This window comes from Zootoca vivipara, chromosome 6 (assembly GCF_963506605.1).
Source record: "Zootoca vivipara chromosome 6, rZooViv1.1, whole genome shotgun sequence".
Classification (NCBI taxonomy): Eukaryota; Metazoa; Chordata; class Lepidosauria; order Squamata; family Lacertidae; genus Zootoca; species Zootoca vivipara.
The window spans coordinates 36,415,851-36,704,208 of record NC_083281.1 but is presented as its reverse complement, the minus strand read 5'-3'; the positions used below and the strand labels follow the sequence as shown (position 1 = coordinate 36,704,208).

The 288,358-nt window shown below is 44.1% G+C and overlaps 6 protein-coding genes, 1 long non-coding RNA gene and 1 pseudogene across 13 annotated transcripts in view; 5 read left to right on the top strand and 3 right to left on the bottom strand.

Annotated features, from left to right (window-relative positions):
* Window positions 1-73,722: 73,722 nt before the first annotated feature.
* SYF2 (SYF2 pre-mRNA splicing factor) lies at window positions 73,723-78,272 on the top strand. Its single transcript, XM_035120940.2, has 7 exons — window positions 73,723-73,841; window positions 74,781-74,888; window positions 75,330-75,455; window positions 75,728-75,845; window positions 75,962-76,052; window positions 77,122-77,220; window positions 77,686-78,272. The coding sequence occupies exons 1-7, from the start codon at window positions 73,800-73,802 to the stop codon at window positions 77,849-77,851; spliced, it is 750 nt and encodes a 249-aa protein (XP_034976831.1). The 5' UTR covers window positions 73,723-73,799; the 3' UTR covers window positions 77,852-78,272.
* Window positions 78,273-83,980: 5,708 nt separating this feature from the next.
* Window positions 83,981-92,410, bottom strand: RSRP1 (arginine and serine rich protein 1). Of its 3 annotated transcripts, XM_035118294.2 has the most exons (6): window positions 92,073-92,410; window positions 90,673-90,731; window positions 88,038-88,634; window positions 87,417-87,561; window positions 86,913-86,956; window positions 83,981-85,169 (listed from the first exon to the last, which is right to left on the bottom strand). In XM_035118294.2, coding segments are annotated over exons 1-5 (876 nt in total). In that variant the 5' UTR covers window positions 92,147-92,410; the 3' UTR covers window positions 83,981-85,169; window positions 86,913-86,955. The 3 variants fall into 3 exon arrangements, 2 of the variants coding, with proteins under 2 accessions (XP_034974185.1, XP_034974186.1); XR_009557744.1 differs by having other exon boundaries at window positions 86,913-87,561; XM_035118295.2 differs by lacking the exon at window positions 86,913-86,956.
* A 2,102-nt stretch (window positions 92,411-94,512) lies between these two features.
* TMEM50A (transmembrane protein 50A) lies at window positions 94,513-103,429 on the top strand. Its single transcript, XM_035118304.2, has 7 exons — window positions 94,513-94,681; window positions 96,719-96,829; window positions 97,931-98,043; window positions 100,916-100,983; window positions 101,694-101,786; window positions 102,581-102,647; window positions 103,105-103,429. Exons 2-7 carry the CDS (start codon window positions 96,737-96,739, stop codon window positions 103,148-103,150), a joined length of 480 nt encoding a protein of 159 aa, XP_034974195.1. The 5' UTR covers window positions 94,513-94,681; window positions 96,719-96,736; the 3' UTR covers window positions 103,151-103,429.
* Window positions 103,430-104,860: 1,431 nt separating this feature from the next.
* On the bottom strand, window positions 104,861-126,047 carry LOC118086546 (RH-like protein). 4 transcript variants are annotated; one of them, XM_035118283.2, is made up of 10 exons: window positions 121,097-121,428; window positions 119,531-119,717; window positions 118,048-118,198; window positions 116,469-116,616; window positions 109,217-109,383; window positions 108,554-108,691; window positions 107,424-107,551; window positions 106,460-106,539; window positions 105,373-105,446; window positions 104,861-105,187 (listed from the first exon to the last, which is right to left on the bottom strand). In XM_035118283.2, exons 1-10 carry the CDS (start codon window positions 121,239-121,241, stop codon window positions 105,161-105,163), a joined length of 1,245 nt encoding a protein of 414 aa, XP_034974174.2. In that variant the 5' UTR covers window positions 121,242-121,428; the 3' UTR covers window positions 104,861-105,160. The 4 variants fall into 4 exon arrangements, with proteins under 4 accessions (XP_034974174.2, XP_060131781.1, XP_060131782.1 ...); XM_060275798.1 differs by lacking the exons at window positions 104,861-105,187; window positions 105,373-105,446 and adding an exon at window positions 125,482-125,912 and having other exon boundaries at window positions 105,601-106,539; window positions 121,097-121,125; XM_060275799.1 differs by lacking the exons at window positions 104,861-105,187; window positions 105,373-105,446; window positions 121,097-121,428 and adding an exon at window positions 125,925-126,047 and having other exon boundaries at window positions 105,601-106,539.
* On the bottom strand, window positions 115,970-116,066 carry LOC118088047 (U6 spliceosomal RNA; annotated as a pseudogene).
* Window positions 126,048-126,786: 739 nt separating the features above from the next.
* Window positions 126,787-204,508, top strand: MACO1 (macoilin 1). The gene is made up of 11 exons (XM_035118281.2): window positions 126,787-127,160; window positions 161,886-162,027; window positions 163,117-163,243; window positions 169,496-169,619; window positions 173,180-173,358; window positions 175,216-175,714; window positions 194,050-194,208; window positions 195,463-195,645; window positions 197,653-197,773; window positions 200,908-201,082; window positions 203,473-204,508. Exons 1-11 carry the CDS (start codon window positions 127,081-127,083, stop codon window positions 203,673-203,675), a joined length of 1,992 nt encoding a protein of 663 aa, XP_034974172.1. The 5' UTR covers window positions 126,787-127,080; the 3' UTR covers window positions 203,676-204,508.
* A 49,317-nt stretch (window positions 204,509-253,825) lies between these two features.
* LDLRAP1 (low density lipoprotein receptor adaptor protein 1) overlaps window positions 253,826-288,358 on the top strand; it is an 81,374-nt gene continuing 46,841 nt past the window's right edge. The window contains exon 1 of one of the 2 annotated variants that reach the window (XM_035118289.2): window positions 253,826-254,079. In XM_035118289.2, the coding sequence (XP_034974180.1) occupies window positions 253,995-254,079 (85 nt within the window). In that variant the 5' untranslated portion in view covers window positions 253,826-253,994. Of the gene's footprint in view, window positions 254,080-254,101; window positions 258,313-288,358 lie in introns of those variants that run through there. The other variant, XM_060275796.1, reaches the window with a different exon arrangement.
* On the top strand, window positions 258,319-268,163 carry LOC132592308 (uncharacterized). The gene is made up of 2 exons (XR_009557743.1): window positions 258,319-266,612; window positions 267,141-268,163. It is a non-coding gene; the product is annotated as an uncharacterized LOC132592308 (long non-coding RNA).

Genomic DNA, 288,358 nt, shown 5'->3' with positions numbered 1-288,358 from the left:
AGGCTCTATAATGTGTTAAAATATTAACATTTTAATGGTATGTTCAGTTTGCAGCTGACTTTACTAACTTGCAGAAGAGCTAAATTAGTGGATTATGCTGAAATGGCTAAAGTGACCAGAAGAATCAGAAATCAGGAAGACCAAACTTTTAGTAAGGAATGGGAGGAAAATTATAATTTATTTTAAAAACCATTGTAAACAGCTAAAATTGTTAGTAGGACTGGAATGACACTTGTAGTCTAATGGTGAATTCTGGACACAATGGAGATGTAAAAGATTTGGATTATCATAAAAGATGCAGGAGGAAATTATTAACAATAGGACCCACAAAGGGGAGATTCTTTGGAATCTTGATTTTATGTTGCTTTCAAGGAAAACCAAGCAGAAAGGATCTTCTAGGGTAGGCATCCCCATACTTGGCCCTCCAGATGTTTTGGGACTAAACTCCCATCATCCCTAGTTAACAGGACCAGTGGTCAGGGATGATTGGAATTGTAGTCCCAAAACATCTGGAGGGCCAAGTATGGGGTGCCTGTTCTAGGGGGACAGAAAGTAGTAAAGAGGCCAGCCACCTCAAACAGCAGGAGCCAGTCTACAGGCTAAAGAGGCTGACTTTATAGGCTTTGGTCATTGGCCCTCCCTACCTCAGAACCTGTCCCTAGAGGTATTAAGGTAAAGGTAAAGGGACCCCTGACCGTTAGGTCCAGTCACAGATGACTCTGGGGTTGTGGCGCTCATCTCGCTTTACTGGCCGAGGGAGCCGGCGTACAGCTTCCGGGTCATGTGGCCAGCATGACTAAGCCACTTCTAGTGAACCAGAGCAACACACGGAAAAGAACAAAACAAAACTCTAGACTTCATACTTCTCCATCCCTTTCAGATCAAATGTGACCCCCAATTTTCATCACTTACTAGCCTAAAGGGACATGGGGAAGGAAGGGAAGAGGAGCAGGGAGGGAGAGCTGCGTGACTGTCGAGAGAGTGAGCAAAGGCACCGACCATGTCCTCCAGCAGCTTCTATTTAAAGTACCGACCGTGGGAAACTGATGCAGACGTGTGGTTTCTTGAGAACTGAGAGTGTTGTGTCTTTTGTAGCTGGCGAGTGAGTCACACTCTGAATTAGGAATTGGGGAGATGCATGGGGGCAGGGAGGAAGAAGAGCCCTCCAAACACTTGACTTTGAAGACACACCATGCAACTTCCAGTCTTGCATGTTGTCTGAATCCCATTTCCTTGGATCTGCACTTCCCTCCCCCTCCCCCAATCCAGCTGCCAGAAAGCCCCAGAAGATATCCTTCCTCCAGGGTGCACTGGTGGATCCCCAACTCCCCAGAGAAGTATTGCAGGTCTGGCGGTGGGGCAGAGTTGCAGCAGTAGCATCCCAGAGGCAGAATTGCTGTGACCCATTGAGATGGGGAAGGGAGAGGCAGCTGCGAGGCTCAGGCTGTGCAGATGGATCACCTCTGGTGGTGCATCTGCACAGCATCAGTCTCACTGCTGCCTCATCTGTCTCCTTTCCAGTGAGCAGCAGTGACTCTGCTGCTGGGAAGCTATTGTTGTTCCATCTGACCAAGCCACCCACCCTGACTTTATTTACACTTCTCATCACAGGTTCTCCTACCTTTTTTTGTCCCCCCACCTACAACTCACAGACCTCCCATGTAAACCACATTTCCCCAAGGGCGTACCCACCACGGGGCAAGTTAGGGCAGCTGCCCTACTCTAGAAGCCAGCTGCCCCCCCCCACAAGGGCGTACCCACCGCGGGGCAAGTGGGGGCCGCAGGCTGCCCCTCCCTAGAAGCAGGGCTGGTGGGCAGAGGCGGAGCACAGCCCGGCGGAGCGCGAGTTCACCATTCCCGCCGCGCCGCACCCTCCCTCCAGCTCCCCGGCGCGCCCTCAGGCAAGGCCAAGCACGGCGGGGAACCAGGGAGCGCGGCGCGGTGGGCGGGAACGCCGAACTCGCGCTCCGCTGGGCTGGGCTCCGCCTCCGCCCACCAGCCCTGCTTCTAGGGAGGGGCACAGCCCGGCGGAGCGCGAGTTCGCCGTTCCCGCCCGCCGCGCTGCGCTCTCCCTCCAGCTCCCCGTCACGCCCTCAGGCAAAGCCAAGCACGGCGGGGAACCAGGGAGCGCGGCAGGGGGGCCTTCCTGCCCTGGCGAACTCCTGCCTTGCTGCCCCCTTTCCTGGCGCAGCGGCGGCTGCACTATTGCCGGCGCCTCCCCAGCTTTCCTCTCTGTGACAAAGGCGCCCGCCTTTGGCCAGGGTCTTTTCGATTGGGCCATCGCGAGGCAGCGGGAGGAGCTTGGCTCCGTCATCTGCCCACATGCAAAACCGTGCAGGGGTCGGCAGTTGCTGAGAACAGGGTCGCAAGGAGAGAGGGGCGTCTGCGCGGTTCCAGATCTCTCTTTCTCTCTCTCTCTCTCAATCTCTCTCTCAATCTCCCAGCTGGAGGGAGGTCGCGCCACGGTGCGGTCTGTCGGGCTGTGCTCCGCCTCTGCCCATCAGCCCGGCGCCTCTGACTGCACTTTCCCCGCCCACTTTGTGCCCCCTCCCCTTCCGTGCCCTGGCCCCTCCCCTTGCCCCCCCCTAGTTTTGATCCTGGGTACGCCCATGCATTTCCCCTTAATCGCCCGTGCTGGTGTGCTCACTGGGGCACAGGTTTTCCCTGCCACTGCTCAGTTCCTCCTTCTCTCATCCTAGAAGGTCTTCTCCCCTCCAGCTACACCAAAATGTGCCACTCAGCTCTCATCCCCCCCCCACAACAGCCAGCGGTGAACGGTGCCGCTTGGCTGCCCAGTGCGGCACATACGCAGTCCACACTGGGGCGTGCATCATGACGTCACACGCCAGGACGGACTGTGCATGTCTCCACATGTGCAGTCCATCCGTGGCAGCTGGTGCGCTGCACTGGCGGCCAGCGCGCTTGGGCAAGGGCGGTGGCTGGTGCACTGGGCCAGCGGCTGATGCGCTGGGCTGGAGGAGGCAAGGGGCGGGCCAGGGGCCGGCAGCACAGCGAGGCTGGGTGCCAGCACGCTGGGCCGCCGGCACCGAGGGCAGCGGCGCGCTCGGCCGGAGGAGGCAAGGGGCAGGCCAGGGGCCAGCAGCGCTCCCCCCCCCGCTGCTCCCGCACTGCCCCCACCAGACTGGAGCTAGGGGCGGCCCACCCCCCGCCCCTCCCTTGCTACGCCTGCAACAACAGCCATTATTTATTGAACTGCAGTGAGTTCTGAGGTGTGCATCCAGTCTACCTGTCACTACGGTAATCAGCTTCTGGCCTCCCCATGGCTTCATCCAGCCAGGTTGAAAATGGGGTGCCACCAAGGCTGCCAGCAACTGACACAACTTCCTCCTCAAATGTGTTTATTCGTGTCTGTTCCAGCCCCTTGCTGCAGTAATCCGCAATTTTCTTTAAAGAACCTCATTTTAAAAATACATATTTTTCTCACAAAATCCCAGTTTTAAAACTTATTTTATCCTGAAATGCACATTTATATGTGCATTTTGGTATGTTTGTGGAGCTGAGAACTGCACTGCAAAATTTGGAGAAGTATGAAATCTGAAGGATCCTGTTTGCACATTTGTCTGGGAGATGCAGACTAGCTCAGTTCATGTGAATGAAAGAGAGTGAACTCCTCAAGAAATCCCATTTCTGAATGAGGAAGAAAGAAGCTTTGGCATAAATTGATAGGGCTTTGAACTAGGGCTCTTCAGCAGGCCTCAGCTCTGGAACCCATTTCCATGAAAAGGGACAGTCTGGAAACATATGCAAAAACAGAACATGCAGAGAGTGCATTACCACAATCAATAGGAATGGAGGTTAATTTCACCTGATCAGAAAGTAATTATCCTTTGGAATTCACACCTTTGAATGTTGTGATACAATTCTTGAATCAAACCATGTACTAAAATGTATTAAAGTATGCATTATAGGGTAAAATACATTGAGAAATGTGTGCACTACATAAAATATATATTTCAATAATATTTTGTGATACTCAGGTATGTAATGTTTATTATGTGCATAGTTTTTTAATGTTTGGTTTTATCTACATTTTTATAATTTTATTATGTCAGTTTTTTAAGTCTTTTTATTGCTATTTTTGAACATATATTTTATACAATTTATGTAAGCTGCTTAAGAGATGTTTTTATTAAGTAGTATACTAATATTCCTAAGCAAAGCAAATGCATATTTAAATACTTGTTTTAAAAAAGAATGCTCATGTGTTTTTTTTAAAAAGTCACAGATTATTTGTGGAAACAAGATGGAATGAATTTACAAATTAATACAGACCAGAAATAAATTGATTCATCCATCCCAAACCACCACTGAGCCTTCACTGCCCACCCCTACAAATCTGAGGTTAGAAGTCCTACAGCTGTGGCTTCCACCCAGCCATAGGCCCCATCTCTATTAAATACTGTAGTGGGCATCAGAGTGAGATGCCTTTCAAAACGTGCTCACTGGATTAGTCCCAAAGACTTATAAATAATCCTGTCATAGAAGCAATGCCCCTTTCCTGTTGCATGGAGCAGCCAAAAAGATCAAAGGGAGCATAAGAATGAGAGATGGGGGAGAAATTCATTTCACATAGCATTTAAAGTCAAATCTACATAATTCACACTTTCCAAAACAACATGAGAACCAAAATGCAGCCACACTCTGAAATTTATATCTCTCCAAATTTATCAATGCAGCCAAGTAATGCATACAAAAAATGTATATAATGGGGTAAAGTGTGCATTAAAATGCATATATTTGTGAAATTAACATACAAAGCTGAATTGCATTAGGGAATGGTTTGCAAAAATGTGTCTTGGCAGAATTGTATACAAGCATGTACGTATTAGGAGAAATTCTCACTGAAATGCTGATGAATCTTCAGATATATATATAAAGAAAATTCACAAGCTGATGTAGAAATGCGGAGAACTGAAGACTGGGAAAATCAGAAACAGAGAAACCGAAATTGCCAGATTTGTCCATCCCTAATTCTCAATTTGCATGCCACCAACTCTTCTAGGTTCTAACCCTGTGAATACCTTTGCTCTTCAAAAGGCCCTGCTTGTGGGTTTTCCATGGGTATCTGATAGGCCACTGTGAGAACAGGATGCTAGACTAGATGGGGCATTGAACTGATCCAATCCAGCGGGCTCTTATGCTCTTATGTTGACACATATGAGGTTGCCTTAGGGCTGAACCATATTGCTGGCCCAGTGCTATCTACTCTGACTGCCAGCAGCTGTCCAGGGTTTCTGGAAGGTCTCTTTATCATCTCCCAGGATAAAGGAAGATGCCAGGAACTGAACATGAGGCCTTCTGCATGCAGAGCAGGTGCTTGACCACTGAGCCATGAGTCTTCCTCTTTTAAACATACATAGTTTCTGCTCCCCACCCACTCACCCAGCTGCATCCATCTGTTCCACAAGTGAACATACAGCAGGGTTGCAGCAAGAATTCATGCAGCTGTGCTAGGCATAGCCTGCTGCAAGCAGGGTGGCCACTTACTCATCACTCAAAATGTGGACGTCACGGAAAAGACGAAAGAGGACACCAATTTGCATGAAAAATTTGCACACATTTATATGTACAGATACAGATATATTGACAACTGTCATTTAAACAGAAACATGATACATCGCAACATAGTGAGGATAAACAAGGCCATAGCCAGGTAAGCAGTGTGCCTGCTTGATCTGCTGTCCATGTGCTAACTAGACGGGCAACTTCAAGACCCGTCCTCTTCTCACACTTTACCCTAGAGCTGGACAGACCTTCAAATAAAGGATGCCTTCAAACAAAGCAGCAGTGGGGAACCTGTGCCCTTGAATGAGCTCTCATCAGCCCCAGCAAGCACGGCCAGTGTTCAAGGATGGGAGTTGCACCAACAAACATCTGGAGCTTTAAGATTGGTGTCACCCATATATAGCATAATGAGGGGAAGGGTTAGATTTAGAGACACAGAATTTTCCCTTCAGTAGCATCACACCAAAACACTAGGTGGCACTTTGTCAGAAGCACCCACATTATACCTGTAGTGTTTCATATGTTCAATCTGGGAAGGATGGGTGGAATTGTCACATAAGCCAGGGGTAGGGAAGCTTAGGCCCTCCAGATGTTGAACAAAAGCTCCCAATCAGCTTCAGCAAGTATTGCCCGTGTCCAGGAACTGTAGTTCAGCAATTTTGAGGGGGAGGTAAGCCAGAGGTTCCCCACTCCTGATCTACAATCCAAGTCTGGATTAAAAATAAAGAACCATTGGAAAGTAGAACACAAGGGGTCTTGAGGTTGCCCACCCACAGCAGCACCTGGCCAGCAGACTGAGTAGGCACACAAAGGTCACCTGTAGGTCACAGTCTTCCCAACTATAGCAAAATGGCTTATACTTCTTTTTAGTAGTTAGTTTCTAAATTGGCATGTGCAACATTTTGTACACATCTGTGTCCTCTTTTGTGGTGATACATTTCCTCTTGTTTGGCACAGCTTCAGTGGGCACCCTCTTGAACTAGATGGGCTAACAATGGGCTGATTCAGTATGAGGCAGCCTCAGATTGTCACCTGTACCCTCCAGCCCAGCCGAGATTGCTAAAGCTATCTTGGAATAACAATGTCAGGCATTTTGCAGGAAAAGCTAACCATTCGCTGGGCCCAAGGGAAACAAAAGTCTGGCAAAGGAAAAAGCCATAGCCCAGTGGTAGAGCACCAGCTTTGCATGCAGAAGGTCTCAGGTTCAATTCCTGACATCTCCAGGTAGGGCTGGGAGAGATTCTAACCCTGGAAAGCTGCTGACTATATTGCACGATATGGACCAATGGTTTGACCTTGTATAAGGTGGCTTCCCATTGCTACCCGTCTCTCCTGAAATTTGGGGTATGGTGTACCTCATAACAGCAGCCAGTACTCCACAAGCACAACCATAGATGGACAGGTGTTGGCCAGTTTCCCCTTAGAGATGGAAACCTTCAGTTCTCCACATTTTTACATCAGTGTGCATTTTTTTAAAAAGTCCTCTTGAAAATTCACCAACATTTAAAAGCAACTGTCTCCTATCTTTACATATTTTAAGACAAAATTTTGCCTAGTATACACATTTCTGCAAAGCAGGACTCTTATGGCTGAATCTCAATCTGGCAAAACTTCAACCCAGCCCCAAACCTGTTTGCGGCTGTGTGGTCAACACTTTCCCCAAGTTCAGCTGAAGCCAAGCAGGAGTGACAGGCCAATCTACACCATACATTCAAAGCATATGGCTTCCCCCAAGGAATCCTGGGAACTGCAGGTAGTTAAGGGTGCTCAGAATTGTACCCCTGTAAGGGATAAGCTAAAGGGACATGGGTGGCACTGTGGGTTAAACAGAGCCTAGGGCTTGCCGATCAGAAGGATGAGCTCCCATTGCTCGATCCCAGCTCCTGCCAACCTAGCAGTTCGAAAGCACATCAAAGTGCAAGCAGATAAATAGGTACCGCTACAGCAGGAAGGTAAACAGTGTTTCCATGTGCTGCTCTGGTTTGCCAGAAACAGCTTTGTCATGCTGGCCACATGACCTGGAAGCTGTATGCCGGCTCCCTCGGTCAATAACGCAAGATGAGCGCCGCAACCCCAGAGTTGGTCACGACTGGACCTAATGGTCAGGGGTCCCTTTACCTTTACCTAAGGGATAAGCTACAGTTTCAAAGATTACCTGGGAGAAGCCATGTGTTTCCCATGGATTGCGCCCCCATGCTAATTAGGGGCACCATTTTGGACTCTCCTCCACAGCCATCAATAGTTCAGATGGGCCTTCATGAAAGGACCGTCTACTCTAACAACTTGCACTGTTGCCTTGGGAAATTCCGTGCATTCACACCACAAGCCCAAAATAATGAATCTTAATGTTTATTGTGTCAACACAGACATGACAAAAATCCGGTGTTGTTGTTTTTTTAAAAAATAATAAAACAAATTTTTAAAAGCGGAGATAACAGCCGCCGCCAGACAGAGTGAGGGTTTGGCCCCAGCACGCAAGGCCGGCTTCTCAAATACACCACATCTTCTTTTTCTGCCTCAGAAAGGAGAAGTCTATACAAGGAGGGAAGTCATCGGTTTTTTGATGGCCCTCTGAGTGGTTTTTGTGCACCTGTTACCTCAGAGAAATGTCACAGCACCCAGGCTGTGAGACAGGATGCTAGCTGAGAGACAGAAAGTAAGGGGGAGAAGGCCTTTGTAAGAGGCCCAAATCCCCCTTTTAGAAATTGCAACACATTGAAAAACTGAGCAACTTTTGAGTAAGAAATCTTACTGAATTATTTTTCCTCTTCCCGTGCTCTTACAGCCTCCCTGTTGCATCTTGATATGCAGCAGAATGTGGGGGAAGAGTCCTGAGCTGGCAGATTGGGCTCTACCACACAAATGTAGAATTATTTTTTAATGATCCCCTACATAAACACAAAAAAACCTCCCTGCAAATAGTAATCGAGCACATCAGGTAGAAAGGTTTCAGTTCAGCCCTCACCCTTGCCCACAGTTTTAATGTCAGAGAGCATGCAAATTAGTGGGTTCTCCCTCTGATCACTTGTCGTCATCCCACCACCAATCTCCTGGCCGCTTTCCCACTTAAGCAACTTTATGGGGGGCCCAAATCAGTGGTGGGCTGAGCCAGAGGCCAACATGGACAGAACAGCAGATAGATGTGACTCGTACCTTTGTAAAGCCTGAATACTTGCCACACAAAAGCCAGAAGTTTCTATACCTACCCAGCACACATTGGTCCATTTGCCACTTAGGCAAGGAAGAGGCGTTACTACATTTCCACACCAGGTAAAGCCACTTGAGGAGGATGTGGAGCATGGCTGAAGAAGGCCATGGCCAGTGAAGGGGGCATGGCCCAGGGAGAGCCCTGGGGACCAGATAAAGAGGCATGGAGGGGCACATTTGTTTCCAGAGCCTCAGGTTTCACCACCCCCAATTGAAGACCCCCTCACAACCAGGAAAGCTTTACAAGCCGCCCAATTCTCCTCCAGCTCAGATTTTGATCTGAGCTGGAGAAGAAGTTCCAGCTTCCCCACTCTCCATCAGATTTCCCCAACCAGAAACACTCCCACTTCCCACCCCTTAACTTGTTGGTTAGAGCAGTAATGAAGGCACAGTGGAAAGATTTCCCCCCTCCCTCTCTCCATCAGGCTGCACCACTTGCTAGGAGTGTGATGGGGTACAGGGGACGATGAAAGATGTAGTTCTGCTGTCACAGTATTAGAAAGCATGTGGGGGGGGACCACCCCCCACTGTCCTGAATCCTTGGCCTACCTGGTAGCAAGTCAGTATGTCGAGTCCAAAGTTCAAAGACCAGGGATCAGTCCATGCAAGCAAAGTCCAAGGATCAGGAAACACAGTCCATGGTCAATCCAAGTAGCCAAGTCTGAAATCCAGAATCAAACCCAAAGCACAGTCCTATGGAAGCCTAGGAGCATCTTACTCAAGATCCATCATTGTGGGCAGCTGAGCAGTCAAAACACCTCAGCTCTGCTTCCCTTTTGTACTTTGCCTGCTGATTGCAGCATCTGGGCTTGATGAGGCAGGTGACCCACACCTGTTCCAAGCCTACACCAGCTGAGGAATCACATACCTCTTCCTAGAACTAGGCAGCCCCACCTCACCAGCTAGGGAGCTGGGCTGTGGGCCTTTGCCTGCATCAGCCTCCTAGAGCGCCACTCCCCACTGCTCCCTACACCTCAGAGCCTGCTGTGTTCATGGAGACAAGGGCCCCTCTGGCTCTGGTGATGGGTCCTGCTGCTCTGGTTCCTCTCCTCATGCCATTCTCCATCACCCTGTGAGTGCTTTCTTCCTCATCCCCTGCTTGCCCCGGTGTGTCCCAGTCCCAGCTACACCACCACCACCACCACCCCGCTGCGATCCTCTTCCTCCTCCCCATTATCCTGCCAGTTCATGACATCCACTTTCCTTCCAGCATGCTTTAGCCACTGCTCCCATTGCTTTAGCCTATTCTTTTGTTTATTATTGCTGTTTAGCATAGTCTTGTAACCGTGAGTGAATTCTGTGATTTTTATTTTGATGTTGCGAGCAACCTTGAGTATGGTTCACATTGGAAAAGCAGCATACAGAAAAATGATTTTGATGGTTAGGGGAATTTAAATGGAGGCTTAGAGCAAGGCAGTGCTGCTTCTGAGTGCTGCTACACACCACTGTCGCCTTACTTGGAGTTGGTCCTGAGGAGCTGTGAACAGGACCTCATCTGGTGCTTGGAATGAATCATTTCTATTGAATGTAGTTGACTGAACTAGTTCAGAAATCTCTGATCCTGAAAGCAGTTTCCATAATTGCCAAGTGAACTGAAGGTGAAAAAAAGTTCATTTGGGGGTAGAATGCTGACTGATTTCTAGTTCATGTTCATGCTGGGTGTAAGGTGTGGTGCCACAAGCAGAATGTCCCCCGATGGTCTAAGTCAGGCATCCCCAAACTGCGGCCCTCCAGATGTTTTGGCCTACAACTCCCATGATCCCTAGCTAACAGGACCAGTGGTCAGGGATGATGGGAACTGTAGTCCAAAACATCTGGAGGGCCAAAGTTCGGGGATGCCTGGTCTAAGTGATCTTATAGGGCAGGCAGTTTTTCAGGTATATCAAGGGAAGCTTTACCTGTTACCATTTTGTCAATCAGACATCCTATTCCTTGTGTGTGGCCCCTGGTTTACTTATGGATCCTATAGTTCAGCACAGCAGCTTATAGCAGAATTTATTTTATTTTATTTTATTGAGGTGCAGGTGGGAGGGCAAAGATGAACTTCTTATAGACTAAACAGTTTATCTGGATGGACTTGAAACAAACTATCTCAGTTAGCCAAACAAACTAACCAAAATTAATTCATTTTTGGACAGGAAAAACTAGAACCAGAACTAGTTTCTTTTTAAAATGTGCTTTGCCAGCACTGGCCTTTATACCTTCCCAGAGCTGAGCAGTAATCAGTTGTCACCATGTGCTTGCATGCACTTTGCATCAATCTTTGTTCATCTCAGGAAACACACACCGCAGGCCCAGCCCCACTCCACGCTCTCCTACCCACAGTGCTTTTTCCCAAGTGCACCAACTGGTTGCCTTGGTGTTATGCACCAGTCACCCCAACCAGCAACATGCAGGCTTCAAAGAGTCTGGTTCCATCCATGCTCCCTCAGATGAGGCTTTGGGTTCTGAAGACTTCACCTCAAGACCACAGGCTCAGGGGTTACAAGGCAAGTGACCTAGATTTGCAAGAGGAGGAGAAAAAAAGCAAATCCAAATCAGTACGGATTTCAGAAGGGTAGCCACAGTGCTCTGCAGCAGCAAAAAGAACAAAGAGGCTTGTGGCACCTGAAAGCCGAAACAGATTTACCTGTGGTAGAACCTTTTGCGGGATCTCATTCATATACTACTTTTCATCAACCAAACCTAGAGCAACTGACAACATTTTAAGACAAAATCCAATGTGATAAAACAATATTAAAACAGTGGAAATTAGTACCTTCCTTCCTTTTAAAGAATTTATATTCTGTCTTTCAACAAACTTTTCAGGGCACCTTACAAACAGATAAACCATAATAATACAGCAACTACATCAAGATATAATATATAAAAGCAGCATATGAAAATATCCAAGATGGCTATGCCTTTCTCTACTGCTCAACACAGCATGTCTCTGAATTCCAGTTGCTGAGATTCACAAGTGGGGAGAGTGCTGCTGCACTCAGATTCTTCTTATGGGATCCCCAAAGCTTCCCTCCCTTTCAGACTTTCCTTATTGGGGCAGAGGGGTGACTATGAAGGCTATCATGGTGTGCTCCTGCACTTCAGAATCTACCACTACACTATTTGATTTACTGAACTACTTAAGTATCAATGAACTAATCAGTTGACGAACATGTTGTTAATCAGGTAACCATGAATTTGTGCCATTGTACAGTTGCAATAAAAAATTATTCAACCCTCATTGCAAATCGGGTTTATTGCGTGGCCAGGTGGAGACACACACACCCCGACCCCAAGAGCCACCCGGGTGAAATGAATGACACATGACAACATGTTATGGGATTAAAATTGGCCACAACTTTATTTAAACTTTCAGCTGTAGGAAGACCTTGGCTTAGGCATTGGGCGTTTATCCCTCCCAGTCCCCAGCCAGGGATCTGAGGCACATCAAGGTTAACAGATCTGTCTGGGGAGTGGGCTGGCTCTGGAAGATGTATGTTTAAGCAGACAGCCCGCCCCCATTTTGCCGCAACACAGGGGAGTGCACTGACAACCTTTCAGCGTATGGCCAGTGACTCCCTTCAACACAGCCCCTTTAACGGGGAACCCTGGGATCGCCGCCACGGGGGGGGGGGCATGTGTTACCACTTCACGCCCCCCCCCATTTAGGGAAGATAGACTAAAGGATTCTGCCCAAGGCCTAAGACCGCCAAAGTTGTGACGTTTTGCTATGGGGAAATGCAGGGAATGCAATGCAGGGAAAAGTCCTTCCCGGTCCTTTAACAGTAACCATCGAAAGACCGTAGCAATGCCCACATACCTGTAAAGAAGTTAACCTGCAATAAAGAGCATAAACAAAGGGAGGGTAGGGCAGGTGAAGCTCTGGAACCGACTGTGGGCTCCCAAGTAGGCTCCACCCCCTTACATATGCAAAGAGCGGACCGGAGTGAAGACTACCCCTTCTTGGTCTGCTCTCCTGGCTCCGCCTCCGCCCGTCACGATTGGTTCATTCTGAACTGAGGTTTGGCAGGAACCTCAAGGACTGTGATGTGGGGAGGTGGACCTGGAGCGTTCTGCCAGGAGTCTGGAGGATCGGTGGTGCTGCGTGCAGCCACCCAAAAGGTGCCCTCTGGTTGATGGGGAGAGCGGTCATCATCAAAATTTGCAGACTTTCAGCTGTTCGCAATTAACAAATCAAAGTTGCATTTTCAGCTGAATTTGGGGGAACCACTTGATGCATCCATTTTGTTGAGCTATTTCAATGGCCCCTTTTTTTAATTGCTCCTTGCAAACAGCTGAAATTTTGATAATAAACCTGATTTGAAGTGGGGGTTGAATAATTTCAATTGCAACTGTATGTGTGAATAACTTCATTTTTTCCCTGCCCAGAGTTTACTTTTCTCATAATACACAGCAAAGATGACCTTATAGCATTCACGATTATCAGCAAACAGCAACTACTAATGTGCAGGAAAAAGAGTGTTGGGTTTGGGTTTTCGGGGGGGGGGGGTTGTATCATGAGGAGCAAAGCAAGCCTCTCCCATCTGATGTCTATTTCGATACCATGCTGGCAAAGGCCTGTAAGCAAAGGATCATGCCCGAGCGCTGGCTTGTGGTTGGAGCAAATAGATTTTACAGGAAATAATAATCTGCTCTCTGTAGACTAATGCACAGCGCGGTTACTGGAAAGCCCAAAGTGAGGCAGGGTGGCTACTACATTTCGGGCGGAAGCTTGGCCTGAAGAGTGATGGTGCTCAGATGAAAGGAAGTGTTAAGATGTAGCGCGTTCAGTGTGTGTGTGTGTGTGACAAAATCAGGCCAATAACGTTCTGAGACTGAGACCGAAGACACTACAGCCTTCAAGGAGTTTTGCAATCATTCCCTCTCCTCAGAGAAGAGTGGTCTCATCAGGGCAGATGTCCAGGGCCCCGCACAACAAAACGAGCAGGAAGACCTCTAGACCCAGTAGGGCTGACCTACTTAACACATTTTTTTGAAGTCAAGTTGAAATATACTCGGAGTCGAGAGTGAATTTCATGCTCTTTATTCAGCTCATATTCATCAAGGAGAAGAAGAGAAGACGAATGGCTCTTTTCCCAAAACCATCTGCTTATATACATTATTTACACAATGGGCCTTGCGTGATTGGCTACTTCAGGGCTACACCTGTGGGCCAATTATATTGTGGATTGACTTCTGCCTGCAGCCTGATTGGCTGCTCCTACAGGCCAATCAGGTAGCAGATTCACTTCTGCCAGCCGCCTGATTGGCTGCTCCAGCAGGCCAATCAGGTTGCGGATTCACTTCCACCTGGAGTTGGATTGGGTAGCTCCCGCTGATTCTGAATCCTATTGTTCTAGGATTCAGCTCAGTACATAACACCCCTCCCCTCTAAGTTCCAGTCCTGCCCGGGAAGTTGCATTCGTAGTCCCCAAGGTCTGCTGGCCGCCTCCGTGTGCGTTGTGGCCTGGGGTGTTCCTTGGTCAGGGGTTCTGGTTCTGGCTCGTGTTCCGAGGCCGCTGGCTGTGCCGGGGCTGTCTGGTCTGGCGCCACTGGACCACTAGGTTGTGACTCTGGTTCCGGTGTCCTTCCAGCCTCGGGGCGCCCCTCTGTGCCTACTGCTTCTGCTTCCCCTGCCCACCCCTCTCGCTCTACAGGCCTCACTGCCCTGCTGTCCCCTTGGGACCCCTCTGTCCCGCTCTCCTCCCGGGTTCCTCCTGGGAATCGTCGCCGTAGCTGGTCGCAGTGGCGGCGCCAACATTGCCCCCCTTCCGTTAGTACCTCGTACGACACGGGACCGGTCACCTTGGTGACTGTGGCGGGTACCCATGCTGGGCCTGCCCCAAAATTCTTTGCATACACTGGGTCCTGGGCCACAAATGTCCGGGGGTTCCTGCCTTTCCCCACCACTACCTCATCCTGAGCTCTGTCGGGGTGAAGTCGGTCCAGTCTAGTTGCAAGGCGCCGGCCCATGAGTAGTTCAGCTGGGCTCCGGCCCGTCGTTGTGCTTGGGGTGCTGTGCTGTGCTAGAAGAAATGCGGCAAGGCGGTATTCCCAGTCCCCTTGTGTTATGCGGCGGAGGCTGTCCTTGGTGGTCCGCACCATGCGCTCCGCTTGGCCATTGGTGGCAGGGTGGAATGGTGCTGAGCGGATGTGGCGGATGGCGTTCTGCGCTGTGAAGGTCTGGAACTCCTCTGACGTGAATGCGGTTCCATTGTCCGAGACGAGGGTGTCAGGGAGCCCGTGGGTTGCAAACAGCTTACGTAGTACCCGGATGGCTGCCGCCGTAGAAGTGGACGGTACCAGTGCGACCTCCAGCCATTTGGTGTAGGAATCCACCACTATGAAGAATGTTTTTCCCTGGAACGGGCCAGCGAAGTCCACGTGCAAGCGTGACCATGGATGTCGGGCGGACTCCCAGGGCTGGACTGGGGCCCTTGGGGGATCCGGGCGGGATTCTTGGCAGGTCTGGCAGTGTTGGACCCAGGCCTCTATCTCTCTGTCAATCCCCGGCCACCACACATAACTCCTGGCAAGGGCCTTCATCCTCACTACCCCTGGGTGTGTCTCGTGTAGGGCTGTGAGGACCCTTTTGCGGAGGGGCTGGGGAACAACAACCCTGCTTCCCCATAACAGGCACCCCTTGTGGGCCGACAGTTCATGTTTGCGGTTTGTGTAGCCAGCGAATTCTGGCCCGGGGCTGCTGCTGGGCCATCCTCGCCACACCCAGTCCAGGACCCGGGAGATGACCCTATCTTTTGTGGAATGGTGCGCAACTTCTTGTGCCTGAATGGGTCGGTCGGGAAGCAGCTCCAGGGTCATAACCTCTTGCGCAGGCGCTGGGTCGGGGCCTGTTTCTGGTAGTGGTAGCCTGCTGAGTGCGTCTGCGTGGCCCATCGCCTTCCCAGGGCGGTGGATTAGTGCATACTGGTAGCCGGCAAGGAAAATTGACCACCTGAGGACACGTGGAGACAACACTTGGGGGGTCTGCTTCTCGGGGGCAAACAGGCCAAGCAACGGCTTGTGGTCAGTCACTATGGTAAAGGGCCGCCCGTACAAGAAATCATGGAATTTTTTTACGCCCTTCACGATTGCCAGACCTTCCTTGTCAATCTGTGAGTAGTTTCGTTCGGCTGCAGCAAGCGTCTGGGAGAAGTATGCCACCGGCACCTCTCTTCCATCCGGGAGTTGGTGTCCCAGGACAGCGCCGATGCCATAGGGAGAGGCGTCGCATGCCAGCACCACTGGCAGCCTCTCGTCGAAGTGTGCCAAGACCGAGTTTGAGACGAGCAAGTCCTTGACTGCCTGGAATGCGGCCCTTTGTCGCTGGCCCCACACCCAAGGGGCCCTTTTATCTAGGAGTCTGTGTAGGGGCTCCGCTACCGCTGCCTTATGGGGAAGGAAGGCATGGTAAAAGTTCAATAGTCCCAAGAATGACTGAAGTTCGGGCTTGCTCTTGGGCGCTGGGGCCTCACAAATGGCCCGTACCTTGTCACCGGTTGGATGGACCCCGTCTGCGTCCACCTTAAATCCCAGAAAGTCCACCTGCGGCACTCCCAGTAAACACTTTTCCCGCTTCACCTTGAGGCCCGCCGTCTGGAAACGGTGCAGGACGGAGCGGAGGCGGTCCTCAAATTCCTCTGGTGTGGGCCCGGCGATCAGTACATCATCGAAGAAGGGGGTGACGCCAGGAATCCCTTTAAGGAGAGAGTCCATTAGATTCTGGAATATGCCTGGTGCCACGCTAACGCCAAATTGCAGCCGCTTTACTCTGAATGCCCCTCTGTGCGTCACAATCGTCTGAGCCTCTGCTGTGGCTTCGTCCACAGGCAACTGTTGATACGCTTGGGCCAAGTCCAGTTTGCCAAAGATTTTTGACCCAGCCAGGGTGGCGAGGACATGGCTGACCACTGGCACTGGGTATGCATGGGCCGTGAGAGCCTTGTTTATGGTGCATTTGTAGTCTGCACAGATGCGGACCGAACCATTAGGCTTGACGGGTGTGACAATTGGAGTTTCCCAGGGGGCGTTGGGCACCGGCTCCAGCACTCCTTGCTCCACGAGCCGGTCCAATTCCTCGTCTATGCGGGGTTTCAGGGCGAACGGGACCCGGCGGGCCTTGTGCCTGATGGGTCGTACAGCGGGGTCTAGCTGTAGGGCAATGGGGGGTCCTGTATATCGTCCCAATGCCCCATCGAAAACCCCTGGAAACTCTTTGCATAGGGCGTCCACGTCCACTTGTAAGCTAGTGCGGTTCACCCCGGTAACGGCTAGCCCCAGAGGTCCAAACCATGCCAGTCCCAGTAAGCTAACGTAGGGGCCCTTAACTACCAGCAAGTCCAATTGTTGCTTTCGCCCTCGATATTGCACCCTGAAGGTCCCCACCCCCATTGTAGGGACCTTACGTTTCTGGAAGTCCCGGAGGGTGAATGGGGCCGGCCTTAGTTTGGGACCCCCATTAGGGCACAGTTCCCTTAATGTTCGGGCCGAGATTATGGATAGAGTTGAACCCGTGTCCAGCTCCATGCGGCATGGGGCTCCCTCTATCTGTACCTCTATATAAATTTTCTCTGTGCTGGGATGGGGCAACTGGAATACCTGGTAGTCCGTGATCTCCGTCGAGTTGCCTTGGTGCATGGTGCCGTGTGACCTGGGGCTCCTGGGTCGGTCATCTGATGCTTGTCGACGGGTGAGTCGAGCCCGACACACCCGGGCGATGTGTCCCAATTTTCTGCACTGCCTGCACTCTGCGTTGCGGAAACGACAGGTCCTCCTCTCGTGGTTCTCCCCGCAGCTTGCACAGTTCCCTCCTTCTCGTCGAGGCTGCTGTGGTGTGTGTGCTGCTTGAGTGCGCCGCTGTACTCGGTGTACTTCCTCCCTGTCAGATTCGGATTCGTCGGTGAGGTCTTCGTGGTAGACCCTCGGTTGGGATGGCGGGGCCGGTCGTGCCTCTTGCGTTGACCTCTCGGCGGCTTCGGTTGCCAGGGCTTCCTCCAGAGCAATCTGGAACGTGAGGTCTTTTTTGGCGTAGAGGCGTCGTTGCAACATCTCGTCCCTCAGGCCACCGACGAGGCGGTCACGAAGCATGTTCTCCAACTCTGAGAAGTTGCATAACCGGGCGGCTTGGCGGAGGGAGGTCACAAACCCAGTTATGGTTTCCCCCGGGGCTTGCCGCTTTGCATAGAAGGCATTTCGGCAAGCTACCACCGAGGGCTGTGGTGAAAAGTGCTCCTTCAGCCGTTCCATTATTGTTTTGTAAGAGACGGTAGCGACATCTCTAGGTGCAAGGAGAGCCCGGGCGATTTCAAACGTCTCCTCTCCACAGACGCTGAAGAATGTCGCCCTCTTCATGGCATCGTTGGTGACTTCTTTCGCTTGCAGGAGGAAGTTGAAACGGGCGGCGTACCCTTCCCAGTCTCCTGATGCTGGTTTGAATGGCAAGAAGCTGCTGTCGGTTGCCATTCTGGGTTCCTTGGGTCCTGGAGCTGAAGCCTGGATGCACGGTGCGATGCAGCGGTGCAGCAGGTGGCGGTGCTGCGGTGCAGTGCGTGGTGGCGGTCAGCTCAGCAGGATCCCATCCTCGTCGCCAGTGAAATATACTCGGAGTCGAGAGTGAATTTCATGCTCTTTATTCAGCTCATATTCATCAAGGAGAAGAAGAGAAGACGAATGGCTCTTTTCCCAAAACCATCTGCTTATATACATTATTTACACAATGGGCCTTGCGTGATTGGCTACTTCAGGGCTACACCTGTGGGCCAATTATATTGTGGATTGACTTCTGCCTGCAGCCTGATTGGCTGCTCCTACAGGCCAATCAGGTAGCAGATTCACTTCTGCCAGCCGCCTGATTGGCTGCTCCAGCAGGCCAATCAGGTTGCGGATTCACTTCCACCTGGAGTTGGATTGGGTAGCTCCCGCTGATTCTGAATCCTATTGTTCTAGGATTCAGCTCAGTACATAACACAAGTAATTCAATTTACCATCTAAACAGAAGAGGAGGGGGCAGGGAGAGAACCATTCTGTCCCGGAGTCTGAAAATTACCTAACTGCACCACTGCTTTGGAAGAATAGTTCTGGTGAGGATTTCTAACAGAGAATTTCTCAGGGTCTTCATCAAACTACCATTCCCAGGATTCTTTGGGTGAAGCCATGATTTAATTCAGGGGACAGCAAACTTTTTCAGCAGGGGGCCGGTGGGGGGCCGGACTATATTTTGAAAATAAAATAAAATTAAATGAACGAATTCCTATGCCCCACAAATAACTCAGAGATGCATTTTAAATAAAAGCACACATTCTACTCATGTAAAAACACGCCGATTCCTGGACCATCTGCAGGCCAGATTTAGAAGGCAATTGGGCAAGATCCGGCCCCTGGGCCTTAGTTTGCCTACCCATGGTTTAATTGGTATACACCAAGATATATTTTAAACATATATCAGCCCATTATTGCATTCCACTTGTCCCTTACTATCTGGGTACTAACCTGCATGGATTTCCTATAAATACGTGCTTCTGCGTGCTGAAAACATCAGGATCAGAGTTCATTCCATTTTTTTCTCAATACATGCCACATTTGCACAATTCCAATTATATCCCAATGAATACACTTTGCTACAAACAAAAGGACCATCAGAACCTGAGATATGAAAAAGGAACTGCTTCACCCAGTGCAGCCGTAGCAGGAACCTTCAAGGCAGCAACACGAATATCATTTTTTTAAAAAAAAATCTGTGTATTTAAATAAGTTTTCTAGGGCTACAATCCTATATTCATTTATAGGTCACATCTACATCTTACATCTAAAGCACATTCAATGCATATTTAAAGCACACGCTTCCCCTAAAGAATCCTAGGAAGGGTGCTGGGAATTGTAGCTCTGTAAGGGGTAAAAAAGGGACCCAGGTGGCGCTGTGGTTAAACCACTGAGCCTAGGGCTTGCTGATCAGAAGGTCGGCGGTTCGAATCCCTGTGACGGGGTGAGCTCCCATTGCTTGGTCCCGGCTCCTGCCAACCTAGCAGTTCGAAAGCACGTCAAAATGCAAGTAGATAAATAGGAACCGCTACAGCGGGAAGGTAAACGGCATTTTCATGTGCTGCTCTGGTTTGCCAGAAGCGGCTTTGTCATGCTGGCCACATGACCTGGAAGCTATACGCCGGCTCCCTTGGCCAATAATGCGAGATGAGTGCGCAACCCCAGAGTCGGTCACGACTGGACCTAATGGTCAGGGGTCCCTTTACTTTACCTTTAAGAGGTAAATTATAATACCCAGGATTTGTGCTTTAAATGTATTGTGTGTATGCAAATTTTGTTTGTTCTCCCCCCCCCCACTTTCTGTGTTATGTATGTATTAAAGTTTACCTATCGGAGATAAACTATAGTTCCCAGGATTCTTTGGGGGAAGCCATGTGCTTTAAATGTAAGGGGTGTGGTTGTGTTCTTACTTGGGGATATCAGTGAATTTTCAATTATCTAAATGCATCAAGTATGGAGTTGCATTGTGCATGTATTCAGTGTCAAAATGTGTATTTCTCAACTTATTTTCTCTAAAAATGCACATTTTAAAATGTGTTTTGATACATTTTCTGAGCAGAGAAGGGTGCTGGAACTTTCAGGAAGTGGGAGACCTGTTGGATAACTTTGAATCTACACATTAGCGAGAAATCTGACTGAGGTTCAGTTCAGATCAGATCAGAATTCACAAAGACAGGATTCCTCAAGCATCCTGACTCTTCTAAACACCCAGGAGGTGACCACAATTCAGCTGGAGGGAGTCAAGCAGTAACCAATCCACATGGAGTGATCCTTGGAAAACTCTGTGTTGAAAACTGCCCCCTTGTGGTCCAAACTGCAGGCTTTCCTCAGCTTCTCCTACAAAGAAATAGCTGGTTTATTATAATTAACAGGCTAGCTAGAGGGGAGTGGTGGGGGAGGGATGTCCAATTGCAATAATTTAACCATGACAAGCAAGGGCAGGCTGGGTGGGACAGAAACCACATTCCCATTATTTCAGACATACTGTACTAAGTTTGGTCAGTCCCCCCCCACTCTTCTTCTTCCCCCTGTTTCATTAGCCTACTCTCCCACAATAAGTAATTTTCCCCTCAATGCCTCAAATCACTCTCGATACCGCTGTGGTGCGCATGTGGCCTGCGTGAAGTATGAGGAGGTCACAGCCAATGTGTCTTCCTTTTGTGTGGGGTTTTCATTAGATGGGAATGACCACAGAATTAAACAGCCTGTAGGCCAGCAGAACTGCCCACTAATTGCTTTAGTGTGTGTTTTATGGTATCACCACAATTTCCCCTCGTCGATACCAGGATTTCTCCACTTAATCCAACGGTCTTCATCAGGATTAAATGAAGACGCAAGGCTCCCTCGTTAGATAAAAACACTGGGGTTGATGCTGCTGCCGTGTTGTTTTTTAATTTATTGAGTCTTTGTGGCCTCTTCAGCCATTTAACCTCAGAGGCTTATAAAGCTCACAGAGTGATCTCTCAGCCTATTGGTGGGCCAGACCAAAATCTCTAATTACAGAAGAAACACTGAAAAAATGGTGACTTCAAGGGCTAGATCATTAGCCACTGGCTAACCACGGGAGCTACATTGGTGTCCGGGGATGTGGGTCTCTCCGCAAGGGCCTTGCGGTAGCTATCTTAACCCAACAGCTTGTTGGAACTTGAGGAGGGCCCTGATCCTGGACCCTGTCAGACAGGGATACAGCCTGTGCTGCAGCACCGCTACTCACAGGGTCTTCAAGAGAAATACAGAATGGCTGAACAGAGCTATGAGACACCTGTCAAATATCAGTAGACCAGATGGCTGGTCATGTGACAAGGCTTGGCCCTCCGACTAAATGATTCCCAAGTCATGGCCTGAACCAAAAGGAGGCACTGTTTGCTGGTGTCAGCTGCCACAGCGTCTCATCTTTACCTCTGCCCTCCTGTCTGGCCACACCTAGATCCACCCGCTAGAGTTTCCTTTCTCTTCCAGTAAAGAAGTATAGGAGTATAGTCAGGCTCAAATGTACCAGAGTGGGCAAGTTTTGCAGCCCAGAGGCCGCATACGCAACCATTCGGGGGCTGTGTGCCATTGTTAGGTGGGGCCGGAGGCAAAACTGGGCAGACCAATGGCTGCAACAGCAAACTGTGACATTGCTATAGTATCTATCATCATGGAAATCTCATGAAAATTACAAAAAAAGAAAAGAATAAAAGAATACATTCACCCCAAACCACCCAAACATACAGTACACATTCGCAATAACAAAATGAATCTAAACCACCCACACATAACATAATCACTCAACAATCACACCACTCCTTACACCCACAATATCATTTCGTTCACCCAGTTCTCACTGGAACAAAACATTCAGCTGTTCTGCTGGCCTATTTTATGTTGTTGTTGTTTAGTCGTTTAGTCGTGTCCGACTCTTCGTGACCCCATGGACCATAGCACACCAGGCACTCCTGTCTTCCACTGCCTCCCGCAGTTTGGTCAAACTCATGTTGGTAGCTTTGAGAACACTGTCCAACCATCTCATCCTCTGTCGTCCCCTTCTCCTTGTGCCCTCAGTCTTTCCCAACATCAGGGTCTTTTCCAGAGAGTCTTCTCTTCTCATGAGGTGGCCAAAGTATTGGAGCCTCAACTTCAGGATCTGTCCTTCCAGTGAGCACTCAGGTGTGATTTCCTTAAGAATGGATAGGTTTGATCTTCTTGCAGTCCATGGGACTCTCAAGAGTCTCCTCCAGCACCATAATTCAAAAGCATCAATTCTTCGGCGATCAGCCTTTTTTATGGTCCAGCTCTCACTTCTATACATCACTACTGGGAAAACCATAGCTTTAACTATACGGAACTTTGTCGGCAAGGTGGTGTCTCTGCTTTTTAAGATGCTGTCTAGGTTTGTCATTGCTTTTCTCCCAAGAAGCAGGCGTCTTTTAATTTTGTGACTGCTGTCACCATCTGCAGTGATCATGGAACCCAAGAAAGTAAAATCTCTCACTGCCTCCATTTCTTCCCCTTCTATTTGCCAGGAGGTGATGGGACCAGTGGCCATGATCTTGGTTTTTTTGATGTTGAGCTTCAGACCATATTTTGCGCTCTCCTCTTTCACCCTCATTAAAAGGTTCTTTAATTCCTCCTCACTTTCTGCCATCAAGGTTGTGTCATCAGCATATCTGAGGTTGTTGATATTTCTTCCGGCAATCTTAATTTCGGCTTAGGATTCATCCAGTCCAGCCTTTCACATGATGAATTCTGCATATAAGTTAAATAAGCAGGGAGACAATATACAGCCTTGTCGTACTCCTTTCCCAATTTTGAACCAATCAGTTGTTCCATATCCAGTTCTAACTGTAGCTTCTTGTCCCACATAGAGATTTCTCAGGAGACAGATGAGGTGATCAGGCACTCCCATTTCTTTAAGAACTTGCCATAGTTTGCTGTGGTCGACACAGTCAAAGGCTTTTGCATAGTCAATGAAGCAGAAGTAGACGTTTTTCTGGAACTCTCTAGCACATGTTTGCAATTTGGTCTCTGGTTCCTCTGCCCCTTCGAAATCCAGCTTGCACTTCTGGGAGTTCTCGGTCCACATACTGCTTAAGCCTGCCTTGTAGAATTTTAAGCATAACCTTGCTAACGTGTGAAATGAGCGCAATTGTGCGGTAGTTGGAGCATTCTTTGGCACTGCCCTTCTTTGGGATTGGGATGTAGACTGATCTTCTCCAATCCTCTAGCCACTGCTGAGTTTTCCAAATTTGCTGGCATATTGAGTGTAGCACCTTAACAGCATCTTAACACAGATCCACCTGGAGAAGGAACTGGCAAGCCACTCCAGTATCCCTGCCAAGAAAACTCCATGGACAAAGACAACAGACCTATTTTATAATGAACTTAAAATGTTATACTGTTAGCAGTGCCCCAGATGTACTGATACGGATTTTTGCTGTTATCTTGTTGTTGTGCTGTGAGCTGCTTTGGGCACACATATGTGAAAAAGTGGCATATAAATATAAATGTTGGCATCCATCTGGCTTGAGAGACAGTGGAGTGTGCCTTTGGGGGTGAAGTCAAACTGCTGTTAGCAGTAATAACCACCAATAACTGTGTACAGAAAAACAATTCGGTTGGATGAAAGCAATCCAATAGGGGCCAAAGAAAAAAATCCCATCAATTTCCACTCGTGTAGCACAGGCAATGTGAACAGACATTACTGTTTGAGATGAGCATCACTAAAATGTACCCCACCATCAAGAGTTATTAATCCATTAAATCCATGAATCCATGGACACCTTTGTGGTATCCATGATACCTTCCTGAGCAATGAATGGTCTTGATATAAGGCCCCATCTACACAAGGCATTTAACACACTTTAAACAGCCATGGCTTCCCCCCAACAGGGGCGTAGTAAGGGGGGATGGGGTGGGGCGCCCCAGGCTCCACTTGGGGGGGCAGCGCCCCCTCCCCACCTCCACCTACGACGGCCGCCACTGCCACGACCGCCGTCATGGAGAGGCCCTGATGTTGCTCGGCGTGCACTTTGCTTGTTCCTGGGCGAGGGGTGGGCCAGGGATGGGCGTCAGCGGGCCACCGTGCATGAGCGGCGCCCCTTGGAGCCACCGCACGCCAGGAGCATCCCGTGCTGACTGCGCACATGCTGGATCAGGCACGTGCACAGTCTGTTTGGGGTGCCACACAGGTGCTGCCCCCGGTACCAACTGGGCTAGGAACGCCACTGCCCCCCCCAAGAATCATGGGACTTGTAGCTTGCTACGGGTGCTGAGAGTTGTTAGGAGACCCCTGTTCCTTTCACAGAGCATACTATTTCTAGAGTTCCCTGTGAAGAAGGATTGGTTGCTAAATCACTCTGGAAACACTGCTTTAAATACTGTTTAAAGTGTATAAGGCAATATGTAGTGGGCTTCTGAACTCCCTCACATGTTTAAAGGAGGTAAAATAAATATGCAATAGGGACTGTACAGCAATGGGAGCTAACTATGCCTCCCGCCAGCCACACAGTCAGTCAGCTCAAGACCAGCACTCTGTGTGTATAAGTTGATATGTACATAGGCCCCTTCTCACCCTCTCTGAACACACAGCCAAAGCATGTACGGGGTGTCTGCAAGACAGACAGATCCGACCCACAATCCATCACGAAGCTCCTTTGAATGAACAGGAACTGTGCAAAGGTGCTCTTTTACAGCCCCAGTTCACTTCAACAGGCCTTGTGCAGGAGAACTTCCCAGTGGGTTGTCCTTGGGGGTGGAGGAATTAGTTTTGGTTTTGCTCTGATTCTTATTTTTCCAATCTTAAATCCAGTTACCCCCGTTTCTGAATAAGTTTGAAACTTCATATGCATTTTCTTTCATATTTCTCCTAAGATACACATTTTTGCAATCTTCCCCAGTATAAAACATTTTTGTTTCTTATTTTTACTAACATAGGCATTTATGTGCGCTCTTTCCCCTAACCTATCTATCTATCTATCTATCTATCTATCTATCTATCTATCTATCTATCTATCTATAGACAGGGTTGGAGAAATGCATTGCAAAAATTCTGAGACCTGCACATTTTAAAGGAGCAGTCTGGCATTTCAATTCATGTATTGGTTTGGGAAGGGCCAATTAGGTATGTTTGCATTAAAATGCCATCTGAACAAATTTCACCCCCATCCCTGATTATGTCCCATAAATATATGGGCGTGTGCCACTGAAATGCTATGTCTCAGGCACCAACGTGTCTGAGGCTGGGCCTGGCAGACATCGAAAAACAAATGGTCACTGAAAACCTACATTTTCTAAGCCCAGAGGTCAGTGTCTTCTTCCTAAGATGTTCCCAGCAGCTTCTGGAACACCTGGATAGATACTAAGAGATATTCAGAGCATATGCATCTTTGCTTGTTGATTTTAATTTAACAAAGTAAGACGCCTCCATCATTGTAATGTTCTGCTCTTTTGCAAAGCCTTGCATTAGCTTTAGAGTCTTTTTTAAGTGGCTTGAGCAAAATGGGGCTCCGTGCGGTTTGCAGGGCACTTTCTGTTTAACTTGCCTCAAAGTGCTCCAAAGAGTTTGCAAGTGCATTAGTGGTCTGGCTTGCGCATTGCTGCTCTAACCCTTAGACCTCTGCCAATCAATCTTGCTGACACCCATTAAAATGAGCTCATGGTGCCGATTTTATGGCCGGATTAAGTGGCATATCTGTCGATCAGACAGTCCAGAAAGAGCGTCACACTGCTAATGATTTTGTTATTGATCTTTAATGATTTCCTACATTAGTACGAGCTGAATTAGCTTCATCAACAAGCTCTAGGAGTGAGGGAGGGGCACCAGCATAATAGCTGCCTCAGTCTAGCAGTGATCACACAATTGGCTTCTGCATGCCCCCCGTTTATTTGGGTTAACAAGAAAAGAATCTGGTATAATTACATTGGTTGATCAAAATATCTTAAAACCTTTCCCCATCTGCTCGTTCCTTTCTCTGTAGTTAATGTACTACTCACAACTGTAGTTATTTACTCTAACTACTCTCTTGCATCTATAGGGTTGCCATATCTTGAAGAGCAAAAGAGAGGACAGCCTGAGCTGCTGCCAGCCTGAGCTGGGGAAAGAGGCGCGTGGGCGCTCAGGGCCGCTGCACCCTTCTTTCCCCGACTCAGGCTGGCAGTGGCCCATGGCCAAGCCTGAGCCCAAGCTGCCTGAGTCGCCAGCACCTAACTAAAAAACCCCTAAATAAATAAATAAAATTTAAAAACCACAAATCTGGACATTTCCTTTAAAATGTAAAAATCCCCTTGGATGGGCATGCTGGCCCTCCAAAAGAGGACATATCTGGAATTTCCCGGATGTATGGCAACCTTAGCCTTTATTAACACTATACAGTCACAGTCGTACCTTGGTTTTCAAACAGAATGCATTCCAGATGTCTGTTCGACTTCCGACACATTCAGAAACCAAGGCATGGCTTCCGGTTGCACAGGTGGGCCGGAAACAATAGCGGAAGCCGCATCGGACATTCGGCTTCCAAAATGAGTTAGAAAACCCGAACACTCACTTCTGGGTTTCGATCGTTCAGGAGCCGAAACATACGAGTACCAAGGCGTTTGACAACCAAGGTACGACTGAAAAGGCCCAAATTCCTTCTGCCATATCAAAAAAAAACACCTGCCTTTTCCTGTAATTTTTCATCAGTGTTTGCTCGCTCTTCCTTGCTCCCTTCTCTGAACTGATTTCATCTGATTTTCATGGTGCCATTGTGTAGTTTAATCCAATGGGGTACGTAGTGCAGCAGTGATGCCATCCTGTTTATGATGTGCTTCCTGGTGGCATAGGATCACCATGTGGCTAATACAGGAAGGAGAAAGAATGGAGCAGTAACTAAGATAAACACACACACACACACACACACACACACACACACACACACACACACTATGGCTGAAACAGCAGCTCAAGGAAATGCCACTCAAGAGAACCAGTGTGCAGTCTCACAAAGCATTTTGCCGGGGGGGGGGCTCAATTCTCACCCTCCAATTTCCATTATCAGCCCCAAAATTGAAAACAACTGAAATTGTGAGCAGCTTTGAAAATTGCTCTTACACTGGAAAGTTAAGCCAAAGAGGCTGCCTCAAAGGCAGATTTCTGAATATTATTAAAGACAGTCAAATGAGAAGGCACAGACACGAAGGCTAATGTGAAAATTATGCTGCCTGCCTGCAGTCACAGGGAAGAGCATATTATACTTTTATTTACTTACTACATTGTCATTCCATTATCCTCACACAGCAGCAATGCCTATTGGGTGCACACCTCCTTGATCTCAACTTTGTACCTATTGACTGTCACTGCTGTCAGACAAGTCTACCCATTATGCATTATGACAATCTAGTAGAAATATAGTATAATGAAAAATCTCTAAACAGTTTACAACATGCACATATTACTGTACATGCATTATTATAGGCATAATACTACACGCATAGTATACAGATATACACAAAAGCAATTGACCCATAAACATGTGCATACATCAGCACACAGAACTGTATAAAAATAGTGTGCAATGAATATACTTTATAAAAATATGCTGCAAAAATAAAGCATGGGGTTTGATTCTTTTATATGTTTTATACACACTTTTCCATCTAATTTTGTAAATAATTAACTGGGGTTATATAAAATGGATTTCTTTATTTTAATGTTTGATGGATTTCTGTATTTTAGAATTTCTGTTTTGTTGGAAGCCGCCCAGAGTGGCTGGGGGAACCCGGCCAGATGGGCGGGGTATAAATAATAAATTATTATTATTATTATTATTATTATTATTATTATTATTAAATAAAAAAACACCTGGCAATGCATGAGTGGTTCAGATGTGAGAGAGCGCTTGATGCAATAAGCAGTTCAGTGCAAGCAAAGCTGAATCAGATCAGAGCCTTAAAAAACCAGGAACAAATCCATTTGTCATCCATCCCTCATCCAAACCTTAGCTAACTTTGATGTGCCTTCAAATACTGATAGAATGATCACCTCTATATGTCCCATCGGAACTGGAAGTCCTTTTCAAAATGCATCACCAAATGAATCACTTTGCTACTTTTCTAGCCAAACACGTGGCGAGCATTGTTTCAAAAATGGTCTCTTCAAGCCAAATCTACAGCTGATTGGAGTCAGCCTCGCTCTGCTGCTGTTAATGGCACTAAGCCGAATTCTCTCGGCTAAAGCTTTGGACACATGCGCATATTTAAGACATTTTAAGCTGCCAAGATCTGTGGCCATTCTTAGAAATGTTTTAATGCACAACAGATGGAGCTCAAACACATCCCTGTTGGAAGACGCAATTTCTGCCATGTATTTCCAAGCCTCTTAAGCTCTGTGCTTCTGAGAGGCATGAAGCAGTAGCACCTAGTGTTTCCTGACTATGCAGAACGGCGTTTGCCACCTGCCCTATTGATGGCAAACCTACACGGCAAGCGGGGAAGAATTACAAAAGAAGAAGAAAAGGTGCTGGTGTGAGAATATTCTGACAGGCATGCAACGCGTGAGGCTGCCTTATACACAAAGTTACAACACTGCTCCATCTCGTTCAGTTCTATCTACACCAACCGGCAGTTTTGAAGAAAGGTCTCTCCCACCTCTACTTGGAGTTCAGATGCTGGGGTTTGAGACTGCATACAAAGCAGAAGCTCTACCCCTAAGCTAAATGTTGAGCTTGCCCTTCAATGTTTATCACCTGGATTGGAGACCAAGCAGACGTACAGGCCACCTGGTCTGCTTGCAAAGCAGATGTTCTACCCTGGATTATATAGATCTTAATGAGTTGCTTAACAGACACTGGTGACCACTTGGTGTTCCAAGAGATAATTATGATGGTAATAGTCTAAGAAGGATCTTGACAAGCTGAAATGTGTGTAGAGGACGATCAGGATTATAAAGGGTCTGGAAACTAAGCCTTATGAGGGAGTTGGGTATGTTGAGCCTGGATGAGAGGAGACTTGAGATGAGATATGATAGCCATCTTCAAATATCTCAAGGGTTGTCACATGGAAAATAGAACAAGTTTGTTTCTCCTGCTCTGGAGGGTAGGACCCATACCAATGGATTCAAGTTACAAGAAAGTAGATTCTGACTCAACATCAGGAATATTTTTCTGATGCTAAGAGTCAGTCAAAGGTGTCTGGTTGTGCTGCAGCAGATGCATCATGGTGTTTTCTCTTCTCTTCGCTCTTCGCTTCTCCCCACAGTCATTTCTCCTCTCGTCACCTGACTGTCTGTCTCCAGGTACTGTGGTCATCTGCAAGGGATTCCCACATGGCGGGGTTGATGTCGCCAGCCTTCACATCACACTTGCAGACATATTCGTAGCGCAGAGTTGATCTGCCAATGGGTCCGGTGCCTGAAGCTAGCTCTCCATAGAGCATATCCTTGGGGGATCCTGGCATCTTCCATTCTGTGGACATGACGAAGCAATGTAATATACATTTAAGTAATATACAAAACTGTATATTACCTAAAACTTTATACACAAATGTGTATACCAGGAGAAATTCATACACAAATGCTGATGGATTTTCATGAGGATAAGGGGGGGGGGAGTTTGCAGACGGCTGCAAAAATGTGAACAGAATGGAAAGAAACACCTAAATCTGAAAGAAGCCCCCCCCCCCAATTCCACAAGAAGGAAGATTAGTCTATCCCAAACTGCATCCTAGCCGCAATCTCTGTTCTGCCCAGCCAAAGGACACCAAATTGAGAAGCCTCCATGACCACACTTCCCACGATGGGCTCAGTGGTCTGGATGCACCAATCCCTCCCTGGCTAGTGTGGTTCAGACAGGGAAGCCACTAATGCCTCTTCGCTCCTGGACCCAGGAGTCTTAATGCCTATTGATCCACCAAGTGGCAGGGTGTCAGGTGTCTGCCCCTTGGTACCCATGGTGGTTCACCTCATTGGTTGCAATTGCAGCAGGTTTGCCTGTCAGGGGCCCCAGATAGAGAACAATTGCCCACTTGTAGCCAACACCACAGGGAAGCAAAGGAGGACAATGATCTATGCATGCAAAGTCTAGGGCGGCCGTGTACCCCGCTTTACAAGGGACGGTCCTCTGCTTGAAATAGAGTTAGATGGATCAGCCTTTTTCAGGTCTGTATTTTGTGCATGTTCAGACAGAAGTCTGTTCTGTCTATGCAGGGATCTATTATATTTTGGGGAGGGGGAATCAGCACAAGAATTCATGTTTAAAAATACTTATTTAAATATGGATTTTATCACAAAATATATATTTGACCTCAATGCACTTGTATTGAGGTGCATAAAGGTAAAGGTAAAGGGCCCCCTGACCATCAGGTCCAGTCGTGTCCGACTCTGGGGTTGCGGCGCTCATCTCGCTCTATAGGCCGAGGGAGCCGGCGTTTGTCTGCAGACAGCTTCCGGGTCATGTGGCCAGCATGACAAAGCTGCTTCTGGCGAACCAGAGCAGCACATGGTAAACGCTGTTTACCTTCCCGCTGTAGCGGTTCTTATTTATCTACTTGCATTTTGACGTGCTTTCGAACTGCTAGGTTGGCAGGAGCTGGGACCAAGCAACGGGAGCTCACAGGGATTCGAACCGCCGACCTTCTCAATGCACTTGTAAATATACTTTCCCCTAAAACCTGCATTTTTAATGCATGTTGGCACAATTTTTGAGCCAAGAAAAATATTGAAAATGAGCAGTGTGAAATCTGAAGGATCACTCCATTCCAATTTGCACATGAGTCCAGGTAGTGCAGATCAGTTCAGTCCTCATCAAAATTCACTGAAATCTAATTCCTCAAGCATCCCTAAGGTTATCAGAACACAACCCTGTATCTGTTTGAAGAGTTATCAGCCAGTTCATTCATACTACTTTAGTTCTCATTCTAATAAAAACAAGAGCAAAACAAAACACAAACACAAAGAAGAAATAATGACATTGTAGAAAGTGTTCCTGCTCATGCCTGGTAAAGACACCCTGCTTTCTTGCCAATTCCAGCCTGACTGCAGACCTTTGCATCTCCTGAAAAGCTGCTGCTGAGGTCCTGGGGGACCTGCAGAACAGTATGCGATATAACTCACAGGTGATTGGTGAAACTGGGGTCCAACACCCTGCCACCATTGGCTACAACCCAATATATTGAATTTTTCAGATCACATCATCTTTTCTAGAGTTATGGTTACAGTGGTACCTCCGGTTGTGGACGGGATCCAGGTCCGGCTGGATCCCGAGGTTTCTGCAACCAGAGAGACCACTTCTTGCATGCGCACGTGGCGGTAGAGCATTTCTGCGCATGCGAATGTGGCAAAAACCCGGAAATATATTTCTGGGTTTGCCGCTTATGTATCCCGAAGTTTACGTAACCAGAGGGATGCACAAGCGGAGGTACGACAACAGCCTTTACCAACATGGTGCCCTCCTCCAGATGTTTTGGACTACAGCTCCCAGCAGCCCCAGCAGCTTGGAATTAGGTGGAAACTCTCAGAGAGGTTGCACTCTCCCCTGAAGGAACAAGAAGTCACTGGTATCCTGATGGCCCTTGTGGCTAAGAGGGCTTTTAGGTGGGTTTGCCAGCTTTGACCATTACGAAGCTAGGATAGCCTGGTCCCTGTAGTTCATGCTGTAATGACCTCCCATCTGGACTACTGTAATGGGCTTTACACGGGGCTGCCCTTGAAGACAATGGTGTGTCCTATTGAGTTCTACCTCCTGCAAGCCATCTAGAATGAAGTAATGAGCAGGAATCTTTTTTAAAAACCATCAATAGATGGCTTTCCTTCCACTTTTCTAAAGGACTTTTTATTATCATCATCCCCTTTAAACTTCCTCTATTGAGTTTTCCAATTGGCTCCGTTAACCAAGCATTCTTGCTCTTGCAGAGGGTGGCCTGTTAGCATTGCATTATAAGGCCCAATATCTATTATTCATGGGGAATTTAAAAGCAATCAAAAGGTACTCTGGGTCACTTTGCTATTAAAGCAATCTTCTGCTGCCAATGCCAAGTTTTCTCTCTCACTTAAAATACATTAATGACCCATTACAGGGACGGGGATCCAAAGCACGACTTATATATAGGAATGTCTTTGGAGATTTTGAAAAAGATATAAACAAACAGTCTCATTTTAATGTGTTCATTAAGAAGGATTTGTGAGGGACGAGGGACAAGGTATTTTCTGCCCCTGAGTTCCCGGGGGGGACAGGGATAAATGGGGAATGTCTGAGAAGGGGTGACATTTGCTTATAGCCATGAATAATTTGAAGTAAGTAAGGAAGGAAGTACCGTAAGTAAATGTGGTCATTTGTCCTCAGAAAATGTTTCAATTTTAAATAATTCGAGCAAAGATACTGTCTCCAATTTCTCAATTTACACATAAAAAATATATTTTCCAAATTTTTCAGTAAATATGGAAGATCACATTCATGTAGGGTTGCCATATTTTTTAAAACGGCCTTCCCGGACAGAACTACCTTTAATGTGGAGGCTGCAGCCAAGCAGAGGATTTTTCTCCCACTGTTGTCCCGCTCTGGCTGCACGGTTTGCTGTAACCCTGTTTGCATGAGGCTCCTGCTTGCCAGTGCTGGGGCTGCTGAGCTGCTGAGCAGGCTCTGCTACAGAGCCACCTCTCCCTCTCAGGACCTTGGCCTCCAAGTGGCCCCCAGTAGCCCCCAGTGGCTACTCAAACTGGACCAGAGTGGACGCAGGTGGCTCTGCAGCCTCTCCAGGCCTGCCTGGGTCTTCCCCTCCATCGCAGTTTGAGCAGCCGTTGGGGGCCACATTTTGGGGGAAAGCCATGGTTGTTTAGAGCTTTGAATCTAAGGTGCAAGGCGCAGATGTGGCCTTTTACTTGGGGGGCTTATGACTTTCAAAGAAGAAAATATTTTTCTAAGAAACAAAGAAAGAAAAAGTATTAAAAGTAGCACAATTTTATTGCTTTAACTGTTTTGTTATGGGTTTTTAATTGGTTTTTAATTTGATATCAATTATGGATTGATTTCATGCTAGACGAGCCACCTCTAGAACAGTTTCTTCCCTAGAGCATATCGGCCTTAAATGGAAAGTCTGGACTTTGAAGTCATCTTATTTTTACTTGCCATTTTGTATTGTATTGTTTAATTAATGTTTTGTAGTTATTTTAAATTTATGTGGAGTGCCTTATCTGAGTGGATAGAGCAGCCTAGTAATTTTGTTGTTCCCGCAGGGATAGATCTATCCCGCAGGGATAGATGATCTATCATCATCTATCATCTATCTCTATCTCTATTTTTTTTAAGAGTTTTAAATTGCTGAGAAGCCATTTGGGTATTAAGTAAGCCACTGCTATTTTTTTACCTGAAAATAGAAAGGGAACTTGTGGGGAGGGGACCTCACGTAGCAGAAGCAGTGGACAGGATCATTGTCAGGTGTGGATCCCACGGATCCCAGAAGCTAACAGGGAAGTTGAGACAATGTGAACTTACACGCGCAAGATGCTGGTGGCCAACCGCAGGTGGGGGGGGGGACCCAACATCGTCAAAGGGAAGGAAAACCAAAGTGCACAGCCACAGGACCTGAGGCAGACGTTGCAAACTGTTTCCGAAATCCTGTCTCACCGCATGGTTGGTAAATGAGAACAAAGACAGAGCTGTTGTTTGGAGTTCCTCTATGCAGAGTTATAGGCAGGTAGCAAGGGCAGCGGTCTCCTTTGGTCCTAGCCAGGATGGGGAGGGAAATACCAGAGAAAGGGCATTTCACCATTTTGCAGCAAGAAATCCAGGTTTGCTAGGAAGTGCATCAACTCCAAGCTTTGGGCTCTGACTGACGGTTGCATCTAACTAAGACTACAACCCTAACCACACTTATGTCTGGGAGTAAGCCTCATGGAATTCAGCAGGACTTCTGAGCAGACATAGGTCATGCCTACACTTTCCATTTAAAGCAGCATTATGCCACTTTAACAGCCATGTCCCCCCCCCCCAATATCAAGGTCCTATTTTTCAGTGGCTTCAAGGGCAGAAGCTGTCACCATGGTTTGTATATGTACAGAGTTTGACGGAAAGAACAGGAAAACAACAGCGCCACCTAGATGCAATTGGCAGTATTGTGGCTGAATGCATCAGGTAAGACAATAAAAGAGATTTCAAGCATATGAAGATGACTTCTACTGAGACTGGCTCTTTGCCCATCTGTCCACATTTTCGCATCTTCTTGTGACTTTTTAAAAACCTTTTGTGAAAAATTCATCACCATTTTAGTGTGAATTTCTCCTAATATACACATTTTTGTATGCAATCTTGCCTAACACACATTTTTTTTGAAAGTGACTTACCCTAGTACCTATTATAATGCATCCTTGCATGTTATTTTCACCAGTACATGCATATATTTGGCTGTAGAACCATACTGCAAGATTCAGAGAAATGCGAATTGTGTTTCCTTTCGTGTGTATTATTTTGGACGGTGCAAATTATGTAAAGTGCCTTTAAATGAGAACTGAATAAAATGTCTTCCCCACAAATTGACCTACTGTTTTCACAAGCAGTAGATTGAGCAACTCTCAACTTTCCCCAGAAGCTCCTTTGTTCAGGACAAAGCATGTTGGCTGCCTACAGCCAGACAAACATTGTTAATTATTACAGTAGTTAAGGAGAATTTAAAAAACAAAACAAAAAATGAAGAGACAGGGGGAAACCCACATCCAGATGGCACCAGCATTACGGGGCAAAGTTATTACTCTCCTTGTATGCTCCAGTTCCTGAGTAAGCCACCATTGGCAATTTCTGTTATAATTAACGTCTTTAGGGCTAATGGGATTTCGGTCCCTTGGATAAAAGGTGCATTGTTTGCAACAGCAACTCCTGGAGTTTCTGCCATCCAGGCTGAGGTTAGAATGACCAGGAAATCTTAACTTTCATCTACCATTAGAGTCAAAGTGGCAGTTATATCCCCGGAAATTAAACCGCTCACTGCAGTGAAGTTTTAATGTCTGTGGCTGCATTTGACATCTCATGACTTATGGGACAGGGCAGTTATTTTCTCCTGGACTTTAAGCGTCTTCTTGGTCTTAAGAGCTACATCTGCACCGAGATGACTCTCAGATTGGCATTTTAGGGGCTTCCCTCTGCTAAAAGCTGCTGTCTCTCTAGACAAGTTGACAGGCCAATAGCCAGTGCAGCTCCGGGTCTGGGGAGCAGAGAAAAGGGACTCTGTGATGCTGCAACCCGACATACACTTGAGAGAGCAATCCTGACTTCTCCCAGAGCCCAGCATCCATAGCCCTCCCAGTAGCTGGGATGGAAGATGAGGGGCAGGCAGATCATTAGGCCAGCCTGGACCTAAATCAGGCCCAATGCCATTATGTTATGGCAGTGGAGTTGGCTGGGGATCCAGTGGATCCCAGGCTGGCTCATCCCCCCCACCTCACCCCGGAAAGTTCTGTTTCAGGGCTCTGTCTTGGCTGCTGCCAGTATAAGGATCCTTCCAGAACTTCTGCCCACCCAAAGTGAGACCTCTGGTGAAGGCTGGCAAGGACACTTCTGCCCAATCCAATCTTCACCCTCCCCTGCTCAGCCCAGCGGCATAGGAGTCAACTCCTAGGGGCTAAGGTCCCTTCGTCCCCACCAATAACATATTTTGGGGGCCAGCCCCCTCCCCAAGTTGATGGGCATTGCCATTCAAATGGTGTGTGTGTCCCATATCATGTGATCAATTATGGGGCAGGGCTTAACTGGCCCCCCCATATTTTATTCAAGTTAGCACCCCTGCCCAGCGCTAAGGAGGTTTGGAAGTGAGCAAGCATGCATGGAATCATAAAATTGTAGAGTTGGATGGGACCCTGAGGATCATCTAGTCCAACCCTCTGCAATGTAGGAATATGCAGCTGCCCTATATGGGGATCGAACCTGCAACCTCGGTGTTTAGGACTGTGTTGTCAGCAGGGTTCCTTTCTCCCTGACAAGGGAGTTTGCCAAGAGGCAAGGGAGGGCAGCCTATCTCTTGGTTGCTCTGGTGAAGAAGGACTCCTCTAATGGCTGGTCTGCTTCCAGCAGGAATTCCACCAACAGTCTTTGCATTTACGGTATATAGCAAGGGAGATGCACAGTTCAGCAAACAGGGGCCTCCTGTTACCCTGTTCTGCAATTTTAAAAGTAGTCCATGCATTTGTGAAGCAGGGTGGCCACTTTCATGTCACCAGAAAAGGAGGATTGAAGAGAACACCAATTTGCATAAAATTGACATGCACCTATTTACATGCATTGGCAAATATGTAGAAATAATGACCCTGATTTAAATAAAAATACAGAAGATTTTGCCATAGTGACCAGATGACCTATGTGCCTTCTCAGCCTGCTGTCCAGATGCTCAGTGTTGATGGGACATTTTATGGCCCTCCTGCTCTCCCTTCAAAGGGCACTTTACTTTTAAACCACACTTGGACAAGACAGCTCTTCAAATGAAAAATGCCCTCTGTAAAGCAGGACACGTGCACACTCTATCCCAAAGGCAAGCCAGTGTGGTGTAGTGGCTAGAGTGTTGGACTAGGACCTGGGAGCCCAGGGTTCAAATCTCCACTCAGCCACAAAGCTCACCTTGGGCCTTAAACTCAACCCAACCTACCCCACAGGGTTGTTGTGAGAATAAAATGTGGAGGGGGGAGGGGAGGGGGGAGGGGAGGGGGAAGAGAACGGTATGGGCCATACTGGGATCCTTGGGGGAAAGATAGGACAGAAATACCTAACAGGAGAAGTGCCCTTCCCACCAATGATGCAGTTTACTGTCCCCCTGCCCTCCACCATGCAACCATATGCTTTGAAATGCTTTTCCATACGCCCCAACTCCTTTCTTCTACGCAGATAAAAATACTGGAAAACACTGGATTGAAGACAAGAATGAAGGATGTTGATTGTACCCGGAGAAGCAACATTGTGAATTCCATCAGGTGACAAGAAGCTCTGCTGTGGAGGGATTTCGCTTCCATCCTTACAGCATCTGAGATACCTACAGAAGCCACAATGTGCCCTTAATCCCACAACAAAATCAAATCAAAGAGCAATTAATATCCTGATAACTGAGGCTGGCCAGCCAAAGTGGTATGGAGCTGATGATTTCTTTTTCCATTTTACTTCAACTGTGGTTACTTTCTTCTCTGTTTTTTCCCCCAGCCCTTCTCTGGGCAAGTGGTTTTAGGGGCACCAAAGTTCACTTTTGTGGGTAACCTGCACTCTTAGCTGTTGATTTAATTAACTCAGGCTTCTCAGCTGCTTGACCATATCAGCTCCAGCGGGGCGAAATGATTCCAGGCACAAAATGGATTTATCACTGACAGAATATTCCAGAAGGACACTAGAGGGTGGGGACATATGTGTTTGCATATTTTCATGTGGACAAAGCTATAAAATATAGTATCTACAATCCTCAATATTATATATGCACAGAGAAAAATCATTTGGGCTGCAAGTGCAGAGATGTAACATTTCAAGAACTGACTTTCTGGTCATATCCATGGACCATACAAGTACAGTTCCCGGGATTCTTTGGGTGAAGCCATGGGTCTTTTAAACCCATGACTTCTCCTAAAGATCCTGAGAACTGTAGTTCGTTAAGGGTGCTGGGAACTGCGACTCTGTAAGGGATAAACATCAGTTCCCCCTAGATTATTTAAAGGAAGGCAGATACGAGCACAGTTAATATGCTTTAAATGTGCTATGAATGTATAGCAATCTCAGTGTGTATCTTTGTCAGTTGCAGGGCAAGCTTGGGTTCTGCACATTTTCAGCATGGTTCAGTTGGAATCCGGGGGAAAGCAACAGTGAAGAGTGCCCATTGACTAGCACCCATGATGTTCATGCTATTTAGGGCTTCTTGTTCTGAAAACAGAACTGTATTGGCAAGATTTGCTGGAGAAACATATCCGTCCAAAAATCTATTATGAAATGGTTCACAATGAGCAAATAAAATGGCAGGCTATGCATAGGGTTGCCAGACCCAATAGAGGACAGGACTTCTGTGCCTTTAATTGCCCTGTTCTCTTTTGAGTCTGGAAACCTTAAAGAGAAACCAGCAGACCCTTTGTTTAATTTCCAAGCAAAGGGTCTGCTGGTTCCTCTTTAAGGTTTCCAAACTCAAAAGAGAGCAGGGCAATTAAAGGCACAGAAGTCCTGTCCTCTATTGAGTCTGGCAACCCTAGCTATGCATTCTGTGGTATCCTAGTGTTTACATGCATGCTTTTTACATGAATGTGTGCTAGAGACAAGAATGCATTCACTCTCAATTCATAGGCTTGTTTGCACGTAATGCTAAGCCAAACCATGACTTAGGAAGAATGCTAAATTATAGCCTCCACCAAAGAATGATAGTCTCCACCTAGGAGCCGTTGTTTGGTGATGATACTGAGCATTCTGTTAGAGATCCCCCTCTCTCTCAACATCTCAGTAATATTTGGCAATTATAAACACTTTGGAGTTTTCAAAGGGTTTCATTAGCTCACTGATGCTCATAACAGCCCTCCAAGGTGGAAGGATGGGACCAATTGCTTAAGATCAACTAGTGAGTTCACAGGGGCAAGATTCAGACAAGATTTCCTGCTTTATAGTTCAGCCTCTTAATCACTGCATTTCACTAGCTCTCCCAGTTTTCAGCTATCTGGCATACTTATAAGGCAGCCGTATATATTTACAGGCTGACTGTGGGTGAGAGTGCCTCTGAGCATATGCAAAACCCTCTCCTCCTCCTCAAGCCAACCCATGTGGGCTTCAGGCTGCTTTAACCTTCACCACCCTTCTGTTAGCAAGTCCCAGACCTAGTGAACACAGCCCGTTTCTTTCGAAGATACAACACTGCAACCCCCTTCGGGGGGAAACCCCCAGTGATTTCCTTTATTCCCTTTAGAAAACTCTTTAAACTTTTCCTCGGTTGCTAAATGCCAGGCTTGTTTGTCCAGCTCTGTCTCTGCCTTTTAAGAAAGCTCATTGAAATCTACATCGATTTGTTATTTATCTAACTGCAAACAAAGACGGCCAAAAAAAAGTCATAATTCTAGGCACTGGGGAGATTGAATTCCTGTATCACTGTTAGCTACATTAACTTGCTTCCTGGATCTCAATTCAATTAGGACAGCATTCCCTAGCATTAATAAATCAATACGGATGCCATTTTGATACATACATTTGAATGTCTTTCATTATATACTACAGGGGCAAGGATTAGAGTTGAAGGCGAAGTTAATGGGACATGACAAGGCAGATCAGGTTCAGTAGGTAGAGCTTTGGAGCCGTTAGCTGTAATTGCTTTCTGTTGCAAAAGACTGTGCCAACGATACACTGGAGCTGTTTAACAGGAATGGCGCAAGCCAGGATCCCCAACAGGACAGGCGAGAAACCAGCAGGTGAAGCTTTTTTTTGCCAGACCCTCCAAGTGTCCCTATTTTCCAGGGAGAATCCCAGATTTACAGAAGCCGTCCTGGTTTCTGATTTGACCCTAGAATGAAATACTTTTCCTTAGGACATCCCTATTTTTATCGGAGGAATGCAGCCCTCCAAGCTTGTCTATCTGGCCTTCAGAACAGGTCACACCCTTCACTGATCCTGCTTCATTGAATGCTTATCCCTGGCAAAATGTGTCCTTGACCTCCAGTAATTTTTTTGCTTGCCTGCATGGAAGATAGAGAGGGATGGTTGAGTATGTGTCTGCAGAAGCTAGACCACTCTACAGTGGTGATGTTTATATTTGCTGCCCTGCCTACTTTTGCCTCTGGCTCTGCCAACCAATGGCATGCGGCCATCAGAAGATAGCCCTGAATAGAATGTGGTGCTCTGGCTGAAAAGCGTTCTCCACCCCTTCCATAGGCCAAAGGGGTAGCAGTCTTCCAGCACCAGGGCTGGCACCACAAGCTGGCACTGATGGGCACTAGCTGGCTGTACACATTGAGCAGAGCCCCCCTGGACCTGCTCCACCTCTTCACGCTTCCAACCTGCTTGCTTGTCTGCTCACCTCTCACTCTGGCCCAGACAAAACAAAAAAATAATTTAAAAAATTCCTTCCAGTAGCACCTTAGAGACCAACTAAGCTTGTCATAGGTATGAGCTTTCGTGTGCATGCACACTTCTTTGGATACACTGAAACAGAAGTCACTCGACCCTTATGTATAGTCAGAGGGTAGGGAGGGGTACTACTCAGAAGGGTGGTGGGAATGGGTGATTGGCTGATAAGAGTGGTAAACCTGTTGACGGACTGTTAACGACTGCAATTGGTCTTGCAGGAAAAAGCAAGGGGTGAGATGGCTAAAGAAAGCTTTATCGAGTATAATGAGATAAGAATCCAATGTCCTTATTCAGACCAGGTCTCTCCATGGCTTTAAGCTTGGTAATGAGTTGCAATTCAGCAACTTCTCTTTCCAGTCTGTTTCTGAATTTTTTTCTGTAATAAGACAGCTATTTTGAGATCTTGTATAGAATGTCTGGGAGACTGAAGTGTTCTTCTACTGGTTTCTCTGTCTTGTGATTCCTGATGTCAGATTTATGTCCATTTATCCTTTGGTGTAGGGTTTGGCCTGTTTGTCCAATATAGAGAGCTGAAGGGCACTGTTGGCATTTGATGGCATACACAATGTTAGAAGATGAGCAGTTAAATAGTCCCGAGATGGTATGTTTGATGTTGTTGGGGCCAGTAATGGTGTTTTCCGGGTGTATGTGGCAGCAAAGTTGGTTTCCACCTCAACTAGCTTCTGCGCTGTGCAGGAAAACTCTGCTACGTTTGGGCTAAAGCCACTAGAGCTATGCCTGACACTTCAAAATTCTAAGATCAGGCCAAAGACCCATCTAGCCCAACATTTTGTTCTCACAGTGGCCAACCAGATGCCTCTTGGAAGCCCGCAAATGAGGATGTAATAGCACTCTGCCCAGCAATTGACATTCAGAGGCATACTGGGTGAAGGATGGATTATTATTATTATTATTATTATTATTATTATTATTATTATTATTGCTGCTGCTACAGACAACTCCCAGTTTACACAGGGGTTATGTTCCAAGGCACTGCGTGTTTATGTATATTTGAAACACCATTTTAAAAAAAGCCTGAAAGCACTCTCTAAACTACTGGAAACCTTTGCAAAACCCTTTAAAAACCGAGCAGCATTTACAAACACCAAATTCCACTACAGCTGTTCCTTCCAAACTTCCTTGCTCAAACCTGTACTCTCCACAGGCCTCAACTGTTGGTCAAGGGTTCCTGGGATTTCACTTGCAAAGTCTTGTAGGATTGCTAGGCACTGTTTTCGCACCTTTTTGCCCTTTCTGGGCCATTTTAGGGCCGTTTTTGCCATTTGGAAGGTCACCTCCTGGTTCAGTGTGATGCGCATGTGCACGATCATGTGTCAATGGGAAGCATGTAAATTGGTTGTTGCGTGCAGGGCTTTTTTCCCCAGCCGCAACTCTCCAGAATGGTGTTCCAGCACACCTCAACTGAGCCCTGGTAGTGTGGGGAGAGACATGACCAGCCAGTAAACATCCTCTATGTGGTCCAGAGAAGGTCTCCTCATGAGCCAGAGGCACAGCAGGGCTTTGCTGAGGCTCTTCAGTTTCCCAACTAACAGATGACGCGCGGGAAAGCTGCACCTCAGCTGAGCAAGACCCCAGCTGTTCTGGCTCACAGGAGCCGGAGAGGGCTTGAGTGGAGCCTCATTCAGCTGCTCTGCTTAGGCACAGGAACCTCAGCGGAGCAGGCTCAACAAGCTTCTGGCTGGTAAGGAGACACACAAACACCGACCCCAGAGAGATCCTCTTTGGGCTCTAGGGTGGGTCTTCCGAGAGAGGTGCATTCTGGCACCATTTTCTCTAGGAAAAAACCACACTGGTTGCGTGTATTATTGCAGTGTGGTGTAGTGGTTAAGAGCGGTAGACTCCTAATCTGGGGAACCGGGTTCGCATCTCCGCTCCTCCACATGCAGCTGCTGGGTGCCCTTGGGCTAGTCACACTTCTCTGAAGTCTCTCAGCCCCACCCACCTCACAGGGTGTCTGTTGTGGGGGGGGGAGGGGAAAGGCGACTGTTAGCCGCTTTGAGACTCCTTCGGGTAGCGATAAAGCGGGATATCAAATCCAAACTCTTCTTCTTCTTCTAATTGGCTCTCCTCCTATTCAATTTGTCCTCACAACAACCCTGTGAGGTAGGTGAGGCTGAGAGTCACAAGGTCACCAGTAAGATTCATGGCCAAGTAGAGATTCAAACCCAGGTCTCCAAAGTCCTAATTTAACACTTTTATGCATAGATTCAGATTAGTCAGTAGGGGAACACACTGTACGTACCCAACACAGAACCTAATTGCTCTAAAGCAGCTTTCCTCAACTTTGTGCCCTCCAGATGTTTTGCAAGACTACAACTCCCATCAACCATCCAACATGGCTGATGGGAGCTGTAGTAAAAAATAAAAACATATTGAGAACATCACGCTGGCAAAGGCTGCTGTAAAAATTACCAGACACATCACACTGGCCCTCTGAATTCTCCTATTATAATAGAGAGCCTTGTAATGCCTCTATGTCTCTCTAGTTCTTAAGATCTCCCCATTTCAAATTGATTGGGACAGTCATGATTGCCAAGTGAGAAGCTCAAATCCTTGTTCCTTATCCATTCACTTTGCTGCTAGGTTCCTTAAGAAGATACGAACCGAGTCGTCCATCAACATGACTCCTGGAGACAATCAAATAGGCACCTTGCAAAATGCAGTATTCATCTCTTAAAGGTCTTAAAAGCATTTCTCAATTATGAATGGTCTGGAGGGAGTGATTCCTAGTGCATCTAGGGATAAATAAAGATGGAAAATAATAGCATATCAATAGTATTGCAACTTACCTTCTCTCTCGGCACATAGGGACATACCTCATCCCACTTGTTCTCCAAGATTAGATAGACAAAAGATTACATTTAGGAGCTTGAAAATGCAATTATTGCCCATCTTCATTGGGTAAAAAGTATTACAATTCAATCATACTCCTTTTCTCTTGGAATCTGCCAGAGACAAAAACACCCCACAAATTTGTATCAGCAAGATCAAATCAAATCAAAAACAGCAAAAACATAAATAACGTTTTTGATCAAAAGAGAAAATTGAAGCAGAAGGCATGCATTATATTGCAAAGTTTTAGGTCCTGCAAGCAACAAAATGCAAGGGATCCCTTACTTTTGAAAACGTTATTTTTGTACAAATAAGCTGGTGACCATAGGAAGCTGCCTTACACTTTTATTTTATAAAGGTAGGTAGCCATGTTGGTCTGACATAGTTGGTCTCTAAGGTGCTACTGGAAGGATTTTTTTTTATTTTCACTTTTATTTTAGATCTTGTTGTGATTTATGTGGAAATTGCTGTTTGGTTGTGCATTTGTTAATGTTTTCTTTTTTGTTCACGACTACTTCTGTTATGTTGCATTTATGTACGGTATTTTTTCATGTTGCAAACCGCCTTGAGCATAGTTTGAACTGTGGAAAGGAGGCATACAAATAAAATTATGTATGTACAAGTTTTGGACATTAACTCAGTATTGTCTATACAGTGGAACCTCGGTTTACGAACACAATCCGTTCCACGGAGGCATTCGTAAATGGAGGCATTCGCTCCCCGAAGGCACGCTTCTGCGCCTGCACGAAGCACTGACAGAGCGCTTCTGCGCATGCATGAGCTGCGCAGAAGCGATCTGTGCATCCGATGCCACGGAACCCAGATGTAAACACTTCCGGGTCAGCAGCGTTCGTAAACAGAGGCGTTCATGAACAGAGGTAGGTGTTAACTGAGGTTCCACTGTATTGACTGGCTGTGGCTCTTCAGGGTTTCAGGCAAGAAACTATTTCCAAGGCCTACCTGGATATTCGAGAATTGAACCTGGGACCTTCTGCATGCAAAGCAAATGTAGGGAATGCCGTCTCTTAGATATTCGGGGTCTGGGTCATTTAGGGCTTTAACATGGGCCTCTTGAATTGGGCCGGGAATGAACTGGAAGCCAATGCAGCTGTTTTAAAACATGAGCGATATGAGTTCTAAATGGAATCCCAGACAGTAATCTGGCTACTGCGTTTTGGACCAGCTGAAGTTTCTGAGTTGTCTTCAAGAGCAGCCCCAGGTATAGCACATAGCAAAACTTGCATCCATGCATATATAGAGAGAATCTTCTGCAAATCTGTGTCCTCACTTGTTCTCCTTTCTGGTGATGTGTAAGTGGCCACCTTGAAAGCATCTGCTACAGTCCTGGCTTACAGCCTGTCCCCATAAAATGGGTGCAAAGCCTTTCCACTGGAAGCTGCCAGAAGTGGCTTGCTGGGAGCAGTGGAACCGTTCTGCCATCTTTCTGGCAGGTGGGTCACCGTCACTTACTTGGAGGGAGAAAGGCGAGGTGGCAGGGAGGTGAGTGTGGTGCAAATGCCCAGTGGAGCCAACACACAGACAGAACCAATCCAGCGCTCCTGCTGGTGTTTTTCCGCTGCAATAATCTCTCTGTTGTCTTGGATGCTTTAGCTGATTAGACTTGATGAGCTTTGGAGTCCCTTCCAACTCTGGCAAGATTCTATCCCAGGGTTTGAACCAGTGGCCTTCTGCATGTGAGCAGATGGCACACCACCATACGCTCCAACTCCCGGATTGAAAAATCCGGGATCAGCAGCGACACGGCACCGGAAGTCGCCCGATTTCCGGTGCCCAGACATGGGCAGAGCAACACCGGAAGTTGCTTCTACGCATGTCCAGACATGCGTAGAAGCGACTTCCGGTGCCGCTCTGCCCATGTATACATGTCTGGGCACCAGAAATGCGCAGGAGCTTTACGGGATATTTACGGGATATAATCAATTCGGGATAACAGTGGGAAATGGTAACAAAATACGGGGGTTTCCCGTGAAAAACGGGAGACTTGGCAGCTATGTACACCACTGAGCTCCAAGCCCTTTCCTGCCTTGCTGTGTGTGCTTTTTAATTTTTGTGTGTGTGTGTGTGTGTGTGTGTGTGTGTGTGTGTGTGTGTGTGTGTACCTGAGTGAATACTGGATTGTAAGTAGTTTTGCTCTCTAAACAAGGGACCGTGTAGAGTGATTGGTTCCACTGGGGGCGGAGGGAGACCTAAGCTATTAAGAGCAATTAAGACTTGGAATGCTCTTTGAAACCAGGTGGCTTTGCTTTAAAGTGCACCATCATCTGTACCAATAAGGCATTTATGTACTTTTTCCATACTTTGAAAAATACAAAGAGGTGGGAGATCTTTTTCACTACCTATTTTATCACCCACCCTCCTATGATGCAAGTAGGGAGAGGGAACTAATACCCCAATCAAAACCAAAGATTCACTCAAATGTTGGAATAGAGGGAATTGTCCATTTTGCTTCTCTCCGCTTCTCATTTTTCCAATCTTAAATTCAGTTCCCTGCATTTCTGCAACAACTTGCAGGGACGGGGAGGGAGAGCTTTAAAATCCTCATGAAAATTCATCAGCATTTTAAAGTGACTCCTAATAAACAGAGGAAGCTGGCATTGCAGCTGCCACTGACACTCAGCATTTGCCATCTGAAGCGACTGATTCACTCCGCCAAATGGCTGGCCTGGCCTTGTATATCGCATTTTCTTCCACCCGAATGTCAACTTACTTTGGCGTAAGCATCATCAAGCTCAGCTGGACGAATCTGTCAGTTTTGGTTCCTCTCAGGTTTCTCGTTTTCCCAGTCTGAAATCCTGTCCCTGACATTTCTGCAGCAGTTTGTACTTTCTTAAAGCACTCATTCATTAAGTGCTCATGTCTCCTAACAGAGACAGTTTTACTGCAGTTTTGGCAAAGGTTCAAGGTCCTTGTATTAATTTACAAAGCCCCGAACAACTTAGGTCCAGGGTAAGTCAGCAACCATCTGAACCCTTATATTCCAGCTTGATCCCTGTGATCATGTGTAGGAGAACATTGCCATGCTGGCTGGGGCTGATGGGAGTAGTAGTCCAAATCATCTGGAGAGTGCCAGGTTGGCAAAATCTGCCATATGAAAAGGAAAGAGTTTGTGTCATTTTAATGGAACAGCAGCAGGATTTCATTTTAATGTTCATTTCCATTCTCCAAGTTTTCCCCTCTATGTTCTGCCAGAACTCCAGGAACCTCAGCGCACTTGCACTTCTGTCTCTCCCTCCCTCGCTTCAAGCTTCAGACCATTCAAAGCCAGACTTCTAAGAGCTTTGCACTTTCCACCGCTTGCCAGGCTAAACATGGTGGCGGCTGCCCTTTCTGAGCTACCACATGCGGGTTCATGACCTCTGGAGGTACACAGGACGTTAACCTCCTCTGGGGTCCTATTTAGCTTGGCCATATTGGACTAAAAGAAATGAGACGTCTATTCAATTAACGAACTGCGAATGAGAAGTTTTCCACCTCCGAGTTGTACATTTCCCCATAAACAATAAGTTTGCACGGGTGTGATTTTCTTTTTTTAAAAGGCAAAAAGAAAAACCTGTTGCCATGAGATGGATTATTCTTTCTCCCTGTCAGGTTCCTGTCGAAAAACATGACAGCGGCTCTTACTCGAAAGTAAGGAAGAGCTCTTTATTCAAGCTAAAAGTGGTGCAGGCTCAGCAGGAAGAACAAGGCTCAGAATTCCAAAGTACAGTGGTGCCTCGCTTAACGAATGCCCTGCTTAACGAAATTTCTGCTTAACGAAAGGTTTTTTCTAGCGGAGGTTGCCTCGCTAGACGAATTCGTTTTATGAAAAATTTGTCTAGTGAATCGTGGTTTCCCATAGCAATGCATTGAAATTCAATTAATGCGTTCCTATGGGCAAAAAAAATTTTGAAAAAAAATTCAATGCATTCCTATGGGATTCGCTAGACGAATTTTTCGATATAAGAAAAGACCCGTGGAACGAATTAAATTCGTCTAACAAGGCACCACTGTACACAGGCAAGGCAAGATGTTCATAATAAAGAGAAGCCAGGAAGATGACACACAGCTGACACATCCCTCCAACCAAGTTTGTCAAGATGGCGGGGGGCCTGCTCATGGGACTCTCCCTTTGGTTCAGCCCTGCATGTGTGTTCCACCGTGCAGGTGCATCTGATCGTACCTGCAGAAGTGCCACCTTGTTCTTGGTGACAGGACTATGTGCTACCCCTCTGCCTCCATCTCCTCCTGTTCAGCCCTGGCTGACTGAAGTCCTGCCCCACCCGGATGTGGCTCTGCATTCCTCAGGAGGGGTGGGGAACCAACATGTCAAACCTCTCTCTTCCATCCCTGCACGCCTACCTTCCAACCCCCTGCATCTGCTCCTAACTTCCCTCCTCCTCCTCTTGTGTCTGTGGATGCCAGATAATGCCAGAGCTGAAGGGCCTATGAAACCTACGTACATACACCTACTGTTAGGGTGGCCAGATGAAAAAAGAAGAAGAAGCAGGCAATGTTCCTACACCTTTAATAGTTGCATGACAAGCTGCACCTACTGAAAATCCTTTTTAAAAAAAACAAAAAACAAAACACAATTACAGAAGCCCTGCCCTCTTTTGAATCTGGCCACCCTGCCTACCATACCCAGATGCTTCACATCTGAGAAGAGATATACTTGACAGTATTTGGGAGGGGTAGGCATATTAATTGACAGATACAAGCTTGGATATTTTACAATATGGATCTATTCTAAAGCAGCATCCTTGAAATTTTAGCTATGGCACTGAAGAAGAGTGTCAAAACGTGCCTAGCAAGCAATAATATTCACCTAATTGTTCATGGAAACTGATTGCAGTGGTGATTAGATGCCAAAATACAGTGATACCTAATGTTGCGAATGGGATCCGTTCCGGCGGCCCATTTGCAACATGAAAAGGCCACAACATGAAGTGCCGCATCTGCGCATGCACGTGACGCAATGTGGCACTTCTGAGCATGTGCAAAGTGTGATTTAGCACTTCTGCGCATGTGCGCAGGTCACGGGCACGCCAAACCCGGAAGTAACCCGTTCCAGGACTTCTGGGTTTGGCGTGTCCGTAACCTGAAAAGACGCAACATGAAGTGGATGTATCCTGATATATGACTGTAATTTAATCTGAACACTATCGTGTTATTTATAGCAATGCAGGGAGTTGGACTAGACCCTAGAGGTCCCTCCCAACTCTACAATTCTATGATTCTATATATTTCAGTTTGAGAAGTAAAAGTGCCTTGTTGTGGGTGTATTCAGACTTGGAGATGGTTGTGTTTGTTTTCTTGGTTACAATCCTAGCACTTTTGCTCCGGCTTCTAACATTCCCTTGGAACTGTCTGTGCCCTTTTGATTGATACACCACCATGTTGCATTGAACTCCATTCACACCAGAGTACATGGTGTGACACTACAGAGGAAGTCATTGAGTGTCACCACCACCATTTGTGCTTCTGCTCACCCAGGATTAACCCATGAGAATGGTGGGAAACTGTGTGCTGCAATACCACCTCAAAACTCATCATGTGAGTGGCTATGGCCATGAAAACAGCAGGCAAATTATAGCACAAAACTTCCACAATTTTCCAGGTTAAGAGGGCTGCCAACATTTTTGTCGTTGTTGGAGGGGTGGGAACAGCACACAAATGAATGCTAAACTTCCACCAGATTTCCAGAAATAGCTTTTACTTTGTGTTGAAAATACGAAAATTATCAGGTAAGGAAATGTCAGGAATGGAATAAAAGGCTGTCTGAATGCCATCTAAATTTGGGTGTGGGGCTTCATTCAGTCCCTTTTATTATTGATACAAATCTGGAAGGGAAACATCAGAAAAGGGAACTGAGTTGGGGCCCAGCTGGTTGCAGGTGTTTTGATGATGGGGGGGGGGGGCTTTTTGGTTACATGCTTTTAAAGGCAACACAAGCAGGAAGTTGATTTTTACATGCTAGTCTCCTTGCTGTATGCTTCTAAACTCTCTTAAATCCAGAACATCTAGTAATCTGGACTAAAACTAGAAGTAGGAAATGGTTATCAACCTGAGGACCACATTACTTTCTGGGTAAAACTCCAAGGGCCACAGGTCAGTGGTGGACAGGGTCAGAGGCAAAAGTGGCTGGGCCAGTAAATGTTAATGTTACCTTTATGCAGTAGGCTAGTTTCTACACAACCCTCTCTATCCACTACCTAGGCGAACAAGAGTCATTACCAGAATTCAAGGACATATTCCATACCTCTCAACCATCCCGATTTGAGCAGGACATCCCGGAATTGCAGAAGCCATCCCAGCTTCTGACTAGATCCTGGAATGTCCCATTTTTTGGTCTTGCACTCACACGAATCAACTGGCTCGCACCAGACACTCTGTGCAGAGCCTAGAAAATTTTATTTTTCCCTTCATAATTCATTTATTAAAGCTTTTTTAATGATACGAGATAAAAGAAACTAAACAACGTAAAAACAAAAGCAGAAAAAGAAATGAGAGAGAGAAGTGATCATGTATAGGAAAAAAGGGGGGAAGAAAGAAAGAAGAAAGAAAAGAAAAAAGGAAAGAAAAAAGGAGAAAAAGAAAAGAAAAGGGCTTCCGATTCTCCGTCCGTCAGTAACATAAAAATAATTATTCAAAACATTCACTCATTTTTTTGGCCAAGAACTGAATTGCAAAATTTGAAGAAGTATGAAATCCAAAGGATAATTATGTCCTGCACATTAGTCTGGGAGATGCAGTTCAGGTCAGTTTGCTTCAGGAATTCACAGGAACCAATTTCCTCAAGCATCCATAACTGTTTGAAAGGCAGGGTACACTTGCTGAGACTCAGTCAACAGATGTCAAGTGTTGGTGGTGTTCTGTTGAACAGCAATAAAGTGGCATAGTCTTCGCCTTATGGCTAGTGTGGATATTCAGGTTTCAGGTACCCAGTGATTGCTCAGACATCGTGCCATTAGACCAGGCATGTCCAAAGTCCATTTGGGGGGCCTAATTCTGCCCGCTGGTTGGTTTACCTCAACAACTTAAATCCTAAAAAAGAAGCTCAATCCTAAAAAAAGCTCAACAACTTTGATGAGCCCTTCATCAAATCTGGCCCTCTTTGGACACCACTACATTAGACCAAATTACATGCTGTGTTGGCTACATAACTACAGGTATGTCTTTACTTACAGGGTGGTTGTTCTATGCATATTGGCAGCAGAAGAGTTCAGTCTGGATCAGGAGTTTAACATAGGGGTAAAGGTAAAGGGACCTCTGACCATTAGGTCCAGTCGTGACCGACTCTGGAGTTGCGGTGCTCATCTCACATTATTGGCTGAGGGAGCCTGCGCACAGCTTCCAGGTCATGTGGCCAGCATGACAAAGCCGCTTCTGGCAAACCAGAGCAGCACATGGAAACGCCGTTTATCTTCCCGCCGGAGCGGTACCTATTTATCTACTTGCACTTTGACGTGCTTTCAAACTGCTAGGGTGGTAGGAGCAGGGACCGAGCAACGGGAGCTCACCCCGTTGCAGGGATTCGAACCGCTGACCTTCTGATCGGCAAGCCCTAGGCTCTGTGGTTTAACCCACAGCGCCACCCGTGTCCCTAACATAGGGGTAGAGTGGCTCTAACTCTTTACTCTTTAGTGGTCCCTGGGGTGCCTGGTAATGCAATTCAAATTGGGGGGTGGAGAACTCCCAAGTTGTAGGCATGGGTGAGGCCTGTCCTTGATCAGGACTCTAGTGGGGCAAAAGAGTTAAAAACAGTCATTTTTAACTAGTACAGTATTTGCATTGTTTACACTGCAATTTCTTATATTTATTATACACCAGCTTGATATTTCACAATATATATTTCACAGTAACTAAATACTTTAAATAACGTCCCACTCCATGCTGTTGTCATAATCATCCCCCAATCACTAGCACTTGTATTTGGGGTTGTTTTAACAACACACTTAAAGGAACCCAAAATTTGGAACCTGTATAGTTTGGCCCTGAGCCTCCAAGCACCTTTGAACCACTCTTGTCCATGGCATTTTCCTCTTCTAAATAAATGTTTCACCTCCTTTCTCTTTCATGGGCTCCCCTGAACCCGACACACATACTCACAAACAAACACACTTTCTATTTTAAGCCTGGGAAGGAGAGAAACGTTTCCATCCCAAACCCAATTTCCTGCAGCTGTAAAGCAAGGGACAGAAAGCACATAGCCAGCCAAATCAAAATGAAAATGGTCTTCTCTTCCACCCCCACCCCCACACATGCCTCCTGTCCTGACACACTCCATCCAGCCACCTGGCAGAGTGCGTGCCAAGAGATAAGTCTCTGGGGGGAAATGGCCACAATCTTTTGACCCACTTCCTCATCTGAGTTTTGTGCAGAAAAAAAGAATAAAGTCCTGGGAGCAGCAAGACAAAAAAATGGAAGTGCACCACGGGGGGAAGAGGGAGTGAGAAAAAAGAGAAATGCATGACTCAGTTCCACAAGCTATTAAGAATAATAAGCAGAAGTGCACAGCTTCACAGATAAAAGTGGATATGCGCTCATGTACTAACAACACCCCTACGGTATTTTCCATGTGACAGGAGCCTCAGTGTTCATCCAGAGGACCTGTTTACTGAGCATTCATCACGCTTTGCTTACACAAAGCTTTTGCAGAGGTTAGACAATGTCCAGGCTTTCCTGCCTGAGGGAATAGTGCACTTTCCATTTCACCTCAAGCAGCAAAATGGGACACAACACCCCTGCACAAACACACAGACAGAGAGAGAGAGAGAGAGAGAGACCAGTCAGCATGCTCTCATCCAGGCTGTGTTGAATTTCAATTATTCAATTCAATTATTTCAAATTGTTTGTGCACCACAGCAGAAATTGAAGGGTAGGTTATGCATCCTAATGGAATCATAGAATCATCATAACAGAATCGTAGAACTGTAGAGTTGTAAGGTACCCCCAAGGGCTGTCTGGTCCAACCCCCTACAATGTAGGAATTACAGCTAAAAAAAAACCCCTGGTGGATGGCCACATAACCTCTGCTTATAAACTTCCAATGAAGGGGAGTCCACCACCTGCTGAGGGAGTCTGTTGCACTGTTAAACTGCTCTGGCCACCAGAAAGTTATTCCTAATGTTTAGTTGGAATCTCCATCCTTGTAATTTAAAGCATGGAGCAGCAGAAAACACTAATACTAATAATATTTGAGATAGGGCTACTTAGCATCCAGGAGCTAATAACACTCAGAACGGGACTGTGGAAGAGCTGTGACTCGGTTTCCAGTGTCTACTTTCTTAGCAAGTCTCTCTCTCTCTCTCTCTCTCTCTCTCTCTCTCTCTCTCTCTCTCACACACACACACACACACACACACACAGAGAGAGAGAGAGAGAGAGAGAGAGAGAGAGAGAGAGAGAGAGAGCGCACTCATTTACATCAGACATGACCTTTTGATTTCTCGGGTAGAGTGTAAATTGCATGTCGCCAGCATAAAATATTAAATCCAATTTATATTTAATTATTGATGTTATTATGAATTCCATAGTAATGGAAGTGGGGGAGAGTGAAAGAAACAAACCCTTCTTTCCCTTCCCCCTCCGCACAATGCCACCATTAAATAGCTTTGTTGCATTAGCAGTTTCTTGAGGTTAGATAACTTCTGAAAGGGCATGATTGATGATTATGGGGAAGTTTGTAAATAGTCTTCCAGATATATTTTATATAATGATTGTGCCAATAAAAGAGATCAGGCTTCTTACAGCACTGCTAATTATTTTGCTCAAGAGAAAGGGTAGAGATGGGTGGAAGACAGCCCCCTCCCCTACGCAAATAATACGCGTTAACTCTTTTGACCCTCTACTTTGGCGGCTTTTGGCTTTGAAGTCCTGATAGTCAAAGATGCGCTTTGTGGAAACCATTGTGGGTTTTATTAAATGAAGTGTCTTGGGCGAGGGGGCGGGGAAGAGTGGGGAACCACACTAGTTGAGGGTTTTAACCAAACACTCAACATTGCTCTGAAAATGCTTTGACCAAAAGATTAATTGATCGATCCTGTCACTACTTGATTAGACGTCAATTTGCTCACCCCAATTAATGAATTAATTCCTTTCTTATAGTGCTCTTCCACCCAGTTGGGAGTCCAGGGCAGTGCGTAACATAAACTGAAAGATCCTCACAGAGTAAATTATCAAATTAAACCCATAACACCATTCAAATTCAAGAAATATTCTCATGATGCTCCAGTCCCACCCATATAACTACCGGGTCTCTGGACAATTAAATTTCCCAAAGCCTGGCTGAGAAAATAAGGATTTAGCTGGTGTCTGAAGGGCAGCAATAAGAGCAGCAATTTTATGTCCCCAAGGAGGCAGTTCTAAAGTCTGGGGGCCACCACTGTGAAGGTCCTGTCTTGTGTAACTACTCCCAGTGGTGATTGATGACCATGGGGAATGATAGGGCAAAAGACTGGGAGACCAATAGCAGATGGAGCCAGAGCCAAAGAGAGGCAGAGCCAACTAATTCTAATATTGCCACCATCCACCTCGCCACTGAGTTTTACAAGGGGCAACATTGAGACCAAGAAAGAGGAAACTGACAGGCAGTGCCACCCCTTGGGCTGGTGGCACATAAGAAGGAAGGTACCATAGGTGGGGGCTCGCGAGGTTACATAATTGATTGTTTCCACCCACTCCTGTTTGCATTGTGTTTCATTTGTGTTGAAATTAATGTAATGGAATAACCTAACAACCACATAACTTACATAACTGCAGTGGAATGGAAACAGTGCTGCAGGCCGTGGAATGGAGAAACGATGCCTTCATGCATCCCTATTAGGAAGGAATTCATAACTGAAATAAATAAATAACTTTACTTGTACCCTCAGACAGAGCGTGTGCGTGTGTGCGCACAAGCACCCAAGCCTGGCATTTAAGGGCTTACTCTTCTCTCATTGTTGTTGTTTTAGTCGTTTAGTCGTGTCCGACTCTTCGTGACCCCATGGACCAGAGCACGCCAGGCACTCCTGTCTTGCACTGCCTCCCGCAGTTTGGTCAAACTCATGTTCGTAGCTTCGAGAACACTGTCCAACCATCTCGTCCTCTGTCGTCCCCTTCTCCTAGTGCCCTCAATCTTTCCCAACATCAGGGTCTTTTCCAAGGATTCTTCTCTTCTCATGAGGTGGCCAAAGTATTGGAGCCTCAGCTTCACGATCTGTCCTTCCAGGGAGCACTCAGGGCTGATTTCCTTAAGAATGGATAGGTTTGATCTTCTTGCAGTCCATGGGACTCTCAAGAGTCTCCTCCAGCACCATAATTCAAAAGCACCATAATTCAAAAGCACTTCTCTCATTGCCCTGTTCCAATGGGGGCACAAGAGGTGAAGGGAAAAGGAGACTTTAATGTGCAGCCTGTGTGCTCTGGCTGCAGACCAACCCTATGCTTTCTGGCTCCTGGAGGTGGTGAATGTGCAGGAAAGGACAGCGCTGGCTTATTTCACGGGAAGCCATGATTATAAGAAGCCCTTGCTTGGGATCTATTGCACCAGCTGCAACTCATTAAACCTTGATTTCTTCCAATCCCGTCATTGCCGGACGCCAAAGCATGCGGGGCGGCAGGATAAAATCAACAACCAAGCTAGGCTCAGGTGCCAAGCGGAAAGGGATTAGAGCCTGTTTGGGGTTTTAAAGAAATGTTTCTTGTTTTGTTTTTTGATGAGGGGTTTCTGAAATGTAAGTTTCAGCCAGCCAAATTTTGAGGGCTGGCGTTTCAACTTGGAGATGGGCAGCAGTTTTTCAAGGGAGCTGAAAATGATATATGAGAGAGAGAAGATCATGGCCCCCAAAAAGAAGACAAATGGGGGCATGGGTTGGCATGAAAAATGTTGAGGTGCTATTTTAGAGCTGCTACTCTAATTTAAATAGAAATACAAAAGATTTCACCATAGTAGGGAGAACAAGACATTTTGTGCATCCTCATTCTGCTGTCCAAGTGATACAAATGTTTGATGGGCAGCTTCTGTCTTTTCATTCTAAGGGTTCTTTAATGTTAAGCCCATTGTGGACTGGACAGACCTTTATCACCTTTCAGAAAGGTGCCCTACCTGCAGTTGTCCGGGATTGAATCTGGGACTTCCTGCACAAAAAGCAGATGTTCCACCACTGAGCCCTAGTCCTGCCCACTCTCCATTACCGGAGAAGATGCTATTTTTTTACAGGATAGGAAGCTGCCTTATGCAATGTCAGACTAACAGGCCATCAGCAGTGTAGACATTGACTGGCAGCAGCTCTCCAGGGACTCAGAGAGTCTCTCCAAACCCGACCTGGAGATGCTTAGATGATATTCTGCATGCAAAGCTTTTCATCTTCCAGTAAACCTTCCCAGTTTGCAGAACACATGCAACCATTTATCCATCCAGCACTTCATGTCTACAGTCCAGTGAATTCCGTGCTAGAGCCGGACCTGTTTTTCCCTGCTACCAGTCTGTCACTTTTCAGAAGCAAATTACCAAGAGCCAGTCACGCATGCCCCAGCCCCTGCACTGCCCCTCTTGAGGATTTTGTTAAAAGGCTATTCTATCCCAAGAGCCCAGCTCAATTGGCCTTTATGAATGAACTGCTGGAAAAAATGATCAATAAATGTGTCAGTCAGGTCGGGGAAACAACAGTAGTTTATTCTCCAGCCTTTGCTTACACAAAGCACAGCGTTAACCCTATTAGGGTTAGAGATTTCTTCAGGCCAAACAGCGCATTGTTGTCTAAAAGTTTTCTTTATTCTCAACAAGTAAAATTGATGTGTAAAAATGATACATGGGAGAAGAAGAGAGAGGAAAAAATGAGACATTGCACTACCTTTGTAACCCAAGAAAATCCTTAATAAAAATAATTATAAAATAAATAAATAGAAAAGCCACAGAGGGATGTAATCAAGAGGCTTTGCAGGGGGTCATGACAGGGTGTGTTCCTAGGTTCCCTACTATCTCAATATCTGAGTGGGTGGTTTGGGCCCTCAGTTGCTGTGGTTACAGCCACCATCTTTATTTCCCTGAAATGCCAGAAGTTCTGGTTCCAGCGCATTGTGGGTAAAAAACAAAACATGGCAGCTACCATTTATTTTCTGGCAATTCCCCTCGGGTTGGTTGGTTGGGTTTACACCCACAATGCAAAAAAATTCCAGTTTGGGCACATTGCTATGCTTTTGTGGTAGCAGTCACTTCCCACACACGTGTATATCATGCCCCAGAATACTTGACTTCTAGGGTCTTGATGGTGACCATGAGCTGCTCATAACCCTACTAGGAGAATTGGAGGTGGGGGTTTAAATGCCCAGGGCATACATCAGCAGCCAGCTACCCATGGATGCCACCGCTTACTAGGGTGGACATGTGTCCTAGTTTAGAGAGGGCATTTCTCTATTTAAAGGAATCCTCTACTTGAACAGCTGTCCCATCCAAGTACCGTTTAAAGATAAATAACCCTAAAAAGGGAGAGCAGGAGGGGACTCGAAGTAGTTGCCCATTAACAGCAGCATATGGACAACAGTCTGCGCAGGCACAGAGGCCACAGGCTTCCCCACTATGGTCAGATGGATTGTATTTCGAGTTGGAATATAGTCTTTATTTTAACATATTGCATCAAGGGAAGCCATAGTACCACTCTATTCTGCTTTGGTTAGAACACACCTGTAATACAGCGTCCAGTTCTGGGCTCCGCAGTTTAAGAAGGTTACTGACTAGCTGAAACATGTGCAGGGGAGGGCGACGAAGATGATCTTATGAGGAACAGTTGGGAGAATTGGGTATGTGTAACTTGGAAAAGAGGAGACTGAGAGGAGATACGATAGGCTTCTTCATATATCTAAATGGCAGTCACATGGAAGATGAAACAAGCTGCTCTGGAAGCTGGGACCCAAACCAATGGCTTACAAGTTACAAGAAAGAAGATTTCAACTAAACACCAGAAGAAGTTTTGTGACGATAGCAGCTTTTTGACAGTGGAACAGACTCTCTCATATGAGGTGGTATTCTCTCTTTCCTTGGAAGTTTTTAAGCAGAGGTTGGATGACCATGTGCCATGGATGCTTTACTTGAGATTCCTGCATTGCAGAGAGTTGAACTAGATGATCCTTGGGATCCCTTCCTACTCTACAATTCTATGATTCTATATAAATTAGCATTAGCAAATGCTATGCAGAATGTTCCCCCTCTCTTGGGACCTCATAAGCAGCCATTCTGCAGCTGTTGCCAGGCCTGCCTGCCTCACAGGGTTGTTGTAAGGCCTATTGAGATAATGCAGATGGCACACTCAGCAAAACACTTATACACACTGCATGTGCTATTTAATATATCCAGAGAACTGTGCCATTTACAAGACATAAAGGAAAACTGTAAATTTAAAAGTGCTGCCGTAAGCCAAACCACGACTTTCTCTCTCCCCTTCAGCAATTAGACCTTTCTCCAGCTTTCCAGATGGCCCCGCTCTGCTCCGACGAAGGAATTTGGTTGCGATTCTCACAGGGGAGAGGAGGCATGAAACAATCCCAGCTCAGATTTACTCTGGCATCCGCACAGAAGCCGCTCCAGTGTCATTGCGCCACTTCCCGCGTTACTCTATCCAGTGCAGGGCCGGCCGACCCTCGCCTGGCTCACAAGGCCTACGTCAAGTGGCGAAACACAGTTCCATTCCACTTGGCCAAGAGCTTGATTATGTTATTAATTAAAGCAAGATGCCAGGCCTGGAAGATTTATTTTCTTTTCCAGATCTTTAGCCATAAACGCCACTTGGGGAGCTCAAAAGCTCATGTCAGATTCCATCAGACTCTGAAGGGGCTTTTTGTTCCTGGCTGAGTTCTCCCCACCCCCCAATTTCGGATGGCCCCTCCTTACCCTTGCCCAGGAAGGAAGCGAGTGTTGTGAGACGCCTGCTCAACTTCCTCCTATTTCTGCGAACAGCACCAAACATTTCTAAGAAATATGCATCAACATTTCTGCCTCTGAAGCACAGGGGTGAAGGTGGGGATGGGTTGGCTTCTATTTCTCTCTCTCTCTCTCTCTCTCTCTCTCTCTCTCTCTCTCTCTCTCTTATAAACACCCCCCCTTCCTTAACCACTCAGATTTTGGTCAAACTTTTGTTTCTCCTGTTTGCAGACCCAATGAGTTAAAGAGATGGGGATTTAGAAAGCAGCACTGTTCACAGTGGGTAGAGTTACCAGCATACCCTCTATTAAGACTCTTCTGCTATGTTGAAGTGGGGGGGGGGGCAACCACAGGCCAGGAGACTGAATATGGCCCTCCAGGCATGTCTCTCTGGCCCTTGGAACTCCCCTCAGGCTGCCTCCCCCCTCACTGTCTCTGCCGACCGCTGACATGGGCCCTTGGAAGGTTCCCAGGAGGACACGTGGCTGTAAGGCTGAAAAAGGTTCCCAACTTCTGTTTTGAAAATTTCTGTCTTGCTGGAAGACAGGGAAATGATTTGCCCAGATTGCAATCAGCTACAATGGGGGTTGGGAAATCAATGCACTATCACTGGAAACTTGCCTAGCAAGACAATGAGAAGTGGTTGAAATTATCAAAATAATTAAGCAACATAGTCAGGGTAAGGGAAGGAAGGCAACTTAATACCGGTAATCGTTTCACTGAAAAATTGAGAGTCATTATGTACTGATGCTACAAGATGGAAGTCAGTATTACTGAACCATCCACGCTATTGGGAACATTGTTATTATAACTCTGTATGCTATATTTGCACTAGATTGTCATCACACCATTTGGACACAGTTCTCCAAGTGTGGTCTTGACCTGGACACTATACTTCTGTTGATGTAGCCTAGAATAGCATTAACTTTTTTGCTGCTCCATCACACTGTTGACTCATTTGTGTTCTACTAAGTTCCCTAGATCATTTTCACATGTACTGCTAGTAAGCCAGGCATCCCCCACTGACAGGTCCTGCCTCATACACATTCTGGTACCATATCACCTCTCACCTGGGACCTGCTCCCCCTCCATTAAAAGTGTGCATTATGTGCCAATAGACAATAGAAGTAGTGATCGTTGTTAACTTTATGCCTAATCCTGTGATCTGCTGATTGATTTAAGAACAGTGCTGGTTGGTTATTCATCTCATTTTATGTGCTTTATTTCATATAATGAATTGACATTTTTAAATGAATTATGGACTCTGCTTTGAGACCAAGTGCTATGGGGCAGGTTATAAATATTTTAATACATGAAATAAATAAGTGATCAACTCATAGCTTTGGTGTGCATTTGATTTATTGGTGGACTGTAGTCCTGGATTTGTTTGGCTATCTCTGATATACTCCAAAAGTAATCTTATTGACTGTTACTTTTCAAAAGCCGTCTCCTCCCATTAGGGAGACATCTAGAGGCCCAGTATGAAGCAAGAAACAACTCAGAACCCTCTCAAGTCAACGTGCATTGCATGCAAGGCCAGCTGTCATGTTGATGCTAGAACCCAAAGAGAAGGCTGGACCACAGACAGCTCCAAATGAGCAACTTGCTCCAACAAATGTTGTCTCCAAGCTCCCACGTCCAGGTCTACCCTCTTGAGAGAACTTCAGAGCCTTCCAGGGCCAAGCTTTTGGCCTGAAGATGGACACTCTTCCTCCATTCCATAGCCTCCATCCTGGTATGCCCCCAGCACTACTGGACAGGTGCAGGAGGCATCTGGTTCTTCAGGCCCAGGCAAACGTATCTGTGAGGGTCCAGGGGGAAGCTGTGACTGTTATAGTGATGCAAATATACTTTGAACGTATGGTGTGGATCTGAAGTTTCTGATAGGGGTTTCTCCTAGCCATGCCTGGAGATGCCAGGATTTGCACCAAGACCTTCAGCATGCAAATCAGATGCTCTGCCACTGAGCTTCCTTGAAATGTGTATTATGCTCACATGTCCTTGTTCCTCAAACAGTCTAGCACTGAGCTACACCCCTTCCACAATATGTATTTAAATATGTGTTTGTGTATGTACCTAATATGTATTGAAATATTATTTAAATGTGTGTCTTCTCTCAAGATAACAATCTAAACCTGTATTCTCATATGCTTAAGCTGCTGAGGATGATGACACAACATTCCAAGAAGCGCATTCCTGGTAAGCAGCTAAAATGGGAAGCACACATTAGTCCAAGAGTTGCAGATCAGATTATTTCATGCAGAAACTCACGAAGATCCAACTCTTCAAAGACCCCTAACCTTTTGAAGTCACAGGATTGCCATTTCTTTTTATTTTCAGAGAAATAATCCATGGGTTGGAACAGTGGTGAAGTAGAATGGGGGCTGGAAAGTTCAGGAGAAAAGCAGGGTGGGGTTTTTTCATTGCAAAATTCTCCTCCAGCCACATGCAATTTCCCCAGTTTAACAACTGGGAAACACTTGGACACGGAGCAATGGATTCAAACTACAAGAAAGAAGATTCCACCTAAACATTAGGAAGAACTTCCTGACAGTAAGAGCTGTTCGGCAGTGGCATTTGCTACCAAGGAGTGTGGTGGAGTCTCCTTCTTTGGAGGTCTTTAAGCGGAGGCTTGACAGCCATTTGTCAGGAATGCTTTGATGGTGTTTCTTGCTTGGCAGGGGGTTGGACTGGATGGCCCTTGTGGTCTCTTCCAACTCTGTGATTCTATGATTCTAAGAAGACAGGCAGGTAAGCTTGGATGAATTGATAATGAGATTGGTGAAGCAGTGCCCCATTTTCCCTGATGGAACACCTCCAGCTGTCAGGTCGGTGAAGGCTGATGCAGAAGGATATCTGCGTGCAAAGATCTCCGCATGCAGAGTCAGTTTCTCTGCCAAACAAACATTTGGTATCGCCATCAGATGCCAATAAATTTGCATGGATGTTTGTATCATTTGGGAAAGGCTACTTTCCCTTTCAGCTGCTTCCCTGCTCTGGCTATCAGGTGATCTATCAGAGTATTACTTCACCAGAACAAGAATCGTAACCATGTATGTCTGTTAAAGGAAATGGAGAGTCTAGGGTAGAGGGTCAAATGTGATTAAGGAATCAATGTTAGCAAATGAGCAGCAAATCCAGCAAGACTCATTTTATTTTAATGAACTCAGTCAAAAGCATCCAGGGCAGGGGGCTTCATTTAATTGAAAGGCTGTTGCTTGAATGGGACAGACTTCCCCATCTTCTTCCCACCTTAGCACCGGCACATGTCATCACTTGCAAAGAGGCATACAAGAACTGAAATCTGGAGGCTCTGTGTTGCATAGGGATGGCGTTTAAAAACAGCCACTCCAAATTGCAGCTTCCAAAGACATGCAGTTGTACCAACTCACACCATTGCAGGCACGCTTATTTTCATCCCGCCAAAGGAACTTAAGTGCTATGCACTCATTGGTTTCAGTGGGTAGACTTGAAGGCCATCTGAGTGCAGCAGAGGGTCCTTATCTACCACAGATTGGCTACAATGGAGAAACCTGGTGTCCAGTCCCATTCAGGGTCCTCGGTCTACTACCTGTGACAGATTTGCCAGTCCCTAATCAAGATGCAAAAGCAGAGGTACCCAACACCTCTCCCAAAAGCAAAAAATGAACAGTATTTTACCAGGGACAAGTGCAAGGAAATAGGAGGTTGTTGCTGTGAAACAGGGGGAACTGGAGTGTATTTACAAAGGTCCAATTGCTCTTCACATGTGACCTGTAGCACACTGACCCCCAAAAGATCAGGAAATTCAAAAGCTGCTTCATGGAAGTGAAATGTTGCTTTCAGTCATCATGAATTTCAGGTACCCAGACTGGGCCACAAGAAGGGCCCCCTCCTCTTTCAGCAAACATGATCGATCATAGTCAATTCCCATTTTTAAAGAAGCTGCATGGAAGCTAGTGGCAGGCCCCCAGCTGTCTTTTTAATATTTATTGACAACTAGAGTGAGTTTTTGACATAGATATTGGTAGAAAACAAATGCAAAGAGAGCAATCATTAGGTGCTGCTTTGTCTTTGTTTTTTCAGTTCAGTTTTGTGGCAACTAAAATGCATGTTGTTGTTGTTTTAATGCTGCATTCCGCTCGCTCTCAATCGTTTTTGTCAAAGCTGCCTTGTGCCCAAGCAGGAAAGTAAATGATGTGGTCATATTTTCAAGAAAAGGGGCAGGGCAAGGTAGGGGGCAGGAGAGAGAAGTTCACAAACTAGCTCTTATATGCCATTAGAACAGGCAGGGGGAGGTGGCCCATTGGACAGCGTGTGGATTCCCATCTCTAGTGATCCATTAGAGTAAGTTTTCATTTGGCACAAACAAATGATTGCTGTCAGTTTCTGGAATGTGCTATGCCAAGAGTAGTAGCTACACATTAACAGGTGGCACAGAAAGGCTGAGTTCACAAAACAGTATGTCTCATGTTGCTGTTGGCATCCGTCTGTTTTGAGAGACAATGGAGTGCGCCTCTTGGGGGGGGGGAGTCAAAGCGCTGTGATAGCAGCACTGAAGTGACCTCCCCAGGTTGCAAGCCTGGAAAGCCCAGATGACAAGACCTGGCCTTCCTGATGTGGACCAAAGGAAAGCAGAGCAATACATTTGGCACCGGCTTGGCTACAGCATGAGTTGACAGAAGAAGGCATACAAGGCTCCACCCAGCTGTCTTAGGGACTCCACTCCAGATTTGTGTAGGGTTTACTCCTTAGTCTTTTCTTTTCCCAAAGATATCCCACAAGGCAGCAGAGGTTTAGGATCAGAGTCTTTCTTTTCCTAGATGGACTACCTTCTCGTGCTGACGCGTCACTTCCCTCTACAGCATGTGCATAAACCACCTTCTTGAATACTGTTGGGTCTCATCTGCTCAATCTACCAGAGCCTGTCTTCACATGCAGGGGAAATCCCTAATTCACCAAGGGTTTCAGACCCATCGGCTACCCTCACCTGGCTTAGCCAGACAGATAGCCATTTCCCAGGTGTGGCCACTGTTGCATGCTGACAGCTTCTAGGAGCCACAAGTGAGAGCTGACTGCAGGGTGGGGACCAAAAGTGGCCAAACTACCCCAGAAGGAACATGACGCGTCCCCGACCAGTGGTACTATCTCTCCCCTAACACTCCATACAAACAGTGTGTATAAACACAACATTCATTTCTCTCCCACTCTCGCCTCCTTTATTCAGACACACTTAAAATGCAATCCCATGCATGTCTACTCAGAATTAAGATCTTTTTCAGCCTGGGGGCCATATTCTCTATTGGGCAACCTTCTGGGGGCGATATCCTCATAGTAAAGGTAAAGAGACCCCTGACCGTTAGGTCCAGTCGCAGACGACTCTGGGGTTGCGGAGCTCATCTTGCTTTACTAGCCAAGGGAGCCGGCGTACAGCTTCTGGGTCATGTGGCCAGCATGACTAAGCCGCTTCTGGCGAACCAGAGCAGCGCACGGAAATGCCGTTTACCTTCCTGCTGGAGCTTACCTATTTATCTACTTACACTTTGACGTGCTTTCAAACTGCTAGATTAGCAGGAGCAGGGACCGAGCAACAGGAGCTCACCCCGTCGCGGGGATTAGAACCGCCAACCTTCTGATCAGCAAGCCCTAAGCTCTGTGGTTTAGACCACAGCACCACCCATGTCCCTTATCCTCATAGTAGGTGGGGCCAAATGCAAAAGAGGTCAGATAAACAAATGTGAATTTTACCTTAGGACTGTAAGCTAGTTTCTAACACACACACACCTTAGTATCCTCCATTCAGTCAAGCAAGAAGCATTTTCAGAGTTTAAGGGCAACTTCCAGCCAGGCAAAAACACTCTAAGGAAAGTGTGGCTTGAGGGGGTGGCCTGGGTCCTTGCCCTAAATGAAGAGGAATCAGGATGGTGACCCTGATCCCAGAGCTCGGTAAATGATCCAGTGCAAAGAGCAAGCCTCCTTTGAATGGAGCCTTTGGTCCATTTACTCTGAAACAACTTTCTATATTTAAAGGAGATGCTTGAAAGCAAATGCTCAAAGCTCCTTAGTGTGGCCACTTAGACTGCCAAAAGAGTGGACCACAGAGGGTATTTGTTTGTATAAAATTGGTGTCTTCCGTATGTGTGTGTGTGTGTGTGTATGCATATATATATATATATATATATATATATATATATATATATATATACACACATACACACACACACACACACACACAAACACACACACACACACACACACACAAATGTAAGGCTGTTGTCACGTTGCAGTTGGCCAGGTGAGGAGAAAGGAGGTTGGCAAAGGGGCAAGTAGGGTTGGCAAATGGAGTAAGCAGGGGTGGCAGACCCATGTGCTTGTGTGTGTGTGTGTGTGTGTGTGTGTGTGTGTGTGTGTGTGTAGTGTGAGTGCAGTTTTATCAATAATTACAATTATTTAAATAGAAGGACAATACATCCTGTATATACAATACATAGTGAAGATGACTGACCTGGTGGCCTTTGTGTTCCTGCTCAATCTGCTGTCCAGGTGCTGCAAACTTTGTCCCACTCCACACTCCCTTCTTATGGTTCTTTATAAATAGGACTTGGACCATGCAGCTCTTTAAGTAGAGGACTACTTCAAAGAGAGGACTATCCTCTGTAAAGGAGGGCACATGGTCACCCCAATCCTCATTCATAGTCCAAATCCTCCAGACTCTATATTCACACATACAAGTGTGGCCTCTGCAATATTTAATAGATGCTTACAGGTATTTTTTTGGTTCAGTGTGTGTGTGTGTGTGTGTGTGCGTGAAAAATAAGAAGTAGTAGTGAAAAGGCAGCACAGGAGATAAAACCGAGATTTATTGTTTTATTTTACTTTTGTGGTCACAGGGGTTGTTTATGACCTTGGCCTAATAACTCGCAAACCAAAATCCACATTGATCTGAGGGAAGCATTACATTATCCTCCCCTTGGTGCCTGGAGAGTTTACTCTCCTTTCGCTCATTTCCTGTGACACAATGCCCCCAACATGAGGGTGGGGAGGGCCCAATCTGTGTTACTGTTCTGCAGGAACATAGCAGACGCATGAAAAATATTTGTGCCTGGAATTCTGAGTGACAAAGAAACAGTTTCGTGCAACCAAGTGCTATGTTGTTGTTGTTGTTGTTGTTGTTGTTGTTGTTGTTGTTGTTGTTATCCCACCCCAGGCACTGTGGACAAGAGGGTCTTCTGAATGAACAGCCATGTTGGATCAGGCCAAAGGTCCGCCATCTCCTGCATTCAATTTCCATCAGCTGTCACTCATCTCCTCCATGAATGAAAACAGGAATACAATCTTTACACCATTATTATGGTGCCAAGAGTTACTACCTACGTCATAATACCAGGGGTGGGGAGACCATTTTCAGCCCAAGAGCCGCATCCCTTCATGGAAATCCTTCCAGGGGTCACATGACAGTGATAGGTGGAGCCAAAGGCAAAAGTAGGTGGAGCTAAAGGCAGGGGGGCAGAGCAACCAGGTTCTTTTTTACTTATTTGAAAATATGTGTGCTGCTTAACATTTTAGGACTTGTTCTTATTGTAAAGTTCAATCAGCTTTTGAGGGATTTTGTACTAGACATTTTCACAATTTTTTTAAAAATGACTTTTAACTGATTTTACCTTTTCGTATTTTATTGTGTTAAGTCTAAAGATGGGAAGGCCTGGGGGGGGACTGAAAAATTGGGGAGGGGAACCAGCTTTTTTCCCCAATGCCTTTTTTTCTGGGACAGTTTGATATAGTCTGAGTATTCCACATACTTTCCCCACCAATTTTTCTGGAAAAAAAACTGGGTCCCCCCCCCTTATTTTTCTGGATTTTTCCCAGGCCTTCCCATCTCTAGCTAAGTCTCTTTGGGACTTTTCTTTTTGGATAATATAAATGAGAATAATATTTTTTGAAAAACTCTAAGCAGTCTACATTTTTTTTAAAAAAAGAATACAACAATGGCAATCAGTAAAACTTCCTTAAAAACAGCTAAAAACTATGTCGTTCATAAAGCAGAGACGTGTATAAAATGGAGAATTAGGTAGGGTGCAAGAACAGGCTTCTTGGCTAAACACACATTTTTAAGAAGTTCTTAAAGGCCATTACTGTCTCCACCTCACAAATTACCCAAGGGAAGGCATTCTAGATGTGACTCTTACTTTTGTGCAGAAGGCCACACTCCATCCACACTAAATCAGAGGGTTCTAAACACACACCCGACACATCACAGCATCCAGGCAAACAAAAGGTATTGTCACAGTTCAAGGACACATTTCAATCAGGCAAATGAGCTAGAGGAAGGAGTGAAGCAGCACCAATGAAGGGTCCCAGGGGCCAGACAGAGGAGTCCAGTGGCCGCATTACCTTCATCATGTCCAGTTTGGTCTGTGTTTCTTCCTCTCTATTATTAAGTAAGTCCAAAGTAGTGCTAACTCCCCTCTTCAGTCAACACAAGGATTCCTGCTTGCCACAACAGAACACCCATTGTGCACCCCCTAAATCTGTTCTAGATTTTGTCTCTAGCCTGCAGCTTTTTCCTCTAGGTCACAGCACAGCAAACTCTGCCCTCAAACTTAGGCTTTATCCGTCTACGGTAACTATCTAAGAGCTGGAGGGGCTCCATCCATTTGTCATCTGGCATAGAGCCCCCTTTCCGTCAGTCTCTTAGCGACCCATCACCCAGGCTGGCCTGGCTATTCCTGCAAATGACTCAGTGTTGGATCTAGGAATTAGATTAAAAGGATGCCCAGGCATTCAGCCTAGCCCTTCCCCCTGCCAAAACTCATAACAATATACAGGAATTGAACCATTTTTGACATAATGATGAACCCAAATTAGAGCAGCACCAAAATGTTTTAGGATTTAACTCTCTGCTTGGATTGCATCATAGAGCCCTAAACTTCGGAAAGAAGAGAGCGAGAGAGATTATGGGCAGTTGAGTCCTTGCTGGTTGCTACTGACATTCTATATTTCTATGATATATACTGTAAATCTGCTTCATTTTAAATTCAGAGCTAATGCCTTTTGCCCCTCTTCTGCAGGAAACTCTGCAAGGTTCCGGCTTTTAAAAAGGAAAAGAGTTTTGCCCACCAGAAGATGACGAGTGGTACTGCAAAGAAAAATCTCCACTCTCAAGCCACTTAGAGGCATCGCTCAGCAAAGCTCAAGAAGATCTTTAAATATCATAGTAATTTATCAGCAGCGATGGGGAGATGATCAAATATTGGCTAAGAAGGGAGAAAGGGTGGGTTGCAAGAAGCAGATTTGCTAGCAATGCAAATAATTGCTCCGGGGAATTCACGCAGGAATCTGTGTAGTTTCTGTGCAGAGGTTCTCGCTGCACACAATGTGTGAAATGCAGGCATAGCCCCACAAACATGGAATGAAAATGCATCAGTGGCTCACATTTGGGAAAGGGCTCTAGTTCAGTAGTAGGGCATCTCTTTTGCATGCAAAAGGTCCTAGGATAAATCCTCGGCATCTCCAGGTAAGGCTGGGAGGGAACTCAGTCTGAAATCCTGCAGAGCCACTGCCAGTCAATGTAGGCAACACTGAGCTAGAGGGGCCTGCACCTCCTCTTCCTGTGCCTTGTCTTGTGCAAGCCATTCTGCTAGTGCAACTGGTACACAACTGAGATCCTTTAAGTTAGAGCTACAATGAAATCCTCCCACGGTGCTGGATGAGATGGGCTTTTGGCCTGATCAACCCAGGACTCTTCTTAGAGGGGCCACTTACTACACATCAAGCCCCCGCAAGGACCCTGATTTATACAGATAGGTTCAAACTTGGAAATTATGTTTGGGAATTAAATTATAATGCTGGCTGTAATTTAAGAAGAAATACATTTCCCCCATAGCGTGCAGGAGTTGTGGCTCTAGAGCAGGCACCCCCAAACTTCGCCCCTCCAGATGTTTTAGACTACAATTCCCATCATCCCTAACCACTGGTCCTGTTAGCTAGGGATCATGGGAGTTGTGGGCCAAAACATCTGGAGGGCCGCAGTTTGGGGGTGCCTACTCTAGATTAACTCTGTGGCTGCTCACCAGCAGCATCAGCTGCATAAAAATCCTAACAGTACAGTGGTACCTCCGGTTACGAACTTACTTTGTTCCGGAGGTCCGTTTGTAACCCGAAACCGTTCTTAACATGAGGCGCACTTTTGCTAATGGCGCCTCCCGCTGCTGCCGCGCCGCCAGTACACGACTTCCGCTCGCATCCCAGGGCAAAGTTCGCAACTGGGAGCATCTACTTCCAGGTTAGCGGAGCTCGTAACCTGAAGCATTCATAAGGAGCACAGTACATAACACGAGGTTCCTCTGTACTGCTTAGAAAAACCCACTGTGTTTCAATCAAAGCTTGGTAATAAGCTATCTATAGATGGCAAATTCACAATTGCAAATAATCACACAATGCTACACGTTAATAAACAGGTCCAAAGCTGTTCCAGGCACAATGTCTTCTCTAAGTTTCTTGTGTGTGGGATGCCTGCAAGCTCTGTGTGAGGCTATGCAGGGATGGAGAACTCGGGGCCCTCCTGATGTTGTTGGACCCCAGCTACCAGCAACCCCAACACCCAAGACTACCAATGATCAGGGATGATGAAAGCTGTTGCCCAACAAGATGGACATGGGTAACCTAGGCTTGGGAAGCTCTGAGCAGCGTGTGGAGGTCCTGAGCCAACCTCTGCATAAGAGATATCATCTCCCCTTTTCCCTTTGCCATCCACATCCAATATGATAGATTATCATCATCTGAACTATCTGATCAGGGGCTTTAATATAATGTAATTAAGACCATCATTTTAAGGGCATTTAGCTGAAATTCAAAGCCAGTCCTGCAGTCATTTGGCTGTGAAGGCATTGATTTTGATCCCCTGCACTTTCTCATTTTCAACAGAGTACCACTGTAACCAGGTTAATTTTTGTTAAGCACATCAGTCAGGGTCTTTTTGCTCCCCGGCCAAACGATTATGTGTCTGTGGGCTTTGAATGATTATAATTGCAGTCCAACCGGGGGGGGGGGGGGGGGAGAGAGTCAGGATGTAATTTAAAAGAGATATTGACACACACACACACCCAAAAATAGGTAGATATTTATTTCTACTCACAATTTTCACTTGCTCTCTTCTCAAAGTTCTTTAGGATTAAGAAAGCCAGTGAAAGCAATTCAATGCCCCTTTTATCCTGTTGAACCTAAATGAAAGAGTAAAACAATGAGGAAAGGGTTATAGACACACAAATCTGCCAATTTCCATTTCCTGCTCTCATTTTTTCGAAATTTAAGTTCAATTCTCCACATTTCCACATGAGTTTGCAATTCTTCTTAAGTCCTCATGAAAATTCACCAGCACCAAAACCATTTTACACACACTTTAAAAGCACTTCTACTCAACATAACATTTATTAAAACTTTGATTTAAGGAGGCTGTGTGGTGCATTTGGCACAGGGATTTTCACCTTTGCTCAGTCATGGAGCTCAAGGCTACTTTTGAGATTAGCTGCATTTGGACGTTATGACAAACTGTGGTTTATTGTGACAATAAACAGCCCCTTAGGCTCAGGGGCTGTTATACCTAAATCTATATCTATGGTTTGCTTGAATCAAACCATTTTCAAAGCATGGCTTATAAGGCTTACAAAGCTGAATTGGTTCAATGAACCATAGTTATAATTAACCACACTTTGTCAGCTTTGAACATGACAAGCCTCAGTGAAACAAAGATGGAGGTGAAAGATTCCATGCTCCACCTCACAGCCATGCTGGAGGAGGCTCACAGAGATTCACTCCTGTCATATTAAACCTGTTGGAGTCCTTCAGATCTTGTTGGACTCCAACCCTAATCAGTCACAGTCAACATAGCCAATGGTCAAGGATGGATAAGAGTTTTGATCCAGCAATATCTGGATGGCCACAGCTTCCCCATCCCTACCATAGTTTATCGTGACTGGATTTGGACTGGATGGCCCTATGATTCTATGATTCTATTCTATTCTGTGACATCAAAATGCAGTCACTGTGTGCAAATGAAACATTTCCAAAGCAATTTCTTTCGAAGTTCCCCAGTTCACTCTGATTCTTTTATTTCCCTGCTGAACCAAGCTTATAGCTAAGAAGTTTTCGTTGTAATATACAGTTACTACAGTTCATACAAGGGACGCGGGTGGCGCTGTGGTCTAAACCACAGAGCCTAGGGCTTGCCGATCAGAAGGTCGGCAGTTCAAATCCCCACGACGCGTTGAGCTCCCATTTTTCAGTCCCAGCTCCTACCCACCTAGCAGTTCGAAAGCACGTCAAAGTGCAAGTAGATAAATAGGTACCGCTCCGGTGGGAAGGTAAATTGCATTTCCGTGCACTGCTCTGGTTTGCCAGAAGCGGCTTAGTCATGCTGGCCACATGGCCTGGAAGCGGTCTGCAGACAAACGCCGGCTCCCTTGGCCTATAGAGCGAGATGACCGCGCAAGCCCAGAGTCGTCCGCGACTGGACCTAATGGTCAGGGGTAACTTTACCTTTACAGTTCATACATGCCTGCATGAAAGGGTTAACCTGAGACCTGAACTCAAGTTACCAGAGTGGGTGTGCAAGCTATCAGCTTTTTTTCCTCTTTGTGCTTCCTGGAACAAGCAAAGAAGGAGCCGTGCGGCTATGGCTCCCTGCAAGTGAACTAATCTCTCCAAAAGGGAAATTTTATAGACTGCATTTTTGCTAACCAAAATATTGCATGATCCTTTTTGTAAGGAAGCCAAGTACTTTTCATTGGGAGTTGTATGGAACCTTTTCCACCTTTCTTTCACTGCCAGCAGATGGAGACTTGTTTGATTTACCTTAGGGAGTAAAGAATTCACTTATTTGGAAAGTTAAGTGTTTAAGTATTTTGATGGGGAACGTTTGTTTAAAGGTGGATGAGGGCAGATATAAATCTAACAAAGTTTTAATGTGCTTGGAACAATCTCCATTGTGTAAAATTGTGTAACTCTACTAAGAGAGAGTAAGGAATCTCTCTTCCAAACCTCTTTCTCCAACAGTTCCACCCCCCACCGCCCCTGCCGCCTCTGTTTCTTCTCATCTTATTTTAATTGTAAAGCAGGAGTGGGGAACCTATGGTCCTCCAGACATTGCTGAGCTACAACTCCCATCATCCTTGACCATTGTCTGTGCTGCTTGGGAGCTGGAGTCCAATGACATCTGGAGGGCCACAGAGGTTCTTCACCCCAGTAGTAATCGCTAAAGAAGTCATGGTTTTCCATGGATGCTGACGTGCGTCAGCAAATAGAAGTCCTAAGGCCAAATCTGACTCATCAGTTTCAAAGCCAGAGACAAGAAAAGTCTGTATAAGGATGCAGTTACTGATATAACAAGACCAGCGAGCAGCTCTCTTTGAGGGTGACGTCTCCCTCTCCTAACCTTCCTTGAAATTAGCTGCTGACCAGGAAGAGTATATTGTTGACAGGTGTCTATAAAATTACTTAATAATGGAATATATCTCATATTACCTAGTAGAGGGCAGCGGTGAAACATCAACTGCAGCATTTCATACAGGAGTGATGTGACTCTCCAGATGTTTTTGAACTACAATTACCATCATCCCTTTTGGCCATGCTGGTTGGGATTGATGCAACCTGGAGTTCAACAATATCTGGAGGGCCACAGATTCTCCCTCCCTGTCACTCAGGTGCCGGTTTCACCTTGTTGATAAGATTGCCATGTAGACATAAATCTACCTGCCGGGGCAGAATACCACGCTTATATCCTGATGCCCACCCTCAAGAACAACAGGTTAGTAAAGTGTGAGACTGATTTCAATGAGGCTAACATTGGATACCACCACCCCCCAAAGTCTTTAAACATTTCTCCTTGGTTGACTTGTATTCATTTTCTATCTCTAGGTTGATTGATTGATTGATTGATTGATCAATAAATTAACATTGCGCTGAACAATTTGCACTTGCTAAACAATTGATTACTAAGAGTGCTGAACTGAGGCAGGAATACAGCACCATGTTGTCAAGTGTTATTGTGTGGATTATCTATCTCTTTTCTTGCTGTTCTTATGGGGTGACAAGAATAAGGAGGCCGTTGTTCTCCCCCTACTGTTTTTTCTAATAAATATTACTTGTGGCACAATTTCTTCCTTTACACAGAAGAGCTTAAAGACATTTCTCTGATGGAAACTAAAGGTTTAGAACAACATATAGATAAAGAAAAGTAGTCTACTGGTTAAGTCAGGGGTCCCCAAACTAAGGCCCGGGGGCCGGATGCAGCCCAATTGCCTTCTAAATCCGGCCTGCAGACAGTCCGGGAATCAGCATGTTTTTACATGAGTAGAATGTGTCCTTTTATTTAAAATGCATCTCTGGGTTATTTGTGGGGCCTACCTGGTGTTTTTATATGAGTAGAATGTGTCCTTTTATTTAAAATGCATCTCTGGCTTATTTGTGGGGCATAGGAATTCGTTCATATTATTTTTCAAAATATAGTCCGGCCCCCCACAAGGTCTGAGGGACAGTGGACTGGCCCCCTGCTGAAAATGTTTGCTGACCCCTGGGTTAAGTAAATGTTTAGAATGACTTGTATCCAGCATACTCAGAGTAAAAAGGTGAAGGGACCCCTGACCGTTAGGGGAAACGACACTGGGGTTGCGGCGCTCATCTCGCTTTACTGGCCGAGGGGGCTGGCGTACAGCTTCCAGGTCATGTGGCCACCATGACTAAGCCGCTTCTGGTGAACCAGAGCAGCACACAGAAACGCTGTTTACCTTCCCGCCGGAGCACTACCTATTTATCTACTTGCACTTTTAACATGCTTTCGAACTGCTAGGTTGGCAGGAGCTGGGACCGAACAACAGGAGCTCACCCCGTCGTGGTGATTCAAACCACCGACCTTCCAATCGGCAAGCCCTAGGCTCTGTGGTTTAACCCACAGCGCTACCTGCATCTCTATACCCTATACCCCCTGAAATGAATGGACTTGGCTAACTTAGGTCCATTAATTTCAGTAGGTCTACTCTGAGGAGAACTTAGTTGCATATGATCTTATACGTTCCGGTGTGTATTCTCAGAGCGACAAACCACTTTACGTTTGCTCAAAATCAGAGCAGGTTTCTGGGGGAAGCACTGCACATGACCAAAGGCCAATGTCCATTAAAAAAGAAAGAAAGATTTTCATGAGAAAAGGCAGTCTGCATCTCCTCTGAGGTGCTGTGCCCTTGGTCACAGAAGAGCTGAAAAGAAAAGGTGACCAGCCTACTTAATGATCAAATTCTATTCCATTAACATCTGTGGATGAATATTTAGAACTATACTGCCATCCCATGTTCATTTGTAAGCATAGCTTGGCGGGCGAGGGAAGGAATGGATTTTAAATCTCACTTTTGAGTGGGATTTAAAATTCATGAAATAGGTGCTCTTGTTTTGAATTACAGTACAGGAAGTGGGTCTGCTGTGCCTATTTGGTAACCCTGTCCCTGACTTTTAAGTTTAACATACCTTTCCTAATACAGTACAGTCTGTACTCTCTTACGCCTTTTTTCTTTTTTGCTATGCTATGCAGTTCCTTCCTCAGTCTTGTAGCGGCGCTGCAGCGCAAGTGCAACGAGCGGCGGCCGCTCACGAGGCCGACATAGATTGCGCATGCGTTTCCTTAATACGTGTGCTGTCCCCTCCTCCTTTACTGTTTGTTCTTTTACAGTCTAAACGTCATTAGGAGGCGTCTACGTCATTAGGAGAGGCGGAATCGGGAGAGGGAAAAGGCAGGAAGTAGTTTCAGTGTTTACGACTACGGCAAGAGGAAGATGGCGGCGGTAGAGGATCATGGTGTTTCTTCGCCTGGGATGGTGAGAGAAGAGGAGAGGAGAGTGTTGGGGAGGAAATGACCGACCAGGAAAGGAGAAGGCTGAGGGCGCCTCTGAACTGGGGGAGGCGGGGAAGGGAGAGGTTTGAGAGGAGGGGATGGTGGATAAAGGGATGGACATGGAGGTGAGGAAGTGCTGAGGAACCCCGAGGCAGGAGCTGATGGCGAAGGGATGTTTTGGGGGGGGTGGGGAAAGCCGGTTCTTTTAATCTCTTTTTATTTTAATCTTCTGTCACTGCTGCAGCATGGACGGGAAATGGCTCTGGCATTGTCAGGGAGGGGACGTTTATTGATTTCCTTATATAAGAGTTTATAGCCTACGCTTCTGATTCATACAAATTACTCAGGGTAACTTAAACTAATTAAAATTGCAATGTCACCCTAAATAGAGCCGTGTGAAATAATGTTGTAGAGAATTCCAGTGTGATCTTTTCCGCAGCTTCTCTAAAAGCTTTTCCATAGCTGCCTTAATGCAGACAGTAGAAGGAGGTCTCTGTTGGGAACACTATAATGTATGTGGCATCATAACCATTCCAAGTAGTTCAGCTGCCTTGTTGCAACTGAATATGCATTGCCAGCACTGGGGGCTATTTTTATGGATTTTGCTTTTTCTCGTGTTTGGGGGTCTTGATCACTTTCTCAATTCCTCCTAACACGATAGGTGAGGTGTGCTATAAATATAATCATTGAGCTTCCTCTTTTGTTATTGTTACTGCTGAGGAAGGCTTACTAAGGACATAGCTTGAAAGCTTCTGTGGTCCTACATTGTTCTTGTGGAAATGTGCATGCTTAATGCTTTTTGGATGTCTTAATATAACTTTTCCATGGTACTGAGATTATAACTGTTCCTTATATTCATATACTAAACACTTAATCTCAAAAGCAGATCTTTCTTTTATAACATGTGTGGGTGACTTTTCAGGCTACTTCTGACACATCAGAAGAACCTGCTTCCATTACAACAGAAGAAATGGCTGCACAGAAGAGAGAGGAGCGACTTAGGAAATTCAGAGAGCTTCATTTGAAAAGGGTGAGATCTCTCATTATGGTGTTGGTGCTAACAGTTCTGGTTCCTGCTTGTTAGCTTGGAGGGAGTGTATATGTAACAATAAGCCAGCATGAGAATTTACATCCTAACACTTGCTTAGGGGCTTCACTAAAATGGGTTTTTAAAATGCAGGTTTGAGTCGAAAAAATTTCAGTTTGCTTTGGGAAATTTTCTGACGCCTTAAATCAGGTGTGGGCAACCTTTAGCCCTCCAGATGTTGGTAAACTACAATTTCCAGCATCCCTGGTCATTGACCATGCTGGCTGCAGCCGATGAAAGTTTTAGATCAGCAACATATGGTGGATCAAAGATTTATGACGTAGAGACCTGCCCTAGAGGCTGATCTTCTTTAGCATGTTTTACTTGTACGGTAGTAAACTCTGTTTTCTAAACATCTTTCTGGTTTCTTCTCCTTTTAAAAAGAATGAAGCCCGCAAGTTAAATCATCAGGAGGTTGTGGAGGAAGATAAAAGGCTGAAATTGCCAACAAACTGGGAAGCAAAAAAGGCACGTTTAGAATGGGAACTAAAAGTGGAGGAAAAGAAAAAGGTAAGCAAACAGTTGCCCCTTCCCTGGCCAATGGATGTGGTCAGGTTGGTCTCCCCCTTGATGATATTCTAGGGAGGCAGGGGGCAGTCTCCTAGTGGTCCCAGGTCCTCTTAACAATGGCAGGAGCCAGAGTACATCCCCCAGTAACTGTGCATGGGAGTACAGTCTTGGTTATATTTTGACAGGCAGAACTCAATTAGCCTTGGAAAAGTTCACTGTGCTGAAAGAGAACCCCTGTTTCAAAATATCAAAATGTTCTTGCTGTGTCCTAGGAGTGTGTGGCAAAAGGAGAAGATTATGAGAGAGTGAAGCTGTTAGAAATCAGTGCAGAGGATGCTGAACGTTTTGAGAGGAAGAGGAAGAAGAAAAATCCTGATCTTGGATTTTCTGGTAAGAAGGTGTTTGGCCCCATCTGTTCCAGCCATTGAGTGTGAATAAAATCAAGAGCTTTTATTAACAAGTGATTATGTTTAGTAGTACAATAGACTTTTTTTTTTACTTCATAGATTATGCAGCAGCCCAGTTACGCCAGTACCAGAGGTTGACCAGGCAGATCAAACCTGACCTGGAGAAATATGAAAAACTCAGAGAAGAAAGGTAAGTCTTATTTTGTCTGCCCCGTATTATTAGTATTAGCATTATTAACATTTATTTGTCACTTACATCAAGTGTGTCAGAGTGACTTACCATTCTAAAAAGCATACAAATGCAAAAATTGACACAGCACCTTAAGAAAAGACATAAGTGTTCTGGTACCTTGGAGAATAACTTGAAGGAGCTGGGTTCCTCCTTGTCCTTCACAGAGGCCATCGGTTCCAAATGCCTTGAGAGGTAGAGGTGCAGCAGCAGCAGCAGGCAGCAAAGAATTGCCATTTCCACTCGCTGCTGCTGCTGCCATGCATGCTGTGCACCTCCACTTCTCGCAAAATGGTAATCGGTTGCAACTGCTCTGTGAGGAAGAGCAGCAGGACCATCTGCATTTGGGAGATTGTATCAACTGGACCCTTGTGAGAGAACCTGCTGTTGCAGGAATAAATGGACAGATCCCAGCTAAGCCTCAGAAGGTCAAGGCAACTGTCTATTCTTCTTTGGTGATCACTCGTAGCCGAGTAAGATTGTCTTCCAAAAACAATGTTTTAACAATGAGTCCGTAAGTGACTGTGGAGGCCAATTCTGGATCCACACATCCTTCCACAGTGGGGACATTTGTTTCCAGGTGGGAGTTGATTACGGTGTGGATATGCCCAGCGTGCCTTCCTCTTAGCACGTTTCTCCCTTGCGTCCCGAGTTTGAGTGTCTTCAAAGCCCATCTATACACAATGTCTGGCTACAGTCATACCTCGTTTTGCCCCAGCCACTAGCCGAAAAGGACGCAGGGCAAAGCGCTGAATCTGTGCACACACACGAAGCGGTTTGCACTTCCGCGCAAGCGGCAAACCCAGAAGTAACCCGTTCCAGTACTTCCAGGTTTGCCGCAGACGTTCGCTGGAATGGATGCTAGACAATGGATGTTCGGGGAGGTAATACTGTACTTGTATCAGTAGGAAAATCTCTTCCCCCATTATCTGATTAGAGACTTGCTGGGTATGAAATCTAGAAGACATGTATTTTAATACTGTCAGTAATGGACTGGTTAAAGTGTCTGGGTTTCCTCCCCCTCATTCAGTGGCGAAGATTTATTTCCGACTTCAAATAGCCTTCTCCACGGGACTCATGTGCCATGTAAAGAAGGGGTTGATAGAATGGTTTCGGATCTTGAAAAACAGTAAGTACAAAAGCAAATGAAACATTGACTAATTACAATGTCAGAGCTTCTTAAAAGAACTTTTTGAGCATCTTGTCCTGTATGACAGCCCCACCCACCCACCGCACACATAAGGTTCATCCTTATGAGTAGCAAAGCTTTTCCAGTCATAGCCTCAAAACCTGGGAGGCCGTTCCATTGAAACTCCATCTCTCTGTTCTGCTTTTTTTCAAAGACAAGTAAAAGCATTTTTACATAGTCTTTTAAATAGTCAGGTCTTTTAAATAGTCTCCTGCTATTTGGTTTTTTTGACAATTTGACTCTTAATTGACTTTAATTCTGTTATTTAATTCTGTTGACTTTAATTCTTATTTAATCTTCTTCGAGCATTTGGAGCTGAAAAAGTAGTGGCTCAAAAAAAGAAAAATCGTCCTTGAGCAGATGTTTGCATTAGGCAAAGTCTCACTGTATTCATTTTCCTTCCAGAATCCAAAAACGTGAAAAATACAGCCGGAGACGATCATACAATGATGATGCAGATATTGACTACATTAATGAGAGAAATGCCAAGTTCAACAAGAAGGCTGAGAGGTTCTATGGGAAATATACTGCAGAGATTAAACAGAATTTGGAAAGAGGAACAGCTGTCTAAGCTAGAAAGTTCCAGAGGCAGATTCAGCATTGTAGCTGCCTGCTTTTTCAGAAATTCCCTAAGTGTAAAACCTGTTTTGCAAAAGCACCTTAAACTGTAAACCAAGGTAGTACGAATATTAAGCTTGTCCAAGAAGTATTGCTCCTCAAGAACAAATTTGTCTTGAACAGAAATACTGTAGGTATGTAACCATTGAAAACAAATCATTTGAATTTTGGCAGAGAACCCCTTTTCTGTTCCTTTTCATATCTTAAGTCTAGGTTCCAGCTAAAGCAAATTTGTTTCACATTTTTTTTTAATGTATCTGAGGTTTCTATGAAAACCACTGCCTTTGTATATGGTAAAAGGCTGCATTTTTACTCAAGCTCAAATGTAAACTTGTAAGTTGTATGTTGGTTTGATTAAATTAGTTATCCAACTATGTAAAACTTTAAAAAGATTGATTAATTTTGACTCACCAGAGGTTTCTGTTTGGCCTGTGAAGTCTCCAAGCCATACCCACCTGCCTGTCAACAGTTATGATTTTAGTCGATGGGCAAGAGAGCTGAATTAAATCCTCCCTTGGCTATGCACACACACTCCCAGCAGGGAACAGGTGTCTGCAGCCAAGACAGAAAGCTAATGAGCAGGGGTCAAATCCTGCTCAGCTTGCCATCACCTTAGAATCATAGAATCATAGAATCATAGAATCATAGAGTTGGAAGAGACCACAAGGGCCATCCAGTCCAACCCCCTGCCAAGCAGGAAACACCATCAAAGCATTCCTGACAGATGGCTGTCAAGCCTCTGCTTAAGGACCTCCAAAGAAGGAGACTCCACCACACTCCTTGGCAGCAAATTCCACTGCCGAACAGCTCTTACTGTCAGGAAGTTCTTCCTAATGTTTAGGTGGAATTTTCTTTCTTGTAGTTTGAATCCGTTGCTCCGTGTCCGCTTCTCTGGAGCAGCAGAAAACAACCTTTCTCCCTCCTCTATATGACATCCTTTTATATATTTGAACATGGTTATCATATCACCCCTTAACCTTCTCTTCTCCAGGCTAAACATACCCAGCTCCCTAAGCCGTTCCTCATAAGGCATCGTTTCCAGGCCTTTGACCATTTTGGTTGCCCTCTTCTGGACACGTTCCAGCTTATCAGTATCCTTCTTGAACTGTGGTGCCCAGAACTGGACACAATACTCCAGGTGAGGTCTGACCAGAGCAGAATACAGTGGTACTATTACTTCCCTTGATCTAGATGCTATACTCCTATTGATGCAGCCCAGAATTGCATTGGCTTTTTTAGCTGCTGCATCACACTGCTGACTCATGTCAAGTTTGTGGTCAACCAAAACTCCTAGATCCTTTTCACATGTACTGCTCTCAAGCCAGGTGTCTCCCATCCTGTATTTGTGCCTTTCATTTTTTTTGCCCAAGTGTAGTACTTTACATTTCTCCTTGTTAAAATTCATCTTGTTTGCTTTGGCCCAGTTGTCTAATCTGTTAAGGTCATTCTGAAGTGTGATCCTGTCCTCTGGGGTGTTAGCCACCCCTCCCAATTTGGTGTCATCTGCAAACTTGCTCAGGATTCCCTCAAGCCCATCATCCAAGTCATTGATAAAGATGTTGAACAAGACTGGGCCCAAGACAGAACCCTGTGGCACCCCACTAGTCACTACTCTCCAGGATGAGGAGGAGCCATTGATGAGCACCCTTTGGGTTCGGTCAGTAAGCCAGCTACAAATCCACTGAATGGTAGCATTGTCTAGCCCACATTTTACCAGCTTCTTTACAAGAATATCATGGGGCACCTTGTCAAAGGCCTTGCTGAAATCAAGATAGGCTACATCCACAGCGTTCCCTTCATCTACCAGGCTTGTAATTCTGTCAAAAAATGAGATCAGATTAGTCTGACATGACTTATTTTTCAGAAACCCATGCTGACTTTTAGTGATCACAGAGTTTCTTTCTAGGTGCTCACAGACTGTTTGCTTAATGATCTGCTCTAGAATCTTTCCTGGTATTGATGTCAGGCTGACTGGGCGGTAATTGTTTGGGTCCTCTCTTTTCCCCTTTTTGAAAATAGGGACAACATTTGCCCTCCTCCAGTCTGCTGGAACTTCGCCTGTTCTCCAGGAATTTTCAAAGATTATTGCCAGTGGTTCTGAAATCACCTCTGCCAGTTCTTTTAATACTCTTGGATGTAGTTCATCTGGCCCTGGAGACTTGAATACATCTAAACTAGCCAAGTATTCTTGTACTACCTCCTTACTTATCCTGGGCTGTGTTTCCCCTGCTGAATCATCTGCTCCATATTCTTCAGGTCGGGCGTTTTTTTCTTTCTTGGAGAAGACTGAGGCAAAGAAGGCATTGAGGAGTTCTGCCCTTTCTCTGTCAGGATTCAGGATGGGGTTTGCAGAGAATCCCAGCTAAAAGGTTTCCCCTTTTAACAGGATTCCACTACAAACCTCTTCCTGCACTTTGATGTTCCAACTAGTGTGGCCCACCTGTCAAATTTGGCCCTTCGGGGGTGGGGAGATGAAAACCTTGGCCACTGGCCGGAAAAGGATCCTCACTCCTGTTCGTATGGTAAAACAGGTAGTGCAGAACTTTGCCTGGTTTTCTGACTAATGGAAATATTTGGTGGTGGTAAAGGAGCCAAATGGTGGTACAAGGAAAAATATTAAGAGTTAGGGCTGTTATTTCCAAAGCAGGGAAATCATTTCCATAGCCTTGCCTTTGAAGCAAGTGGGAGTAACTTAATCCTGAATAGCCAGACATGGTTAGTAGGAACCAAAGCATGATTTAACAATATGGGGTTTATGCTTTTAGAAATGCAATTTTTTGCATATGTACCCATTCTCCAATATTGCTTTTGTTGGAAAAAGTTGAACATTGGTTATTTACCAGAATGTTCTTTCAAGTGGATAAGCAGGAGGCCCATAGAAGACAAATGGCTTACCGTAATACCTCCCAATGCCCAGGAGCGGCAGAGACATGTGATTAAACCTACAGTAACTGGCAACTCCCTCCAGCTTCCATGTTAACCAAAGAGCAGTTTAGAAGGATCAGAAAGAGAAAGGGGAAGCCTAAGCAATGAATGAACTTGGGAGTGGTTGGAAATAGTGTTTTGTGGCTGCTATCCTGTGCCTCAGAAGGGACTAGCAAAATCATTGAGGAGGATCATGTGATACAAGTCATAAGGGGAAAATGGCACCTGGAAAAAAATGGACTGGAGGCCCTGCTGCACGCCCACCCAGATTTATTTTATTCCCTGGTATGAATGCAGGAGGACTTCCAAATATAACAAGAGTTGCCCAAGCTCACAATGCCTAATAGGGCTCTTGGAGGTGGCCATGTACTCATGAAGGTTGCAGCATGTATTTGTCACACATGAATTGCCAGAAGATACCTTCCTTATAGCTGACTTGGAGAAACACACACGGTGCTTTGTTCAGTTTTAGAATTCCTACTATTGTACAGGAAAAGGCTAGAGAAGGAAACCTGGCATCACATCCTTGGTACTCAGCAGTCTGGCCAGTGGCACCTATTGATGGATTTTGATAACTGTCAGTGTCGTGTAGTGGTTAAGAGCGGTAGACTCGAAATCTGGGGAACCGGGTTCGCGTCTCCGCTCCTCCACATGCAGCTGCTGGGTGACCTTGGGCTAGTCACACTTCTCCGAAGTCTCTCAGCCCCACCCACCTCACAGGGTGTCTGTTGTGGGGGAGGAGGGGAAAGGAGATTCTTAGCCGCTTTGAGACTCCTTCGGGTAGTGATAAAGCGGGATATCAAATCCAAACTCCTCTTCTTCTACACACACAGTTCTCGTATTTGAAATAAAAATAGTTTATAGTTTTCTTAACAGTTATCAGTGTGGCTACAAGATACTGGAAAGTGATTACCAGAACAGTAGGCGCATACTATAAATATTCCTTTCCTGAGGGTGCAGAAAGAAGCCAGAAGAGAGCCGGATGAATCTAACCTGAACCAATTAGGAAGGGTGGCTCGCCTAATTAAAGTGGCAAAATTTGCTGTCCCTGCCCAAAATACCCTCTAGTCTATACCTAAGAAAATTGCCACAAAGGATGCAGAACCCTCAAATACATAGCACCTTCCCAAATATATTTCAACCCTGTTCCCATGTTAACATGAAGTTCCAGATTCAATGTAGATTAAAATGAGGTATTTTATTAACAAGCAAAAACCCATATATGTACAGCAGCCATCAACTGAACTTAATCTTCCCTAACTGAACAAGCTGACAGGTTTGGTCTTGAGATACTATGTATGCATCATAAAGTGATGTATCAGCTGGGGTGCATACAGGAGTTAAAAAATGGAAAAGGGGTGAATGTAATAACTGGGTGTGGGCAAAGGGGCTTGAGAGGGAATAAGGCATGAAAATGGTGTGCAAGGGTTGAGAAAATGGCAGAGGGAAAAGGAGAGAAGGTAAAGTGGGTGAAGATGAAAGCAGGTGTATGAAAGGGACTGAAGAATAGGGAGTGGTGACTTTGTAATTGGGCAGATTAAAAGGTTTAGTAGTTGCAATGTGTGGACGGCAAAGATGCAGGTTAGCATGGGGATGTGTTGTGTGCAAGGAAGGGGTTTCACAAAAAAGGCATGGATGTGGGTGAAAGCAGGCAGGTGTAAAGCAGGGTTATAGAAGTGGCTTCAAACATGGGGCTGCGACAGGGGAAAGCAAGCTTGGCAGTTGCTTGGGGGGGAAGGGGAAGCTCATGGGGCTTTAATGGAGGGAATGTCAGAAGGGTTGTAGAGCAGTGTGAACAGGGGCACAGTTCCTAGTTAATTTAATTTTGTAATAGCTGCCAGAGATGTACGGTGCATGCCATGTCACTAACAAGGAAGAATGAGCTCCAAGGCTGAATTGGCTTTAGGAATAAACTAAAGATCTGGCCTCGCCACCCATGATCATTCAGTCAACTCAGACCCTATCTTTGCAAAAACTACCCAAAAGGATTACTTCGAGATGGACAGTCATACTTCAAATGGTACTGTTCCAGGTGACAAATTCAGTGCCTCAATGGGGGATGGGTTGCCAACAACTTGGGTTCCTTTATCTTCAGGACAAAGTGAACTGAAAACTCTCTAGATCAGTGTGGTCCAACACGTGGGCCGCAGGCTGCCAGGGCTCTGGAGTAGTGGTGTAAGCATGGGTGGTCCTGAGACAGCAAGCAGCTACTGCAGGAGCCACCCGGCACCAAGAGGATGGGCGTCAGCTGGGCTTGGGGCAGCAAATAGTGAACTGACACAGGAGTGCAGTTGGGCACTGCAAAGCGCCCTCACAAGACAGCTCATGGAGCTGGGTGCTTTGGCTGCATTGCTTATCTCCAATGTAAATAATGGGGAGCCTGGGGAGGGTGGGAGGCGAGAGGTCAATTGGGCAAGGTGCTGGTGGAGCAGGCAGAAAAAAACCATGGGCTGCTAGGTACTGTGGGGAAAAACCATTTGATTTTCTTCGGATGTGCTTTTACAAGACAGAATATAGACCAAAGGATTGTTTTTAGCAGCCAACCATAACAAATTTCTTTTCCAGGTTGGTTTTGATGAAGTAATGACATAAGACATCTTCACAATATTTGCAGATTCAGCTTCATAGCAGAATTTTGAATAAATGTTAACATTCAAAATGCCTTAGGCACCAGTGTCAAACTCAGTTAAGAGGGCATAGTTCTCCACCTTGCAAATACCAGTAATTTTGCTTTCAAGTTCCAAAGCAATTTTTATTTGAAGTGGTAGTACAAAAGTTCACCTGCTCTGTTATGTCTTTGCTTTTAATAAAGGGACTTACTTTCCAAGACAGCAGGTGATTCAGCCTGGATGTCGTACAATTAAGGCAATGCTGGCTACAGTAGAGGCCTGGAAATAAACACTGTAACTCACAGCAAAACCCTCAAAGCTTCCAGTAGATGGTGCTAGCATTACACAATCTCAGCCCTTGACCATTACCTTAGCTGCAGTGGATGTTAGGTTGGTTGTTTTGTATTTTGTTGACAAAATTTACAGAACAATCTGCCTCATTTTCAGGTACCAAAATTATGAGGAAAAGTGCAACATGCTCATGCTTCTTTGGCCTGGAACATCCCATTCACTTTTGTTAAGTATAAATGCTCAGAAATAGCACACAATTATTCAGGAAAGGTTTATTTAAAAGTTTTTATTTTATACATGTAGTCCAGTTTTATGCATATTAAATGAAAGGTGCTGCTTGTGCAAGTGATCTTATCTCTAGCTTTTAGGTCAAGTCACAAAATCTAGCTTTCTCCTTAAATGTCATACGAACTAATCACATTTAGCAATAGCAACACATCCATACAATATAGGGATTACCTAATACCTACTTTCATTTGACATCAACTTTGCCCCAACCAGCCCTTTCTTCTTGAAAGGCAGTCTACTTAAATTCTACCTTAAGTTTGCATTATAAGCCTTTGGGGCAAACTACAAAAAAACCTGAATTTATATATCTAGCACTAGGCTCTTACCAATTAGCAGTTAACATGCACAAGCTCAGAAGGTCATAGCTGACATTGCAAATGTTTTACTTCTAACTAAAAGTGCAGGCATGAGAGCAATTATGCTGGTTCCATAACAAGACAGCAGACAAAAAATATTTTAACCTTGTGCAACCGAAAATTCAACATTTTGCCACTTAAAGAGCACAAGTAGAATTTTCTTTGCTTATCCTTCTGCCACTTGCAAAATATGGTGGTGTTCAGGTTAAGTAGGAATGTGGGAAGCTACACAAGCTAAATGAATTACCACCAGGAGCCATAAATCACACTTTTTAAAGTGTTGACTTAAAAAGTATTAAAGTGTAGAAAAAATGATTTTATATGTAGTACAGTAATTAAGCTACACTCACATTAAACACTAGAAGTTGCTACATGACTCACAAGGAGAAAAGTTACCCACCTGTAATTTAGTCTATTACAGCCACATGAAAAGTTATTTACAAAAATGTAAGATTCCAACCTGTAATTTCTGGACCTCTATATAACTCCCATAGTATATCTGGAAAATAAACCAAATCTCAAATTAATACAGTTTTAAGCATTTTGTATTTAAACCCTGAATTTTGAGAGGATTTCAAACCCCATAATGCCTGAACAGCTCAAACAGAACATGGGTACTGGCATGCTCTAGAGGATGTACTTTTAGGTGAAATGTTATGGAACATAACATTTTCCTCATTCCCAACAGGAATCCATTGACCAGATGGGGTCTCTTTTTTCTTGTCTTTTCTTGGGGACAGTGTGGCGTCTTTAAAAGGAACAGTTGCTGGTTTTAGGGCCAGTGACCCTGCCACAATGCATTCTGAAAAATAAAATTAACATAAATTGTAAGATGTAATCTAATTAGAACAATGTATGAAGACACACAGAGCTGCTTAAAGATCAACTCCTGTGCAAACTTCCATACTTGAATCTTTAAAGCTCATAGGTAAGGACTAAAAAGTTCAATTCCTATTAGAGCACTCTCCCTATTGCTACCTGTCCTATGCTTCTAAGCCAGGCATAGACAAATTCTGTCCCTCCAGATGTCCCTCCCACTACAATGCCCATCATCCCTAGCTAACAGGACCAGTGGTCAGGGATGATGGGAATTGTAGTCCCAAACATCTGGAGGGCCGAAGTTTGCCTATGCCTGTTCTAAGCAGATTTAAAGCTGAATTATCTGTAACTGGGATAGGGAACAAGTAGTCCTCCAGATGTGAAGATTATAACCTGCATAATCCCTGTTCACTGGCTGAGACTGAATATGGAATTAAACAGTATCTGGAGGGTCAGTTTCTCTAGCCCCACTCTTAATGTTTGTGATGTTTTACACAATCCATATTAAAACATCTAAACATAGATCATATATCAGAAATAAAATCTCCACAAAAATCCTTTATCACAATGTGCACCTTATTAGTAGAGATGTAGGATTTATTTTTCCAGACCCCATACCAATTCTGTCTTTTGTTAATATATTTAAGCTTTCACATGAAAGGTTGGAAGCATGTTTTTATTTTGAAGGAAGAACCACTTAACTCACGTGTACTTGCTTCTGAATAGAACTGTAAACTACACACACTCTCTCTCTCTCTCTCTCTCTCTCTCTCTCTATATATATATATATATATATACACATTCAATTTCTTGATCTCAGGGGTACAAGAAAGGCCATGTCCCACACTGTAGTACTAGTCTCAGATCCCCTTTTTGTTATTTTTTCTGGATTGTTCAAAGGGAAGGTCTATTTTAAACCAATGGCTGATCACATAGCTCATAGTAAAGAACAAAATATGTTCTAATACACTACAGCTGTAATCCTAAATTTGCGTATCTGAAAATAACCTACAATAAAGCTATCAGGCTTTAAAATAAACATGGTTAGGATCAGACTCAAAGTATACACCTTTGGTTGATTTGTATCTAGGCGCACCCCCTCCCCATTACAATTTTCCAGGGCGTGTGGGGAGCAAACACATGAAGAGAAGGCTCGCCGCTACAAGTTCTCTTCACATTACTTGGAAAGCAATGATGAAACAACAGAGAGTGCAACAAAAAGTGTGGGACTAACAGGCTTTCCCCTGCTCTTTCCTTCAATGTGAAGCATGAATGCCTACTAAAGAGGGGACTTCATCTTTGCTGTTTTCAGAAAATATTGTGTATAACCTTGTCCATTCCTTAATGCTGTGTTCACTAGATAATTTGGAAGATGAATTGATGAAGTGTAATATTTTTTATCAAAATAATTGTTACATCATTAACTCCTACATATCAGCTTCATAGAGATTAGAAGATCTTGTTTGCAAGTGAAGACCCTATTCTTCTGATCTCCCCCTTCACATTTGGGAGAGCTGCCAATACCATTTTATAGTTGTCTGAATTCTTGCTTAACTTAGAAATGGAACAAGCCCCTGATATTTCACAGTGAGTACCACAGGTTTTCATTTGTGTAAAAACTTTCTAATCTTCTGGGAAATGCGTAATACAATACAGCTTTTGCTAACTTGGCTTTTATTTCCCTCCCCTAAGTTAGCTCAGCTACAGCCCATAATCACTTAGTTACCACCAGATTTTCTTCATCAGTGCTGGAGACCATATTCATGATTTCTATAAGACAGAAATAAAGCATGTAAAATGCGCTGCGTGTCCAGATAAAGAATTTCTGGAAACTTTTTGTTGCATCACAATTTGACAGGTATTAGAACACCATTTGAAATTTAACATCCATATAAATTAGCCTTATCTGGGTCAGCAAAACGTATGAAAAAGAACCCCATCCAGTAAATTGAAGAGCTAGTAAAATACATAATTCATTTTATTATTTAATCATTAGGAAATCTCAGAACGTTTTCAAAGAGCCCAGATGTTTAGGATTACTTGGTAACTTTACCTCAACAGGCGAAGATTTGACATCTGCCATTTGGTTTCCAAACTTGAAAAATACTAACTACATTTTGAAAATATTTTCAAATATTTATTTTCAAATGATGAAACAAGGCTAACTCTATTTTTTGATGTAGTTTTTCAAAGCATTTAGTTTTGGCATCTGAATAACCATTTCACTTACCATTTTACACTCTCCTCATCTGGCTTTCTGCTTTCACTTTCTTTTGATTTTGTACCAATTTTCAAGCTGGCTGGCAGGACCACATTGTCTGTCCCCAAAGTTTTTGCTGCATTGGCCTTTGCGATTTCCAGTAGCTCTCTTTTTTCTAAAACAAATATAGAACAGCAGGTACTCAGCACTCTAGGTGATATGGGTTTAAAATGCAATAGAAAACTAACTGAAAGCACACAAAAAAGGAATTCAGGCAAGTTCCACAGTGCAAGATAAAGGAAAGTTAGTGATGATTGAGCAGAAAAGCGGAATTTATACTTGGGGGTAGGGGTAATTTTCAAAGACGGTACACTGAAGAATTGAGACAGTGACTTCCCAAACACATCAAGTGATTCTACAACCAACTAAATATGAACACAGGAACTGAACTGAACCGAACCGAATCACAGTAACTTCAATGTACAGCTATTCTTGGAGAAGAAATCTCTACTTCTATCAGTTAATGAAAGTACAGCAAAAGTTTCTAGGCAGGACTTTTTAAACTAAGATGTGATATATTTTTTCTATAGCAAAGTTTGAAAATATCCTAGTATGTTTCTGCACCAATATAGATTGATGACCTGCCAATACCTTTTTCAGTCAAGCGAAGAGGGGTTCTACTGCGAGATCTTGATCGAGAACGGCTTCTCCAGCTTCTATAAGCCTCAGGATATATGGTTCTTCCAAATCCATAGTATCTTCTGCTTCTTGACCTGCTTCTAGAGTAAGATCTTCTATAGCATGGTCTTCCAGGAGACCTACTCCGTGATCTGTATCTTGGAGGAGAGCGACGGTATCGCCTATGGTATCTAGGATGGTATCTTTCTCGGTATTTGTAGCTACGTGATCTTGACCGGCTTCTGGAATAAGATCTTGAATACCTTCTGCACCTCCAAGAACAATTCCTTTTAGCACGTAATCTTGATCTGCTTCTTGAACTACTCCAGCTTCTGGAGGAAGAGGAAGTACTCGAACTTGATCTTGTGGAGTAAGATGACCTGCTAGATGATCTTGAAGAAGATCTTCTGCTACAGCTGCTCCTTGACCTTGAACGAGACCTTTCTTTTGGTGAACTCAAAGTCAAGTCATCCATAAAGACTGTCATCTCATCTGTCTTCTTGCTAGATCTCTGCTTTTCGGTATTTTTCAAACTTGCGCCTTCTACTTTCTGTTGCCCAGTTCCCGTTCCTTTGTTTAGGGGAGGGAGGGATAGATGGAAGTTTTGATTTAAAACTTCTGCTATTGTGAACTATAACAATGTCATAACTGCATAATGTTTCTTCCAAGTCAACTCAGAAGCATTATTAAAAACCTTATGCCTCAAAGATTTTAAGTGGCTCAGATCTTTCATTTGACAGCCATAGAACCTCCTTTCAAACAAAAATGCTCGAATCCTAGAAATTAATGCTCCACTCACATCACAGAACGGTCAAATTAGTATTCTGAGCCACTATGGAGCTGGAGGCATTCAACTGTATGCAATATAAAGTATTTAACAATCAAGATGGCTGCTGTTATATAACAGCAGCCATTTTAGTTACAATACACTGGATCTATCATAGTAGGGTATAATCACTCCTGTTTCCAAACCGCTTTTGTTCTATGATCCTGCTCTCTTCATTAAGAGTTTGATTTATTACCGTGTTTCTCCTTTTTTAAGACGTAGGCATAATATAAGACATAGCAGGATTTCTAAGCAATTGTGCGATATAAGCCATAACCCGAAAATAAGACATAGTGATAGACCCTTCCCCCCTCCCGCCAGCAAACTCCCCCCCCTAAAAATCTCTCCCCATTTTGCTGTCGCTCCAAAGACACGTATTTCTTTTAAAAGCTTGTAAAAATGCACCGAAGAGCCATAGCTGCTGGTTGCTGCAGACTCGTGATTTCCCCTCCCGTTCGATTTTTTTTTTTTTAGCTAGGCTGTGTGAGTGAAGAGGAGAAAAGTGGCATTTGCGGTGGGGAGGAGATGAAACAGGAGGAAGAAAAGAGGGGCGATTGAAGACGCTGCCTTCCCCTTTAGGGAGAGACTCTGTGTGCGCGTCTCTCTCTCTCTCTCTCTCCCCTGCGTGTCTCTCTCTCTCTCTCTCTCTCTCTCTCACACACACACACACACACACACACACACACACACAGAGCCCACCTCTCGCTTCCCCCCACCTTCCCCCCTTTTAAAAACCTTTTAAAAAGTGAGGATTCTTTTTCTTTCTATTGCTTGTCTGTAGAGCTGCCCCTTTAAGGATTTTTACTGGTACCGGGATCGCTGCCGGTGGCTTCTCGCTGTTTAGGAGCTGCTAAAAGTTAACATTTTGTGGGTAAGAGAAGCAGTTAGGACCAGCAGATTATCTCACCCCGCTTTCCTGCTGGCTCAATTGCTACAATTGCTACCATTTACCATTTTAATTGCTGCTCAACTGCCTTGTTTTCTACAGTATCTCTTATCAGCCGGTAGCCTCTTTGCTATCAGTGCTACAAAGTGCTACATTGTTGGAACTTTCGCTCTTAAGTCTTGGGCTGGCTGGTAGAGATCCTTATTTGCTATACGTACTGCATCACACAGATAGATTCCATTATACTGTACTGGTTTAAATTTAAGAAGCTCCAGTGTAGCAGATTGCTATTAAGTGAGTCCCCACCTGGGAGGAGAGAGAGAGAGAGAGCAGCCCTTCGGAGGAGCTCCCTCCCTCCCTCCCTCACGAACATCCCAGGGCCGGGGAGAGAGGGCTGGGCCAGGGACGCACACACTTCCCTTCCCTCAGACTCCCTCTCACGGAGTTTGGTGGTGGCTGTTGCCCGTCCTTTTCTTTCAGTCAAGAATCCTGCCCCGCAGGGAGCCAGGGAGCAAGAGGGGCACTGCTCCTGACGTAATAAAAACAAGACATTCCCTGAAAATAAGCCACCCAGTGTTTTTTTGAGGGAAAAAAGTTATAAGACGGTGTCTTAAAATGTGAGAAACACGGTAATTTGTGTTTATTAATAATCAAAGCAAAAATATTGACTGTACTGTATTACTACCACAAAATATGAAAAATATTCTAATGCCTTAAATAGAGGAATATTTATCACTAGCAAACCATAGAGGAAAGAGGTTCTGTCTGGAGCCTTGAATCACCTAATTCAGCAAGTACCTTTGAATTGCAGACAACTAATTAAATGGGGTGAAAACATTTTAGATATAAAACATAATCAGCCAAACACTACGCATACATTCCCATAAACAACATACCAATGGGTGCTGAAAAACTCCCATTCTGCTCAGGACTTCCATGGTTCTGCTGTGGATTCCTATGAAAAAGAGTTGCAACCATTCAGTCAGTTCTTTTTTAAAATAAATTTTATTAGAATTAAGAAGAGCTACAAGATTATCTTTCAGTCCGTTCTACAGAAAAATTATTATTTTCTGAGGTCCTTCCCCTGCAATATGGGCATAATATTGAGCGACTACTGTGAATGTGATGCACTTTCAACACACTCAGAAAGTGTTAGGATCAAGTTACTAGTCTTTCTCTAAGCATTTTTACTCCCACCTTCAACAGTGCTTACTTATTTTTAATCACACACTGTAGAATTTTACTTTCTCAAAAAGCCTCCTTAACAGAAACCAGATTTTACTGGACTTTTCAAAAAAAAGGACTCATGGTGCACACAGTATGCAAGTGCCTAAAAAATAGCACAATCCTGCCAATGCCAACCACCACTGAACCCTGTTGATTTCAAAGGAAGCATTCAAGAACATTCTCAAGACCAGTTTGGACATTTATTTTTGGGAAACATACATGGGATTCGGCTGTTTCTGACAGCTTATTGTTCTAATTTTGGGGGGATATGGAAAAACTAGACTGCCCTTGTGAGCTCTCATGGTAGTTTACACAGAAGACACGTTTGTCCAAAAACATGCTTGACAGCATAAATTACTACATTGCTTCATGCAGTAGACTAGGGCAGCTTACAAATTAGTTATTAGCTGTAATCCAACGTGTGCACTCCCCCCCCCAATTCCACTTAAAGCTGGCAGCCTTTTCCCAAGCCCTTTATTATCTTTCGCAAAGTGCCACACCCGTAGGTGTGAGCCCTACTGAAGGAAACAGGGTTTTGCTTAATTCTGAATAATTATGGGCACGACTGCATTGCTTGCATACAAGGATTTTAGAGTCTCAAAACGGATTATGGGAAAAGGAAGCAACAAACGGAGGGGGGGACGCCAAGGGCAGGAAGGAATGACCCTGATCAACTACAATTACTTCCTTGGTTTTGTTCGGTTACAATTCCGAAAAAGTTAAAGAAATGCTACACCACAAAAGTGAGTTTTGAAGCAAAGAGGGCTGGCACCACAATCCGACGAGGATACTCTTCGTATACCTACAGAAGCTTCACTTTAAAGTTGTTGGGGTTTTTTACCTATCGGTTGTCGTGAGCCATATCACCCTTAGCCTTCCTCCCACCAATAATAGCTTTATTTGTTACGGGTTTTTCACCTCCCCCCCCCGCCCTTCAAGTAGCTCTGGATGGCAAAACTCGTGTTAGCAGCCGACTGCCTCCAGAATCTCCTTCAATTAGCCCCGCTTCGCCTCGCAGCCTTCCCCTCCCCACGCGAAAAGAGAGAGAAAAAAATCGTTTCAGACTCACTGGTACCAGGCGGATGGGCCCTGGCTTTGTGGTGGTGCCTGAGGGGAGAGCCCACCTTCGTTGGTAACCGCCATGACCGGAAGAAGAAAAGGAAGGGAAGGCGCCGAAAGAACAAAAATATGCTTGGAAATCTCCACAAAAAGCCGGGGCTGGTAATAAAGCTCGCTCGGTTTTCTCTCAAATATGTCGTCAGACGCGTTTTTTAATAATCAAAAAAATCACAGAGCCACCCCCCGAACAACAAACCGCGTTAAAATCGCTCCACAGTCAACAGCCGCCGCCAGGTCCACCGGCCTGTTATGGCGCCCAAGACCAAATGAAATGGCGCAGAAGCTTCCAGATCCTCAACCGACGAAGGGAGGGGACAGAAGGAGGAGGGATGTGTTTGTAACGCGACATTGGCGCTAGTGCGCAGGCGTAGTTCGGGATTGAGGGTGGGGCATAGAACACTGGGCGGTAGCCATAGAGACCGGGAGGCGGCTCCTCCGCCCGAATCTTCCATGGTACAGTGAGCTTTAACTGGGCAATATGGCAGGGTTGTAAGGCGCCTTCAGCCTCATCTCCGATCTGCGCGCTTTACTTTGGTTGTACATCCTGGACAGAAGCCATATCGAACAGTTTGGGCCTTACCTCCGACTAACCGTGTACTCGCACGCTTCAGTTTCCACCCCCTATAGCAGTGATGGCGAACCTATGACACGCGTGTCAGACGTGACACGCAGAGCCCTCACTGCTGGCACGTGCCCCATCGGCCCATTCATGCTGTTGTTGTTGTCCCCCCCCCCATTTGTTCTCCCACTCCTCCTACAGCTTGTCTCCACTAGAGCTTGTCTCTGCTCTTAAAACCTAGATCCTTTTGTTGTTGTTGTTGCTGGTAGCCAGAGATTGATTTTTTAACCCGTTCTGTGCTGGGTTTTTTGGCACTTTGGCAGACTATGTCAATGCTGCGTGTTAGTTCCAGCGAAGGTATTATTCGTCATTTATTTCTGTTCTCTTCCCCCCCCAAAAAAAGCACAGCAGCTTTGGGGCATCCCCCCCAGAAGCAAAGCAACTTTTGCATCCCCCCCCAAAAAAACCTCCAAAACTTTGGTCAGCAGCTCCCCCCAAAAAGCTCAAGAACTCTGGGCACTTTGTGATAAATAAGGGTTTTTTGGTTTGGTTTGGTTAAATAATTAGTTTTTGGTTTATTAAATACAGTTATATACCGTATTACAAGTATACATTTTTGTTATTTAAACTATAAATATCGCAAAATTGTGTTTTTTTTCCTCAAAGTGACACACCACCAGAGTTATGCTCTGTTTTTTTGGCGAATTTTGACACACCAAGCTCAAAAGGTTGCCCATCACTGCCCTATAGTATACATATCGAAATTGTGTGTTTCAGGTTATAAATTCCTAGCTCGGATGGCTCGTCTTCATATGAGAATTAGACTCATGAAGGAGGCGGCTATCCATGGCTGCTAGCCAGGATGCCGATGCTCTGTCTCCACGATCGGGGAAAGTAATGCTTCGGAATACCAGTTGCTGAACAGGATTTTGGACTAGATGGGCCGTTGGCCTGATCCAACAGGCTCTTCTCCTGATGTTAGCTTATTGATGTAGTGGGACAAGACAAAAGCTACGTTTTGTTTTGCGAAGTTAGTCAATGTAATAAATACATCATTTTAGTGCACACGAAAGCTCATACCAAAATAAAAACTTAGTTGGTCTTTAAGGTGCTACTGAAGGATTTTTTTTATCATTTTAGTGGTTAACTGCATCCTTCCGCGACCCAGAGCAAACTTGTCCGAAGTGCTATTTTCACACTTAAAAATTCAGCAAACACACAAGGGGAGCAAACCTAGGCATGAATGTATACCCGCTCCTCCTGTGCATCTACATGATTACTATTCTGGCTCGATTCAGATATTATTTTCATATTTTACCGGCATAACGCTGCTTTTTTAGTTGGAAGACCTATGTTTGAAAGAGCGTGAACTTTTATTTATACCCCTTGGGTTGGGGAAAGAGATGCTGGTACCAAATCGTGCCGCGATAAAGCCCTGGCTTTACTCCGAAAGAACAAGGCGCAAGCGCGCCCACCCACCTTCACCAGACACCAGTCTTGTCCCCGGTTTATATAAGCGCACGAGCAAGCCTTCGCTGCGCGGTCAACGTTTCACCACGCTAAAACCCCGATAAAGCAAGGTTGCTCATTTATCTGCATGATTGCGAGTTTTGAAAAGTAAAACGTTAATAAATATACACTTCCTTCTTTTTTAAAAAGCAATGCCGCCTTCCCATTTGGAATCAAGCGCAACCAGCTCCGAGGCAGTAACATTTGCGATCATGAAAGAGCACCAATGCGCATGAGCGGACTTAGCTGCTCCCTTTTTTTGTACGAGCTCAGCCATTACCGTCGCAGCGCCTGCGCAGTATAGACGCCTTTTCCGTAGCTTCGGCCTTTTCAGCATCCGGGTCCTAAGCCCGTGTCTTTGTTTACTTGGTACGGAAAGGGGCGGTTCGGCTTTCTCTCCGCTGGAGGCGAGTCGGTCAGCTGAGGCAGGGCATCTGCGGCGGCGGCTTTTTCCTTCGAGCCGGTTGTCTCGAGAGCGCTTCTGCGGCGAAGTAAGTGCGGACGGGGCACCCACCCGCCCCATCCCGTCGCTGGGGCGGGTGGGGCGGCCAGGAGGGAGACGGTAGCTGCGTCTCTCGCGGGCAGCCGCTGGGCCCACAGGGGTGTGTCGGGCTGGGGATCGGGCGGGGAGCGCCACCGTGCAGCGCTGAGGCTCAGCTTCTTTATTCCAAGCCTCAATAAGTTCAATGGGACTCCATCCTCGGGAAGTGTGTTTCGGGCGACGGCCTTCCATCAGTTTCCCCCTCGCCTTCTGTTTCATTAGGAAGTCGATTCCGTGGGATTTGCTCCCGAGGAAGCGCATTTTAGACCGCATCCTTCCCAGAGCTGGGCCACCCAGCCTCCAAACTGGCCGTTGCCATCCACTTTACTTAGAGGAAAGCCTCACTTAATTCAGTGGGGTTTACTCGTGAGGAAATGCGTTTTCCATAGCAGCCTTCCTGGAGCTGGTCTGTCCAGCCTTCCAAATTAGCCATCCCCATCTCTTTTGCACTGAATTCAGTGGGGTCTGTTCCTCAAAAAGTACATTTATGGCAGTAGCCTTCCTGTCAGTTTTACTCACAAGCCCCATTAAAATCAGTGGGATGTGCTCCTCAGGAAGTGGATTTAGAGCAGCAGCTTAGAGACTTGGATTGGGTATCTAGCCATCATTTGGCCAGTACCATCCTCTTTACTCTGAGAAATAGATCCCTTTCAGTTGAATGGGATTTGTTTCCCAGCCTTAATAGAGCCTTTGTTTGGATTGATCTGCCACCCATCAATTAGCCAGTTTCATCTATTTTGGATGACTTTCTGTTTGCCACCTCTGACCCATAATATGATCTCTGGGATTTGGATGGCACAGGGACTACCAGGATGAAAGCACTTCCCCTGCAAGAGGGTGTGTGGCAGAAGATATCCAGCTCCATCTAATTCTAGAGATTTGTATACACCTCTAGTAGGTTCTCTGGCTGACCTGCAGGTTAAATCTTGGTAAATTTGCTCCAGTATGTTCAAGGTTATTGAATTTTAAGAAGGTGTGCACAGAACTGCCCTGCACACACTTTCTTGGGAGGAAGCTTCCTTCAACACAGGGATGGTGGCATGGGTGTTGCCAGGATTTTTTCGGGGGGGGGGGGGCAGAACTGGCATGATGGGTCAGCTAAGTATTTCCATAGTTTTACTTGGTGGGGCGAGGGGAGCTGCCCCTCCTTGGCTACGCCCATAGATGGTGGGAATTGGAATCTCAGCACTATCTGGAGAGCATCCAATTAGGGAAGGCTGAACTTACTACAAACTATTGCTTTGATAGTTCCATGGGGTCACGAAGAGTCGGACATGACTAAACGACTATACAACAACAAAAATTGCTTTGATGAGGTTAATTCTCAGTTATGGTGTCTGGGTGGTGGATGTTTAGTCATTTAGTCGTGTCTGACTCTTCGTGACCCCATGGACCAGAGCAGCCTGATTATTAATGTAATATAACTAAGAATTGCCAGACAAGCACAGGGCAAGGTAGCTGTGTCTTGCCTGTACAGATCCAGGTCCTTTCATCCATCCCCTGCTCCTGTGTGCAGTGCAGTACAGTAGAATCCTTCTCACTTCTTCTTTAAACAACTAGTATATTTCCCCATCCCTTGTTGAAAGGATACCTCTTTGGAATTCAGCTTTCTAGATGTGAGGCTGTCTTGCTTGGTTTTCTGGCTATCCTTGATTGCAAGTGAAGTATTAACTTCCTTTGGAACATTTGAACATTGCATTTCTCACATCCCTAGCAGTATTTCAGCTACATTTGTGTGCTGCTTTTGTGTCTATTTCCTTATGTGTCTGATTTTATCTTTTATTCTCTTACTGATATTTGTAACATTGTGTTGTTGTTTTTAAAAATGGTTTAATGTATTTTTAGAAATGTCTTTGAGATTTATTTGTAAATGGTAAGTGATATAAAATAAGTTTAAATAAATTCTTCTCACTTCAAATGCAATTATTACATTTAAAGCCACACACCTAAACAGAAGTTGAGAAACAAATTTCATTTTCTCTCCTAGGTTTTCCAAAACTCCAATATGTCTGGGTTCCTTGAAAACATGAGATGTTCTGAGTGTGTTGACTGGGGAGAAAAACGAAATACAATAGCTTCTATTGCTGCTGGAGTGCTGGTATGTATACTTAAATCTCTTGTTTGTATTTCTGTTTTTCTTAAGTCTTGCTGTGTTGGATCCTCCTCATTTGTAAATTTGTGCATGTTAAAAGCCCACTTTAGTTTAATTGAATAAAGTTGTGCATATAGAGTGATACATTACAAATAGGTAGCTCTGTTGGCATACTGTACTATATTAAAAACAAGAAAGCATATTGTACCTTAAAGTGTACCACTTCTATGGTGACTAGAACCTGTTTTGTCAAATGCAGTAAGTGGTTTTGTTGGCAGATATAAAGTTACATACATGTGTACAAAAGAGACAGAAAGGGCATAGTACAGGCATCCCCAAACTTCGGCCCTCCAGATGTTTTGGACTACAATTCCCATCATCCCTGACCACTGGTCTTCTTAGCTAGGGATCATGGGAGTTGTAGGCCAAAACATCTGGAGGGCCGCAGTTTTGGGATGCCTGCCATAGTATACAAGAGGAACCGTATGTGACAACATTAGAAGAAGCCTAAATGTGTACAGGGTAAGACTAGAAACCCATTCTCACAGTAGTAATGGGTGATGACTGTCTCTGTGGAAATTTAACACCTGTAGCAAAAAAGAAACCAGCTTCAGTTAAACTGAAACTAAAAAGAATCAAATCTGATATTTCTAGTTCACCAGTTCCATACTAGAGCTTCTAGGACAGGGGTCCCCAAACTAAGGCCCGGGGGCTGGATGCAGCCCAATCGCCTTCTAAATCCGGCCCGCAGACGGTCCGGAAATCAGCATGTTTTTACATGAGTAGAATGTGTCCTTTTATTTAAAATGCATCTCTGGGTTATTTGTGGGGCATAGGAATTCGTTCATATTTTTTCCAAAATATAGTTCGGGCCCCCCACAAGGTCTGAGGGACAGTGGACTGGCCCCCTGCTGGAAAAGTTTGCTGATCCCTGTTCTAGGATCTTTTTATTGAATTTTACTTTGTGGTTGACTGAGCATCAGAACGTCTTGGGCAACTGAAATGTTTTGCCACCGGTTTCTGATTGTTGCCATTATTGATGTCTGATAGTAGCTTTACAGCAACATTGTATTGAAGGTCATGTTGGAAACTTTTGTGTTCAAATAGTTCTTTACAGGTTGGTGGATTATCATAGATGCAGCTGTTAAATATCCACATTCAGATGACTTCAACCATTCATACCATGCTTGTGGAGTAATAGCTACAGTTGCATTCCTAATGTAGGTACTACTAATATTCTTACAGGATTTGAATAAGAATGCATATTGTAAAAATGCCAGCTGGATTTCTTATACTTAATTAATTATTAATACTTGCTTTGACTTATAAAATGAACCCATTACTTGTTGATATAGATTATGGGATATAGGTTCCATTGAAGCCTTTGTCACTTACAAGCATGCAACAGGGGTGGTTTATGTTTTGTTTTGTTTTATCCTAGAACAGCACAGCTTTACCTTCCACTTTATAGCTTAATGAGTTTCCATGGTGACCCATAGTGTCTGTCTTGATTATATCAGAATGTAGTGTGATCTGCATTGTCTCTATACTGGCATTATGCAATCTTGAGTAAGAAACTCCCAGACTGCTTGCTTGACTATGGAGGGGGGGGGGGTGAATGAATTAGGTCTCCTCTGGAGGAGGGATGGGAGAGCCAGCTGTAAACTGTATTTAAGCCAGGCTCCTTTGGGTGCAGCAAGACCAGTACCAGAAATTTCATTGTCAGTTAACACTGGTTTTGCTTATTATTTATGTACTTAAGATAGATTGTGTTGTGTTTTTTTGTTTAGGAAGATTGAGTTTATTGCGTTTGCTAAATTGTTGATTTTTATCATTTTTATCATTTTTTAATTTACTGGCATGTTCTGTATTTTATATATTTGCATTTCTGTTGTTGTTTAGTCGTGTCCGACTCTTCGTGACCCCATGGACCATAGCACGCCAGGCACTCCTGTCTTGCACTGCCTCCCGCAGTTTGGTCAAACTCATGTTCGTAGCTTCGAGAACACTGTCCAACCATCTTGTCCTCTGTCGTCCCCTTCTCCTAGTGCCCTCAATCTTTCCCAACATCAGGGTCTTTTCCAAGGATTCTTCTCTTCTCATGAGGCGGCCAAAGTATTGGAGCCTCAGCTTCACGATCTGTCCTTCCAGGGAGCACTCAGGGCTGATTTCCTTAAGAATGGATAGGTTTGATCTTCTTGCAGTCCATGGGACTCTCAAGAGTCTCCTCCAGCACCATAATTCAAAAGCATCAATTCTTCAGCGATCAGCCTTCTTTATGGTCCAGCTCTCCCTTCCATACATCACTACTGGGAAAACCATAGCTTTAACTATACGGACCTTTGTCGGCAAGGTGATGTCTCTGCTTTTTAAGATGCTGTCTAGGTTTGTCATTGCTTTTCTCCCAAGAAGCAGGCGTCTTTTAATTTCGTGACTGCTGTCACCATCTGCAGTGATCAAGGAGCCCAAGAAAGTAAAATCTCTCACTGCCTCCATTTCTTCCCCTTCTATTTGCCAGGAGGTGATGGGACCAGTGGCCATGATCTTGGTTTTTTTGATGTTGAGCTTCAGACCATATTTTGCGCTCTCCTCTTTCACCCTCATTAAAAGGTTCTTTAATTCCTCCTCGCTTTCTGCCATCAAGGTTGTGTCATCTGCATATCTGAGGTTGTTGATATTTCTTCCGGCAATCTTAATTCCGGCTTGGGATTCATCTAGTCCAGCCTTTCGCATGATGAATTCTGCATATAAGTTAAATAAGCAGGGAGACAATATACAACCTTGTCGCACTCCTTTCCCAATTTTGAACCAATCAGTTGTTCCATATCCAGTTCTAACTGTAGCTTCTTGTCCCACATAGAGATTTCTCAGGAGACAGATGAGGTGATCAGGCACTCCCATTTCTTTAAGAACTTGCCATAGTTTGCTGTGGTCAACACAGTCAAAGGCTTTTGCATAGTCAATGAAGCAGAAGTAGACGTTTTTCTGGAACTCTCTAGCTTTCTCCATAATCCAGCGCATGTTTGCTATTTGGTCTCTGGTTCCTCTGCCCCTTCGAAATCCAGCTTGCACTTCTGGGAGTTCTCGGTCCACATACTGCCTAAGCTTGCCTTGTAGAATTTTAAGCATAACCTTGCTAGCGTGTGAAATGAGCGCAATTGTGCGGTAGTTGGAGCATTCTTTGGCACTGCCCTTCTTTGGAATTGGGATGTAGACTGATCTTCTCCAATCCTCTGGCCATTGCTGAGTTTTCCAAACTTGCCCGCATATTGGGTGTAGCACCTTAACAGCATCATCTTTTAAAATTTTAAATAGTTCAGCTGGAATATCATCACTTCCACTGGCCTTGTTATTAGCAATGCTTTCATCTTGGGTGGCCCTGCATGGCATAGCTCATAGCTTCTCTGAGTTATTCAAGCCCCTTCGCCACGACAAGGCATTGATCCATGAAGGGGTTGCATTTCTAATGCTCTGTATTTCAAGGTTTTGGATCTCTCTTGTGAGCTGCTTTGGGCACAACACATTGTGCAAAAGCAGCATAACAATCGGTCCTAGGAGGGGGTGGTCAATTGTGTTAAGATTCCTGAGCTGTGAAGCTTTAGTCTTCTGTGTTTGATTGTACACATTGAAATTTTGAGAATAACTGCAGGCTTGTAGGCAATTGATTTGCAGATGTGATTCCTACTTCAGTGATAAGATTCCCACTTAGTACTTGACTAATCTGTTTTGAGCTGCTTGAATTGTTCTTCAAAACAGCTGATTCCCAAATGCAAGGTAGTATTGAGTTATATGGAGAATTACTGTCATTACTTCATAGAAGGCTGGTATAGCATAGCAGGTAAGAGTCTGAGTTACAGAGCAGGAAGACTCTATCTTGAGTATGTCATGAATTCACATGAATTCTACCTTGAGTATGTCATGAGGTCACATTAGGCAAGACCCACACTGTAGTATGGATATAATACTGCCACCCTTGCTGTGTTGCTGTAGGTATGCTAAAGGATAATGCATGTGAAGCAGATTGTAATGCTAAACAGTTCTATACAAATGCCAAGTACCTGAATGTGATACTTTATGTTCTTATTAATGAAGGATCAATGCAGTATCCAATGGACAAGTGCGTGGGGACAGTTACAGTGAAGGTTGCCTTGGGCAAACAGGTAATCTTAACAAAAATTATAGCAAAGTGTGTGGGTGTATGAGAGAGCGAGTGCTTGGCTAGGGGTGGGCGATATCTGGTTTTCAACATCACAATATATCACCAGCTAAATATAACAATATCTCAAGATATCAAGATATATATCTGCAGCAGCAGAGGGCCTTGATGAGGCTCCCTGTGGCGGGCCTTAAAATGTAAGGAAGTAGTAGATTTAATAAAAATATTAAATAACCATCCATATAATATATTTAAGATATTTTCAACTAACTTCAACTAAGTGATATGTTTTGCTTTAAAGCACATCCCAAAATAGATGTGCATCGCAATTGCCATGAGTGCAATTTCTCAACAAATTATGTATGATTATGTATATCTTAATGCAGCCTTTCTGGTTAAGCAGGGATTTGAACCCAGATCTCCCTTGCCCCCACTCCACTGCACCAGGCTCTCAGAAGGGCTACTTTGGGGGACAGCAATGAAAAATGGTGTACGAAGTTTGTACATTTCGAAGTGTTGCACTTTCATAGCCATGACACATGGAGAGCATGCAGATGTTTCCTAATGCACATAGGCTTTAGGTAGTTCTGAAGGGACTGTTAATCTGTCCTCTTCATGTCACATATTGCCCATTATTTAAATAATAATATGTTATGAACAATGGAGCAGCTTGTTTTTAAAGCAATTGGTGTGGGTTTGTTTTTTCTTTTGCAGGTGCTCGCATCTGGCTGTTCATCGGATTTATGTTGGCATTTGGATCTCTGATTGCATCTATGTGGGTCCTCTTTGGAGGCTATGTTATTCAAGGTAGAGTATCTGTTAAAGGCAACCTTTAAAATTAGCACTTTAGCTTGTGCATATACATTTTAAATTGCAATCAGGTTAAGTGCAGAGACCTTGTCTCTTGCATTATGAACACTACCTATACCCTATAACAGGCTGCCTAAACCTCAGCCCTCCAGATGTTTTTGGCCTACAACTCCCATGATCTCTAACTAGCAGGACCGTTCTCATGGATGATGGGAATTGTAGTCTCAAAACATCTAGAGGGCCGAGTTTGAGGAAGCCTGCCCTATAATAATGAAAGTGTCTCTTATGTCACTATCCTACCTAAAAGGGGGGGGGGAGGCGGCTTCTGTTTTCTCTCTCTTTTGGAGACTGAACTGTTGCTGCCTGTGGCACTGTCTTCCTTTTTCTGAAAGAATTTGTTAATAGTGGGCTACACTTAGAAGGCTTGTGAGTTTGCAGCCTGGCATAATGATTGATGCATAATTGAGTCTGATTAGGTTGGGAGATTGCTGAGAATCCTATGTATGGTACCTTCTTCTCTGTTAAAGAAAGGCTGGTATAAATGCAGTGAGGGATGGATGGGGAGCCTTTGTCCTTCCAGATGTTGTTTGACTACAGCTTCAATCAGCTGCAGTTAGTGTAGCCAGCAATCAAGAGATTAAGCAAGTGGCAGTCCCAACTGTATTAGGCAAGCCCTGCAAAACTTAACAAATCAATGAGCTGGTCATTGTGCTTTTTTGACGGGTTGGGGGAGGCTACAAATAAACTCATGGACTTCAGATAAAAGACATTCTTTTTCCCCCCCTTCCCAGACAAAGAAAAGATCTCTGTTTACCCTGGGATAGCAGTCTTCTTCCAAAATGCTTTTATATTCTTTGGGTAAGCATATTCTTCCATTCAATGGATTTGTTATTCTGTGTTTAAATCTCACATGCATGGAAGTTTAGTAGCTTGGAGCACTGTCATTCATACCAAACCTACATGTTTAGGTCACGGAATAATAAAAAATAAGTAGATTTCAAATGGGTGAGCAGGACTGGCACAAGCACTGTTGCACCAAAACATCACAGAGCTAACACAGAGATGCATGAAAGCATCTTTTTTCCCCAATGCAGCCTTACTACCTGAATCCTAATCACACTTCCCTGAGAGTAAGTCTGGTTGATCTTTGTGGGACTTTGTTGTGATGAAAGATGCATAGGGCTGTCCTGTAGAAGACTATTTAAAATATTTTTATCTTGGCTTTCCATAAAATATTTTCAAGATACTGCTTTGCGTTGTTTGATGTGACAATTCCAACATCCTATGCAGTTAATCCTGTCTCTTTTGTTAACAGAGGCCTGGTCTTTAAGTTTGGTCGCACTGAAGATTTGTGGCAATAAGCAACAGAATGTGTCCTATTTTTAATTGCCCACTCCCTTTTGTAAGCATTTGTGCTCTGGTATCAGTGAGGATGAAAACTGACGGCGCTTGAAATCATGAAATTTGTTTGTTTTTCATTCTTTTTGAGACTGTTTTCTACTCTTGGCTTCTGACATTAAATATGTAGCATGTGAACTAAAATGTAAAACTGAGAAAGAGATAACACTTATGAAGTCCCCTTCCTGATTGTTTTTATAAACGAATATTAAACAATGTAAATGCTTCTTTTACAGATCATATATATGTGGTGTGTGTGTGTGTGTGTCCTCACAGTATAACTTATTTTTGAAAATGGGATTATGACTGGCTTTGGAAGGTTTTCAAATGAAAGATGTTAATTCAGTGCATTAAAATGTAATACAAATGTACTAACATCATATTTGTTCTCTAGATTCATTAAGGCTGGCTTTCCAGCTGTGTTTGGGGTTCCTTTGTTATGCATACAGTTGATCTGTACTGAAGCTGAAGTAATTTGGTGAGTCTTGGGTGGGGGGGAGGCAAAACAACACATTTATTGAATGCAATTCAGAAATCAAAGTTAGAGAGGTCACACTCATTCACACAAGTGCCACTGGGATATTTATCGGGAATGGATGCTCTCTCTGATGGCCAGCCTAGAAAGCAGAATGATGGGCAGGTGGAGCTAAGCAAGATGGAAGCTTCCACTGATCCTGGGAGTGCAGAGGTCTTTCCAACAAATGGGTCCCTCTTGCTGGAGCTCTTATACATTTTCTGCCTGGATCTGAGCTTCTTCTTTTGTACCTTGCAAGGTTATCCAGTGCATGACAGGCTTATTTGCATCATAACAACCAATTATTAGGCTGTTTTTTTCTGAGGGAGACCAAGTACCAGCTATCCCAGGTGTGAGGAACTTTGGGCCTTCCAGATGTTGCTAAACTACAGCTCCCACCATTCCTAGCCATTGGCCATGCTTGCTAAGACTGATGGGAGCTGTAGTTTCTCAACATCTGGAAGGCCAAAGGTTTCCTGAAACGTTACCATGCTTCTGAAGTTTCTGTTGGGCCTGTGACTTCCAAGCATGATGGCTCTTATCACTGGTGGTGCTGTAGAGGCAATGTTCTAACATTCAGTTTGTGATAGTAAGCAGCAGTTCATTTCCCATGCTGACTTTATTCCTTTAGTACAGTGGTACCTCTGGTTAAGAACTTAATTTGTTCCGGAAGTCCGTTCTTAACCTGAAACTGTTCTTAACCTGAAGCACCACTTTAGCTAACGGGGCCTCCTGCTGCCGCCGCGCCACCGGAACACAATTTCTGTTCTCATCCTGAAGCAAAGTTCTTAATCTGAGGTACTATTTCTGGGTTAGCGGAGTTTGTAACCTGAAGCGTTTGTAACCCGAGGTACCACTGTAATTTTCATCTGGAGTCATCATTCAAGCCATTTATGCACAGGGTTAATTGGGACATTAAAGGCAGCGGTAGCAGGAAGAAAGATGGTAGGTATATGGGGATTAAAATTACACAACTGTGGAAGCATAGCATATTGTAAAATACTTAGCTCCATATATCACACTGTACACTTGGACAACTTTTCCACATTACCAATCACTCCCTTGCAAAGTGCAACAACTGAAAGTGCACCACCTAGAAAATGCCCCCAGAATCCTCTGCAAGGTGGCAAGAATTTTACAACAGAAAACTCAGTGTGGAAAGTTTTTTAAACCACTGCATTTAAGGTGCCGGCAGGAGGGGGTCAAGTGAGGTAAAATCCACATTTAATACCCCCTCCAAAAAAACCCAAAATCCCCAGCATTTTGCAGGTTCAGCAGTAAATAGTATGCCTTAGAGAAAAGAAGGTGGTTGGCAGCCTCCTTAATGAAGCAGTAATGTAGTTCATTCAGTCTTGCAAACAAATGGTTCCTACGAAAAGGTTACAAAACCTCTGGTGGCTTTAATGGCAGATCGACAAAATCTTCCTTGACTAGTTTACTGCAGTCTTGATGCCTGTATTCAATATCCAGCAGCTAAATGTGGAAACTAAAAAGAAAGAGACATTATTGAATTCCCCTATGAGGAAAGGTTTTAACATCTAAGGCTTTTAAGTTTAGAGAAAAGGTGGGTAAGAGGGGGCATGGTGGAGGGTTTCTAAAATTAAGAACGGCAAGTGGATAGAGAAAAGTTAGCACAGTGACTAACAGCTGGTGTGAAATTTAAAAACCTACCTCCCAAAAAGCTTGATCATCAAAATACTTTGTTATAGGAGGTGCTTTCCAGAATTCAAAAGTCAGTAAGAAACCTAAGACATTGGGAAAAGAATGCAAAACATGTACTGAAAAGCGACAAACCTTTCCCAAAATACCTTTCACTGTACCCTGTAAGGCCCAACATGCACTTACAGGCCCAACATGCACCATACACTGAAAGCAGTATCTTACAACTTTAAATAGTAATTGCTTCCCCCAAAGAATCCCGGGAACTGTAGTTTGGTAAGGGTGTTGAGAGTTGGTAGGAGGCCCCTGTTCACCTCAGAGTTCCAACTCTCGGAGCAGTTTAACAGTCAATCCCTCCTCCCATGGAACTCTCAGAATTGTAACTTTGTGAGGGGAATAAGGGTGTCAGCATCCTTAAGAACCTAGAGTTATGAGGATTATTTGGAGAAAGCAATTATTGTTTAAAGTGGTATGATACCACTAAACACATAGATAGGGCCTAAGTTCACTATTGAAGCACATCTTCCAACCATAGCTATTTGACTGTTGGAACACTAGTTTTTCACTTGATGAACATATATGGAGGAATTACAACTTTAAAATTATAGGATTGCATCCCCTAGACCCATTGAAATCAATGAGGCAGATAAGTGATGTCTCTCTTAAGCCTAAAGTGTGGCATGGGCTGTGTACACACCAGAGCATTAACATGCACATAGGTCACACAGATCCGAGTTTACCATGTGGCACTTTAGCACACATTCACCCACACATGAGTGCTTTCAGTTAAATTATTTTCCCATCTACACTAGTGGGTGGTGCTTGATGGGGTATATTATCACTCAATTTGATCCAGGGCAAATTCTCCTGCTTCTTTGTTAGTTTCTACATCTACTGACATTATCAAGCATTCTTGAAGTTTTTGCTTTATCTTTGCTTCCTTCCTCCTCTACTACTCCACATATCCTGTGGATCATCTAGTCTCACCCCTTGCTTGGTACAATGTGTGCCCATTGAGCAATCAGACACCAGTAGCAGTCAAGGAAGGGAGAGGCTTTAGCTCCGTAGAAAATCACGAAGAGTGTTTGCAATAACAGACCTGTAATGAGTCCAGCTATCAGACCGAGGGAAATGATCATGCAGGGTGCACCAAGTTCAATCAAAGCCAAATAACCCATTCTGAAAATTACAACAACAAAAAACCATTCACAAACCAGTAAATACTTTACCACTTATTCAGTACTACCATCTTGGTGTTTTTCCATAGGCCTTACACTCTGTTATTGATGGGGGAGAATTCCGTGTGATCCACAATTCATAATATGAAGTTATCTAATTTGCATTTCCAAAAACATTTGCAGGAATCAGAACATAACCATTCTTTGGCATTTGCACTTCTCTGAATTTTGCTATGCTGTTATCCCAGCAAAAATGTGCTAAAAACTATATAAGGAGTGAGTGTGCCTAAAAATGTATATACAAAAATGCAACACATTAGAGAAAGTGGTTTGCAAACATGTTACATTAGGCAAAATCGCATACAAAAATATGTAAGGGGCAATGTGCAATATGATGCTGGCAGTTTTTTTGTGAAGACTATCACAAACTGCAACAGAAATGCAGCCACCTGGACAGAGGAGAAAATTAAAGGAACAAAATTTAGAAGATAAATCCTTCCTTACAATCTTTGCTGTTTTAAAACTTTCTCTCTTTAGAGAGCCCTTTTCACACCAGCTGATCTTACGAAGAGCTCCTTCACAATTGCCATTGAATCACAGGACACTACAGAGAAATTGGAAGGCACACACTTAAAGTGTGTTACTACTGACCCAAGAGCTTTCCACTCACTTGTTTGAATTGAATTTTTGCTAGATAATGCCCAGTACTACAGTGAGTAGTATTTCCTTTTCCCCCTCCCTTGCCTTTAAAGCTTTTTAAAAACCCTCAAGGTGGTGCAAGGTTTCTCTCTACAGCTTTCTTTCTACACACTTCCTGGTGGGGCCCAATAACTATCTATTGAAAAGTTCAGAGGAGATAACATTTGAGAGTCAGGTTCCACCTACCCTTCTAGGTCATCCTGGCTGTCTATTAGGATTAGAATAATGCGGGTGATCCCTCCAATCAAACTGGGCAGGCCAAACGTGTAAAGAACTCCACAGGTATCATGAATTCTGAGTGCCGGTTCCAGGCGCTTTTGAGTTTGATGGGAAGGGTACATGTGAAAAACACAAATACTGTGTAAACACCATAAATTCAAAGCACATTTCAATCATGCAACTCCCCCATAAGGAACTAATTTAATTTCACGGCGCTGCAATTCCCAGCACCTTCAATAAACTTCAGTTCCCAAGAATCTTGGGCAGGGAGTAGTTTAAATGTATGGGATGTGTGCAGCCAAAGAGTCATGTGAATAACCCTTAACACTGCAAATCAGAAGGTAGCTGTTGAAGGGCTTGTGGGCTGGCTATAAACAGGACTGTCTTGTCTGCCACAATGCCATGGAAGCACAGAGAGGGGGACACTGCTTTGCAATAAGATCAGGAAGGTTCAATTTCTGGCATTAAGGAGCTTATAACATACTGTATGTTGAAAAAGACCCAGGACAGCCTGTGTGGCATAGTGGTTTGCAGCCAGACCAGGACCAGAAAGACCAAGGTTCAAATCCTCAGTCAGCCATGAAGCTCACTGGGACAGCCACAGTCCCTCAGCCTATCCTACCTCACAGCATTGGTGTGAGTATAAAATGGGGAGGGAGGAGTACCATTTATGCCACTTTGACCTCCTCAGAGGAAAGGTAGGGTATAAATGTAATAATAAATAAATGGATAGAGTTTCATTAACCAAAAGAGTCAAGCATTCCCCAGCTGCTCTGTAAGATGACATGTGCAGGTCTCCTTCCTGGGGCTGGCCCTACCATTAGGCAATGTGAGGAAGCTGCCTCCAACAACAGATGCTTCAGAGACCAGAAACAACTTTAAGCACCATCCCACTAAACCTGCCTCCTGCTCTCAGATGAAGATGAGACTCGGTCTAGTTATCACCACAGCTGAAATGAGAGCCAACGGTCAACCTGACTGGCTTTTGCACAAGGAATGGGGGAATACGCCATTTTGCCCTTTGCCTCAGGCAGCAAAATGCCTGCTCCTCCTTGCCCACAATCCAAGATGGGATGGTTCAAAATGGGAACTGTTACCTGTAAAAAGGCAAAGCCAAGTACAGAGCCTGCCCCGGCCACCAGACCTAAAGTCATCGCAATCCAAGGGTATTGGATGATGGGAACTGAGAAGCCAACAGCAACCCCACCGGCCAGAGTGGCATTCTGGATGTGGGCCTGTAGAACAAGCAAAAGAAGAGAGAGAGGAATGAAAAAAGTTGGCTGGAAACGTTTTACTGGTGAAAAACTGGTGGGTGTGTAGATGTTTGTTTGGGTTCGTGGGTGCATGTCTTGAACCAGGATTTCCAGCAGCCAGGCACCAGTTAGGCTGCAGAGCCAGCTTGTCCACCACATACCAGCAAATTCAGGTTGCGCAGTTCTAGCTGACCATTAGGTCTTGTGCAACAAGCCAGTTTCCCCAGAAGATCAGACTTTCTGCGATAGGGATAGTGATGGGGACCTGCACTGGAAGTGTGAGATGGGCACTTGCTTTGATGCATGCATTCTCCAGTCTCCGCGCAAACAAATGAGAGGGAATGCTCATTAAATAACCAATGCAAGCAAATACGCAAGCAAATTGGGATGATTTTTCAATAAATACGGGTAGGTTGCTTGGAAGTGTGAGCATTTCTCTTCATGGCCATCTCTCTAGTTAAGAGAAAGTCCCTCTAGAAAGTTAGAGAACAGGAACTTCTGACTTACCATGTGGAACGTCCCATCACTACTGGTAGCCTTCGAGAACGCAAATGCAGCAACAGCACTTGTAGCCATTGCAAAATAGGTATTGTAAATGGCAGCCTGTTTTTCATCTTCATTCTCTACCAACACTGAATTGAAGCTGGGCCAGAATGCCCAGAGGAAGAGAGCACCTAGTGAACACCCACACACAAAAAGAACAATTAGTACCCTCTTGAACTCATTAGATACTTGCTTTTGTTGGAAGTGACAGGGTGCAACTCAGCTTGCACTGTATCGGCTGATGTATCTGCATGAGAAAGGGTAGATAGAGAGAGGAACCTCCAAACTTCCTAGATTGTTCCTGCTTGTGCCTGACCTGTTGATTTTCCTGCAGGTAATCTTATGATTGCAGGCCTCACTTCCTCCTCACCTTCCCCCTTCTTCTCCAGGACCCCATATGACAGGGGTGTCAAACTCAAATTCATTGGGGGCCGCATCAGCAGTTTGGTCACCCTCAAAGGGCCGGTTGTATCTGTAGGACTATGTGTCCACTCTTTATTATCATAAATTATTGTCACTGCATTCAATTATTACTGTTTTTTGTAATAATGTAAATAATAACTAGATCTGAAAGCAGAAACATAGTCAGAATAATGGCAAGTAGATATTCAAATGTAAAATTATTGTACAATTTATTGAAAAATGATTTTTGGTAACTGCACTGGGTGGTGGAGGCTCGCTAGGGTTTCATGCAGGACCTTTGCAGAGCTACTAGTACCTGGAGATGCTGGGGTCCTTCTGCATGCAGGACAGATGTTCTGCCAGTGAGCCACCACCCTTCACCAAAGGGACTGGCTGAGGTTGACTCACTGGAGCTGCTCTCCTGGTTCCAGGGTTTAAGGGCCAGAAGTATAAAGCAGCATCCTATGTTTCTGAGGAGAGGGAGGGGAGGGGAGGAAGGAAGGAAGGAAGGAAGGAAGAAAAGAGGGAGTGGGAGGGAGAGAGGAAGGAAGGAAAGAGGGGAGAGAAAGAAGAGTAGGAAATAAGGAAGGGAATAAAGAAGAAAAGAAAAAGAAAGAGGGAGAGAAGACGGAAAGGGAGAAAGAAGGAAGGAAGTAGAGGGAAAGAAAGAATAAGAATGAGGGAGAGGAAGAAAGATGGGAAGGACGGAAGGAAGAAAGGAAGAAAGAAAGAAAGAAAAGAGGGAGCAGGAGGGAGAGAGGAAGGAAAGAGGTGAGAGAAAGAAGAGTAGGAAAGAAAGAATAAAGAAGGAAAGAAAAAGAAAGAGGGAGAGAAGACAGAGATAAAGAAGGAAGGAAGGAGAGGAAAAGAAAGAATAAGAACGAGAGAGAGGAAGAAAGAAAGGGAAGGGGGGGGTCGCTGCCTTGATTCAGCGCCAGAAAAGAGCGCGAAGGGACCCAGGGGCAAAAAGCATTTCCCGTGCAGCGTGAGGCAGCGGGTGTCCGTTTTAGGAGAAGTGCGTAAAGCCTCAGAGTTGCACGTTTGTGAGGCTGAGCCGCTGCTGAGCTCACGTTCATGAGGCTGAGCCGCGGCAGGAGGAGGAGGAGGTGAGGCAAGAGGAGGAGGAGGAGGCGGCTTGCCGGGTCGGTGAGTCCCGAGCCTCTGGGACGCAGCAATGCTCTGTAGCACTTTGAATCCTCCTCCTCCACACGGCGCTGCTGGGTGCTTTGTCTGTGCTTCAGCAGCAGCAGCCGTTTCCAGGCGCCGAGCCGTGGCAGGAGGAGGAGGATTCAAAGTGCTACAGAGCACTGCTGCGTCCCAGAGGCTCGGGACTCTCTGTGCGGCGCTGCCGGGCACTGACCCAGCAAGCTGCCTCCTCCTTCTCCTGCTGTGGCTCGGGGCGCTCCACGCAGCGCTGCTCTGGCCGCCTTTCTACCCCCCCCCCCGGCCCCAGCTGTTTGTCGGTGCTTTGCTTCAGCAGCAAGGTCCCGCTGCTGGGTCCCGCTGGCTGGGGCGCTCAGCGGGCCACATGATGAGGTCTGGCGGGCCGGATTAGGCCCCCGGGCCTTGTGTTTGACACCCGTGCCATATGAGAACAGATTTATTTTGAGATTTCTCCTGTTGAGATGCCAAAGCAAGCGTGGCTCAATTAGCCAGGGAGAACTAGGATCTTTCCTATCAAACACATATTTCCAACAATAAACATTAGCTTTGTTACTTTCGTAAACCTGGAGTCCCAGTGAGATTGTGTCCAGTGTACCAAGAGAGCTCCTCCAACCGGCATTCCGTGTTCAGTTAAGACTCTGCTAAGCATTCAACTCCAAATGCTCACAGACTGGGCAGCTGGACCTGAATCTAGAACCAGGAAGGCTTGGGCTTGGATTAGCAGGCCCCAAGTCAAGAGGAGGAAGCAAAAGAGAAGGGGAAGCCTGTACGATGGGAACTAGGGTTAGTGAAGGGGTCTGTCTGTGCCTTGACTTCAGCCACTTTGGAAGGGAGAGAAGGAATGCTGACTCCCCCCCCCCCCCGGACCTTCCAGCAGAGCAGAATGCCTCTGTGGAGACAGTGGGCAGCCAAAGGAGGAGGCAGCTGCAATTGATCAGGAACCTGAACAGGAGAGGGTGCTGTATTGTTGCCTAGAACGAGGAGCTGCCTCCACAGATGGGAGCAGACCCACCAACCCCAAAGCAGCTTGCGGTGGCAATCCCAACATTTCTGCAAAGCGAGCGAGCCCCATCAGTGAGTGCACTGCGCCTCATCTTCAAAAGCTTGGCAGGTGGGAGAGTGGCAACTATTGGGACATCTTCATTGCTTCCATCCAGTTCTGACTTTACTGCCTGATTCCTGCACTCCTGAATCATGGCTCTTGAACTCTGGGTCTGCTGTTGAACCTGTACTATTATGTGCTTGAATAAAGATCCCTTCCATACCTACACATTCGTGCATCTGTTTGCATGTATTGGCTGCTAGCCAGGACAGCTTCAACTACATTAACCTGTGCTGCCAATGTCCCTTCAGCCTGAAGATGTAGCATTGCCATCCTCGGACTCAGAGGCCTCCATCACAAAGGCCCTTGTGAGACCAGAGTCTTCCCTGCTCTGCTGGAGCAAAAGACTGGTGGAGTTGCCTGGGGCCCTTTAACTGATAAGTTGCTTTACAGCAAGGACAGGGCTGCTGTGGCTATTTTGAGCTCAGTCTCCATTTGATGGCTGCTGAAGCAACATCAGAGTGCTGCTCTCCTACAGAGCAGCTTGAGCTTTACATCCAGCCATAGCCTTGCCTTGTACCAATGGATGGGTGAATCTGTCCGTTGCAGTTTCTCTCGGCTTCTTGTTTTTCTGAACTTAAATGCAGTTCTCCACATGTATGTGGAAATTTGAATTTAAAAAAGAGCAGCTGCAGAATTCCTCTTTCTCAGAAACAACTGCACAATCTGAAGGAAGACTTCCTAGATTTATTATTTTTTACATTTATTTTCCATGTTGTTTTCCTTAATGGAGCCCAAGGCAGTGTAAACAAAGTTCCCAGAAAGTCACCCATCCAAGCACAGTCCATGCCTAGACCAACTTAGCTTCAACAAGGTAGTGGTCTCATGTGACCATCCCCAGAGACACTATGTTGCCTTTGGTCCAGCAGTCCTTCCCAACACCCTAGGAGTGGAGCAAGCAATTTGCAACAATTTGTTTACCACTACTGCTTTGGGCACTACCTTAAACAAAAAACGGAAAAACCTATACAGTATTCAAGATACAGCCTATCAATCACCCTGCGCGCATGGCAAAACAAACACTGAGCCAAGAAGATATGTAACTGGATCTCCCACTGAGATATTATGTTTGCAAGGAAACAACAGGTGTGTGTTGCTTGTAATTTATTGCAGCCATGGGAGGCAAGCGGGGATCTGTCTGCAATAACCGCAGTGAAGAGTTGGCCACCATGGAACTTCCATGCCTATCAGCAAGTTCAAGGGACAAGTGTCAGGATCAGAAGCTGCAGCTTAAAGTACTAGCAACAGAATCTCCCGTGTTCTTCCTCTGTCAAGCTGCTCCTCTAACCCAGGGATGCAGAACCTTTTTCAAACTCATGGCAGCATTCCCACCTGGGCAGAAGTGGGTGGAGTCGCCACAAAAGCTTTCCAGCAGTAGTGTCACTGCTGTTTACCAGGAGAGGGACGGGTGAGATAAAGATGTTTAAAAAATGAAACAGGAGTGGAAATGTTTGCCTATTCATCCCATGTCTGGAACGGAAATCAATCAAGTAAACATGATTGATATCTACTGTTTTTGCTTTCAGCCCATCAAAAATATGTAACTAATTAATTTGCATGGTGCTTTCCTTGCATTGAAATGAATAGGGTGGAATAACATAACCTACATAATTAATTACCTAAGTTTTGCAATTTCGCCACAGCAGAACATGAGACAAATCACGTAATTTTGGGCAGGAGGTAAACTGCAGCAGAACAGAAACAGTGCTGCCGTGTTAGAAACTGAGATATGAAAGCTAGGAGCTAAATGACACCTTAATCCTAGGTTATGGGCACAACAACAGAATGTCTAGACACACTTTTTAATAACAAGAATACAAAGCAGAAAATGAATGAACTGCAGCTAAAAATATTATGTTCGTTTTTCACATGCTCTCTAGTCCTTCCTCTGCCCACCCCCCTAATATTCTTGAGAGGGTCTCTTCTCCAGTCTTCAGAGAGTAGCTGGAAGTGGGGAGGCAGAAAAAGGTCCTCCTTTCCTTCCACTCTGCAGTTTTAATCTGAAATCTTAGGTGCAGTACTGTGCCTTGAGCTCAGAAACTGCTCACGCTAATGAAATTCCCTGTCACAAAATGCGCCTAGAACAATGGGAGTTTTGAACACTACAAAGTTGCATGTGGTGGATACAGGGTGGAATGGGAGATGTTGCCTTCTTGCATCCCCATGGAGGGGTTGGGGCTGTGCCACACAGTAACAGGAGCACCAAGATTGCCTCCACTGGTGGGCCATGCAGCCCTGACTTTACCCCTCTCAGCTTGAGGCTGCAATGCTGTTGCTGGGAGGCTATTCCTGCAGCTCCACCCCTCTGGGCAAGCACAAAATGACTGCCATGGGTAGCAAAAGAAGAGATGCTGGTTCCACAAGCGAGTACTGTGCTCGTGGCACTTTTATCAATATGTGAATACTGACACCTCATTTTTACAAAAAGAAAAAAGCCGCCATCATCATCATCTTCATTGCCATGTGCATTCATTTTCCAGGATATCGTAAAACAGCCTAACACAAGTGATGACTGAATATTTCAGCAACATGGCCCTTAATTATTCTGCTCCAATTGTTTTTTGGAGAGGGAAATTTACAGCTAATCACAAGTTACAGACACGTCTTTGGGCAACCTGGGCCAGTGGGATGGGCGGTTCCCTACACCAAACACTGTTCTGCTATGAAAAAGGCATGCTTATCTGTATTAGCAGAAGGAAACGTCTTTGAGGCCCAACCTGACTCTAACACATGCACCACCCATTAACGTTGTAGCACCAATCAAGCCATGACTCTCTGGCAAGCGGAGAAATACGGGGAGGCTGGAACTGCACTTTACAGCTCAATTAGTGGAGCATGTCACTTCTGCTGATTTAAAAAACACCTCTGTTCATTCTCGTCTCTCTGTGTCATTCTATAAGACTGTTTCCATGAAGATTCAGCCTGAAGAGCACATACAAAGATGTTTGTAATGATTACACTGAATCTGGAACTTTAAACAGCCATGGATTCTCCCAAAGAATCCTGGGAACTGTAGTTTGTTAAGGGCACTAGGAGTTAAGTGACCCCCATTGTCCTCAAAGAGCTATAACCTCCAGAGTGGTTTAACCCCTCTTCCCAGGAAACTCTAGGGGCTGCAGTTCTATGAAGGGAATAGGGGTCTCCTAACAATTCTTGACATTCTTAAGGGTGAAGAAGACTGTGACCAGTTGGCAAGCGTTCCTGCTCAGTTCGCTGCACAGGTGCTGCCGATGGGCAACTTCAAAGCCCCCCGTAGGTTTCTTTCTCTTTAAACCAGACTTGGACTAGGCAGCCCTTCAAACAAAGGACTCCTTCAAACAGATGGCTGTAAAAGCAGGACACATGGTCACTTTACCCCCAGGCAGATGCCCCAGAAAGATATCCATGATATCAAAAGCTGTTGAGAGATCCAGCAGAACCAAGAGATAGGCTTAGTGCATGGCAAAAGTCATCCGCCAAGACAATCACAGTTCCAGAACTGGGCCTGAACCCAGATTCCAAATAGTCACAGCTATGTACATGCCATACATTTAATGCACCGCCCTCCCCCCGAATCCTGAGAACTGCAACACCTTCAAACTACAGTTCTCAGTTATTTTTTGACTGATTAAGATGGTCTGAAACTGGAACGACTTATGGAGCTGGCTGATTCATCTGGGAGACCCTGAGTCCAGAGGAGTGGGGGCTGAATTAGATTTAAGTGTTTAAATGTTACTAGGTTAGAAGAAGTAATATTTGAATTTATGGAGAATTTTTGGGAATAAAATTTAGGCTAAGGGGGGAATAAGAAGATAGATGGTTGGAAAAATAAAGTTAGATTTGGATTAATTGGAATATTTTAGGTTTAGGATAATTGATATTTTTAGAATAAACATAATTGAGAGATAATGATAAAAATGTGTAAAATGATATAAGATATAATATGAAAATTGCTTAATTTGGATTTAAATATGGACCCAGTGTGGGGGAAATCGAGGAAGTCTACAATGTTAAGAAAAAATGTTAGAATTGATATGTTTTTCTTTCTTTTGTTGTTGTTGTTGTTTTCTATGTATTATTTTTGCTTTTTGTCTTTTTGTTTTTGCTTTTTGCGCAGGGGCCATGCTAATCTTCTCTGTATCGTTCCAATTTTAGTATATGTGCTGCTTTTTGTGATTTTGTGTATTTTGTAGTGTTTGAAAACGAATAAACATTATTTGAAAAAAATAAAAATAAACTACAGTTCTCAGGATTCTTTGGGGGAGTTGGGATGTGCTTTGAATGCGCTTGAGATCTATAGTGTGTATGCAGCCTGAGTTTCATTTAAGAACACTTGAAGTTGAGTCACCAGAACTATACACACACCAAATATTGTCAGATCTTTGTTGAAATCAAACTCAGAAGTCAAAAGTCAGCTGCTGAATAATGTATCCTACTATGTCAAATGCCACATTTCAACATCAACATCCACTGGGGAGAACTTCTCAAAACATATTTGTTTCAAGCTCCAGTAAAAAGATTTGTTTGACCTCCCACCCCTGCCTTAGGACACTGATGAAAACAGCTTACCCAGCATTGCAAACACATCAGAGGCAGGCTTTGATCTTTCTTTCTCAACTTTTGGGTGCAGCGAGGAATTGTAGAGGAACCAGGAGACAGTGGAGCCAAAAGATGTCCCAAATAAATGAACATGCATCAAGCTGATGTGGCTCCTAATCTGTAGAACACAAAAAAACCCAGTCACCATTTCACAGAGAGCCAGGGTGGAATGTATTTTGTGGGGAACTGGATGCTGGAATGGACTTTAATCTGATTCTGCACAGCTCTTCCGTTAATATATATTATGTGGGAACTGCAATAAAAATGTTGCAGCCTGCTCCTGCTGCTCCACGTACCTGCCAGCCAGCCATCTTTGCCCTCTTCCATATCCTATTCCTCTCTCTGGTTTTCTGTTTTCCAGCCCAACATACCCACTGAGGCTGCTCCACCCTCACTTTGCAGGGTATTCCCCCTCTAAAGCTATTTTGCAAACTCTGGGTCCCCCCACCCTGGCAAATCTGCATGGGCTGTGCTATTTTGCCTACCCACTCAGGGAACTGAGCTTGAAATTAATATACAGGATTAGACAACGGTGTGGAAGAGGGTGTATCTATCAGTGGCACAATAGTTAATCAAAATCTCCATAGTTCAGAGCAGGGGTCAGGAATCTCTGGCTCACGGGCCAATCTTGGCCCACCAGGGGGTCCAATTTGGCCCATGAGGCCATTTCCCCAAAGGCACACCCCTGTCAATCAGCTAACATCTCTCCTAACTTCAGGTGATGGGTGAAAATGCAGGGTTCAGTTCTGCTGGGAACTGGACACACATCCAAGGCAAGCAACCCTGGTTGTTTTTGGCAAGCATCAACTGTGGGAGGGCCTGCTCATGATGGGGAGAGGAGAAAGAAGCCCTTGCCAACCCCATACTTGGTTCTTTCGGAACCCTGCGCAAGGGATTTCGACAGGTGAGCAGGACGACCCACTTATCAATCATGTGGTGCCATAATGACATCATGTGATGGACATGTGGGTTGCCCCTGCCCACCTGTCAAAGTTGGTCTATGGGGCAGAGCCAGATAAAGTTCCCGACTTCCAGTTCCGGAGAAACAAGCCACTTGTTGCTGAGGGCTTCCCACGGGAGCTCCTTGCTGGCTGCTGGTGGGGTACAGGATGCTGGACTAGATGGGCCTTTGGTCTGATCCAGCACTAAGGATTGGTAATCAAAGCTACTAGAGGCCAGCAACCTTAAACCTTAAGACAGTGTTTCCCAACCTTGTGCCTCCAGATGTTTTGAGACTACAATTCCCATCATCATCCCTAGCTAGCAAGACCAGTGGTCAGGAATGATGGGAATTGGAGTCCGAAAACAGCTGGAGGCACAAGGTTGGGAAACACTGCCTTAAGACACAGAAAGCCGCTCTCTACAAAGGCTGCCTTGGCAACTAATGCCAATTAGGGAAGATTGCAAAACAGAGCAGCTGTGTTTGACCTTCAGATACCACAAAGGGACCATTCCTGAAGGGGAAAGGCCTCTGGAAATGGGAAGCTGTCGCAGAATCACCCACCCACCCTATGCCTTGTCTCAGTAGCAAAGAGGTTTCTATACGTACCCCCAGAACATCCACAATGACCCATCTGTTCCCAGCGAAAACAGCCACCTCCACCATAGCCATGCAGATTAACTGCATCAGGTTGGCTTTGCCGAGGATCGCGCCAGCTGAAATCAGCACTGCTGTAATACTCATAATGGCCACCAAGATGCTTTGGGAAAAGAAAAAGGAGAAAGCAGTATTGTCTGTAGCATCATTTTAGAGTGCTGAAGAAGCCCCCTCCTCCAGATTAGGAGACTGGGTGGTATCCACAAATAGGATGTGCAGACAGAGTGGATATAGCCAACTAACTTTTTCCATCAGGCTGCAGATGGTCCACAGTAAATTTTGAGGAGTTTCAATAGCCTGAAAATATTCTGGGTATCCAGATACTGCCGAGGGTGTTGCTAGGGGTGGTGCCAAATCTTTTCCTAAATGCCTCGGGTGCACCAGAGTCAGCAATGGATTCAGGGGAAATTGAATTGAAGGATGATCTGCATTATTGGCTAGATATTAATTTGAAGGAATAAATTAATTTTAGATGACTTCATCTGGATATGATTTGGGGATAAAGAATCACGTACTCGAAGGAAAAATTAATTGATTTGGAGCAAGCTCTGTTGGGTAATGAACTGAAGAGGAAATGATTCGGGTTGATCTGCTGGGTTGACTCATTGACAAATGTATCTGAGGTGATTTGGATGGAAAACTCATTATCTTGCCTTCTGCGACATTAAAATTTAAAAATTTGCATCTTTACATGTAAATTGGCATGTGCAAATTTTTCACAAATGTGCATCTATGAGTCTATACTGCAAATCTTGCAAGTACCAAACAATGCCCCTGCATAACTGGTTTTTATGTGTTGCTTGCGTTGGCCTGAATGTTGAAGAATCATTTCATTCAAAGAAAAGAAAAACACCATTAGAGATTTATGATACAGGTGCGGTGAAAAGAGCTGTAGATGCCCTGACAATAAGGTATAATACATTCACTAATCCACTCATTCACTCACTCAAACACTTATTTTTCTAGCTCAGACTTTGCCAAACTGGCACCCTCCAGATATTTTGGGCTCCAAGACCCATCAACCCCAGCCCCAAACATCTGGAGAGTACCAGGCTCACAAAGGCTGCTCTAGCTAATAAATGCAGGTAGGTGTGTGTCTGTGTTTGGAGCAAACCAGGAATGAAGATGAAGCACATCATTAAGAAAGGGAACAGGCTCATTCATTTTGAGTTCAGCCCCTTGGTCATTTTGGTTGCCCTCATAATAAACAGCTATGAGGATGGGAAGCCTAGCATTATTCGGCTAGAAGTGGGCACAGTTTGTTTGCTCTGTGAATGAGAGGAGGGAGGGAGAGAGAGAGGGAATGAGAGAGAAGAGCAATATTTCTTGGTCTCCAACTGCCCATGTTTCAAAGAAACATGCTAAACTAAAACCACAAAACCTCAGACATATCAACCACTGATCAAGGCAGGGCCCTGTAAAGCGTGTTAACTACCTTTGCAGATTTATCTTCACTTGCCCATCTGAGAAATGGAAAATGAAGCCATTCACGATCAAAGCCCACTGCACTCCAAAGGCTGCAAGGAAAAGGCTGAATCCAGCGCTGCTGAAGCCATATCTTCTCAGGAAGGCCAGGAGGAAGGCGAAGCCCAAGACCACCATGATGTTGACATCTTGAAATGCTGCGTGCAACAGAGGCCATTATTCATTTGTTATTTACATTTGTTTGTCACTTTTTACATGCGGACATACACACACTCCAGATGTAATGCCTCAAATACTAACACTACCTGAAATAATGCAATCAACTTACTCTCATTTGGGGGAAATCGAGCCTTAACCTTGGAGACTCTCCCCAGCCACTTAAGTTCAATTAACCTACTAATTAAACAGAATAACACCTGCAACCCTGGAGAATACTTTCAAAAATGTATAGGCTTCTAGGTAAATCTGAAACAGAACAGGATAGTAAAAATAAGTACATGCACAAACGGGAACATGATCTGGGATATGAAATAGATATAGGCGATTGGAAAGAATTCTGAGAGAAGAATATAAATTTTACAGCCTGTTACAGCTTAAGAGAGAATTATATGAAACTTCATTATCGCTGGTACCTGGTCCCAGACAGGTTAGCTAAAATAAATAAAGACTCGAATAACAAATGTTGAAGGTGCCAGAACACGATTGGTACACTGTTCCACATGTGGTGGACCTGCCCAGTAATTCAAAAGTTTTGGGAAATGGTGCATGCAGAAATTCAGAAAATTTATAAAAGTATCATTTGTTAAAAAAGCAGAGTCATATCTCTTAGGAATTATAGGCGGTGATATTCCATGTGATAAAGTTAACACCTTTTTATACGCATCAACGGCCGCTAGAATAACAATTGCCAAAATCTGGAAAGATGCATCTACACCAACAAAAGGGGAATGGTTAAGCAAAGTATGTGAATACCTAGAGTTGGCGAAACTTACAGATATAATAAGACAAAAACCAAAAGAGAGGATCAAAAAACAATGGGAATGTCTTAATGACTATTTAAAGAAGACGGAAATAGGGAACAGAATATGGTTATGTTTAGATTGACCTTGAAGGATATGGAAAGTAAGAAGATCATGTTTACAGATTAATTGTTATATGTGAAATATATTATATAATCCAAGTCAGGGATTTTTTTTTTAAGTGAACTGTAGATTACTGTGTGGAAAGCGGTGGAAGTGTATCTTGCAGTGGATTCTTTTGCTGTATTCTTTGTTGTATTTTCATCTTTTTTCTTTATTTCTCTTTTTTATTGTTTTTCTTATTTCTATTTCTTTATGTTTACCATTCTATATTTCAGTTCTTTAAAGTGTATATATTCTTTATTTCTTACTTCATATATAGTTATATTATTTACATTTATATTATTTGTGATGTATGTATTTGTAATGTAAATACTGTATGATTTTTTAAAAATGTAATTTTACGATGTATAAATCGTTGCTGAAATAAAATTATTAAAATATATATTAAAATAATAACACCTGCAACCCTAATTTCAATGAATAAGCAGGCTTACCTGGGTAGATCGCAAGGTCTTTTTGAACACTTTGATGGTCATATGAAAAGAAAAAGAAAAATATAAGGATGAAAGCAGCTTCCAAAAAGAAAATGAGCCCAGGCAGACGAATCCGAAGACTTGGAGGATACAAAGAAGGCATCATGTGTTCAAGAACTAAAGCATTTAAAATGGGAAGCGGGTGTTAATTCCTTGAGTTAAAAGAGAGAAAGTAGCTGAGAAAGTCTGAATGTGATAGCCAGAAGGCATTAAGCCTTATCTAATGCTGCCTGGCAGAACAGGCCAATCTGCTGTTGCTGGGTATTTTGACTGCTGTGGAGTTGCCTTGTGATCTGAGGTTGTGGGATAAGGCTGCGCTAGAATGAGGGCTCTTTTGGGTGGTCAGAATTTTTCTGGAGGAATTAGCGACTAACTTAGGTTCATTAATTTAAGTGAGTCTGAGCAGGGCTAGCACAGGATACAACCCAAATAACTATTTTGTATGGAAAAAACTCTCATGGCCCAGATGCATGGAGTGTGGTTTTCAGTTTTCCAGTACTGTACAGTGGTACCTTGGTTTACGAACTTAATCCATTCCAGAAGTCCGTTCTTAAACCAAGGCGTGCTTTACCATAGCAGCGGGGAACTCAATTTGCAAATGGAACACACTCATCAGGAAGCAGAACATGTTCTGATTCCAAGGCAAAGTTCACAAACCAAAACACCTACTTCCGGGTTTGCAGCATTCTTAATCCAAATTGTTCATAAACTAAGCTGTTCTTAAACTAAGGTACCACTGTAAAGGGAAAAGGTTTGTGTGTGTAAAGCTGGTGTTAAATTATAATGGAATAATAATACTGTAATAATAACAACATCTGATTGGGTTGCCCTAGCGGCCTAGCCGCTTTTGGCAGCTTCCAAAAGAATATACCGGTAAAAAACATAACAAAACATCAGATATTAAAAACTTCCCAATGCAGGGCTTCCTTCAGATGCCTTCAGAAAGTCGTATAATTGTTTATCTCTTTGAAATCTGATGGGAGTCCAAAAGCACAAGCTTGCATCAAAATTGCCTTGTCAGTCATTTGTGAACCGCTCTGAGATCTTTTGATGAAGGGCAATATATATATAAATTTTTTAAAGGTTGGTGCAAGGATTTCTGCTTGTGTAGCAGAACTCCCCCCCCCATAAGCCCCTAAAACCTCCTCTGGGTGTTTCCCCAACCCTTTGAAGCAGGTTTGGGGAAGATGCTGAACGCATGCGGGGAGAAGAGAGGAGGGAATTCCATTGTACAAATACTTGTGCTAATGGAATGAGGGCATTAGATACCACCCACAATACAGTATGTGGTAATTGAACTAGACCTTTCATGTGCACAAAATGAGCTTTCACAGCAGCTGCAATTGTTGACAGCACAATCATCTTAGTATTGCTGAGTGAAGTGACAATTCAATTAAGAGTGTAGGCACATGCAAGATGAGCATCCTAACCATTGATAACAGCAGTGAATGATGTCAGTAGAATCATTTTAGCACCCCTAAACAAATTAATACCTGTAGTGAGACTAGAAACCATTGTCTCTATTGAGACTGAAGTGAATATAATAGAAAGGTGAAGTAACAGTGGCACAATCCAGTGAGATGTTCTCTGGAGCAATAATGGGAAAATTGAAATGGGCAGCTTCCCATCTGCTACTGCCATAAGCCTGGGCCAAGAAACCAGCTGGATGGGTGGGGACCGGCACTATCAGTGGGCTCTGCTTTCTGGGGGTGCTGCGTGCTGCCACAAGCCTTGGTATGGACCGCTTTCATTCACTAATTTATTTATTTCAATTAGGTATCGGGGGAGAAATTTTGATTCAGTTCACACGGAAAGGCAATCTTACCTAATATGCACTTTCCAAAACAATATGGAAACCACAACATAATCACCCTTCGAAATTCGCACTTCTCATAATTTTGCAATGCTGCTATCCAGCCAAGTAAAGTGCACCAAAAATGTACTAGGGTAAAATGTGCATTAAAATGCATGTTAGTGAAAATAACATACACAATTGCAGCATACAATGGAGAATCGCTTGCAAAAATGTGTATGTAAGGCAAAATTGCATACAAAAATATGCATATTAGAAATTCATACTAACATGCTGAGTTTTCACAAGGATTTTACAAATAATTAAAAATTGATGTGGAAATAATGATAATGATAACTCAGCACAATTCAAAGTGTTGGTGCTGACCTTTAAAGCCCTAAACGGCCTCGGTCCAGTATGCCTGAAGGAGCGTTTCCACCTCCATCGTTCTGCCTGGACACTGGGGTCCAGTGCCCAGGGCCTTCTAGCGGTTCCCTCGCTGTGAGAAGCCAAGTTACAGGGAACCAGGCAGAGGGCCTTCTCGGTAGTGGCACCCGCCCTGTGGAATGCCCTCCCACCAGATGTCAAAGAGAAAAACAAATACATTTTAGAGGGCATCTGAAGGCAGCCCTGTTTAGGGAAGCTTTTAATGTTTAATAAATTATTGTATTTTAATATTTCTGTTGGAAGCCGCCCAGAGTGGCTGGGGAGGCCCGGCCAGGTGGGTGGGGTATAAATAATAAATTATTATTATTATTATTATTATTATTATTATTATTATTATTATTATTACTATTATTATTATTATTATTTATACCCCACCCACCTGGCTGGCTCCCAACAGAATATTAAAAACACAATAAAACATCAAACATTAAACGCTTCCCTAAACAGGGCTGCCTTCAGATGTCTTCTAAAAGTCAGATACAGTAGTTGTTTATTTCCTTGACATCTGATGGAAGGGCATTCCAGAAGGCAGGTGACATTACCGAGAAGGCCCTCTGCCCAGGTTCCCTGTAACCTCACTTCTCGCGGTGAGGAAACTTCCAGAAGGACCTCAGTGTCCGGGCTGAATGATGGGGATGGAGACGCTCCTTCAGATATATCGGGCCGAGGCCGTGGAGAACTGAACTTGAGTTTGGAAAAATGAGAAAAAGAGAAACCAAAATTCTCCCATCCCCAATGGAGGAAAAGTATTGTTGCACAACATCCCAATCTCCTGAGTGGTGCGAGATTCCAGGGGTTCCAGGCACCTGTCCAGGGTTCATGCTTCCTTTTGAATGAGGGAAAGCAGAGACTGTGGTGTCTTTGGGATTTTGTTTTGTTTTGTTTTGTTTTGTCGTTTCCGACTCTTCGTGACCCCATGAACCAGAGCATGCCAGGCATTCCTGTCTTCCACTGCCTCCCGCAGTTTGGTCAAACTCATGTTCGTAGCTTCGAGAACACCATCCAACCATCTCGTCCTCTGTCGTCCCCTTCTCCTAGTGCCCTCAATCTTTCCCAACATCAGGGTCTTTTCCAGGGAGTCTTCTCTTCTCATGAGGTGGCCAAAGTATTGGAGCCTCAGCTTCATGATCTGTCCTTCCAGGGAGCACTCAGGGCTGATTTCCTTAAGAATGGATAGGTTTGATCTTCTTGCAGTCCACGGGACTCTCAAGAGTCTCCTCCAGCACCATAATTCAAAAGCATCAATTCTTTGGCGATCAGCCTTCTTTATGATCCAGCTCTCACATCCATACATCACTACAGGGAAAACCATTGATTATATGTGTATAGTGTATATACGTGTTGTTTATTTACACATATATACCACCTGAGCCTACAGTGGAGGGGTTCATACCAGGTCTTGCTTCTCCCATGGCCACAGCCTTGGATTCTAGCAGCAATCTGGGATAGCTCTGTCTCCCAGCTGCACAGCCTGCTGGCTTCTACAGTACAAACTTCAACTCTGCAGTTGCATTTCTAACAACCAGAGAGTTGAGGTACATTCTTTATCTGACACAGAGCCACTTCCTTTGTTACCTTAATGGCCCATACTTAATAGGTCATTACCTCACCAGGGAGCTAGCCTGGCTATTCCAGGAATTGAATCCATGCTGGATCTAAGACTTGTAAGGGGGCTCAAGCATACAGCCTACCCTCTGCAAACTCATAACAGTATCCTTGTTTGAAGCAGAAACATTCCATTTGTGTTATTGACTGTAAGCCACCTACAGACCACGAGAAAAGCCTCCCGGCTACTAAATATTTTCATGATAATTAGCTGGTTTCTATTTTGTCCATACATGGGTTACTTATTGTTTACTTTTTTTGTACTGTATTTCAGACTTCTTCTGTCATGGAACCCAAGGCAGCCTCTTATCTAGGCCTGGCTAGATTCAGACCTGCTGAGTTCCCTTAAAGCTGCTATATCATTACAGTTTTTAAAGGCCTTTTCTGTACAGACACTGCCATAATAAGCAAGTGGCAGTCCCTTCCACAGGGAAATCAGACTGTATTATTCTCCCCAAGTGTTTAGCACATTCTTACAGGATGCAATCCTAGCCCCATTCACCTGGGAATAAGCTCCATTTAATTCAATGGGATTTACTTTCCTTATAAATGCGTTGAGGGTTGCAGTCTTAGTCTGGAGCTCAGCAGGCTATGAACTTCATGGTTTTACTGTTGACCTATTAGTGCTCTAACGATTGTTGTTGACCACTTGGGGCAGCTCCATTTTCAGGAGGAAAGAGGAACATAAAAACTCATTAAAAAGATTAAACAAGGTGCCATCCCATGATGCAGTTCTTCTCTTCTTTCAAAGACGCTGCCACGTCCTAGCCATGTCTACTCAGAGGCGAGCACTGCTGTATTTAATGGGACTTACTTACCTCCAGAAAAGCATGAATAGGCATGCAGCCTTGCCCCTGAGTAGACATGCACAGAATAGGATCGGGCTGTCAAGCTGCGACGCTTTATAATCGCTTTCACACGCGAGGCAAGTTGCATGGGACTTACTTCAAAGCAAAAAACGCTCAGGGCCTGGGGCATAACAGCATTTTGTCAACTGGCAAAATATTTACCCACATAGCAAAACCTGGCTGGTAACTAGGAATACACCCAGCTCCTCCCTTGGCAGAGAACAGCAGCTATTGCTGCTACCTTAACAAATGCCTATCAGGGAAGAAAGGTTTTCTTTGATTGGCCAAGACTCAGTTTCCCGTGTCACTTTACTTAGCCGTTACACCCAGTCTCACTTCTCGCATTCTTTATTGGTCCTCCTTAACACCATTTATTCAAGTCAGAAGTTTATTCGATACATAGCCTGTCAGTCAAGACGGAGGGCGGGACTGTGAGCGAGCTGTGTTAGAATGCAGCGGGATCACCATTCTTTGCCTCTTTTTACCTTTGGTCCTTGGATTACGCGAGCCTTTTAGTCGGGGTTTTATTGGCCAATAGCCCCGCCAATCAAACCATAGGGGCCCGTATCTAAATGTCAAAGCTAAAGGCGGGATACAAAAAAGCTCCTTTCTTTCATTGGGGGATAGCTAGGCTGCTCCTCCTAATTTGGTACCAACTATTCAATGATTGGGTAGTTTCGCCATCAATTTAACAAATCCTTACTTTCACGGGCTGCTCTGGACGCCGTTCTCCCTGCTGGGCGGGACTCGTCATCCTAGAAAGGGGCGGGACCACAAGCGTGGATCTCCTCATTGGTTCTGCCGCCCGCCTCTCTGCCCTCTAGCCCCATGTTGATTGATTCGCTCGTCCGTCGACCTCATGTTATGCCTCCCGCCGATTGGCTTGTGTCTGAAAGGAGGCGGGGCAGGGCGCGGAGGCTGCGCGCGGGGACGCGGCGGCGGGGAGGGACAGATCTGAAATTATTTTTTATTTCTTTGTTTCCTAGTCGGGCGGGGGGAGAAAAAAAGGAGGGAGAAAGAAAACGGGGACGGGGGGAAAAGGCGAGCCCCCCCAAAACCATACTCGGAGACCCGCTGAGACTCCCTCCGGCGGGTCCCTCGGGCAGGCTTGGATGTTGTCGCTGTGACCCGGGCGGGGCAGGAGCGGAGAAGGAGGCGGCGGCGGCGGGGGGCAGCGGCGGCGGCAGCAGCAGCAGGCGCCACCACCACCGCCGGGCCAGGCCGGGTTGGGTCTCGCCGGGCCGGACGGGAGGATGAAGCGCCGGAGCGCCGACTGCAGCAAACTCCGGCGGCCGCTGAAGCGGAACCGCATCACTGAGGGCATCTACGGCAGGTATGGCCCGCACCTGCCTCGCCCCGCCCCGGCCTGTCAGTGGCATCGAGGGAGCCTCTCCGGTCCCTCCTCCCCTCCTTCCTTCTCTTGGCTTTGAGGTGAAGCAGGGGAGGGGGCGCCTTCGCCGCCTCAGCCCCCGACGGGGCTTCCTCCTCCTCTTCCTCCTCACGCGAAGAAGGACAGGCGAGCTTGGCGGGACTCCCCTCATGCCCACAGAAACGCACACGCGCATCACTTTCACACGCCCCCCCCCCCGGCACCTACCTCATTATCTCCTCCACACACCCCAGTTGCTTCTCACATGCAGCCACTTCCCGCCCTTTGTCCGCCCTCAGGCTCCCCTCAGGGCCCCGCTTCTTTGGTCTTTGGCGCTCTGGGCCATTGTCTTCAGGAGAAGCAAAAGTAGCCCCCTCCCACGACGCCCGACACTTCTCTCTCCTCCCACCACCTTCCCTCAAAACGCTTCAAGGGTAGCCCTGAGTGGGCCTTACCGGTATTTTCTCTCTCTTCCTCCCTTAATAGTTACCTCGGATCCCTCCCCATTCGTCTCTGAAGCAACGTCTCTCTCCCACGTTTCTGCCCCCCACAAAGTCCGCCCAGAGTTGGGGTTGCCACTGATCCTGCAGACATGCATTGGGGGACGCCTTTTTTTTTATTTTACTGCTTCTGTAAGAGCCCTGCTGCTCTTAAATCAGGCTGCAGCACAATAGTGGGATGTGACCCACAAGTAGAAGCCTGATGCTTAGGAGCCTTCTCTCTCTCTCTCTCTCCCCGCCCCCCCCCCCATGCCTCACATTGGGAACCTTTCCTCTAGAAACCTCTCTCTCCCTCTATACCAGATGTGGTGAGCCCTACAACTTGCATCTTCCCTGACCATTGGCCAAGCTTGCTGGGCCAAAAATTCCTCACACTTGGTCTATACTCACATCTACACTGACTACTCTTGCTTTGAGGCTTTCACAGGGACAATCTCTGTTGACAGATTTCCCATCCCATTACTCTCTTGTGAAGCCACAGCTTAGCTCCCACCCCAATGTGTGTGCAAACACACACACAGTCTCCTTGTTCTTACACTTTATCTTCCCATGTATCTATTAGAATGTCTCCAAATCATTGCTGATAAGTATTGTACATATTTTTAATGCTGCAACAAATACAGGACAAACTATTTAGTAACACACACACACCAATGCTTTGTGGCCTCAGAGGCTTCACTTCTGGCTCAATTTCCACCTCCCCCAAGATAGCTGTCTTTAGAACTTGGTTCCCCTTCTCCCAATTGTGGGAAGCTTTCCTCTATGATTTCTCTAACAACACACATACCCTTTCTCTTTTTAAGAGGCTTAAGTGAATGATGCTCTGCATTCTATTGAAATATCCCCCCCCCTCTTCCCTGAAACCACACCTCCTCTTTAGTTGCCATTTCCTCCCCGCCCCACAACTCTTGCAATTTAAGTGTTTCTAGATACAGTACAGTACCAGACAGATCGTCCCCCCCAATCCCTTTCTCTTAACCCATTCCATACAACCTTCATTTTATGTCCTCACCCCAGTTGTGGTTTCAGTTACATTGACTGCCCTACACTTAGTGGCCTCCATTCACTGTTTTTCTCCACATAGATGAATACCTTTCCGTAGAGTGCAATCACACCCATCAGTTGGGCACCCACAACGCTGACTATTCTTGCCCTTAAGAGTTTCCTCATTTATATTTTACTTTGAAGTCACACTTTCCATAGAGTAGTAGTCCTGTTTGCTCTCAGTTTTATCACTCATGCTACTTTAGATTGGTACTGTATTCTGAAGCCCCACCTCACTTCAGTTGTGTGGCCTTCCACCCACCCTTCAACTACCGCTGCCCCTAACTCAAAGGTCCTTTAGACTTTCACTATTATTCCCTCCTTTGTATTTCTTTTGATATATTTATCAGACTGCAGTTCATTTGTCATCCTCTTCAGTGATTGTCATGCTTCTATTCCTGCTTGTCCCATCCAATCAAACTTCCTACCACAGTGCTCAACCCTGCCCTGCATTGACAGACCTCCTCTTAAGAGTCTACCCCACACACATTGATATACCTTTCCCTAGGATCCCCTCACACAATGCACTGTATCCCAGACACATACTGACAATTCTTGCTGTTAAGAGTCATCCACCTACTATGTCCTTGTCCTCTGCACTGACAGAGATCCCACTTACCCATACTCATTTGAGCCACTTTTACTCATTTGAGCCTGACTCTCAAACCCTGCCCCCGCAAATTCTGCTGAAGTCCCCATTCCACTGGCTATGCACTTACACATTGATAGTCCTGCCCTTAAGAGTTCTCCACCTTTTCTGCCATGACAGACCTACAACTTCCCCATTCATTATGCTTCCCCCATCCAGACCAAGCCAGTGTGTCCAATGGTCAGGGATGACATGAGCTGTAGTCCAACAACATCTGGAGGGCCACAGATTCCCCACGTGCTCCAGAGAGACCCCCCTCCACATATCTTCCTCTAACACACCTTTCACAGCAATGAGGAAGGCCCTCGAGAAATTGGCAGTCCTCTTTTACCCCACACCAGATGGGCTCTCAGATTCTCCCTTGCATTTGTTTTTATTGCCACAATTTCTTCCCATGTCCCTAACTACCTTCCCATTGTGCCCTCTTATTGAATATATGCTGAATATTCCCACAAGTATGTGATCAAAATATGTTTTTTAACATTGAAGCCCCTTTCTGCCCCTTAGGACTTTCATACATTCTTTCAAATGACTGACTTCTCCTTGTGATGTCTCTTCTTAGGCCACTATCCCCTTTTCACTTAACCTTTCAGCCCCGTCACGCTATGCTATATTATATATCTTCATTAATGAAAAGTTTGCCTGATATGTTCTTGCCTTCCTTGCAAATACTCATGTCTATTCAGGAGATGCTCTGATTCACACCTCCTTCCCAAGTTGTGTTATTTCACTTTCTTTTTGTGTCTTCCGTTTTTGTATGGTGACTTATTTTTAAAGCTGTGTCAGAGTGAAAGGCAATGATAAAGATATTGTTCATATTCTCTGGTGAGTGGGTCTCAAGATTTTCCATGGCTATTTCACATCTGCTATTAAATAGGTTTTGGGGAGCTGTATGCATAGACTTCTTTTTTAAGTTAGAAAAATGACTGTTAGCTAGAGCCATCTCTATTTACCTTGCTCTATTTACTTCTTACAGCCGGGACTTAGTTTCTGGTTCATCAGGTGTTAAAATTATGCACAACTTGCAGAAGTGCTGTGATGCTGTCAGTTTGTACAATTACAAGGGGCCTAATAGATGTGAAATTTTGGCAGACAAAATTGCAGTTGTCATTGACAAAGCCTAAGAAACTATGTTTTTATTGAGATTTGGAAAAGAGACCAAGCAAAAGCTTCAGCTTAATACTCAATGCTATGCAGTTTATGACTTCTGCCTTCACAGTAGCCACTGACTTAACCACATGGGCGTAGCTGTTCCCTCAAATCAATAAAAATAAATTAAAATAAATAACAAACTAAGGTTCTGGCCCCCTAACAAAAGGCCTACTCCCCCATACAAAAATACTGGCTACACCCATAAACGGCCATCTTAAAGAATACCATAAATTGGGACAAGACTAAACCATGAGAAATTGGTTTTCCTCAAAGACTGCCCAATTGAAGTCACAATTTTGTTATAAAAAGATAGCATAGGTGATTGCCTAAGAACATTAATTTAGTGCATGTGTATACAACTTTACACACAAACACCAGAACAGTGCTGCTCTGTTACTTTTCTTACTGTACAGCAAGCGGCAGGATCTTATCAGAGGTGGGGTTTGGCCCTCCCAACAACTTAATGTTAATCTACCTGTGTGTAGAACTAGTGTAAATTCTCTTTGTTAGCTATGAGTATTACAAGCTGTCCCATTTGAGCTCATGCTTCTGTAGATCAGCTGTCCTCAACTTTATGCCCTCCAGAAGTTTTGGGCTACAAAACATTGTTATGCTATCTTCAACTGATGGAAGTTGGTGTCTCAAAACATCTGGAGGGGATGGCAGTGGAAGATGGTTACATGTTTTAAAAATAATGGAAGGAAAAGACCAAGGAGACTTTGTCCTTTGCACATGCCAGGGAATATCACAGCAAAAGCCAGTGCTAATCACATATGTACTATAGAGGGTTGTGTAAGCCATAGGAACATGGCCCCTGCTCTCAATGTGTTGTGGTGTGGGTTCAGCTTTGTGTAACCTGCTTTGCAAGGTCACAGCAGTTTATTTTAATTTAGCAGTTATGCCCTTTCTGCAAATATGAGGCTAATACAGTCAAGTTGCCTGTTGAACATGTATGTGTACCCTGTTTCTCATATTTTAAGACATACCCATAAAATAAGCCATAGCAGGATTTTTAAGCATTCAAGGAATATAAGCCATACCCCGAAAATAAGACATAGTGATAAGCGCAGCAGCAATGCCGGCCACGGCAGGAGGAGGAGGAAAAAAATAAGACATCCCTTGAAAATAAGCCATAGTGTGTTTTTTTGAGGAAAAAATAAATATAAGACGTGTCTTATAATATGAGAAACACGGTAATGGTCAACATGTGCTACAGACATTTGGTTAATTTATTAAGCAGATTAAATTGTGACTTTAGCCTTCTTCCTGCATTTCTTAAATCGTAATGCAGCAGAAGGTATTCCTTGTGTTTTATTCTTCCCTGCCAATAGCAAAATAGGTTTGTTGGCTTTATTTTGAATATTCCTGCAGAGATGTTGGGGGTGGATGAACACAGCACAGTTGCCTGAGGGTGAAAGGAAAAGACTCCCAGGCCCAAAGAGGATCTGATAAAGTGTGTCAGAAAGACAAAATGCTGTTGATTAGTAGGTCACTTGAGGAAAGTGTTGCGGGTCTGTATTACATTGTCAGACTTGCCTGTTCACATTGATGTTTGTGATAAACAGTAGCATGTTGAATAAGCTATCAACTTTATCTGTCGTCATATTTCTAGAGTAGATTGCACTGGCTTTCAGCTGAGGTGGATGCATAATATCTCTGCCTGTATGAGGTTTGGTATAAAGCAACTAAGGGATTGTGAGAAGTGGTTGCTTATTAGTAACTACCAATTAGGAGATATATTCACTTACAGTATTTCAGGTTGTGAAAGAGAAACATGATTCTGTAAGGATTTCCAAAAATAATTACCCTTTTCCAATTATTATAATTATTAATGTCCACAGCCCTGTAAATTTGAATGCTTGTTGCTAGTTGACTTTTTCATTTCTAGAAATGGTGGGTTTTTTTGTTTTTTTTATTTGTGTTTTGCTTTTAACAAAAGCTCTTGCTTGATTTCGGGGGGAGTGAAAGATTGGTGGTGTTTCTAGAACACCCAAAATCTAAAATTTAACAGGATTGAGCTTTCTATCCAGAGGATGTTTCTGTTGTGCTTCTGCTGCTGGACCTTGGGGTCGCTTCCAACTCTACAATTCTATGATTCTGTGATTCATTGAACTCAAGGGGGTGTACAGAGTCTGTGGGTAATTCATCCTATCCTCAAAGCAGTGCTGTGAAGTAGATTAGGCTGGGCGAGAGTGACTGCCCCAAGGTTATACAGTGAGTTTTATGGTAAAGTTGAGTTTTGAACTTTGATGTTGCTGGCCATAACCAATTCTCTAACCACCTGTATATCTTACAAAGTTCCCAGTTCAAATGTTACTTCAGATAGAAACTGAAAGGGTGGCTGTAGGCAAGCTGCTCTTCTCAGCTGCAGTAGGGGATATACTGACATGCTTTAAAGAGCTGTTGTAAAGCTTCATGTGTGGAGGACTTTGAATGCTTTTAAAACATTACATAAATGCTAAGTATCATTGCTAAAAATATTATTTCTACAACAGCCAGTTCTAGAGCTGGATTTTATTTATTTATTTATTATCTAGTATTGTGCTGGTACCCATGAAATTGAAAAGTTTAGACATCTACGCTGAGCTGGTGCATATTTATTTAAAGTCTGGGATCCAAGGAACTATTTAGGTTCATCAGAAGACTTTTTTCATTTAAAAAATGTCAAACATTTTCTACGTGTTGTTTATACACACACACACACAAAGTCCCTGCCCACATGTTTGCAACATAATAGACACAATGCAGAAGGGGAAATGATAGGGTGGGATAACAAAAATAAGGAAAGTAGGCACCTGTTCTTACATAATTGATAAAATGGCTGGATGGGATGGTCATTGTTTGGGGAGGGGAAGAGTCAAGTGGTAGTGTAATTGCTCCAAGCCAAGCTGATGAAGTGCCCTGTGCCTTCTCATCTGGCCTTCTACTGCAACTATATAAATGCGCCCAGTATAATTTTTGAGTTAAATAGCTGATACCCTCCCTTTCTTAAGAGTTTCACCAACTCCTCTCAACTTCCAAAATAGTCTGCTATGTGGTCTGCCCAGGAGGATGGGGGTGGGTCTGCTGCTCAAGAAAAACAAGTCCAAACAAATCCCATGGTCTCATGGGACTAGTTGTGCAGGTTTTCATCTGATATATTTTTCTGCAACATTGCTCCTTTTGGGAAAGCAAAGCAACAAAATTGTAAGAGGTTGCACAAGAAACAGGTGTGTGTGGGGGAATCGTGTGCAGGTGATATTTAAAGAAAGAAATGGTACTGTCTTTCAAGTGTTCTTTACTTTGAATACACTGTACATTCATTTGATCGCTTTTTGCGTCAAGAAGCATGTGTGGGTGAGACTTGCAGTACGAAAGTGGGAAGGTAGTACACTATTCATTTTTTTGAGGTGTGGGATATCCTTTTAGCAAGCAATCCCTACCATATTGTATAGCTTTTACCAAACTTGGTCTAAAATGATTATGTAGTTACAGTGGTACCTCGGTTTAAGTACACAATTGGTTCTGGAAGTCTGTACTTAACCTGAAGCGTACTTAACCTGAAGCGTACTTTCCCATTGAAAGTACAGTAATGGAAAGTGGATTAATCCATTCCAGACGGGTCCGTGGAGTACTCAACCTGAAGCGTACTTAACCCTTAGCTGCCAAGTACCCCGTTTTTCGTGGGAAACCCCCGGATTTTAATCCGTTTCCCGCTGTTCTCCCGAATGGAGAAAAATCCTGGAAATTCCCCAGATTTCCTACATGCCAGGGAGCCTCCATTTTGGGTGCTGCTCTGACCATGTGTGGACACCGTCACCATGCGGCCACCACCAAGATGGCCACCGGGCATGCGTAGAAGCAACTTCCGGTGCCACTCTTCCCTATTTCCGGTGCCCACACATGGTCAGAGCGGCCCCGGAAGTTGCTTTACGCCACTGCTGATTCCGCATTTTTCAGTGGGAGACTTGGCAGGTATGACCTAACCCAAATTATGAGTGTAATTGGTTCTGAAAGTCCGTACTTAACCTGAAGTGTATTTAACCTGAAGCGAACTTCCCCATTGAAAGTAATGGAAAGTGGATTAATCCGTTCCAGACGGGTCCGCGGAGTACTTAAACTGGAAGTACTCAAACCGAGGCGTACTTAAACCGAGGTATGACTGTATTTATAAGTTGACTCTGTGCTCCAAGGCAATGTACAGTATTTAGAAATTGAAAACAATAATCCAGATTTACTGTCAGGTTTTTATTACATATTTTAAATGAAATTTTATTAGTGTTTCAAAATTGCATTCTAGATGTCAGAGACGCGTTGTGTTCTGAAATAGCAAAATAACGTGGCATTGATCATGCTGTATCAAGAGTATTTAAATCCAAGTTTTCTATTTTAAGAATTGAATTTTCAATTCTTCCTTAAGTGGTGGATCATTAAGTGATTTCTTAGGCATTCTTGAGCCTGCTGGTCAAAATGGAGTTCTGCTGGTGGTGATGGTGGACTTGGAGTTCCTTAGCAAAAGCAAAGTAAAGGGATATTGAATACAGTTGTATGACTAAAACATTATTGAAGGGGAATTTTAGATGTTCAGAAAGAGCTGAAAAGCAGATTGTTGAAAATCATGGGCCATGATAATATGTTGGTTCTATTTATAGTACACTTGGGATCTGTAGATGCAGTAGGTAGGAGCAAATACATATAAGACAGATATTTATTTTTATGGTGAACACTAATTTACTGAAATTCCTGCATGGGTTTCTTCAGCGCAGTGTGTGGATTACAGTTCAATAATGGGCATTTTGTGCTTAGGAATCTTCTTTCTGTACTGGAGCCTGAATATCTTTGTCTAAATCGGGGCAGCCTGGATCCATTCTCAGGCCCCAGCACTGTCTAAGCTCAATACAGCACACATTAAGAGTATGGTGTCATTTCGGAACCAGGCCACCCCTCAGTCTTCTGAGTTCTAACGGAGGGGTGCCCTAGTTGCTTCTGTGACACAAAATGGAGACCTCCATTCAGTGCTTGGGAGACTAATGTGTGCCTGACCAGCTTAGAGCCTTGTGTGCAGCTATTGGCACCTCACATATTGCTGCTGGCCTGGGCAGTATCACATTGCCCATCTGTGACTTGGCATATGCTGGAGGGCGGGATGCAGTACTGTTGGCCATGGGCCATTCCATTGTCACGGGTGGGACACTTGGACCATGTTTTTTGGTATTCACACATGTGTAAGAATGTAAATATACATAAAAATTAACAACCAAAATTTGAACTATGTTCTTAATAAGATACTGAACATTTTACTAATTTTTTATTATTTTTATGGATATTTTTGACAATTTTATTAAATGTTAAAGTATTGTCACGGGTGGGACAAAAAAAGGACATGGGGCTTGAGATAAGTTTGATTTATGGAAAAACTCTGTGAGTTGGGAGGTGAATCAATTATAAACTCAGCATATTTGTTTAAATCAATGTTTATTGGTTACAACTATGCAATCAGAAATTCAGGTTAAGAAATTTAATGATACAAAATTAAGGAAAAAATGCTGTCACGGGTGGGACAATGAAATGTCACGGGTGGGACGCGTCTGGCATACACTTGATTTAACATACAATTAAGGTTGTTAAAAATAGAATAATTACAAAAAACCTTTTGCTATTACTATACTTACTATCTACCATAGCCTACAAAGTATAATGTTGTATTTACAGTGGTACCTCGGTTTACGAACACCTCGGTTTACGAACTTTCGGTTTACGAACTATCCTAACCCGGAAGTTAGTAAACCGAGGTGCCGGAGGTCTACTGAGCGTCCGATGCCTTCGGGGAGGCCGGGCCTTCGCTCCGATGCCTCCTGGAGGCCCGCAGCGAAGGCCCGGCCTCCCCGAAGACATCGGAGCAAAGGCCAAACCTCCCCAAAGGCATCGGAGCGTCGGATACCTTCGGGGAGGCTGGGCTTCGCTCCGATGCGTTTGCGGAGGCCGGGGAGCGTTTCCGTGACTGGGCTGCAGTCACGAAAGTGCTCCCCGGCCTCCGCAAAGGCATCGGAGCCGGGACTTCGCTCCGATGCCTTTGCGGAGGCCGGGGACCGCTTTCGCGGCTCCCCGGCCTCCGCAAAGGCATCGGAGCGAAGTCCCGGCTCCGATGCCTTCCGGAGGCCGGGGAGCGTTCCGGGGACTGCTTTCGCGGCTGCACAGCCCAGTCGCGGAAACGCTCCCCGGCCTCCGGAAAGCATCGGAGCCGGGACTTCGCTCCAATGCCTTTGCGGAGGCCGGGGAGCCGCGAAAGCGGTCCCCGGCCTCCGCAAAGGCATCAGAGCGAAGTCCCGGCTCCGATGCCTTCCGGAGGCTGGGGCTTTGCTCCGATGCCTTTGCGGAGGCCGGGACCGCTTTCGCGGCTGCAGCATCGGAGCAAAGCGGTTAATCCGTTCTAGGGGGTGTTTTTCCTCGTCTAGAACGGATTAATCAACTTCCCATTACTTTCAATGGGAAAGTTCACTTCGGTTTACGAACACTTCGGTTTAAGAACAGACTTCTGGAACCAATTGTGTTCGTAAACCGAGGTTCCACTGTACTAAAATTAAAATCTATTAAAAAAATATTTTCTTGATTTTGATTGCTGATTTCAACTGTTGGATTATCAATCTCATAGCTGCCAAGTTTTCCCTTTTCTCGCGAGGAAGCCTATTCAGCATAAGGGAAAATCCCTTAAAAAAAGGGATAACTTGGCAGCTATGCAATCTTAAATAAGGCATAGGCCTCTTGGACTGTCATATTCATATGCTGCTTTTGGATTTTGATTCTTTTTCCACTTGTCGGATCTTTAATAGATTTGACATCCTTAAATCCTGGTGCCTGCCTGCTAATATCATCTGAATTATAAAACTCATGGACCTTTGAGATATTATCTTGTGAAATAATAGAACTTTTGGTGTTCTGTTTAGGGCTTTTATCATATACAGTCGTACCTCGGGTTGTGAACTTCGCAAACCGGGAAGTATTTTGCCGCGCGCGCATGCGCAAAAGGCGGTTTGGGCCCTTTTCGGGTTACGAACTTTTCGGGTTACGAACTGCGACCCGGAACGGATCGCGTTCGTAACCCGAGGTACCACTGTAGTGGTTTTGGCGCTTGAGGTGAACTCTCATACACAAGCTTTCGTAACATGGCTATTCTTTATTCTTTTCCGTGGACTTAATGGCAACACTCTTTTAACTTTGGTAACAGCCTTTCCAAGAGATTGTGGGCATTTAAATGACCCAATCTCTGGAATAGTAGTGTCGCCAATTGGCCTAGATTTTTTTCTTTTATCTTTTGTCTGTACTTTCTTTTGCGCTCAGTTTCTTTCCGTCTGTATTCCATAAGTGATTTTGCAGACAAATTCTTTACCAACTTTTCTCGCCTCTTCTTATCTCTGACCCTCTCCTTTTCTTTGAAGCTTTCACATTCGTTTTTATCTTGTTTTAGTTTTTCACGCAGCTTTCTCATACGTTCTGCAGATGTAGTCTTTCCCATTTTGTGTATTGATTCAAAGGTTATATTATCTGTATTACTGTATGTATTCGTACTAGGGTAAAGTAACGGTAACTGCCTTTATGTTCCAGAAGGAACAGCTACTATTGATTCATTCAAGCAGCTGCATTTGGCGCCTTAGTCTTATTGGTTTCCACCAAAAGGCAGCTTTGTGATTGCTTGAGATTGTTCCCTCCAAAATGTATCCCTTTCTAGCTAGTTCCCCTCTCCTCAGTCCCTCAGTCTTGTTTGCCAGAATAAAGAATTGTTACATGAGGAATCTGTCTCCTGTCTGCAGAGAGCTGAAATCATTTGCTGAAATCACTAACTCAAGCTACAACAGTAAAACAAGTTGAAAACTGTCACGGGTGGGACAGAAAAAGAATTATTAAAATTTCATGGTGTTTACATTAATTAACTGCATTTTTATTATTGATAGGTGTGTTATACTCTAATACATACTCCCACAATAAAACAAACATAACCTATAAATTAGTTTTATCACAAAATAAACTTTTGTACCTTTTGCTGTCACGGGTGGGACACTGAAACAGCATCCCATTCAATAATAAAAATAAAATAGAAATAACTTACCTATTTAAAAATTTTCAAGTCCAATGTGTAGACAAAGTTCTTCACTTTAATAATATACCAACAATGACAACCACAATTTTTGTTTATCTTTAAAAAATAATGCCAACCTAAATGAACAAAATTAAGCTACACAATCAGAAAAATGATACTGAAACTTCAAGCTCAGATTTCTCATGAAAAAAAATAATTTCAAATTCTTTTTTCCTTTGGAATATTGAACTTTAATATGTTTAGTTAATGAAACTATAAGTAAAATAAGTATATTTTAAAAATAATTTTTTTCTAATCAGGCTCATTTTTCACGGAATGGCCCCCATCTCTTATCTAAATCCTATTTAGAAACTCACATTTGTCTGCAGATTCGTTGTTGGAGCCATTGTGTAAAATAGGCTCCTGTTCTTGACGTGTTTTACCTTTAGCATTTAAAAATTCATTTTTCTACTCCTTCTAAAATACTCAGTTCCTTTTCCTTTTTGGATAGCACAAACATTTTGAGAGTATTTTAGTTGAGAAGTGAAACACTTCAGAAATTGCAAAATATTCTATTTGCATAGCCACTAAAATGTCTGATCAGTTTTTAAAAGACCCTTACAAATCACGAGTCTCATCTTAAGTTTTCTGTTTCAGGAAGGGATTGTAATGGAATGGCAGAAGTTTTATACTTCTTGTCATTTCCCAATGTGCCAGCTCTATGTATGTCCCTAGTACGGATGAATCATGCTGATTTTAGGGATTGTTTTACCTGGACTGTAACTTTTATTTCCTATTTGTCATTTCATTTCTTAGTGACAGTTTCTGCAAGCATGCCTCCTTGGCAGACTGTAAATGCCGTAAAAGAAGAAGCTTGTGCTAATGAGGATTAGCCTCTTTGATGCATATCAAAGATGCTTTTTCTTTTTCTTTTTAAAATGCTCTTTCTCTTCTGTCCTTTCTTATCTTATATCACCTAACGTGACTCTATAATCAGTAGGTCATGATATGAGAGGAATGCTGCATGTAATCACATTAGTCATGGTCTGCACACTTTCAAGTAAGGGTATTTTCTTGATCTGCCTTAAAGTAGCAACAATTTTTATATAGTAACATCATAGTTGTACATAAAATGCGGACTGCACAGTAGGGGAGCTACTATGCTGAACTGTGTGGTAAAAGAGAGAAGGGGATGTTTTTCTTCCTCGTTACAACTGGATTCATGCCTATAAGAGTCTTTATCTAATTCTTTGGACAGCTCAGTCCTAAGGGGCCACTTCAGTCACAGCACAGTGAACAAGGGGTATTAGTACAGTGGATCATAGGACTGGCTGGGAGAGAGCTGACCAAGATTCACAACAATTTCCCAACAGAAAAACAACAACATGTTCCTATATTTCTCTTCAACTTGTATTCAGACATAATGGTAATAGAAAGGCAAGTAAAAACTCTGGGTTGTAGCCAACTAAGCTTTATTCAGAGTAGAGTAAACCCATTGACATTAATGGACCTAATGGTGTTTCTGGCTTCAGTGGCAAGGCACTGAAAACATCAGTGCTCAGCAGGGGCGTAGGAAGGGGGGCGGTCCGCCCTGGGTGCCCTCACTGAGGGGGGTGACATTCAGCGCGCTGTGCACCCACGACTCCCAAGCTGTCAGGGTAAGGGGGGAAGCTGCACCGCTTTGCCGGTGGATTCCCCCCTTCCCCCTCCATTTTGACAGCTTGGGGGAGACTTGTAAGTCGTGGGTGGGTGGGTGGCGCACTGAATGTCCGCCATGGGCGGCTTGGTCCACCTCCATGGGTGGCTCGCTCTGTCCCTGGCTGCAGGGCCCGCATGCCGCTCTGGCCACCTGAGTGGCTATCCCGTGCCTGGGAGGGCACCTTCCACGCCACCCCCCCCCTTGGGAGTGCGCCCGCCCTGGGCAGTGCGAGCATATGCTCTGTCGCTGATGCTCAGGACTTCAGTAAAGAACCATTTTTACAGTGATATTTACAGTTAGTTTGATTTACTTGTATTAAAGACATATACTTAATTCCCTTTTCCTTGTCCATTAAATAACTGCTCCCAAGGTTGAACCCCCTTTGATGGAGACATTCTTTTCTTGAAAACGTCTGAAGTATCAAGACACACTGTGATGCTGTTGCTGCCGCCATAAATAACAACAGCCCCCTCCCTTTCTAAGGGCTCTGCTGGTTTATGGTATATAATATTCAAATTTTGGAATAGAATTGAAGCTAAATTCAAAACAGAACAAAACAAAAATAAAAAGCCAATAGATAAAGCTTATATTATGGAAATAAAAAAAATTCCTTCAGTAGCACCTTAAAGACCAACTAAGTTTTTATTTTGGTATGAGCTTTCGTGTGCATGCACACTTCTTCAGATACAGTGAAATGGAAGTTTCCAGGCACTTATGGAAAATATGAAACTTCCATTTCACTGTATCTGAAGAAGTGTGCATGCACACGAAAGCTCATACCAAAATAAAAACTTAGTTGGTCTTTAAGGTGCTACTGAAGGAATTTTTTTTATTTTACTTCGATCCAGACCAACACGGCTACCTACCTGTAACCTTATATTATGGAGTCTTTCAAAGGGATAGCCTGGAATGGTGATGAAGTTAGTGCTTATAATTCTCTCTCTCTTTTTTAAGAGGATGAAGATGGATGCTGTGTATATTTTCAGTGGGTGCTCTAAAGCAGGTATCTTCAACTTTTTTGAGACGAGCACTCACTTTTAACCCAAACATGCAGTTGGGGATCTAGTTATTTGCATGGTGGTAGTGCTCCTGTTGTGACCCACCTTAGTTCACCTGCTTGTGGGTCCTACTAGTGAGTCGTGAACCACCAGTTGAAGACCAGTGGTGTAAACCAACTATAAATGAGCTGATTTCTTATAGAGTTGAAGTTTACAAGGCCTTGTCCTAGAAGCCTGCATTATATTCCATCTTACTGTTTCAGTGTTGCTGTAGTGTGGAAGGCTGGGAGGCCATCTTCTGGTGTAACCTGCCCATGGTTGCTTAAAACACACTTGTGTGGGCCTCTGTGGTGTCTCCTTGTCTAAAGAGTTACCTTCCAGCAACATTGCTAAAAGCACCATTCAGCACCCATTAGGAGGGGTTTACCTCATTAGCCCGAATATAAGCCACAACCGAATATAAGCTGCAACTTTAAAATTCAAGTGGGGGAAGGCAAAAAAGACAATACCCGAATATAAGCCGCTCCCTTAACATTCTGCAAGAACTAAAATCCATTCTGTTTTACCGTATGTCTGCTTCAGCAGCGATATTGTAAAAGCCAATTTTTGTAAGGTTGCGAATTTAAGCCACACTTTAACTTTTCACAGTCAGAATTAGGGGGTGAGTCTTATATTCAGGCCAATACAGTAATATAATTCTCTGCACTGTTTCAGAATGCAAACATTTGAAGTGCGTGGATGAAGAACCCAGCAAGAAGAGTTTGAACCTAGCTGCCTCTCTCTGATGCTAGTCTTCTCTGTATTTGAGTTTTCAAAACTTGCAGTTCTTTACCTACATGAACTCTAAAATGTACAAATGCCACCATTACTGCACTAAATCTCCTTTCTGAGCAGATGATAGATAATTTTGGAATGGTTGCCTGAAAACAGACTAGTATTATTGATCCTGCTTTCCCAGTATGATGTACAGTTGTGTTCCTGTGTAGGCTTGCATTGAACTTAGGATGATAAAGAATTGCCCCTCAGTAAGGTCAGGAAGAGAACCTTTACAATAACTTACTTAGCTTCTGCTCCCCTTTTCTTAGGCACAGACTAGTAAATATAAGGAGGAATTTTAACTACTCAGACTGTGACATCATTTTGCTCTGATATGAGGTAACTGCCTTTTCTTTTTTACTTCAGTATTTCTCTAGATATTTGGGGTTGCCAAATATTAATTATTTCCCTCTGGCATTTTTGCTGGAACTTCCCTAGGCCCATTTCCCCATCTAGTTAGTTAAGAATTTGGCACGTGCTACTTTCTAATCGCTTGTTGTCATATCTCTCATATGTAAAGAGTGGTGCTTGCTGCCAAAACTGTGTGTGTACAATCTTTCAGTCATCTTGAGTTGATTGGGCTTTTCTGTTTTTTCTCCTTCTCGTTTGCCTGTATTAAAAGTCTTTATCTCAAAGTGACATTCTTCAATTTGATATGTTCTCTTCTTTTATTCTTTGCACTCTTAATTTGTAGCTGCTTATTTTTTGTTTAAAATAGCCTTTGACGTCTCTATTTCTTGACACCACCTGTAATAAAGCCTTCATTTCATTGTTGATGCAGCTCTTTGTAACATTGCATAGCTTTGATTGCACTTAATGCCAATCTTCTGCAGGTTTAGTTTTGAGAGGAGTTTGAAATTAATCTGGTAGATTTTGATTTCCATTTTTATGTATTCTTCCTCTATTAAAAACATCAAAAGAGTTTTTTGGAAATTTAAAGACAAATTTATTATGGCATAAGCTTTTGTGGGCTACAGTCCACTTCATCAGTTGCAGGAACTGTTACCCTGAGTTGCAGGTGTCTGTCTGTCTGTCTGTCTACACCACGGGTGTCAAACACAAGGCCCGGGGGCCAAATCCGGCCCGCCAGACCTCGCCATGTGGCCCGCCGAGCGCCCCAGCCAGCAGGACCCAGCAGTGGGACCTTGCTGCTGAAGCGCTGCGCCAACAAAGCGCCGACAAACAGCTGGGGCCGGGGAAATGCTTTTTGCCCCTGGGTCCCTTCGCGCTCTTTTCTGGCACTGAATCAAGGCGGCGACCCCCCCTTCCCTTTCTTTCTTCCTCTCTCTCGTTCTTATTCTTTCTTTCCCTCTCCTTCCTTCCTTCCTTATCTCTGTCTTCTCTCCCTCTTTCTTTTTCTTTCCTTCTTTATTCCTTCTTTCCTACTCTTCTTTCTCTCACCTCTTTCCTTCCTCTCTCCCTCCTGCTCCCTCTTTTATTTCTTTCTTTCTTTCTTTCCTTCTTTCTTTCCTTTCTTTCCTTTCTTTCTACCTTCCTTCCTTCCTTCCGTCCTTCCCAACTTTCTTCCTCTCCCTCATTCTTATTCTTTCTTTCCCTCTACTTCCTTCCTTCTTTCTCCCTTTCCGTCTTCTCTCCCTCTTTCTTTTTCTTTCCTTCTTTATTCTCTTCCTTATTTCCTACTCTTCTTTCTCTCCCCTCTTTCCTTCCTTCCTCCCCTCCCCTCCCCTCCCTCTCCCTCTCCTCAGAAACATAGGATGCTGCTTTATACTTCTGGCCCTTAAACCCTGGAACCAGGAGAGCAGCTTCAGTGAGTCAACCTCAGCCAGTCCCTTTGGTGAAGGGTGGTGGCTCACTGGCAGAACATCTGCCCTGCATGCAGAAGGACCCCAGCATCTCCAGGTACTAGTAGCTCTGCAAAGGTCCTGCATGAAACCCTAGCGAGCCTCCACCACACAGTGCAGTTACCATAAATCATTTTTCAATAAATTGTACAATAATTGTGCATTTGAATATCTACTTGCCATTATTCTGACTATGTTTCTGCTTTCAGAGCTAGTTATTACTTACATTATTACAAAAAACAGTAATAATTGAATGCAGTGACAATAATTTATGATAATAAAGAGTGGACACATAGTCCTACAGATACAACCGGCCCTTTGAGGGTGACCAAACTGCTGATGCGGCCCCCGATGAATTTGAGTTTGACACCCCTGGTCTACACATTTGTTTGGAGGCTGGGGATTGTAAACAGTGAATGAATACATGAAAGAATGGGGTCAGAGGGAAATGAAATAGAGAAAAGTACAGTGACAAGTTGCTAATTAAAGATGGTAATTAACAAAATGGTTGTTCGTAACAAAGACATTCTGGCATTGGAATACCAATTAACACATATAATGTGCTAAATATTATTTGTCTCTGTTCAGTCCACAAATGAATCTGTTGGTGTATAGTAATTTAGCATTTTTTAATGTTGCTTTATTCCAGAATGGCCACTAAGGTCACATACAGAGTCACTTTCATCATAGTGTACCCTGACATTCCATGCTTGCTTTTTAATACACCATGGGATTCCATGCTGTTGTCATTGTCATTTAGTCGTGTCCGACTCTTCGTGACCCCATGGACCAGACCACGCCAGGCACTCCTATCTTCCACTGCCTTCCACAGTTTGGTCAGACTCATGTTGGTACGGTAGCTTCGAGCACACTGTCCAACCATCTCGTCCTCTGTCACCCCCTTCTCCTTGTGCCAACATCAGGGTCTTTTCCAGCGAGTCTTCTCTTCTCATGAGGTGGCCAAAGTATTGGAGCCTCAGCTTCAGGGTCTGTCCTTCCAGTGAGCACTCAGGGCTGATTTCCTTAAGAATGGATAGGTTTGATCTTTTTGCAGTCCATGGGATTCTCAAGAGTCTCCTCCATGACCATAATTCAAAAGCATCAATTCTTCAGTGATCAGCCTTCTTTATGATCCAGCTCTCCCTTCCATACATCACTACTGGGAAAACCATAGCTTTAACTATACAGACCTTTGTCAGCTAGGTGATGTCTCTGCTTTTTAAGATGCTGTCTAGGTTTGTCATTGCTTTTCTCCCAAGAAGCAGGCGTCTTTTAATTTTGTGACTGTTGTCACCATTGGCAGTGATCATGGAACCCAAGAAAGTAAAATCTCTTACTGTCTTCATTTCTTCCCCTTCTATTTGACAGGAGGTGATGGGACCAGTGACCATGATCTTAGTTTTTTTGATGTTGAGCTTCAGACCATATTTTGCACTCTCTTCTTTCACCTTCATTAAAAGGTTCTTTAATTCCTCCTCACTTTCTGCCATCAAGGTTGTGTCATCTGCATATCTGAGGTTGTTGATAATTCTTCCGACAATCTTAATTCTGGCTTGGGATTCATCCAGTCCAGCCTTTCGCATGATGAATTCTGCATATAAGTTACGGTAAATAAGCAGGGAGACAATATACAGCCTTGTCGTACTCCTTTCCCAATTTTTAACAAAACAGTTATTCCTGTTGTCATATCCATCTGCAATGATTTCTTTATACTGCGGTTGCCAACATGGAGCCCTCCAGATTTTTGGATTATTGCTCCTGCAATCCCTGGCTGTCGACCATGCCAGTTTAGGATGCTGAGCATTGTAATCCAAAAACATCTGGTGAGTACCACATTGACAACCCTTGCTTTATACAAACCGTACTCTCAGATGCTGTGAGTTTATCCTATTCCATATGGAGGAATAGCATAGATATTTAATGAACTCCCACAGATAGTGAAAGCAATATGATGATCAAAGTCTTATGCTTTCTTCCTGTTTTACTGTTTTTGATTAAATGATCTTGATTCTCTTACCCAAGGTGCTCTTTAAAAGTGGGGGGGGGGCAGAACTTGATTCTTCCCCTCTTCTCCCTTTTCACATGAGGCATAGGAATTCATTTCTATTACAATGTTTTATAGTTGACTTATTTCAAAATAAATGTGCGAGGCAAAGTCCAATCAAGTTGAGTGCTCTCATCAATTTCTATGGGATTATTAAGCATATGCTTATCACTTTCTGATGTACTGTATGGTGCTCATGCCCTGCTTGTTGTTTCAAATGGGCAACTGGTTGTTGTTGCTTATTACAACTTTATCCCACCTATCCTTCAAAAGAAGTCCAGTGCAGAAAATGACAAAGCAGCACAGCAAAACAGTTTTAAAAATAAAATAAGAGCATTTAAAAACTTTAAGAACAACTATGTTTATTACTTTGTGGGGAGTGGGGGCTTGCAGAGGAGGCTCAATCTGTCTTGCAAGAGCTAGCTGCATTTGTGTGATGGGTGTGGAGGAGGGGGCTTCTCTCCTGTAGCCACCGGCTTGATTTCTATGTTGGGTGTGGAGGAAGAACAGAATACTAGTTCCTTCCTGCACCAACCCTTTCAAATGCATGTACGTATGTAGCTGTTCTTTTTTTGCCTTTGGCCACCAAGCTAGTTAAATGCAGGACAACTTAATATTCTCTGAACCTCCTCTGCAGTATGGAGGAGTCTGATCTACCTTGCTTTTCCTACCAGCAAGTATGTATATGAAGTACTTTGAACAATTAGCATGCTGTGTGTGTGTGTTCAACTGAAGGCGCTGAAACTTAAATTCTTGCTTGTTTGGCTGCTGCTCAGTTTTCATAGTGGGCAAGATCAGCTTCTCAGTAATGACATGTGATGATTTAGTCTCTTTTAAAGCTAAGCAAAGACAAATACACCTTATTTAAAAGGTGTATTGGCCGCATTGATGGATTAATAAAATATTAAAATAGATACAACTGAAGAACTATAGTGACCACTTCACACAATACAGCAGGAGCAGGTACCCATCTAAAAGGTAGAATGTCTCTAGCAGCTAATGTAGGTGTATATATTCTATTTATTTATAGAAACATGATGCACAAGTAGTGCAGTGAATTAACACCCAGGGTCTACACCCCTGTCAGTAATACTGCAGTGCACATACAGAGGAAATTATGATCCATAGTCACCTTTTTCTGGTAACAAAGTAGAAGTGGGGTTTATGTTGCATTTTTAAAACTATCTTACTTTTTTTCTGAACAGGGAACAATAACTCATTGATAGAACACATACAGTACTTTATATGCAGAAGTTCTGGGTTACCCTCAGGAACCCCCTGCCAGTTAGATTGGGCAATACTGAGCTAGATGAATGTGCTGTAATGCAGCTTCTGTGTAGCATAACCCTTTTGCAAAGCAGCCAGATGTCCTCCCCCCCCCCCTGTTTTTGCAAGCTTCCTTTTTAACCTTCAACGTTTCTGAATCACCTGGCCTTAGTTTAACCAGAAATGAAATTCACTACAATGTGAAAACCGTGTTAACCCTGGCATTGTGAGTAATATTCCTTATATTCTGCTTTACTGCTTCCTGAGTCTTTTTATCTTTTCTGACCTCTTGTGTTTTTCAGCTGAGTTGCAGTTTTATCTCATCAGACCTGCTGTTCAGGAACATTTGCTTGTTGTAAATAAATTGCTTCTATTCTAACACCACATTACAAAGTTGGAAAAATATTTCTAACACAATTGTGGAACTTTTTGCCCTCTCCTGATCATTTTTTGGAACTGTTGCAGTAATTTCCTGCATGTTCTTAGTTGTGAGTGGTAGGGCTAAACTGGAATGGGATGGGCTCTGTAGCATATATTTTTAATGACTGCTTCATGTGTGTCTATCAATACACACATACACACACCACTTTATATGCATTTGCCATCTGGTGTTAGTACAGTAAGATAATGTGTTGCATCTCTGTCAGTCTGCCAGATGTTTATCCTATTCAACTGCCCAATAAGATGAAATGCAATGTGTAAAATACAAAATCACAGCCTAAATAAAACCAATTATAAAAGACAAACTAAGAACCAAGTGATTATAGCAGGTTCAATACATTCCTGCAGAAAGATAACGTAACTTTTAAAAAGAAATTATGAATAGGCCTTTAGAGGAGAAAGGTTTGATATAAAATCCACTTGGTTGAATCCCATTACTCTGAAAGAGTATCTTACATACTGCTGTTCCTAGCAAATTGGCTTATATAATTGGTTACATACAACCTACAACATCCAGCTCTATAACTTAGCAATAAATCAGAGTGTAGGAGGAATGCTACACCTTGCCAAAGGAGCCTCAAGATAAGGAATATAGTTGTTTATTTAAACTTATACTTCCCTGTAATTCCAGGGTAGCTTTTACTTTGTTATGCCTCATTTTGCCTTTTCTTATACAGTGGTACCTTGGTTCTCAAACTTAATCCGTTCCGGAAGTCTGTTCCTAAACCAAAGCATTCCAATACCAAGGTGCAATTTCCCATAGAAAGTAATGCAAAGCAGATTAATCTGTTGCAGACTTTTAAAAACAACCCCTAAAACAGCAATTTAGCATGAATTTTACTATCTTATGAGACCATTGCTCCATAAAATGAAAGCAATAAACAATATACTGTACTATAAAATTAATAAAACAGTATTGTAGATGATAAAATTAAAATTAAAAATGTTTCTTACCTGCACTGATGATAGTCATTGTTTGGATGGGGGGCTTTTATCCATTTTCGCAGTCACACAATCAATCAGTAGCTGAACTGGGATCCACACAGTCACAAAAACAAATTAACTGAAAAAGCCACAAAACAAAAAACGCAAAATAAATAGCAAAAACAAAAGCACCAAATATAAGCTCCAAATATCCTCAGAACACTACAATCGAAAACGGAAGGCTTGAATTACAATGGGGGACACAAATTAGCAGCACAACAGGAAACAGAGGGGCGAAAATTAGCAGCGCAACAGGAAACACGGGGACTCAAAACGGAACACGTTCGGCTTCCGAAAAAAGTTCGAAAAACAGGAACACCTGCTTTCGGTTTTGCAACATTCGGGTTCCAAGTTGTTCGTGAACTAAGCTGTTTGAAAACTGAGTTACCACTGTATAAAATAGGTAGTGCCTTTGTGGCAATTAACCAACTTGCTTTATAACTACAAGTATTCTGACCAGTGTTCCTTCTTTCTGCCATGATTGGTTTTCAGTTTTCAATTACATAAATTTTCCTCCATGTACAGTATCATTCTTTTATACTTTTGCAATTCATTCTGGAAAACCTGGCCAGGACAAGTTTGAAAATTTTGCTCATTTGCCTTTAGCACTTGTTGGATTGGTTCACATGTAATGCCAAACCATGGTCTGGCATTATAGGAATGAGCCCTGTGCTCATGCCTTTTCTCTTTCATGGTTTGGATTACTCTTACTTCCAATCTTGGTACTGGGGGCTGTCACAAATTATGGTTTACTGATTTGGATGTATGGTTTGCCCCAAACCAGGAAGTTACTAATCAAGCAGAATATGGGGAGAACCTAGGTGTGTAGCAAGGGAGGGGCGTAGGGGGCGGGCCATCCCTAGCTCCAGTCTGGTGGGGGCAGCATGTGGGGGCAGGGCCCCCAGCCTGCCCCTCGCCTCCTCCGTCCGAGCAAGAAGAAGCAGAGCACACTACGGAGCGGGTTGCCGAGCAAGAAGCAGAGTGCCGGCCGAGCAAAGCAGCAGCGCTAACCTGGACAGACTGCGCATGTGCGGACATGCGCAGTTTGTCCTGGCGCGCGTGTCGTATGTTGTGACGTCACGACACATGCGTCATGACGCACGCACGCTGCGGAGCGACGCCCCGCCCCCAGGGGGTGCCGCCCCAGGCAGGGCAGCCAAGCAGCACCGTTCGCCCCTGGGAGAACCAAGCCCATGAGTGTATGGTTCATTCACAGTTTGGCATTTAAATATGAACTGCCGATATTAGATTCTACATCTCTACTTCTGCACTGCATGCTATATCAGAGTTTTGTGCCACTGGGTGGCATCAGTTGCAGGCCATACACAGAGTTAAATTATGGGTTTTGAGAAGATTTGCTTTCTTCCCTTAAAGGTGTAAAGTTGTAGAATAATAATAATAATAATAAATTTTTATTTATACCCCGCCCTCCCCAGTCAAAAACCGGGCTCAGGGCGGCTGACACCAACAGAACCACAATAAAACATAAAAATGATTAATTAAAATACAGATTAAAATACAGTATTAAAATTTAAAGTGCAGCCTCATTTCAAGTAGGCCATAAGTGGCTGACACCAACAGAACCACAATAAAACATAAAAACAATTAGTTAAAATACAGATTAAAATACAGTATTAAAATTTAAAGTGCAGCCTCATTTCAAGTAGGCCATAAATCCAAGCCATGAGGGAGAAAAACACAGGGGTCAGGCTGAGTCTAACCCAAAGGCCAGGCGGAACAGCTCTGTCTTGCAGGCCCTGCGGAAAGATGACAAATCTCGCAGGGCCCTGGTCTCCTGGGAAAGAGCGTTCCACCAGGTTGGGGCCAGTACTGAAAAGGCCCTGGCTCTAGTAGAGGCCAATCTAGCCATCTTATGACTCGGGATCTCCAGAATATTATTGTTTGTGGACCTTAAGGTCCTCCGCGGGGCATACCAGGAGAGGCGGTCCCGTAGGTACGAGGGTCCCAAGTAGCATAGGGCTTTAAAGGTCAAAACCAGCACCTTAAACCTGATCCTGTACTCCACCGGGAGCCAGTGCAGCTGGTAAAGCACTGGATGAATGTGATCCCGAGGCCGGGACCCTGTAAGGAGCCTCGCCGCGGCATTCTGCACCCGCTGGAGTTTCTGGGTCAGCTTTAAGGGCAACCCTGCGTAGAGCGAGTTACAATAGTCAAGCCTGGAGGTGATCGTCGCATGGATCACTGTGGCCAGATCGGGGCGAGAGAGGTAAGGGACCAACTGCTTGATGCGGCGGAGATGGAAAAATGCCACCTTTGCTGTGGATGCAACCTGCACCTCCATGGAAAGGGAGGCGTCAAAGGTTACACCCAAACTCTTGACAGAAGGCGCTGGTACCAATTGAGCCCCTGCAAAAGATGGGAGTTGGCCCCCCAACCCCATGTCGCCCCGACCTAGCCAGAGGACCTCTGTCTTCGAAGGATTTAACTCAGTCGGCTCCCACGTAGCCATCCAGCCACAGCTTCCAAGCACCTGGTGAGTGTGTCCGGGGCCGAGGCAGGGCAGCCGTCCATCAAAAGCTGAGGTTTAGAATTCTGATACTTTGTAACTTTTTAGCACCACAAACAGCTCCTCATTAAGATTAAAAAACTGGGAACAAAATGAATAAGAAAAAGAGATAGAGGCGCCCAGGGTCTTTGTACGTGCTTGCTAATGGACCACGCAAGTCATTAAATATCACAAGATTTCATATATGGGATCAAGCCTGATTGCTTTTGGTTTTTATCTGTTTTAGTCAGTGATTCCATTGTTTTGGTAAGTTTTCACCTACATTTCCTTCCATTTTCTGCATAAGTAACCACTTAAGCATTCTGTAATTAGTTCCTCCCCCACTTTATGTATTGACCGAGTAGACTTGAGAATAGAACAGGGGTGAAGTGGGACATTGTAGAGGTTTAGTACACTGTGTACAGCAGGGGTCCCCAAACTACGGCTCCCGGGCCGGATGCGGCCCAATCGGCCTCCCAATCCGGCCCGCGACGACCCCCACCGCCCGCTGCCGCCGCCCGCTCTTACGGCGCGCAGCGTGGCGACGATCTTAAAAATCGGCAAAAAATCGTCGAAAATCCTTTGTGCGCATGCGTATGGGCCTCTCCCGACCCAGAAGAGGTCATTTCCTATGCACTTCCGGGTCGGGGGAGGCCCATACGCATGCGCACAAGCGATTTTCGGCGATTTCCCCCCGACCGTGTGCGTGTGTGCATGCGCACGGGCGCGCACTCCCCCGCCCTCCGGCCTGCTGCGCGCGCACTCCCCTGCCCTCCGGCCCGCCGCGCGGTAAGTCTGGGGACCCCTGGTGTACAGCATATACTCAAATAGTGGGTCAAATAGTGGGTCTGCCCTTGGGCAACTTTAAGTGGGTCTCAGTTCAACAGCTTGCCCAGTGCCGCCGCCTCCTCTTCCTGCCTCAGTCAAGCCCCTAACCTTTTGACTGGATCAGTACCAGCAACAGGAACTCCTTGTATGCTAAGTAAAGGTGGTCAGGAGACAGAAGTTCAGGGAGCAGGAGCGGAGGAACATCTCTTTCCTGAAGGAAATTAGAAAGTGAGATAAAGGGCTAATATTTATTATCAACAACAACAAATAAATAAACTGGGAATAGAAAGGAAGGGGGATTAGAGAGGAAAGCTGTTATAGGAGTAAGAAGTGACTATAAAACAGGGGTCCCCAAACTACGGCCCGCGGGCCAGATGCGGCCCAATTGGCCTCCCAATCCGGCCCACGACGACACCCACTGCCGCCGCCCGCTCTTGCGGCGCGCAGCGGCGCACTTCCAGATCGGAAAAATCGTCGAAAATCGTTTGTGCGCATGCGTATGGGCCTCTCCCGACCCAGAAGAGGTCATTTCCAGAGCACTTCCGGGTCGGGGGGAGGCCCATACGCATGCGCACAAACAATTTTCGACGATTTTTCTGACCTAGAAGTGTGCCACCGCGCCAGTAAGTGTGTGTGTGCGCATGTGCATGGGCGCGCACTCCCCTGCTCTCCGGCCCAGAGCCAGGTAAGTCTGGGGACCCCTGCTATAAAAGGACCAGCTTGTAGGAGGAAGGAATGAAAGAAACTGGCAGGTTTTTGTTGGGGGTATAAGGTAGAAGTTGAGTGTGGAAGGAGAATGGGAGAAGAAATTACAGAGAATTGATAAAAAAATGTTTGAGGGGCATGCTGGGAATGAGAAAGGAAAAATATAAAAAAATGAAGCCTCCTCTGCTTAGAGCAAATTCTACCTTAAATGTGGAGATTGAGTCGCAATACATCAACAGCAGGTGCCTGTACTTGGCTTGAGGAAGGCTGAGCAATGCAGCTCTTTACCACAAGGAAAACATTGTAGCAAATAGTTTAGCTATTTCCAAAGATGAATAAGATATCTGTAGAAAATTATGTTGGTAATGGCAAACTGTTTAAGACCCTGACTTGTACCTGCCACCATTTTGTGACTAGTGAGCCTCTGTAATTTTCAGCTGTATAAGTGGGCCCCGGCGGTATAAAGTTTGAGAACTCCCTGTGTAGCGAGAGTAGACACAGACACCTTTTTTCCCCCTCTCTAATTATAGAACTCTGGGTGCGTAATAGAACTTGGAACCAATGGTATTGATTTGGCCTTAGGTTGAGGACAGGCTAAACAGAAGTACTTCATCATGCAGCAAATAATTAACTTAGGAAATTAACTACTACAAGATACAGCACAGACTACTGACTTAGGCCATTCCTCTAAGAATATATCCAACCCCTTAAAAATTCACCTATCAGTGGTTATTAGCCATGAAAGCTGATAATGGTATAGTATATCTGTGAACTCCAGTTATTAGAGATAAAGGGGATATGCGTATAACACCTATGCTGTGCTTGTAAGCTTCTAGAGCAGGCATGTCAAACCTGCGGCCCTCCAGATGTTTTGGACTACAATTCCCATCTTCCCCAACCACTGGTCCTGCTAGCTAGGGATCATGGGAGTTGTAGGCCAAAACATCTGGAGGGCTGCAGGTTTGACATGCCTGTTCTAGAGGGACTGAATACTCAGGCGTAGCATGTGGGGGCTGTGGCCCCAGGCACAATTTTGAGAGGGGGCACAAACAGGCACCTCCACAGCAGGTTCCTTTATTGGAGCCTGGCTGTGCGCCAGAAGGAGCTGCGCTTTGGCCGTAGCACTTGTGCCTGTTGCAGCTCTACCCCCTGGGTCAGGCCTGACGAGAGCAGGCAAGTGGGCGACAGCACTGGGCGACAGCACTGCTGCCCATCCTCCTTGGCTGCAGCACGCCTCGCGTCCAGCGACAGCAGCTCTGTCATTGGGTCACTTCACCCAGCAGCGGAGAGCAGTGCTCCATGGCTGTAGTGGCTCCAGGTCACATCTGGTCCGGCTGGCGGAGAGCATCCCACCTTGGCCACGGGGTGAGGCCTGACCCATGGTGGAGAGCGGGGAGAATGGACAGCAACATCCCCGCCCCTCTCCTCCCCTGGACTGTGGGCATGGGAGGGTGCCCTCCACACTCTACCCCCCTCAGGGTGTGCCCCACATGCCCATCCCAGGTAGTGCAGGCATATGATCCACCGCTGTGAATACTGACTGCTTTGAAGTAGATGGACCTTTTCTTTAATTCCTCAAGGGTAGTTCATATGTTTTGGAAACTTCCCAAACAGAATAGTAAGGGAGCTTCTGTGTGGTGAATAGCCTCCATTAATAAAGCTGTTGTCACAACTATCACATCACAATGCCTAGATAGATCAATGGCATGTTAGGTCTGAGAATAGCAAATCACTGCTGATAAAAGCTGAAAGAACTCCCATTGTGTGAATTGTAGACCCTGGGGGCCATATAGTCTAATCCCCTGCAATGCAGGGATCTCAGTTAGATCATATAAGACAGAGTAAGGTGCAATAGAAGAATGTACCAGATAACAAGGTCTAGGTGCACCAGGAATAGATAACCTGTGTCCTTCCAGTTGCTTCTGGACTCCTGCTGTCATCAGCCCCAGCCAGCTTGGCAATAGTTGGGTCAGGGGTAATAGGAATTGCAGTCCACCAGTGTCTGGAGGGTCACAGTTTGCTCATCCAGGCTGTAGCTGTCATAGCCTGCCTATGCATTAAGATCAATGTCTGAGGCCCTGTTTTCGGACCCATCATCATGAACTGTTCGATTGGTGGGTCATAATCTCAGCATCTACAAGTGCCACAGGTTAGCTAGCCGCATGTTCATGATAATGCATTGAGAGTAACAACAAAAACTTGAGAGAGGTCAGTCAAAGGAGAACATGCTGGGTGGGAGGGTGATAATGCAAACAACTTACAGATGACTTGATTAATGAACATTCAGCCTGATTTGTTTGTGGGGAGATTAGATGACATTGCATCTAGTGTTATTCCACACTTTTCTGTGCATTTCCCTGTTACTTTCCTTATGCAGTCTGATATTCTAGGGAAGCGGGTTTGTTTCACAAGAGCTGTGAATCAGCTTTAATTGTGCAGCTTGAATTTGCTGAGATGTGACTGAATCCCACCTAAAAATAGTGACACTCTGCAAGCACCTTGCATGCTGTAATTCTTTGCTATAAGTCCTAACAGAATGATCATTACATTGCCAAGCAAGATGTTTTGCTGTGGGCTTAAAGCAGGCATATCCACAGATATCAGTGTGGAATTATCCTGCCTTTACTGGGCAGCAATGAATGAACATATACTAAGAAATAGTTAAGCCTGTGGAGTGACGAATGCCCTTCTTCTGGCACTGTTTGCCTATCAAGTGGACCATAGAGAACTACAGGCTACTCTCTGCTGTGAACAGTGGGCCCTTGGTTAGGGCAATGGTCGATGTGGGCAAACAGTGCCAGAATTGAAGACATAGCCCTTCTACCTCCTTCTTTCACTCTCAGCATATGACAGAAGGTTACAAAGCATTAAGGAATTAGAAGTAACTGCATGAACATTGCCCCTTCCTATTACACGTTTGTGACTTCAGTGATGTAGGCAACAGGTTCCTAGCACACTGACTTCGTGGGGATAGCTCTGTGGTACACAACAGGACTGGGGAAAATCAGTTTCTGAAAATTTGATGCTTGTATTAAGGATATACTTCATTCAGCTCTTGCACAGAAGCATCTTACATAGTTGTTGCAATGGAATAAAATGGCACATAAAGACAGAGAAGAGTGGGGAGTGCAACAAAAGAAGGGAGAAATGAGATGAGCATAGAAAAGAGAATGGAGGAGGAATCTGAGAGGCTCGCTTAATTTCATTGTACACAGGTTGTACATTGACAATAAGGGTATTATTATGGTATATTATTATTATTATTATTATTATTATTATTATTATTATTATTAGCTCCAGAGAATTGCTGTAAGCCCCAGCAGCATGCAGTAGAAAGTGCTGCTGTTCAGGGTGCCCACACAGAGCCTGCAGGGCTGGTTTTCAGAGGAGTGTGGATGATTTAGGTAAGAGAAACTGCTACCTGCTGAAAAGGGGAAGATTCTCCTCATTTATTCAGCAAAGCTTGTGATCAAAATGTGTAATAACATTATGCAGAATCTGCAAATCAAACAAATCTAGAAGTCAGGCAAATCAATCTTTTGTTCTCAGGCCCAGTGGAGACAGTTCCTAATTTAGTGGCTTTTTCTTCTTAACTTGAGGGAATAGGATAAGTTTATCCTGGCAAAGAGGTGACTGTGAGGAGATATGATAGTCATCTTCAGATATCGAAAGGGCTGTCACATGGAGGGTGGAGCAAGCTTGTTTGTTTTTTTCCTTCTCTGGAGGGTAGGACCTGAATCAACGGATTCAAGTTACAAGAAAGGAGATTCTGACTAAACATCAGGAGGAACTTTCTGGCAGAAAGAGTTGTTTGACAGCGGAACAAACTCCCTTAGGAGGTAGTGGACTCCCCTTCCTTGAAGGTTTTTAGGCAGAGGATGGATGCTTTAGTTGGGATTCCTGCATTGCAGGGGCTTGGACTTGGACTTGATGACCTTCAGGGTCCCTTACAACTCTACGATTCTAGAATTGCTTGTTTGCTCTGAAGTGATATTCAAAAAACTTTGTTCTGCATTGCTATTCAGGTTTACTTGCAGGGCTTCCTTTTTTACTTCCTCTGGCAGCCTTGCTCATACCGTATCAAATTTCTTCAAGAGGTAGGAAGCTTTCTTCTTCCTCCTCCTCCTGCTCCTCCTCCTCCTCCTCTTCTTCTTCTTCTTCTTCTACTACTACTTCTTCATTGAATTTTTTAGTCATTGCCCAGGGAGCACAAAGCTACTAAAGACCAAACAAACAGGCAAACCTCCTCCCCACATAGATACATTAAGACCAGAAAAGGCCTGTTCTCTTGTTGCCACACTCTGGACCTTTTGTGAAGGGGGCACATGATAAAGGGCCTTAGATGGTGACTGCAGGTTCTGGACTGTTTCATATGTGGAGAGGCGGTCTTTGAGGTATTGCAGTTTCTTTATCCTGCTAGACATGTTCCTGCTGCTGTTGGATGTATAAAGGGCCTTGACTCGAAATTATGCCTAGAGCCCGTATGCAGATATAATATTCCTGATCTACTGACCTGAGAATATCAGGGAGCATGTTGCTGCATATTGGTCCTTCCACCGCCTGTCTCTTGTCCAAATTCCCTCTCTTTTTGCATTAATTAGCACTTGTATAGTATTGTGTTGTGTCAGTGCAGAGTTGTAAACTGCTTAGCATTACAGTCGTACCTCGGGCTACGAACACGATCCGTTCCGGGTCGCAGTTTGTAACCCGAAAAGGTCGCAAACCGAGCGCCATTTTTGCGCATGTGCAAAGTGCCCCCCCCGCTTCTGCGCATGCGCGGAGCGCGCGCACGCCGAAAACACTTCCGGGTTTGCGGAGTTCGTAACCCGAACTGTTGGCAACCCGAGCGGTTCGTAACCCGAGGTACGACTGTACTAATACTGTATTAAAAACAATGGGCCAGATGACCTAGGGCAGGGGTGCCCAAAAGAGGGCCAGATTTGATGAAGTGAACATGCATGGGGGCCGGCCACAGTTGTTGAGCTTTTTTTAGGATTGAACTTGTTGAGCTTTTTAAAGGATTTTACCCCAGAGCTAGTGGTAAGCTGCTTCTCCCCCCTCCAAGGAAGAACATCATGGCAAGAGGGAGATTAGTCTGGCCCCATCCTTCAGCCAGAGAAAGGGCAGCTCACCTTGCCCAAAAGAGCACTTTGTAACAAGAGCTAGTGACCGTGGGCTTATCTACACTTCCTCTTATCCTGCTGAATGCCAGTGCAGGTGCTTTAAATAAATAGCCATTATTAAAGATGTAGCACTATGCCATATTTAAAACCTACCATGGAAGGAGAGGGCAAAGGAGTTCATGAGTCCTGTGACACATTCCCAATCTCTTTATAGCAGTTAAGAGATTGAGAATGCCAAGTCTGCACTAGACTTCATATAAGCAGCTAAGAACTCTTATTATGGCTACAGTTATTTTGGTGGAGCAGGACAAATCATTGAAGTATGCACATGAAACCGGAGCCCAGGAGGTGGTTACATTTGTCCAACAATATCTTATTACAAGATCATTCTCCAGCAATTGTATAAGGTGTTATAAACTATGCAGATAAAGTTGTTTCCATTCTGTTGTACAGGCTTCCAGCACGTATGGTGGCTTTTAGACATTGTCTTGGAAATAAGAGAGCAAACCCTTGAAAAGCAAAATAGCATTGTGCATATTGTTCAGGGATTGCCAGTGCTTGAAAGCTAGGGAAGGCTCTCAGTAATAGGTGGGTGTTGGCTAACTGCTTGAAAATATCTCAGTTTTAATTTGCTGTTGTAATGACCAAACTGGCTCTTCCTTTATTGTGTAATGTGTATTTCATTCCCTCAAAATAATTTCTTCAAACTATTCGCAGGAACTGGATGGAGTAATTATTCTGGTGAAAGATTGTGAGATGTCATCAGATGGGAAGGGTACTTTCTGTTGTGCTCGGGCAGTTAAATGATCCTAGAGGGTTGTTCAAGTTTATGAATTAACTTTTTGTATCCCATGCAACCTGACTTGATTACTTGGAGTGGGCGGGGGGGGGGCACATTATAGCAGCAGTTACACAAATAAATTAAGTTAATGTGAGTTTTTATTTGTTTTTAGTTGACTGTAATTGTGTCCCCCCCCAAAAAAAAATTATAGTTGTTATTTTTTGATAATATATTATTTTATCTTTTGTAAACTGCTTTGAGGTTTTCATTTTTAATCAGTGTATAAATTTTATGAAAGAAAATAAATTTCAAGGCAACTTGATAACACTGGACAACGCTTCAGGTTCTGACATTGTCAATGTATGCATTAATTTTTTAAGTTTGTTATGCAGAGTTCTTCCTGAGATCGATGCACTGAAGGTCTCTCTGTTTACTTCTAGTAGGGCCACTGGAAAAGCATAGAAGAGTAATACTTGGCTTACTTGCCAAAGTCAGACATAATGCCAAACAAAATAAAAAATTCCTTCAGTAGCACCTTAAAGACCAACTAAGTTTATATTTTGGTATGAGCTTTCGTGTGCATGCACACTTCATACCAAAATATAAACTTAGTTGGTCTTTAAGGTGCTACTGAAGGAATTTTTTTATTTTGCTTCGACTCAGACCAACACGGCTACCTACCTGTAACTATAATGCCAAACAATTATTTCACACTGCCTGAGTGAGCCTTAGGCTTGTGTCCTCTCTCCTTCCCTCTCATTGCCCCATGTTTTATTTTTGTGGCAAACTGCAGCTTGCCATTGCATCCAGACTAGTAAACAATAATTTGTGCTTGCCCTCCAAACCAGAATTGGAAACTACAATATGATTGTGGGGGAAGAGGCAGAGAAGGAAGCAAGTGAGCCTGAAGTTCATTCACGCAATGCCAAGCCATAGTGGCCCAGTCCATCTGTTATCCTCTTTATTTCAGTTTGGATAGAGTGCCTGTTGTCAGCAAGCCTTTCACAGGCAACATTGTAGTACAGTGATATTTCGGGTTACAGCCGCTTCAGGTTACCATACTTCCAGGTTTTGGTGTGCGCACACGGCAGAAGCACTAAATTGCACTTTGTGCATGCACAGAAGCGCCGAATTACAACCCGCATGTGCTCAGACGCGGGTTGCGAACGCTGCAGGTTGCGAGCGTGCCTCCCACACGGATCACATTTGCAACCCGAGCGTCCACTTTACGTAGTTCTGTACAGAAATAAACCTGTTGTTCACCAAAGGTAAATCATGACTGCTATTGATGCTGTGATTAGCTGCTGTAAGTTTTTATTTGATTTTTAAAAATTGTTCCTATTTTGCACTTTCATCCTGGATGCAGAAGGAGAGATAAGGGGCATGGGAGCAGCTACAAAGTTTAGTTTCAACTATTGCTAACCTGTTTTATGCCATTTATTTTGGAATATCAAAATATTAACTAAAAAGCAGGGCCCTACCTTTTAAAATCTGTGAAATGCAGGTAATTGCGGTGTAAATGAATCTAGAAAGCTGAGGTGAGCCTTCATCAGTGATGTGGTTTGCACATAACACCAAGTTACAGTTTAGCTGAAGTGTGGTTTGTTTGAACATTGAAGCCCAGTGGAGTAACCATAGTTTGTTTTCTGGCAACAGCCCACAATGTGAAACCATATATTTTGGTTTATGAACCATGGCCTGTTTAAACTATGGTTTGGCATTATTCCTGAACCTAACAGCCTTACTTAACTATCATTTGTTTGGACACCCCCCCCCATCCCTGATGCTTGCCAAGCTACAGAGGCATGAGGCAACAGCATCTGGAAAACAAACCAAGCTTTGGATAAATAACCCATGCCTGCTTGCTTGTATGTATGTGAGACAATTTGTGGTTCTCTGAACAATTGCGATCAGATGCTGTTTCAAATGTTAATCCAGCAAAGATAGCACCTTGCATTAGGAAATAATCATTGTCGTTAATTGGTAAACAGTGACTATTTTCTGAGATACTTTACTCTGAGATGGGGCATCTTGCTATGTTTTAATGAAATAAGCCTATTGTTAGTACTTAGCTTCATAGTTTTTCACACTCTCTGCAGTGCTGCTATGCAGTGCAGCTGCAAACAGTTTTATTCTTCACTTCCAACTTAATTCTCTGAACTTTTATGAGAACTGAAGTTTTTGTACTACTCTTATACGCATGTGACAGCTATGGATTCCAAGTTGCTGCAAAGAGACTTTGGCATTGCCACCCTCTGATTTTTATGTGAAATTCAGTTTGGGGCAAAATACAAGACTTCCGCATCCTTGTACAAATTACAGATTATATGAGCATTGGAAACTTATGCCCCAAAACTATAAACCAAAATTAACAACAGTGACAGATATGCTTTCTTTCTAATTATGAAAAGAGCTGCTAGCTGAAGCTATTTTCTAGAGTAGTGCAATATGCCTTTTTAAAAAGGAGTAGAAATTTTGCTTTGGCCACTGCATAAATATACATCCATACCTAGGGGCACACCGTCTGGCCCCCCAACTTTCTGTCCCCATTGAAGCCTCGCTTACCAGGGGTTGTGCATCTTCCCGGTTCCAGTGAAATCTGCCTCACTTACCCAGGGTCTCAGGAAGGTTGCATGTACCCTCTGGAGGCCTCCATGTGGTATCACAGGGCTCTCATGAGATCTTGCCCATGGCATGATAAACCATAGTTAATGGTTTACAGTACTTTAATTGTGAAGATAGGTCCTGCTTCACTTCCCTCTGAGAGCAACAAACTATATTCCTGGTGTAGCATCCAAACTAGCAATTGTAGTTTGTTTTGCTCCAAACAAGCCATGATGTGCAGCAAAGCTTTTTGGCTTAGCAGTATCATGCTGTGTGAAAGCAATCAGCATGTTTGTAACTTTTATTTATTTACAACATTTTATCTGTCCATTAACAAAAAGTACAGGTGTTTTTTTTAAACAACAACAACAACCGTAAAACATGAAATGCAGCATGGACATATCACAACCAAATTTAAACCAGCATCAACAGAAAACTGGCAACAGAAAACAATAGTGCCAAAGATCTATAAAGCTCTAAAACTTAAGTAAACAAGTTTTTAAAAATGTTTTCAGTTAAGTAGTGCAATTTTCAACACACACTGCCTCTTTCCCTGAACATTACATCTTCATGTAATAATAGTGTTTCCTCAAATGTATTTATTTTCAACAAGAAAAACATGTTCCTTTGACTGTTTTGGTACTGCCTATGTATGCTAAATTAATGCTTTGCTTTTTTTTTTTCTCTTTCTCAGTACGTTTCTGTACCTGAAATTCCTGGTAGTTTGGGCCCTTGTGCTGCTGGCTGATTTTGTTTTGGAATTCAGATTTGAATATCTGTGGCCATTCTGGCTTTTCATCAGGAGTGTTTATGATTCCTTCAGATACCAGGGATTGGTATGTATAACAAAAAAGTGTGTGTGTGTGTGTGTGTGTGTGTACCAGCTTTTGGTCACTTTCACATTAAACCCTAGTTTAGTGAGATATGACGAGCTGCAGCAAACCTCAGGATTGTGTAGTTTACTTTTCTTCCTCCTGTACTCCTAAGATGAGGAATTCAGAAGCTTTTTCTTAACTATGGTTGGTTTGTGTCATCAAGGTCAAACAATAGTTATTAACTATGAATCCAGTCATTTTAATTATTGTACTGTACTGTTTTTAAAGGTTTTTTAACATTGCTGTCCATTGCCCTGATGTTATGCGAGACGGTGGTATATTATTATTATTATTATTATTATTATTATTATTATTTAAATAAATAAATAAATAAATAAATAAAGCTGGCTTTTAAAAAGTAACTGTAGTTATTATTAACCACAGTTCCAAATCTGGATGACATGGCATGCTGTGGTTAAGCAAAAGCAAAAATGAAAGCTTCTGCGCATTCCCTCCCAGCTGGGAGGTCTAAGACCAAGTCTTGCTGCAGCTCTTTCCTAGTAAACTGTAGTTTGTCATAATTGCCTTGAGCTCCTGGGACAAAAATGCAATCAATCAAGCAAGCAATTTCACAATGGTTGGCATGATTTTTCTTCACTAATGCTATTGATGGAGCAGCAGGCTTGCACACTGCAGGGATACAAAGACTTCTGATAAGTATGTTTTTGCTCAAGCTGCCATCTTTGCTGCTACAGGTAGTCCTCTGGATATGGTGTCAGAAAGATCACTGTGGTGACATAGGGCCAAACAACACATGACAAAAAGCATGTGGTTTTTTTTCAATTGTGTGTATCTGGTTTGTGTGATAAGTTGAGGAGTGACAGATATGAATCTATGGTAAAAGAAATGCCCATTTACAATGCAGTAGTAATCAGAAACAATGGTAACAGGAAAATATTGATAATAAAAGACTTGCGATTCATATAAAAGATTCATATAAAAATAATAAAAAATAAGAAACCATTGCAATGCATTGTTTGAAGACTGTTCAGTGCAATTATTTTAAAATTTTAACATACTCTTTCTTCTGCCCCTCCTCCTTTTCTTTAGGCCTTTTCAGTATTTTTCGTCTGTGTAGCATTTACATCAAATATCATATGTCTGCTCTTCATACCAATACAGTGGTTGTTTTTTGCTGCCAGCACCTATGTTTGGGTACAGTATGTCTGGCACACAGGTAAGTCACATTCATTACACTAAATGTTAAATGTAAATCTTAGAGCATGATGCAAAATAATGGTTACTGGTTATTTTCTCAAAAGTCACATGTAGTCACAGTTAGATCAGCCTCCTGTTGCTTAATTTGGTAGTACTGAATTCAAATTGTCTATACTGTATATTTGAATTTAGTCTTCAAATATACATTGTAGCCTTCAGGTTTAACATTTCTTAGTCCTCATCAATATTGGATATGTTTTATATGTTTGCTGCCATTTGCTCTTTTGAGAGGTAGGATGGGATAGAGATCTATATATATCAGGCATCCCCAAACTTCGGCCCTCCAGATGTTTTGGACTACAATTCCCATCTTCCCCGACCACTGGTCCTGTTAGCTAGGGATCATGGGAGTTGTAGGCCAAAACATCTGGAGTGTCACAGTTTGGGGATGCCTGATATATATAAAAATGTAAAAATCATGAAAGTGTGGGATCCACTTTTCTCCGCTTGACCGATCGTCCTGAAATTTTGACACAACAATCCAGGCCACTCCCCGAGTGTTGTTAGAAAAAAAAACCCACACATCTCACACCTCCGCAGGTAACAACCTGTTTTTCAACAAAGTAAAATGGCACCCTCAAGTGGATTTCCTCCCACAGTACACCCCCTCCCTTCCTGTGAAATCTACACCACACCCACAAACCAAATAATGACATCATCAACCAAGCAACTGAAACCACCAAGGCGGCCATTACCACACCCCTAGGCCCCTGCCAGGCTGCCTGGCCCCCACTAGGCCTGGGGGGGGAGGACGAGCGCCCGGATCGCAGGTCGCAGCACCGCCTTTGTTTTATGTAGGCCCCTGCCAGGCCGCCAGGCCCCCACTAGGCCCGGGGAGGGAATAACCCACAGCAACGCACTTGGGGGCACGGAAAGGGGTTTTTACTTTAAAATTTAGCGGGCGTTGTGTCACATGCGAGGCTCCGGCGGCCATTTTAAGTAAGGGCAGTCATGCCCCTTTTAACCTACGCTTTATACTATGATTGCAAGCCTCTGCGTCTTTAAAAACAACAACCATGCACTTTCTCTCCCCAGTTTAAGTCCTCGGATATTTGCAGTGGCCAACCCCCACCCCCCCATTTACAATCTCCTACCTTCCCCTTGCCACTTCCTGGGTTTTTTATGGAACCGAACAGCTCAGGTGCTTCGGAGCTCGCCTTCTGTTGCTACGGGGCTGTGGGTCTTCGCTATTTGAATCCCCCCCCCAGTTGGGCTTATTAAAGTACTTCTCTAGGTTCCTTGGGTCACCTACTCCAAAATTAGAAAATCTAAATAACAAAACCAAAACCAAAACACACAACAACGTCCAAATCATACAATACCCACCAAAATAAATGACAACCCCAAAAATAAAATAAAACAATAATAACTCCTGCTTCTCATGTTCTTATTTCAATTTTTTTAAATCTAAATATATATAAATGTTCACGATGTGTGCGCAATGTATGGCGATACAGGGGGGAGGGGACAACACCCCCTGGGGAAAACAGAGGGAAGGGTGTCCTATCGAAACACAGGGATGAGCCAGGGGGTTAGTGGGAGGAGGCGTGGGATACGTCATGGATCGGGACAGGGTGGGGGGGAATCACAGGGATGACCCACAGCAACGCGTGGCTGGGCCAGCTAGTAATATAATAAAATAAACAAGCTTGCTTATATGAGAATGAACTCTGGAGTCTGAGGCCTGGCACTCAGTGTACAGTATTGTGAACTGCACTAGAGCATTTTTAGCATTAGGGATCTTGGCCTTTCAGGGTATGCATTTTCTTCTTTCTTTCAGGGCATACTTTCCACATTTACTTGCATGCTGTAGAACTTATGCATTGCATAGGATTCTAGGGCATATTCTAAGGTACATGCTCAGATCATGCAGGACACTGCTCTGCCTGTTGAATCTCCTGACAATCTGCAAAAAAACTGAACTGTGTCTTAGAACACATTCTAGGGGAAACTTCTACTAATTGGCAAGTTGTCTTTCAGGGATGTTTGCTACTATTACTGATTTTTTTTTCTTACATAAGAATCTTAGATTTCTGATAGATAGTTTGCAAACATAAGGAGATCTCCTGGAAGAAGATACAAAATTGTTTCATAAACATACTTAAGGGAACGATTCATATGCTACTAGCAGCACAGGTACCCTTTCCCCATAACTTCTTCCAGTGCTGTGTTGATAACAATTGGATGCAGAAACCATGTAGGTGACTTTTTAAATAGCCAATTGTTTGGCTGCCTGTGGTCAATGTGAATTGTCTCCAGGCAACCATACGGAGCAGCTTTGGACAACTGGAAGTGTGTTGGTTCTTTAAAGCTGTTGGTGTGCCACAAATAACTTCACATATTTTTATTTAATATGGTCTGAAAAAGACTTTCAGGCTTTGCTTAGATGCAGTGAGAAACCATTGTTTTCCACTACAAGAATGAATAGTGATGTTGTCTCTTCTTTCATGCCTGCAAGGAAGAGACACTTTCAATTTTAAATGAACCATCATTCCCTGTCACATTTGTTATGGAACTCTCATTTCTTTAAACTATGGTGTGCTAGAACATAACCATGGTTTGAAGGTGGTTTGTTCTCACGAGCCCTAGTTTCAGCAAACCACAGTTCCCTGATGTCACAGGAGCACTAGCTTAGTTTAAAACAGAAAGCAACAGCTTTCAGTCTCCTTCTTGCAGGCGTGAAAGATGGAGAGAGAGAGCATGTGCTTTCTCTTAAACAGGCATCCCCAAACTGCGGCCCTCCAGATGTTTTGTTTTCTTTTTAAAAAAATGTATTTATTGGTTTGTTTCTGACATACACAAAACTGACACACCAAAATAGAAAAAAAAATAGAAAAAATACAGAAAAACAAAACAATAAAAAAGAAGCTATCATTATATAAACTCATTTCATAACTCAACTTCGACTTCCCCGCCCCTCCCTTTCCGAGCCTTTGTATTATCCCAATTTACACAGCTTTCAAATTATAACCATATTATACACAGTCATTATACTTTACTATTCATTTATACTGATCACTTATTTTTTAAGAAAAAAATAAATAAAAATTATTCAACTAACTTTAACCAAATCTCACTTCCAATACCGGTATACACCTCTTTCAGATTAAGACCATATTCTAATATATCATTATACCTATCTTTCATATTTTACCAACCCTCTACTGTCTCCCCTTAGCCTATTATTTTTCTTTAAAAATACTCTATCTTGCTCAATCTAAAACCTATTTCTGACCCATTACAATTCCCACTACCCCCCTCTATCCCCTGGTTAGCAATTCCCTGATTGACAATCCTTCATACAGTCCAATTTCATACCATGTAAACTGTCCCAATCAAAATGCCTCTTCGCTTCCAACCCACACCATCTCTAATCCACTTCAACCCACCTCCTCCCCACCCCTTCTTCTGTTGTTCCACTTTCTTAACCCCCTCCCACCTCCATCTTTTCCCTTTCTTATCCTCCCATGTGTCTTGGCTTTTGCCTGGTGCTCGCCTCCCTCCTCTCACTAGGAAGGTTCAGACCCAGGACACGTCTTGATCCTTTACCACTGCCTGGTTGATTTTACCAGGAACCTGGTCCCTCTCTCTCACTGAGGGATCCGCATCCTGGATTTTTTCTTCTTTTAGAGCATCCTGGTTGTAGTCAATACTTTGTGCAACTTCTCTCACTAGTTGCACTGTTTCCACATTTTGTCACTCTTCTTGTCCATCCTCTATTAAAACTTTAATATTTTTAAATTCCAAAACCTCTGCATGTGGCTCCTGATTGTCTTTGGGAATAAGTTGTTGTAGTGTTTCAGTGAAGATCTGTGTGTTTCTTCTATATATCTGCAATTCTCCCAACACTTCTTGAGCTTGTTCCAAAATACATTGTAGCCAGTTCTTTTCCATCTTGTGACTTGATGTTTTGACTGGCTACGTCCTTTATCTTCTCATGTTACAATATGGAGCTTGGGCTGATGTGCCAGAGACAGTGCCCTTTCCTTTTTGTCCACCAAGTTCCCTTCAATCTGTACTCTAATGTAATTCCTTTGTCCCAATTTTAAAATCCAATCTTTCTTTCCAATTTCGCAATCATAGAAAATCAAGTCCCTCTAAAATTCACCCAATTAAATCTCTCTTTTTTTCCAAGTTCAAAAGTTCATTTAATAGGAAGCTTCCTCGACTGGCGAAGTCACAATGGCGGCTAATCAGTTTCCAGTTTTCTGCCCCCAGGGTACCAAAGGGCTCGTTAATACACCTTATAAACTTTTGCGGATTTCAACAAAAAATAAATTCTCCTTCCCTTGGCTCCACTGCCACAGGAAAGGGTTCCAGCTTAATTTTTAAAGAAAGTCAGAGTCCCGTTCCAGCTCTATGGCTGCAGGCTCGGTAGCTGCGTTGTGATTTTCTCGGTGGGGGGGGACGGATGACCACCGTTTCCTCTTTAAATTTCCCTCCCAAGGCCAAATTCTTTTAAAGTCCAAATCCAAGAAATGATTACTCACATGTCCATTTTATATGTATTGGAGGTATCCATCGCTCATTTAGTCGCCGGCACGGAGCTTTGCGCCTCAGAGGTAGCGAATTGACCCACGGCTCCGTCCCGCTCTTTCCACTCACGGCGCTCCCAAAAAAAGAGCTTGCCGGGGAGCAAGCGGGGCTTGGGGAGCTCAGCTGGGTACCCCACGTCCCTGGAAAGCACAATCTAGGGGTTCTCCAGGAGGCTGCGGTGCACCTGCAGCCTCCCCCCCCCGTGGCGCTGGGGACCTCGGAGACCGAGAAATCCCCCGCCGATTGACAATGGCGATAGACCGGAAGTCCCCCTGCATATTTTTATGCAGCCGATGCTGCTGGTGAGCAGCCACAGAGTTAACCTCTAGAGCAGGCACCCCCAAACTGCGGGCCTCCAGATGTTTCGTCCTACAACTCCCATAATCCCTAGCTAATTTTGGAATTGTAGTCCAAAACATATGGAGGGCCGAAGTTTGGGGGTGCCTGCTCTTAAACATACTATTTGTATCAGACAAAATGATGATGATAATAATTATTTATACATACATACATACATACATACATACATACATACAAACATAGCCTGCCCATCTGGCTGGGTTTCCCCAACCACTCTGGGCGGCTTCCAGCAAAATATTAAAATATTTATCAAATATTATAAGCTTCCCTAAACAGGACTGCATTCAGGTGTCTTCTAAAATTCAGATAGTTGTTTATTTCTTTGATATCTGGTGGGAGGGCATTCCACAGGGCGGGCGCCACTATCGAGAAGGCCCTCTGCCTGGTTCCCTGTAACTTCGCTTCTCGCAGTGAGGGAACCACCAGAAGACCCTTGGCACTGCACATCAGTGTCCAGGCAGAATCTTCACTGTACTGTCTTCAGTGACTGCTGAAAACATTTTGTTTAGACAAGGCTATCCAGATGTCTAGAATGCTGATGTGTTTTTAGTTGATTGATGGTTTTCATTTTTTGAATGTTGTAAGTAGTTGTAATTTTTTTTACTAATAATATTATTGCTTTATTCTTTATATAAACTACTTTGAAGATTTTTTACAATCAAGCAATGTATAGATTATATGAAGTAAATAAATAAATAATAAAATACTATGATACCGCAACCTGTGAGAGGTCTACTGCAGGTAATACCAGTCTGCAACCATCACCTGAGGAATTTCATTCTGCTACTCTGTACTCTCACATTCACAAATGTAATCTAGCTATGAAAAACTTGAGAAAAACAAGGTGGGAATTGACATTTGTCCAGCTGCAATGGATAATCAACAATGTATTTAATTCTCCTTCTAAATAGCAATAAGAAGTTTACTCAGTCAATTAGATAATCAGAATAAAATAGACAAAGTGCTGTTCTCTAATTTATGGAAGCTAACTTCCCCCAACCACTAAATGAAAGGTTCTGACCTTAAAGTCATATATATATTTGTTAAGGGAGTACTAATTTCCTTATTTTCCTAGGACTTCACCTTTTCTTTCCAATGTATTGTTTTCATTTAATTTCTAACCACCTTCAAACTGCTTACAGAACACATCTCCATAGCCAGCTGGTTTCAAAAGGGAAATGCATTTTAGTTCTAGATCTAGCATAACAAAGCTTTTTATTTTCTTTTTCTTAGTTTATAAAAGCCATGTCTTAAGATTTCTGACTTCCTTTTGGATGTTAATGATGCTTGATTTCTGCCTGTCTGTCTCCAACAGAGAGGGGAGTGTGCTTACCAACAGTATCGCTGTGGATACTATTTGTTTATATTGAAGCAGCAATTAGATTTAAGGATCTCAAAAACTTTCATGTAGACCTTTGTCGACCTTTCGCTGCACACTGGTAAGTTTTCCTCCGCTGTCACTGTTTTTCTTTGTAGTATTCTCTCAGATTTATGATCTCATCTGTTATTCCTAAGCAGACTGTACTTTAACCATCAAAGGTGTCAAGCATGTTACAGCTGCATTTGTGAAAATTTAATTTTTCAGAGTTCTTTGAACTGAGTTGTATGTCATAACAGAGGTAGATTTCTCTGTGTCAGTGTGGCCAGGTGGGGGAGCTTCCCAGACATTCATGCTGAACCCTCATAAGCACTTTCTATAGATATAGCAATGTGTTGCTTTTTAAACTTGTGGTTTATTCATGGGCTATTTGCAAAAGGACTTTTAAACAGCAATGCCTGTTCCCAATAACAGAGCAGACACACACAGTAAAACTTACCAGTTGATGATCAGGGGTAAAATCCTGCTAAGTGGAGGTTAAATCCTGCTGCATTGGCTGCCTGCTCTACTGTAGCAGGGTGGCTGGGGCACACAGCCAATGTAAAATCAAGCCCTATGCAACAGCTGGTACTGTTACGGAAAATCTGGGTGTGAGGCTGCTGTGCCACCCAGGCACCCAGATTTTTCGTGACAGTACAATCCTCTCATCAGAATGACGTCAGCTGATTAGTGAGTGGGCCTCATGAGCCAAATTTGTCCCCTTGCAGGCCAAGATTGACACATAGGCTGGAGGTTCCCTACCCTTGGTTTAAGCCCTAACCCTATCCCCTGGATAGCTCAGTTAGTTAGAGCGTGGTAATGGCAAGGTTGCATGTTTGATCCCCCTGCATTGCAGGGGGTTAGACTAGATGATCCTTGGGATTCCTTCTATGAAGTGATCCATCCTCCAAACACCTGATAATTATGGTTAACTTTAACCCTGACTTAGTGTGGAAGGATAAATATTCACCATTTATTACAGGGGTCAGCAAACTTTTTCAACAGGGAGCTGGTCCACTGTCCCTCAGAACTTGGGGGGGGCAGACTATATTTTTTGGGGGGGAATGAACACATTCCTATTCCCCACAAGTAACCCAGAGATGCATTTTAAATAAAAGCACACATTCTGCTCATGTAAAAACACCAGGATGGCCCCACAGATAACCCAGAGATGCATTTTAAATAAAAGAACGCATTCTACTCATTTAAAAACACGCTGATTTCTGGACTGTCCACGGGCCGAATTTAGAAGGTGATTGGGCTGGATCCGGCCCCCAGGCCTTAATTTGCCTACCCATGATCTATTATATAATGGTCTGAAGACCTTAATGCCTTTACTACATTTGAATGTACTTTTTATAAATGTACTATCAGCTTTGCTTGGATACCTGTTCAGATATTTGGATGACATATATTGATCTGTGTGTGCAAATTAAGTTTAATGTTTTTGTTGTGTTGGGTTTCTTTGTTTCTTTGTTTTTGCCCCCTTTTTTGTTTGTTCTTTCTTTAATAAAGTGGGGATAAGAGAATTAGTTTAAAAAACACCATTGCTTAGCATGATTTGTGAACCAGGCCATTGTACTAGTCCTGCTTGTGATTTCTCCTTGCAATTTTACATGGCCAGTTTGTGCTGTGTATTGGGGTACTTTTACATATTTAATTTGGCTTTTTTACCCAATATATAATTTCCTTTTAAAATTGCTGCCCATTACCCAACAGCTTACCTTCTTTACAGTTACAATTTTAAAAACTTGGTTACTGAATTTATTTGTCACTTTCATAGAGGCTAAAAGTAAAGGTAAAGGGACCCCTGACCATTAGGTCCAGTCGTGACCGACTCTGGGGTTGCGGCGTTCATCTCGAGTTATTGGCCGAGGGAGCCGGCATACAGCTTCCAGGTCATGTGGCCAGCATGACAAAGCCGCTTCTGGTGAACCAGAGCAGCGCATGGAAACGCTGTTTACCTTCCCACTGTAGTGGTACATATTTACATACTTTGAGGTGCTTTTGAACTGCTAGGTTGGCAGGAGCTGGGACCAAGCAACAGGAGCTTACCCCATCGCAGGGTTACGAACCACCGACCTTCTGATCAACAAGCCCTAGGCTCTGGTTTAACCCACAGCGCCACCTGCTAATTGCATTAATTGCTAGTGAAGTTCTTCTGAAGTCAACATGGTTCAGTTGATGGAATGAAGCCATGGACCACACCTTTTATTAAAATTAGTGGGTTGTAAAACTATAATTAATTTGGGTAATTAATGTAATTAAATGTAGAAAATTAATGTACTGTTTTAATATAATGTATGTGGTCTAACACAGTGAATGCCAAATGCAATTTTAAAAAAAGTTTACTTAAATTCCTTCAGACACCTCCTAGCTGAAAATGTAACTGTTCTGACTGCTCTGGATTCCTACTTTCTGTTAGCTGTTCTGTTAGAGAAAAGTTTATTGTTGCCTTTTCATCTTTAACCCCAACATTCATTCAAGGAGCTCAGTGCAGCATACATGTCTTCTGCCACCAATGCCATTTTGTCCTTACAATAACTCTGTGATATGTGTTAGACTGAGGGAGAGTGCTGGCTCACAGTCTCCCCATGAGCTTTTGGCCACCTGGGTCATAACTTCAATGCATGGAACAATTTTTTCATAAGGATAGCACAATGCTCTGCCATCCTTGGAGCAAAATAGCTACCCCACTCCCCACAAGCATTGCCGTCACTGCTCCTGCTAAGTGTCAGATGTGGTGATAGACTGAATGTGCAAATGCTGCCATGGTGCTCTTGTGATCTGAAAACTATGGAGCTGCTGAAGCTAAACATCTTGGCTGCACAGAAGGCTTCCAGCAGCAGGGTTGAGCAGTAATTCTAGCTACCACTTGGATAAGGGGTACTGGGGACCCTTTTCCGTCCAAGAGATGCATTCCCTAATAAGAAATCTTCTGGCAAAATGGAATTCCAGCCATGGAAATGTCAGAGGTTTCTACACAGACATTTCTCCATTCTCCATCCAGGCAGCAGAGAAGCATTATTACAGTTCAAGAATACATTTCAGCTAAGCAAAAGTACAGAGAGCAGGTGCAGAGAGTGCTAGTGAGTGGTGTGCCCTGTAAGGGTCCGGGGGCTGCATAGAGAGGCTTAGAGGGCTGCATTTGGCTCCCAAGCTTGAATGTCCCCAGCCCTGACTTTGGGAGACTCTGCACTTGAGCCAGATGACTTGGGCAAGGGACATCTCTTCCCCCGCCCCACCCCGGTTCCTTGTTTCACATTTTTTAGGCTGTGCTGCCATGTGTGTTCACCTGTTTAATGTAACTTGTATCTTGTCTAGCTCTGATCTCATCACCCAGTAATGCTGCCAACACCACCAATAAATGATACATATAAGATTTTGCTCTGTCATTTCTCTTGATAGCATGCAGTGGAGTTATTCATGGTCCTAATCCAGTAGTACATTTCTCTTCTTACAATTTGAAGTGTGATTATTTATAAGTGAATAGCAGGACCATGTCGTTGTTTTCTGTAGAGAACTGTTTCTGATAAAGAATGTAATCCTGATTATACTATATTTTGTGGCATGCTGGGCATTTTATTAGTTTGCTTGTATTGTCTATGTTAACAAAGTCCCCTCTTCTCTTTCTCTCTCTAGTATTGGCTATCCTGTTGTGACTCTGGGCTTCGGCTTCAAAAGTTATGTCAGCTATAAAATGCGATTAAGAAAACAAAAGGAAGTGCAGAAAGAGAACGAATTTTACATGCAGCTTCTTCAGCAAGCTTTGCCCCCAGAACAACAGATGCTACAAAGGCAAGAGAGAGAAGCAGAGGAAGGTAAGCTTTTGCTTAGCACAGACCTGGTGCTAATGGTTTGCAAATTTAGAATCTGAAGAAGTGTGCATGCACACAAAAGCTCATACCAATAACAAACTTAGTTGGTCTCTAAGGTGCTACTGGAAGGAATTTTTTAATTTTGTTTCGACTACGGCAGGCCAACATGGCTACCTACCTGTAACTGCAAATCTAGAACCAGCCTTGTTAATATGTGTTCCTCTACTCTGCCTTTTTCCCACTCTCCCTGCTCTTATTAACCACGAGTTCTCAATCCAGATGCACCAACACAATCCACTGTTAGCATAAACAATTGGTCTTGTCTCTGTGCAATCATGTTATTGGGTTCTGCACCTATGCAGGATGTCTTTGTAAACTTCCCTGCTCGTCTCCTCTCCTTTGGAGGCAACCATTGGCCAATTTAAGCATCCCCAAGAGAGATGAGGGCTTTCCCATTCAGTTTTCATCTGACCACCAGCATTGCTGGAGACTTTCCTTGGAACTCTTTTCTTATTTATTCATTTCGCTTATTAAGACTCCACCTTCTGTATGTTAAGAAGCGGTTCTGAAGCTGTTAGCTGTTTTATATTCTTGATTTCAATAAGATCAGTGAATTACTTTTCCTGGGGCAGGGTGAATATTTGTGTGTGTGTTTAGGACTCTAGAATTTTCTCAGTCAATTCAATTAAGCAGCTTAAAAAACTTCTTTGATTTTTTTAAAAAAAGGATTACCTAATTAACCAGGCAGTGGAATTTATAAAGTATTTTAAAAATACAAGTATTTATAAAAACTGCATATGAAAAGCACAATCTTAACCTCCTTAGCTCTCCTTAGCTCTCCTCCCTCAGACAGGAGGGACTCCTCTGCTATGACACACAGGTTGGACATTAAATAATGGGAAAGTGCATTTTGATTCAAAACAATCATTTTTAACTCATATGAAAATTTTATTAACCATAAATCATACAATGAATAAGATTTATTTAGCTAGGCACCCTACTTTTTCCCTTTGGGGAAGCAGGTTAAATGAGCTTCCCTTAGTATTTTAAATCTTGCTGAATGTTTAAAGTTTATGAAAGTAGTTGCTGTATTGATTCCTACAGTTGTTTTTAATTGAACTGTTTGGGTTTATGCATCATGAGAACAGTCATATTGCAGACAGCTCTTCAGGGTGCTTTAATGGAGAAATGTACTAGACTAGGGATCTGCAACAAAATGCTGTAGTGTGGAGTGCTGCTGTTTAGGATTACAGCCAATCCATTTCATACCCTCCCCCAACTCTGTTTTCTGTGTTTTCCTCTTAACAGTCAGTTAGTTTACTTCCCTCCCCCCCTCTAGTAAACTAGAAGACCTGTAAAATGAGATAATTGTAACAACTGTATCTTCTTTTTAACAATATATTGTAAGTATGTAATGTGCAATAAATTTAATAAAGTTTTGTTTAAAAAAAAAGTCAGTTAGCATTCTGTGACTGCTGAGCACACTCAGAATTCACTGGGCTGTGTCTAGGTTCTCTCCACCACACCACACCCCAAAAAAACAATTATATGTTTTTTCCAAATAATTTTGTACTTCTGCAAGCTTGGCTGAACCCCACCACCCTTGTGTGAAGAAAGTGTTGTTTTACTAGATAAGCAGCAGCACTCGCAGTCTAAACATAGGAAATTGTGAGACTGGTGATACAATATTTCCTATATGTCCTGTATGAGTTTTATATGTGTTGAAAGAAACTGCTTGTTTATTTGTTTTCAGATCCTTAATATAAATGGTGAGGAGGACATGAGGTTGAGAATATGTGATACTTCTTATTAAAGTTTTAAATATTGCCTCTTTTCTTTCTCCTTTTTTTGGTATTGCAGCAGCCAAAGGATTGTCTGATATGGATTCCTCTATACTTTTGCAACACAATGGAGGCATTCCAGCCAATAAAAAGTTATCTTCAACATTACCGGAACTTGAATATAGAGAAAAAGGAAAAGAAAAAGATAAGGATGCCAAAAAACATAACCTTGGAATAAATAACAATATTTTGCAACCTGTAGACTCTAAAATACAAGAAATTGAATATATGGAGAACCATATCAACAGTAAAAGATTGAATAATGATCTTGTGGGAAGTACAGAAAACCTCTTAAAAGAGGACTCATGCACTGCATCATCCAAAAATTACAAAAATGCTAGTGGAGTTGTGAACTCCTCACCTCGCAGCCACAGTGCAACTAATGGGAGCATCCCTTCTGCATCAGCTAAAAATGATAAAAAACAGAAATGCACTAGCAAAAGCCCTAGTACGCATAAAGACTTAATGGAAAATTGTATTCCCAATAACCAGCTAAGCAAACCAGATGCACTGGTAAGGTAAGGTTGATATGTTAGTGACCTAGTTTCCTCTCGACTCTTACTTTCTTGCTGTTTCTTTTCCCAGTAAGTTAAAATGCCTTTAAAGGATTTGGGCTTGTGCATGGTTTGGATTGGGTGCAATCTATTCCTGCAGTATTGTTGTGCGATCAATATCTAAAGAAATGAACTAGGAATCTGTGAGTTCTGTTCCTAGTTATGGTGTTAACTACAATAAGCTTACTTGGTGCAGAATTACACAACTATTTTTTTCCTGTGGTCTGCATAGGAAGGAATAATTAATTTTGGGGATCAGGCTAATGAGCACAGTTTCTTACATTTGCCTGTGCTTTGCATGCATTTGTATCTGGAAATACTTCTTACTTTTTCTAATAGTGTCTTTCTTGAGGTATACAAAAAATTAATGTTATTTCTTGAATATTACTCACATGGGAGAACTGAATAATTCTGGATTAAATGATACCATCACTTTTTCAAAACTGGATTAAAGACTCTGCTTCCAAATACATCAGGATTTGGACATGCTATGGTCTTCAAGATGAAATAATTTATTGGTTTTGTGTGTTTAAATGTTTCTTCCTGGAGTAGAATTGCAAATGATGCATATATAGTGCACTTCATAGAAATGCTTGCTGGTAAATCCATCCTGTGGGTGGGAAGAGTGATGGAGAGTAAACATTATTAGCCATAAAATAAACCAGAAGTTACATCTTGGTTTACTAAGATTAATCTGAGGTTAAAGGCTTGGTCTGGGGGCAGTTGTAACTGTTGATAAAACAACACTCATGCAAAACCTAAAATAAAAATGTTAGATCCCCCAAACCATAGTTGACTACTATACCACTCACCATGTTGACAATTATGTCACTTTCTGGTGAGTATGGCAAGCAGAGTCCAAGCCTTTCTCCAGCTTTGAGCTGGGATTGTTCCAGTAACTGCGTTGCTCTGCTCTCAGAAGCACCATGCAACTACACAGATTCTCACACTCTCCAGATTCAAACTGGAATAAAAGGCTGAGGCTTCTTGTTTAGGGTGTTGGGCTGCGTAGGAGCTTGGAGTGCCTTGGCAGCCCAGCACAAAAACAATCCCCTGCCTGAGTCCAAGTTTAGAACTGAAGAGGCGGACAAAGATCATCCCCGTGGTTGCAGTAGACTGACACAACTGTGAGGGCAATACTCTTCTCTCTTTAGCTCCAACTCAGAGCTGGGGACGGTGGTAGGGGCTTTTCCCTCACCTTGTACATACATATTTTGAAGTGAATCCCATGAGAGCTGGGACTTGCTTCTAAGGATATAGAATAATAGTGTCAAAGAGCATACTGTTATGGGTTTGCAGGGAGCCAGGATCCCCGGAAATTCCTGGGTGCCATGTTCTCCCCATAATTTCTGAAATGTGGGGGTTGAAGTCAAGCCAGCTTCCTGAGGAGTTGGGCTTAAAGTGGTGCCATGCAAGAACGGAGACAAGTGAATTGAAAAGTAGAACAAAGTTTTGCAACATATTTTCAGAGACATCAGTCCCCAACTCTGCTCTATTATTAAAGCAGAAGTATAGGCATTTCCAGATTATTTTACCTGTGGCATATATGATAAACCACTCCATGCTGAACTTAAGCAGGTTTGGGTCTGTTCAGTGACTGGGTGGGAGACCGCTGGAACTCAGGGCAGCAAGCGTGGGGTTTCTATGATAGAAGAAAAGTGGGATATAAATGTACTTCGGTAAATAACATTTAAAAATAAAATTCAAAACAGTTTCCAAAAAACAAAACCATAATTTAAAATACCATAAAATTACTAAAGACATACTCAATAAAACCAGTAGAAAAGAACAAAGCATTAAATGATAAGTAGCATAACAAAATCTGAAAAGCAGTACTGACATCAGACTTTGTGGTTTGTTAAAAGTCCATGCAATTATTATTATTATTCCAGTCACCCTATACTGTACTAACTTTCAAAGTTGGGGGCACCAAGAGGAAGGCTTTGAGGATCTTAAATGACTGGGAAGATTCACATGACCTAGCATCTTTCAGCAATTAACATGGAAGAAAAGCACTGAAATGTGAAACACTGTATTAGTTTGCCTCTAAAACTGAGATTTAGCAGCTAAATGCAAAACATTTGCAGAACAATTATCATCCAGTGACCAGTGTACCATCATTGTTCTGATTATTACTGCTGTTTGGGTTGCTTTGGTGTAGAGAGCATGTGTCACAGCATCCTCCTTTTTCTGCATTTGTAGTTGTTTTTGTTCACCTGTGGCACCGTAAAAGCAATGTTTCTGACTAATGGGAAGCAGTGAAAAGAGTCTATTATTTGTCAGTTTGCAGTAACTTACATTAAAATATATAAATTCCTTCCAGCAGCACCTTAAAGACCAACTAAGTTAGTTGGTCTTGTAAGGTGCTGCTGGAAGGAATTTTTTTTTATTTTGTTTAAAATATATGGGGTTTTTTGGTCATTTGTGATACAATGTGTGTTGTAAAGCACCAGGACGCAACTGGAGCTTGTAGAACTGTTATAAAAAAGAACAGTTGTACAAGGCCCAGTTGCATCCTGGTGCTTTACAACACACATTGTATTTGAGGTTAGATTCATGATGGGGCAACATCCAGCTATGTTCTCTTGCTTGCCCTTTTTGGTGTAATACTTCGGTTCTCCTTCTATATATGAGCAGAAACAACACATGAATAAACAGACTGAACTGCCCCCATCATGTCTAATTTGGCCTTGAAATATAGAGCAAGGGGTTTATTTCTCATTGTTGAGAGACAGGCATTCTTCCATCTGCTCAAAGTCACCATCTTGTCTCAGGGAATTTCACCTTTGTAACTGTATCTCAGAGAAAGATACAAAATGCTGACCTTTCATTCATACATATACAGTGGTACCTCGGTTAAGTACAGTGCTTAATTGGTTCCGGGCTGCCATTCGCACCCCGAAAAGTACTTAACCTGAGTGGCAATAGCGCGTGTGCGCAAAGCGCCGATAGAGCACTTCTGCACATGCGCAAAGCGCGCAGACAACTTCTGTGCATGCATGTGGGGTGGAACCCAGAAGTAAACACTTCTGGGTCCGCCGCATACTTACCGTAACCTGAAAGTACGCAACCTGAAGTGTACTTAACCCGAGGTATGACTGTATTTGTAAGAATCTTGCATATGTGTAAAGGGCTACATGGAAACCTGACCTTTAATAAAATAGGGTAATTTCAAACCAGCAATTTCCCACCTTTCTGTGTTTTTTAGAAAGGACTTGAAGAACTTTTGGACTTAAACTGCTGCAGGCTACCTGTGTGCCACAAATTACTAATGTAAGCATATGTGGGCAGGCAACTAGTACCTTTTATGCTAAGGCTAAAATCCAGTTGTATGAGCAGTTCTGACAGCCAATTTATAGAGTTTTCAGTAAATTAATAAAGAGCTATTGAAGATGAACTGTGTTCCAAAAAATATATTCAATCAAGAACCCTTGGCAAGCAACATACATTTTGATGGGTTTAAGTAGCTTTTTATCTCAAAATGGCAAGAAAACATTTTTTGTAAGTGCTGCATTTTATTTTAATGATTGATAGTGCCTTGATGAATAAAGTCAATTACCTATGCTGGTAATTGGTTGTGCATATGTTACTGTTTTTCTTTATTTGTATCTCCCTTAATAGCACATACCAGGCTCTCAAACCAGTTCACACATCTATAAAGTCATCAATAAAACCCTGATTAATTAGCTCAATTACCAGCAGGATATCTATTGAGAATGTCCTTGGAGGTCCTGTTCTCTGTCCCATCCCTCTCTTTCCATCTTTCGGCTATAGGTAAAAGTAGTTTCAAGGATATACAGTATTATCCCCTTCAATCATAAGCACAGTTTTGTGCTTATAACCTTGTACTTCAGGTACAAAATACCTGGCACATTCACTTTCCAAAATCCACATTCATGGAGTTCATGTGATTGGGGAGGTGGGGGGGGGAGTTAGGGGGAAATTGACAGAAGGGGTAGTGCTAAATTTCCTTCAACACCCATCAGTTCTTCCTGGCAGATATCCTTCTCTGGCAATCTTTCCCTCAGTCAGGCTTGATTCTGGTTTCATAGACTAAGGGAGGGGAAATTATTACCCATTTGCAATGAGAATTAGCAGACAGGGAAAAGAGTTAATATACAACCATTTATTTCAGTGGCATTAATCAAAACCAAACATGCAATCCTAAGATCCCCCTCAATTTGATGAGAAACTCAGGTATAGATTAGGAAAACAGAAAGAGGAAAGCTGCTGTTGGTTGGTTGGTTAGTTGGTTGCTTGCTTCCTTGCTTACTTAATGCAATTTTGCTTAGAATTGGCTTTGGACATGGAAAATGAAAGTTCAAATTCCCATTGTAATACTTGCTGACTGGCTATGGACAATTTGCTCCCTAACTCAATTTGCCTAACTCATTTAAAAGTATTGTTAGACTAAGACCTGACTTGTATCTGACAGGGGTACCATCTGGTTGGTGGCCAGTGGGTAGAGTCACACACCCCAGACACATTCAATTGTACTTGCCGCAGGCACTGGCCCTTGTGTGTGTAGCATGCGCACTCCAGCAGCACACCAGATGTGTGTGGAATACTTATAGGAATAATGGCTTTACTCAGGGGCCGTGTCCTGTATAAATTGACCCCAAGGTGCCTCTCCAAGGTCCTTGGTTGCAGAGAGGAAACGAATGTAGCTACCTCCAGCAATTTCCCCTAAATTAGTTACTATTTCAGCAATCTCTCTCTCTCTTTAAAGAAAGTCATAGATCACACTATGGTAATGTTTGTTATTTGAAATTCCAGCTATCTGAAAGTAAAATAATTATACTCAAACCTCACTGCATAAGTGCTGATTCAGATATCTGAACAGCCAGAGTTTGACCACTTCCTTGTTTGTTTGTCTTTTGCTGGTTGGCTGCAGCAGTTTAGGGCGGAAACCAGGGAGGGAAGGAGATTGGACAAATCATGGATTAGAAATGTTCCCATAGGAAATAATGGAAATCATCAGCTCGTTATACAAATGCTCAACTAACGAATGATTTGTTAGGAACTCCAGGGCCATCTTGAGCCTATCCAGCGCGTGGTTCAGAGATCTCTCCGGCGCCCCGCCCCCCCTTTCCTAGCCGGAAAACCGCCGGTCGCTTTCCGCAGGAGCCTCCGGGCTGCTGGCACCGGGGCTAAGGGCAGCCTCCCCCCCCCCACTTTTTAATGAAGAAAACTGAGATAATACTTGTCTGAAGAGCAAGATATACTGGGTGGTTATTTCCCCTGGTTGAGACAAATTCCTAGCTAACTCATCTGACCTAGCTAGCCAGCCAAACAAATAGAATTAACCTTTTCCTCTCACATTCGGTGAGGGTGGTAAAACTTCAGCAGGCCCGGTGGGCGGGTGGGTGGGTTGTAGGAGTCTCCTAGCTTAATCTGCGCTGTAGGTTGGCTCCCCTGGCCAGGAGTTTCCACCGTGCAAACGCCCTCGTGTTAAGCGCACGCTAGCCAAACACAGAGCTAGCGAGTGAGAGGAAGGCATGCAATACAGCAGGTGGGCCTCTGACGAAGCCCCGCCCCTCCCGCATCCCCATTGGTCGGGCGATCGGTGCTGCCGGTGTGCTATGGGCCAGCGCCTCTCGCTCATTGGAGAGGAAGTCTGCCAGTCTGTGGGCTGTACACACTGACTCGCCGGCTCGCGGCTTCCAAGGGCTGTCTTTGGAGCGGTGGCTGCGAGGCTGTGGGAAGCAGCAGAACCTTTCCACATGCTTATAAACCGCCGGGTATGTTTCTCCTTTGCTGCATGTATTCAATAATTCCCCAATCTGGCAATGAATTAAAGTTCTTGTTCACCGCTTGTTCAAGTGCTAGCTATATGGCTATATGGTTCTAATTGCATGATTGTTGCTTGGGAGGAAGAGAGGGGTGCAGGGTGTGGGGCGTGGGGGAGGTGTGGCGGAGGTTGCTGCCTGAGACCCGGGATCGGTTCGACTTGTCTTGCTCCGACCCTTTGCACTATGGTCAGCGCCGTCTTGCTGCTGCTACTGTCGCCGCTGTAGTCAAAACTCCTCCCGAAAGAAAGCGAGAGCACCAGCCAAAAGCGCGCAATCGGAGAGGGGCGCACCCACTGCGTAGGGCAGTGGCAGGCACAGGCTGTAGGCGGCGGGGTGGCGCGACTCGAGCCAGCGTGCAGGGAAAGGGGAGGCTGCCAGAAAAGCCGTGAAGCTCCTCCACTTGCTGGGGCGCCCCTGAGGCGCCAGCGCCCTGGTGCAATGCGGCAGTGGCCCCAATAGGAAAGACGGCTTTGAGGAACTCATTGTGTTCAGATAGTGGTACGTATGTGTATAAGCCAATATATTCTTTCCCTTTACCCTCTTTTGTTGACTACTCCACCCACAACCACCTAAGGGTCTCTAGATCTCTTAAATCAGGAGTAAGGAAGCTTTTTCCATCCAAAGGCCACATTCCCTTCTGTGCAGCTTTCTTTGTACTGCATGCCCCTTGTGAGAGGACCAGAGGCAGAAGTGGCTGGAGCAACAAATTACCTTTCTATAGTAGGTTAGTTTCTACTGTATACTGAGACTCTCACACTCCTCTCTGTTCCAAGGAAGAGAAAGGCATTATCAAAGTTGAATGGCACGTTCCAACCCGGCAAAAACAGTAGTGGGTCAGAGCAGGGCCTGGGGAGAGTCCAGAGGGCCTCATTTAGCCTTTGGGCCTGACGTTCCTCATCCATGTCTTAAATAATTCTGCCCATTCTCCTTTTCTTGGAACACCATTCCATAACACTTTCTCTCCCACTGTTGAGCTGCAAGCTTTTTGGGTCAAAGAACTATCACCTTTTCATTTATTTTTTAAAGGCCAAAATGCATTAGTGGTGCTGTACACATAAAATATCTCTTCATAAGGTATCTTTAGAATACGGAATGATAGCAATATCCGTACTTTAAAATTGCATTGAAAATGGATTTTTTTCTTCCTGTTTTCTTCATCTAGTAGAATATTTAATATCCATATTATGAAATAAAGTTCAGTTACAAACATTTTGTGCCCTATAGGCCAATATTGGTTTCAAAGGAAGAAATCTTCTTTTTCTGGTAGATGATTCTTATACTGCTGGTTGTTTTCATAAGTCAAACTTTGCTGGATGTTTTCATGTTATATTTATAAGAGATGCACATCTCAGGAACTGTGCAATCCAGGTTATTTATCTCTTGAGTAATCAGCTAAAACGTTGAAATTGGTTATGTTTTGTAATGACTCCCACAGTGGACTTTCATTGTTACAACTAATGAAGCAAGTGATATCTGCTATTAGCTTAAAATATAGGGTATTTGAGTTATGCAGTAATGTACAATTGAAGTTAAGATTTACAATATCCTTTTATCAAAATGATTTAACAAGGAAGTTGTTCCTAGTATTGTATTGTAGTTTATTGGCTTACGAGTTTACTTCTCTAGTTGATTGTTTTTATGTCAGATTTTTCTGCTGTTAATCTGATATGTCATGTTTCTTATATGCAGTCTCTTTTTAATACCCAGGTTCTTGTGTCTACAATAAAATTTGTAGCTCCATAGGAACTTGAAAGGCTCTGAGAAAACACTCCTAATGTTCTCTTTTGCAGTTTCCTATTTTCATTACAATCTGCAATATTGTAATTCTGCAAAAGGAAAAATTACATTTTGCATGTGATTTGAGTCCAGAGTTCAATCCCTTCATTACCCATATAAATGTGGTTTATATATGCAGTGCTCCTTCCACCTGAGTATGGTCTCATACTGTAACTACACGTTACATTCTATTGTGTGTACCAGTACCCTAATACCTACTGCTTCTAGAGAAAAGCTTCAGAAGTGGGCATTTTGGAGCAAATGGCTGTGGAGACGGGTGTTCAGCTGTTCTTCCACTGCAGTTCCCTCAGCTGTTTTCTCCCATCAGCTGCATATTTTCAAAGATATAATGCAAACATTATATGGAGGCCCACAGAGGATAAAGCTGTTAGGGAACAGGATAAGCACCTCTTTTCTTCTTCTAGTTGCTTCTCCACAACCACTGCCCCTTCCCAAAGCTGCTTTGGCAGACGGGTTTTGTTCTTATTTGCATGTGTAGCTCTGCTCTCCTGTTTGACAGGATAATAGATGTGCTTGTTTTATGGTGGGTGAATGAGAGAATCATAATACCACTGTGAACAAGCCAAATGTGTGAGCTGTACCATCAATTCTGTTGGCCTACCTAGCCAAGTAATGTTGGCAAAAGAATGGACATTTGTAAGCTTTTGTTGTCACACAACAGTTCTTTCTCCCCCAAATATTTAAAAAAAGCAAACCCAGGGCTTTATAATTTGGTGCACCTTGCTAAGGCCAGAAAAATATTTTTTTCAAGGTAGCTCCAATATCAAGCACAGGTTAAATATACACTTCTTTGTAGCTACGGCCATACCTTCCCCACACCTCATGTTACATATTATGTCAGATGAGGGTCAGGTTGGCATGGTTTGAGGGAAATGGCCTTACAGGCAAAATTGGGAACTGTGTTTTCTCCAGTTAAGCCTGGGGTAGAGAGTGCTGGGCTAGGTGGACTAAAGGTCTGCTGTATTGTATGGTAGCACCAGATGTTCATACACTAATAGGCCTGTACATATGGGTGTTATTTATCATTCCACTCCCTCTTAGCCTCTGCTCTGCCATCTGTACTAACTAGTGGGCTGTTAGAACTGGCCAATGCGATTTGGATCTAGGGGTCTTAATAGACCACAAGCTTCACATGAGTCAACAGTGTGATAGAGCAGCAGCAGCAGCAGCAGCAGCAGCAAAAAAAAAAAAAAAAAAAAGGCTACCGTAATGCTCTTCTAGGCTGCATCAACAGAAGTATGGTGTCCTGTTCAAGGGAAGTGATAGTACTGCTCTATTCTACCTTGGTAAACGTCTTCTGTGTTTTTGCTGACCATTAAAAACAGTGCTGTTCACCCAAACATTTACTGGACGTTAATTCTTGTCTAAATGGATCTTACTGTGATTCCTAAAAGGAAGAGTCAGACAAGCCTCTCTGATGTGAGTGTTCCATAAACAGGGCTCTGCCACCAAAGAAGCCAGTCTCTGGTTGGTGCACATTTAATCTCTGATATCTGCAAAAGGGTTTCTGATTAAGAATTTGGTGACTAGGCAAGTTCATATTGTGTAATTCTCTGCCCTGGTGTGGATCAGGGAAATGTATGACAGAATGATGTCAGGATATGGATTACATGTTGCATGAAGCTGCCTTCTGACTGTCTTACTGCTTAAATATGTTACAAGAGCCAGTGAGTGATATGTTAAAATATCCACAAGCAGTCACTGAATGTCCTTTGGAAAAAAAATGCTGACTACCAACTGACAACAATGCATTTCTAGATGCTCTGGGTCTGTTGATCCTTCATGGCATTCATTTCACCAGGGGGTCGCCAAATGCAGTGGCCTCCCCTCCCCTAACTTATCAAGCATTCTGAAAATGTAGATATGGGAAAGGGTCTCTCAGTCCTTGCTGTTTGGAAAAAAATAAGGCTCAGTGTCTCTCTCAGTTTTTCTGGAGAAATGTGAGGGAAGTCTCTCACTTCACAGAAGACTTTGGAGATATTTAGGAGTAGGAGAGCATCTTACTCCTGGTTGTGTCCAGTCATGGTATGAACCCCCCCCCCCCCAAACCATCTGTGCATGTCACAGCCTTCAAAGGAGTAAAGTCAGTCACAACTGCAAAAAATGGGAGGCTACCAAGCCCAACAAAAATGTTTGAATTACAGTATGCATTTTAAAAGTTTCAGTACAGAATTCCTGTGCAAATGATGTGGGCACTCACTCACATGGTGGAAATGTGCAACCTGACCCATGTACATTCAGAGGTAAGCCCAGCTAAGTTCAGCAGGGCTTACTTCCAAGTGCATAGTAACGCAGCTTTTGTTTTCTGGATTAATTCAGGCAGTGTGAGAAGATCCATAATCACAAAACTAGTCTTGAGGATTTACAATATCTTTCACATTTATTTGTTCTCCATTCATTGACCAAAACATTTCCCTTTATGTACTTATTAGCAGATAATAGACCAGGGCCCGTGTAATGTACTTTTATCTAGTAATGTGTTGTGTGTTTATTTTTAGACACTTGTGCCTGCTAAGCAGCCACAGTAAACATAGCAGAAGTGAATACAGCAAGATCAGGAAACTTCTCAACTGACTACAGTATAGTCTTAGGAAGCAATTATAAACTGATTGTTGTTCCCTTAACCATTCTTAAAGTGGTTTTTAAAACCAGTTTTTCCCTTTGAACAATTTTTACTATTTGTATTTTCAGGAGGAGGAAATCAAATGGGGACAAACCTATGCATGAATTATACACAAACATTTAAACCTTCTTCTAGCCCAAACTAGCTTTTCTCCTGCAAGGTTCCAGATACTCATTTAAAAAGGGAGGAAACCTAGTGAGGATGAATGTTAGTATGTAAACTAGAAAACTTCATATCTGCTTGTCTTGTAGATTATTAGTGGCCCTTCATATCAAATTGAGCTCAGGTTATTGAGAGCAAATGAGCTGGCAAGTCCTGGTTCAAGGACCCTGAAGGCGTTCTCTTCCATTGTCTCTCAAGACAGATGGATGCCAAAATCTAAAAATATATGAGTAGTTATGCCTAGAAACTTGGAATATTATTTATAACTCTAAGGCATGATTTCCAGATTAGGAGCCAGGATTTATCACAAGCAGATTAACAGATCACAGGCATTTTGTGGGCGTGGGTTATTGAGTTGCTGGTAGTCTCATTACCTTGGCACAATGAGCAGGTAGAATCTGCTGTCATTTGAATTAATGCTGTTTTAACAATGTAATCTAATTTGTTTTGGGGGGTTTTCCCATACTGTAATGAGATTGAAGTATTAGGAAAGTAAGCAAACTGTTTAAGAATCAGTTCTAGCTTTTGTGTTCTTGCATAACAAAAGGATATTTGCATGTTTTAGTTTTACTTTAATCCTTCTGATGCTTTCCAAAGGGATAAAGCATATTGGAGAAGCAGTTTTTCTTTCTTATATATCCTTATGTTTCATCTCTGAGGACATACAGGGGTGAAAGAGAACTTTTTAAACTGCCCAAAATAGGTAGGGGGTGCACCGGAAGATAGAGATTGGGTCCAAGGAGGGAAATTTTCACAACGGGGACAAGAAAATGAATATGTGAAAAAGAATTGAGCTTATTTTCCATTGGTTCAGGCCAGGAAGCTTTGAAAACAAAGGCTTGTCATTAAGAAAAATTTGCTGTTGCTTCCCTAAACCCCTGGGATAAGCAGTTGTAAATCTATAGAAATTAGGAACTTGAAGAGTGATGAAGTAACTTCATGGGGTAGGTCCCAGAGACAGACTTTTTGGGCTAATTCCCCTTTGGAATCTGGTTTGAGACTTTGTCCAGTTGATCCCAATACACTCTTTCGTAGGCTGCTTTAGTTAAGAGCGAGTGAGAGTCAGTGCTATGATGTAGAGATTAGATTGTGGGACTATAGCTAAATTTGAATTGCCACCCAACCACAGGCTTGTTGTAAAGATAAAATGATGGAGGAAAGGAGAATCACGTGCCCCATCCTAAACTCCATGCAGAGTTAGATAAAAATAAACTACCCATATGGAAACCATGTCAAGCTGATAATATTATCACTTTTGAACTGGGGAAGAGCATCTTTATTTTTTCTGCTGTATTTATAGACCACTTTTCAGCCATACAATAACAGATCAAAGCAATTCGCTGTTAAAACTATTCAACTCTAAAAATAAATCCAGAGAACAACAGGCAAAAAGCCAATCAAATCATAGCAGGAGGAGGACAATTAAAATACAACACCAGAATAAACAAAACAGAAGCAAAAATAGCTTGCTTAATCTGAGCCATGGTGAAAATGCTCAGTTTTCCCTCTCTTCCAAAAAGCGAAGAGAGACTCCTGCCAGTTGGTTAGAGTGCGGTGCTGATAGCTCTACCTGTTGAACCTTCAAGGCAAGAACCTGCCAAAGCATGGTCAAGTACTAAAACAGGCATAGGCAAACTTGGCCCTCCAGATGTTTTGGGACTGCAACTCCCATCATCCCTGACAACTGGTCCTGTTAGCTAGGGATGCTGGGAGTTGTAGTCCCAAAACATCTGAAGGGTCGGGTTTGCCTATGCCTGTACTAAAACCTAGAAGCCACACACATTCTTGATTCACCTTTGGAGCACTATGCCATAAGTAGGTCCAGGGGCTGGCCCATCATTGGCTACTACTGCCTTCCGGACTCAGCATCAGCTCCTCCCCTGTTCCATTTAGCAATATAAGGAGTGTGGAATTTGCAGTTTGGCGCCGAGAAGGAAGGGGGTGGAAGGCATGGTGGTAGTGATGGCAGCCTTTGGTCAGTGGAAAAAGGGATGACGGGTGGCTCATGGATGGGAGGAGATGCTGATTTGCCACAACTAGAGGGCTAGCTGTGGCACAAGGATAGCAGGATTCTGTGATGGGGGACTGCAGGGTCGTTTTGGGTGCGCAGTTGGTTCAGACTTTGGTCCAATCAGCCCAGTACTCTGATTACACTGGCGGCCAACCAAATATTTCAAGGAAACCTGCAAACAGAACATGAAGGCAATAGCCTTCTCTAATGCTTTTCTTCTGGGGAAAAAGGGTGTTGGTATTCACCATGAAGTTGTTATAGTAAGTGCCACACTTTAAACCAGTGATTTTCTTCGGGGGGAAATAGGTGCCGGTACTATCTACCCTTGAGTACCCCCAGGAAAAACAGTGTTGGCCTTCTCCCAGCTTCTGGCATTGAGGTATGCTGTATCTGAACCTGGAGTTTTGTCTACCTGTCATACTGAGCAGCAAATGATAGATTCTTGATTAATTTCTTTAACCCTTTATAAAAGCCATCTAACCTTGGGACCACCCCTGCATCCTGTGGCAGTGAATTCTGTAAGTTAATTATGCAGTATAGGGTTAGAGGGGCAGCAGTGCTGCTAATGATCTATGTAATCATAAATCCAACTGCAGTACTGGGCTTTAGTAACCTCCTGGTTTGCCCTCTAACCAAAGCTAAGTCAGATCCTACTCAATATACATCAACTTGAGCTGAGGTCCAAGTTCCACAGATTTTGTCTGCCATTTAAATTGGTGGTCTCCACCACTGCTGCCCCCTGCCTAACACAGGAAGGTGTGAGTTTTCACATATGCTGTTGTGCTAGGCTTTGAAGTGATGCAGAAGCAGCATTTGCGGGGATAAAAGGTATGGCGACATTTGGCAACCTGGTAACATTTTGTGTACCCTTGGCTAAAGGGTTTTCAGTAAGCAGCCTCCATAGCCATTATCTGACCGCAATAACTTTTGTAGGATTTATTTATTTAACCTGTACCGAAGACATGAGAATAAGAAGCCACCCATTTCCAGGACTGATGCCCTCTGTTAATAATATGAGGCACAGTTCAGTGTGACAAACAGTCCAGCAAGAAGTTCTGCCACCCTTAAATTTCCTCTTCACCTTGTCTCTGTCCCCTTTTGCCCATTGTTTCCCACTCCTCCTCCACAGTGTTAAGTTTAAAAGAGGTACATCCCTTCTTCAAAGGTATCACCATTTCATCTCTGAAATATGTAGCCTAAAAGTCTATCCCTTTCTTACCCCAAATGCACTTTATTATAATTTGTCACTAACTAAACATTTGACCTGAAAGACAGGTTGTGAGGCTTTGTACAACAGGAATAGACAAGGTCCATGATTCAAATACATACATTTGCATTATACCCAGATTATGAACACTGCTCTGAATAATCCACATACTGATGCCTGGGGTGTCAATGTGAATATAGCATTCGGCAAGGCTGCCATATTTACATTATGTAAACATGTCCATTTTCTGGAATGTACATCTTTATGTGACTGCTGCCTGACTTTCTAGGATGTGTGGACAGAAAAATGAGTCACTTTGTTGTTCGTATAGTAGTGGGGCACGATAGTTAAGTATTTGATTAAAACACTGTTAGACTCTTGTTAACTACCGTGTTTCCCCTTTTTTAAGACACCGTCTTATAACTTTTTTCCCTCAAAAAAACACACAGTGGCTTATTTTCAGGGGGTGTCTTTTTTTAAAAAAAAAAGTGCTGGTACAACTGGGACCCACTGGCTCAGGATGCTCGGTGCTCTCTTCTGCACATTGCTGGGCGCGTTGTTGGCGCTGCCAGTTCCGAGCGCCTGCAGGGTGGGGTGGGGGTGGCAGTGCTTTAAACCCCCAACCCTGTAGAAAGCAATGGAAGTTATGGACTGTAACAATCCTTAAGAGGCGCAGGTCTTAAAAAACCCCTGGTATCACCCTTGAAGCACAGCCTTCCAAAGTCAGGGGGGAATAGGTCTGTTTAGACAAAGGAAAGGATCGGGGGTGATTCTGTGCCCTGGGACCCACAGAACTACTTTAAAAATCCCAACCTGGGGGGGGGGGTCAAATAGTGAAGCCCCATAGCCCTGTAGCAACAGAAGGCACATTCTGAAGCACCCGAGCTGTTCGGTTCCATAAAAAATCCAGGAATTGTAAAATTAACAACAATAATGGGGGGGCACTCTATCCAAAGAGTTAAGAAGGAATGGGAAAGTGTTGAGTTATATATGGAAAAATATGGAAAGGAAAGTTAGTTAAAGATAAAAAATAAATAATTATCGCAAGGGAAAAAATAACATCATAAAGGGTAATAATATTAAATATAAAATAGACAACACAACAGAAAAAGCAAGTATATGACTAAATGAGATCGCACAGGAGTGAGGGAAGTGGGGAGAGAGGGAGGGGGGTAAGGAATGGAAGGAGGCAATGGTTGGAGGAGGGTATAGGGGGATGAATTAAAGGAAAATTAAGACTGAGAAGCGCATGGTTTTTGTTTTTTAAAGATGCAAAGGCTTGCAATCAGCCAAAGTATAGAGCCCAACTTCTAGGAGACTGCGATCTACTTGCGGATTTATAAACTGGAGGTGATCTACCCCCGTTATATTGGTGTTCAGGTCAGAGTTGTTTTTAGAGAGAGGAAATATCCCATTTTTGAGGTTAAAGTAAAAGTTCCTGACCTTTTTTTTATAATGAGGAAATGCTGCTAAAACTCCGTTCTTCATTCCACGAAGGGGAGAGGGGGCGGGGCCGGGTGCTCAAAGACAAAAGAAATGGAAAAGGAGATAGCGATCAAATCCAGCCTCGCATTCATGCAGCCGTCGGGAGAGGCAGGGGCTGCAGCCGAGTGCTGCTTCACAAACAAACGGGGGAAAGTGCTTAGAACCCAGAGAATCCAGCTGAAAAACACGAAGCAGCAACAGCAATTGCACACACACCATCCCAAGCCAGCACAGTAACCAAGTCCCAAAAGCAAGAAAGGACTCAGCAAACACTGCTGCGGCCGGCGTTGCTGCTGCTGACTCGGGGAGCTCAGTGATCTCTTCCGCACAGCGCCTATCACTATGGCTTATTTTCGGGGTACGGTTTATATTTCTCAAATGCTTAGAAATGCTGCTATGGCTTATTTTATGACTACGCCTTAAAAAGGGGGAAACACGGTAAGACAACTAATTGGCTTTAAATGCCTATCCTCATTCATATTTAGATGCTATACATTGTGTTAAAATGTTTTAGCGCCAGGCTAAAAGATTCTGTGCAAACTGACATTTTATTTCTAAATAAGATGTACGGCAGATGGTCTCTGGTCAGGAACGATTAAAACTAAACCTTCTAAACGGCTGTGCATTTTCTCTCCTGCAGTGTAGCTCTCTGAGCCTGTGTGAAAAAGAGAGAAATATAAACAATGGTGTATCTTGGATCTAAAATACACTTCTCTGTTTACCATGTAAAACATTTTTATCACAATGTGTGTGTGGTGGTAACAGTACGGTTCTGCTTGCATTCTTCTAGCCACAGACAAGGTGACTGACAGCATTCAACTACCCCATTAGAGCAAGGGATGTGTGCAATGAAGGCAAGGTTTCTATGGATCACTCAGTGGAATGCATGTGCCAACTGAGCAGATGGTTGGCACTGGCAACACTCATTTAGTGGGAGAACTGATCTTCCTTCATTTTCAGTTATCGTGTGTGTATTGGCACACAAGGTTCTGTGTACAGTCATATTTGGGAGTAGTGTAAATGAATGTGACTTGGTATTTAGGACCCTCCAAAATGTTGCTAGACTACATCTCCCATCCTCTCTGACAATTGGTCATGGTGGCTGTTGCAGTCCAACACCATCTGGAAGGCCACAGGTTCTCTCACCCATGTCCTGGATTGTTCACTGAGCTACTTTGCATATACTTTGATTTCCTGATTCAGATTTCCAGGGGGCTGCATTGCAGGAGGGGTTCCAGGATCTCCCAGTTACCTGGCAGTGGGCGGAGGGATGCTGCCCACATCAGTAGGACGCCCAGCCGCGTCACGCCTCCTGGCTGACCAACCGGCTTAGCTGGGGTGTGTGGCTATCTGCCATTTAAACAGTGGTGGGACTTTGGGGCAGCCTCCATTCGTCTCCTTTCGTCAGATCTCCCAGCCCACCCACCATCTTTGCTTGTGTTGCTTGACTTGCTGTGACTAATGTTGGTCGCCTGGTTGTTGGGGCCAGGTAGGAATTTTTCCACTTGGCAAATTGGCACCAGCCATTTGACCAGCCATTTGGTTTTCGCCTACCTAGTAGCAATTGTCACAACTTTGCAAGGTTAGGCATTGGGTAAACCTTGTCATAGGAGGGGCAGTTGTTGCCTTCGGCCTGCCCCTCCACGTTAAAGATATCCTGTTAAAGGGATCCAGGGGTGTGGTTCCTGTCTGAAGCCTGGGTGTGGGCTAGAGCCATGTCATGACCCCATCAGTGACCCTGGGAGTGCTCTTAATTGATGTAGATCATGGGGCTCCCCCTATCGGTGGTTGACCCTTTGAGACTTCCTGCAGATGGGCAGGAGTCAGGATATAGTCTTGCTTCACCCAATTGCCTAAGCCAAACCACTCACATCTGTAACCGATAAAGTTGTGGCCCTATTTATTCCATTAACCCAACATATGCGTGTCTTATTTCTGGACAAACTGCGGGGCCCGGAGCCTTGCCATGCAAGTGGTTTATGGATTTTTTAAAAAAATAATGCTATTATATTCAGACTGTTTGTCAGAGTGAGAAGAAACTGTCATTTAAATCAAGACTTTTAAGTGGTGTAGTATTAGCTAAATGAGCCACCTTGGCAGGAAAGGTAAAATATCAATTTACTTGAATGTATGACATAGTTGTTAACTTTCAGTTGCTTTTATTTTTAGTTTCTATATTGAGGCAAGATGGGGTGGATGCAGGGTGATAGGAGCTTGCCAAAATCCTCTGTCACTTATATATATTTGCTAGGTAAACCATGAAATTGTACTATTAAGATTCGAGTACACAAAATTGAAGAGAAAGCTTTCTAATGCTAAATTTTTCTGTGTTGTCTTCTCTTTATCACAGCTAATGTCAATAAAAAAGGGGGTTTCCTTCTACCCTGGGAAATGTACTTGCATGTACAACTGACAGATCCCTATTTATATCGCAAGTAAAGGCCAAACTACATATGACTGTGGCAGATCTGTGTTTTCAAATGTGGTTCGAGGAAACTGGTGCATATGTGATTTTGGAACATAAAATAGTCATATGAGCTTCTGATTCTGAATTGTACTGTCCTTCTCAGCCTGTTGCTTCTACCCTTTCCATTTCATGATCAGCTTTCCCCCAGCCAAGCTTCCAATACCAGAAGTGAGCCTAGCTGGGATAAAAGTAACTGGATAAGAGATTTAAAGGACCTGTGGGCAGTGGGAGGGGGTTGGTGCAGAAATGTCAGGTGTGTGAGGAAGGAGGCTCATCATCCTACCTACACATCACTTTTGCAATTCAAATTGCCTCCCTTATCTCACCAGCTTGCAACTTAGTTCTGCCAGTCATGTATAGCTTGACCCAAAAGATTGCACAGTAATGGGTGCAATGAGATAAAAGGCTGGGTGGAGAAAGTCGAAACGCTTAAAGGCCCTTGATGGCCTTTTCTTAAAGGAGAAGCTCAGGGGCAAACTTTGAGCATTCAATAGAACAGGCATGTCCAACTCCCAAAAGACTGCAATTTACTCCCACTATAAAAAAAACTGGAATGATCTACCCATTGGATTGACCAAAGTTCTTTTTTTGGAGGGGGGGATCGCTCAGGATCACGCAATCGACCAGGGGTGACCCACGATTGACCAGTAGATTGTGATCGACCTGTTGGACAGCCCTGCAATAGATAAATGAAGTTATCTGTGTTCTCTTTAAAAATACATAAATTAAAAAGGAACTGCTGCTCTTTATTCTAGGCTGGAACAAGATATTAAGAAGTTAAAGGCCGACCTGCAGGCAAGCAGACAGATTGAACAAGAGCTGCGCAGTCAGATTGGTTCTCTGACCAGCACAGAGCGAGGGATTCGGTCTGAAATTGGACAGCTCCGACAAGAAAACGAGCTGCTTCAGAATAAGTAAGTTTGGTTCTCACTTCACAATATAGTGGGCCTTTTCCTCCCAGCTGATTTTTGTACTTGTAATCTGATTTTTAAAAAAACAAATACAGATTTTTGAAATCTCAAAGCCCAAGCCAGGCAAACTTTATCTCTCTTGAGCTCCATTCATCATTTCAGTGGAAAGAGATTTAGGATTTAAAAGTTCTTGACTATGCCCAGATAATGACCTAAATTTTGCTCTCTGAACTGTTTGCTATAGTACCAAACTCCTTTAGTACTGACAGTGCTGCAGAAATTTATAACTCTTTCCTACTGATCTGTAAAATGCTATATGAGCATATGGAGAATGACATTTATCTCTTGTTCAAAGAGACACATGATTTAAACCAGCTAAAGGTCAGGCTTAACAGAAAAGTTATTCACACCTTAGCTCTGCTATAGTGCTGATTTCCTTCCACTCTAATCTAATAAAAAGTGATGCACATAGTGTCCCCCTACCCAAATCATTCATATTATCCACTGAACTCTTACCCATACTGGTAATTCATTGGAATTTAGGCATCCATATACAAATTCCTCTTAAGATGAGAAGTTCTGCTTTGACTTGTACCGGTAGTGATTGGGGGTTGTATCCAGGGCTAGTCCTACACAAAGCAAACCCATTGGTCATGACTTAGTTTCACGAATTTTAATGAGTAGGACTAGCATTGAATGCTACCCATGTGTTACCCTCTTCTGCTGAAATCTAGAGAGCAGTCTCCATTTTCTCAGAAGGGCAAGCTGAGCACTTAAAAGAAGTTACACTTCTTTTCTTTTTGATATAAATTCTTTATTATTTTAATATTTTAAAATACAAAAACATGGTAAAGAAAAAGAAAAATACATACAGAAATTACAAAAAATACAGAAAATACATAGAATATAAAAATTCACACAAAATGTACAAAACAAAAGAAAAAAGTGTAAACAACAAAGAATAACCATAAAAAACAACTCTTCCAATTATTCTCTGTAATTTATGTTGTTCTTATTTTATCGCACATTTATGAATACTGTATCTGCTTGTTGCTTCATTTCTTGCTGTTTATACCAGGTTCAGACAAAAAATACAGGAGGAATGGAGGATGTTCAAAGAATATTTATTGAACAATGGGATATCTGGAACCCTAATAGCAGACTTAGGCAGAAGTTACACTTCTAGAACAGTACTTTATTTTCTTCTCATGCTAAAGAAGGCAGCAGGGATCATGCTCCTTTTCTTCCCTCTTTCAGACTACATAATGCTGTGCAAATGAAACAAAAAGATAAGCAGACCATTGGCCAATTGGAGAAAAAGCTCAAAGCAGAGCAAGAGGCACGGACCTTTGTAGAAAAGCAGTTGATGGAAGAAAAGAAAAGGAAGAAGTTGGAAGAAGCAACTGCTGCACGGGCTGTTGCGTTTGCTGCTGCTACCAGGTACTAGGCTCCCTCTCTCATAATGCTAGAATTTGGTGACATCCAATGAAGCTGAACATTGGAAGATTCAGGACAAACAAAAGAAAGTATAATTTATTATATGCTTGTGATTTTTTCTTAAGTGTATAATATGAAAAAAACAGATTCAGATAATAAAAATAAATGTCCTGGTCTATACCATATGAAAAAACAGAGTCAGATAATAGAAATAAATGTCCTGGTCTATACCAGTGTTTTTCAACCTTTTTTGGGCAAAGGCACACTTGTTCCATGAAAAAAATCACGAGGCACACCACCATTAAAAAAGTTAAAAAATTTAACTCTGTGCCTATATTGCAGTTATCTAAATACATCAGAGTTGACCCCCTCTTTATTTTTATTTCTTAAAACTCCTCCGCTGTTTGCAATCTCTTTCCAAGGCAAGCAAGGCTCCCTTCTGCCCTCTCTCAGTCTGTTTGGAATGTTTCTTTTAAGCGCCTCTTAAAAGTATCTTTCTGAATGCCTTTCAAGTATCTCTTTTTTTTTAATCTCTTTGCACTTCTACAGATACATAGTCTCTTTAATTCTGAAGAGTTGCAGTAGGGTAGAGTTGCACCAACCTTTTATGCAGGTCGCGGTTCTTTCTTATTTCGGAGGTTTTGCCGCTTGTGCGCTTCAGCAGCCAGGCTTTCTCAGTGCGGGAGGGAGAGAGCTGCAGCCGGCGTCTGTGATCCCCTTCTGGACCTCACAGTCCGTTGTGGGAACCCCTCCAATGCCCTGCAACCCCTCTTTAGGCAGGGGGTCCCCCCTGTTCCTCACACGGGGGTTTGAAGCCTCAAAACCGCCCGTTTTCACCCCGCAAAGAGTAGCGCTCCCCGGAGCTTCGTCAGGGAGCGTCTGGAGCGGTCCGCGGCAACCCGGAAGTCCCCCCGGCCGGCTTCCTTTACGGCGGGTCAGCGCCCCCTAATGGCGGCCGCCTTCTCATCGCGGCAGTGACTAGGCACGTGACAAGGCAGCAAATCGCCCTTCTCGTCGCGGCACGTCGCGGCACACCAGCCAGCGTCTCGCGGCACACTAGGTTGAGAAACGCTGGTCTATACCATAAAAAGGAAAAGAAAGTACTTCGCACAGTGCATGGCCACTAACTTGGATGGCTTTGAAAGAGGATTTGACAAATTCATGGAGGAGAGGGTCATTGATGTCTAGTAGCCATGATGGTTATTCTCTATCACCACAGTTGGAGGCAGTAGTGCTTTTGAATACAGTCAAACCTTGGTTGTCGAACATAATCTGTTCCGGAAGACTGTTCAACTTCTGAAATGTTCGACAACCGAGGTGTGGCTTCTGATTGGTTGCAAGAGATTCTTGTACTCAATAATAATAATAATAATTTATTATTTATACCCTGCTTATCTGGCTGAGTTTCCTCAGCCACTCTGGGTGGCTCCCAATCGAGTGTTAAAAACAATACAGCATTAAATATTAAAAACTTTCCCAAATAGGGTTGCCTTCAGATGGCTTTTACAAATAGGATAGAATAATAAGCAGAAGCCATGTTGGACATTTGGGTTCCAAAAAACGTTCAAAACTTCTGGGTTTTCTGCGTTTGGGAACCAAAACATTCGAAAACGGAGCCATTCGAGAACCAAGGTTTAACTGTACCAATTGTTGGAAACCACAGGAGGGCAGAGTGCTTGGATCCTGTGTGCTGGTTTCCCACAGGCATCTGATTGGACACTGTTAGAACAAGATGCCACTGGCCTGATCCAGCAGGCTTTTATTATAGTCTTACAGTGTTTCAGGTTGCAGGGAGGGACCACATTTTTGCATTCTCTTTTGCTTGATGATCACCAAGCTGTTTTATAGAAACAGCAAAAGGTATGAAGGCGCGTGACACCATCACTTGGCCAAAGATAAGCAGACATGGAAGTGTGACTGCCTGATTGTAACAACACTAAAAAAAAAAAAAGTGGCACACATTGAAAGTCTCTCTCTCCCCACCCCCTTGGTTCTTGTTTTGTTTGGCAGAGGGGAATGTACTGAAACTTTACGAAATCGCATCAGAGACCTGGAGACAGAGTGCAAGAAGTTAACGATTGACATAAAGCTGAAAGAAGATCAGATACGAGATCTAGAAATGAAAGTGCAGGTAATGAGAGTGCACCACAACATTGCATGCGTCCTTCACAACCTGAACCTGACCCTTCAGAATGCCTACCACGTTTTCTGTGAGAGAAGATTGCACAGGGTTGTGTTTCTTTCTGTTATCCTAAATAGGCCTGACTTGGTCTAAAAGCTACTTTTTGTTTGCCATGCCTCCCTCTTTCCTTGAAGGAAACTTGCCTACTTGAGCTTTGCCAAACACCACTTTAGGCTTTTTTTTACACATTACGTTTGAAGGTGGGCCATGGATGGCCAGCCCCATAGGATGTACAAGCCTAGAGCTGAGAAAACACAAATAGTCAAGGAAGCTCCTGACATGCACACACAGTTATCAGCAACTAGTGTTTCATGACTTGACTCGCTTCTGGAGGCCAAGTTTCATCTGTCATATACTTCTGCATATCTTGATGTTTCTACAGGTATGCTGAAAACTTTGATCTATTTGCAGATTGCCTTGTTTTTTTCCTTCTCAAAGTGATTGGCACTGTTCAGTATTAAGTGGGAATTGATAGATTTTTATATTCTGCCTTAGTAGGATAATCATCTTGTTTATCCTCATAATACATTTATAATGTTAGGTGCCTTGAGGTTAAAATATAATACTTTAAATAAACTACATATTTAAAGTAGTTTTGGAGCCCTCTTGGAGTGCTACTTTTCCCTAGCCAGTTTGATTATGTGATTATATTAAAATAGTGAGGGAATGGTATTTGCTGGGGATAATCAGTGGACAGAGAAAGGGTTAATCACTTGCCCTCCAAAAAGTGTAGTCCCAACCTAAAACAGACTATATATGTTTGTTTGTATAACACTCTTGCTCCATTGTTAGAAAAGCAAGCTTTGATTAAAGTTTTTAGGAAAAGTGTCAGTTTTAAATAGAAACATGCATTTTTAAAAACCGTGTAAAACATGGGTTCAAGTTTTACACTTGTTTCTGAACCTGTTCATGGTTTCCCCCATAAATTTGCAGTGAAATGTTTCCTCTTCCGCAGGCCCACATAATCAAACTGGCTAGGGAAAAGTAGCGTAGCCCTTGCTTTGCTACACAGGAGCTGTAAAATGTACAAGGAATATTTTTGTAATAATCAAAAGCTTCTCATTTGTGTTTTAAAGTGAAAAACAGTTTGACTTTGTGGTTTCAACGGGTATATTAAGTAAAACCTTTTTTTAAAATTAGCGTTCTCAAGTACATGTAACTCTGGAGGCTAAAATAGTTTGAGTACCCCACCCTTAAAATAAAGACTGGACAAGTTGAGTAACTTGTCAAAACCCCTTAAGCAAACATTTTAATTTACAGAGAGGGAATGTTATATAACATTCTCCCCCATTTATCAGGAAGTTGGAATTTATTGAGCTTTTCTCTAGCACTTCATTCTTGTACTCACTTTGCCTGTGGGGCCCCACCTGTTTTCCAGTCCTGATTTGCATTCTCCCTATTGTAGGGAGAGTCTGCAGTGCAGCGGAAGAGAATATATTTTTCATTGAGGAGGTCCCAGGTTCAAACTGTGGTATTCCAATTGAGCAAAGTGTGTGCATTCAGGTAGCAGGGCTAAGAAAGATTCTCTGCCTGAGACTCTTCAGAGCAACTACCATTCATCCTGGGCTAGATGAAGTATAAGGCAGTATCATGTGTTGATATTTCTCTGAATGAGGTCCAAGTGGGCCTAATAGATTTAGGCCAACAGTGGAGCATGTTTTTTCAGTCTGAGGGCCATATTCCCTTCTGGGGAGTCTTCCATGGGCCACATGCCAATACTGTGGAAGACCAGAGGGAGAATTGGGAGGAATGAAATGTTCACCTTTATGCTGTAGCTGTGTGCTAGTTTCTACACACACCTCTATCCAGCATCAAGGGAAGCAAGAGACATTATCAGAGCTATAGAATGCAACCAGGCAGGCAACAATGCTCAAGGAGGGTGCAGATCAAGACCAGATGGGGTTTGTGGCCTTGGGAGAGTCCTGAGTCCAGATAGAGAAGCTTGGAATGTCACATTTGGCCCCCACACCTAAGGTTCCCCACTTCTGTCTTACACCATGGCTGGCCAACTTCTGGTGGTGGAAACTTGAGCCCATGGGCTTAGCTATGTGTGGAGTGCTGCTTATGGTCCTCTCCAGCTGTCAATTACTCTACTGCTATTGCATGCTTCCCAGCTCAGAAAACTAGAAGTGACTACCACCACCATTAGAATCTCACTGTTTCAACTGGAACAGTCTCTTTCCCAGCCTGGAGTATAGTCCTCCTGCATTTAGTGCAGGGCATGCAGGTTGACTTGAAGGTTGGCTGCCACTAGCTTATATCAGATTCTGCCTTTGCTCAACCTGCTTTGGGTATGGGTAAAATCCAGAGGCTATGGGTAAAATCTGTCATCACCACTCTCATTCCACCCCAGGAAAACTGGTTAAAACTGGTTGTGGGGTCAGGAAGAGACTGTACTGGCATAAATATTAGAGCAGGCATGGCCAAACTTGGCCCTCCAGCTGTTTTGGGACTATGACTCCCATCATCCCTGGCTAACAGGACCAGTGGTCAGGGATAATGGGAATTGTGGTCCCAAAACAGCTAGAGGGCCAAGTTTGGCCATGCCTGCATTAGAGTGTCCATATCTCTTGGAGTGACTTCCTGGGGGTGGAACATCCATACAGCTTGCTCTGACATAATCTCACAAATTTACATTGACTTCCTAGTTATATGTGGTTTTCAAGACTGGAAATTTGTGTGTCTTAATCAGCAGCAGATTGGAAGAGCCCCCACATCAAGCCAGCTTTGTGTTCTGCAATTGGTACATTGTTCATGTTGAATGAGCCAAAAGAATACACTGTAATCTGTTCTGAGCCCTTGGGGAGGGTGGGTGAAGAAAACTGTATTACTACAGCTGAACATGTCAATTTCCAAGCTGCGGCTTCTGCAGAGCTAAATTGCCTTAATGGTGTATGAGCACGTATATTTTGCATACTACACTTGAGGTCAAAGGATATAACCAAGTTGCCCTAAACCCAACATACTGCAGATTTGACCCCAATTTTTCCCCTTCCCCAGCCACAACCCTCAGTCTTGTTCTTTCCCCTTTATCTCAGTATAAAGTTTCTGTTTGTAACACTCCTGCTTTAATTACTCTCAAGGAACTGCGGAAGTACAAAGAGAACGAAAAGGATACAGAGGTGTTAATGTCAGCACTTTCAGCCATGCAGGATAAGACACAGCACTTAGAGAATAGCTTGAGTGCGGAGACGAGGATCAAGTTGGACCTGTTCTCTGCATTAGGAGATGCAAAAAGACAGCTAGAGATAGCTCAAGGTAAGTGGGATTCTCCATGCTGCTGGGCAGAGTGATAGAAAATGAGGTAGTGCCCTCTACTGTCCAGTGAGATACCATGGGTTAGGAGCCGAAGAATCCAGTGTTCCTGTGAAAAGCACTTCTGTGCATACACTGGGGACTGTGTAGGTGCTTGCTGGTTTTTATGCCTTGCTGCATTTTCTTCAACTACAGTGGACGCTCGGGTTGCGAATGTGATCCATGCAGGAGGCACATTCGCAACCTGCAGCGCTGCATCTGCGCACGCGTGGGTCGCAATTCGGTGTATATGTGCAAAGCGCCGAAACCCAGAAGTAACCCATTCCAGGACTTCCGGGTTCGCCGCGGTGCGCAACCCAAAAACACGCAACCTGAAGCGGCCATAACCCGACGTATGACTGTACTTCAAAGCCTGCTCCACAGCCCCAGTGTGCCAACAGGACTATGAAGGACTGCATTAGGAAGGGTTAGTCAGAAAAGCCCCAATACACACTTCCTGTTCTGCTCATAGCCCTTTGGATTTTGGCTGCTGACAGCTGAAACTACCTTTTGGAAATTGTTCCTGCTAAGAATAAAGAAGAAGAAGAAGAATAGGAAATCCCCCCTCCCCCAATAAATTTGTCCTGTCTTAGTAAACTGCCCCCAGCAAACTTCTATGCCTTTTTGGCATTATTTTGGCTTTCCTTGAGATTCCTCAGATGTTTTTTTTGCCTGAGGAGGACCCTAAGTGACACACTGAATTTTGCTTTAGGCAACATTTCAGTAGCTCCTCCATGCTGCTGTAGGGCTCAAACCTTAACCAGCATTTGTTCGGTCAGGTTAACTACTGCTTGGATGTCCAACAGTAATTCTGAAAGTCTCCGTGGAAACAGGTTGAAGAGAGTGCAGAGGACTGGTTTGGAAATGTGAGAGTAATTGCTTTGGCCCACCTGAACAGCAGTGACTTGGTCCGACAATCCTAATCAAATGCAGCAAACTCCACACCAAAAAAAGCAACAGTGTTTAGTTTCTCTTGAGAGCAGAAGCAAACTGCTAGAAAACAGTTTTTATTGGATCTCTGAGTGCAACTCCAAGTGCGGATGCTGCAGAAATGTAATGTGGTAGGAAATTAATAGCCCAGGCACAGCTGGAATTCTTCATTTTGTATACTCTGTCCAGGAAAACAAAATGCTGAGGGAAGTGGGAAGAGCAAATAATAAATGGCAATTTGCTTAAATAGTTTAATTTGTACTTCTCCCTCCTTAGCTGTTACTTTATTTTCTAACCTTGGGGAAATAACCTTCTTGCACAGGCCTCTATAAAAATGCCATTAGAGTTCTCTTCCAGGAAGAAGGAGATATCAATTTTTCACCTCCAAGTTTTGAGGCAATCCAGCAGATGTATGTGCCCCCAGACAACCTTGATAACAATACCTTTCTTTACTGTTTGCAGTGATTCAATTCACAGCTTCTCATTCCTTCCTGTGCTCCTGCTTTGGCACCGCTTTTTATTTGTCCGGGCTTTTTTGTTCATCAAGTGGCCCATCCTTTGCCCTCATTTTAAAGTGGGGGCGGTAGGAGAACTCCCAGCTGTCCTGTTCCTGTCTCACTGTGCTGTGATGGTTTCATCACTGCAGGGCAACATGAAGAGCATTGGCCTTGGCAGCAGGGGTACGACAAAGGCAAATATTTTGTCTCTCCAGAAAATATTGCTGGAAAGGGCGACCTCTTTGCTGTGAAAATACTTTCCAAACTCTGCCCCTTCCTGCTCCTTCCCAGCTCTTCTTGTGATTTGCTTTGGGCTGTAAATGTCCACTTCAGCCAGCAGAGGGCGCACAAAGTTAACAAAAGAACAGCGTCTCCCTCTTTTTTTGGATGGAATATCCTATTCAAGATAGAGTCCCATCAGGTCAACTTTGCCTAAATCATGCTCACCACCAGTACAAACCTATTCCACCCCCATCCACCCCACTCCATCACCAAATAAGGAAGATAAGTACTGAAGGAAAGAAAGCAGATGTATAACTTCTACCCAAAAACTTGGAAATAGGTAAAGCAAGAGTTTCCAGCATTAAGGAAATCTGAGTGAACGGGTTAAAATAAAATGTGTCTTGTAAAGATCTTCCTTCCCCTTCACTTGGCTGTAGTGGGAATGTGAGAATTATCTGCCAGAGCTAAACCTATTGATTACTGTGGAACACTCAGGTTTTAATTTAGCTTTGCAGTTCTTTAAAAAAAAAAAAGCCGTGCATCTTGTTTTAGGTGTTTGCTATTTTGCAGTGACTTGCATCGCCTGATCATGCCACTTCTGATCCCCTCAGACTCCACCCCATAACATGTTTGTCCACAGTTTTTGTCTGCTATAAAAACCTTGCATTTGGTGACAGTTCTTTTTCTTCCTCTTTAATATTGCAGGGCAAATAATTCAAAAGGATCAGGAGATCAAGGACCTAAAACAGAAGATAGCAGAAGTCATGGCAGTCATGCCCAGCATAACATACACTGCGGCCACCAGCACACTGAGTCCTGTTTCCCCACATTACTCTTCCAAATTTGTGGAGACCAGCCCTTCTGGACTTGATCCCAATGCCTCAGTTTATCAACCCCTGAAGAAGTAAAGGCCCGCTTCCAGTTTGTCACACGGAAGGCATCACACAGAAAAATATCTTGCAGTCAAGATGAAATTTGTATTGTGTGAGACTGTATTGATTTATTGTTTAAAATAAAAAAATAAAAAAGAGGGAAGTGGGGGGGAAAGAACCTGAACATCAAGGTTTGGCTAGAACTGCCCATCAGTTTTTTCTTGTAAATTTTTAGAAAACCTCACAGAACTTTATACAGTTTCTTTCTTGGCCAATGCATTAAGGGAAAAAGAACCCATGACTCTTGGTTTTCACATAGCAAATTCTGCCTCTCTTTTTCCCCAAAAAAAGAACACCTCTTGCAACGTTTCCTCTTGAAAGGATAAATTAACACAGAGCTCCGCTTGATACAAACCCTTTCTTCCCATTTAAAACAAAAAACAAAACATAATGAAGCCAAAATTACAAATTAAGAGTTCAAAGGAATAATGATGGAAGTTCCTTAGGGTTTTGGTTTTTTTGAGGGCAAAAGGGTTTAAGTGCTCAAGTGAAGCTTTTGATGATGTTAGTGGATTGTGGGGCAGAGGGACAGGGAAGTGCATGTGCAAGAAAACTATTAGCTTACCCCTCTAAGGACCAAACCATATTTAAGGGGGCATCAGTTTTAAGGGAGGGCATAAGGATTGGAGAAAGGGTGTAGACGATAATGTAACATTGGTGGTTGTGTAAAGTGTTTCGTTTCCCATCGTTGTACTTAGTCACTTGAGAACTGCTAACAGTCTTGTTCAACAGTGCCTTGGGAAAAAAAAAGATATTTCAAGAGGAAACTCGTTCATTTAAACAATTTTCTCCCCTTTCGCTATCATTTAGCTTGTAATGCCGAGCTCGTTTTACAGAGTCTACTGCAGATCGTACATGGTAATTTAGGTGCCCGTTGCAATCCTAGTTTACATCTCATTTTTGTTTGTTTATTTTGGGTACAAAATCCAACAGTGTTCACTTGATTAGGAAATGCTGTAGAGGGCTCAGTAGCAGCAGAGGGAGTGTTTTGGTGAAGGCGGAATTGTGCAATGTACTATATACAAGAGACTGTCAGGTTGGCTCAAGAACACGGCAGTTTGCAGGGTTTTCTTTTTTAAAAAAGCCAACTGTGATTACGCTTTATATCATCTTGTGTTTGACAATTTAATTTCAATGGGGCTGACAAAATCTCAGCAGTTGTGCCAAGGAGCTTTTTTTAAAAAAGTAATTTTTTTTAAAAGAAACTCATAAAATTGCACAAAGATTTAAGTTTAAATGTATATTGTGCATTGGTAGGAAAGTGTGTTGCACTGGCGACTTTCAAAGTGTTTAAGGTTTGGGTGTGGGTGGGAGGGGACATTGTGGGAGGGGTACAAAATCGTATTAGTAACTAGCAAAATTATAAAATCAAAAATCAAACCATTATGATTTTGCCAACATGCAGTGGACTCTGGAATGACAAAGTTCTTTAAAAACAACAGCAATTTTTAAAGTTTCATATGAATTGGCAAGTATGCCTTGTTTTTTAAAAAATTAAGTAGGAGAAGCAAGTCAATAAAAATAGTATTAAAATCCATCATTTTAAATCAGATTCTTTTGAGATAAAAAAAAACTTCTAGCTTTAGCCAGGTGTGCATGTTGCTGTCATTTTGCATTTTTGAATCATCTTGTGTAATTGTCACCATGAAAGTGTTACTCAGAAATGTCATAGGTTTTCATCTTTGTGCAAAACATGGACTATTGTCACTGACTTTTTTGTGTTGAGGTTCCCCCATTTTTTATTTTTTTATTTTTATTTTTTTGCTGCCCTTCGGGCACAACCTCTGTTGAAATACTCGGTCTTGGCTGCATTCTTTTTTTTTCTGTGGGGTTTACAAAAAATAAACATTTTCTTGCAGATAAAGTAGTTTCCTACTTTTTTAAAAGAAGAAACGGGGCTCCGATTATTGGGATTCATAGACATATTTTGCTTTTAAAACAGAACTATCTCACTATTTTGGTGTACGATTCAATAACATACCAACAAATTTATGTTGGTCAATTATAGTTGGTGTTGCTATTATTATTATTATTATTATTATTAGTTGTTAGCTGCTTGTAACCTGAAGATCAGTAGATTTGGTGCTCTAGTGCTACAAGCCTGCTCTCCCCCCAAACTGAAACTTGATGGGAAAATACACTGGAAAGTGCGGGCTAACACTTGCTTGACACAACTTCATAAATCCACCCTGGCAACCCAATTAGAATGAATGCCCATTAAATAGCTGACTGTCTTACCTTCCTGAAAATGTTGTGCAAACAAATCTAGATGGATTTTCTATTAATGGGTCATATGGAAGTGACCTGGGTCTATCATCTTGTTAATCTTACAATTTTTGGTTGATCAGTAGAATCTGCATATTTGGTTATGAGGCAAAGCAATTTTCAAGAAAAGTGCACACTGGTGGTTTTTAGAGGGGGGGGGTTATGTTAGAATAGGTTGATTCACACATTACATGGTGAGTAAGTGACCACCCACAACATGCTCTTTCCCACCAGCTAAAACGCTAATTTTTTTTCTTGTCATCTTTATGAGGTTGGAGCCAATGTTACAGATTGACCTTAGCAAGAGCAGCTGCCTGCCAAAGGGAATAGTTGCCTGACTTGTAAAATCTGATGTGTCTGATCTTACCTAGAAATTTGCCACCAGTTGATCAGGTAGGTTCTGCTCTATGCAAGCGCTTAACCATGATTTACACTAACCATAGGTTGGTGCTTTAACCTCATTAAGATCCCGAATGTATTAGGTTGCCAAGCTAAGCCCTTTTCCTGGAGAATGTTTGCATGAAGACAACTGGTGTGCCCTGACTGTGCCTAATCCTTAACAATAGTCTTAGAAATAACATGAATCTCTGGTTAAGGAAAACAAACCATAGTTAACCAATACATTTTTTCCATGTGCCTGGAGAGTGCTTCAAATCCAAACCAAATTTAGCTAGACTCTATAGTGCTACCTGATGGACATTGAACCCTACATTTTTCCTTCAACACATGACAAAATTAGCTCTGGGTATCTGTTTACTTAAACCAAATCTGTGAGGGGTAAAAGAAATGGACCGAAGGTCTGAAAAATGACATTGTTTTTATTTATTTCCTACCAACACCTTTACTTTCCTCCTAAAGCATGCCAAATGCTCAAAGCATTCTTAAATCGAAGTGCAATGCAGTTTGTGAACTCTGCTATCCTTCCTGGATGATTAGGACAGACATTACATTGTCCCAATTAAAATTATTAGTTAGAAGAGGCGAAAACTGTGTGAAGCGTGTCGTGTGTATCTTTTATATGCAATGAGAAATGAATGGAAGGCAATCATTCCAGACAGAGGGAACTGCACTTGGCCAGCCTTTGATACACCGTTGTATGAACTGCTTGAAGTGAAAAGGAAAATCCTTTCAATTGGCTCATCAACTTTTATTTTCTGTTTTGCCAAATTGTGAAGCCAGGACTGCAGAGAAAGGGGGTGGAGGGAGGTTGGATTATAACAAATTTGGCTTATAATAGACTTCTAACAGAAGAGCTTGCAAGTATAATGTTCGCCCCAAATGATTGACTTACTTGGAAATGAATCCATGTGAAGAGAATGCCCCTATCAGTTTTACTTATCACATTCATTTTGCACCCATGGATTTATCTCAATTAAGCCCCTTTTCCGTGAAATCTGAAGGATTAATGTTCTATTCATAGATCCAACTTAAAAGCAAAAAAAAAAAGCACATTTCCCCCTCCCAGTCCTTTTCTGAAGTCCTATAATGAATCCGGTAAAAAAAAACAACCCTGAGCAATGAACTTGCTGGCACAGGATGCCAAGCACTGATTGGACAAAGGAACTGCACAGAAGCAATTTAAACGGGCGCTTGCATGGCAGCCCGGAATCCCTTTGGCTGGGATGGAAATCTGGTGACATGAAGGAGCCAATCCCATGCCACTGCCTGCTATATAAAGCAGCGTTTCTCAACCGGTGTTCCGCGGCACACTACTGTGCCGCGAGACGCTGGCTGATGTGCCGCGACGAGAAGGGCGATTTGCATTGTCACGTCGCTGACCCGCCGGAAAGGAAGCCGGCCGGGTCACGACGCGAGGCGTGTCTCCCAGCCAACGTGACTTAAGGTCACTCAATCCAATGAGCGGTGGTTGGGAGAGGGAGAGAAACGAGAAGCCCCACCCCCTCCAGCAGATTCAACTCTCGACGCGTGTGCACAGCGCCCTCTTTTTTTTCTTCCCTGGACGTAAATCTCCTCGCTGCTGCTTCCTTTGATGAAAACTAACTGAGGAAAGAGCGTCTTCGCTTCCCTTTCTTTGCATGAGTTCGCCTCAGAAATGCTAGGGATTATTTGGGGGGGGCGGGCGGAGAGGAAACCTCCTCACTTCGGCGGAGGGATTCCTACCCGAGCCCTGTCCGAGGCCGATTTGTAAGGAAGAAGTTCTGGCGCGCAGTTCGTTTGTCGCTTGAGCAATAGGAAGCGGCCGGAGCTGCTGCGCATGTGCGGGAGTGGCCCGGGAGAACCGGTGATGGGCTCCCAGCAGAGGCAGGAGTCGCTCCTTCGGTTCCACAGCCTCCTCCTGCGGTGAGTATTTCCCTCTTTACACCTTTTCCATTTGAAGTCTCTCCCCTCTCCCCTCATGACATGCTGCAAGTGTCTTGAGGGCGGGGATGCCTTCGCCACTTACCTTCACAACAACCCTGTAAGGTAGGGCTGCTGCTAAATATAGGGCGGCACAGAGTTGGTGTGCCGCGGGATTTTTTTTCATAGAACAAGTGTGCCGTGGTCCAAAAAAGGTTGAGAAACACTGATACAAAGCTTTTAGTACTGGTTCGTTCCTCAGTCCGGGCAAGTTGTCAGAAGCCACCAGGCTCTTCCTGCTTGACCCAAAGGTCCATGCCTGAAAGCATCTAAATTATGAAAAAAAGTATTTTTTTAATAAAAAAAGTATGTATATAAATGTTTCAAGGCAGCCAACATCATTTTTAAACAAATGCAGAAATGCAGCAAAAGCAGAAGATCAAATAGGAAAGTAGGAAAGAAGCAGGAGAGGAAATATTCACCATAGTGGCTCATAGGTGTAATGGCTGTTGTTTTATAAAATAACAACAACAACAACAACAACAACAACAACAACAACAACAACAACAACATGTTGCTTTCGTCACCAGAAGGTCAAAAGCAGAGGAGTGGAAGGAGCTGGAAACTGGTCCCACAGCCTCAGTGCCATTGTAGGGAAGGCCCTCTCAAGGATAATTCACACATCACCCCATACCTCAACTGCAAGGTAACCAGAGCAGGCTCTCCAAAATGGTTCCTGAGGGAGAAGTAAGTTCTGTAGGTATCCACTTGCACTCAGGCCATTGGGTCTCTGAGTTGTACCCAACTAAGCGCAGGGTAGACCCATTGAAATTGATGGGCCTAAGTCATGCCCATTTCAATGGGTCCACTCTGAGTCAGACTAGTATGGGATACAACCCCACATATCTTACTTTTCAGAGCACAATCCTCCTATTTGAATTATGGTCCAGGCCTGGTCAAAGTCTTCCTAAAATCTAAAGAGACCTGAGAATGGACAGCAGGAAGGGCAGTTGAGGTGTGGCAGTTGAGGTGCAGTTGGTAAAAGGTATTTCTGGGCCTCCAGTGACAGAGCTGGATTCAGACAAACCCCCAAACTGCAAACCTGCTCCTTCGGGGGTAGTGCGAATGGGTGTATGAATTGCAGGTGTTCTATGAAAATGTGTTTTTCTGTGGTATAATCATGTTTATGTTTTTAAATGTACGTTGCTTGGAGACCTTTTAGGTATCAAGCAACTAATAAGTCTAAATAATAATGATTGCAATAGCAACCACCAAGACTACCTTACAGGGTTGTTGTGAGGATAAAATGAGAAGGAAGACCCTTGAATGCCTTGGAGAAAGAGTAGAGAAAGTGCAGATAAATAGCCTTACCAGAATGAATAGAAAAAGGCTGTGATGGTTCCCTTTCTTTGAAGGGACAGCTGAGCTAGTGTTATAGCTTGCTCAAAATACTAATTAGTATTGGGTTTGCTTTTTTTTTTTAAAAAAAAGAGCAAATCTGAAAATTCTTTGTACCTTAATTGAATCCCATTTTCTCTGATATGCTGCCTGATAAATGCCACAGAAGCGTTGCGGCAAATCATCTTTAATAAGAAAGTGGGGGAGACCAAAGAAACTAATCCAATAAAGTTGAAAGGGAAGTTGACTCCCTCTTTTTATTTCTAAATTTCCTCTCTGGCAGTTTGAGCAAAGCATTGTTTTAGGACTGTGTTGTCAGAAGGGGGGGGGGAAATCTTCCTTTCCGCCACTTAGCAGCTTTTGACATCTCCTCTGCAGATTGAAAGGAAGCTTCTTGCATAATTATTGCAATTATTTCCCCTCTAAATTTAGGCGGGATGGCAATGAATGATGGCTCAAGAAGAAATGTAAGCTATACTTGGATAAGTGTGTTTTAATCTGTATTTGGAAGCGTGCTGGGTGTTTGGAAAGGTGACATGAATTTTGAAAATTGCTGCAGTTAGGTCAGGTTTATTCTCATGTGAGAGCCATAATGATTGTGTGTGTGTGTGTGTGCACGCGCACACTCACAAACACGCACACACATTGGCTATGTCTAAATATATAAATGTTCAAGCTTAAGCCTATATAATTTTCTACGTGATTGAGTGTCGGTCCCCCTAGGTTCTCTGGTTTTTGTTTTTGTTTTAATCACACATCAAGTTTAACTGCATAAGGCCTGTAGCTTAATGGAGAGAAAGAGGGAGAGTTGCCTCTGTCACCAGCGTTTTCCAAATGAATGCAGGTCTGCAGGTTTTCCTGGAATCTTCAGCTATTGCTAAAGCAAATAAATAAATGTGATGGTAAGCTAAAACAGGCTTTTACTATCCAGCATTCCTGGTTTTCAAACCTGATCGCTTTATCCTACCAGTATTTCCCACAACAAACATTAAATATCTAGACATCACCTGTGCATTTTGGAGAGTTTATTGAGGTAAGGCTAGCAAAGGAAGATGTGTGAATACAAATTTATGATATCTCTGCTTTACCTGCGTGCTGTGGGAAGCACGCTCGTGGTCATCAGCTGGTGGACCAGTGGCCTATCCTCATGTAAAAATATATGGTCTGAGAAGTAGATCTCCAAAAGTGTGCTTGGAAGGTCCCAACTTTGGAAAGGCTGGTGTAATGCTGGGGTGCCATCAAGGCAGGACCCCTTGGGGCAAATGTCCAGGGCCCCACTCAACAGAAGGAGCAAGAAAGCCCCCCCCAAGCTTCTGGGTGAGGGGAGCCAATGGGTTTCTAACTCTGGGGGAGTTAGGGACTTCTTCTGCATGCGAAGACATCCATGCGAATGAAACCAATAGTGGGTCCAACGGTCAAGATGGCAGCAGAGGGAAGTGAGGGGCAGGTGGGGCTTGTCCACCTGGGAAGGCAGCCCATCTAAAAACAATTGTGAAGCATTAAACCATACTAGAAGAGAATTAAAATTACAGTGGTACCTTGGGTTACAAACACCTCAGGTTACAAACACTTCGGGTTACAGACTCCGCTAACCCGGATGTAGTACCTCAGGTTAAGAACTTTACCTCAGGATGAGAACAGAAATCGCGTGTTAGCAGCGGGAGGCCCCATTAGCTAAAGTGGTACCTCAGGTTAAGAACGGTTTCAGGTTAAGAACAGACCTCCAGAATGAATTAAGTTCGTAACCAGAGGTACCACTGTATACCATTACAGCAACTTGTTGACATACATCAACATTTATTACCATCTGAAAGCATAAGTGACTTCCGCTTCCTGTAAGCCAATTTAACAAGATTTGCAGTCCTATATATGTTATATAACAGTCTGTGCTGGTCAATATGAATAAAAAAATTTACTTAGAGAGTTATTTCTAATCCCAGCAATAATGGGCAAGTGGCAAGTGGCATTAGATCCTCAGGTCTGAATACAATTAGCATTCCAGTAAAAAGTTACCAGGTCCTCCCCCTTCAGGCATTTAACTAGACAATGACTGCAATGCCCCTTTGCATCCCTTCCAACTCTACTATTCTATAATTCTATGATTCTAAGACTAACTAGCCAACCACCGAGCACCAAAATGTCCCTTCAGCTCCATCAACTGTAAGGAATTCAATTTACATCTGGTCAAAAGCCATCACACCTCATAGGAGCAAATAAATGTGAAATGTGGAGGCAATTTCCCAGGAAGGACAGTGGGACCTTACTATATCATATTGGAACAGCAGCCAGCCACAAATGTCATGGTGGTCTGATGCCACATGATGTCAGGTGTAGAACAGGTAAATATGAGGTTGGGTCTTAAAGCGGGCTGCACCGGTGGCACCTGCCAAACCCATAGTGCTTTGAAAGTTCCTCAGTCCTGTCTAAAATTACCTAATGGAACTAGTGTCAACACTGTTCTCTCTTCCCCCCCCCCCCCGGAATCATATTGTTGTGAGCTGTGCTAGAACAATGATGGGTTTATGTGGTCCCAGTGACGTGTGTGAGGAAGGAAAGAAATGGGAGGAGAGCAACGGGAGTCCAGATTACCGGTAGCTACTGATGAGGGAGGCGGTTAGAAAAAGGAGCCTCGTCAGTCTTTTTGCTATACGTCTCCACAGCGTGTGGCAAGACATCAGCAGCCAGCCTCCTTCTCACGCTGTGATTCTCCACTGCCGCACTGTGGGACTTTGAGCGTTTCACAAAGCAGCATTCACACAAAAGCAAAGCTTACGCATTGGGGAAGGACCCTTCTCCTCCGCCCCCGCTCCTTTTCTTCTTTTGGTAAATGAATGTGTTCCTGGTCATGTTGCCTGCTCAAAGCCAGGACATTCCACTAGCAGGTTCATGTTGCAGTCTACCTGCCATGACGGGTCTGAACCACTAGTAGGGATGGACAGACCTGTCCTTTCTGGTTCTCTCAATTTCTACTTCTTCCAAACTTAAATTTAGTTCTCCAAAATTCTGCAGCAATTTTCAGTTGCAAAGGGGCTAGGTTATAGTCCTCATGATCAGGTATTGCCCAGCCAGAACAGAAATATATCTCTCTTAAGTAAATACTTTATTCATACTGGGTGATATTCAACTTACCAAATATCCATACTTACTCTTGTCTTGTCCCACTGCTTTCCTCTGGGGAAAACTGCTCTTTAGTGCTCAGTCGGAGCAAATGGCAATCGGGTTTTGCTGTGTGTTCTGACTTAGAGCTAAAGAGTGGGTTTTCCCTGGGAAAAGAGTGGAGCAAGGGGAAAAACCTTTTGAACTCATGTTTTCTAGGCACAGTGTGGTTTTACTCACAGTAGACCCACAGTTAGTTTTACTCACAGCAGACCCACTAAAATGAAGGAACCTGACAAAAATAGGCCCATTAGTTCCAATTTATATACTCTGAGTAAAACTTACCTGAATACCACGCATTGGCTGGAACAGATTACGGTATATGACATACAGGACTTCCAAATTTGTTAAGGAGGTGGAGATGGCTTACCTTTTCAGTTGATAAAAAGTATAGATATATGTCAATGAGATACTGTACTTGAGAGCTCTAGCAAGGGGTGCCAGGCCCTGTGATTTCAAGGCCTAACCTGAGACCTAGGGGTGGCCCCTGGTGATGTCATGAGGGCAGGCCCTGGAGATGGAGGTTAATTGGGACAGCAGAGCAGAGGAGGGCAAATCCCACAAAATTGCTATAATTTGCAATCAACTTCTGCTGGGCTGAAGCTTGCAAGCTGCCTGCACAGTCTTCTTTTTTAAAATTAAAGACGTTCTCCCTCACCTGGAAATTCAAGCCCTCCACCTGCCACCTGGAGGGAGCCAGGCAAACGCAAACCTGGAGACTTCAGGCAACCTTAGTGGTATCTCCATTTCAACTAATGCCAAGGAGGCTGTGGAAATTCTGAACCACTGCCTGGGTGGATGTGGTGAAGGGATGGATGGGGGTTACCAGGCTGAGGCTCGAGTCAGAGGTACCGTTGTCCAGTCGATGGGTGAATTCAGCATGGAGAGTACAGCCTGTTCTGGACAGGGTTGCACTCCATCTGAAATATCCAGTTCACAATTTGGGAGTGCTTCTGAAAACAACCGCGTGTTTGGATGCCAGGTGGGCTTCTGCAGCCAGCCATGCTTTTGCCCAGCTTCAGCTGCTGGTGCACGAATTGCTCCCCTTCCTGGAGTGTGCAGATCTGGCCACAGTGATCTATATCTTCCTCACCTCCTGGCCAAGGAGAAGGGAAAGGAGGGAGGAAAAAATGGGCAGATGCTTCCTCCCATTGCTTTACCGCGGTTGTGGGAGATCCTTTGCAGCTCAAGGGCCGCATTGCCTTCTGGGCATTTTTCCAGGGGCCACATTTGCCAGAGGCAAACGAATGGAAAATGTACAGTAGGCTTGTTTCTACACCCACCCCCCGCATATCCTCCATCCTGGTGGACTCCAGTCATTCAAATTTCAGTGGCGCCATGTGCAATATTTGCCCCCCAGCAAATCTCTCATCTTCCATTCTGCTTAATTCAGTACGTCATAGTTGCAACGCCCTGCAGCACCCATTAGGCTTGGCATCCAGTGCAGCAGATCCACCTCTGATCTAGGCGAGCAAAAGGTATGATCAGATTTCAAGGACACCTTCCAGCAAGGCAAAAACACCCAAGGAGGGTGCAATGCAGGGCAGGAGAGGGAGTATTCGGCCGGGGAAGAGTCCCAAGAGCCAGACAGAAAGACCTGCGGTATCTCTATGGCAACTTTAGTCTGATGAAGAGCTCTAGCAAATTTGAAAGCTTGCACACAATTTGGTGAGCCTGCAGTTGGTCTGATAAAAGTATCGCCCTAATGTTGGTTTTGATATTTCTTTTCTTATGGGCCAACTTAGCTGAGTTTGCTGCTAAAGAAACAAACAGATTGCGGACCCTCTGCAGTAGATATTTGTAGTACGGTATGTCGCTGCTACTAACCCTCAGTGCACCTTTAAAAAAGAAAGAAAGAAAGAAGGGGAGATATATTTGAAGCTTCCAGTAATGTCACAGTAATGTCACACGCTTTGGGCTCTAGCTGTTGATGATCGTTACCTCGACAAGAAGCCACAGGGCCGTAAATCCACGCTTTCTCTCTCCTCCAGGGGCAAGTGCTCATTGCTTCACCCCATGGACCTGAAACGGCAGTGGAATTTAATTTTTGAAAGACTTGTTATTCAAAACGTTGCCTGTGGATTAATAAAAGCATCAATTATTAAAACCCAGCAAATGCTCCCTGGTGGTTGTTTTTCTGCAAAGTTAATGTTTAAACGCAGAAGGTCGTTTGCAAGCTTAAGCAGAAATATCCTTTTTTATTATTGCAGGCAGGCAGGAGACCCTTTTCCAATCTCCAGCTTGGTGCTTTTTCATTCACCCTTTTCCATAATAAACTCTGAGAAAGAGGGAGGTCCTCCACTGTGTGACTGCAAGGCTGCTTAAAGCCTCATGAGGAACTGTTGAAGGAGCTGGGTGTGTTTAGTCTGGTAAAGAGGAGACTGAGATATGCCAGCCATCTTCAAATATGTAAAGGACTGCCACATGGAAGATGGAGCAAGCTTGTTTTATCCTGCTCCAGAGGCTAGGATCCAAACCAATGGATTCAAGTTACAAGAAAGGAGATTTTGACTCAACGTCAGGAAGAACATTCTGACAAAAAGAGCTGTTTGATAGTGCAATGGACTCCCTCAGGAGGTGGTGGACTCTCCTTCCCAATAGGTTTTTAAGCAGAGGATAGACAGCCACCTGCCAGAGATGCTTTAGCTGAGATTCCTGCATTGCAGGGACTTGGACTAGATAGATTAGCATTGGGATGTCTTCCAGTTCTACAAGTCTATGATTCTATGATGTTAACTTGAGTCACTAACATAGTAATGGGGTAGATATTAAATTCCATTTGCATTTAAAACCTTATCAACCAATTCACGCTTTCTGAAACAAGATATGAACCGCAACACAACTAGCCTTCAAAACTTGCACTTCTCCATATTTTGCTGTCCAGCGAAGTCATGTATACAAAAATGCATAGTCTTGTGTGCATTAATATGCATATACTGTATTAGTGAAGGTAACACTGGAAAATGCATTATTTGGGACAATTTTGTTGCAAATATGTTATATTAGCCATAGATCTTCAACCAGTGGGTCAGGACCCACAGCTGGGTCATGAGGCCATACCAGGTGGGTCTCAGCAAAGCTGTGCCACTAGGTTGGATTCCAGCTTAGGCTGACCTGACCAAAGGATGAGGCATTTCTGGATGAGGAAGTGCTCCTCTGATTAGAATTACCAGTTTCCACGAGTGCTGCAGAGTCGTTTTTTTAATACGATGCATATTTCTGGGTAGCCACATGCTCATGCCTTTCTCTTGCCACATTGCAGGATCAGTTGTCATTTAGCATTCATGCTAAGGTAACCACTGTGTATATTGCTCTGTGGATTGCCATTTTAGGATTAACAACGTGTATTTTCTGCATTAAGTATACATCAAAAGTGAAAATGTGAAGTATGTTCCACTTTGTAGCCTGGGAGTTGGAGGTGGGTCCTGGGTCCCATCCAGTTGAAAGCCACTCTATTAGGTAAAAATGCAGACAAAACTGTGTATATTGTGATAATTTCACACTAAAATACAGATGTTCTGCAGTAACACCAGGACAAAACCCTTTTCTTCCCGCTCTTCTCCAATTTCCTAATGGTTCGCAAAGCACTACTTGCTTCTTCATTGTTTTTTTTTAATTTAAGGTCTTGCCAAAAGGCTAAAAGACATGAACTACATTCCACTGCTTCAGGTTTGTTTCAAAGCCTGTCAAGGGACTCAGAAACTGCAACATCACGTTCTCCAGATGTTGTTTGTTACAAATAAATCTACACCTTCTGGTTGCAGCAGCAGCAGCAACAACTGGGTTAAACCAAACGAGAGGCCAAGAAAACCTAAATACTGCAACTGAAATACAGTGGTGCCTCGCAAGACGAATTTAATTCGTTCTGCAAGTCAATTCGTTTTGTGAAAAATTCATCTTGCAAATCGTGGTTTCCCATAGGAATGCATTGAATTTTTTTTTTGCCCATAGGAACGCATTAATTAAATTTCAATGCATTCCTATGGGAAACCGCAATTCGCAAGACGAATTTTTCACAAAACAAATTCGTCTTGCGAGTTCCCATCAGATCGCAAGACGCATTCGTCTTGTGAAAAATTCATCTTGCAGGGCATTCGTCTTGCGAGGTACCACTGTAGAAGCTTCTGATGTCAAGTGAAACAATGGGTGCTTTTTGTAAAGCTTGATTGCATACTAATGGCACCTGATGTTAGGCTGCTGGGGGGGTTTATAACAAAAAGAGACTTAGTCAATGGCTTTTGAGAGACTTAGTCAATGGCTCAAGAGACTTAGTCAATGGCTTTTGAGAGCTGGAAGATGTTTGCTTTAATTAACAGTGATGGCTCCCAGCTACCAGCAGTGGTGGTTGGGACGGGTAGGGCAGAAGGCCAGGAGACCAAACTCTTTTAAAAAAATACTATTTTAAAAAAAACACCGAGGTTTGTTTTTTTAAAAAAAAACTCTTTAAAATCTCTTTTTAATTGTTTAATTGTATATTTTAATTAAGGATGCTTTCATGGTACTGTGCATTTTGATGATGGATTGATTCTACGTTTGTAAAGCGCTTAGAAGCCATTTTAGCACATAAGCAGCATATAAATTACAGTGGTGCCTCGCTAGACGAATGCCCTGTAAGACGAATTTTTCGCTTAACGAATAGGTTTTGCGATCGGAGGTTGCCTCGCAAGACGACAAGGTTTTCTATGGCCACCGCTTCATCTTGCAAAGCATGGCCATAAAAACCTCCGATCACAAAACCTAGTGAAAGGGGCATTCGTCTAGCAAAAGGGGAACCAGCTGTAGCAAGGAAATAAGGCCAAGGAAGATCAGCTGAGAGGCGCTGACAGCCTTTGCCTTCTTCCCTCCCTGCAGCTGGTCCCCCTTTGTGTTCCGCTGGTCTCTGCCGGTTGCCGCGAGCAGTGAGGGGCAACCGGCAGAGACCAGCGGAACACTAGCGCGGGAAGAAGGCAAAGGTCTTCCCCCGCCGCCTGTCCGATCCAGGTGGGAGGAGGCGGCGAGGAGAAGAGCTTCCCCCGCTGCCATCTCTCGCTGCGCACGGCCGGCATGCAGCGCATCTTCAGAGACCTCCGAAGCTGCGCCCCATGCTGGGGAAGGCAGATGGGAGGCGGCGGCAGGAGAAGCTCTTCTCCCGCCGCTGCCTCTCGCCGCGCACAGCCGGCATGGGGCGCAGCTTCGGAGACCTCCGAAGCTGCGCCCAATGCCAGGGAAGGCAGGCGGGAGGCGGCGGCAGGAGAAGCTCTTCTCCCGCCGCTGCCTCTCGCCGCACACAGCCGGCATGGGGCGCAGCTTCGGAGACCTCCGAAGCTGCGCCCAATGCCAGGGAAGGCAGGCGGGAGGCGGCGGCAGGAGAAGCTCTTCTCCCACCGCTGCCTCTCGCCGCGCACGGCCCGGCATGGGGCACAGCTTCGGAGACCTCCGAAGCTGCGCCCCATGCCGGGGAAGGCAGGTGAGGCGGCGGCTGGGAGAAGAGAGCTCTTCCCCACCACTGCCTCGCACACAGCCGGCATCGGACGGGGCTTCGGAGACCTTCGCATGCCGCCACCAGTCGCCCAGAGCCCATGGGAACGCATTGATTAAGTTTCAATGCATTCCTATGGGAAACTGGGACTCGCTAGATGAAAAATTCGTTACACGAATTGACCCGTGGAACGAATTGATTTCGTCTAGCGAGGCACCACTGTAATAATAAATGGGTGAAATTCAATGTCATGCTAAAATGATTGTTCCTTCAGCACAAGCATTTCGCCCCCCACCATGCACTGTTTCTCGGGGTTCTCCTGACCCTCCAGAGCAGATCTGGGGGGCGGGGGGGAGGGCAGGAGTTAAGCACCATTGCACTAGCAGGACAAATTGTGCTGGGTCCCTCTAGTCCAATTCAGTTGAATCTGGCCCCAATATTTATTACTACTATGGTACTACCTTCTTCTTGGTGATCACTCGTAGCCGAGTAAGATTGTCTTCCATGTGTCCGTAGGTGACCGTGGAGGCCAATTCTGGATCCACACATCCTTCCACAGTTGGGACATAGGTTTCCAGGGAGGAGTTGATCACGGTGAGAGCTTGCCAAACATGCCTTCCTCTTAGCTTATTTCTCCCTTTCGTCCTAAGTTTGAGCATCTTCAAAGTCCATGACACCTTTGGTAAAGTCTGTTCTCAAACTGGAGCAATCGCAGGCCAGCGTTTCCCAATTGTTGGTTTTTATACTACATTTTTAAAGATTTGCCTTGAGAGAGTCTGGACTGGGTTGGACTACTGCTACTAATAATAATAATAATAATAATAATAATAATAATAATAATAATACAGATGTTTCTATCCTGGACATCAGCTAACTTTGGTTGCCTCCAGATTCTCAGTACTTTGTGTGAGGTATTCAAAAGACATACTGAAACTTTAGGTTTGCCCCCCCAAAAGTGGATTAAAGTGAATTAAAGTGTTCTAAACACCAAGCAACAAATTATTATTATTAATATTATTTTAAAAGAACAATTTGTGGTTAGGAAGCTGATGGGGAAAATGTACCGAAAAGTATGTATGAGAAGGCCTGTAAACACTGCGCAAGCAAATCAGGATGAATGCCAATTGTCATATGACCTCCCCACAAACAGATCAGAACAAAGACTCAATAAAGACCAGACATTGTACAGGCCACTCCCCATTTCCATGGGGATTATGTTCCAAGGCATCACGTATTTAAGTGAAATTGTGCATACAGTGGTACCTCGGTTTTTGAATGTAATCCGTTCTGGAAGACTGTTCGAGTTCTGAAGTGTTTGAAAACCGAAGCATTTACTTACGGAAAACTCAATATGGAAGCCGTGTGGCACGTTTTACTTCCAAAAAGCGTTCGAAAACCGAAGCAGTTACTTCTTGGTTTGGGGCGTTCAAAAACCGAAACGTATGATTTCCGAGACTTTCAAAAACCGAGGTACCACTGTATTTGAAACACCATTTTAAAAGCATGTAAACATCCTGTTCTGCCCCTGCCTCACACCTTTTTTTGTGACTTTTTGGGTTCAGCATGATGCGTGTGGTCACAGTCACACGCATATCGGACGGGCCTAAAACGGTTGATGCCTATATATTCTCCATGTAAGCTTTGTGCAAGCAAATCATCATGATTCATGCTCAATGAATAAGTCATTTCAAGAAGCAGTTTATCACTTAGTTCATGATGGACCACCAGAAAGTCTTAATATCCTGGTTCCTGCTTCATTACTTTCCCTTTGTAAAATGTAACACGGAACCCTAGCATATTTGCATCTGAAAGGAGCAATCTGAAGAACCCAAAGGGGTAGCAGCGGCTCATAAAATTAGGCCTTGATAGGTTCACTCCTATGTTTTCTGGCACATCTACCACAACTTACCTGAGCTGAGGGGGATGGGGAGAGGGGAGAGAACAATTTGCTTCCTGCTTCCTTAAGCCATGAATATTTCATACGACCCAGGTAAATCCCAGCAGTGGCCGCCTCCACATGTGTTCTGAGCACACATCGCATGAATGAAACCTGTATATTAATTATTAGGATGCAGCCCTCAGAAACAAATGGAATCAGAGGTTGCCATGGAAGCGCTGGCAGGGACAATATCTCCTCATTTGTAAAAATGCTTGAAATGTTCCAAGTACAAATTACCGCTCTTTATAATAAATGATATTATATGCTAACAAAAAGTCCTAATCAGCTAGGGAGCAAAGGAAGGAGCTCAAAAGGGTAGGAACCAAGGAAGGTGGGGGCTGTTACAGTGAACCACGTAACAGTGAAGTTGGCCTATGGGGGGGGGGGACCCAGTGCTCTTCCACAGTTTCATAGAATCATAACATTGTAGAATTGGAAGGGATCCAGAGGGTCATCTCGTCTTTGCCAGGTATTTGCTGAAGGTCCTCCACCAGCACCTCATCTTTTGCTGGTTATCAGAGATACTGAGACCATTTTTTCATCTATTTGAGGTCAAGCCGAACTCTAGGTGGACTAGGGAGGATGGTCCCTTAGAACAAATAAGGCACTGCCCCGCCAACTTCAGTCCAGCCTCAGCTAGCCCGCCCTCGCCTGCCTTCTTTCTTATAACCTGTCCTCCTCCTCTTTCTTAGTGTCAGTGTCCTAGTACAGGCATCCCCAAACTTTGGCCCTCCAGATGTTTTGGACTACAATTCCCATCTTCCCTGACCACTGGTCTTATTAGCTAGGGATCATGGGAGTTGTAGGCCAAAACATCTGGAGGGCCACAGTTTGGGGATGCCTGTCCTAGTAGAACTCAGGGGGAAGAAGGATGGGAACAAACCTAGAATTAGTTGTCTTTCCCTGCTACCGGCTCTGACTCCTTCTCCTCGCCTTCTGTCCTACCAGCCCCAATGGGCGCAAGCCACCATTTGTCCAACCTGAAAGGGAAACAAAAATTGGCTCAGAATGTGGGCCAGCGTAAAGAGCGAGGAGCCTTTCTACACCTGAATCCAGAGTGGTAAAGTAAGCACTTTCTTTCCTTCATTATCATTCTCTCCCCATCTTACTCTAAGTGCTAAACTATCAGCCCAAAAAACAGCATTTGCAGTTATTAACAGCAGCCGTCAATCTCTTTTGCTGCTGCAGCTGGTGCTAACCTCAATCCGTCTCTTTTGCACTCCCGCTGTCTTGCATCCTCACCTCCTGAGCGATCAGCATGGGGTGCTAATTTAAAGAGACACGAGGCAGATTGACATTGGCTAACACCAAAACAAAAAACAGGAGGAGGGAAGAACTCTACGGACAGTCATTTTTTCTTCCTCATTTTAAAATATTTTATAAACGTACAGATCAGTTTTTCTATACATTAAACAATCGCAGCACCAAAAGCACTTTTTAAAAAATCTATAACAATACCAATCCTGGGTTGTAATATAAATCATATTGTTATACTTGGGGGCTAAGATGGCCTGTTTATTGCACCTTCATCCTGATTTGTTTGCACAAAGTTGTTGGGGAGGTTATTATATGAAGAAGAAGAGAAGAGAAGAAGAGTTTGGATTTGATATCCCGCTTTATCACTACCCAAAGGAGTCTCAAAGCGACTAACATTCTCCTTTCCCTTCCTCCCCCACAACAAACACTCTGTGAAGTGAGTGGGGCTGAGAGACTTCAAAGAAGTGTGACTAGCCCAAAGTCACCCAGCAGCTGCATATGGAGGAGCAGAGACGCGAACCCGGTTCCCCAGATTACGAGTCTACCTCTCTTAACCACTACACCACACTGGCTCTATTTCGTCAACTGTTTAGGGAGCATTCATTCTGATTGGTTTGTGGGGAGGTTATGTGATGTTGCATAACCCTGAAGAGCCACTGTCAGGAGGTAATACTAAGCCAAAGATCTGATTTTATACAACAGGGATGGGGAGCCTAAATCTCTCCAAACAGGGCTTGCCAGCCCGCCCATGAGGCAGACTGAAGCAGCCATCTTGGGTGGTGCAATCCTGTGGGGAGGACATCCTGCCCGTCCCTACTGCTGCTAGGGTTGCACAGCTGCAGCAACTTCTGGGAAGATTTGCAGCAATTGCATGCCAGTGGTAAGCGTCGCTTTGGGCAGGGGGCTCCTTCCCGTTTCGCCTCAAGCAGCCACATTTACAGGCAGCACCATGTATTTCTCACCGAATCCTTGGGCACACACAGCAAGAACCCCTGTAAGAATAATAGCATGCTGGTAACAATAGCTATAAACTGCTGCAAACAAAATGCATTAAGCATGATACTCTTGTGTGATATATTGCAGTAGTTTCCAACCTCTTTGGAAACCCATCGATTTCTTGTCACATGAATGTTGGACCTTAGGGTCTTCGACAATTGTCAGTTTCATGCATTCTAACTGAAAGAATGCCTATTTTATAACCATTACTTGAGGCATCTAAGCGAAATTTACATAACACCCCGATTAATGTGAATTTTGTTGCAATATTTATAGTACTTACGAAGCTATTCACCGTTTCATTTATGGGAACGAAACAACACCAGCCATCTGACAGCAGGATATTCCTGTGTATCAGAGGGGAGCTGTAATAGTCACTCAGAACAACTCCCTGTATGAGCACCTTGTGATGAACTATCACTGCACCTGCCATCAGCCAGCAGAGAGCAGCTCCCAAGTGTTCAAATGTTAGACTTGAGCCTTTCTGATGTTTGGTGGCAATTTGTAACAGATTCGATCGCAAGCTGTAAGTGGTATTCCTTGTTAAGGATTGAAAGCAATTATCTGGTGTTTACTTATAAGCTGTGACCCACTTGCACAGGCCTCGTGACCCATTGTGGGTCATGAACCCACAGGTTGGAAATCGCTGATATATTGGGCACCTAAGGGCAGCTAAGTTGCAAGGCTGTGAAGCAGCGAAAGGAATGGGACTGGTCTTAAATCATTTCATGTTCTCTCTCCATTCACAACAGGCAAAGCCTCCAGTGACCCAGGGTCTCAGCTGTGTAAAACCTAGAAAGGAAGGAGGTCACATAATAATGCATGTGCAGAACAGGTGCTCTGCATGGAGAAAGTTCCCCGATTCAATCGCCAGCAACTTCCTGATGCACCTGGGGAAGGCCCCTGTCTGAAATCCTGGGGAGCAGCTGCCAGACCCTGTAAACAACACTGAGTTTGGTGGACCAAGCATCATGGCTTGGTGCCGTGGAGTTGTAGCTTGTCAGCTTCTGGAGGACACCAGGTTGGGGAATTCTTATCTGCACGGACTGTCAGGGGCGCTTCAAGGTTTCAGTACCTTGACCAGCACTAGCTGGAGTTGCCAGGGATAGAACAGAGGACCTTTTGAATGAAATTTACCACTGAATTACAAGCACCTGCACCTTGTCAGTCATTCACATGCCTATACAGTATAAATGCATCCACATGAGCAACAAGGCCTTATTTGGAGCACAGCCGGCCGTTCCATATGCTGCAGCAGATGAGATTTATTTTGAACTGTTGATAACATATTGAGGAACAAATATATACAGTACATATATATTCTAGTGTATCTTTAACAAACATCTACTCAACTTTTAAACTAAAGTAAAAAGGTAAAGATAAAGGACTCCTGGATGGCTAAGCCCAGTCAAAGCCGACTGTGAGGTATAGTGTTCTTCTCGCTTTCAGGCCAAGTGAGCTGGCGTTTGTCCACAGACAGCTTTCCAGGTTATGTGGGCAGCATGTGGTGCAACGGGACACTGTGACAAGTGCTAGACTAAGGCTGGTGTACAAATGTGTACAAAGCTTGGTGGGTGATGACCTTGGGCCACTCACTATCCCTCAGCCTAGCCTACTTTGCAGGGTTGTGGTGAGGATAAAATGGAGGTGGGCGGGGGGGGGGGGAGTTATGAATGCTGCTTGGAGAAAGGCAGGATATAAAAATAGTAAATAAATAAAAAATAGAAAGTATGAAAGAAAAAGAAAGAAAATGAGCACAGATGGCCACAAATTGACAAAGCACACTCCTCTCTGCCTGGCAGCCCAGGGGGCAGCTGACATGAAAGCAGTTGTTCCACGGATACATAGTTTGTCTGATAAATTGACTCGTAGCATCTAACAACAAGATGGGAACCATTTAACTGAACAGCAGGCAATACAGATTTCCTGGTACATTTTTGATGGATCTTTTTTTCTTTAAAAAATAATGAGGTTTGTAATAAAAAAATAAAAAGCCAAGGAGTTCTTGGTATAATAAAGCTCTCTGATTCACACCAGCTTCCTTAAAAAAAAAAAAGATTTCTTTTCCCCCCCTATTGGCATGTTTCCTGACCTACCGGCCAGTGGCTGAAATGTAATGTTGCCCCTTCCATTTCCAGCTGAAAGAGGAAGTGGGAAAGCATGTCACTCTTCTAACTTCTTCAGCACTATATGCTGTTGAAGGAAGAAAAAGGTAGCCAGTCTCTCCATCTCATGACAGTGAGAGGGAGGTCTCAGAGTCTTACTGGGCTCCAGAGAAAGACCTCAAGGGCTCCTATGTGAACCATGGCTTAGCACAGGCATTCCCAAACTACGGCCCTCCAGATGTTTTGGGCTACAACTCCCATGATCCCTAGCTAACAGGACCAGTCGTCTGGGAAGATGGGAATTGTAGTCCAAAACATCTGGAGGGCCGAAGTTTGGGGGTGCCTGGCTTAGCACATGGATAGGCAAACTAAGGCCCGGGGGCCGGATCCAGCCCAATCGCCTTCTAAATCCGGCCTGCAGACAGTCTGGGAATCAGCGTGCTTTTACATGAGTAGAATGTGTGCTTTTATTTAAAATGCATCTCTAGGTTATTTGTGGGGCATAGGAATTCATTCATCCCCCCCCCAAAAAAAATATAGTCCAGCCCCCCCCACAAGGTCTAAGGGACAGTGGACCAGCCCCCTGCTGAAAAAGTTTGCTGACTCCTGGTTTAGTGCCATGTGTGAACCTGGCTCTCAACATTGCATAGATACCATACCCTCCAACATTTCTCCATTGGGGCATCATCTATATATATAAAAATGTAAAAAGGACATGTGGGTGTGTTTCCACTTTTCACCAAAACCGCTTGACCGATTAAGGTGAAATTTTGACACAACACATGCGAATGTCCAAAGGATATAGCAAAGTTTGCTAAGACAGATGTCACACCTCCGCCAGGTAAAACCCCCCCAAAAACCCTGTTCCAGAACGCACCACTTAGCCAAAAGTGCATGCTGGGAAAAGAACCAGGTTACAAACCAGCACCCTCTACCGGCGGCTACACTAGTACTGCACCTATAAAACCTTCCCTCTCAACAGCACCTTGTATGCAGTTTTACACAATACTGTATACACGTTTGCAAGCAATTTCTCATAATGCATTTATTGTTTGAAATAGATGCATTTTATTCCTCACTTCCCTCTCCCCAATACGTGCATTTTCACACACATTCTTTGGACAACTGCATTGGACAAAGATAAAAAATAGACAAAGATTTTTTTAAAAAAATGCAGAGGCATGCAAATCTCGAAGAATAGCCGTGTTTCACATATTGTTTCAGATGGTGCAAATTCATTAGGTCCGCATTAAAATCTGAAACTAAACCTGTGGCTGGGGACTGATGGGTACTGAAGTCCCACAGTATCCCACAGGTTCTCTCCCTGTGTCCTGCTCTTCTACCTTTTCTGCTCATTTCATTGGGGCTCATGCAGGACTCCTTCCCCGTGGATTGTGGCCCATGTTAATTAGCATGCGGCAATGGATGCCGTTTGGACCGTCTGCCTCCAGTGCCAGAACGCCACAGCCCAGCCCCGCACATCCTGTTGGGATTTCTAACATTTCCTGATACTTGTTTTGTTGCTCAACTAAAAAGCCACAAGTGCTCTCAGCTCAACTGGGGGTGCCCATCACAGCTTGTTTGCAGATAAGAGAGGTTTGCGGATGTTTTCAGGCACTGGAGGCGGTTCTGAGGCTCTGCGCTTGGAAGATGAGAGGAGGAAGTTAGCTGTGTGTTGTCAAACATTTGGCCGTTAGAACCGACTCCCTTGGTTGAGATCTCTTTGTAGCAGCAGCCCTCCCCTCTCCCTTGGTTTATCCTCCTGGCACTTAAGATGTCCGTGGGGATACAACTGTGTTGATGTGCCTTCCATTCTCAGCGGGCCTCCCTCTTCTGAAGGCCTTAAGATCATTCCCCACACAATGTTGGTTTCTTATAAACTCAAGGAGGACTGAAGAGCAGGCATGCGGGACCGGATGGTGTGCTCCCCCTCCCTGCAAATGGTCTGCATCCATCATTTATCAATCCACTCGCAGGACTGCCCATCATTCAGCCACTAGCCAAAGATTTAACAAGTTCAGGCCCATAGCCAGAAACATGATGTGGTGGTCACGCGGGGACACGTGAGGAGCTAACGCAAGAGGCTCAGAACTGAAATACTGTACAGTATAAATTTGTGTAAATATCTTTTTTAAAAATAAGCCCTTTTAAAATGTGGCTGTTGTTTTTTATTGGGCTGTAGATTTTATTTTCATTATGTATTTTGTGGTTTTATATTTTGATTTTATTCTGTGAACCGCCCTAAGACCTCTGGGTATAAGGTGGTATATAAATTCAATTAATAATAAATAAATAAATAAATGGCAGTAATAAATGGTACGGAGCATTTTGATATTAGCGCACTTGAAATAAGAAGGGTTTGGTGATAAATTTGTTTATTTATTTTATATCCCATTTTTATTCCCAGAACCGGGACTCAAGAGGACTCACAATAAATAAAACAAGCATAGATAAAACACAGGTACCTAAAAACATAAAAGAGTAGTTTAAAAGTAATTAAAATATAATAAAATGAAAATGATGTATAAACAAATCCATTGAAATGCAGGTATTAAAATCAGCAAGTACTGTTAAAAGCTCTTTCCTTAAGAGCAATTGTTGTTGTTGTTTATTTAGTGATGGTCAGCTCCTGAATTTATATGTGGCTCACAGTGCAGTTATCAATCAGATTGATAACTACAAATTTTATGGTTCTCTCTCTCTCTCTCTCTCTCTCTCTCTCTCTCTCTCTCTCTCTCTCTCTCTCTCTCCTGCAAGGGAGATGCCTGTTTTATGGGGAAATGCATATAAAATGTATATTTTAGAGGAAAGCATACCAAAATATGCATTTGAGGGGTGAAATGTATGCAAAATGCCTATTTTAGGAGAAAACGCATTCAAAAATGCGTATAATTAGGAAAAATGCAATTTATATGCAGAAGTTTGATGCGGTTTTAAAAAATATCCGTGGAAAATAGGTTGGAACAGACTCCAGGCGTGAATGTGTGTGCAAGTGCCAGAAGGAAAATAGGCTGATCTGTCTGTGCCTCAATTTCACATGCTGGCAAGATGCTTTTTAAACTGCCGGTAACAGATTGCAGGAGAATTATGCTTTTCCTAGCATGTATTTAACCTAAAGAACAAACACCTTCTTCGCTTTTAAAATAGTGAAAGACCGGCAATTTCTGACTACGTGAATATTATAGCACAAAGCAGATGGAGTAATCGGTTGAGATGGCAGGGAGGACAACCTTGAGCTGGGAAACAAGCCCTGGTGAGAGACTAGAAATATTACAGACTTAACTCTAGTCATAGCCACATCATATGTCTTTAACAGCCCCACCCCACCCCAAAGAATTCTGGGAACTGTAGTTTACCCCACACAGGCAACAGTTTCCAGAATTCTTTGAGGGAAGCTGTGTGCTTTAAATGCATGGCATGGGTGTTATGTATTAAGTTAACTGCAGTACTCACTCTGGCCACCGTGGCTGCAGTTCTTACCCTGCCCACTGTGGCTGCAGTTCTCACTCAGGTCCACAACATGCAAATGAAGGATTGAGAGTGCTGTTCACGGATTGGGTAGCTAGGGGAAGTCTGTTACTGTTGCAAGTTACTGAGTACTATATAAGCCAGTTGGCTAAGCTACTGTTCAGTCTGGACTCAGAGCTAGAATAAAGAGCTGGTTTTATTTTTATTTTATATGTGAACTGCTCTGAGACCTCCAGGTATAGGGCGGTATAGAAATTGAATGAATGAATGAATGAATAATAATAATAATAATAATAATAATAATAAATTTATTATTTGTACCCCGCCCATCTGGCTGGGTTTCCCCAGCCACTCTGGGTGGCTTCCAAAAAGATTAAAAATACATTAAACAATGTGACCTAGGAATCAATCAATCAATCAATCAACCAATAACATAAAGAACCATAAGAAAGGAGAGCAGGCAGAGGCGTCTTAGCCATAGAGGCTACTGGCGCAAGGTGCCAGGGAGCCACAGCCTGGAGGGCACCTCCGCCATGCCGTGCCGTGCCCAGAGCCTCCTCCCTGTGGGAGGAGCCGCTCTCAAGCCCTGCCGGCAGCGCCGCTCTCACCTGCTTCTTCTCAGGCTGCGGGCGCTGTTGCGGGGAAGCCGGCCGCAAGCCTCTCGTTGGCGCAGCCGCTTCGGCCGAGCAGGCAGAGGCGGAGCACAGGTGGCAGCGTCCCTGCCTCCCTTTCTGCCGCTGCCGCCATTGCCTCCTCCGGCTCGGTGATCTTCGGGGGGCGGAGCCATGGGAGGAGGAGCGGCGCGGTGGCCCCGTTTGTGCTTTCCAAGGAGTGTGTGGGAGGGAGGGAAGGGTGGGGGGCGCCCAAGGGATCCCTGCACCATGGTGCCAGATAGGCTTAAGACTGTCCTGAGAGCAGGCTCAGACATTTCTTGGGCCCCTGTTTTCACGTCCCCCATCCTGCTGGGACCCTTCCTCAGGTCGTCCAGCTCCACCTCCTTTATCTCCTCCCAATTCTCCGCAGGATCTGCCCATCCACTTCATGACATCCCCATGGAGTTCACCATGCCATGTTCCTAAGAAAACAATTTTCCTGTTGTGGCTGAGTGATAGAACACATGCACCCCCAGGATCTCCAGGTAGAGACCTGCTCAAACCCTGGAGACCTGTTGCCTGTCGGTGTGGGCAACAGTGACCTAGATGGACCTCAGTAGCTAGGGTTTCGAACAGTTGTTGAGATTTCTCTTCTTCTGCCAACGTTTTTTTTAGTTTTGTCTTAAGAAAAATCGCCAAAAACAGCACTGCCAATGTGGGTTGCCATATGTCCGGATTTTCCCGGACATGTTAGTGATTTCTGACCAGCCACTGCTTCATTCTGCAGTATTCCAGATATGTCTGTGAAATTCCAGACGTATGGCAACCCTATCACTGGCACTGATAGCAACAACACTGGCAGCGAATAGAAGGCACTTTGCTTGGGCCCCACTCAGACCTGAAGCTGGTCCTTCAGCAGAGGTGCTCCTCTTAACGAAGGTTAGATGCAGAGTACCAATTAGGTAATTGATGCCTGTGAATTGTTCACTGCAAAGAGCTCCAAGAGAGGGGTTAATGCACTGGGTGAGCACGAGCACTTTATCCGATCCTGCTTCACACCTCGCAGGGCACTTAGAAACCACCCGTTGTCTCAGACCCCTAAATCTGTCTTCCGGAGCCTGATCAGCAGTTCTGATGGAGGGCGGGGAAAGAGGAAAGCTAAAGATTCAGCCTGCAAACACTCCATACATTTAAAGCACGTTGAAAGAACTGTAGTTTGCTAAGGGTGGTGGCCTCAGTCCAGACACAAGGCCATGCCAACTTCAGCCAGCCAGGGCACAGATTCAGGGAAAAAAAAGAGTCCCCCTTCAAGTCCTGGGGAGTCTTGGAGCAGCAGGGTCCCATGTATGGACCTTGATTCTGAACCAGGAGCTAGCAATCTGTTAAAAGTGTTATAAGAGTGCTTGAGATTTATAGTGTAGATGTGACCCTCGCTTCGGGATCCAGCAACAATAAAAAATCAGATGTTGAAAGCTTCTTGATAAAGTGCTCCTTCAGATGTCCATGGAAGGTCGTATAATTGTTTATCTCCTTGACATCTGATGGGAGGGCATTCCACACGGTGGACACAACTTCTGAGAAGGCCCTCCACCTGGTTCCCTGTCACCTCATTTTTCACAGGGAGGGAACCACCAGAAGGCCCTCAGAGCTGGACCTCAGTGTCTGGGCTGAACAATGGGTGTAGAGAGGCTCCTTCAGGTATGCAGAGCTAAAGCCGTTTAGGGCTTTAAAGGTCAGCCTCAACACTTTGTCTGGGGAACCTCAGGACCAGGGGTCAAATGTGGTCCTCTAGGCCTCTCTGAATGGCCCTCAAAATTCTTCCCAGGCCTCCCCCTCTCACTGGCTATGCATCACACCCTGAGATTATTATTTTTTGCCTGGCTGGAATGTGTCCTTGTAGGCACGTGGCTTCATGATGCTCTGCTTCCCTGCATGGACTGCTCCCATGGGGGCAAGACCTATCAGACATGAGTTGCTGTGTTCATTAGGCCCGACACTCTTGTGCAGAACATGATTTTGCTAATAAAGACACCGCTCCAACTTGCATGGTATGACTTACTGCTGGCCTGCTCCTGACAGATTTGTTAGCAGGAAGATTAAAGGTAAAGGTACCCCTGACCGTTAGGTCCAGTCGCAGATGACTCTGGGGTTGCATGCTCATCTTGCTCTATAGGCCGAGGGAGCTGGCGTTTGTCCGCAGACAGCTTCCGGGTCATGCGCGCAGCATGATTAAGCCGCTTCTGGCGAACCAGAGCAGCGTACGGAAACGCCGTTTACCTTCCTGCTGGAGCGGTACCTATTTATCTACTTGCACTTTGACATGCTTTCGAACTGCTAGGTGGGCAGGAGCTGGAACCGAGCAATGGGAGCTCACTCCATCGCAGGGATTCGAACCGCCGACCTTCTGATTGGCAAGCCCTAGGCACTGTGGTTTAGACCACAGCGCCACCTGGGTCCCTTGGCAGGAAGATTATACATCAACTAGTGGATTTTAGCCCGTTTAAAAACGGGCGCTAGAGGAAGCGGCCTGCCGGGACTGGCTTGGCGGTGGCGGGTCTTCCCGCCACCACCAAGCCAGTTCGCAGCGGGGGCTTTTCGCCGTTTGCCTTCCCCTGAGGGGGAGGCAAACGGCGAAAAACCCCGCCGCGCCGCAATTCGGCTCCGGGACTGGCTTGGCGGTGGCGGGATGTTCCCGCTACCGCCAAGCCAGTCCGCAGCGGGGGCTTTTCGCCGTTTGCCTTCCCCTGGGGGAGGCAAACGGCGAAAAACCTCGCCGCGCCGCAATTCGGCTCCGGGACTGGCTTGGCGGTGGCGGGTCTTCCCGCCACCGCCAAGCCAGTCCGCAGCGGGGGGTTTTCGCCGTTTGCCTTCCCCTGGGGGAGGCAAACAGCGAAAAACCCCGCCGCGCCGCAATTCGGCTCCGGGACTGGCTTGGCGGTGGCGGGATGTTCCCGCTACCGCCAAGCCAGTCCGCAGCGGGGGCTTTTCGCCGTTTGCCTTCCCCTGGGGGAGGCAAACGGCGAAAAACCCCGCCGCGCCGCAATTCGGCTCCGGGACTGGCTTGGCGGTGGCGGGTCTTCCCGCCACCGCCAAGCCAGTCCGCAGTGGGGTTTTTTCGCCGTTTGCCTTCCCCTGGGGGAGGCAAACAGCGAAAAACCCCGCCGCGCCGCAATTCGGCTCCGGGACTGGCTTGGCGGTGGCGGGATGTTCCTCCCCTTCTTCCCGCCGCTGCCAAGCCAAAGCGGGCCTCCCTCCGCGCCCGCTGCCGCTTCGGCTTCCTCGGGTTCCCCGAGGAAGCGCCGTCCCATGCCGGAGGTGTGCGGCAAGGCTGCCGGGGGGGGAGCGCTTCTCTCCCCCGCCGCCTCACCGCGCACCTCCAGCATGAGACTGGGCTTCGGAGCGGCGGTTGGCGGAGCGGCAGTTGGCTGTTCCCTGTGTCCCGAGAGCACGGGTCCAATCCCTGTGTCCCTGGTTGTCCCTCCGTCCAATCCCTGTGTCTCTGGGGGACATGCGCAGTACCCCAGGGACACACGGGACATCTGGACGCAGGGACAACATGGACATTATTATATAGGATAAACATTCATCCTGGTTTGCCTGTGGGATGTTGACACATCTTCCTGTTTATTATCCCACACTTTTGAATGCATTTCCCTGTCACTTTCCTAATCGCAACAAGGTCCGTTTCTTCTTTAAAGTGGATTTGTTGCATTCAGGCAGCAGGTTGCTTTAATCCACTTTTATTGTGCAGTCTTGGGGCAACTCACATTCTTGTTCCCTTCCTTCTCTTGACAAAACCCAGTCGTAAAAGGAATCCACCTCCCAGCGTGTCTCCAGCAGCAGGGTTGATTGGGCTTCTTTCATTAAGACATATCCCAATTTACATCTGATTAATTAAAACCTCCCACTTCTGGGAGCTTGCCCTTTGCAGGAGCCCTTTTCTTTATTAACCTTCTTTTGTTCCATTAATTGCAGGTGCAGACAAGGGAAGTGGAGGGGAGAGGAGGGGGAGAGGGAGAAATGGGAAATAGAACTACCAGCAGCAGTAATAAAGGCTTTCCCCCCCTTTTTAATAAATACACCACCAGCTCCCACAGACAGTGCGAGAGAAATAATCTGCTTTCAACAGATTAAGGAGCTCTCAGACAACACAGCAAGGATGAGTTGATGGGCAGGTGGTTGTTCTTAGAAAAGACTTCTTCAGAGGTTTGGATTCAGTGTGAAGTGGAGATGGTGTGTGTGTGTGTGTGTGTGTGTGTGTGTGTGTGTGTGATGGATTTACTAAGCGCCATGTATGAACAGCACACAACCGGAGCCAGCCAATCCCAAATTAAAGCCACAAATCAAAAACACATTTGCTGCTAGAGATGGCCGTGTGTTTTAGCCAGATTGGATTATTGTAATTATTACTCACTTCTGCAGTGTCATAAATATGGATGACCCTCAAAACATCCGTGACAGGCCCCAAACAGTTGGTATTCTCAAACAATCTCTTTCCACTTGCTGGAGAAAGGAGAGATAAAGGCTGTGTGGCCAGGTTTGTCAGTAGTCAGCCAATTCACACTCCCACTTTTAAAAACCTGTTGCCTCACTAGTGTAGGTGCTCATGTGGGCAGGAGCTCTGGTGTATATATGGAGCCCCTACATGTGCCAAGTAATGTTCACTGGCTTAGCAGAAGGCATTCAGAATTCTCTGTCTGACAATTGCCTTCCTCTTGAGCAATGACAGGTGATTCTGTCCATTTCAGTTTCTCTTAGCTTCTGTTTCTGTCTATGGCTACTAACCATGATGACAATGCTCTACCTCCACTCTTGGAGGCAGTGTGCTTCTGATTACCAGTTGCTGGAAACTGCAGAGTGCTGGTGAGCTCAGGTCCTCCTTGTGGCCTTCCCAGAGGCATTTGGTTGGCTGCCGTGAGAACAGGATACAGTACTAGACAGGACAGAATCACCCGTCACTGCTCAAGAGGAAGGCAATTGTCAGACAGAGAATTCTGAATGCCTAGTGAGGTTATACAACATCACACCAAGCAATTGTTATCTCACACTTCCCAGTGCATTTCATAGAACTGCAGAGTTGGAAAGGGACCTGAGGGTCATTTACCCATTACTTTTGTGGTTCTTATGGTTCTTAATTGTGTGGGGGAGGGGAGCGGGTCTGTTGTGCAAGGGTGCCAAATCCACTTGAACTGAGTAACCTGAATTTGCCAGCTTGCAGCTGAATCCCACCCACAAAATAACAGTTGGGAAGTGCCCCTGGAAACATGCTAACCTACATCAGCTTCCTTAGATTAAAGTTGATCCGTTTGTGCTTTGCTATTTTTCTCCCCAGGCCTGGTGATAGATCTGAAGAGACTTACCGAAAGATCTCTCAGGACGAAACAAGAAATTACATAAAAATAATGTGTAGCATTACCCCATGCTCCTTTTAAAATATTTTAAAAAAAAACCAAAACTGTTTCTGGAGGGGTGAGTAGGAGCAGAAAAGCAACAGGATACTCAACCCTTACACCACCGGCTCATTTCTGGTTCCAGATCCCGCCATCCCTTTCTCGGTAAAATTCCAAGTAATGTATACATTTTGCCCTCACAAACGTTGAGCTATCGAATTCTGTACATAACATCTATCTAGCCGGCTGCCCTTGAGTTGAGGAAATAATGGCTCTTTCTATCCTAAATGTTTGTTCAAAGCAGTTATCTTTGACTTGACAAAGCTATCAATACCACCTCACTGCCAAGGGTCTGTTACATCTCCTTGGAGGGTCGAAAGCAGATAGATTTCCAAAGAGTTAGACTGATTTGTCCTGAGCAATACCAGGCTGGTGGAAAACACGAGGAACTTTCTAAGCATAGTGTAGGATAATGAGAGGCCTATAGCCATAGACACAGCACACTATGTGATTCCTTCATGCAGTTTTACTTCTCCTCAGACTTCTCCTGGCTTTCTCCACCAAAACAGGGCTAATGAGAAATGAGAGGAAGGCATAGGGGAGCCCTGAAGTTTTACAAAAGTACAGGTGAAACTCAGAAAATTAGAATATCGTCGAAAAGTGCATTTATTTCAGTAATGCAACTTATTATTTTTTATTTTTCGCAAATGCTTTCTTTTGGAAATTCCACAGTAATAAAACAAATAGTTACAATAATACAAAAATAAACATCGCTATTACATTTAATTAATTACATTCCATTTATAATTGACCCGCCTAACGACAAATAATTACAATTACAACAAATAAAGGCTTGACACATCTTGCTTTGCATGTCATGCATCTATCTCATATATTGGTTTCACCTTTTAAGTTGCATTACTGAAATAAATGCACTTTTCATAGAATCATAGAGTTGAAAGAGACCACAAGGGCCATCCAGTCCAACCCCCTGCCAAGCAAGAAACACCATCAAAGCATTCCTGACAGGTGGCTGTCAAGCCTCCGCTTAAAGACCTCCAAAGAAGGAGACTCCACCACACTCCTTGGCAGCAAGTTCCACTGTCGAACAGCTCTTACTGTCAGGAAGTTCTTCCTAATGTTTAGGTGGAATCTTCTTTCTTGTAGCTTGAATCCATTGCTCTGTGTCTGCTTCTCTGGAGCAACAGAAAACAACCTTTCACTCTCTTCTATATGACATCCTTTTATATATTTGAACATGGCTATCATATCACCCCTTAACCTTCTCTTCTCCAGGCTAAACATACCCAGCTCCCTAAGCCGTTCCTCATAAGGCATTGTTTCCAGGCCTTTGACCATTTTGGTTGCCCTCCTCTGGACACGTTCCAGCTTGTCAGTATCCTTCTTGAACTGTGGTGCCCAGAACTGGACACAGTATTCCAGGTGAGGTCTGACCAGAGCGGAATTCAGTGGTACTATTACTTCCCTTGATCTAGATGCTATACTCCTATTGATGCAGCCCAGAATTGCATGGGCTTTTTTAGCTGCTGCATCACACTGTTGAGTCATGTCAAGTTTGTGGTCTACCAAGACTCCTAGATCCTTTTCACATGCAATGATTTTCTAATTTTCCGAGTTTCACCTATACAAAAAAGCTTTTAAAAATGTATTTTTAATGAATCTATACCTATAGCTATATCTATCTATGTGGCAGGTAAGGGCTTCCAAGGAACAGCTGGGAACTGAAAGTGACCTTCTGATTGTTTCATTGCATAAGGGGTTCAGACAGTGGTGCAGGGCTGTTTAAAAGCCCTTTTGTAAACAGCCCTGTGCTGCTCTTTGAACCTCCTGACAGATTCTCCCACCAGTTTATCTTGAATGCTCCACCTTCCAAATATATTTATGATGCTTGCGAGGGGGAAAATCCAAATGATTGTATCATATCCCCACTACTTAACATGCAGCTCAACCCAACCCCATTGAAATGAAAGTAAGCCATGCAAGGGTGCTAATTCTTTGGAACCCATTTCAGATCCTGCACATTCTTCTACAGATCCCTCCACATCAATGAGAGCTGGGAACTTGCTTGCTTTTTTTTTAATGGTCAGAGATCTAATCTTTATGCCACTCTGACGCTGACCAAAATATCATGCAAATAGAATCACAGCCACATTCAGGGCTCAGCAGCAGCAAGCAAAGCAGATCTCCTGAGCTAATGTGGGTTTGGCCACTCTGGAAGGAGGGAACCTGGTACAGAGAGCAAACAACAATCTGGGCTTCTGAGTAAAGGAGATTATGAGGATTAAAAGAAGATGAAAAGGGATGTTTACAATTATTATTAGCTTCAAAGTCTTCCCAGCTAGAACAGCCGGCTGACGTCCATCTGTTGTTTTACATCCATGCGGCCTCAAAGGTTGAGAGCAGGCCAGCTGCACATGAAATTTAATGTTCTGTTACAACCTGGACTTTAAAATAAAAACAACACAATTTTCTCAACATAGGGCTGTATCAGCAGCATTAGTGTGTATGTCAGGCCAGGCTGGCAAGTGTGTGAATGTGAGGTGTTGGCGGAGAAGGTTTGTCGTTAATGTTAACACTATTCTTAAGAACAAATCGAGCAGTCAGTACAACGGCTGCAAAAATAAAAAACATACGTATAGCCATCGGTGTTGCAGGGTGTACGCATCTAGCTTCGTCATTCCTGAACAGTTTGTTGGGTGTGCGCGATTCACCTTCTGGCGTATAAATTACAAGCTCACGTCATACAAATCACATGTGCAATTTAAACCCAAGTGTGAGAGGAAGGTCTCTGATCCAACGGAGCCCAGGGAAGAATGGAGGCTGTTGCGCAGACATAGACGGGGGGACCTCTTGGCAGGATCTTCTGTGGCAGCCGCTCTGAGAAATGGCTGTGATTTTAAGAGCTTGCAGAAACTGAACTATAGTGCTGCTAATATTAGAAGGCTTGTTCTCCTCTTGGAATTAATTCCATCAGTGCTTCCATTACCAGCTCCATTTGCTGAAGCACCTCTCATCTGGCCAGGACTTTATGCTCCTCAGCCAACCTTTTAGAGAGGGATAGAGGGAGGGACAGTATCTAAGACTAGAAAGGAAAAGGGGGAGAGTCAGACAGGGAGGGAGGTGGATGGGAACATAGGTGTATGAGTAGACCCAGCAGGAGTGGAGACCCGTCCACTAGGGCAAATTGGGCACTGCGCCACCAACCGTAGTCTGCTCTCACCTGCTTTGCCTATCATTGGCTCTGGTGCCACCTGTTGGGTGCCCTGCCTTCTACCCTACCAGCCCCAGTGGGTTTTGCCTGGGTTTTTTTGGGGGGTGGGGTGAGCATCACCAGTTTTTCTTCTGAGAAATGGATATTTTGGGGTGCCCACAACAGTTCCTTAGATTTCCGAATGTGCCCCCAGGCCCCCAAAGGTTGTGCAACCCTAGTATACTGCTTTCAGGTGTTGAAAGAGATGTGCATTATCTAGCTGAAATTCTTACAACAGCCCTGCAAGGCAGGCACATCAATATAATCTACCCAGAAGGGGGATTGAGATACTGTAGTTGGGTAGGGACTGAGGCTGAGAGAGAGTGGCTTGCCTAAGACCACCCATATCTTAGGTCCTCAGTCTCTTCGCCACCAGCCTTCCCCCTTCTAATGAGTCATTTCAATGGGTCTACTCTGGGTAGAATTAGAATTGGATACATCCCACTGAGTCAGAAGCTGCAAAGGCTCCAGATAACAAGCCGGGTCCACTTCAAGGCTCTGAGCTGACTGGAACTAAGGCTGTCAGAAAGGAGCACCCAGAATAACCTCCTAGACCCCAAGGCCTAAAGGGCCACAGGCGGGACTTCCTCAGGCACCTTCTCCTGAGGAGCCAGATGGGCACATGATCGATCCAGTAGTTTAGGAAGCATACCAGGAGGGAGGCTATGGAACAGAGGGGGAGTGCTCGTCTTCAAGGCCAGAGCATTGGCCCTTTAAGGTTCTGATGTTCTCTATAAGGGGGTGGAGCCTTGAGGAGGGAGTCTGCTGACAGAGGCATAAAACGCCTCAGTCTGTGCCCAGCCCTTGTTGGAGCAAGTTGGTTGCATGGAGCTGTCTGTGGTGCTTGCAGCCTTGTGGCTGGCTCTGTGGGATCTGGCATTGGACAGGAATATGGTATGGGGGAATAGGAATATAGGGGGGCTGGCTTATACTGGGTGAGACTGTTTATCCATGTAGTCTAGCATTATCTCCTCACTCTCCCATGTCTCACTTGCTTCTTGATCAGGAGGGCACCAGGCTGGGGCAGGCTGAAGTAGATCACAGCTTCCACCTGAGGTTGTGGTTGATGTTAATGTGAAGTGACTCGCTGACTTCTGGCGGAACGAACTGATTGTTTGCGCCACAGAAAAGGATTAGAGAGCATAAAGCATAGGAGAGACAGCTGGCAGGCAACCAAAAAAAGGAGTCTCATTCATGATTTGGAGGTGATGGTCTAGGAAGGTGCAAGAGGTTCCGGCATCAGTGCAAGATGGGGGCAGAAACCAGGAACCCCACTCAGCAGGATGGGTAGAGAGGGCCCCAGAGTGACAGGGGTGGTTGACCACATTTTGAAGTCAGTGAAGGAAAACATGCTGCTATCTAAAGAGTAAAGGTTAAAGGTAAAGGACCCCTGGTTAAGTCCAGTCAAAGGTGATTGTAGGGTACGGCGCTCATCTCACTTCAGGCCAAGGGAGCCAGCGTTTGTCCACATATACACATGCACACACTGGTTAGACTAATAGTCCAGACTCTAGAATTACCTAACTGTGTCACTGGCTGTAAGTTATTTTTCATGGTGGAAGAGTGAAAGAAGACAGTTGTGCAAAATTTGTAGGGACAGGCAGATCTCCCCGCCCCCCAATTTCTGTTTCTCTCTCTCTCTTTTTTACTAGCAGCAGGGGAGAAATTTGACTTAGTTTGTATATACAAGCAAACTTACCTAATTCACACTTTCCAAAGTAATATGCTAACCAGAACCAGGCTGTCCTTCAACATTCATGCTTCTCTGAATTTTGCAACTCAGTTCTCCAGCCAAGTAATGTATACAACAGTGCATGTACTAAGGCAAAGTGTACATAAAAATGTGTATATTAGTGAAAATAGCATGCAAACGTGCATTCTGTTAATGGAATTTGCTTTGTAATTATGTGTATATTTGGCAAAATTGCATACGTAAATATGTATATTAGGAGACATTTGTACAAACATGTTGATGAATTTTCATTATGAGATGAATTTTCATTGTGACTTTTTTCACTATCGCAAACTGACATGGAAATGTGAGCAACTGAAGTTAAGGTTGGAAGAATGAGAAACAAAGAAATCAAAATTTTGTAAATTACTTTGAAGATTTTTTACAATCAAGTGGTGCATAAATTTTTATTAGAGAAATAAATAAAGAATACAGCTGGCATGTTTGCAGGAGGGTGTTTCCAGACTGTGTCACTATTTTGGGTTGGGATTCAATCACATCCTGGCAAGTTCAAGCTGCACAAATTAAAGTTTATCTGGTATTTTCGCAATAAGGAAAATGATGGGAACATGAACTAGAAAGTGCTGGATAATATTTGCTTGATCCAGCATGGTCTAACTTCCCTGCCAACAAATCAGAATAAATGCCCAATAAACAGCAATAAACTTCCCCACAACCTTTCTGCAAATAAATTGGGATGAATGCGCAACAAACAGAAAGGCAACTTTGGACACCCTGCTTGCTGCTGGCATTCTTCAGCAGATATTCGCTGAACAAACAAAATCTTTCAAATCAGAGATGAATGAAATAAGGAATGAAATTGAATCAGAGATGAATGAAATAGAAAATGGAATCAGAAATGACACAGAGGTTCGAGGTGACAAAGAACTGGCAGGACGTAGAGATGAAACTATGGCAAACCTAGAAGCAACAACTGATGAAATGGGAGAGCCTACTATGCAAGTACAGTATATGGAGATATGAAGCAACTAAATGATAAAGCTGAGATTTTGGAAGACAAAAATGAAGTTATAAATGGAGAGATGGAGAGATATATGGATAATCAGACACTGATGGAACTGAGAGAGAAAGAGTTCTACTTACGATTTGGAGTAATCCCAGGGGATGAAGCTATTAAATATCTGGCATTCTTTTTGGAAAAAGAATGGAAGAAACGCAAATCGAAGAGTCAATACTGGAAAAGGCTGGAAAAACATGGCAAATACAACAGGAAGTCTAAACTGAAGATACAGAATTAAGTGTGGACCGCTGCATACATCATCATAAAAGGATTATGGAATATTATCTCAATATATGATCACAGCAAAGAAACTCCTATTTGTGCAATGAGGGAAAGGCTTACCATTATTTAATATGAATGGATGGTTGCAGAAATTGTTGGAGGCAAAGTTGATACATTTAATTGGAGAAAAACTATTGCTGACATTTATCAATATTATTAATTGGGAACCACTTTCGGACTTCTTGTGCGAAAAGGAAAACTGACACATGATATTTAGGTTTGAAGAGTGAAAAAATACTGGTTTGTAAAAGTAGAATCATTGGATGTAATCGTGGAGCAAATGTTTTGAATAATTCTTCTTTGTGTAACTGACAGCCATAGAATCGGAAGCTCTTTTTCTTTTCTCTTTCTTGCTTTTTTCTTCCTTTCCCTTCCTTTTCCTTCCCCCTTATACATGCTTCTCCCTCTCTCTTTCAGTTTTTGTTTTTATATAGATTTAGGTCCCCCCCTCTTGTTGCATTATAAAAAAAATTATGAGAGGAAATAAACGGGTCATCTGGAAGCTCTGCTACCTGGAATCCATTTGCGAAATATCCTGGAGAAAGCAAGCAGCTGTTGAACGTGACAAATGCGTTCCTTACTCTTTGGGGGTCTCATGAAATAAGAAATTTAAAAAATAGGAATGAAGGATGGTTAAACCTTTGTTATGTTCAGTAAAAGAAAAGGCAAATCAGACTTCTGTAACTTCAAGCTACCTTGGTGAATTTGTAGGTGGGAAGGCGGGACTCACCTGCAATCGTTGTCACTTCCCTGGTAATTACAGCTGCAATAAAGGCAGGCTCTCTAACTGCTGAAGTTTTAGACGTTGATCCAACACTGTCACACCTCCTTGGTATTCTAAATATAGGAAAGGGGTGGGCACAACTTAGGGCAGTAAGTGTTTCTACAATCTCTCGGTATGCGTAGTAGACCGAACCATCTGTTCCTCGCTTTCCACTCTTTCTAGACCTAAGCCATGGAAGTGTCCGAGGGAGGCTCCAACAGATGTAGAGAGGGAGGTGGAGCACGTGACTCTCATCATGGAGACCGGCCCAATCCTGGCAGAGGCCCCCACATCCCCCTTGAGCCCTTCACTGGGTCCTCAGCAAACCCTCCATCTGCAATGCCCAGATTTAGCCAGCCCACGGCAGTGTTTTTCTCGGTGCTTTTCTGAGTGGGGCTGGTGTTTATAAAGCTGGCTGGTGCGGAAGATGGCTGCCAATAGAGCAAAGGAGTGTGTGATTGAGTCTTCATTGAAGGCTTTCCCTGAGACTTAGCTTCCCACTTAGCTTCGTCTGAGAAAATTGAACTCTGAGGCTTGTAGTCATTGCATATCCCAAGGCACCCCTTGTAATAGTTGCTCTTGTGGCCTCTCTCCCTGCCGTCCTGGCTGGGATGCACTCAGACCACAGTAATTGAACTGGGCCTAATCCTGCCTGCCTCTCCTTGGTGCCCCCCTCCTGGATCCTCTCCATACTGATGGACGTTGATTGCATCAGCACCAGTTCCTCCTATGATTATCTCTTGCTGTTATCGCAGCCCGCTTGCGCTCAGACAAAGGCTCCCCAGTGGGCAGAAATATATAAAAAGCTGAGACCAAAGTAAGAAATTCAATTGTAAACTGTTATGTAGTGATAGCAAATATAACCTTCCACCCGTTTCTCAACCCCAGCTGAGTCAAGCAGTATATATGGAAGGATTATGAAGTTGGATTTTATATTGGGTCACAACAGCAGGCCATTAAATGGACGGGGGCGAAATAATAAATCAAGGTGTGTGGTGTGTTTTTATTTTAAAAAAAAAACACACTCAGGCTTATAACAGAAGTGCATGAGCTGTTTTGAGGAGAACTAAGATCAGGCGGGTGGCGATACCTGAGCTAGCCAGAGTACAAAATGGGAAACAGGGTGGTTTAAACAAAGAGATTTGGTCCAGGGCTGACTATACCATGTGAGGCTGGTGTTCCTGCTTTTCAATAATAGATTCAGATTCCTTTCTTTGTTTTCAGTCCTTAGACCAGGCATGCCCAAACTTCGGCCCTGCAGATGTTTTGGACTACAATTCCCATCTTCCCCGACCCCTGGTCCCGTTAGCTAGGGATCATGGGAGTTGTAGGCCAAAACATCTGGAGGGCCACAGTTTGGGGATGCCTGCCTTAGACCATTACAAAACAAATTTTAACAATGTAAAAGTAATACAAGGTAGCAGAAATGGGAATTAAGTCAGACACAAATAAACTCCAACATGAACAAACTTAGAATGCTAAATTTCCTAGGCACCAGATCTTCACCTGGTGTGGGAAAGTCTTAGTTGTGCATAGTGCTGGAGCCATGCTGGCTTGCTTAGAATGTGCGCCAGGGCAATAGCAATGTTCCCAGGTTGATGATTTCCAGCTTTTGCTTGGCAGTTGCTTACCACCGAGTCCTGATACTACAGTCAAATCCACACCATACATTTAAGTCCATGGCTTCCCTGAAAAGAATGCTGGGAACTGTAGTTTATACCTCTAGAGCTACAATTCCTAGCACCCTTACCAAACTACCATTCCCAGGATTCTTTGGTGGAAGCCATGCACTTTAGATATATGGCGTGAATTTGGAAAAAAATGTCTTCTGGGGCAGGGGATGTGGCCCTCCAAATGCTGTTGGACTGCAATTCCTATCATCGTCAATCCCCGGGCATGATGCCTGGGACCGATGGGACTTGGAAGTCCAGCAATATCCAGAAAGTCAAAGGTTCTCCATCCCTCCTCTAGGGTAGTGCTGGCTCTACCATTTGGTTCGTCCATGCAATTGGAATGTGGGCTAGACTTGCTGGTTGCTGGATTTCCCACTTCTCTCCTTAGAGCAGGCATCCCCAAACTTCGGCCCTCCAGATGTTTTGGACCACAATTCCCATCTTCCCCAACCACTGGTCCTGTTAGCTAGGGATCATGGGAGTTGTAGGCCAAAACATATGGAGGGCTGCAGTTTGGGGATGCCTGCCTTAGAGCTATAAACAGCCATGGCAGCTTCAGAGCACAATGAGGGCAAGCTCCCCTGCCCACCATGGTTGTGTTTTGGCTGAGTGTGGGGATGTGTGGTGCTATCCTAGGATAATTGGGAGATTCCCAGCTTCCACTGTCAAACTTGGAACCTGAAGTGTCCCCAGAGTGGTTAGATTTAAAGGTTTTATTTAAGAATTCAGCTGGGTGTCCCACCCAGGCTACAAAGTCATGAGTCACAGCACAGAGCTCTAAGATACATGCCTAAGGATGAGCTAAGGCGCTGTTCCAACCATTGGCATGCCACCTGTGCTCTCCTTTTGAAAGTATTTGAGTGGTACACATTCCAAGCCGCAGACCCGGGCAAGCAAGCAGGCACTCCTCTGTGTAGGCTGAGTGTGCAAAGCCTGTGTGTGTCGGCACAGTTGCACCTGTGCCCTTGGAGTCAGAGTCGGTGGGGGCCAGTTCACTGTCATGCACCTCTCCCAATAAGGTTGGCTCCTCATCGGCAAGGGGAGGCACATGAGCCACCGCATCTGACAGTGACATAACATTTGGCATATCTGATTACACAGAGGTGGGCAGTTTCCTTGGCAACCTGCTCAGCCCTTTCCTGGGATCCATGTCTCCACTGCCCAGGTTGCTGCCCGCCCACCACCGGATCAGACTCCTCTTCGGGTTCCTGATCCCCGAATCCCAACCTGCTGGGACCTTCCCCTGGGTCAGACTTCTCCCACTCCTCCTCCTCATCTGACCACCCTCTCAGCAGGGCTCACGACATGTAGAAATCATAGGGCACCATCTCTTCCCAGCTTAATATGCTCAGAATATTCTCCTTCTCCAGCCCTTGTATATCTTCACATAGTTGCTTTTTAAAATGCTAATCGGTCCTCGTGGGGAGAGGCTGGAGGGGGACAGCCTTGATTGATTTCTGCTCTCTGCAGGCCTGTTGTCGTGTCTTTGTCACGGTCTCCCAACCTCAAACTGCTATGACACGATGGAGAAATATGTTCTGCTGCACCCACACACCATTAGCGCTTGAGCTGGCATATTCAATATGGTCAGGAGAGAAGTAAACATCCAGGGGAGAAAGGATGCTCCCAAAAGCAATGTGGCACAACAAGGCAAGGGAGCAGGATTTCTTCCAAATCTGGAAGGTTAGGCAGTTCAGAGTGAAATGTTTCAGGGTGGCCCTTCTTCAGGGCAATTTCAGAGGCCCTTGGAACTCTCCCCAGGCCACGCCCTTCGTTGGTCCTGCTTCACATCTGGGGTGCTTTTTCCTGGTTGGAATAATCCTTAAACTCAAATAATGCCAGCCTGCTTGGCTGGATGGAGAATAGAGAGAGGTGTGTGACTGCATAGATAGCAGCCTATTGTCCAAAGGTAACAAGCCAAAGCTTTTGCTTCTGGCGCTGCCCACCCCTGGCATGTGGCCCTCAGCAGGTTGTTCAGAAAGGAATGCGGCCCTTACCCTGGAAACCTTCCCCCGCCTCCTGCATTTAATAAGCAGAGCAGAGGAGTTTTACTTAGAGCTCACCTGTTGTTATTTTCTGAGCTTGGATTAAATCTGTTTCTGCAGCCTTCTACTTGTGCCATACAAGGGAGGGGGGGATGAAAAACAATACTGATGGTGGCAGCATCAGTACATTTCAGGGGGGGGGTATCAGCAGGAGAAGAAACAGCACAGCTGAGGCTCATCCTCTGGAGGCGGGGGTGGAAAAGACCCACACGAAAGCTCTGAAGCATCAAGTACATGGCACATACCTTAAAGCGAGCTAAAAGGTCACAGGTGAGTTGGCAGCAAGAAGAGCCCCGAAGAGCTGTTGGATGCTCTGGGTGGGTGCCATCGATGTGGCAGGCGGCATCGCTTGCTATTCTTCCTGACCAGTGACCAGTTTTGTCAAACATCTACAGGAGAAAAGGGGGAGCTGGAAAAAGAGAGGCAGAGGCAGGCTCACAGAGAAGCGACGGCTTGAAAAGAATCAAAGCACCTGCTGTCCAAGTAAACAGGGAGATGATATATTTAGCTAATGATGAGGCCAAAACACATAAAAAACTGCATAAGGGGAGGTGAAAACAGAGGAGAGTTGGGGGAGTATAAATCACTGCTACACAAACCGCCCACTGCATGGAGATTGTTTCTCTGCTGCTCCTCACAATCAATCTGGACGTGGTCAGCTGCTGGCAGCTGCAAAATGGCCGGCAGTGGTAATCAGCTGGTGATGTTTTGTTTGTTCCCAGGCATCCATGAAACCAGCTGGGAAAGTCCAGTGCACAGAATCGTAGGCGGCCAGTGTTGTTGTGGCCTAGAGAAACAATATCGACTTCGTTACACGTGAGCATCCTCTCCGTCTGCCAGATGCTATTCCACAAGGGTGCTTTGGAAAGTAGTGGAAGCTCTGAAATGCAGCATGGGCAGCTATGTTTTTTTGGATTTTCTGAGGCAGCCCTTCTGAAACAGTGCAGCTTCACACAGGAGCCTGGACAGGCCTGTGTGAGATGCTGCTTTGGGGCATCTCAAGGTAAGTGAAGATCTTGCCTCACAAGTCGCTGCGGCTGTGCGCTGAGTTGTGTGAGCAGGTGGCCTGCCTAGCTTCCCATCAGCGGTTGTCTGGTGTCATAGACACTGGCGGGAGGAAAGCAGAGAGGCCAACAATAGGTGCAGCCAGAGCTCAATGAGAGGCAGAGCCAACTCATTTTAGTTTTGTCCCCATTTTCCCTACTGAGTTCCCTTTGCCCTCCAACATCTTGAATCCCAAAACCCCAAAATCCCACTCATGCAAGTCACATGACCTGTGTGAGAACACAGAACCCCAAAGGTGTGCTTTTTCAGGGTCATGCTTGCACAGCACCCCAAAATGTGTGTTTTGGCAAGCTGTGTGAAATCACCCAAAATAGTCCTTGTCAGTGCTTTTTTCCTGGGGGTACGCATACCCCTAAACATTTTGTGAATCTAAGTTTGGCCTCAATGAGGGGCAGCATTTCAATATGAGTAGGAAAATTAGGGTACCCCTAATTATTTTAGGGGGGAGCACTGGTCCCTGTGCTCTTGCATGAGAAAACGGGATGGCCCATTTTTCCCGGAACATTTGGGGTCTATGCAGTGCTTTTTTTTCTTTTAAAAAATATTTAGGCGTACTCTCATTTTCCTACTCATATTGAAATACGTACTGCCCTTCAATGAGGCCAAACTTAGATTCACAAAATGTTTAGGGGTATGTGTACCTCTGCATCCCCCCAGAAAAAAAACACTGGGTCTATGAGTTCCCTTTCCCCACCCCTGCCCTTTTAGTTGTGCTTATGTTATGCCCCCCAAAGCACTTTCTCAAAATTCCAAAAGCATCACAGGCCCCCAAAGGTTAGCAACCCTTGCCCTAGAGATTGATATGAAATAGCTGTTAGAGCGATTAAGCTGTGTTCCTCCACCTAAGCACAACCTGTATATTTGTAAAAGGTAAAGATAAAGGGACCCCTGACAGTTAGGTCCAGTTCGACTGACTCTGGGATTGCGGCGCTCATCTTGCATTATTGGCCGAGGGAGCCGGCGTTTGTCTGCAGACAGCTTCCGGGTCATGTGGCCAGCATGAGAAATCCGCTTCTGGCGAACCAGAGCAGCACACGGAAACGCCATTTACCTTCCCGCTTGAAGCGGTACCTATTTATCTATTTGAAGTTTGACGTGCTTTCGAACTGCTAGGTTGGCAGGAGCTGGGACCGAGCAACGGGAGCTCACCCGATCGCAGGGATTCAAACCGCCGACCTTCTGATCGGCAAGCCCTAGGTTCAGTGGTTTAACCCACAGCGCCACCTGCGTTTGTAAATGAATGCAAATGTTACAAAATACCAATGAACATCCAGTGACTTCCAAAGGGAACCAAACTCACTGAGATGGTTGCTATTTGGCAAAATTACCAGCCTCCCTTGCTAGTGTGTGCTTTGTCAAGGTGTGATGAAGCCTTGACCCCTCCTCTGACAGAAACAGGTAAGCCAGGTATTTTATGGGCACAAGGCAGAATGCACATACTTAACACATTTCCAGTGCTGAACTTATAACAAGGAGTTTTATCATGCCTGGAAGTTTTATTTGTTTAATTTAATTAACGTTCTACTCTCCCATCTCAGCCAGTAATGAATCCTCAAGGCAATTAACAGTGCTATATTGGGAGTCAAACACACACACTGTTAAAGTTGTTAAATAAATCAAACCCAGTCTTAAATCCTAAAGGCAGCATTTAACAATGGCACTGTACTACTGTGTTTCTTAGTCTTTATTCCCCCTTCTGGTCATTTATATGAAAGTGTAGTTTAAATATGAACAAAAAAAAGATAGTAGTAAAACAATTTCTGGCACGCCCCTATTGCCCAACAATACCTGACTGAGCCGTTCCTAACTGCCTGGCAGGACAAAACTCAGTTAGAGATCTTCCTTGAAACCATTTAATCTGACAACATTCCCCATAAGAACCTAAAGGGAGAGAGACTTTGTGCAGGGCATCAGGCAATAGATTTTTCCACCTCTGCCTCTACCTCCACCCTCCAGCCCTAGAAACCTTTTCCAGACCACGACTTTAAGAACAGCAAAGGAGCTGGGAAGAGAAAAGAGGATTCAGGGATATATATATATATATATATATATATATATATATATAATTTTATAAATTGTGTGTCCAAAGTATTCAGCTATACAACTGCATATGGACAGCTCAGCTGGTTAGAGCATGAGGCTGATAAAGCCACGGTTGCAAGTTTGATCCCCAAAAGGGAAAGCTGCATATTCCTACATTGCAGGGAGTTGGACTAGATGATCCTCAGGGTCCCTTCCAACTCTATGATTCTATAACTACAAATAAAACATTTTTAAAGTGTGTTGTGAAGTGCAATATACAAATGGGACACTAGATGGCGATGGTGGGCTATGGAAAATTCGATATATATTTTTTTCAAAACGTGTTTTTTTAAAAAGCATTTTCATAGCGTTTTTTTATATGTGTCTAGATTCCACCTTTGTTTCTCAGTTTGATCCTGTTACATGGTTTTGTATGTATTGTGGTATTTTATGCATTGTAACTTGCTTTTATTTTTATTGATCACAGTTTAGTAATTATTTAGTGTATTTGTTAAGAGTGACTTTCAGTTTAATTATTATTTGCTGATAGTTAATTTTGTTGTGTATTAATATTCTAATAGATTACTGAACATTATTTGATATAAGTTGTTTATTTTAGAGTTATGTTTTACTATGACTTTTTTGTATTAGAATAGTCATAGAATTGTGCAGTTGGAAGGGACCATGAGGGTCATCTAGTCCAACCCTCTGCAATGCAGGAATCTTTTGCCCAGTGTGGGGCTCAAACCCACAACCCTGAGTTGAGTCTCATGCCGTACTACTGACTGATTATTATAAGGTATGTGATCTTTGTTGTATATTTTGTTGTTTCTTCAGCTTGCAAACCACCTTGTGAATAGTAATATAGAAAGGCAGCATACAAATTAAAAGTAAAATGAAATGAAATCAGAAGAATTGGCTGGATCAGGCCAAAGGCCCACCTAGATGCCCATGAGAAGCCCACATTGAGTAAGTACCATATTTTTCCGTCTATAAGATGCCCCCATGTATAAGATGCCCCCTATTTTTGACTTTATTTTTAAGGGGGGGATCTAGTCTTATACATGGAAAAATATGGTACTTTCTTTCAACATTCAGCTTCATTGGACGTCCACAAGTTCTAGCATTACGAGGGAGAAAAACTTACCTCTAACCACTTTCTTTATACCACTGAGTGGGGAGACTGTAGCAGTCTCTCACTGCTCCCTACCCACAGGTAATTTGTCGGGGGGGGGGGGACTGCCATAGTGCCCTGGGGGGGGGATAGGCGAGGGCTCCTTGCTTGGACCACCTGCAAACTTAGTGTCTGGCCTGCTGAAAGATATCTTGTTTGCAGATACAGGTAGGTAGCCGTGTTGGTCTGAGTCAAAGCAAAATAAAAAAATTCCTTCAGTAGCACCTTAAAGACCAACTAAGTTTATATTTTGGTATGAGCTTTCTGAAGAAGTGTGCATGCACACAAAAGCTCATACCAAAATATAAACTTAGTTGGTCTTTAAGGTGCTACTGAAGGAATTTTTTTATTTTTATTTTGTTTGCAGATGTTTTTCTTTTTTGTGTGTGTGAGCAACAGCCCCCATCCTCAGATGCAAGGCTTATTTCTTACATGAATTTTTATACTGCCCTTGTGTCACATTCACAGGGTGGTTTACAGAAAGGATGTAAATGCAAAATAAAAATAAAATAAAAGCCACAACTTCTTTTTTGTTCCAGCAGCACAGAACAGTCAGCAGGATCAAACATGCATCTATGAAGCTCAGGAAAATAAAATAAAAAATACATTTCCATGACACAGAAGGCAGACTTTTATACGGTAGTGGGGGGGGGGAGCATTCCACAGCTCTGGCACTACTAGGGCTGCCATACATCCTGATTTTCCAGGACATGTCCTGGAATTTGCCTCCAAAAATGACGTCCTGGATTATTTTTCGGAAATTGGGCAAATGTCCTGGAAAATGCCTTAAAAAGCTCCCAAACTCAAAAATTCTTGTAGCTTTTACTAAAAAAAGGGGGGGTTTGACTAAAAAAGCAACAACTTTTGGGTTTTCCTTGAAAAAGCTTGACAATTGGGCAGGGGGGGGGTGTTCCTTTTTACTGTTTGAAATATGGCAACCCTAGGCACTACCACTGAGAAGTCTCCCTCTCCAATATCCACAGTGTCATCTTGTATGGCACATGCAGGAGTTCTTCCACTGAAGATCTTGATGTATCAGATGGTATTATGTGGAGATACCGGTAGCCAGGTCTTCAAGCACCCTGGTCATACTTGAAGGGGAATTGGAAGCTGACTAGGATCCCCTGCAACTGGCATAGCACATGCATAATAGGGTCGTTAACACCCAGTCCCACCCAGTTAGCAGCCACGTTCTGCACTAACTGCACTTTTGCCACACTCTTATGTTGCAGCCGTCTACCCTGGAGGCTTCTAGATAATGGATTACTGAACCGTGGCTGTCAATGTTCTCTCTCTCTCTCTCTCTGTTAAACACCCTTAATACCGGTAGTAGGGCAAAATGTGAGGGGCAGTAGCAGACTTGTGTGACATTTCTTGGTTGAGACCAAATATAAATAAAGACAGAGTGATCTATCCAAAATCTAGTGCGCAACATTTTTGTTTAGCCACTGCCTTATGAGGGAACAGTGTGTTGTGCTTACAGCTGGGGATAGATTTGAGCAACAACCACCCACACATTTTCATATAAAATAGGACCATTTATTCTAGTTTATTCCTCCCTAAGCAGCCCTTAGTGTGCAACCTGGTATGTTTTGCTCCTAGCAGGGTCTAATCTAATTAAGTCTGCCGGATGTGCCACCTGCATTCCAGCTAACTGCAGCCTGGAGGGCGTCAACATCTTCCCTTCTCTCTCTCCTATTTTGTTTTAAAATCCAGCCTCAAATGGTCGTTGTGAGGACAAAAGGGGGCAGGAGACGAGTGGGGGTTGTATCCACACCATATGTTTAAAGCACTGCTCACAGAGTTACAAAACCTACTTCCCGTGATTCTTTGTGGGAAAGCCATGACAGTTGAAAGTATTATAAGAGGGCTTTAAATGTATGGTGTCAATGTGACCTGTAGAGTAATGTAATGACATTGGGACAAAGGCAAGATATACAAGTAGCAAACCTATTCTAGAGAATTCTGGTGGTTTTTTTAAAAAAAAAATTAAGGATGTGCTTCCCAAAGCTCACACAAATACTAGGACTCAGCCTTGGTGAAAATATAATAGTAGTAGTAGTAGTAGTAAAGGGATCCCTGACCCGACTCTGGGGTTGCGGTGCTCATCTCGCTTTAGTGGCCGAGGCAGCCGGCGTACACCTTCCAGGTCATGTGGCTAGCATGACTAAGCCGCTTCTGGCAAAGCAGAGCAGCACACGGAAATGCCGTTTACCTTCCCGCCGGAGCGGTACCTATTTATCTACGTTCAACTTTGACGTGCTGTCGAACAGCTAGGTTGGCAGGAGCAAGGACAAGCAATGGGAGCTCACCCCGTTGCGGGGATTCGAACCGCCGACCTTCTGATCGGCAAGCCCTAGGCTCTGTGGTTTAACCCACAGTGCCACCTGTGTCCTAATAATAATAATAATAATAATGGGATGTAAATTACCAAAATGTAAGAGCTTGCTGGATCAGGCCAGTCGTCTTATCTAGTCCAGCATCCTGTTCTCACGGTGGTCAACCAGATGCCTATAGGAAACCCGCAAGAGCCATCTCCCTTCAGAGGTTTCTAGCAACTGGCATTCAGAAGCATTACTGAATCCAGTGGCGTAGCTAGCCGCTTGGGCGGGCAGGACAAGGCGCCCATGGGGGGCAGGGGGCGTGGAATCCCAGTGCCTGAGCCGCTCCAGGCCCGCGTTGCTTGCAGGGAGTCTGCCCACTGCCTCCCTCTCAGCTGCCATTTCCCAGGAGACTGCATGGCTCATGCCCCACACTGCAGGCCCCACAGTAAGTGCCGCCCCTGCGGTGTGGCGCCCAGTGTGCCCTGCTCCCCTAGCTACACCTCTGACTGCCTCCGAACGTGGAAGCAGCATAACCATCATGGGCAATAGCCATGGATAGCCTTATGCTTCATGAGTTTATTCTATCTTCTTTTAAAGCCACCCAAGTGGGTGACCATCACTGCTTCCTGAGAGAGGGAGATCCAGTCTAACTATGTGCATTGTGAAGAAGTACTTTATCTGTCCTGAATCCTCTTAACATTCAGCTTCCTTGGATGTCCAAAAGTTTTAGTGTTATTGGGGGGGGGATTCCCCTATCTACTTTCTCAATGCGATGCATCATTTTATAAATTTCTATCTTGTCGCCTCTTACTCGCCCTTGTTCTAAAGTAAAGAGTGCCAAACGCTGCAACCTTTCCTCATAGGAGAGTCACTCCATCTCTATATAATAGTTATATTGTATGAATGTCTTCAAGGAGTTGAACTTCAGAAAGATGAAACTGAGTGTATTCCTTTTGTACTGGAACAACAAAGTGGAAGGCGCAATCAATCCACATACAATATTAGGTGACATATAGATTGAAGTAGCATAAATCTAGAAAATTTATACACGATAGGATATTGAATATTGTTGCACACCACCCCTATCTCCCAGTGGTGCAAGATGAGGCATAGCAGAGACTGTGGTGTCTTTATGGTTTATTTACACAGATCTACAACCTGAGTCAACAATGGAGGGGTTCATAGCATTAACATTCCCAAAGGGTCTTACTTCTTACATAGTCCCAACCTTGGATTCAAACAGAAATCAAGCATTGCTCTGTCCCTCCAAGTTCCCAGCCAGCATGCTGCTTCTGGCTTCTAGCCCACATACCTCAACACTGGCCTTTGTTTTTCTAACTACCAGCAAGGAAGGGGACCCACCCATTTTATGTCTGCCACAGATCTTTGTTACCTTAACGACCCATACTTAGGCCATTATCTCACCAGGAAGCTAGCCTGGCTATTCCAGGAATTTGAATCCTTGCTGGATCTAGAAATTAGAAGGGTCTCGGCCTATTGCCTATCCTCACCCTCCCCAAGTCATAACTCATAACACTGATATTTATACAGTATAGGGATTATCTCTTTCAGTCCGATACTCTCGATTAATGTTTTACTCATTTCTAAAGGCTCAATTATTCACCATAAGAATGAAGTGTTAAGGGCAATTAATGCATCAAATTAATGCAGTCAGTAAATATGGTATGGACTGGAAACAACCTTTTACAGGGGAAAGTATTGTGTACACACGGTAGCAACAGATGCAATTTATGGCAGAGGTACAAATTATTTTCAGGCTTTTGGTCGGAATTTTATGAAACTTTCCGTATACAATTTTACCAATAGAGCCGAGGCATTCTCAGGAATGCAAAACTTGCTAGAGATGTTGTGATATTTTTTGGTATTTTCTGATATTTTTAAGGGCATTTGGATAGCCTCCTCGCCCGCACCAATCCAGCTTTTTAGTCCCCATTGCGGTGCTGCTTAACGGCTGAAGTGGGACAGAAACCCGCCGCCTCGCCGACGCCCTGCTAGAATCCGGTGGGGCCGAGTAGGCCAAACTACGCGCGCGCCCTCGCTGTGCGCGTTTCGCTTAGCTGCTGGCAACGCTGTTGTTAAAGGCACGGGAGCAACGGAAGTTTCGAAAAGGCGGCCATCTGTCCTGGGATGATGACAGGAGCAGCCACAGGTTACGAGGAGGCTCCGGAGAGCCGAGATCGCCTGTTGGACCTGTTCCCGCCCCCTCCCTCCTCTCCGAGCTGGTTGCTCACGCAGCAGGCCCGGCGCGAGAGGTGCCTTTCCCCGCCTGGCACCGGCGCACGGCTGCTTTGCGCGCCAGCTGGCAATGCCCTCTTAACCCCAAGAGAGAGAAGTCTCTGGCGGCGTCGGGGCCGCCTCCCTCGCTCGCCCTCCCGCCTTGCCCCCCCCCCGCGATCTTCATCCCTCGCCTCCCTCCGACGAAGGAGGAGCGAGCCGGGCAGGAAGGAGGGGCGATCCGGGCCGCGCGCGCAGAGGGAAAGGGAAAAGAAAAGTTTTCAGAGAGTTTCTGGAGGCGGTTCCAAAGAACCGAGCGCGTCGTCGTCGTCGTCCGGGCGGCCTCGGCAGCGACACCAGCGCGCATGGACGCCCTCAAGTCCGCCGGACGGGCCATAATCCGGAGCCCCAGCATCGCCAAGCAGAGCTGGAGCAGCGGCAGGCATAAAAGTAAGTCCGCGGGAAGGCAAGCAGGCGCGCGCCCCCGTCGCCTCCGGTTCTGATCTCTTCGCTCACAGATCTCAAAGAGAGAGGCGTTTCTCGGAGAGGGAGATTGGGCTGCTGCGCCCATCGCCCTGGTCTGGGGGTGCTCCGGATGTCCCCTGATTCTGGGCTGGAGCGCGTGAGGTGCATCGGGGCAGGATAATAAGGAGCCGGGGTCACTTCAGGGGCAGGGGCCCCTTTTGTGTAGGGACGGGAGAGGCAGGAAAGAGAAGCGTACGTGACCAGGAGAGTGGCTGCAGCGTCCGGCAGAAGTTTTTGGTGACAGGCGGACAAAATCTACACACACACACGGAGACATAAGCACTCATACCGCCATTGAAACACACACACACACACACACACACACACACACACACACACACCCTTTTAAATGAGCCGGCTCTATTTAAAAATGGTTGCACTAATCTTACTTGTTTTTGTAAGTCGCCTAAAGTTTTAATAGAAGCTGCACCATGCTTTGCAAAAATATCACAGTGCATCCACGCAAGGCTAAGGTGCAGCCTAAGAGACCTAGGAACATCGGGAGCTGCCTTCTACCGAGTCAGACCACAGACCCCTCTAGTTCAGAGTTGTCCACGATGACTGACAGCGGCTCAGCAGGGTTTCAGACGGGTCCCTTCCCAGGCCGACCCGGGGGTGCCATTGGGTCCCGAACTGGCGACTTTCTGCATGCAAAATAGATGTTCTACCACCACTGAGCTGCATCCCTTCCCAAACTGAAAAGTTGGAGAGGGAGACATCAGGGTCAGGGAAGCAAAATAAAAGAGACAATCCTATATGCAAATCTCATCGAACCATGCAGACTTACTCTGCTTCTGCATAAGAGTGAGCTGTAAGGCAACTTCCTCCCGAAGTTCTGATGAAATATTAGAGAACTGTTCAGAACAGAGATATAGCCTTCTGGATCTTATGGGACTCCATTTCCCATCAGCCTCAGCCAGCATGACCAGTGGAAATGGACAACAACATCTGGAGGGCAACAGTTTACTCGCTTCTGGTTTCAAAGAGGAGAATATCAAGAAATCGCAAAGTCATGCTCTGCTAAGGAAGCAGCCTTTTAAAATATTATATGATTCTCATGCCCTGCTGCAGGGGTGGGTTACCCCTATCAAGGGCCACATTCCCTCAGAAGTAATCTGTCAGGGGCCACATGTCCGTGGTGGATGGAGGAAGAGCTGTTGTACTCTTTAAGTACAATGCATACTGATGCGCAATAATAATGAACAGTGTGCTTCAATGAGTACCCAATTCTACCCCTTCCAGGTTTCTTAGCCAGTTCACAGCTGCTTCTGTCTAAACTAAAGCAGTGAATTCTGGGAAATGTAGTTTGTGAAGAGTGCTGAGAGTTGTTATTCCCTCAAAGAATTCTGGGCACTGTCGTTTGTTAAGGCTTGCTGGGAACTGTGACTCTTTCAGGGGTGAACTACAGTGTCCAGAACTATTGGAAGGAAATTATTTGTGTTTTGAGTGTGCTTAAAGGTATGGTGTGTGGTTTTTTAAAAAACGAATGGTGTGGATGTGATCGTAGTTACCAAGACCATTCACTCTTCCACTCTCCCCCAAATTCTGATGGAATATTAATTAGTGGATGGGCTGGTGGTGGTATGTTTTGAGCCCTACTTGGGGGTTCACTTCTGTTTCCCAGAGATACTGAACAGCAACAAACAGTCAGAGTGGACAAGACTGGGCTATATGGACAAATTGTTCAACTTGGTATAAGGCAGCTTCCTATGTTACTTCGTATACCAGGGATGGAGATGCTCCAGATGTTCTTGGACTTTGGCTCCTATTAGCCACAGCCAACATAGCCAGTGGTCAGGGATGATGGGTATTGTAGTCCAGCAATGTCAGGCTGGGAGTACTTGCTCCTGCCCTTGAATATGGAGTAGAGAGCATGGCAAGTGCTATGATAATAGCTGCTGCTGTTTTTCAACTTTCTTGCTGTTATGAAGTCAAACTGTCATGACAGGGAATGCTTTGTTTGCAGTCATGAGGGAGGGCATACGGTATATGGCTTGGGCTTCCTCATATCTGGTCTATACAGATCAAAATCCCGAATAGAGCTACTTAAATCATGTGACTTGGAGAAGTGTCTTCTGTACTCAGTTTTTGGGGAACTCAGTTTTGTTTGTGGGAACTGGCATAATCCTAACATTTCAAGGGATGTTAGGGTTGTGCCTGTATCTGCTGGTCAGGTATGGTAGATGGTGGTGATTCAGAGCTGCACTTCCTTAACCGTTTCTGGGCTCAGTCACAGACTCTGGATATGTTTATGCAGTCGATTACGAAAAGCTTTGACCAAATTAACTTTTTTATTTGAAGAAATAGAAATATTTTCATGCTTCAGTTTCCCAGTGAGTTGAAAGTGGAAATAATAAACATCCCTGTCTTCCTTGCCATTTGTTCCACATGACAAGTGATAATGAAATGGCCATGGGGAAAGGGCTGTAGCTCAGCGGTAGAGCATCTGCTTTGCATGCAGAAAGTCCCTGGTTTGATCCCCAGGCAGGGCTAGGAAAGATCTGAACCCTTGTTGAGCTGCTGACTGTCAGTGCACGCAATAGTAGGTAGACCAATGGTATGATTCAGTATAAGGCAGCTTCTTATGTTCCTAGCATTAAGATTAAAATTAAATTGACTGTTCTCCTTTGTGGTGGTGATGATGACCGAGCCGTCTAACAGGGGTGCTAATTCTTTCTTCTATAAGTGCGGCTCTGCAGCAAATTGTTGTGGCATGGGGTCCTCCTGTTTGGGATGATGGCCAGCCTTCCGGCCACGCCCTGTCTTCAGATGCTCCATTCACCTCCCTCCTTCTTCCATTTCCTCCCCTAACAGCCTGCCAGAATTCCACGCACTCTTAAGAATGCTCCGTCTTCATTTGGGGGTTTTCCTGCCTGCATTTTTGGGGTGGGGTACTTCTGCAAACGTTTGGGTTCCCTAAGCCCATTGGTGCCATTTTGGCTATAAAATGAACCATATGCAGAGAATGACTTCGCTATTGCTATGTAGGATTAATTACTCTTTTCTGTTCCAAAAACAAATATGCTACCGTAGTTGTGTGTGGTGCCGCTTGTGGCATTGTGTGTCCATAAGGCGTGTTGCATTTGAAAGCCTATTTAAACCACTCCTTTCCTTGCTGTCACAATTTTTCCTAGAATAGAACCCCCACAATGACACCTGTAGCATACATTTTAAATGCTTGCAATATACAACGCTGCCTGTTAGGTGCAGGGGATGTCTTTTCATTACTGGTGAAGATAGCATAGTAAGCCCCTTGAAATAGCAGCAGCAAAACCTTTCAGCAAACCTTTTTATCATTCTGGATAAAATGTCACTTGACTAACTTTTTGGGGGGGTCCCTATGTGGAAAATTGTGCATGATCCCTCCCTCCCCTTTATACAAAATGACTGCTGCAGAATTACATTTGGGTGTGACTTGATGGTTCAGCTTGTGCTTCCTCCCTCCCTTCAAAGGCCTAATTCTTAGAGAGAAATACAAAGTAAGTTTGTGACTGGGCTGCACCACCTGAAACTGCAGATGGGCACTCAGGTGATGGAAGGCACCCTCATCTCTTCCATGGAGATAAGGAACTAGGCACCAGGGATGAGGGTTATGTCCTAGCTTCCATCATGATATGCTGGTTTTCTGCAAGTAAGGAATGCGAGCGCTTGGAGGAGTTTTCAGTTGCGTGAGCCTCCCCCTGCCCCGCAGTCTTAAGTGGGGCAGCCCCATTGGCAGGTTAGCTGTCTCTTTTGCTCTTTGATTTAATTGCCACCCTCCTTGATGCTTGCCACTTTTTTCTTTTTTTAAAAAGAGTGACCCCATGCAATCTGGCATTCACATATTCACATTCGCTGCTGAAACAATAACAGTGTGCTTATCTTTAAAAAGTGCTTTAGAATGTTCAAGTTTCTTAACAAGATTGATCTGAATCCATCTAGCCCAGGATCTTCGTTTCCAGCAGTGGCTAGCTGGGTGCTCCTGGGAAGCTTACAAGCAGGACCTGAAGCTGTTTCTCTCTCCTTCAGTAGCTGGTTCGCAGAATGACAAGCAGCCACAGAATATTGCAATGCCTAGCGCTCCTGTTCACAGTTCCAAGTCAGCAAATCATGCCCTTCTGCACAATACTCCATTCCATTTTCTTAGCCATCCAGTTTTCCATTTCCCTGACTCTACAGGTTAGTACCTTCCGGTAGCCTTTGTAATCATTACAACAGTCCTGTAAGATAGGGCAATATTAGTTAGCACCCTTACTCCAGATCTGGGGGAAGGGATAACTCTGTAAGCATTCATGTTTAGATAGGGTTAGGGACTAGTGAGTACCAGGCTATCTGTCCGGAAATCTCAGAAACCACCAGTTTGCAATCAATCACCGACCAATCTCCTCCTGAACCCCCCTAGCAATAGTGAGCCATCTATTGTGAGGCAGAGAGAGGCCTGCCATTTCTAAACAAGTCTCTGATCTGAATGCTTCTGTTTTCTTCCTCCTGCCTAAGGAAGTGGAGAGGGTTGGGGAGCCGAATCCGTACTCCATTGCTTCCAGGTCAGTAGAGTAGATCAGTGGTTCCTAACCTGGGAGCCATGAAGTTATCAACCCCCTGCTGCCCCCTTTCGCAGGCACTTTTAATCAGTCTCTGGGCTCCTGGGGGGAAGGGGGGAATTATTCACAAGCTAAAAGGAGTGGAGAGGCTGTTTCAAAGAGCACTTTGCAACTTTCAGTCAACCTGTGTGCTCCTGTTGGGGCAAAACTGCCCTTTGAAGCAGTACTCCCCCTCTTTTAAGCAAGCGGATAGGACATAGGGGGACTCCCCTGCCCACCTGCTTGCTCTGATATTTGAAGGAAGTGTGGTATCTCAAAGCCCTTTACAAAAGGCCTTTTTGAAGCACTTTGTCTCCTCCTTTAAACATCAATGTCTGAAGGAGGAGGCTGCTTCAAATACCACTTTTGCACACTCCCTCTGCTTTAGATGCTCAGATGGGAGCAGAAGGGGTTCTTTCTGAAAGTCTGCAAATTGCAAGGGGGTGGTAAAAAAGGAGTTGGGAACCATTGTAATAGATTCCAGCAAGAGATTGCCATTTTTTTGCGACTGAACAGGAGGCAGCGAACTAAAGGGCAAAGCCTGTAATCTAGGCAAGATTTGAATTGGGGATTTTCTCATTTGCAGCTCAGTCTCTTAGCCACTGTGTTACGGAATGGACTATTTTTTTTTTGTCATAGTCAGTTTATTTACATATCACGTTTCCCACAAATACATCTGTGCTTAAACCAATTTACAGCAAAAAAACCCACAAACACATAGTCTAGGCACAGGAGTACAATAATAATAAATAAAGTATAATATCACAACACTAAACACTGTGACAAAAAAAGCAGAAAAAGTCGTGACATACCAAAATATAGTGTTTTATACAAAATAGAGTGCTTAACTTGGAAATGACTTTGAATTCACTGTCACCCCTACTATTTTGCTACATAATTTATTTTTTTAAGTAAGCAAGGCAAAAATACCTGTGAATAGGAGTCTTTATTAAATTGTGAACATGCCTAGAATTTTGTTGGTTTTGTTATGTCTATATTTTCTTCTGAACCAGCAGAAATCCGCAAGCCTGCTATGGCACCTCTTTTCCATGGCAGAAATATATTGGTGAAACCACTCACTTTGTTTGTCGCTAACAGCACCCAAGTTGGGTGGAAAGAGGTTGGGAAGTGTATCAAAGAAATTAATTTCCAGAGTCATATTATATCCCATAACTTTACAAGCTTCTAGAAGGTCACTGGTAATTGTTTCATAGTTTTTGGCATTAATATTTCCAAGAAAATTTGTAACGATGAATTTAAATGCTTTCCACACTCTGTCTTCAACTTCATTGAACCTATCATCAAATATATTGTCTTTTATTATTTCTCTGATTTGTGGGCCCACAATTATCCCTTCCTTGAAGGGAAAGGGAAAACAAGGGAAAGCAATCCCTTCCAGTGGTTCATTGGCAAGATTTCTTTGATCTGTTATTAATGCTTGACGTTGTGGCCAATGTTGCTAAATATAATGATGTGCTCCAGCTTAGATGTCCCACTCAGAAAGAAAACAGTATTTTGTGTATTCCTCTTGTAAACCAAGGAGGAGTGCAATAACTTTCAGAACATTGCAGATGTGCCAAGCATAGTTATTAAAATGAATGTGTTCTGGAAGAAATAACATGTTGTCATACAATTTATGGACGGCATAAGCTAGAGGAACAGGAGGGTATCTATTGCCAAAGTGGAGCAACACTGCTTTCAAGCTGAGTTTCCTATCTTAATACCACAATAAAGTTTGTTTGCCAATTACATAAGTGGGAGGAAATTTTGCCTCTTGAGTTTTAAGTGATAATTCTCCACTCACATAGTGGAAACTTATCAATTAACATACTGTCATGGTATTCTAGAAACATGAGGACAATCAAAGTACTTCAAAAGTCAGTATTTCACTTACTCTTTATGGCAACGCAACACACTTACTTGAACGGAACAACTGATTGGTTCAAAATTGGGAAAGGAGTACGACAAGGCTGTATATTGTCTCCCTGCTTATTGAACTTATATGCAGAATTCATCATGCGAAAGGCTGGACTGGATGAATCCCAAGCCGGAATTAAGATTGCCAGAAGAAATATCAACAACCTCAGACATGCAGATGTCACAACCTTGATGGCAGAAAGTGAAGCGGTATTAAAGAACCTTTTAATGAGGGTGAAAGAGGAGAGCGCAAAATATGGTCTGAAGCTCAACATCAAAAAAACCAAGATCATGGCCACTGGTCCCATCACATCCTGGCAAATAGAAGGGGAAGAAATGGAGGCAGTGAGTGATTTTACTTATTTTACCTATTCATTCTTAAGGAAATCAGCCCTGAGTGCTCACTGGAAGGACAGACCCTGAAGCAGAAGCTCTAATACAGGCATCCCCAAACTTCGGCCCTCCAGATGTTTTGGACTACAGTTCCCATCATCCCTGACCACTGGTCCTGTTAGCTAGGGATCATGGGAGTTGTAGGCCAAAACATCTGGAGGGCCGCAGTTCGGGGATGCCTGCTCTACTACTTTGGCCACCTCATGAGAAGAGAACACTCCCTGGGAAAGACCTTGATGTTGGGAAAGATGGAGGGCACAAGGAGAAGGGGACGACAGAGGACGAGATGGTTGGACAGTGTTCTCGAAGCTACCAACATGAGTTTGACAAGACTGGCATGCTATGGTCCATGGGGTCAAGAAGAGTCAACTAAACAACAACAGAGAACTGAATGAAACCTAATGAAACCTAATCACTTAACATCTGAATACTTTAGCATATGTATGCAACTCACAGCATCAATATAAACAAGTATTGACATGTTCCAGCTAGTTGCAAGCAGTATTAGATGCAGCAGCTTACAGAGCAATACACAATCTATGCAGTAATTCTGGGTGATAGAAAAAATATATTCTTATACCTGTATTCAGTGCTATTTTTCTAGAAAAAGAGGTACCTGAACTCATAGAATCATAGAGTTGGAAGAGACCACAAGGGCCATCCAGTCTAACCCCTGCCAAGCAGGAAACACCATCAAAGCATTCTTGACATATGGCTGTCAAGCCTCTGCTTAAAGACCTCCAAAGAAGGAGACTCCACCACACTCCTTGGTAGCAAATTCCACTGCCGAACAGCTCTTACTGTCAGGAAGTTCTTCCTAATGTTTAGGTGGAATCTTCTTTCTTGAAGATTCAAGAACTCATCGTGAACTCCTCCCTTGTTCTCTTATAATGGCAATGGCACCCACCTGAGAGGTGCTGGAACTGAGTTCCGGTGGGTTCCAGCTTAAAAAAGCCCTGTTTATATTCCTTATAAAAATACATATGTAACACCTAAAAGAACCCATGCCACAACATTTCTGTTTTCCTCTGAAATTAACAATTCATATAAACTACATCAAAATTTAAGGTAGCCTGAAGCTCACCAATAGGCCAGGTAAAAAATGTCTAATAACTTCACATTCAAATGTAACCTCAAACCTAATCGTTTTTACATCAACCTTTCTCCCAAAGCATCTGTTTCAAAGCCTCTTTCAAATAAAAAAGCCACCATGTAATGTTTTATGTAATTTTGGATAATTTATAATCCACTGTGCTAAAAAACAAAAAAATAGCACTTGAGGCTGCTAAAAATAAGTTTGTAAAAACAAACAGAGAATTATTATTTATGAAGGATTGTTGCCTGAATTTCCTTCTTTTCTTGCTCTCTCTCCTTCCACCCCACCCCCCTTTTTTTTGCATGGTGTATTACAGTGTTTCCCAACTGGTGGTCCGCGGACCCCCAGGGGTCCGCGAGCTATGCAAGAGGGGTCCGCAAGACTGGGACTCTGGCGAGGCAAGATGGCGGCGCGGAGCTCCTAAACTCGGCGAACGTGCTAGCGCCGCCAAATCAGCCCCCAAACAAGCAGAAAGCCACCCAAACCGCAGCCGCTGCTGCGTGGGAGCCGAACCCTTCCCCCGTGAGTCCACCCGCCCACCTGCACCAGCCCCTCCCCGTCGCTGCATCATACCCCTCTGCCAGCCAATAGGGCTCAGGGGGGCGGAGTCCAGCTGCGGCGGGAGAATCTTTCCAGCTTCCTGCTGGACTTCCGGCGAGGCATTATTGGCGCGCGGCGCGGCGCCACCGAGCTCCTGAGGGCAGCCAGCATGTTCGCGCTGCCCGAAGGGCTCCTGAGCCGCTGAGACCGCTGCCGCCGCGTGCATTCTTGGCCAAGTGAGTTGCGACAGATTTATACCTCATTGATTTCAATGGGCCTTAAGCATGAGTTGGTTTGGGATAGCTGATTGTGAGGGTCCTTTATTCTACGGCTACTGCTTTAGTTTAGTATCTGAACAGTACAAGTTAAAACTTGGTAATTTAATGAAATTAGGGGGCCTTTCACACCTCTTTCCTATATTGCCTTACTCCCTATAACAGGGACAAGTAAATAAGTATATTTCTCATTAATATCAGTTCTGTATATGTTCAAGTCATGAGTCCATCCATATTAGCCTGCAGATTTTTCTCTAAAAGTCTGCAGGAAAATTCACATTTAAACATGAATTTTTTTAAAGGGCCTTTCTCTCAAAATGCACATTTTAAATGTTATTTGCTGTCCAAATACAGTATGCATTTCAAGTACATGTTGTTGATTTATTTATTTTTTTGGTGGTGTTTGAGCCAAGAGCAGTATTGAAAGATTTGGGAACTAAACAAGCCAGTGGTTAAATTGGAACTGTACATTATTTCAATACTTGTATTTCAAAACAAGACCAGTGCAGGCTAAATCCTGTGTTTTTGACAGAATTACAAGCCTGGTAGATGAAGGGAATGCTGTGGATATAGCCTATCTTGATTTCAGCAAGGCCTTTGACAAGGTGCCCCATGATATTCTTGTAAAGAAGCTGGTAAAATGTGGTCTAGAACTGAAAATTAAAACTAACTGTATACTGATGGAGTACTCTGTTGTAACTAAAAAGACTCTTAATTTGGCTCTCTCTTTTTAATTTTAGGATTAGGAATTAATGGGGGTCCTTGTCACAATAGCGGCTCGATGAGGGGTCCTCGAGAAAATTTTGTTGGGAACCCCTGGTGTATTAGTTTCTCTGCCAGCAGGCTTACAATCTGTCTTGTGCTCTTTTAATTTAAAACACCACCACCAACATATTTGCAAAGTACCTAGAAAACCTTTTTGTAAATCTGGGATGAATTGCTGCATCTGATCTGGGATACACCAAAGATGTGACTTCATCTTTGGGTTGTTCAGCTGTGTGATCCCACTGCTTACTGGGACCTCTAGGGTAGGTTTCCCAAGAAGGGCCATGCTGTTCTCACCCCACCCCACACTGCAATGCCTTTTAGGCAAAAAGAACTTAAAAACCACCCCCTCTGTATTAAAAGGTGAGAATGGAGTGCAAATTACTCAGCTGGCTGTTTATTGAGTGGCCTCATTACCCAGCTGGCCCTTGGTGTCAGAGCAATGGGATGTGTTAATTTAAGTACACATACTTAGATTCGCCAGCCTGGGGCTTAGGAGTGTGTGATGCATAGCCAGTCCTTGACCAGCAAAGAGCTAATGGTCTCTCCCCCCCTCCCCCATGAAAAACCACAAGGCATGTGTTTTGCTTTGCATCTCTTCTACTTAGGATAAAAGTGAGTGTGATGTTCTCGAGATTAAAATCTGGCCATCAGTTGTAATTCCACCCAAGGTCTTTGGTCTTCCCACACATCTTGACGTGGAATTGTGATTTGCAAATCTTAATGGTGTGCCATAAACCAGGAAACTGGCTGTCCTCCTGCGGGAGGCAGTGACATGAATAGAGATGATAATGTTAGTATAAATTTATTGAGGGGTTAATGAACACAATAAGTTTGGGAGTTCTCTAAGCAAGTTGTTTATCACATTTGTTCTCATGTCAACCTTCCAAGAAGTGCAGTGTGATGTACACAGTGTTCTCAAATTGCGTGTGCTCAACAACCTTGTGAGGTAGGTTTTGATTAGGCCAGGAGATAATAGTGACTTGTGCAAGGTCACCAAGTATGACGAAGTGGGGACTATCCCTGGCCTTGATTCCTTTATGTCTTATTACTAAATCTCCTGTGCAGTCTTAGATAGCGATTTCCGTCATAGAATTATAAAATTGTAGAATTGGAAGAGACCAAGAGGGTAATCTAGTCCAAACCCCTGCAATTCAGAAATCTCAAATGAAGCATCCCTGACAGATGCCCACCCAATCTCTGCTGTAAAACGTCCAATGAAAGAGAGTCCACCATGGGTTCGGGTCCTACCCTCCAGAGCAGGAGAAAAGAAGCTTGCGCCATCTTCCATGTGGCAGCCCTTTAGATATTTGAAGATAGCTTTCCTAGTTCCCCCTCAGTCTCTTCTTATCCAGGCTGAGCTTACCCAACTCCCTGAATCGTTCTTCATAAGGCTTGGTTTCCAGACCCTTGATCATCTTGGTCACACTCCTCTGCACACATTCCAATTTGTCAATATCCTTCTTAAATTTTGGTGCCCAGAACTAGACACAGGACTCCAGATGTGGTCTGATCAAGGCAGAAGAGAGACCCATCGCATCCTGGTCATCGTTTCTTTGAGCTCCTGCCATTGGGTTGGAGATATAGAATAATGAAGGCAAGAATGAGCCGTCTCAAGAACAGTTTCTTTCCTAGAGCAATCTTGGCCTTAAATGGAAACTCTGGACTCTGAAGTCATCTTATTTATCTGTTATATTGTTCTGTATTGTATTGCGCTTATCAGTACAGTGGTACCTCTACTTACGAATGTTTCTACTTACGAATGGAACTCCATCCGCCATCTTGGATGCGGTTTAGATAGGATTTTCTCTAATTTTTAGATAGGGTTGCTTCTACTTACGAATTTTTTCTCCCAATGCATTCCTATGGGATTCGACTTACAAATTTTTTCTACTTACGGATGTGCATTCGGAACGCATTAAATTCGTAAGAAGAGGTACCACTGTATTTTAATTTATGTGGAGTGTCCTATTTGAGTTGAGATAGCAACCGAGAAATTTTGTTGTTCCCGCAAGGGGGCAATGACAATAAAGATCTATTCTATTCTATTCTACTATTACAGTACTTCCCTTGAATGTTTTGCCCATTTTTACCATTGCTTATTCTAGAAGACATGCAACTCAGAGAGGAGATACCTTCTTTGCTATATTGGTTTCTGATGGTAAAGGAGCATGCTGAGTTTCACAGAATCCTAAGCCAAATTTGGCCTACCAGGCCATTTTTCAAAAATGACTACTGCCTGCCCCACACCAGACATCATATGTGGGGCTGATACACAGTTGGATTGGCTTTTCAAGTAGCTGATCCCCGCAGAGGGCAGGTTTGAAATTGAAGTGCATCATTTAATGCAAGCATAGGCAAACGCGGCCCTCCAGATGTTTTGGGACTATAGCTCCCATGATCCCTAGCTAGCAGGACCAGTGGTCAGGGATGATGGGAATTGTAGTCCCAAAACATCTGGAGGGCCGAGTTTGCCTATGCCTGATTTAATGTGTCACTTTCTGCCCCAGTGGACCAGCTTTGACAGATGAGTGGGACCATCCACTTGTCAACCACCTGACATAATATGATGTCATATGAAATGCAAGTGGCTGCTTCCACTCACCTGTCAAAGTTGTCTTATGGCAGGCATCCCCAAACTTCGGCCCTCCAGATGTTTTGGGACTACAGTTCCCATCATCCCTGACCACTGGTCCTGTTAGCTAGGGATCATGGGAGTTGTAGGCCAAAACATCGGGAGGGCCGCAGTTTGGGGATGCCTGTCTTGTGGCGCGTGTGTGAGAGGGGGGGGGGAGATAAATATCTCAACTGCCATGCCAACGATAAATTGTGAAAGTAGCACAGACCAAGATTTATCTACTACGTATGGGGGATACAGCTCGTCTCCTTCTGGCCACCTTGCTTTAAAGCAAGGTGGTTGTTGTTGTTTAGTCGTTTAGTCGTGTCCGACTCTTCGTGACCCCATGGACCATAGCACGCCAGGCACTCCTGTCTTGCACTGCCTCCCGCAGTTTGGTCAAACTCATGTTCGTAGCTTCGAGAACACTGTCCAACCATCTTGTCCTCTGTCGTCCCCTTCTCCTAGTGCCCTCAATCTTTCCCAACATCAGGGTCTTTTCCAAGGATTCTTCTCTTCTCATGAGGTGGCCAAAGTATTGGAGCCTCAGCTTCAGGATCTGTCCTTCCAGGGAGCACTCAGGGCTGATTTCCTTAAGAATGGATAGGTTTGATCTTCTTGCAGTCCATGGGACTCTCAAGAGTCTCCTCCAGCACCATAATTCAAAAGCATCAATTCTTCGGCGATCAGCCTTCTTTATGGTCCAGCTCTCACTTCCATACATCACTACTGGGAAAACCATAGCTTTAACTATACGGACCTTTGTCGGCAAGGTGATGTCTCTGCTTTTTAAGATGCTGTCTAGGTTTGTCATTGCAAGCAAGGTGGTATTTTAATGTATACTCTGAGTCAAAGACGATGTGGCAATGAGACAACTTCTGACCTCATGCTCTGTGGTCTACAGAGTCTTTTGAGGTGCCACGGCTTGGTTCCAGTTGAAGGGTGCAGTTCTAGTGTAAAGTGGGCTGTAGCCACAGAATGACAGTAGCTACGGGTGGCTGTGTCTGGCCTCTTGTGGATTAGGACTTCCCTCTGAATTTTCAGCATTCAGTTAACTAGTTCTTATGCAGCTAGTGTAAAAGGTTTGGGGGAGCGCAGAATGTAATAGATTCATACAGTCAAATCTGTAACATTTGACATATTGGGCTGTTTGAAATTTATATTCTGGCTCTGCTGCTGTGATTTTCACCAACACCTTTAGGCTAGAAGCCTACATCTAACCAGCTGTTCTGCACCTGTAGCTTCTTCCAGCAGAAGCCCCGAGTACATCAAGTGTTCTAATGTTACACAACAGTAGCTGGTCCAAATTATCAACATTAGCTGGGAAGAGATTTGCGGGTGGGAGAAACTACATTCTGTAGCTCTCAGTGAATGGTTTTAAATCTCTTATGAAGAGGCGTTTTTGTGAGCTTGCCAGCTGTTCTCCTGCCAAAAAATATTCCCACCCAGATTACCCGGAGCTCATTCTTGGCAGGCAGGTAAGATCAAAAGGCTTGACTCTGCAATAGTCCTTGGATGAGGCGGATCACGTTGGGCCTCGTAAAGGATTAAGGCTCTTGTAACAGAGTTCTGAAATTACAGGATTGCGTCTGGGGTGCTTGGGTCACCAAAATACTTGGTCTCATTTTAAAGTAGGAATTCAGTTTAGTTGTATGTAAGGATGAGGGAGAAAAAAATGTTTGGTGTTCCCATTTTAATGCAAACCTACCTCGTTTGTTCTTCCTGAACAGATATGGAAATTGGAATGATGCAACTATCGTTTGGAATTCACGCTTCTTCAAATTTTGCTATGCAGTTGTTCAGACGAAACACACACAAAAGCATACAGGGGAAGTGTGCAAGCAAAACTAGCGTATATCCATGAAAATAATGTAGAAAAAATACATTGTATTAGGAGAAATGCACAAAAAGTGTATGGCTTTTCTCTTTTCTTTTTAAAAATATTTTTATTAATTTTTTGCATAAATTTCCAAACACTACATAACATCTCTTCTTATCTTACACAATATTTTGGCTATAAGCCAAGGACTTCTATCAACAACGTCTGATGATTTTCAAGCTTCACCACTTATCTTACATTTCATTATTTTCACTATTACTTTTACTAATCCATAACTAATAATCCTTTCCATAAATTTCCCCTGCAATATTTCATATAGTCCTCCTTACAAAACTTCTTGCAGTCCTACTAGCATAATCTGTTCATTACAGTTGATTTTCAAATAGTTCACATATTTTCTCCAATCTTCTAGGAACCTCTGATCTTCGAAATATATGGTTACCAAATCCTTTGTGAACTTTTGTTTTATTATACCATAAATATGCGTGCCACCCAAATCTATTATCGAAACCTTCTAAATCAAACAAATCTGTATTTTCTAACAACATCCATTCCTTCAACCAACAGAGGCAATATGTTTTGTAATATAATTTCAAGTCTGGCAAGGCGAAGCCCCCCTCTTTCTTTAATATCTGTTGGTAATTTAAATTTCATTCTTGGTTTCTTCCCCTGCCAGATATATCTTGAAATTATTTTCTGTCACTCCTTAAATATAGTTGCCCCCTTGATATTGGAATTGATTTAAACAGAAAGAACATCTTTGGTAGCACATTCATTTTGATAACAGACATCCTACCCCATAGGGATAGTTTCATTCTTCCCCATATTTCCAGATCTCTCTTAATTACATTCCACATCGGTGTATAATTATTTTGAAATAAATCTATATTCTTTGATGTTAACCAAATTCCTAAATATTTAACTTTTTAACTGCTTCTATACCAATCTGCTGTTGCAACATATCCACCAAATCTTGTTTCATATTTTTAACTAACATTTTAGTTTTCTTTTTATTCAGTTTAAGCCTGCTACTTGTCTGAATTGTTCTATTTCTTCTGATATTTCTTTAGCACTGGTTAAGAGTTCTTCTATTGTTAAAACCAAATCTTCTTCTGACCGACTGAAATTCCTTTTATTTTTTCATTTTTCCTTATAGTTCTCAGGAAGACTTCCAATACTGATATGAAGAATAATAGTGACAGTGGACACCCTTGTCTTGTACTCTTCGTGATTTCAATATTTTCTGTTATTACATTATTTACTATCAATTTAGCTTTTTGATTAGAATATATCGCTTTTATTCCTTTTATGAATGATTGTTCAATATCCATTAATTCCAAATTCTTTAACATGAATTCCTAAGATATATTATCAAAGGCCTTCTCTGCATCCAGAAACATTAATATTGCTTGTTTTTCATTCCTGGCAGTCAAATATTCAATAATGTTAACAATGTTCCTTATATTGTCTTTCATTTGTTGGCCAGGAAGAAAGCCTCCTTGGGCCTTATGTATTATTCCATTCAATATTTTGTTCAATCTATTTGCCAAAATACTTGCAAATAATTTATAATCATTATTTAACAATGAAATCGGCCTATAATTCTTCACTTGTAATAAATCAGAATCTGGTTTTGGTATTAATGTAATATATGCTTCTTTCCATGTTTCTGGTAATTCTCCTTACTATATTATTCATTACTTCTTTTAACGGTACAATTAGGGTGTGTTTCAACTCTTTATAATATTTCGCAGTAAATCCATCCAGTCCTGGTGTTTTTCCGCTTTTTAGTTCTTTTATTGCACTTTGGATTTCTTCAATTTCTATTAACTTGTTCAGTTGCTCTTTCTTTTCTGTCGGGCTTTGTTGCACTCCTTTTTGCCTCAAAAATTCCTCAATTCTATCTGCATTTTCCTTTCCAGCTTTTTTATATATTACTGTTTATAAAAATTTACAAAGCCATTTCTAATTTCTTTCGGATTCTCTACTTCTTTTCCTTCCAATATTATTTTGTTAATTGTCTTTTGGGATTTTCTTTTTTGGATTTGCCAAGCCAGCCGTTTACCTCATTTATTTGCATGCTCAAAACTTTTCTGTCTCATTCTTTTTATATTCCATTCCACTTCTTGGTTAATAATCATTGCAAACCGGCTTTGCAACATCTTAATGTTTTGGTTTATTTTCACGTCATTTGGTTTTTAAATTAATTTCTTCTCATTCTCCATTATTTGATTTAAAATTTCTATCTTACCCTTTTCCCTTGTTTTTTTCCTGATACTATTTTGTTGTATAAAGAATCCTCAAAAAGTGTATGGCTTTTCATGCAGACCTTAAAAATTTTTTTTGGAAATTGTTGTGGAAATGGGGCAGACTTGAGTTTAAGATTGAGAAAAATGAGAAACCGAGTGTTATGAAAAATGTACCCCAAAATGCGTTGCCTTTTAAGAAGGACAGACGCGGGTCGGAAGCTCCAAAATTTGCACTAAGTTCAGCTCCGCCGGGAAAATGACAGAGACCACACGATGCTGTCAGGAAAAACAAACTGATCCCTTTATTGCAGAATGCAAAGCTACAGCTGTAGGGTCCCTGCCTCTGGAAAGAAGGAAGGAACCCCGGGAAATGGTGAAGTCCCCCTATATACCCTCCTGTTCATGCATGGAAATCTCTGGACTAGGAGGGAGGGGGAGACAAGGGCGACGGGGTGCGGAGATGACTCTTCCTTTCAGATGGAGAGATGTCAATCTCTCTTCTCCTGTCGTTGATGGTGCTCCCTGTTGTTTGGCAGGAAGGGCAATCAGTCAAGATGGGTGCAGAGGTGGGGCAGTTCCTGGCGATTTCCATGGGGTGGAAGTCCGCCCGGCAGTGTTTTCCTCCAGGCCATGGAAGGGTGGGCTACGTTGAGGATGGCAATTTATTTGAATAAAGTTGTCAAGCTAATCTTTCTATTGTCCGTGTCTTCCTTCGTTGGGTATGGGACGGTGATGGGGAGGTTTCAGGGGGGCTTGGGGTCAGAGAAGGGTTGCACAGAAAATAAGTATGGAAAACATTTCTAATACATCCTGACGTATACAGTTCTAAAATATAAAACAGTGGTTTTCTAATACAAAGAGATACTAACAAACCTATTTTCTAATACAGAGGAACACTAGTCTAATTAATCAAGAGTAATACTGAGGTTGTGGTTAGGTTCTTAGGCATATAGGGAGGGACGCCTTTCAAGGGATATAAGGGGTTTCTCACATTTAAGGCACATAAGGCCAGCAGACATATAATCACAAGAAGCAAGCATATAATCACGAGAAGGTAAAAGTTCATAGCAAGTTTGTATAAGGTTTGTATAAAATGGTAAGGCTGTATAAAAATGGGCTGCGTTACTTGGTGGAGTTTATGATAATTGTCTGTGATAATTGTCTAGGCGAGGGTTGCATATGCTTGTCCTTAGGCGAAGGGGAAATGCAGATGTCTAGGCAAGGGTTGCATATGCTTGTCCTTAGGCGAAGGGGAAATGCAGAGTTTATGTTGGATTTTAGGAGGTGTTTGAATATGTTAATCCCTGCGGAGGGGGTGCGGGTCTGTGGAGGGAAGGAGAGCCAAGCTGTGGCGGCGAAATGGTGGTGCGAAGGACTCTGGGTAGCCGTAGCTGTCAAGCTGTGGTTACCCCTCTCTGTTCATTAATAATGGTGTCCTGCAACCCCCCCAATATGATTTTATAACAGTGTCCCCTCTCTGAGGCAATATTGTTGTGTAACAACCAATCATTGCCTCATATAATCGACAGTGACGCATTCTCCATTTCACTGTATGCAGCAGTATTCTAGCACTTATGGGAAAAACAAGTGGTCTATGCTTTACATTTACCAGAAGATCCACCAATATTGACTGGAAAGCGTAGTTTGTTTGTTTGTTTTTACCTTTTTGTGTGTTGTCAGGTGTCAAAGCTAGCTCTCCTCTGGTCTCACACCTCCATCATGGCACAGCAGCAACAATCCCTGGTGAATCCCCTTAGGGCTTTCATATCGACCATGTCACCTGGCACTCACCATAGCTGCCACAGGTTTGGACATGTCATGAGAGAGATGCCTTTGCCTTGGGCTTTCTATGGGATTTTTTTATTATAGGCTCTGGTCTTGCACTGTAGTAGGGAGTTGCTCAGTTACTCTTAAAGGGAGAAAGCTACTTGCACCTTGGATTCACTTGCCCAATTAGAACTGACCCAATTATAATTTATACAGCCCCATAAAAACCATTCTGAAAAGGGCACATGTCCAAATTGGTCAATTTAATTCTATAAGGAATCATTCCAGGTAAATCAAGGCATATACACCTTCTTGTATCTGCTGGTTTCATGAATCCTGAAACTGCTTCTTGGTAAAAAGAAGGCTGGCACACTACAAAGTGCCAGGTGAGATAAGGAAATGTGGTCATAAATTGATCTAAATCTCAACAATGGACTATGCAATCGCCTGATCTTTTAGAAAACATGAGTCCTCCATTGGGCGAGTCCTCCATTGGGCGTATAAGGAATAATACCACCATTGGGTGCATAAGGAATGTTACACTATACAATAACTAACTATACATAAAACATGAAAGCAATTACACACAAAAATGCCCCCCCCCTTTTGTGGAAATAACATATACTTGTCAGACATAGGTCAAGGTTTCTGCAGAATATCACGTAACATAAAACATAATTATATATCAGTTGCACAATCTTGAGGGCACAGTCTAAAATAAAAAAAGAAATATCCTTGTAACTCATTCCCCCCCCCTTGTCCGTCCCATTTGACACATTTCAGCATTCCTACATAATAACACATAATGCATAAAACCTTCGCATTGTTAAGTCTACACCATTTGTATATCTTGAGGCAATTGGGTGAACTTGAGATAATTCTTGCTGCTTTTGCATGTATTTCCAACCTTGGGCACAAGGGCTTTTCTTGTCTGCCTTTGAGTCACTGGGAGGAAGTTAACAGCACTTCTAAACCTTGCTGAAACATTATAGCTAAGAGATAAAATGCCCTTCATAATTCAATTACTTAGTTTCTCAAGTCTTTTATGGGAATAAATTGTTGCGGCCACTGTGATGCATTGGCAGGTTGGTAAGGTGGTGAGGGGATGGTATTAGCATTTGATTTCCTGTAAAACATCCTTTTGAAAATAGGCCTGTAGGGGGTTGGGGCCTGAAGATATAATTAGTTAAATAATAATAATAATAAAGGGGAAAATATTCTATAAAGTTCTTCTTGGGAAGCTGCAAATAATATGTGATCATAGTTAAGCATTTTATTCATTTAAATATTATTATTATCATTCATATTTAATTACTGCTGTTATTGTCTACTCAGTCTGTTTAATTTACTTCACCTAGTTTGGCTGTGGAGGACAACAATTTTGTTAATTAGGACACAATTGATAAGTTATTAACATTTTCCATGTGTGGTTCTGAATTCTCTTGGAGGTTCGCGTATCCTGTTTGAAAGGGATTATTATTACTATTATTATTTACAGGAAAGAATGACTTAGATGCTACATTCGTATGTACAGGAAGAAAAAGTAGAAATAGAAAAAATGCATAAATAAAAACAAAATGATATTTAGATTACCACTCAAACAACAATTTTTTTTTTTAAGAAGGACTTGACACAAAAATCTCAGATTTAAAAAAAATTATTATCAAATAATATGAAGACATTATAAAGACCATACAGGTTAATATTGGCATTCCACGTGATGGACTGATGGACATGCCCCAAAATATAACAAAACAAAACACTGACATATGAGGAACCAAAATAAATAAATAAATGCTAAAACACACAATTTCTAATAATGAGCATCTCAAATGAAAATAAAGAGTAGCAATCTAAAGTTGTACAAGTATGGTTAGATTAATTTCATAGACATAATGGAAAAACTGATTTAATAAATGGAAGCAGATTATTTGTAAGCTAAAGAGAAGCGTCAAAGCCAAAGAGAAATAATAAAAGAGGAAAAAGGAAATTACTGTTTGTATCACTTCACTCCCCCCCCTTTTTTTTTTTGCTGTGGGAGAAAGGAAAAAATAAACACTTGTTACTGGAGTTTAGTCTTCTTAAAGGTTCACATATCCTTTAGAAATGTTCTTCCTGGGAAAGCTGTGAGAATAATTTTTGCATGTTAGGTTGGAACTTTGCAAGGGGGGAGGTTATGCAGGAGTTAATGCTTGGGGTGAAATGCAAATGCGAGATAAGTATCTGAAGGTGCTTCCTGAATACCCATTGGAAAGGGGGAGCAGACCCTTGGTTTGCATAGTCTGGAGTTTTTTTTCTAAGCCCTTGACTAAAATCACAATCAGTATCCTGTTGAAAGGGGAAACAAACAACAACAAAAAGTACTCAAGCGATGAAAGTACTCAAGCGATGAACTCAAAGTGGGAGTGCTGAGATATTTACCTCTGGAAAGAATTTTGCATATTAGATTTGGAATGATGGTCCAACACTTGACCCTTTTGTTTTCTCAAGTGACCCCCTGGAGTCAAAGACACATAAGGAAATTTAAACAAATTTTCCCCTGCATGGCACAGGCCCTTCAGCATTTGGTTGCTGTTTTTGTTTTGTTTTGTTTTTAACCTCCTTTTTCTCTCTATTTTTCTCTTCAAGCTGGCATAGCCTCTGTGCATGTACAAAGTTCATGATTCAGAAATCCATTGTACCACTTGAAAGTGTTGCTGGTGTTGGCTAAATTACCATTTGAATAGAGGAAGGGAAGGGTGAATAGGTTAGATTTTACACAGAAACCCAACAATTTACACTTCCACCAAACCAGCAACAAAAAGTGGTCAAATTAAATTATTTTTGGTCAGTTTAAATCCATTTCTATAGCTTTTGTGTCCTGAGATATTTCTGACACCTCTTACTTCCTGTTCCTTGCTGCTTAGGAAGCAGGCTTATAAATCTTAAACTTTAAATATATAAAACTTCAACATCCAGACAACCCAATGTTTTCACAGACAACCCAACCCAATACTTTCACAAGAAAGCTGCAATAAAAGTTTGGTCAAATTAAACTCCTTAATGAAGTCATGGCACTAATTAGCCATGTTTACTGTACTATATAAACATCTCATACCCCAGGCAAAATAAATCTTGATTTGCCCCCTTTATCTACAGGGTTCGGGGTGAATTCGTAATTGCAAATGTTTTCGTTTGTTTTTAATTAATTTATTACAGCCATGGCAGACTAAATTCTCTGCCCCCTTATCTATGGGTGATATGGCCAGAGCAGACTTAATGATATTCAACATTCTCACTCATCTCAGCCTCACCATCTTCCAGACTAATTCTTCTGGCCTTTATGTACAGGGATGGTCAAGGCTCATTCTGCTTGATTATGAATTTGTATGTGCTTGAACTGTTGGGTGGAGTTTTGCAGTTAAAAAATAGCTGACAATATGGTGGGGGGGGGGGAAACACCAGACATTCATTTCCAATGTATGATATACCATCTCTACCTCTTTCTAAGTGGCACCTCAAACTCTTCATGCCAAACTTTAAAAATCTGTCTTTCCATCCTTCTCCACCAAAGAGTAAAGCTTGACTGAATTCAGGCCATTTCACTAAGCCACCAGAGTTTAAACTCACTTTTCAGTGCTTGAGTAATCTAGTCCACCCCTTCTGAAATATGGGGATCTCAACACTATCACCGCCCTTAGGATACACATACATTTGAGTACAGATGCCTGACTGGGAAGGAAACACGGGCTATGCCCTATCACGGAAGCACACGTGTGTACTAAGGGAAAAATAAGGAAGGGGAAGATTAAAAGTACCAACGTTATATAGAAGCCTTTAGCAAATCTTAAGATTGGATAAAGATTGGGAAATGTTCAAGACTTTCATATGTGCTTAAACTTTAAACCTTAATAGAGAAAGTGATAAAAACTTATATAATCACTCCATAACAACAATGACACTCTTGTTCCAACTCTGAAAACCAATAATCTTTCCTTGCCAGAAAGCAGAGCTGGGCTGAATTTCAACCCATCACCACATCAGACACATTGCCTTTCACATAGCTCTAAAATGGAAGTTAGAAGGGACCCTGAGGTCATTTAGTCTAACCCTCTAAGATACAGGATTCACAAGATTTGAATGAAAATACCAACTTTATACAGAACCCTTTAGCAGATGAGTTTTTTTCCTTAAGAGACTGATATCAGGAGCCCGACAATAACCCTTCTGTCCAACACAATCAAAGTTAAAACTAGACTCAGATAGACAATTCCTGGCTATGGAAGCTCTACTTTTGACAAACAAATCACCTTTATAGGAATAGCTGTTCAATTTTCCTTTAGTCAATATTCCTCTAGTCACTTGGAGAAAGACTCCCCTTTGTAGCCTCTCTCAATAACAACATTTGCACACCTCATTCTCATATTTATCATGTTTAAGATTGATTGGTTCAACATTGTTTCTTTATACTAGAAATTTAAAACAAGTTGGCAGTTTTAACTATGCACACTTAAGAAGGCAGTCTATGGATGTTGTGGCCAATCTAAACACAACCCCACAACATTTCTAAACATTGAGTACATCTCTTATCCACTTATAGCTGGAGTTTATGAAGTGAATATTTTCAAGTTTCGAAATTTTTTTCAAAGCATTGAGCAAGCATTTTCAAAGTTACAACTCTTTATTTTCTTCCATCCTGCCCCTCTTTTCTGTTGAAAAATGGGTAGGTACACACACACACACCTCTTTATACTTTTGGAGAGAGAAAAAAAACCCTTCTACAGCCTCTTTAAAACAAACCTTTACACACTACTTCCACTCTTTTTAATATTTGCCATGTTTTTGGGTTGATCAAGCCCTTACATAAAAATTATTTAAGCAAGCTTGCATTTTGTTTTGGTTTTTCCTTTTGTTTTGTTTTTAGACCCTGAAACATTTCTTAAATACAATTGGAGGCGTTTATCAGAGTTCAGACGGGAAGTAAGCTCTCCTTGGGCTTATTTCTCCCCTGAAGCCTGCAGAGTTGTCTCTTTGGACAGGGGTGCACCCATTTTTGCCCTGGTCAGTCTCCGAAGGGGCACTTGCGCAAGTTCTAGCCCTGGGCAGTCTCCGACGGGGCTGTGGGGTCTCTCGGGGTTCTGGGGACTCCTTGGGAACGTGGGGCACGTCTAAGGAAAGTGGACAGACTCCGATAGGAAAGTGGACCGACTCCGATAGGAAAGTGGGCTTGGGAAGGTTTGCTAAAGGGCTCTCTAAGGGAAAAATGGGGTTTGGAAAGTCTCCTTAGGAAAACGTTCTAGGAAAGTGGGCACACTCCGAGGAGGACTCTTATTCCCACCCACAATTTAATAGTGCCACAGCAATCTCCCTGCCTCTTGCTCTCTAGACTCAGGTCCTACTGAACGCTTGCCTACGCAATGCCAGATCGGACCTGAGGAATGAAAAGTAGGAAAAGGGAACGGGCGCACTTGCAATCTCTGGTCATGGGTCATACCTAACAAAAGGTCGCCATGGCAGAGGGGCGTCTTCACCCGGGATAGCTAAGCGAGAGAAGGGAGAGTTGCCAAGGCTCGCTATCTGGGCAAAACTCCGACGGACAACAAGCCTTGGGGAGGAAAAGGGCAGCCGCAAAACCTTCCAGCCTGGGCAGACTCCGACGGGCTTTGGGTTTTTTTGGCTATGAAAAATAGGAAAGAGTTTGATTGCTGTGACAATTCCCACCCCGAAAAGCCAATTTCCCTATTGATACTCACGTCGCAGCGCGCTGCCTTCTTTTCCTGAAGCTTGGTCACCTCGCAACAATCAGGAGAAGAAAAATCTTGTAAAATCAACCCCCACGGCCGTCTGGATCCTGTTTGTTTTCCCTGTGTGGTCCCGCTAAGGATCCCAGTTAGGCCAGAACTCCAGGGACAGTCGGGGAAGGGGATCCCCCCTGCAAATGGCTGGGTGCGCTTGGGCTCCCCAACCACGGCGCCCCAAGAGTACGGCTAAACGGAGTCTCCTGCCCTGGCTCGCCATATTGTTATGAAAAATGTACCCCAAAATGCGTTGCCTTTTAAGAAGGACAGACGCGGGTCGGAAGCTCCAAAATTTGCACTAAGTTCAGCTCCGCCGGGAAAATGACAGAGACCACACGATGCTGTCAGGAAAAACAAACTGATCCCTTTATTGCAGAATGCAAAGCTACAGCTGTAGGGTCCCTGCCTCTGGAAAGAAGGAAGGAACCCCGGGAAATGGTGAAGTCCCCCTATATACCCTCCTGTTCATGCATGGAAATCTCTGGACTAGGAGGGAGGGGGAGACAAGGGCGACGGGGTGCGGAGATGACTCTTCCTTTCAGATGGAGAGATGTCAATCTCTCTTCTCCTGTCGTTGATGGTGCTCCCTGTTGTTTGGCAGGAAGGGCAATCAGTCAAGATGGGTGCAGAGGTGGGGCAGTTCCTGGCGATTTCCATGGGGTGGAAGTCCGCCCGGCAGTGTTTTCCTCCAGGCCATGGAAGGGTGGGCTACGTTGAGGATGGCAATTTATTTGAATAAAGTTGTCAAGCTAATCTTTCTATTGTCCGTGTCTTCCTTCGTTGGGTATGGGACGGTGATGGGGAGGTTTCAGGGGGGCTTGGGGTCAGAGAAGGGTTGCACAGAAAATAAGTATGGAAAACATTTCTAATACATCCTGACGTATACAGTTCTAAAATATAAAACAGTGGTTTTCTAATACAAAGAGATACTAACAAACCTATTTTCTAATACAGAGGAACACTAGTCTAATTAATCAAGAGTAATACTGAGGTTGTGGTTAGGTTCTTAGGCATATAGGGAGGGACGCCTTTCAAGGGATATAAGGGGTTTCTCACATTTAAGGCACATAAGGCCAGCAGACATATAATCACAAGAAGCAAGCATATAATCACGAGAAGGTAAAAGTTCATAGCAAGTTTGTATAAGGTTTGTATAAAATGGTAAGGCTGTATAAAAATGGGCTGCGTTACTTGGTGGAGTTTATGATAATTGTCTGTGATAATTGTCTAGGCGAGGGTTGCATATGCTTGTCCTTAGGCGAAGGGGAAATGCAGATGTCTAGGCAAGGGTTGCATATGCTTGTCCTTAGGCGAAGGGGAAATGCAGAGTTTATGTTGGATTTTAGGAGGTGTTTGAATATGTTAATCCCTGCGGAGGGGGTGCGGGTCTGTGGAGGGAAGGAGAGCCAAGCTGTGGCGGCGAAATGGTGGTGCGAAGGACTCTGGGTAGCCGTAGCTGTCAAGCTGTGGTTACCCCTCTCTGTTCATTAATAATGGTGTCCTGCAACCCCCCCAATATGATTTTATAACACCGAGCAAAAATGAAATAGGCAGGTTTGCCGATCCCTGGCTGTATAAACTTTCAGGGTCAGGTTCAATCTCACATGCTTAATAATAATTAGAACATTCTGGTCTTCTGCAAGAAGAAAAATGTCACTGAATTGTCCAACGTCTGAGAACACAAAATAAGGGCAATAATCTTGGTTCATGTTATACTTTTCCCATAGGCTTGAGAATAAAGGACGGGCATGAGAGGGCAATGTACAAGGCTGAAGCTTGGGGCAGAATTTACTGAAAGTGATTTTGGGGGGGGGGGTTGTTTGTGTATGCATTTCTTTAAAATATGCTTTTACAGAGATGGCATGGAAACAAAACCTGAAGCAAGAGCTGTGTTTACATGTGCCCTAGGGTTGGAAACTCTTTACGGCTTATCAAATGGCATTTTAAGGCCTTAAGCTCGCAAAATGGCCTAACTGCTGAGCAAACAATAATTGGACCAAAACAGCTCTGTTGATAGAAACAAAGATGTGTGGGGTAAATTTTAACTGGCCTTGTGTGATACTGCTGGGTAATTGCAAGCTGACCTTTAAAACAAGACCTAACAATGTTTATCCATTATAGCCCTTAAATCTTCACTTTCACTGTGGAGAGACTTTGGGGTGGGGGGAGGTTGCAGGGAGACAAGGGTGCAATATAAGGAATCTTCCTGATTTAACATGCCATAACATGCCAGGCTGTTCCTTATCTTGCAACCTTTTGTTCTTTTGAGTCCTCCAGATTTTGTTTAAAAAGTTTCCAGTCTCTTTTTAGGTACCTGTGGTTTCCATTCTTCTGTTCCCCAACCCCTCGGTGAGCCTTGGATGAGCTTGGGCAGTACTAGTGAGTTGGACAATGAACGGTGGTCCTGCTCTGATCAGCTGGGACATGGTTTTGAACAAGCTCCACTGACATGAACCGGCATTGTGCAAGAGCATGGTTCACAGAATTGCTTTTTCTACACAGGAGGATTGTCCCAGTGGATTGTGCCCCGTGTTAGCTAGACGAAAAGGATCTCAAATTGACTTTCTACCTCGGGGTGGTTTAAAGCAAGTTCCTTCATAGAATGAGTTGGAAGGGGCTCCCAAGGGCCATCTAGTCCAACCCCCTGAAATGCAGAAATCTTTTCCTCAGCGTGGAACTCGAACCCACGACCCTGAGATTAAGAGTCTCATGCTCTATTGACTGAGGCCATCTCTAGACATGCAGTAGATCAGCCTTCCCCAACTGGGGACAACGAGTAGAATGAAGGAGTCGACAGAATGTGTTACACCAGGCCCACATTCACACCATGCACTTAAAGCACTATGATACCATTTTAAACAGTCATGGCTTCCCCCAAAGAATTCTGGGAGATGTAGTGTGTTAAGGGTGCTGAGAGTTGCTAGGAGACCCCTTATTCCTGTCCAGAGCTACAATTTTCAGTGTGGTTTAACAACCATCCCATTTTAATAATAAACCCCACTTCACAGGGAACTCTGGAAATTGCAGCTCTGGTGCCCTTAGCAAATAGCAGCTCCCAGAATTATTTGGGCGGAGCCATGGCAGTTCAAAGTGCTGTCATAGAGCTTTAAATGTGTGGTGTTAGGGTGGTCTGTTTGGGGCCTCAGGTGGGTTTTCTTTTTTAGTGCTTTGTGACCTGTAAAAAAAAGAAACCCTAAAAAAACCCTGCCTATAACAATACAGTGGTACCTCGAGTTACAAACGCTTCAGGTTACAAACTCCGCTAACCTGGAAGAGTTACCTCGAGTTGAGAACTTTGCCCCCAGGATAAGAACAGAAATCGTCTGCTGGCGGCACAGCGGCAGCAAGAGGCCCCATTAGTGAAAGCACGCCTCTAGTTAAAAACAGTTTCAGGTTAAGAATTAAGTTCGTAACTAGAGATACCACTGTACTAGCACTCAGGGAGGCAGCTGAGCTAGAATCCTTCCGCCTGATATGCTAGCTTGTTCACATGCATGAATTGTTCTTCCTCCCCCCCCCTTCTATGTGGGAAGGAATGCACTCTGAAATGGCACACTCTGCTGTTTCACCTCAGGATTCCCTCACCTTATTTTCTTGCGCAGGTGAACCAGGCCTTGGTTAGCACAACAGAGCTTAAATGGGCTGGTAGCCATGGGCCACTCTACACTTTCCTTGCTGCTGTGCATCTCTAGGCTATTATTATTAAGCAGGCAGGAAATATATTCTTCAACTTCCCGTCTTGAAGGATTCCATGTGGATGGGGGGCAGCTGTGGCTCCAAAGCAGGAGGTAAAAATTGTTTTTCTAGGACTGGGATTACTAAACTGATATTTGGAACATCAGGCCAAAGCACTCAAGGAGTCTGGGGAGGGCATGGGCTTGGGAGAGTCCCAGGGACCAGGCAGAGAGGCCTGGATGGATCCATTCTGCCCCTGGGCCTGAGGTTCCCCACCTCTGCTTTAAGATCAAGGCTGCCATCTTGGGTTAATGTCTTGGGAGTACATAAAGAAGGGGAGGCCAGATTGCTTCAGTTCCATTTGCTCACTAACTGTCTTGAGTCATTCCAGGACATTGTGTTTCTCTGGGGCTGCAAAATTCTTCCCACCGCAGAGAACAACCCTGCTCTTGTTTATAAAGATCACTTAAACCAAGACTTGAAATGGAGATGGAATCAGGAGCCCCTGATCTTGCCAGCGGTCATTGACTCTCTCTGTCTCTCTCAACTTCCTTCAGCCTCTCGTTAAGCATGCAAACAAATTGCAGGCTGGAGCAATTTGGGTTCTTGCTACATCAGGATAACTGACATAACCCTACATTTTTGAGTTGGGGAATTGGATGTGCGGTTCTCCCCCCCTTCTCTTGGCTCTTTCTCCCAGTTGAAAGGTTGCCAAAGCATGTGTGTCTCATTAGCGTTTTCCTCTCTTAAGATAGAACTTACTTATGGTAACCTACTGCATGAACTTGCTAATATTTCTGCCACACACAACACAGACGTTTGAGAGGCACATCTTCAAAGAAAAAAAAGAGGAAGACGTTCTGGTGAATAGCTGCCTCTTGGAATGCTTAGCAATATCCAGACAGGTCTGTGAAGTGTGTCCCACCTGGAGAGTTAGCATGCAGATGGAAGCCAGTTGATCTTGTTTCTGGATGTTGCAGCTTAAGGAAATGTAGCTCCAAAGAGCCTGCTTTACCGTATTTTTCTAGACCAGCTTTGGGACTGATGCAAGTATCTGATGTCTGGAGGGCATCAGGCTCTGGAATGCTGTTCTAGACGTCACTCTTCCCGCCCTTTTGTATTAAAATTGCCCCGTGACCAAGATTTCAGAATACTTTCCCATAATATTCCAAACCTTATTCGCCCTCTCCAAAGCATTGACAAGCAGCCACTCAGCAATCAGGTGCCTGCAACCCCCCCCTTTGGCATCTTTACCTGCCCCACCCACACCTGAAGTCAGGTGCTGAGGCACATGGGCTTGGCCATAACAGTCTCATGGGCCAAATTGGGATATTTGATGGACCTAACTAGGCCTGTGAGCTGCAGATTCTCCACCGCTGCAGTAATTTATCTGTATCTATTATATATTCTGAAAAGTAGTCTGTTTGCTATACATTCAGATACTATCACCAAACTCAGCACAGGGGTTCTCAAGGTGTGGATCTTTGTTTACTTTTGGACACCAGGCACCGTTTTGAATCAACATAGTGAAGTATGACTTTGACGTGACTTCACCCGATTTTTGGCATGATCGTCCAAACTCACAAATTTCACTATCCATTAAAAAATAAACACCACAATATTTTTGGGTTTCAAAAAAATCCTGGCAGCACAAGAGCCTTGGCACTTAGGATTCCTAAGTTGTCGGTGGTGTGATGGGCTTGCTTTGATTTACTAGAGTGGGTACCAAGTGTTTATAAATGTGTTGTGTAGTTACCGTCATAACAATAACACAACGTTGAAAGCCAGCAGAAGCAGCAAGCTATATACATAGAGAAACAAAGAGATAGAGGAGTGATTGTTTGTCTGGGAATGGCACCCTCTGGTCAGGCAGTCTCCATTAATACCCATTGTTCCCAGGATCACCAATTGCCCGGTGGTAGACATAGCTGCCAAGTTATCCCTTTTTTTAAGGGATTTTCTCTTATGCTGAATAGGCTTCCTCGCGAGAAAGGGGAAAACTTGGCAGCTATGGTGGTAGATAATAATGCACTCTGCAGCTACTTTGGAGCACTTTTGTCTGTGCTTGCTTTGTATAGTCACAGTTGAGCCCTGGAATTGCAGGCAGGTGCTGGGGCTGACCCCTGGTGTGCCTGGGCTTAAGTTGAGCCCTATCCCAGCTATTTGCTCAGAAGTGATTATTCCTTGTTGTATGGGGAGGGTAGCCCCTGAAATCTACTTTTCTTGAGTGTAAATGTAAACTAAGAATGGTTGCAGAGTGTCTTTTGCTCTTAAGGCACTTGCTGAACAGATGTGGGCCAGGTGTGTGGCTGTTAAACTGTTTATTATTTGTGTATTATAGTGCAGAGGCCAAAACTCATTGGCAGCGCACATGCTCTGCATGTATAAAGGTCCAAGTTCAATCAACAGCACTTCCATGGTTTCTGTGTAACAAGAATTGGATACTGCCAGTGGCAGTGTACTGTACTTATACTGTAGTTGCTGCTATTGTTATGCTATCCATAGGTGTGGGTAAGAAATTCAGTTCGGGTTGCATCTTAATGCAAAGCTACCTAATTCTCACTTTCCTAAAGCTCAGATCGAAATGAATTTTGCATTTCTCAGAATCTTGCAGTTCTCCAAGCCAAAAATGTGTATCTTTGGGGTAAGTGTGCATAAGTGTTTATGTTTGTGAAAATAACATGCAAATGTTAGGAGAAATTGGTTGCAAAAGCATATATTAGGCAAACATTGCTTATTAAGAGATGTATATTGGGAGAAAGATATAAAGAGAAATATGGACTAATGCATTTTCATTAACTTAAAAAATAAATCACAAACTTACCCAGAAGTGGGAGAAAGTGACAATGACAGACTCTTCCATTCCTAGCCACCAGTGAACCTTTATGCTTTATACATAGGGATGGCCAGAAAATAAATCATGGAATTTGCTGGTGGTGTTCTGGGTGCTTTGTTGTATGGTGGCTGTAGCATTAAAATGAAATCTTTTTAATTTTTTTTTAAAAAAACCTTGGCCCTGTGATCCCAGCCTCAGTGTTTCTCACCTGTGCAATATGAGTACTAATTAATTCTATCTGGCTTGATCTTTTGTACAGCTCTGCTGGCCAATTTTAGAGTTCTGTGTTGGATTCTCTGATTTATGGTAACCCAGTTAATAGGTTTTAAGGTCATCCAACACAAATCGTTTAGCTTGGCAGCACCTACACTTTGGAACTCCTTGCCTAGTGACAAAAGGCAGGCCTCTTTACTGTACTATTTCCAATGCCTGCTTAAAACATACGGTATTTCTTTAGGCAAGCATATGCAGGCATGTAAAATTACTGTTATTATTAGCTACCCAGAGTGGCCGGGGCAACCCAGTCAGATGGGTGAGGTACAAATAATAAAGTTATTATTATTATTATTAGAATTTTTAATCTCTTTTTAGCTTATTGTCAATTCTGATTATCTTTGGAATGCTTCTAAATACTTGTTTTTAGCTTCTATTGAGAACTTGTTATGTATTTTTTTGTATATCACTTAGAGATTTTATTGCAATCCAATGGTATATAAAAATCTTAAAATAAATAAATTCCAGTATGTCGCTTATGGGGTGAAGTACTGTAGTTAACTAGCTATTCTGAGCCACCATGTAGCCTGCTACCAGTAGTTCCAGTTGATGAATTTTGGGGCTTCTAGTCTTTTTTTTATAGTAGATTCAGTAAAGCCTGTAATCTGCCCTTCAGGTGGTTAGGTCCCTGCCCTGGAAGCTTACAGTCAACAGGTGATATCAACAAGGGCAAATACACATGCAGTTGTAGGAGTTGTCATTTTCAACAAAGAAATGTAGTAATTGATTGGTGAGGTGAGCCATTGTTTTGACAAAGGGTGGATTTGCATATTGGAGAAAGTGTTAAAAACAGCTTTGCCCCCATAACAGCCCAGTGAAGGAGGTTGTTCTTATTCCCATTTTATAGGGGATCGCGAGAGTGTCAGGGTTTGAGAAATGCTTCAAGCTGAGTCTGTGACATTGGTGGTATTTGAACCTGGCACCCTCTGGCCCTTGCTAGCCTCCTAGAGATAATGAGGGTATTAGCCACCTATTCCAATGACTCCCTCTGCTTTCGGTGCCCTTGCCTTCCTTGCTGGGTTCACAGTTGAGGGACTTGGAAATGCTAGACACTAATCATCCCTGCACTCCTCAGAGGTCCAGGTCTTCTGTATTCATGTCCTTGCACCAAAAGGTTGAGTGGAAGAGGAACGAGGCGGAAAGGTTAAGTGGCTTTTGCAAAGCTGGTAGAAACTGTCAACGCAGGAATCGGAAGGAGGGGCTCCCAGCTCCTGGCTTGTTCCTGTCCAGCCCACACAGCCTGGCATGCTTGCAAAGTGCTTTTCAAGCTGGCGGGGTAGGATGGGAGAGCGTTGCTGAGCTGTTTGCAGCCTTGTAGAAGGTCACACGCTCAAATGCTCTTTATTCATACAGCTTGTCACTTCAGACACGCCTGCTGCATCAGGCCAATGACCCATCTAGCGGCCAACTAGATCCCTTTGGGGAACCCACAACCTGGGCTTGAGCTTAGCAGCATCTGGGCTACTTGCAGTTCCCAGTAACTGGTATTCGGAGACATACTGCCACGGGCATTGGAGGGAAAGCATAGCCATCATGGCTACTAGCTCAGCCACTTTGCTCCTGGCTGGTCCTTTTTGCTGCTACAGCACACTAAGGCAAGGTTTGGCTTAGCATGTTGCCTGTCCTTAACTTGTGGTTGACCTCTCTCTTTGCTAACCAAGAAATGCACTCAAAAACTATCCTTTGGCTACAGGTCGTGTTTGGAGAGGCAATGGCTTAAAAAGAACAGAGTTAAGGAAAAGCATTCAGTTGTAAACTGATTTTTAATACTGCATTCCAAGAAGTATGCTGGAATTCACTTATCTTTGAAACATTCAGACCTTCTCTAAAGGGAGTGTACTAGTGACCTCTGTGACAGGGTTGTGGAGATAATGGAACTGGTGTTGACCACACCATCTGTGCCCCCTTTCTTGGGTTAGAAAAATGACAACGCTCACCATCACTTGATGTGGTGCAATGGAAACAAAGCACTGTCTTCTGCGGTGACGCAGCAGGGTGCAAACAAAATGATTCATTAGTTTGATGGCTTTGACCTCATCCTTTCAATGCATGTTTAAGCACTAAGGGACAATTCTAACTGGTAGTAACTGAGCATGAAACAAGAAGGGAGAGATTAAATCCAGAATGGGTTACACAATTATATAAAAAAGGGAAATGCTGTTTTAAAAACTTAAAGAATTTTTTGCTGGTTCAAACTTAGCAATACAAGAAATATGTTTTTGTTTATTTTTTTTGCGGGGGAAGCCATACTGTAATAAAATAGATCCCTAATCAATTCCTGCTTGGCCACGAGCCTCAATGGCCTGCTGGGACCAGTTGTTGGTGTTTATCAGGCTGACCTGCCTTGCAGGGTTATTGAAAGACCTGGGCTGTATGGTTGAAATAAATCTCAGTGGAACTGAGCAGTAAGCTGGATTCTATTAATATGAGTGGTTTGTTACATTGCCGTGTTAACATCTAAATGTGTCACCTGCTTGACCCAACAATTGCGTGACCCCTGACCTGCCTCTCTGTGAAGCATTCTATCTGAAAATGTAATTTTGTAAGTGTGAACATTAATTTTGCAGACTGATACTTAAAAAAACAAGAAGAAGTTAATGTGCTTCTCTTTGTCAATACCAGCTGTTCTCTCCACTAAGCTTTAACTGAATGTACTGGTACGCATTGAAACTCTGCCCTTGTGGGTAAAAGCTCTGCATCCATCTGTAGCAGGTGGGAACCTTTTTCACTCCAAGTGCCACATTCCCTTCTGGGGCCACATGCCATTGGTGGGCGGGGCCAGAGGCAAAAGTGGGCGGAGCAATGGTTGTCAACATTACCTTTCTACAGTAGTCTAGTTCCACTATGACTTATGGCCTAAGTTTATCTGCTCAATCTGCCCACACAGCTGCATGACCTCACTGTATTGTGTAGCGCAGGCAGAGCTTACTGGTGAAAGTGCGCAAAGTCGTGTTTATTACATTATGTAATGTGTGTGCACTCTGTTAAAATAACTCCAGGTTTATGCTGTTTCTCTACCCTGCCCCATCCCAGATCTCTCCACTTTGGCAGAGAAAGCTATAAAAGGCATAAAAACAAGACTTTGGATACTGCATTTGAACCCCCAAGCAGAAAAATCTCAATTCAGTATCGGCTGCAGAATTTCCCATCTTGAGAATCTTATTTTTAAAAGGCAAGTTTATAGCCCTTATGGCTGCAGAAGATGGTATTTAAAGTGAGTGCTGGAAGAAATTTCTGTGTGGGTTTCTGTTCTTCCAAATAAGTAGTAAGAGCAGAATAAATAATGCACACTAAGCTATATGCAGATGTGCATGGCTTTTGCATAATCCACACAGGCTGCAAAATTCACCTTTGCAGAACTTGGATTTTATATATTTTTCTGGACAGTGTGTGTACAGCCCTGCTTCTGAGGACATTTCTCCGTGTCCACATTTGACTTCTGAAGGACTAGTTTTGTATTATGGCATAAGCTTTTCTGGACTCGAATCCACAAGAATTCAAATCCATTAAGTTTAATCCTCCGTTGCAGGTACAGATACATATGTCGTAAGCAGTGAGGCCAGAAAGTGCGTCTTTACAGCAGCAGTGATTGGTGATGCAACAGTTTGGCAATCCTGAGGTGATT

Excerpts from the sequence above, each read along its gene's own strand:
- SYF2 (XM_035120940.2), top strand. The coding sequence starts at position 73,800 with ATGGCGGCGGTAGAGGATCATGGTGTTTCTTCGCCTGGGATG. Across the intron at positions 73,842-74,780 it reads GTGTTTCTTCGCCTGGGATG|GCTACTTCTGACACATCAGA; the intron begins GTGAGAGAAGAG and ends GTGACTTTTCAG. Across the intron at positions 77,221-77,685 it reads GTTTCGGATCTTGAAAAACA|AATCCAAAAACGTGAAAAAT; the intron begins GTAAGTACAAAA and ends TTTTCCTTCCAG.
- RSRP1 (XM_035118294.2), bottom strand. The coding sequence starts at position 92,146 with ATGGCGGTTACCAACGAAGGTGGGCTCTCCCCTCAGGCACCACCACAA. Across the intron at positions 88,635-90,672 it reads GAGTTTTTCAGCACCCATTG|GAACGGGAACTGGGCAACAG; the intron begins GTATGTTGTTTA and ends CCCTAAACAAAG. Across the intron at positions 87,562-88,037 it reads TCTTCGCTTGACTGAAAAAG|AAAAAAGAGAGCTACTGGAA; the intron begins GTATTGGCAGGT and ends TATTTGTTTTAG.
- TMEM50A (XM_035118304.2), top strand. The coding sequence starts at position 96,737 with ATGTCTGGGTTCCTTGAAAACATGAGATGTTCTGAGTGTGTTGACTGG. Across the intron at positions 98,044-100,915 it reads GCTACAGTTGCATTCCTAAT|GATCAATGCAGTATCCAATG; the intron begins GTAGGTACTACT and ends TTATTAATGAAG. Across the intron at positions 100,984-101,693 it reads AGGTTGCCTTGGGCAAACAG|GTGCTCGCATCTGGCTGTTC; the intron begins GTAATCTTAACA and ends TTTCTTTTGCAG.
- LOC118086546 (XM_060275797.1), bottom strand. The coding sequence starts at position 121,241 with ATGATGCCTTCTTTGTATCCTCCAAGTCTTCGGATTCGTCTGCCTGGG. Across the intron at positions 108,692-109,216 it reads GTGATGGGACGTTCCACATG|GCCCACATCCAGAATGCCAC; the intron begins GTAAGTCAGAAG and ends CTTGTTCTACAG. Across the intron at positions 106,540-107,423 it reads AGCCAGGATGACCTAGAAGG|AATGGGTTATTTGGCTTTGA; the intron begins GTAGGTGGAACC and ends TGTAATTTTCAG.
- MACO1 (XM_035118281.2), top strand. The coding sequence starts at position 127,081 with ATGAAGCGCCGGAGCGCCGACTGCAGCAAACTCCGGCGGCCGCTGAAG. Across the intron at positions 162,028-163,116 it reads CCTTCAGATACCAGGGATTG|GCCTTTTCAGTATTTTTCGT; the intron begins GTATGTATAACA and ends CCTTTTCTTTAG. Across the intron at positions 173,359-175,215 it reads AGAGAGAGAAGCAGAGGAAG|CAGCCAAAGGATTGTCTGAT; the intron begins GTAAGCTTTTGC and ends TTGGTATTGCAG.